We start from the raw sequence: 257,177 nt of genomic DNA on the forward strand, positions 1-257,177 counted from the left end.
TAAAGAGAAGGAAAAAACAGGGATAACACGGACAGGTAAAAACATAAACAAACAGATAAAGTCATAAGTTCTTTAAATTAATTATTATTATTTATTTATAATTATTGACAAAGCAGTTAGTGATGATTAGCATTGTTAGTAGTGTTGTATTAGTAAATTGAATCAGAATGAGCCGCAGTAATTCCGCGAAGGATTGGGCCTACCCAAGAAGGTGGAAAAGGGAAATGATGAAAGAGGACATGAGGAGCCAGTCAGGGGGAAAGAAAAGTCAGCAATACGACTCAAACGATGCCGTGAAGATTTTTATGGTAATGGAGAATGGCCTTAGGTCGTCTCCTGCACTTAGGGTCATCTGGGTCGTAATTAGAGGAAGACCATATAAGGGAGTTGGAGTGTCCAGTGGTCTTAAGGAAATACTTAAGAGATCTATTTTTGTATAAGTCAAGAAGGCTAGACGTACAGGTGTCATTACGGATATTTTTGCTCCTGAAATACCAGAGTGAATTTGTGATATTGCGGAGGGTTTTGCAACTACAATCACTTATTAATTTCAAATACATTATAAAGCTTATAACATAATACCATTATACTTTTGAATTTTTATTTTGTTGCTCATAACTGTGATATGAGTATTAAAAGCGGGGTTAAGCTGAAGCATGTTATTGAATTGTGTAAAGACCGCCCTCAAGAGGTGGCAAATGAAAGACCTTTCCATTGAGCGACGCAACCAGATAGTAAGTGCGGCGTCACTGCTGTAGCGAGCATTATTTCTTATAAAGCGAACTGAAGTGGTCCCGATCTTCACATTATAAATGTTGCGACACGAATTTGATAATTGCTTATCTATGTATTCTTCTTCAACAGCTGTATTGAACGAGAACACACGGGCATGTAGAGTCTTAATTTGTTTAGCTTAAATACTCGTTTTTTTTTCTTTAGATGTTTAATAGAGTCTTATTTCTTGAACACAGGATAATTCCAGAATTATATATATATATATATATATATATATATATATATATATATATATATATATATATATATATATATATATATATATATATATATATATATATATATATATATATATGGGAGTTAGTGCAGCATTAGATGAAATAATGACGATAATTTAACAAACATAACAATTTAATAGAATTAAAAAGATAGAAGGATATAACTGTTAACATTGACATGACAGGTGAGAGCTGCCTTCGCGCAGTGGTCACCAATCGCATGTGAATAAGAATTAAATTGTTCTATGGTATAAAGTTAAGAGTTAATTATAAATTCGGGAGTTCCCCTTCGGGACTTACCCATAGGGACTCGCTGGCGCCTCTCGAAATGACAAAGAGGATGATGCAACTATCTTAAAGTATTACGTGATGTTCGCAGCTATTATACTATGGCATTGAAACTCTACATATATATATATATATATATATATATATATATATATATATATATATATATATATATATATATATATATATATATATATATATATATATATATATATATATATATATATATATATATATATATATATATATATATATATATATATATATATATATATATATATATATATATATATATATATATATAATGTTTTAAAAACGTTAAAATGCAAGGAAATTTTATCAGAGTTATTTCCCCACTGCGTAATTCTGAGTAATCTAGTTTGTTTGCATTTTGGTATTTTGAAAATATACTTTCATCATTTGAAACTTCATGCTTTACTCTAGGTTTACTAGAACTTACTTTTTTCTATACTTAAAATTTTAAACTACTATACCAGGTAAAAGAAACTTTGCCGCGAAGAACAACTCTTAAAATGGGAACTGTTAAATTACCAGATACGTTGGACGAATCTGCTGTTGCAGCTTTCTAACTACTACTACTAGTAAACATTAGCAATAAAATTAATCCTTTTTAAAAATAAAATATGTACTCAATCTTTAATTTTTTTTTAATTTACAAAAGTTTATATATTAATGATTTGCATCATTCTTGATTACATACATTTTAATTCATGCTTCACGCGCTTGAACCATTCTAAATTACACTTACTAGTCCATAGGCTTTCATTTTCCCTCACCTAACTCTTCGATTGTATAATAAATGTCAAGCAATAAAAAGTATTTGATATTCATCATAATATTCACAATAAAGTTTAACAAAATATTCACTCTAAAGTTTTACAAAAAAAAGTGTGATATTTCAATTAATATTCAATATATCCACAGATGACATTATAAAAATAGACTATTCTTTCATCTACGGATTCTTGCTTCTGTTTCCGTTATTTCCTTAGGAAAAGACTCTCGTTGTTGAAAGTCAGCAGTACCCATATTTTTTTCAGACATTGCCTGTGGTGTTCCTATTGGGTCATCTGATTTTGTATTTCTTCTGTGTGTAAATAATAGTTTCTCAATAGCCATGAAGGGAGATTCGAACACTAGGCTCAATGCATAGGCACACATAAAAGCTAACACAACGTTAGCCAGATACATGTAAATCTATATTTAAAGAGAAAATTAATACTTAAGTAAATATAAGACAAAAAAGATAAGATAAATTATTGTTGCATTACCTAACCTATAATATGCTAATAAATATTTGATTGTATGCCTGATTTTGCCTTGTCACATTCTCTAAAACTTTTTCAAAGTTGACTTACAGTAGTAATACACTACATAGTATAGTAGTAATACATACACATAGCTTCCAACTTGTTCGGTAGTTAAAAAAAAAATTTACATTGCAGTTTTTTTTAAAAAAAGGAAGAAAACTCTAAAAAATGAGAACGTAAAAAAAATTATTTAACAAAAAAAGTACATTTTATAGCACTTAAAAGCATAACTCTTACATACGGATCTTACCTAGATCTACAAGCGGTAGACTCATAGTAGTAATACACTACATAGTATAGTAATAATACTTATACATAGCTGCCAACTTGTGCGGTAGTTAAGAAAAATTTTACATAGCAGTTTTTGAAGAAAAAGAAAAAAATTCAAGAAAACGAGAAAATGAAATTTTTTAAAAAAAAAGAAAAGAAAAATCTACATTTTCCAGCACTTCGAAGCATGACTCTTACATACGGATCTTACCTAGATCTTACATACGGTTGATTCATAGAAGTAATACACTACATAGTATAGTAATAATTCATATACATAGCTGCTAACTTGTACTGTAGTTAAGAAAAAATTTATATAGTAATTTTAAAAAAAAGGAAGAAAATTCCAAAAAAAAATTTTATTAAAAAATCTATTTTTAAAAGAAAAGAAAAAGCTACATTTTCCAGCACTTTGAAGCATAACTCTTATCTACGGACCTTATCTTGATCTTACATACGGATCTTACCAATATCGTATATACGGATCTTATATTAATCTTATTTATGGATCTTATCTAGATCTTGTATACATATGTTTAAATTAATGATTCGTCATGGTGAAAATGGTGTCATAGCATCAATTTTTTTAAAATGTAAAAATAAAAATTTGTCTTTTAAAATATGAATTTTCCTACCTGTAAGAAAAAAAATTCCTCGGCCGCAATTCAAGTTAGCAGCTTCGGGACTAAAATTCAATTAAATAGAGAGTTTTCTGCTGGCTTCTGCTTTAGCTTTTAAAAAATCACAATTGGATGGTGAAGCATACAAACAAAAAATTTGTTTAGCAATGTTGCTTTTAGTAAACAGCATTGTTCTCTCCTGTCAACACATTTTATTAAAATACTAGCATAATAGCTATTTCCATGGAAATTGTTAGTTCATAATACGTAAGAAAAAGAATTAATGGTACTCTCAACATAAATAGTAGAAATTAGAAATCGCGACTTATTTATCTGCAATAATTTTTAATAAAGGTTGAAAATGGTTATCGACACTTTTGGAAGAATTACAAATAAATGTATGATCATCATCTAAAGAATATCATTAAAATAAAAATGAATTTCGGTTGCTACTCTAAAATCATAATAGACGTTACATGAGGATTGATTGACAAGAAAAGAGGCTAGACTATCACTTGAGATTGCTGAAGAAGAAGAAACATCCTATGGATCAGGTATTGATGCATTATAGTTAGTTTCAAAATTTTATATATTTATGTGGATCACAAAAATTTAACCGAAATTTCTTCGAAAGCATGTTTCTCTTATTTGCTGTCTCTCTAACTCGTACATTTTCAACTGATTTACTTTAAATTTTGGCACCATGTTCTCAATAAATATAACTTTCATTGCAAGAAGAAAATTTTTAATTGGATTGACTGGTTCTGAGTAATCCATGAAAATGTCACTTAATTTCTGTGATTTTTTTGAATTTTTTTCAAAACTCCGTAATTTTGGGGAGAAAAACATTAACTTTAAAAAAAAAAATTACGTGCAAAAAAACCTTCACCACATTCATGTAGTTTTAAAAAATCCAAATATAATCGAATTTGATTAATTTTTTTCAACTTATGAGTAAAAGAATCAAAATAGAATCATAATTGAATGATTTTTTTCACCTTATGAGTACAGCAATTCATGGATAATTTAAAAAATATGTTAAATAAACAATATATTAGATATGCTTTTATGCTTATTTATTGAATATTTGTATTTTTAACAGGATAAACTAACGATAAAAATAAGTACAATAAAATTTCTAAAAATTTTTTTAATTTAAGTTTATCACAATCGTTGCAAAATTCCTTTAAAAAAATCCCCCTTTTTTTTTACAAGTTTCCACTATGCTGTTCCTCCTTTTTTAGGTTCATATCCTTATCTCAAATCTACATCATGAATCTAATCTACGCATTGATTCTTGCAACGATAAATAAAAGTTAAGAGAAAAACCTTAGTTAAACCATGTGTACGCAAAAAATAAAATCTTTATAACATTTCGAAAGGGAAAAATAGAAATATGTTTCATTAGTTCCATATTCTATACGTACCAAAGTTCTGTGATCAGTTCTCATTAAAGTTCTTGAACTACCAATATATATAAATTGTATAAGGGGATGAATTAGGTAAGTCATATAAGTTAACCGACCCAAAGGAACAAATACTTGCCAGCTCAATAGTTTAGTCGCGATACCTGTATAGATAAAAAAAATTAATAGTTATAAATACTTACAGATTAACTGAAATGCATAGATTACTTTGTGTATAAATGATCAGGTCATGTTTCAAATTAAAAGCTATAACTTTTCGCCAATGAATCAATAACAGTTCTAGAGTTTTTAATGTCGAAAATAACTTTACTACTTATATGTTCAATTGTTTTATATTATAGCAAAATATAAAACATCTTTCCAGCATTTTTTTACCCATTAGCAAAATGGGTTTGGATTTCATGGCGTCCTCCCTTTTCAACTACAATAATCAAGAGTAATAGTAAACAGTGCGCATGCGTTGCTATGGCGACCATATGCTTTTTGTTTTTTTGTTTGTTTTTTTTTAGAATTCTTTTTTTCACTTTTAATTTTGTTATGCATTAAGTTGGTGAGTTTATTTTTGAGATATGGGACCAGAGAGATCCCAATAATTTTTCTTGAGTTGCGAATAAAAGAGAATTTCATCATCTGAACTATATTCTTCTTTTTATTGTTTTAATTAAGAATGAGAAATTTTAACCTACGGTTCAAACTGAATCGTTTTCGGTACTAATTTAGGTGAATATCACAAATAAAGAGGGTCCAAACTTATTGACACGGTCCCAAAAATTAGAGTTGAAGCAGGAAAAAAGCGATGCCAAGGCCTAAACTTACCGAGGCTGAAAAAGCCAATGCAAAAGAGCGTAGACGGGAATTCCTTAAGTGTTACAAACAAACGGAAAAACGAAAGGATTCCATTCGCAAACGCAAGCATGAAGCCCGTTCCTCACAAAGTACTAAAGTGGTTGAGAGAATTGAACCCTACCGAAGACCGAATGGTGACTCTCCGGACCCCTTTCATGCAAATACGAGAACTGGGAGTTGATCACCAGTTAGAGATAAAAAGATCCATTGTCAACGTACCCAATAACTTGCACAAGACCGTAGACTGACTTCCACGCAATATAAATGATTCATTCACTATTCAAATAAAATTGAAAAAGAGCCTAGCTTTCAAATTATACTTCATGTTTGAACTTATGAATCCGAAACGGGTGTATGATACAGCTTACAATCTTCATCAAACACAATTGTACCAAGCCGAAAATGTTAAAATTGATCTCGGTTGGCTGTTCAATGTCTATTCAGTCATCAAAAGAATTTACACAGAATGAGTTTGAGCTGCATTTAAATATGTCTGCGAAATTGTGTACCGAGAAGTTCATGATTAACAGTTAGAGATGTCCAAGATGAAAACACAATAAAGTTTCTTCACCAAAAAGAATTAGACAGCAAACATTTTGCCAATGGGTAACCTGTGATCACAATTTTCTTCATTTTATAGTGAGCGTATTTTATCTTATTCTGTTTATAATTACGAGAATAATAAGGGTAATTTTCTACTTTCATCAATATTCTTTCGCGATAAACATTATTCACCATTTATTATCTATGTTTTATACTACATAACTCAATTTTTTGTCTTGATGATGCTCCTCATGTTTCAAAATATCTAGACCTTTGATGCCATAACTTTAAATAAACTAGCTTGTATCAATTTATGCATATTTTATGCTAAGCATAGTTGCTGTTCTATGTTTTCAATTGAAAAATACAGAAAGATTCTTAAGAAGTTGCTAATTTCTATCGACAGTAGCCTCAAATCATGAAAATTATTACATGCATAAAAGAGTGAAGTCATGGGGCCTAGTGAGGTCATGGGGCTTATATTGACAGCCGAAATGTTTTTGAAATCCTCCTTTAAGCTCTTTATCAATTGATTAAAAATAAATAACTCAATAGTGACTATAAAAATATGTAATAAGTATTTTCATTTATTACACAATATAGCAGCCAGAAAAGTAAATAAAGCTTGTTATCGTCGTCAAGCACAAATTTTCAGCAAAAATATAAGCATGCCAGAAATTGCTAAAATTTTGATTAATGGTAAATTCCTTTTAGAAAAAGATATATCGTTTATTTCTTACTCGTAGCAATGAGAAAACGATTGAAACCTTTTAACCCTTTCTAAGGGCGTGGTAAGTATACTTACCACTAATTTTTAAAGTCCGTGTTAACTTTTCTACCACTTTTAATTTAGGTTTCGATCTGTTAATAACTTCAGCTTCCTTGAAGTGCGTTTAAATAAAATTGGCAACCAGTTTTAAGTATAAGAAAACGTATAAAAGTTATAAAATGCATAATTCTTTCTGAAGTTTGTACAATTCATTTTATAAATAAAGAAAAATAAGAGTCAAAATAAAAGTACCTAATGGGTCGTGGTAAATATACTTACAACCAAAAAAATGGTCTTACTGTTTAAATAAATTTTTTATAAGGTAAATTAGTTTTTCTTTTCTCATATCAATTACTATTCTTATACTAATTTCATTAGCAAAAATTCTTTAATTTACCTACTTTAATTTATTACTAGAAATAAATGGCCCACTAAAGAGTTAAGTGATTCAACACAGAGCTGTAAATTTGAGCATTATCTAGTCGGAAAGTCAATGGAATTTTGATTGACTGTAACACCGTGGCAAATTAAGTATTTCAGCTAGCTCGAAAATGGTCGAAAATACAATTAATAAAAGCTGTGTAATAGTGTTGAATTTTATTACATATGAAAAATTAAACTACTCAAAGTATTTACAAATAATGCTTAACAAACCTCCATTTCCTGTCATGCACGAAATTGTCACCCAAGCTAGAGCAAGAGACCAAATTAACTTGTTGGCACATGTGTAAAGGGTAGATATCAACAGACTAGGAACTTTGCCTTGATTCCATTCATAGACACCATATAGAACAGTTAAAGCAAGAACAAAAGATGTAATCCATCCACATAAATTAATTATCTAAAAATAACAATTATTATTACTTATTTATCTAGGCTTTAACTCATGTTAGATAATTCAAGGATAGAAATTTCATAAAATGCGGTATTATTTTCATTGAAATGTGTTTAAAATACATTAGTTAAGACATAAAATAAGTTTCGCGCATGAAAAATAATATTTTATTTAAGACATAAAGTGGTGCGTTTACGCATTATTGGCCAGATCAATGAACAATTCATTTAGTTTAACAGTTATATTTCTAATGGAAACATTCGAAGCATTATGGATGCAAATGGACTTTGCATTTGATAAATAATTAAATTTTGTGGTTTTTGAGGGCTTTACTTTTTCATGCTCACTTATTGTATCCGATTCTATTAGTCCGTGTTTCTTTTGGTAGAGCTTCGGATGATGGGCGACTTTATAAGGATAGGTAACTTATAATGTACTTTCACCATATAGATTATTTATGGACTCAGATTTTAGTTGTAGCTATCGAGACAAGCTTGCTCCAACTTTTATAACAACTTACCTGAATCTTTTTTGAAATGCAAATCTATAACAGTTGTAATACATTTTTTGGAAAAGTCTCCAGTGTGCAATGTGTTAAGCACAAATAAATAAGTTCATTAAGTCGATCATTGCCTCTTTATTATACCTGGGTTCCCAAAAGTCTTATAAGTCTTATAAAGTGACAACAACAGACACGTCACTAAACACGTCTTAAAACAACAGACACGTCACTAGTTTAATACATTTATGACCACAATCACGTATCATATAGAAGTGAGAATTCCAAGTAGTCAAATCTCAAAACTTTAAAGAGTATTTCTAATCTCAGAAAATTTTCTTTTACTGTAAAATATGAATCAAACATAGAGAACACTGCTAAGGAAGAACGCGTGCATCTAAATCATAAAACAACCTGATTAGCTTCGCAAATTCACCTTAAAATTCCAGTTCGCACTTTTAAATTATCGAGAAAAAATCCCGAATTATTAGGGCAGTACGACACCTAAGCTTTATGTTCAAATTTTTCATAAAATACAAGTTTTATATACATAAATGTACCAACTGTTGATATGTTCATTTGAAAAACGGCTGGCTGTATTTCGTTTAATGGCAGTTAAATACCCACACCTCTTATTGTGGCTTACAAGCATTTGATGATTGTAAAGTATTGCATGATATCGTTTCTTATCTCTTACTCAATTTTCTTCAAATCATTCTATTTACAAAACTGCTATTGTTCAGTTGCCGTTAAAAACATATAAATATTTGAAAGTGAAAGAAAAAAAATTTTACCTTTGGAATGCGAAGTTCGGGTTTTGAAGCAATAATGTAGCCGACTGTTAGCCCTACACAGTATGTAGAACAATGTAGATACGTCCGGAAGTATCCGTTGTCAACATAATAATCAATGTCCCTGAAACATTTCTCCATATAACATTAAAAATGTAATGGCGGCAATTTCATCTTAAGTTTAAGAACTCTTAAGTTTAAACGCAAATATTTATTAGATTCACTAACATTTTTGATTGGTTGGAATGAGTTCAGACATTTTGTATTCTCGTTCCTTTTCTGTTGGTTTTGAAATGTTTCCAGAAAGTGGCATGATATAAATCTAAACAATTTAACCTATTCTAACTCAATGTATTTTGACTAAGCACGGCCTGAATATTGTTTTAAAGTGGTTGCCGAATTTTAAAAACTATGCATGCTTTGAAGTATAAATATTTGCAAAAAAATTACATTTTCAGAGATCCCAACTGCTCCGGACAAGCCATAATAATTAAATAAACGGTAAATAACTACACAGTAAATTTTGGAAGTACTATCAGACTATTTTTGCTTGCTTCTTAAAAGGTACAGCAAGTCGTAAGTACTAGAAAGTGGTGAATTATGTAAACCTACGAATTATTTAGAAATAGTGGTGGATAAAAATCTGCTAAATTGAATTTATGAAACCAGCATCTCTGCATTTTGTTTATCTTGAAGTAGAAACTTCAAAACTGTTTTTACAAAACTAAATTGGAAGTTAACTTTATAAAATTTTAAGCAGTCTTGAGAAAAAGTTCGTCAACACATTTTCATTTTTTTAGCTCTAGGTAATCTGTATTTGGTGAAGTACACTAATGTGTATTTCGTAACTGAAGGGGTTAAACAAGCATATTACGACCAGGACAACCAACTATTTTCTCAACGCGTAATCAGCAGATGAACTTTGCCATTAATTAATGTAACTTTCATATAATAACGATCTCGTTCCCTAAATGGAACATAGCAAAACAAAAATTTCTATCTTTTTCCTTTTTTTCTTTAATTTTAAAAATTGTCGGCATTTTCTTGGGACACTCAGAATAATTACCTTCACTTGTGCAGATTTTTTTTTAAAAACACTACAAATAAATATTATTTACAAGTTATTCTTTTAAAAGATAGTCATAACAGTAGTTGGGAAAAAAAACCAATCAAATGATATGTCCATTTTCTCCATTGAGCTATGCTTAAAATTAAAAAACAATTGTGGAATTTTTTTTCTAATGGCACGCAATTAAAGGCTGGAGCTTTTTAGAATTTTTAGTAATTTTCCCGACAAAAAGCCTCATCTATAACAAAGGGGATTTACATATGAACTTTGAAACATTTATACGTAGAGGTGCGAAAAGTAATATTTCAAACCATATTTCCGAAACAAATAATAATACATTAAAAACAAATTGATTTTCCACAAGGAGGCTTAAAGTACATATCTCAAAACGGAAAAGAGTAAAATCATTTCATTACAGTTTGCTTTCAGGAAGATTAAAATATTCTTGGCTGTCAACATTTTCGTTTCTATACCTTGTTTCAAGTTACATAGAATTTTATTTCAGTTAGAACTAAAAGGTACTTTAATAAAGAACTAAAAGGTACTTTGTTATTTAATAATTTTTTTTATTTAATAAGTTATTTAAATCACAAGCAGTATGGATAGTTGGGTGTTATATTCTCGGGAACTCACCGCTTCACAACTTATTTTCTGAAATTATTATTTATGTAGTAGATGATGAAAACATTTTTTTTATTCTACTTACATATTTTTCTTATGTGGCACCATAAACTCGTGTATTTCTCTACCTATTGGCAACACTATAGCTACTATTCATTTTGTTATGTTGTCTTAAGTAACAATTTAAGTAGTTAAAAAATTAGTTTTTTGTTAAGTAATTATTTAGATTCATTTTGTTAAGTTGTCTTAAGTAAAGATTTAAGTATTGTTTAATAGTTAGTGACATTTTAAGTATTTATTTAGAATAATTTTGCATTTTTATATAAATAAAAACTTATTTACGAAGTAATTATTTAGATTGATTTTTGATCCCTTCTGAAATGACTGTAGAAATTTTAAGCATAAACGGGCCATGGTGCCGCATACTCTCTTACCAATTGTTGATGACGTAGCTAACCTTTTTCGAGCAAAAAACCATATGTATGTTATACGATACTCAAATTAAAGCTTGAAAATTGCTTCAAAAGTAATTGAGAAAGTAGAACAGCACGTAATAGAGCATTAGGATGAGTTTTCCACCTTATCTCAAGACAGAGAGGGAATTAATACTTCTGTTGCCTACTTTGCTGAAATCTCACGAACTCATACTTAAGGTGAGTTTTATATTTTAATTTCTGCCTGACAAAAAATTGAAATCAAAGTACTTCAATCAAATCATGAAATGACTTCAATGAAATCAAGGTAAAAAAAAATTTAGTTAATATAATTGTTTAAAACTATTTAAGGTGTTAGCATTGCAGGAGGGGTTGATGAATTAGGATATTTAAATACAGTTGTGCAGTACATCCAGTTTAGTTATCATTAAAATTTATTGTACGAGATATTTTTGGAAGGTGACCAAGCTGGTTGCCAAAAGCGGTCAGTGATTTAATAAACCAAGAATTTTAATTAATTTATACATTCAAAAAAAATGTCTCATAAACCGGAGCTAGTTGACGTCTTTGAAAAGGTACATTAAAATACACTGTCCAAATTTGAGATTTGTGTGAACTATCTTTTCCAGTGGTAGTGAACTGATACATAAATTGTTATCGCAAATACAGGGTTATTCATATTTCCCTCCGTCTGTAAACGTCATTTTTCTTTACTACAACTAGCTTCAGTGGTACATGTTACTGCCATCTACCGGCAACTACTTAAATTAAAACTTGAATACTTTCGTAATAATTTCATATGTTCTTTTTTGCACTATTCGTCTTCGTTTTTTTACTATAACGCTTCGAAACCCCGGAGGGAATTATGAATAACTCTGTATAATTTATTTATAGCTTCTACCAGAGATTTTAACCCTCCTGGCGTCAAGCCCGTTATATTACGGGCTTCATTTCCTTGCTAAAAGCGGCTTGCCCGTGTTTTCACGGGTTCACGATCTGCCTCTGGAGCGGCGAACCCGTCTTTTTCTCCTCTAGAATATTTCCTTCCCCCTCAACCTCCTACTGCTCACAAATTGAGAGGCGTATAAGCTGTCATCGTAAATCACTCTCTGTGCTATAGTATTTCTGTTTGAATAGATGTGAATATTTTGCATTCTTTTTGATTTTTGAACCCCCACTCAAACTAAAAGTTTACCTTTAATAAACAGGTTATTTTTTTTTGTTCAACTTATTCGATAGATTTAATTTTATTCAATATTTATTGCTTAATTTATTATACTAAATCTTTAAATGTTTTAAATCGTTTTGTATTTTTAAATTTCAAATAATTTTCGAAAATTCATTTAATTTTAGTGTAAATTGCAGCAAATTATTTCTTCTCTAAATAATAATGTAATATTTAATGAACTAATTTATGAATTTTTAATATTTCCAATTTTCTATAATATTTAACTAATTTAGTTAAAGTAATTAATTGTTTTTTAAAAAAATTTTTTTTTTTTTTTGCTTACAAAATATATTTCAAAACAATTCTTGCAATTGAAGTTAACTCTAAAAGCATTCTCTCCTCTTCATGAAATGTTCTGGACTTTCTCAGCGTTTGTCTAAAATCCCATCACCTATGACACTAGTTTTATTTGTACTTTAGTTTAATGATATTGAAACATTTTCATGGATAGAGAGGAAATCGAAATTCTTTTCATTTGGAAATACGTTTTATTAAATTAGTAAAATTACAAGCTGTTAAAACTCCAAATAACTAAGTGAGTTTCAATATACCAAATATTTTTTTTTCATCCAAGCAAATAATCAAATGAATTGTAAATTTTTATGTCACTCACATTACGATATACATTTTAAAGAAAACGATTTATAGCTTGTTTTAGTAAAAACAAATAAGTTTAATAATAAATTTAAATTTTCTTAATAAATTATATTAAAAAAAATTACAAGCTGTTAAAACTCCAAATAACTAAGTGAGTTTTAATATACCAAATATTTTTTTTCCATCCCCACAAATAATCAAATGAATTGTAAATTTTTTGGTCACTCACATTACGATATACATTTTAAAGAAAACGATTTATAGCTTGTTTTAGTAAAAACAAATAAGTTTAATATTAAATTTTCTTAATAAATTATATAAAAAAAAATTACAAGTTGTTAAAACTCCAAATAACTAAGTGAGTTTTAATATACCAAATATTTTTTTTTTCATCCAAGCAAATAATCAAATGAATTGTAAATTTTTATGTCACTCACATTACGATATACATTTTAAAGAAAACGATTTATAGCTTGTTTCAGTAAAAACAACTAAGTTTAATAATAAATTTAAATTTTCTTAATAAATTATGTAAAAAAAAATTACAAGTTGTTAAAACTTCAAATAACTAAGTGAGTTTTAATATACCAAACATTTTTTTCCATCCTTGCAAATAATCAAATAAATTTTAAATTTTTTATGTCACTCACATTACGATATACATTTTAAACAATCCGAAATTTGAAAGTTGTTGATAACGAGGGTGAATACAGTGTTGATTAAAAATAAAATCTTGGTAACAAATACCAACTGCACCGAAATGACCTTACTTTCCACTCCCCCTAATATTCCATTAATTTAACACAATCAAATTAAGTATTACAGTACTGTCATTCGTACTAGAATATTCATCTATTGACGGTCTAAATACAAAAGTAAATGATACTTCTAGTTACGTGATGATCTTGTTAAGTTATTGAAATCGTTTTTAGAAGTTTCATTTGAAATGAGCAATAAACAAGCTTTATTGTGATGAAAATATAATCTAGACTCCGCTTATAAGTGTTCGGATGAAGTGAGTTTCGCCTATCGCTTTCTTTTCTATTTATGATCAAAAATACTATGAAAGATGATCTAAAAGAAATGGACGTACTGTAATAAGCAGAACGTGTTGCATTAAGTTAGCGAAATGTGAAATGCAGAGAAGATTTGTCACTGTATTTTCTGCGATTCTTTTCGAGAAATTCTCGACTGCAAGAAAATAATAAAACTTAAAATAAGAGCTTCAATAAATTTAGGATGAATAATAATAATATTTGGGAATAAATATGAAAGACATGATGTTTTTTTTTTCATTCTTAGGAATTGTATATCTTTGAATTCATAAATGACGGTGTAATTTATTTTATAAGGCATAATGCAACCTCTTATATGTTTTTTTTTTAAGTGATAACAAGTTCTTGCGCCCTACCATAATCTCAAGTATATCCATAACCCACAAGCTCCTTAAATACGTTGCTAATTACTATAAATAAAATATTCTTAAAGTGTTACTCTTATAAATAGTAAATATAGTGGACAGGGAGGCAAGTTTTATTACACGAAATATTTCTTAGCACATATAATTTGAAACCATAGAGTAATACGTATAATACTTTTTTCTTTAAAAAATGTAATTTTAAAAAAAAAAATGTTATTGCAACTTTTCATTAGTTGATATGTTACAAAAGTAGTGCAATAAGTTTTTATTTTTTTGCAAATTTGAAGCTAAAGATCCCGAAAACTTTATTCCTAAATTTGATCTGCTTAAATGTATTAGTAATAATTTAAAAATAAAAAAGAAAATTAGATGAAAGATAAAATTATACTGATAACCTCGTTAGAAATACAAAATATAGCAACTTCATTAAAATTCATTTATATATAGCTTACTTTATTCTATTAAATAGTATTTATAAAATACAAACGAAGTTATGCAATAAAATATTTATTTAAATGAGAAAATGTTAAACAGGTTAATGTTAATTAAAATATCAGTTGTATTATGTTTTAAACATGTGTAAAAATTACAAATTCTCAATTGTATGATATACTTCAAAACAAGGTACAACACACAAAGTGACATTGCACTGTTTACATTGAAATCGAGATTCTTTCCTAACTCGTTGTCCTTTTGAGTCAATATTTTTACTCCGCCACCCCCCTAGAAAAGAAATCCTACCCTTATCTATTCTGAATAGAAGGAGTGACTAGTTCGATGACGTTCGACTTAAAAACCTGAATTTGCAATCCCATAGCTCATTTCCTATTATACGTCAGTCATTTCCTATCTCTTGACTTTGAAGAGGGATGAAAGAATGGAATTCGGGGGAAAGCAATATTTATATTGTAATAGATTTTTATACTTATACACATAAGTTTTTTTCAATTTTTTTTCCAGCTAAGTTAGGTTCTATAAAGAAATAAAAAAAGCAAACATATCCTACTTATAAAAATTAAATATAGACTAATGAATATAAGAATATAAAGTAATGAATATATAAACTAACGAATGAAAATATAAAATCCCATATTCATTCTATTTACCATTTCCAATTTTGAAAATATCTTCCTTTTTTTTGTGTAATTCTTTTCTATGTCATTTAATTGCCATACAAAAGGTGTGCACCTTGAATAATGCATAATCGAAGTACTTTTTTATGACAAAGTATTTTTATGTCATGTTTACAGGTTGTAATTATTGTCAGTTTTTTTCACAGAAAAAGAAAAGCAGAGCAACGATTTTTTTCCGATTTTGCATGCACTGTATTCTATTCTATAGGCGGAAAAAATTAGTGTTGTCAGCTAGAAGTATAGTTATTTACCTTTGAGTCTGAGACAATATTTCTAAATGGTGTCTCAGAAACATATTTGGAATAACTGATTCTATAGGTCATCATGGTGCAAAGAGTTAATTTTTTTCATGAAAAAAATTTAATTGATATTTATTATACTAAATCAATACAACCAAAAATCTTTAAAAATATGTTTATTTTTGTATATTTAAATTCTGTTACTGTGACGTACTTTTTTTACAATATATATTGTTTGATTTATATTGTAAAAATCATTCACACGAAATTAAAGCAGTAGACAAAATAGCAAAGAATCAATGTATTAATTCTTGAAATCAAGGATGGCGCCAGACTCTGCCCGACAAGGGGTCAAGTCTCCCCCGACTGGGGGGCTCAAACAAATTCAAAATATTTAAATTAATTATACTTTACATTTTTTTCAAGTGTGTTTCTAAGAATCTAAAATCAGTAATATTGATACCCATAATGTGCAGATTCCTTTTAATGTAAATTTAAATCTAATTTTTTTTTTCTGTTATCGATATATTTTGTACTGTATGGTGCAATTTATCATACATTGTAATCGTAAAAATTACTTCTGTAATGAAGAATAGTTGTAGCAGTAACCGCTGTTTCAAAAAAATTCGACACTTCTTACTCTCATAAAGCAAAAATTATTCGATAATAAAAATCAGAAATTTCATGCACATTTAACAAAACATTTAAAGAATATTTTAATATAAAATGTTATTTTTATATGCATCGATTGACTTTTGACTCATTTAAATGTTTTGCAAATAAAGTTTTAAGTACATTTTTTGCATCCACGTATTCTATCTAAATATATCATGCCCCGTTTCGAAGGAACTTCGAAATGGTTATGCCCATAAAATTGCAAAATTTCTATTTTTTTTAATTGCTACACTGTATAATTTTACGGACAAAAAAAGGGCTATTTTAATCAGGGGACTCGATGCTAATATATATTGTAAATAAATACAAAGATACTTCGAAAATTTCTCCTTGCGATTCCCTTTTCTTTTCAAAGATGCTTTTAAAGTGAACATCTATGTCCGGCAAAATGCTAATTTCTCTATTTGAGAAAAAGAGTAAGTCCATCGGCTGAAAATATAAGATTCAAACAATATAGCTGAAATTTGTAATTATTTTTAAATTTACAAATTTTAAATTTGCTTCCGAGAAACGAATATTAACTAACTTACATTTTTAAAAAAATTGCAACACATGGCTGCTGTTTGTCTGCCTATGTTTTCGTTTCACTGCAAAGCTGAAAGCACACTTTCTACCAAGATTTCTGTTTCGCCCTGCAAAAGCGTTTTACATATTGGCATATGCCTGCAACGAATAACCTTTCACACAGTCAATTGATTATTGTTTACCACATGTCAACGCGAAACATTCTTTCCTCTACGATTTAAATTTGTTTTTGCTTTCATAGTTACGAATTTTAAGTCACAAGAAATGGACACTAAAAATTAAGAAGTTAGGGGACCAAATTTCGAAAAAAAAAAAATTATTTTTATTTTTCAGGACTTATTTGACCGATTTTGCTTTCTGATTGAATCGAAAAAATTTTCATACAATTGTTAAAATTCGTTTTTCCAAAGGTAATTCCATGCAAAAAATATAGTTTTAAATAGTTATAAAATATTTAATATATTTATAATATGCGTTGAAAAATTCTGAATCACGATTTTTGAAATTCCCGTGCAGTAAATGGCGACTGATGCACGTTAAATCTATCGAGTCGCAAAGCCCCCCATGTTCCCATAACAAATAAACAACACTGGGGGTACTTATCCAGGAGTTTCCTGGTCTTCTGGATTGGTTCAAAATTACAAGGCTACGGAGTTGAAATTGGGTCGGTTGTTCAACGACGGATAAAATAAAATAGCAAGATCTACAAACCTGAAACTATAGACAAACTTGTATGTTTATCCAGATCAGAATGCGTTTTTCTGTTTATTTTCGTAACTTAAAATATGGTATTGATTCTTTGTACGTGAAAATATGATTAAATCAAAAGTTAATCAAGGTGTTCCCTTTTTCCATTTCATGCACTGTACATAAAATAAGTCAATGAGAATCTGTTAGGTTGATTAATATATATTTTAGGATATTGAATATGAACAGTTTAATTGTTTTTCTGACTCAATCAACAATCTTTTTACTACTAAGAAAATGATAAAAAAGATAATAAATAAAAAATATTTTGTTATTGTTTTTTTTCCGACTGCATATTTATTGCGTTGATTAAAATATAAACCTTGAATCCGAATAAGTAAATGATTTTCCTCAATTAATAGTATTTTTAAAAAAAAAAGATTAAAAAATTAAATTTTTTTTATTTTTTTCTTATACTTTCATTTTGCTTGAAAATTTCAAAAAGAAATTATGTGATCATATAAACCATTGATAAACACATTACATAAAAAAGAATTCGCAAAGAAGAGGACCTGTGTATCCCCTTCTTAGTTCTCCAGAAGAAAGAATAGCAGTTTGAAAGATAAGTTTCCAAGAAAATGAAGATGTGTCTGTGGGAAAGGATTTCTATGGGACTTCGAAAAGTCTTCAATTTCACCTATGTCTAATCGCATCCAGTCTCTAGTTTGACAATGTACAGGTAAAGTTATGGGTAGTGCAGTGAAACTATAATTACATAGAATTTACAATATATTTTACTAATTTTTGTTACTAATTAAGAACAAATAGATAAAAAGTCAACTACAAATTTTTTTTATTAGGCATTTGTAAAAGAATTTTTGACATAATTTAGAAAAAAATGTGACCAGACTATTTTCCGGACGAGACTTTAAAATTTTCCCGTGGGAGGGGAGGGGGCATGGCCGACAGGGGAGCAATTCCCCCTCCCCTGATCCCGCCTTTGCTTGAAAAAATATTCTTGCAATGATTCTTGTACTGATATTTATTCCTTGCATGCGAAATTTAATAAGATTTTGATATGTTTTCATTCTTAATATTATTTTTACTATGAAAAAATGTAATGAAAAATGCAGTTTTGCTTAATAACTACTAGTGTAAATAGAAATTCATATTTTTTGAAGTTTTATAAATCTCTATTAGAATACCTAACGATTTTTACTCAATCGCGTAAACGATGAATTAAAAATGGATATTTCGTTTTGAAACAGAGCTTAACAAAAGCTTTTTCTCCCTCTCAAAGAAAAAGAGCCATTATACATGAAAATATAATATCCACTGAATTGACGTTATATTTCGCATCTATAGTACTATTATATAAGTACTATATAAGTACTATAAATTATTTTTTAAATTCAAAGATATCATTAATGTGGATTAAAAAGGTAAATATGATTTGTTATTAACACGTATATCAACGAAATTGTTCTCATCCTACATGAACTTAGAACTGAAGTAAATTAAAAAGGATGCGCATTTTTTTTTAAAACTTGGCAATTGTATCTGGGAAATAACAGAAGTCAAAAGAGCTAGGAAGGAAAAAATATCAGTAGAAAGAACCTATTCAGTACCATCACAGGGGATATTGATAACAACCTTTGATGTTATATATCAACGTTATCATAGTCAAAGTTCAAAGGACAAGAAAAAGTGTAATTTAACCTAAAAGCAATAATCTTATCAGTAAAAATGTCTTCTTCATTGCTTGATATTTCAGAGGAAAGTGCAATGTTGACCACAGTTCAAAAATGACTTTCGAAAAAGTGAATCACATACGCGATTCATCCATCAAACTGTCATGACCCACCTGGACCTCCTAGACCGATAATCACCCCTTTTAACCACAAATTGAAGTGGAAAGGGGAAAGCATACCTTTTGTCCGACCCTCGACACTTTTCGTGGCATCTTTCTAAAATATGTCTGCCGCTTGTAGTAAGAAACTAAGAGAGAGGGGAAACGCCAGGAGGGTTAAGCATAACCATTTGTTGTATCTCTAAAATTAAAAACATTTTATGAATAATACTTGTTGATTTTCTAATAACACTCTATAATTCTATATGGAAAAAAATATACAAACAGTACTTACTCTGGATGATTGTAAACGTATATCGCAGTAGGAGGCAGTCTATAGTAGACATTATTAACAGCTGTAATGATTATGCCGCAAACAAGAATCACTCCATTGAGCACAAAAGCAAGCAGAGGATGTCTAAGTAATTACAAATAGTGAATAAGAAATTAAAATTTATTTAATTTTATTAAGGGATTGTTGGCGGACATACGTACTTTTTAAGAGGAATAAGAACAACTAAGCTTAACATATACAGGTGCGTGTCAACTGGGATATACCAATGCCACGGTAGACACTGGAATATAAAATTAATATAGTTTTAGCACTTCTTTGATCATAATATAAAAAGTTTACTTATTTTTTAAATCAGTTCAATGTTTCAGATTTAAATATATATGTAACTATTCATCTATAAAAACAAACACCGAAAAACTAAACTATTATACTTTATAACCTATGAAAGGATATGATCCTCTTAATAAAAATAGTTGCAAAATAATATAACCTAAAAATAGATACAAAATAAAACAACACTTACACGGAAAAGAATACAAAACATTTAAAATAGATCACATCGGGACAACTCAAATTCGGAATTGAAATACGACTGATGACAAATAGGGTTTGCAAAAATAGGGTAAATTTTTCTTATTCACATTAGATGGCATTCGGTAAAAATATAGCTGCCAACTGACCCGCATTCTGCGCAAGATTTTATGTTTATATTCAAAGTAATATTAAGATTAAAGCTTTTGTAATAAATTATTTGATAGTTAAATTTGATTTAGAATTCTTTATAGTCCCTACAAAACTTTTACATTCATGTTTGTCCTATTTTAACAAATTTAATTTAATATACTTTTAACTACTACTACTTTTAACTATTGCAACTTAAACATGCATGACGACAGCTCAGAGATGGCAAAGGTGACTAAAATTATAAGAAGTGATAGAAACACACTTCATCTTTATTTATTTAATTATTGAATCGTAACCACAATCATGACTTACGACTTACATTGTCTACTAATCATATTTAAAGCGAAAACATTCTTTGCAGAAATTCTGAACAGTAAACTGAAAGAAATATGCTACAAAGAAAGTTGAAAATGTAACTTTCGTTTAAAAGATTATCGCAATTCATTATTCACCAGTATTTTACATTTTTAGTTGCCTGTATTTTAATTATGATTGTGTCTAGTGTCCTTTTAACAATATCAGTCACCCCAGAGACTCTGTATACAAACTGCTTATATTTTTTAATTTTATTGTAATTTCACGATGAATGGGATATGGTCTTCTGCGCGGCCCAGGTGCCCAGCTTTTGTTAAATAAAGTAAGTAAAGTAGTGTCCTTTTAAATGGCAGTTGCTGTTTTGATAAAGAAAAAAGTAATAAAACTAGTGTTTAATTGCTAGGATTAATTTTCGAAACAAGGTAGATTTGATTTCACAATATAGTAATATAAACCTTTATAATAGGATATGAAATTAGTAACATTACATAAGTTTTTTGGTGGTAATCAACAGAAGAAATATCCATTTGGTATAAACAAGTATGTGCTATCACTTTTTCTGTGAACAATTTTTTATGTGTAGACCGCTTTTTGTGCCTGGGCATAAATGGAGTCAAATATTGTTTCGCTACCACTTTATGTACCGTGAGGAGGAAAAACTCATGGGCTGACATCTATGCATACTATTCTAAGTATGTTCTCATGGATCCCAAAAGTTGACAGCTATCGTTCTGATACACGATTTTAAAAATTAAAAAAAAAAAAAGCGATAAGTGAGGAAAAATCTTACCGCCTTTGCGCTGGGAATGAAGTTATTTATGTACAGAAAATTGGCCCACCAATAATTTTGACATTTTTCAGTCAAACCTTGAACAACAGTCTCTTTCCAGACTGGTCCTGATCCGAGAAGAGGCATCAGCTGCACACTGACAATAACCAGCATGAATGAAGGAGACAGCCTAGAAAATACTATCTGGATTAATCATTAACGGATCTTCTATATATACAAGCTGTTCAAATAAAAGACTAATGCATTGTTGTCTACTGCTTAGACCAGACATCATGAATGTAATGTAGGTATAGTAGGGAAGAACGGGGCTTCCCTTCTATACCCACATTACATACCTACATTAGATACCCACATTACACATTACAAGGGACGAAGGTAAGTTGACATAGGACGCATTTTTACTGTAGTGAGTATTGAAGGATTCTATCGTTACTGTTATACCACTCAACAATTGAGATTAGTTATAGGATGGATAGATAAATGGTACAATTATTTAATGAAATGTTCCAAAGAGTTATTTGGTGCACTATCCGGTAGCCCTACTTTTGGGAAAAAGTCATATTGAGGTAAGTTGGCAAATGGCAGGCGTCAAATTTCATCAAGCTTTTTATAAAATTCATTTTATCAAAATTTTATTTTTTCTGACGAATAATTTAATTCTTAACTAGGATTTTTTTATTAAATTCTTATTACATTGAGAGAGTTTAAATTAAAATTTTAATTGCTAATTTTTTAGTGATTAAAATGCTCGCTTATTTTGTTAGCAATTTCAACTTATTTCTATAACTTCAACATTATATATATATATATATATATATATATATATATATATATATATATATATATATATATATATATATATATATATATATATATATATATATATATATATATATATATATATATATATATATATATATATATATATATATATATATATATATATATATATATATATATAATATTTACTAAAATGTATTTTTTTGGCATGGAATGGAATATTATCATTGGACAAATTAATTCTCTAATTGGGTGCAGAGATTTTTCAATTAGTTTAAAAATTTTCGAGATATAGTGAAATACGTAAGAAGTAAAATTAACAATTAGTGGTCCAAACTTTGTACCGCTGTCTTGACCAAAAATTTTCAATCGAAATTTGCTGTTCCTAAAAGGGGTAACGTAAGAGTTAAAAATATATGTTCATTGTTTTACATAAAAAATGATTTTTTTTTTCTTTTTTTTTTTAGCTTTACTCATTTTTTTAAAGATACATTTTAAGTTATGCCCATTTTCTTTATATACACATTTGTGCCATGATCAATTTTTTTAAAAATTCATTTCAGTTCCTGTCAATTGTTTTAACTCCCGTTTTTAGCTATGTTCATTTTTGCCAAAAATGCATTCTTAAACGCACAATTTGTGTTATGCCCAAAATTTAAAAAATACCAACGACATAAAACACTACATATTTCATGAATATAAATAAACAAATGGTATTAATTGTGCTCGTACTCACCGCCAGAATCTTCTAATTATGAAAAGTGGCACATTAAGGGTCCTTGCCTTCATTTTCTTAACTCCATAAGCAACTAGTACAGAGCTGAAAAATCAAAGTAGCGAATAATGTATTGAAAGGGATGACTTAAACCTAATCAAAGTGATAACTACAGCTAATAACATGGTTATGCCTAATGCATGGTGTGTTATCGTTGCAGTTTTAAGACTTGTGTTTATTGCTACGCTGAATTAATTTTCGGATTAGATTTAATTGAATCCCTGCAAGCAACGTCACGCATGTGCATCGAACCTGATTGGCTGATCCACACGTTACGCCGATTACAAATATTCAATCATCGTATTGACCAATAACAGACTATTTTTAAAATATTTAATAAGAGGAAAAAACTATTTTTCATCGTTTCATTATCTGAAATTAGATTTTATGTTCCATAGTTAAATTCGAGGACCAGTAGCTATATCTAGACTGGATTTGTTTTTGGCGTAAAAACAAGCTGAAAATGAAGGAAAAAAAAAGTCGAACAATGGTTTGTTTTTGTAAAGAAAAATATATAAAGAACTGCTGTAAGTGTTGAAAATGGTAGAAAATGGAAACATAAAACGAGAACCATATTAACAAATTTAGTACTTTATTCTGATTGGAAAAGCGTATTGAGAAATATTAAAGAATTTTTCATAATTCATTCAATATATTGTCGTTATGAAAATAGTTTTTTTTTTTTTTAATTTGCCATTCCTTTTTCATTGCATTTTACTTTCATTAATTTAATGAAAGCAATCTAAATATTAAATAAATAATAGATTATCTATTGGATCTAAATGTAATTATATGTTTTAAAAATCATTATTGGTTCCAGAAAAGTATTAACTCTTGGGACTCCCTGAACAGTTCGGCGGAACATTCAGGAATCGCTGATACATAGCCGCACATCATACAAAATGCTTTTTTGCAGTAGAGTTATTCGTCACATTTTTTTTCTTCCAGAACTGTGATATTTTTGTCATAAAATTGCTCCTAAGTACATATATTGTTTTTATATACTTCCACTAGATAATAGCTTAATATTCTGAAATATTTTTTGCTTGCCTAGAAATTGAGGAGTTTTTCTAAAAATTCGCTGTAATGCACAGTTTAAAAAACGTGACTCATCGTTCTCTCATATTATTTCAAGCACTTCATATATATATTAAAAATTGCATTGCTTATTTAACCGTATTAGCTCGATTCTAAAACTAATAATTTCTAAATTATCAGTTTTAACTTTATTAATATTGTATATTAGATGTATATTATCACATATGATAGAAAATAAATTAAAATGTTTATGAAATACCTAATAAAGAAAAATGTCTCCACATTTAAAAATCCATTGATAACAAACTGAAATAAAATCTCTTTTCCCTTTTCTCTAGCAACTAAAAGAGAACCTGAAAAGTATAAATTACTGAAATGAATAATACAAAGTATACAAAAGTAATACAAAAAACATTTTTTTTTTACTCAATTGAAACTGCAACTCTATTAAAGCCTTTAACTTTTAAGTATGACCAGCTGCCTTTGGCGAACAGCTTGGTAACCAATCCGAATGCACAGCACAATTGTAGTCAGGAATTCTAATTCTTCACCCCTTCTTACAATCCCTCTATCTATCTACCTACCCTCTTACAATACAATCGTAACACCTTAATTAGTTCTAAACGATATATTACTCTATCAAGTGGCTTGTTACAGAAAAAGCTAAGATTCATCTTCACACGTTTTATCTTTTAAAATGTCAGGAACAACTAAGGACAACTTGATATCGTGTCCAACACTTTAGTTTCCTTTTTTTCCGCTTTGCCGTATAGGTAGAATATAATAAAATCAGAATTTTTTAACAGTAAGCAATAAAAATGGCGCTATGTACTTTTTTCAAAAAATCTTATAATTACTAAAAAAAAATTTTAAAAAATACCAAAAATCCCCACTGCAAGCCTGAAAATTGATGAAGTAATAAATACGGTTAAAAATCACTCATCATAGTATTATAATGATATGAACATACACGCTTCGTTTCTGTAATTTAAGATAGTATATAAAGTGTGATTTAAAATCACTTTGGAGACATAAAACAATCACTGCATGTTCGAAAATTGAGAGAGCAATATGCTTGATTTACGGTCAACCACAGTATTGTAGTGACCTAAAAGCAAATTCAGCTTTAAAATTGAAATAATTATAAGTATAATATGAAATAACATTTGGGCTTTGTGATGACATAAAATACTATTTCCATGAATGAAAATCGAGAAGGTTATACGTAAGATTTGAAATTACGCGTAATATTGTGATGAAATAAAAATACTCACTTCCTGCCTGAAAATTGATATAGTAGTAGGTATGATTCAAGATAACCCACAGTAATGTGACGACTTTCATTCCATGAAATATTTTAATCGTATCTGGCGAATCATCTTTTTTAAGCAAACGGACAGTATTAGAATAAAAAGAAAAGCACTGTATGCATTTTAAGAAGAAACCTAAAATATAAGAAAATATCGATTACGTTTGGTTTGTAAAATATAAATAACAGTACTGAACAAAAATATAAACTTGGAATGCATGTTTTCAGTCAATTCAGATTAAATAGGGATTTATTTCCTATACATAAAATTTCATAAATAAAAGAAGAAAATAAATTAATGTTTCTAAAAAATGCACTTAACTTCTGTTAGACCTTCGTGATTGAATTTGATACAGCATAATATGATTGTATGCCTTTAAAATAACTTTACAAGCTCATATATTAGTACAAAAAAAATTAAAGATTACATTTGCATGAAACATGAGCATAAATCTTATACAGGTACCTTAGATCACTTTTTACTTGAAGGAAATCTTACAAGTAAATGTATATGTATAAGGCAAAGAATAATTGAAAGGATAAAAGGGGTTGAAAGAAATCAAAGAATAAGTTTTGTAAGGGAGTTTTTTTTTTTTCCTTCATGGCAAATTGTTAAGTATTGTATTGAAGATTAACAATTTAAACTTACCTTTCTTCCATTAAAATAGTTCTAACTTACTTAGTTTCTTTTCAGCACCCTTGCTTTTCCGAAGAATAATCGTGGTATCGATTGCTGTTGCACTTATTCCAAAAAGGAGTAAAACTGATAAAATTACACTGGAAAAAAAATTACATTTTAGATCGAAACAAAAATTCTATAACATAAATTTTCTTTAACTTCAAAAATATTTATATCTAAATATTTTTTATAAAAGTGGGCTTGAGGTAATATAGCAAGCCACACTTTATATAAGCCACACTAAGTATAAACCACACTTTTTTATGAGACGAATTTTTAAATCAAACTATTTTTTAGAACACAAAATCCCCCAGTTTGTAAAACGTGGTTGTGTTATAAAATGCTGATGATTACTCCATACATGTGACATCATTTTTCCAAGCCTTTAATGTAATACCATTGAGTATCCCCTTAACCTTTTCAGGGGGTGTGGCAATGGATAACAGTTGCTGCTCTGAGCACACTAAATCTATATGTAACTTTCGTTACCTTTTTATATTTATCATTTTTATATTGTGCACCATATCTTCAGGATTTAACCTGGACCAAATCACAGGTCAGTCCATCGACCGAAAGTTGTACCATCTATCGTGATATAGCCTCCCTTTGGTGTCCCTTTTCTCTCAAACTGATCTAGTTACGTGCATGCACTTCAGATTACCAGTATTCCCTGGATTGCCCCCTATGGGTGCCGATCAAGGTTAAACTAAGATTAACTTTTTCCAAAACTGTAAATTTCGATTAAAAATTTTAGTCAGGCAGAACATTCGCATGTGAGACCTTAAACAGTACATTCTAAGTGAAGCGACATGCTTTAGCTCATTAGTATAGGGCTCAAAATTCAAAACGTTCGAAAGCAATTATTTTTATATTTCTAGTGGCTCTAGTGGTTGAATAAGTGTTGCCAAACAGGCTAAACCGGAAAGGGTTAAATGCTACGAATAGTTGACTTGCAACAAACATTTGAAAATGAAACACGACAACACGGTTCAAAAGTTTAGGAACATTTTGCAACATTTTCTTTGAATAGCGATATATTTAGTTTTTGAGTCACAGTTAGGTAATGCCGTTTATTAATTAAATTACTCCAGTGGAAACGAATGTATTTCATTGTGTTCAATAAAAACAATTTCCCTACCATATACCAAGAGGATAAGTTATATTCAGTGCTTTGTTGAAATAACCTACTTATGAAACAGGACCACGCAATCGTGGAAAAGAAGCTAAATTTGTTTACTACCGTTGGCAACTCCAATGCCTTAGAAAAAATAACTAACCCATAGAATATAAATAGTATGTTACTCTACAATAATTAAAAAAAAATAAAACTCAGTCATCAGGTCACAAAGTATAATGGGATACCTGCAAGTGATGTAGTGTGAGTATCTCGATCCTGATTGGTTTTTGAAATGCAACAATTGTTTACATTAGCAACTTTTCATTCCATTCCATTTCGTGTAATCCAAGCCCGCCAAATATCCAATTCTCATAAGTGACACAGTCTACATTCTTTCACAAAGATTTCAATTCTTGCCTCATATATTTCTTACTTAACACAAGGACGGGCATGAAGCCATGTAGAATATAAGCAAACTAATTATGCATCGAAGTTGCCAGGTACACAAAACAAAACTATACATATCACGTTTGCAATAAAATACATAAACGAATAATAAATCTAAATTAAGGAAAAGACACGGATCAGAAAGAATTATATTTCAACAAGTTCGATGCGCAACACGGTGCTGCATTTAATTTATTTTACGTTAATTAATATTTTAATTTATGTTGGAAAACTTAGCTCATATTTAGCATGCCATTTTACATATAAACGATCAGCTGGCGCTGATGCCATAAGTCACATCACCTTCCGTGACCTTCTTCTTCATGAAGTACAAGTACCCAATTTGAAAATTTTTCTAATTTAATCTTGAGGGCCGGGATAGCCTGGTTGGTAGGTCAGTGGGCCCATGTCCAAGAGGTCGTGAGTTCTATCTCCGCCTGCCGAAGACTCTCTGTGTAGTAAAAGGTGACTAATGCACGTTGAATCAGCAAGATCACAAAGTCTTCCATGTTCACATAACAAATCAAACCTCATGGGGTAATGATCCAGGAGTTTCCTTGTCTTCTAGATTGAGTTCAAAATTACAAGGCAACGGAATTGAACAGTAGCAGTCGTAAACTCAAAAATTGGGTCGGCTGTTCAACGACGGTTATAAAATAATTTAATGTTGAACTATTATCTTTCCTTTTCATTCAAACAACAACCAATAGAACTTCAGGTGATAGAAATATGCGTATTAAGGAAAGAAATAAACTAGACACCCTTTTTGTCACAAACTATTTCGAAATTTATACTTTTAATGTTTGAGATTAAAAATAGAGACATAAATGAAAATTATTGTCATTACGAATTAAAAAATGTGAACACATAACGTTAGAAAAAAAAAAGAGTCAGATCACTAGTATCAATTTTCAGGGCTAAATTGTCAATTTTCATTTAATAATTTATCAAACAAATATAAAGGAATTCAATTCAGATATAGTCCTAAATTTTAATTTTTGGTTCGTACTGGGTTGTTATTTGTAAATGGTTAACATCAGCATGATGCTATTTGTTATTCAAGTATATTTTCTTGATCTACATTCATCTTGAAAAGCGATCAAAGAGAACTGTGCTTTTTTTCTCCTTGCTAAGTTTGGTATATTTTTATATAAAATTGGGTATACTATAGCCTACGTCACAGATCGTGTTATTCCTACTAAATTTAACTAGTAAACAGCATTTTCTGCGAACCTGATTTCTAGCAACAAGTAAAAGCATCAAACGAAGTGTCTTGTTTATAAGTCACTACTCGCCAGGTTGGAATTATATTAATCTAGTTCCTTTGGAAATAATTTATATTGTTGTTTTACCGAAGTTTATGAAGTTAGTAAGCATATTTAAAACTCAGTTTATTAATTAAACTAAAAGGTAAATGTTATTCCTAGTAAGTGGAAGTAGTTGTGCTTTTTTCATATTATACCCAATTGAATTATTAATATTTCATTAACTATTATGTGATTGCTGCTTACAATATCTAAGGACTAATTTGTAATACAAATATAAGTCGAAATATGTATATCGAAATGTAAGTTTCGGTCTGCGTACAAGAATATTTCTTAAACAAAAATACGTACTATACTTATATAGTGCTATGTTTTTGTATCTAGATGAAGAAATACAGCGAGTTAGGACTTCGTAGTGATCCAAAAAGAACAGCGAATGTCGTTCCTGTGTTGGAAAAATAATAGCGAGCAAGGGGCGGAAGGCTCTTATTTAATTTATATTTTATAGCACTGTTTTTGTAAAAACATGTTTTGTAAAAATTAAATTTAATATAAAAACATTAAATTTACATTTAATTTTTGTTTTTTATAAAAACATTAATATAAAAATTAAATTATATAAAATTATATTACTTACATAACCACAATCTGGCTTACGCTGAGAACTATTTGTTTTTCCTTGATTTCACAATTCGGTATGGTAATATTAAACTCAACGCCAATTGTTTCCATCACTAAAATGTATTATATAATATTTTAATAAAATGTAAAAGTTTGCATGTAGTAATCTAGAATTGATAATCTTAAGCAAGGTTTTATCTGTTTCGCATTTACAGCCATGGAGTAAAATTATTTTTTACCAAATTTGATTTGGAATTCGATAAAAAAAACTTTCGAAATCACAAGAAAATTTTATTTTAAGTATTAAAGGCAAATATTAAGTAGTTTTTTGCGAGGTAATTGAACATCGATTCAGTGAATGAATTCAGAGGTGTGACAAGCACCAAAACAATGAGCAGTAAATTGGACCATAATGTGCTAATAATAATTAACTTTGCGATGTCTTGCATCAAATCTATTTCTACCAAATTATAAGTTACAATTCAGCTCTAGAATTCAAGATTCAAAGGTGTGACAAGCACCGTAACAATGTGTTGTAAATTGGACCAAAACATGCTAATAATAATTAACGTTGAGATGGCTTGCATCAAATCTATTTTTAACATTTTTTCTTATTCGTTGCAATTTAGTTCAAGGATTCAAGTTTCAGAGGTGTGACAAGCACCGTAACAATGTGTTGTAAATTGGACCAAAACATGCTAATAATAATTAACGTTGAGATGGCTTGCATCAAATCTATTTTTAACATTTTTTCTTATTCGTTGCGATTTAGTTCAAGGATTCAAGATTCAGAGGTGTGACAAGCACCGTAACAATGTGTTGTAAATTGGACCAAAACATGCTAATAATAATTAACGTGTTGATACGTCTTTCATCAAATCTATCTTTACCATTTTTTCCTTATAATTTAACCAATTTCATCTTGTAAATAGTGTATGTGCCATAGAGTAGTTGAAAATTCTATCGTTTTACGAACGGTCTTGATATTTTGTTCTGATAACTGTAAGTGCTTAGATTTATATCAATAAAGCCTTACTGAGACTATTCACAAAAATCCTTCACTATTCCAGACTTATTCTGCCGTGCAATTGAAAAAACTACGTGCTTCGCGGTTGATTGCGAGAAAAGTGGCTTGTCAATTATTTTCTTTCCATTGACAATGCTATGAGCACTGAAATAGAATTTCAAAAAATTGATTAAAAAAAAAATTTTGTTGAAAAAAAAAATTTGCAATTTGCAGTTTACCATACAAAGATGCCAAATATGTAAAAATCTCAATTTTAAATTTTCTGTCTCTCACGTTGATTTTTCAATTGCACAGCAATATTGCAAAATGCTTAAAATAAATCACGCAAGTTGAGCAGTGAAATGTTCTCATTAGTTTTTAAATATTTATAGACTCAGCGCGATAAGCTTAATAATGTCACCGTGAATAGAATAAAAAATACTTTGGTCTCATTAATTTAATTACATATAATCAAGTTAATTTGTATTAGATAACTTTTCCAGTTCATCGAGCACATTACAGAAGGACAGCGGTTGTTTGCAAAGAGCCAGTTAACTCAATAAGCTAATAACATAACAAAATGTAATCTTAATTCTATGTGATAGCATGTAATGTTTTAAAATTTTTGCTTGTCAATTCAATTTAATATAATACGAATTTCGATGTTAATTCAATGCCATGCAACGTAAATTTCATGACATTGAGTTAACTCGTGACTTAGGTTCCTATGGGTTTAGGAAAAATCTAATATCTAATCCCGTTAATGCTATCTAAAGTATTCTCTTCTGAGATAATACTTTAACGTTCATCAATCTTATCAAACACGATTCTCATACAGCTATTTTTTTATTAAATAAGAAATACCAGTTCAATAAATAGTATTAAGAAACTGAAGCGGTAAAATATTAATCGAGTAAAAGACTTCATTAACTTCAAAAATACGCAGATGGAAATAAGATATCAGTATAGAAAATCGCTGGGTCATTTACCACATTTTAGAAACTGAGGCGGTAAAATATTAATCGAATAAAAGACTTCGTTAACTTCAAAAATACGCAGATCGAAATAAAATATCAATATAGAATATCGCTGGGGCATTTACCACATTATTGGAATCTTGCACATTGTTCGAATTTTAGGCATAAATTCAAATTCAACAATGGCAAAACTATTTCCACACCAGTCACATCAGCTCATTTGGATGCACTGGAATCTTGTTTCATTCCTATGACTACTGATCCTAGTTAACGACACAGTTCCTCACTATCTCTCCATACAGCGAGGAAATGTATTTTACCCTAATTTGCCCCTCACAGCCACAATGTTTTTTTTTTTTTTGTTATGCTTTTTTTTCATCTTTATTTTATTTATTTATTTTTTATTAGTATCAATCTCGGCTACTGCTGTTTTTCTAGTTCTTTTTCACCTGTATTTTTCATTTTTCTTAAAAGCTTAGCTTTTAATCACTTCTGTCTCTTCTCATCAACGTCTGGCAGGTTTTGAGAATGGGCACATATTTATGAGTGCTTGAAACCTGTCGACTTTTATTTCCAACTGGTGAAGCCAATGAAGTTTTCTAATCAAATAAATAGTCGTTATCACAAATAAATTAAATATCCGAGGATTGTCTCAGTTCTTTTATCATTTAGTTGAATTCTTACGGATTTTCCTGAGATTTTATTTCTATATTTGAAATTATTGCTTAACTAAATAAATGAAAATACCTTTATTTGCAATCTCCTCTACCTCATCTCGACTGCATGTTGATGGAACGCACACGCTCGTACGAAATTTTAAATGATAATAGTACCTTGCTCGGCGTAACAGCTCTCCCGTAACCTAAACGAATACAAAATAACTCCATGTTATTCACAGATCTGCTACCTATACGGAAAAGATCGAAGACTTGTAGCCAAAAAAGTTTATTTTTACCTATAATTTGAGAACAGAAGACAAGTCTTGACTACCATTTGTTATTAACAATCAAAGAATATAGAAATGAAAGTTTTTATTAATTGTGAATAGCATAATTTATTTCATTTTCATTGATACATTTTATTTTGTGATTTCCTTTTATGAATTATAGTCAGGGTTCTTAAAGGTCCTCCAAAATTTATGTTATAAAATATAATCTTTGTTCTTAAAATTTAATGATTAAATTTTTCGAGATCACCACTAAGACCTAGAAAATTTCATGCGTCTGTAGAAGTCTGATATTCTAACGTGATATATATTTCATTATGGCATTTTAGTGCATATATAAACCGATAATGAGTAGGAATAATCAAAAAACAATAATTTCTCTCGAAAAAATTTTGAAAGTTGTGAAAAAGCAACTATTAACACTAGATTGCTTAAGGAAGTCATTTTGACTGCGTTTTAATTTCAATTAGAAAAAACAATGATGACACAATTTCTTAGAATTTTGTGACTTTTTGTACAGCATATAAATTTTTTTATTGTTAATATTTACTAATAACTTGTTATGTAACTGTAAATAATATAAAAAATATTAAAAATTAATTTTAAACAAATTTCTTTACGCATTCACAATCCAGTCATTTTGACTGCTTTCGGGCAATATAGTAATATACTAATTTTCAGTTTTTCTAGTGTTAAAGTCGAAAAAGAGAGTCAAGTATTCTCACCGTATTTCGATCAGTGATGTTCATGAATTCGGTGATTTCTGAATCTGCTGAAACGAAACGGAGTCTTTCGGGTAGCGGAGGTTGGACATAGACTGTACAATACTGTCCTTGGAAATGTCCTGTAACATTGACATCAATACACTCATCATATTCACCCAGTGAATTGATGGATCCACTCAATATACCATTGGGGAGCTTTCCCGAAGCGTCTAACACTGAAACATATGCAAAAATAATATATTAATATCGAAAAGAATTGCCAAAATAAATTTGTAATATAAAAATTAATTAATTATTACAACGATAATAAAAGCAAATAAAAAAATTTACACACACTCTCTCTCTTTCTCAACTCTTAGCCCCCCATTCTCAAAAATTGAAAAATTTCAATTAGTACACTCGAGAGGGAAGTTTAAAAGATGATTTTTTCATAAGTTTAGCATTAATCATTTATACAAATTAAACGTAGACAATGGGATACCTGCAAGTGGCGTATGTGTTAATGTCCATGCATAAAATATATAGAATATAGAATGTCATTACATAGAATGTCTAACTAGACATTGTATAGAGTGTCTAATCATTGTATAAAAAGTAGAAAATAATCTCTCGTTACACGGCAAATGAACAAATACAAATATGGTGACCTGAACCAATTAGGCAACTGGCCAAGTTTTCACATTTTTTCAATAGTTAATATTTAACAATAAAAGTACATCAATGCTGTAAAACTCTGAAAAACAGAATTCTCATTAAAATATCTAATGTTTCTATTCAAAATTTTGATTCCTCAGAATCCATCAATTTGTGTTGGAAAGATTCATGCGGAGGGAAAGTTCTTTAACAGGTTGCATATTTCAAAGTTTTAATTACATTAAATGTATTTTGCCTACAAAAATATTTTTAAATAAAATTCTTAAAAGTCTACATGTTTAACCAAATTTTACCACATATTTATGTTATTATTATTGCTGAATTAATTTTTATAGCTGTAGATTATTTCCATTATGATTTTTTTTTTAAAAAAGGAAAGAAATACTATTAAATCCAGTTAATAAAAAGTTTGAAAAAAGGGATCTATTAAATGGAAAGGTCCAATCGGTATCGGTCACTGACTCATTAGGTTTGAGGAAAAAGTGGCTACTAAGTTATTGAAGTTTACCGGCCACTGGCAACTGACAGAAAATTTAAATTTTCAGGTCTAACAGAAAGCATGGCATTTTTAAACACAGAATGAAATATGATAGTTTATATACTTTTAGTCACTGTACAGAATGCGTAGCTATTCTATACAACGACTAGTCACTGTACAGTATGCCCTTGACGGTAATGTATACAAGATAAAAAAATTCTAACCTAAAAAAAATAATTCTTAAGGTAAGACCATTAAACCTTTGAACCATGAATTACACCCTCCTGCGTCGGTATGATTAATGATAAATGTGCGTTAAGATATTTAGCCTTAAAAATAACTCGCACGTACGCATAGTAAACGGTTTTTTCTATTTCTGAATAATCATTTAATCGTTTTCAGTTAAAATCTTCATTTCATGTGATTCCATGTGAAAAGTAAAGATGCCGCAGGAATCTCGCAATATAGTCCAACAACTATGTCTTTTGTTTCCTAACATGTCATATGGTTGAACACAAATACCTCTATTTATTACGATGAAGGTTACTCGATTTCATATTTATTCTTCCACTTCCGTTTAAAATGAAACAATAAATTGAATTTTAAGATGTCTTTCGGCCTTGTTTCAACAACCTCGCAGTGGGATCTCTAACTTGTATAATATGTTTTATGGAATAGTTCGACATCGGCAGGAGTTAATGGGTTTTACCTGTATTTTTATGGTGAAGTTAGCACAGCATTTTAAGCCTCATAATGACTCTTTCAGAATCTGGCTTTTTTTTTTTTCATTAATTCATTTCCACAACAGTTTATGTGTAAAAAACTTTTTTTCTAAAAGTAAATTTCGTTACAAGAAGTTTAAAAGCGAGTTCGCCATTAAAAATTAAATTTTTTCTTTAGAGATTTTTCTGTTCTGTGAAACACGGAAGCTAATGTTTTCAAATTTAGAATTGAAGTAATGGAAAGAGTTGGAATTTTAAAAGAGCTTCATATTTATTATCTTCAAAGTTAATCCAACTTTTATTAACACATTTCTTTTTTAACCAGAACAAAAAGTGAGCAACTTCTTTAATAACGAATTCCTTGCTTCACCAATTTATATCTAACTAGCACCTACCGCAGTTTAGTTTATATCGACATTTAAGAATCACTCCACATAGCGGATGTATTACTCATAATGTTACACTCCGAATCATTGTAATTTTAGGCCCATTTAAAAAATTGATGTTGAATGCCTTGTGCCCTTTGTTTAGACTCAAAACTTTAAATTATGAACTTTCTGGGAGAAAATATTTTACGAAGAAGTATTTAAGTATTCATAAATGATAGCTTTATATTTAATAATAATGTATTTAAATAACGAATAAAAATAATATAAGTTGAGATTTTTAACTTCTTAGTCACCTTTTCTAATAGTTAAATGAACAGCTTACAACTGCAAGAAAGTGAAACCTATTAATTTTTTTCTTATCTCGTTTAATTATTTCTTAGAGCTAATTAAATACTACTTAGGCTTAAAAAAAACACAGTTTCTGTGCTGAGGAACAATATGTAAAAAATCAAATCATCGATGTAGCTATTAGTTGCATACTATTGGGCTTAAAAACATAATTACTTAGGCTATGCTATCGAAATTATTTTCCGCTCAACACAATCAAAAGACTTAATGTTGACCTCAATACCGGTTTGCATTGACCAATTACATAGACTTAATTGCAGATTCTTTCCTTTCGGCTGAAGTTATAAACGTTCATGTAATATCTCATTCAAATCGCTAATTACACTTTTCTATAATGAAAAATTTTCTTGAAAATAATAGACATATTTATTTTATAAATCTGTATTCATAAAATTTGATTTCAGGAACTTAGAAAATTCTTTTACAAACTGCAGGGCTCCCTCCAAACACAACCTTCCTTTACAAACTAATTTTTTCTAACATAATTAAAAGAAGAAAAAAATGCTGTGTACTTAAACTAAAAACATAGAGCCCCGTTATCCACGATGCTTCAAAGTATGTATATTTTTCCAAGTTTAGCTACGACTTTAAAAGAAATTTCCAGACCCTGCTTAGTGAAAATATATCAGCAGAGATGCCAACTGCTCCGGATTCTTTAAAATGTTTTAAAAAGTGGTAGAAAACTACAAACTAAAAGTTGAAAATTTTCGGTTAATTTTGCCAACTTTTTAAAAAGCTCGATGAAAAAAAAAGTTTCATATCGTATGAGCCCTTGAATTATTTAGTAGTAGTGGTTATTCAAAACCAGATAAATCTTATTTACTAAACCAAGAATGATATCTTTAGAGACTACCACCAGAAAATATTTATATGCTGTCAGGAGTAAATTGGCATCTTGGTATCAGGACTAAAGAGAAATTCATTAAGAGTGGGGGCTAGATTCAGAATGTTGTCGGCTTCAAAAAATCTATTTAATTTTTTATAGCATTTTCTTCTTTATTGTTTTTCGTACATTAGTAAAAAAAAAATTATTCAATTGACAAAAAAAAAACAGTTATATGTTTTGCTTCCACTCTTAAGAAAAAATTATACGAATCAATCTTAATCAGAATCAGGATTTCATGACATTTGAATTTTTAATTCAAATTAAAAGACTTTCGTTTAATCATTTTTAACACTAGGTTTACGGAAGCTTCTTATATACCTATCTCTACGAACACGCGTCAATTTGACGCATGAACTAACACATGTAACAGCACTTACAGAGATGCCAACTTGCTCCGGACAGCAAATATATATTTTAAAGTGGTAGTTTATCAATTGTGATTCTTGGTTTAATAAATTCAATTTAGTAGATTTTCATCCATCATTATTTCGAAATAATTCGTAGGCTTATATAATTCACCACTTTACTTTGCAAAATTTACTTAGTAGTTATTTACCGTTTTTTTAATTATTCCGGCTTGTCCGGAGCAGTTGGCATTTCTGCACTTAGAAAGCATTGTAATTATATACTATAAGAAAAAAAATGAAAATATGAGATATATATTTATGAAATATTCTAGTATTTTATTTTGCAATACTAGAGCTAAGCAACTGAAATGTTCAAAATCTGACATCAATTGACATTCTGCGTTTGTTCTTTCTATTATTGCTTATCGGCAACAGTTGTTTATCGCTTGTTTCATTTGAGATAACGATAACGGATAGAAGTATTGTCGGTACATTCCTATTTATTATTGATGTGATGTTTGCAAGTTTACTCAAAATTTTGAATAAATTACGATAGCATCAAATTGACGCATATCCCTAGAGATAGGTATACCACAAAGAGATTTTCAATATTTCAACGCTTTTGAAGAAAATAGACTTCAATATATATTTACCCCGATCAATGGATAAAAGTCATTACAGGAGATAAAATAAAAATGCAAACTGGTTTTGTAATTTTCCTTATAAAATTCGAAATGCGTCAAAATGACGCGTCCCGTAAACCTAGTGCTAAATTACTTTTAACCTAGATTCTTCTATGCTAGCTAACATGAATCTATTCTCAGATATAATGATATAGTATTAATCTGTTTTTTTTGTTGTTGTTTTTTTTTTAAATATGGTAGTTATTATGTTCACTAAGAGAGAATTTTTATGAGATTTTCGTTAGCTATAAGCACCCTGTTTTAACCCTTTGATGCAGAATTTTTAGTACACATATTTTTTCTACTTTTTTCATTACTTTGTACTAATTTATTTCAAAATAAGTGAAAAATATTATATTTAACATTTTAATAATTTATGGTTATGGAATACAGCATGAAACAACTGTGTCTTTTTCTGCTTTAAAGGTAAAATCTTCCAAACACTTCTTATATCCAAACAATAATTTTTCAAATTAAATTTGCAGTTATTTAGACCTAGAAGATGCCGACCAGACTGTTTAGGGGTCAGGGAACTGGCCTTGCATCAGAAAGGTTCTGGGTTCGAATCCCGGACAAGACATGGATGTTCTTTCATTCACTGTACTACCTGCCCTTACTGTGGGAGCAACGTTGGCTCACCTAATATGGTGCCCCTGAAAGAATGGCCAACAAATTTGCCGTTATACGCCTGAATTGACGAAACGTCAATCCAGGGGGGCATTGAAAAAAAAAATCCAAGAGAAACAGTTATTCATAACTGAAATTTCTTTCACTTACAGAATCAATTATTGATAAATTTTTGAATATGAGTGGGGAAAAAAATTTCAAACTATTTTTTTAAAAATTTTAATACAAATATAATTTCATTAATCTTACATATTTTAATTTGTAAGTATTCGATTGTTTATTTTAAATTAAGAACACCAAAGTATACTTTTGCTTGTAATTAGAGTGTCAGAATATATATATATATATATTTCATTCAAAATTTAGACAGGTAGCATATTAGCAACTGCGACAGCAGTTAATGAATTTTAAGTTAAATTCTGTACTTGAATTCTATGTCGTTTATATAATAATAGTTACAAAGCGATAAGAAGCTAATTGTTTTACATTTTTAGTGGTTTTTAATGTTTTTGAAATAAGTTTAGCCAGGCTGGACACATTGCAGGGCAGCGGAAAGGGTTAATCAATCAAAATATAAATAATGTTAAATAAATATACAATGCTAACAATCATTTAAACACTGCAAAATATGTAGCAAAACAATGTAAATACTTGCTTTTGAAAGCCATACTTACTTTTGAATGCCCACAATTTCATTTGCTTTACACCTGTTAAGAATTTTAATACACTACGCGAGCAACTTGAAGATAAATTAAGACCTTCATTAGCACGAAGTAAATATGGAAAAAGTTTTTTCACCGACAAAGATGACATGTCTTGTAAAATAGCATCAAATTTTTTCCACTTCAGCACAGCACTATGTTCTAAATCCATACGCTTTTTTAATAAATTTTCAGAGCTGTTATTTAAGGATTCCATCGCTGTCACATTTTCTGCTACTTTTATGAAGCATAAAATAACAAGAAATGCTTCTATAATTAATAATTTCATTTCAGACTATTATATCAATTAAGAGAACTTTTCAACGAATAAAATTCTTTAAATGAAACTTACACGGGCTTATTTGATCAAGAATTTCAAATTATAATAATAAGAAAAAAAAGGATTACGAGAGCTTAATTTATCATTTAAATTTTTAGAATTTTAAAATGTTAAATAAATAAACTTCATTTTGCAAAAGAAAAATTTTAAACTTTTTAAAAAAAGTATCCGTTTTGTTTTGTATCTCCAGTAAGTAAGGTCATAATTTTATAAGACAGATAGAGACCAACTGCATAGTAAAAAATAATCGTCGTAACAAATGAAACGGAATTTTAAAGCTGAATTGAGCGCTGAAATTCCTTACTCTCTTATTGGTCAGAAAAAAATGACGTCAAAAAATTATGTCATTCTTCTAGTTTTCTTACTAGTAGATTACCATTTCCTATTGTAAGTTCGGTTTCGATACACAAAATCTTATTCCTGACCTCTCAACTTAAAGCTGGATAAAAATCAATCCAATTGCGTAGTAATTTATAATATTTTACATTATTTTTGACACATTTGAGAAGAACTAATTATATTTTAATGCTTGTGTAGTCTATATTTAAAAAATTATTATATGTTTAAAAAGTTTTCAATGAAATTGCTGTCCATAGTATATCGAAACTTTACATTTTCTACTTAAATAACCTTTTTTGTATATATTGCCCTTATAGGGAAATTTTACATTTATATATATTTTATATATATTATTTTTTTTTTCAATAATTATATTTAAGTTTAATTGAATAAGGAAATGTTACATTCATAATTTTTTATGTTTCTCTTACATGTAGCCTCAAATATTGAATAGAAGAGAAATTTTGCATTTATATTTTCCATTTTAAGATTTTCTTTCACATGCTGTGCTTATTATGGAAGTATTTTATGTTATTTTACAACTAGCTTAGTCCCAACTGTAGTCCCATTGCTGAGTTTAGAACTATCAATGTTGTAAATAGCTATGTTATTTTGAACCCAACCCAGAAGACGACGGAACTCCTGGATCAACTAAGTATTCGGAGAAACTAGCCTTCGCGGAGGATTTTTAAGGGAGCTAACCAGCACTTACGTTGCATAGGGAGGAAAACCACGGAACATTCCCATGGTTAACCAGACAACAAGAAGACTCTTAACTATTAATCCGTCTATCACTGGGGATATTTTACGTCAGCACTGTTTTAGAATTTGAATTTCCTCATTGGGAGGCGATCATCTCTGAAATTATGCATTCATTTGTTTCGTCAAAACTTTATTTTACATGTTTGCACTACCTTTTTCCCTTTTAAATCTTTTTTCACGTCTTACAATAAATAAAAAAAACTGTTTCCTATGCTGCTTTGCATGATATCAAATGTCTTCATGTAAATGGATGACATGTTTCATGTTAGTTAACTATGAAAAGAAATTATTACTAAAGAAATTATTTATATTCGTATAAATAACACTGAGGTATAAATAGCATTCGTATAATAACACACTACAAATTAATTTTATTTCAGTTTAGTCAGTTTTGTCTGAACGTACAAATTTATAAAGACTATATAGGTTTATATACATACACAGTCGTATATCCCGTTGAAAATAAAACTTTTAAAAAAAACTTGTGCTACCACTTTTTTCTTTTCTTTTTTTTTTTTTTTTTTTTTTGTTAAAAAAAATAACTCTTTCAAAATATTCCAGTAATAGATAGATTATGTAAATTATTAGTATTTTTAAATAACGATGTTAGAATGTTTTTTTTTCTCAAAAGATTTATATTTTATAGTGTGTAAAATTATTATAAAACAACTGCGTGTTACAAATATCAACATATTGACTGATACATTTTGAAACCTTTTCAGAAATAAAAATTAAAAAAATTTTTTACAATGCCCACCTGTGTTAACATTCGTCAATTCAGGCATATACAGGGCGATTTTGTTGGCCTCTCTTTCAGGGGCACCATATTAGATGGGTCAACGTCGCTCCCACAGTGAGGACAGATAGTACAGAGAAGGAAAGAACATCCATGCCTTGCCCGGGATTCGAACCCGAAACTTTTCTGATGCAAGGACAGTTCCCTGCCCCCTACCTACACAGGCCTGTCGGCTGAAATAAAATAAAATCTGCCATAAAAATTAAAGGACTCTGCGACATTACAAAATATAACTACTTATATTATCTATATCGGCTGCAATAGTGGTACAACTCAAAAAACACGAGTTTTGGACTAAAAACAGGTGTAAATATGAAAATACACATTCTTTCAGCAGCAATACTTGCACAACTCATAATTCAACTTGAAGGTAATCTTCGTTTAAGCAAACTAAAGCATTTCTCATGCATTTTGCTTAGCAATGAAAACTTTAAACCCGCTTATCTCAAAACGTGATTTTTTGAGTTGTGCAGCTATTGCAGCCCATGAGCGATATATTTTGGTACACGATTTCTTTTTTTTTTAACGGAAAAAAATTGTAAAATAAATGAGATATTTAAATTACCAGTTCTTATACCTTTAAAAAAAAATACAGATTTTTAACTATCTTATGAAGAAATTATGACTATTTATTTATTTAATAACAGATAACTTAATACTTATTTGAAATGTAAATTTTAGTTTTAATTAATTGACACGAAAAACCGTGATTCTCAAAGAACAATAACTTATAATAGTTAGAAACTGTTTAATACAAATTTAGTTCTACAATATGATTAACTTTTTCGAAAATCAACTTTATAACTGTCTTTTTACAACGAAACTGAAAAGTAAATCTTTTATCAGTACGTATCTGTAATTATGCGTATACGTATGTATTAATTAAAGTCTTTTAGTGTTGAAAAACATTTGAAGAGTGTTATTGGCATGTGGCAAATATTCACTTTTGCTCAACGCCCGATAGGTCAACTTGGTAAAGGAAAAGAAAATGCGAAGGTTACGATGCGGGCAAAGCTCTAAAGTGCCATGATACAAACAAGATTAATATAAAAGTAAAAGAAACCAATATTTATATTATATTTTAGAATTTTCTTTTAAACTTGTTCTGCTATCTCGAACATTGAAACGGGACAGTAAAAATACATTTCTATACAGTTTAGTTTAAAACTGTAGATAAATAAACATGAAAATCGATATTTTAATTTATTTCAAGCGAAAATGAAAAATGAAATGATTGTGTTCAACACGACGAAAATTGAAATTTAAGTTTTGAAACAGGTGTTTAATAAGATTATAAGAATCATTTTCACTTTGTTAATTATTTTTACAGGGAAAAAAAACTATAATTTGAATGATTCGTAATCTTTAGTAATAATGACCAAGACCATTAAAATGAACCAATTTCCAAAAAATAAGGAAGATATTATTCTGCGATAATTGCGTAACTAAATTCCGTCAATACCGCAAAAATTAAATAAAATTAAAAAACATTTGCAAACGTAAATACATGATTATCAGATTATTTGTATGTTTATCAATTTATATATCCAGAAGGTTAAAATCCTTTTAAAACACATGAATATTCCGAAAACCAAAAATATTATTAACACTTTTCATCGAGAAACATTTTTTTATGTAAAAAAAGTGATAGTTGATTGCTACATAAAAAAAAAACTTTGTTTTATAAACATTTAAATTTTTAAGCACCGCTTTCTTCAATACGAATAATAACATTTGATTCAAAACACTGAAAAAGCTTATTACTAATTCCCTAGAATTTTATGGTAAAAATTTGCAGCGCCCTTCAACAATTTTACCTAATCTAGACTCAGAAGACCGCAAAAAGTAAAAGCAATAGCACTATTGTAGGAAAAAACCGTTTTTATGAATCTGTTAGATTACTAATGAAAACTTTTGTATAGGTGGAACTTTTAATACTTTCGGATTGGAGTGTATGGGATGTAATTTCAATAGCATTGTAGAATTTATTTTTCGAATTGATTTTTATGCGCTTTATTTTTAGTTAAATGGCATGAAAATCAAGATTTAAGTTAACAAAAATCTGAAAACTCTATGTTTATGAAACGTTTATAAAAAAAGTTTATACTTTACGATTCAATTTTTTTTTAACATTAACAAATTATTTAATAAAAATTATTCAATTCATCCAAATTCAACATTTAATTACGTATTTGTCTTTGGGTTGACAGCTTATAATTTTTTGAGAAAGAATGTTTGTAGTTTAACCAATTATTCAAACGACCTGAAAAGAGAAAACTGATACATTAAAATAAAATTAGAGTAACAAATTTTTGAACCGTTATATTGTTTAACTTCCATAGTAAATTATGACAGAGTTTCGAAACTTTGTCTAGCCCCATTTCGGGAAGGACAACCCATGAAAAAGAAAAAAATCTTTTGCATTTTCACATTAAAGAATTTTTGAATTTTTTTTTTTTTTTTTTTTTTTTTTGGAATTTTTTTGAATTTTTTTCATAAAAAAAGTTCATGAAAAAAGGTATGTTTCTTCAACAAAAAAAAGTGCGTTTTTTGGTCAAAATAAGCATATTCCGAAACGGTTACGATTAACACCCTATTTTGAGATTATGACACCAAATTACAATACTTCATATTATACGTCATACGAATTAAAATATAAATGACAGAGTTTATCTTTTCTTCAATCATTTATACCTGAGAAATTCAGGAACATCCGTATCTTCAATAATTTTTTAGAAAGAAAACTAACGTATAGTCATCGTTTATTAATTTGATATTTTTCCTTGTTTTTTAAAGTTATGTGTTTAATTTTTAGAATATACTTCCAATAGTCTTCATGAGTAATCCAGCAACATATTCATTAAATGATTTTTTCTTACAATAGCGCAACTGCTTTTAAATTTTACAGTTTTACAAACCTAGATTAGGTAAAATTGTTGAAGCTCGCACTCATAAAAACTAAATTCACATTAATAAACGACTTTCATGAAAAATGAAAACGTTATTATTTATAATATTTTTTATTCAAATTACGTAACTTTAAAAAATAATAAAATAAATCCGATTGTATTTCACTCATTGAGCGCCTGAATTTCAGTACTGGAGTCACGTGAAAAATTTTACCATTATAAAAGAAATTATATGTTTACATTTAAATTAAGTAAATATTAGCTTCCACTTTAAATTAAGAAAGAAAAATGCACGCAAAATTCTTTACATGCATAAAAGTTATTATAATTAATATTTTAAGGTGCCTACAAATGATTGGAGCGGTGCGAATAAAGAAATCATGCCACTACTACCTTTTTCATAAAAATACCATCTGTCCTGTAAGGATACATAGGCAACAACAACTCAGTCGAAATCTGGAAATAAAACCATCTACCTGCAATAAATGTCATCAAAAGCCTTATTTTTTTTCTTTGTGATGATATCGAAAGTGAAGGTTTGAGGGAATGATAGTATATTAAAGCTGAGCTGTCAACTACTACACTTTCTTGAAAAATATTTTATTGAGTGATAGACAAGAAGCTTGCCAAGAATATAAAGGTTTGAACTCAAGAGAGTTGGTACAAAGTGGCTTCTTATGTAAGATTTCGAATCCTTTGCAAGTAGGGACGAAAAAAATAGTTTTAAACTAAATTTTTAAAAGAAAGAATAATTCATTGAAGAACAAACTTAGCAACCACTAGGAGAAATTTTTCCAAAAATCATAGAAAGTTGGCTGATCTATATTTATGTGCGTATTAATTCATTATTATCTAAGCTACCACTTCCTTTAATATTAGTTACAAAATAATTACAGTTCCAGATATCAATCTTTCAGTTGCCAATTTGCTCCGCTTCGTAAAAAAATTATTCCCTAAAAATAAAACAAACGGTAGAGAATTTTAAGTTATTTTCAGTTCATATTTTTCAGTTTAAATATATTTTTCACTACTATGTATCAACATTTTGAAGTATTATATGAAATGCACCTTTGGTGGAGTTATCTCGTTGTTACTATTTCAAAAAGTAAGTGTAATTAACCTTATTCAAGTTTTAATATTTAATTCGCTACCAATTTAATAAAATTTTGCAGAAAAGTGGAGCAGTTGGCATTCCTAACATCGAAGTAAAGCATCACTGTATTCTGTCGGTAAGGACCACTTTGATCAGCCAGCGTAGGGACCAACCAAGGGAGCGCGGTGTCAGTCCTCGTTAAACAGTTCTACCATAAAGTGCTCGACTTCGCGTGTTGGTTGTCGAGATACCAAAGCAGGGGGAGGATCAAAATTACTATGTCATGTCTTCGGATCATCCTCAAGAATGTTTCCCAGACCGTTCCAGAATCCTCTGTGGAGCCACCCCCTCTACAGAGGATTAAAAGTGAGATGCCAAGTCTTTGGATCATCATGAAGGATGTCTCCCAGACCGTCGCCAATAGCCCATTGTGCAGCTCTTGTGTGACGTAAATAAGGTACCTATCTCTAGTTCGTCGCAAAGATCTATTATCTACTAGTGCCATCTACACAATATTTTTGGCTACCCGCCTTATGAACCTCAGAATAAGCAGAAATAAGCAGCCAAAAACTTTAAATTAAACTAATCTTAAAATAACTAAATAACAATCAAGATAAAATCATAATTTGGAATATGGTTAATAATTCTAATTTATGATTTGAATGCGAAAATTATTTTGTCAATCAATTCTGTTTATCAATTTCTGACTTCTAAAAGTTTTATATTTGAAGCATTCCGATTTTTTTTTAGTTTATCTAAAACTTTTTGAAGTTTTTGCTCTGAATCAGAATCAACATATGATATTTTCATTTATTTCAAATTACTCGCGTCTTTCAAAGAAAGATAAAAGTGTCGTCGAATAAAATTTTCACGAAAAATTTATTGAGGAAAAATTCATTCTGCATAACTATGTAGTGCTGATGTTTTCAAACTTTATAGATTAATTGTTTGTTTTATTGTTCTCTATTATTTTATTGCTCTATTTATTACATTGATTCTGGTGTAGCATCGGGGGTCCTTTGGTTTAAGATCATTTGAAGTTATGAAATGAAAAGTTTAAATAATAATATCTATTCATATGATGAATTTTTTTTTAATATTTTAACTTTATGAACTTCGTTACATGAATTAAAGTTTTTACTTCGAGGTGATCGATTTAAGTGTTTTTAGGATAATAATCTGCATCATTCATGCACATCATTATTTTTAAAAAATTATTTTGTTGCATGATATAATTTCAGCAAAGCCCCATATAAATAATTATCTTATAAAAAAAATTTTTATTGAAACTTAGATTAATTGTTCTTTTTGTTATGGTTTAACTTCTCTTAAATTAACTAATTTCATCTTTTAATAATTAATTTAAACTTATGGTTCTATTTATATGTTTATGTTGTTTCTAAAGTAGTGTTGTTATAAAAGAAATTAAACATCAAAGCAAAAAATAAATAAATGTATAACTTAGAATATTTTATACATTTTGTTTGATTGTACTTTTAATTTTTTGCTATTATAAGAAAAAACAATTAACCTTAATTTTAAAATTAGATAGAAATTAATTTTGAAAGTAAAATGCTTATTATAAATAGTCTATTTTTAATATCTTTATATAATCTTTATATAAAGATATTAACTGTCTTAAGTAAGCAGGTATCTTAAGTAAGCAGTTATCTTTAATAACGATAACTGCTTACTTAAAATTTCAAAATGTATCTCTGTAATCTGTAAATTATAAATATTATATTTTATAAAGAAATAACATTACCAATTTGTATCGAATGTTATTGTATGACTTGATAAAAACTGGAATTAATTTATAACAATATGAACTATTAATAAATTATTACTTTTTTTTCAGGTAATGTAAGGGTTAAAACATGTCATTTTTTGCAAAATATGCTTCTCATTCACCAAAACAGATAAATTTGTTTATTTCTTTGAAGTCGCCATTTTATTTCAAATGTGTTACAAATTATAGTTCAAGTTCAAATTATTTACTCAAAACTCAGAGACAACTGAATAAGTTAGATAAAAAGCAATATTCCCGAAAAGCCAAAAACTCCTGGTTCGGAACTAGAAATAAAACTTATGACATCGTAAGCCCTTGCGAAGTTGGACCGAAAAGAAATGTGCCCGACTACATAAAAAAGCCCAGTTATGCAGACTCTGGTGTTGAACATGAATCTGAAGAAGACATTAAGATAATGGACTTCAAAAGTGTTGAATGTATGCGCAAATCATGTTCTCTTGCCAAAATTGTTTTGGATGAAGTAGCAAGATATATAGAGGTTTAAATATGTTATTACTATTTTTATATTTTATGTGTAGTTCTTTTTTGTGTATAGATAGCTTAAACCTACCCAACCTAAAAGACAGTTCATTTTGAAAGTGAATTTTCAGTGATTTTGCTGTACTTTAAATGCTCTGGGTCCTTTGATTTCCGAATTTTTGGATTCCTTTTTGCCAAAAGCAGGTCCATATTTAAAATATGAATTAAAATCAAGGATTTGAAAACAAGAGGACTATATTTGATCTTTAATTAGGACAATGTTTTTAATTAAGTCCAAATACCTGTATCAAGGACCAATGACATAATTGCTCCGAATACTTGCTCCTTAAGGTATTAATATAGAAAACAAATACTGTATTTTCGATATAAAGTTTAGTTATAATTTTGCCAGCATAAATCTGCTGGCATTGAAAATTATGCATCCTAAAGGATGCCTTACTTATAACTTGTTTTGGAAAAGGATGCCTTACTTATAACTTGTTTTGGAAAAGGATGCCTTACTCATTAAATAATCACAGCTCATTGATTAGAACTTAAAAATTACCTGCTTATTAATGATTCAGTTAAATTTGAAATTTCATTTGGCAAACCCCCTTCCAAAAATATTAGATTTCAGAGCTTCTGTTTATAAGGGCTGAAGGTTACCTGAACCTTGTGTAAAATTCATATAAAATATTATTTAAAAATAATACTAAATATGTTTGGTCCTGTATTTTCATACTCCTTATTAAATTAGATCATTTGATATTAATTCATCATTTGTATCTTTTATTTTTTATACTTGCTTCATGTCTAGTTAACAGTGGCGTTCAGAGAGAGGCAAATGGGGCTACTACCTCAGGCATCTAAACTAAAGGGAGAACCAGTTACTGGCTAAGAATACTAAACGTTTTAACCTATCACTATTATTATTTTGAAATTAATTTTTATATGAAATATGTATTTAAATCAAGAAAAATATTTTAGGAAGAAGGAAGCGTGATTTACAAATAACTTTAATTATAAAGTTTTAGTTAGTACCTTTAAATGTAAATATTCTTTACATCTAAAACGAAATTAAGAATATTTTGTTAATAGAAACAATAAATTTTTTAACTAAGAATAATTTCCATATGCATTACATAATACTGATTTAGGACTGTTTTTAAAAAGAAAATATTCATTTTCCCCCCTATATGATTATATACCTCTTTTCAGAGCATCTAATCGTGGAGTTTGTCATGAAACCCATCTATGTTTTATTAACTGTTAGTTAAGGAACTGGAAATAAAATAGCTTGTCTGTTGTTTTATGGAAATATCTATTTAAAATTTGTGCTAAACTTTGTATACCAGTACTATCTTTTAATTTGAAATACTCAGATATTTTTTAGTCATTGCAATTTGAAAAATGTTGCAATTTTGTGTAATTTTAATAAATCTTATTTCTAAAAAGGTTGGTGTAACAACTGATGAGTTAGATTCAATTGCACATTCGACTTGCATTAATTATGGGGCATATCCATCACCTTTAAACTACAGAGGGTTTCCTAAGTCAATTTGCACATCTGTCAATAATATTGCCTGTCATGGCATACCTGATAGTAGAAGATTGAAGGATGGAGACATTATCAGTGTGGATGTCAGTGTAGGTAAAGTTCATGATTTTTATTGAAAAAGAGGAATACTTGTTCTCGTTTTATTATTGTCTCATTTGATTTAAAGCAAAATGTTGATTCATTATTTATTTAAACTGCAAAATATCAATAATATTGATCTTTTTGTTCTATATATCTGTATTTACTAAACTTTTAATATACTCTTTTTCATAGCTGAAATTATTTTCACTAATCATTTTTAATTTTATATTAATGTTAGAAAAGGAATATAATTTCATTGGGTACTTACACGTTTAGGGAGCTGTAAGACACTTACCAGAGTACCTATATTATTAGTATACTAGGAGGCTTCGCCCCCTGCTCGCTGGCACTCGCCAACCCCCCTTCGCAGATCCGATGCTCGCTTTGCTCGCTCTTTGGATACGTTCTTAACGTCTAGCTTTTGTATACTTTTTTGAACACTGAAGTTCCGAAAACTTTTCAATGTAGAAAATTCTAAACCTGTGCATTTCAATATTAATTTGAAATTGCAAACAGTTCACATATTTTTCTTAATCACACTATTCTAAATTTCAGTTGTTGAGAAAAGTAACTGTTGTAAGTTTTGTTTTAAAGTTTTTCCCACCAGAGGGCTAAAACCATGTGTTGTAAAACAATATGAAATAGTACTGAAAGCCAGATGTAAAGCATCGGCTTCGATGAAGATAATTTTGTGAGAATTTTTTTGAGAATTCCCCTGATTAGACATATGATGCTCACTATGTGCTCTTGCGCGCCGAAGCCTATCAATTAAAAATGAAAACTGTTGCCAACGCGAGTAAAGAAATATCATCGGTTTTATTGATACATACGTATTAGCGTTTTATATAATATAGATTAGGTTCCAATTTATGCAATTAACTAAATATAAAAAGGATCAATAATTATTATAATTAGAAGTTTATTTTTTCCCTGCAGATAAGCACCACTTGTTATTATTCTCAACTGATAATGATATTAAAATTTTGATGTAGAACTGAATTTAGTATGAAATTTTTCTTTACACTTAGTAAACTTTTAGTTGTTATAAGTTTAAATTGTCAAATTTCATTGTGGTCTTTTTTTTTTCTATTGTTTATAAACCTATTATTTCTTTTTCTAAATCTGCTCTTCAAGAATTATTGAACTTTATTAAATCTGACTAGGTTTCCTCCAACTTAGCTAATATGTTTCTTCCAAGTTTAGAGTATATTAAAATCTTTTATAGTCATTTTTTTTTTTTTTTGTATTTTATTGTTGATGTTCTTCACTGATGCAATCAATTGGTTTAAATTAAATGGTTACAGTACATGTAAAATAAGTCATCAGTGACATTACAGTTTTTAGTTATTACTTTTGTAATCTAATTATTTTATTTGGTAAATAATTATTTATTTTGTATGTTAAATAATTGTCTCTTTATTTATTTTTTGCTTAATTGAAACCAAATGAAAATATTATTGAAATCACTAACTATCACCTTAGAATAGACACTTAAAAAATTCATTTCATAAATATGTATCGCTAGTGTCTCTTTTTAAAACGACGTCATCATTTTACATCTGACTTGTAACCTTTTCGTAAAATGGCTGTCAAAAAGTGTTATTATTTTGGTGAATAAAGACACAAAATTGCTATGATAAAATGAGCATTTAAAAAATTCATTTCACGAATTTGCACCATCAGACTAAAGTTTTTATGGTCTAAATATTTTCTACTCGTGTCACTCTTTAAAATTTTGCCATGCACTTTGCAACTGAGTCGTAAGTTTACCTTAAAATAGTATTGGTGATTAAAGCCCAAAATTGGTATAATTGAATGGATACTTAAAAAATTTATTTCACGAATTTGCATCGTGAAACCATTTTTATTTTCATGATATAAATCATTTCTACTTGTGTCACTCTTTAACATAGTACCATACACTTCGCACTTGAGTTGTAAATTTTCCTTAAAATGGTAATCCTAAAATGCAAAAAATTATTTTTATTTTGGGAGAAATTTTCAAAAAATAATGAAGGAAAAAACTTGTGAAATTTTTAAGTTGCTAGTTTTATTATTTGCAGACCGAATTGTGTTAATATAAATATTATATTTCTATAGAATGAGACTGAAACTTTGGATTTAATTTGTTTTTATCTTGGACAGCTATTTTAATTAGTTATTACAAACTATGGATATCATTAAAATTAAAACGTTCTTTCTGCTAAAGCATTAAATTTGGTTTATGTAACTTTTTATGAATCACATATGTTAAAAACCTGATATAGACATTTCATTCTATATTTGTAACTAAATTTTATAGTTTACTTTGAGTATGTATCTTTGTTTTTATGTTGAACAGCTATTTTAATTAGTTATCACAAACTATGGATATCATTAAAATTAAAATGTTAAAGCAATAAATTGGTTTATGTAAATTTTTAAGATTCACATGTGTTAAAACCTAATATAGCCATTGCATCCTATATTTGTAAATAAATTTTATAGTTTACTTTAGTGAGTATGTATCTAATGAGGCCTATTTGGGGAATAGGTGTTTTATAATGGATTTCATGGTGACTGTGCTGCAGCATATTGTGTTGGAAATGTTGATGAAATCGGAAAAAAATTGGTGGAAACATCAAAGTTATGCTTAGACGAAGCTATTCAAATATGTCGTCCTGGTCAGTTATTCAGTATGATTGGTAGAACAATCAGGTAATTGAAATTCATTATTGAATAATTGTCTTATTCTGTATTATAGTTGAAATAATTAGGATGATTGTAATTTATTTCTAAATTATTGATTGATTTTTCAGTATGATTGGTGATGGCAAAATAGTCATCAGAAATTTGTTTTTAAATTAATTGTTGTGTAATTTCTGTTCTGTACAAACAAGAATTTAATCTTAAGTTAATAAATTATTGTAATCCCAGTCATCCATTTTGTCAAAATAATTAGTCGGTTGATCATTATTAAATAATTATTGTCATAGTTATTTGTTTTATTTAATTGATATCAGTGGTGTAAAATTTTTCTTCTTATTGTTATTGCAACTTTAGTAGTAAAAAAATCTACTAATTTCTTTATAATACAGTAATTGACTACTGCTTGAAAAAAAAGTTAATTTGTGATCAAAAGGTAAATCAAATTTGTAATCAAGAGCATGGTTTTAATTCTGAAAAAGTTTATTTTAACCTAAAATTCTAACACCTAACATTTTTGTGCCATTTAATTTTTAAATAATTGTCTTTTTTTCACAAATTGAACACTTTATTTTGGTTTCTAATTTTTTTTTTTTAAAAAAGTGTAAAATAATTTTTAGAATTTTTTTTCTTTGTACAAGAAATGAAGCAACATTTTATTCTGTTATACTTAAAGTAAAAAGTCAAACTAAAATATGGAACATAGACAGTAAGAATAATTTTGAAAATTGGAATTGAACTGAGATTTGTAAAATAATATTAAAGTAAAAAACAAAAAATTAAGTGTTTACAGAAAATTAGTAGTTTTGATGTAATTAAAATAGCAATGATTAATCTGTTAACTATTTTTTTTTTTTTTTTTTTGAAAATATTAAAATAGTCATTTTTTGAAAAAGTAATCTAAATATAGGTTGATTGCAAAAACTCACATTTAGCACTAAAACATTTCACAGAAATTTCTATTTCGTTTCTATCTTACTGAAACATGACTTTTTAATTTTTGTGTATTATAAATTGCTTAAAAGTGCTTTATTTATCAATGTTTAATGTTGATAACATTTGTTAACAAAAATACAAGTCTTAGCTAAACAAATAAAATTTATTATTTTATATTCATGAGAAATTCAAAACTAGTTTTAAAAAAATTAAAAGTTTATTTACATTGGATAGTTACGTAACTTAATAAATAGACAAAAATATATTCTTGTGAAACATTCACAATGGCAGCAGTTTTTTTTTTTATTTTAATTCTAAAAAGAATGTCCTTTACTAATTCTAAACATTGGAACTTTCCCACTTTAAAATCAAATAAAACTTACAAATCCCCTACAAACTAAATATAAATCTGTATTCTTGGACAAGAGAAAAGGATACTCCCACTGCTGTTTCTATGGAAACTCCCACACTTGTTTTCTATGGAAACATTGGACACCCTTTACCCTGAACCTCATTGGTTGAGAAATTTTACCAATGGATCCTATTTCCCAGCTGGGATGTTTTGAAATCTCCTCACCTTTTATATTCCTGTGGGCACTGAACGAACAGCCCACGACGGTGAAATTACTGTGATCTGTGTCATTGTGGAGCAACTGGTATGCTTTCTTGACGAATTTGCGACAAATGTTTTCAATATTTCCGACTCGTTATCAACTTTTTACTGAATAAAATCTTAGGACAGTCTTTCTTCTGATGATACATTAAAATGTCAAATCTCAATTATTAAATTACAACGACTAGGAAAATCTGTCACTCTGCAATGAATCATTTCCCACTGCGGAAATGGAGAATGATTTGGCCAATGAGGGCACCTCTATACAACACGTCAATAATGACCTGCCCCCTTTTTTAACTTTTAAATGAGTTTTCAAAAGAAAAGTCTTCACTAAATTCAACAAGCAACTAATGGTAAGAAATTGTAACAAAAAGTGGAAGGATCTCGAGCCAGATAGCATTCCCAACTGGCTGTAGTTCCAGCTCTTTGTAGAACATAATTGTCTTGCCGCTTACTTACACAAATTCAAGCTAGCTTCTGATCCATATTGCTTTATATGTCAAGGCTAATTTGTAATGGATGGCTGCCATGTCCTCCTTTGCAGTACTCTCGTTGGAGCAACTATTCCTGGCCAAAACTAAGTATCCTAGGTACTGCTAGGAAACAAGGTGTCTAATAAGGAAATTACTGTTTTTAATTTTTATATCCTTGTTCTCTTGAGTTGTGTTATTTTTATCCTATGACTATCCCCTCTGCAATTACAATAATTAAAAAAAATCGAAAAACATTGGATCAATAATATTGGAATAGCCAATTTTTTAAATTTTCCAAATATAATATTGTTCTGTATTTTTTCAATACTGTATTTTTTTAATACTGTATTTTTTTAATACTGTATTTTTTTAATACTGTATTTTTTAATGCTGTATTTTTTAATATTGTATTTTTTAAAACTGTAATAATAAGAGGTTATATCTGTTAACTATAAGTGACCATTAATTTTATAACAATCAATTGCAAAATAGAAAGTAAAAAACTAATTATCTACTCTCTTTTTCTTAAATATCCAAAGATATTCCTTTTTGCACTACTCAAATTGCATCTACTTTTATATACAACTTTCAGAATTGCTAAAGTGCAAATATTAATTTTAAATAGTTTTATATTTATTTATGTTGGTTAATCTGGTTTATCTTAATTTTTTTAGTAAACTTGCCAGAGACCGTGGATGTTCTGTTATACCTGCATTTTGTGGCCATGGCATTGGTTCTAAATTTCACTGCCCTCCTAGTATACTACATTATGGTAAAGAGAAAATACTTTATTTAACTCTTTTGCTTTTATTATTTTTACATCTAAATTTTATGCTTAAGCTTAAATTTCATCATTTATGTTATACTTATATTCATTAGTTTACAAAAAAATTTTGTAAAAAAAATTGACTTGTTTTGACATTTTCACAATATATTTCTTGTGCAGTATCAACAATAAGCCTTTTAATTTAATAGTGGTGTTTATGAGTATAACTTAAGCAATACTCATAAACACTACTTTGATAGTGAAATAGAGTAAATCAAAATAGTATTTAAAAAATAGTACAATTAAGAGCTGTTAATCTGAATGCAGATTAACCCATCATCCAATTATTTTTAAGAGCAGAAGTTTAAACCTATTTGACAAATCCAAAAGAATCATATTATGGAATTGATAATGTTGAAAGATAAAAATGAAAACAACATAGTACTTGAATATGGTTTTGCCCCAGTAACTGTATCAAATAATAATAAAAAAGTAATGATTCTATTTTAAACTTTGTTTGGGGCTAAGACGAAGGCAATATAAAATTACAAGGATGAAAAAGTCTACGTTTGAAGATGTTTATAAAGCATGATATATTTGGCACTTACAGAAGGACAAAAGCTGCTGAGATTGATTGCAAAAGAAAAGAATATCATTTCTTATTTTTATAATTTGATTAAATTCAAATATTAAAATAATGTGGTTTGATTTTATAGACTATCCAAAGATTTCTCTGATTTTAATTTTACTTTTGCTAATACACAAAACTATATACTTGTATATATATACATAACTAAACAAATTAAATGTCAAACTTCAACATTTATTACTGGGAACTGACTTTCAACTATTTTTCACTTCACTACCCTCTTCGTCCATCCCATCTTTATCCAGTCTCAAGCAAAAATTATCCATCTCTTTCTAAAAACATTTCCTTCTTTTCTGAACTTCAGGCCAAGACTCGTTCACTTGCATAACAAAGTCCTGGCACCAACCTTCCTCCCACCAGTATCATCTTGTTAACCTTCTTCCCTGATCATACAGTAAAACCTTAAAAACAATAGCAGACCTATCCCTGCACACAAAAAAAGAAAAAATGTGCAAATTTCCATACGCACAGAGATTAGCCACACAATCAGCAATAGCCATGAAATAAACCTCAGATACACTTAATTTATAAAAAAAATAATAATACATAATGATGAATCACAAAACATTTATACCATTGAGACCTCTTGTACAGGCATAGATAATTAAAAAAAAATTATAAATCTGTAAATCCATTTTATGTTTAATTTGTAGATTGTTGTACAGTGCGCCAAAAAAAAGGACCGTCCGGAATAACTTTTAATGGGATCTTTACCTTCTAGAACTCTTTCGTATTGATTCAAGGGTCTGACTTTAAATATGCTAATTAATTCATGTAGACGATATTTTAAGTTACGAAATTAGACGCAAAAACCTACTTTCTCTGAATAAACATCTTTTTTTTTTTTCAATTGCTTCGGATTTCTGACCCCCAAAGTATAAGGGATAGCTGCAATATGAGAGATATGGTCCCGATAGTTTGCTCCAAAGTTTGGACCCCTTTATGTTAATTTAACTTTTTGCGCCATATTTTGAGAATTTTCTGGGGGAATGGAAAAATTTTTGCACACAGTTTTATAAAACATTTATTTATCCATACGTAATTCCATGCAAAAAAATAAATTTTGGTTATTATTTTTTATCATTTAATTTAATAATAATAAAAAAAAAAAAATTTTAATTGTAAGTTATACAATTTTTTACATCATTTTAAAGTATGTAAATTTTCATGGCAAAATACAAAGTTGGAGTGAAATCTGTTGATTAGTTCTTGAGATTTTAAAGAAGTCGTATATTTAAAATTCGATTTCTCCGTCCATTTTCTTTTCTTTCTTTCTTTCGGCCCACAGTACAATCTGAAATAATGCATCAGCATCATTATGATGCTCTCACCCATCAACCTTCAGACTAGAAATCATTAACTTGAATGGGAGTGAAGTCAGAGTCATGACTATGCTAATGAAAGTTAGCTCAGCAAATATGCTGTCTGCATATTACTAAAATAGATGCACTCACCCATTGACCTTCAGACTAGAAATCATTAACTTGAATGGGAGTGAAGTCAGAGTCATGACTATGCTAATGAAAGTTAGCTCAGCAAATATGCTGTCTGCATATTGCTAAAATAGACTTAACTTTGTAAAAATAATATGTAACATGTATGTAATATTATGTAAACTTCTACTTTCCATTGATATTAGCTGGAAAAAAAATTTTGTGTTGACCTTCTTAATATGTGTTAGTAAACCTCATTTTTTATTCTTCAGAGAAATATCATTATGCATAGTAAATAAAGTAAAATAGGCAGTTATCATAAATTCAAATTGGTTTTTTATAAACCTCATGTTAAAAAAAAATCCACTTATAAATATTTTTTCAGCAGTAATGATATTTCTCATAACGATAAGTAAAACTGTTTCTGACACATATTAGGAAGGACAACTTTTGAAACATTTTTGATGAAAAATTGAATCTGGGTACTTAATGACCCACTTTGCTTCTGCAAAGATCAAAGAAGTTATTATTCTGTAACAGCTTCAATATGTATAAATAGCATTCATATTTATTAAGATTAATTAATTGTTTTAACAGTAATAGTTAAAAATATTTAATTGCTTATTGTATTTTATCCTTTCTTGGTGATAATTTTTAGCTAAATATTTCTGGAATAAATCCTTAATTAATAAATAAATTATTCTAAAGCATTTCTTATTGTTCTTTGAATATTATGTTAAAATAATGTTTTGATCTTTCAAACTTCACAACTGCTTTTCTCATACACTTTCACAACTTCTGCCAATCATTTCTAAATATTAGAAACTTTTGTTATATTTTTAATAGTAAAATTTACTTATTGTTTTTTTAGACAATGATGAAAAGGGGCATATGATGAAAGGAATGATTTTTACCATAGGTAATTTATGAATGAATAGTTTTTTGTTTATATTTATTTTTTTCATATTGTAATCTAGAATAATCTTTCTCGATAATGATAGGGATAATATTATATTTCTAAAGTCTTATTTCTCAAAAAATAATGGATGTCTAAAACTGCTTTTGAGAAGAAGAAAATTTAAAACAATCTTTTTTATGCTTTTGAAACCTAGTTCCTTCTAAAAACTGGAATTCTAATATTAGTTAATAATTTCATATGCAATTTTATTGGGAAGTTTTTTAAGCTCTGTATTCATATATAAAGTCACGTCCTTAATAACTGACCAACTGATCTTATAAACAAAGCCTGAACTACTGAGGCTTGAAAAAAAAAATTGGTCGAATTTCTTTTATTCTGCAGGCATCCACTAACGATGGATTTTTCAATATTCCACCCCTAAAGGGGTTAAATAACGGTTATAGATTGTTTGGAGAAAAAAAACAACACTAATTTTGTTATGTTTTAAGCAATAATTTAAGTGCTGTTAAATAATTAGTTATGTTAAATATTTATTTAGATTCATTTTGTTAGGTAGTTTTAAATGCTAGCTTGTGTTGAATAGTTTGATATACATTAGGTACTTTTTTAGAATATTTTGTATTTTTATAGAAATGAAAACTTAGTTATGAAGTAATTCGAAAAATTCTGAAATGGCTGTTAAAATTTTAAACATAAACAATGCATGATATACTGTTTTTACCTTTTCGAGCTATAGCATATATATTATATGATACTTCAGTTGTGGCTCGAGAAGTAGTATTGCATGTACTGAAGCATCAGAAGGAATGTGGAGATATATATTTCACTCCAGTAGCAGAAACACCGCAACATTGTCGAGGACGGTTTTTGTCTGCACTAATAAAACTATTTTTAAAATTGTCTGCAACCTTCAGACACATTTCTCCCGTAGCCTGTTCCCCTAAATCTTTGCGAGGACGTCACCGAACGCACCACAGCAGAGTCCGCACAGAGATGTGTCAAGAACAGATATTGCACTGCTCGCAAATACCATTGCCTCCAGTTAGTGACGTCTTCCCTTGCGTTGTGAAAGGGCATGGACAGATCCAACTGTATGAGCCTTTTCACGTAGCTTTTACATGTGCACCCGGTATTTTCCCTCCTCCATTCCTGCTTCCTCTGCACTTGCATTCTTTTTCCGTACGCTCGCAATAAACGAGTCAAATAGCTCGAAGATTCTTAGATCTCAACACAAACTAGTGAATGTGATGAACTAAGAGGCAAATTCTTGTACTTATCAAGTTTTGTGAAATCTTTAGTAGAACAATTCAATGTGTATTTTTGTACTACTGAATCGAATGGTTCATCTACATTTTTTTGAATTAGTTTTCTTTTGTGGATTCTTCTGTAGAGTTCAGAAAGACTGTGTTTCGAATATCTGATATTTAGTAAATGGATGTACAATAAAATGAGCGAAATTGTTATGGAGGGTGATGCACCAGATCTGATACACCTATTTAAAATTGCATTCCATGAACTGGACAAAAAACTATATTTTTGAAGTTTCTTCTTTTTGTTACTTCTACGCCAGTCTCTGAGGCTGCGTTTGAAACTTGAGGATCTGTGATCAATGTTATTGGAAAACACAGACTAAGGTCAAGAGATGGAATAAATGAAGAATTAGGCACTAACAATAAAAGGGTTTTCAGTCAATTAAATAGGCCCCCTTCTGGTTTTAAAGGTACTCGTAGGTTTTTAAAAGCAGCATCAATATCGATGTATGGCTCTGCTTATCCATCACACTTCAGAAATCCAACAAGAACTGAAGTAATGCGTAACATTAAAAAAAAATTCTTCTATGTCTTTCTTTTTTACATACACTAAAACTACATGCAAATTTTGCAGACAAATTATGAAATTTTTAGACCTTGTCGCAGACAGCTACAAAACTTTCTGCCACTGGCTCTACCACCTACTGCGCTGAAATGTTCCGAACTTCCACTTATATTACTGTGTGATTTAATAGCTGCGGTACAGATTTTAAATTATTACTGAAATTCAATCCATGCAGAATTTTAACAATATCACAAACATCTTCTGGTGATCGTTAAAATTGAAATCTAAGTACTTCTGTGCACAAAGCCATGAGCAATAGCTAGTATTACATACAAGATCTTGGGATACTTAGCTAAAAGAAAGCCTTTTCTTTTAGTCTACCACTTTTCGTATTTTGAAACTAATTAGTGATTATTACATTGTAGTGTATTATCTAAAAGAATAAAGTAAAATCTTTCATTTCATAATACTAAAAATACTTTCATTATGACACTTGGTAAGCAATTTTGAATTCTGTTGGTGAGCTAATACAAACATCACATTATCATACCAAATTAAGTGGTTTAAAATAACTTAGCAAAATTAAGTTATTTTGAACCATTATTTGATACTAACGACAAAAAAATCTTTTTTTTAAGTCAAATTTAAGTTTTAAATAATATTTTAATCCAGTGGATGCTGTGTTTAAAATTAATTGGTTTGGTAAAGATTCATTTCAATTTTCTATTCATATGTTTATCTGACTTATGCCTCAATGAAGTAATAAAAATATTCAGCTATAGCTAACTTTGTTATGATTAATATCATCAGTAATGCAGCGTGCATGGAAAATTTTACTTTGTCATAATTAGATTTATTACAGTTAAATATGAAACCTTTCTGGTAAAACGAAAATATTTTTTTCCTATTACTTACAGTTTAAAGTGGAATGTCTCACTATTATATTTGTAATTTTTCCATTCTTCAGGCCTTTTTATTTCTCCATGCTAAATTATTCTATGCAGGAATGTTATTAATTTTAATATAAGGTAGTTTAAAATGTTTCACATTGCCAAAATTTAAAAATTGTGGTTAATAATAATTTTTTGAAAAGTTTGCTAAATCAAATAACACATTGTCAATGTTTTGAATGTTTGACACTTATTTTTTCCTGGTAGTTTTATGGAAATATATTCCGCTAAATTAACATTGCATTTATGGAAATGAAAATGGGACTTTATGTATCGTTAGTTAGAATGGAATAAGTTGTACATAAAAACATTGACTGTAAAATCAAAGTAAATACATTAAATATAATTATCTACAAATGACTTGTTTTGTAGAGCCTGTAATTTGTGATGGTGAGCCTGACATAGTTATATTAGAAGACGGCTGGACAGCAACTACTGAAGATAACAGCAGAAGTGCCCAATTCGAACACACAATTCTCGTCACTGATAAAAGCGCTGAAATATTAACGGTGCCTGGTGCTTTTAAAGTTGATGAAAGCTCAGTATAAGATACTGTATCAAATTTTTTGAAAGATTTTCTCTACTTATTGTTAAAAATATTTTCATAGAATTTATTGTTCAAAATATACTGTAAATAAAGTATAATTTGTTAAATATTGTTGTTTTATTTGCTTAAGAAGTTTTAAAGTTTATCTTAATAGGGATTCCAACATGTGTTTATAAAGAGCATAGCTGTACAAAAAGATCATTTGAAGAATTGTTTGTATCATTAAAGTTAAAAGGAATCATAAGTTTTACCTAAAAATAAAAGTAAAACAATTGTATTGGTTTGTCAGCCATGGAGATCTTGAGGGTGAAGGCTTCATGATATCCACCAATAACATGATGTTGGCAATATTGTGCACTGTCTGCTTTTATTCCAATTTTAAATTGGATGGGCTTCTAACCGCCGCCATGAATAAGAACTCGGGTCCAACATAATGACAGTTCAGTGAGTTAACCAGTGTGCCATCATATCATTAATTAATTAAAGTAAAAATAATTAACTAAAATAAGAATAGTTATTTAAAATGAGAATAATTAATTAAAATAAGAATAGTTACTTAAAAATAATTACTCCTGTTTTCCAAAAATAATTTCGATTTTAAATATCAATTATTGCATTTATTGTGATCACAAATTTAGCTCTTGTCAATTGCTTTGAAAAAAATTTCAATGTTTTGAAAAAGAAGCTACACAAATTATTAATTCTTTACATTGGAGTTTTGATTCAAGAATATAACCTTGAATTTACATATATAGTTTTATGCATATATAATTAAGATCCTAGTTTCATAATTAACTTAATTGCTAATAAAACTTGTATTTATTTGTTTATAATTAAGTATATTGTTTATTTTTGGCTTTTCCTTGTCTTGTGCACATTAACAAAAAAAATCATGCTTTTTATGTTTTTTAAATGTGCCATTAACCTACCAGCTACTGTGGCTTTTAAATCTATATTTTTCCTAAAATTTAAAAGAGTATCAAAATTTGTGCTTCAACATGCTTAACATGATATTGACCACTGAGATATTTCAATAATTCAAAGGTATGTATTAAGCACCACTTGACATTTGTAAAAGTTTTTAAGTACTCTCTAATTTTTAAAACATTTACTTGCTTAATTCTCATTTCACTGCTACTTTAAATACTTAGGAGAATACTTCAAATACTCTACTTTATCAATCTTACAGTCAGTACATTGTATCATTATCATTCAGCTTTGTATTTCTGATTGATGTTTGTCTCAATTTTCTCTTCTAATCGTATTTATTAATGCTGCATTTTTTTAAAAGTTTTATTACCATTTTTGTTTAATTTTTAGAAAAGTAACTTACCCTTACAAATTTTACTTTCAATGCATTTTGCATTTTATAGCAGAGCTTTAAACTGTACATTGCTTTCAATGTCGTACTGAGGTACTCAGTTTACTTAGCTTTTGTTTGCAAACATATTAATTACTGTATCAAATTAGTATTTACAACGATATTTCATATGTTTTCTAAAGTTTTGCTCATTAATATTTATAATAAAACACATTTAAAAACTTATAAACATTTTAGCTAATAGTACATACTAAAACAGTAATCTTAAGAATTATTGCAAATAGATTGCTATCCTGTGGAAGTCAAGGTCCTTCATGGACTGTAGAGCTGAGTTGTAACAAGTAACATACTGAAACATTTTAGCTAATTATGCATTTAGCTGATAATATATTTTAAAATGTCAAGTGATTGGAGATCATGTACCGTATTTTTAAACTCTTAAATATTTATTTTCTTTTAATTGTTATGTTACCAGACTCGGTTTTTATTGGTTACTATGCTTTTGTCGATTTGCTTCATGTTTGTAAAAATGGAATCTCCCAAATCAAATTTTAACTGCTATCTGACTAGCTTAAATTTTAACTAGACTGCTGTGCTGAATGAAAATGCAAGTTTAAATATTTATCTGACCGTTAGCAAAACTATTTATCACCAAAAAGCGTTCATAATTGATTTGAATTTTGACTGTTTTTGCGCTAGTTAAAGTTTTTAACTGGAACTGTGTATGTAATTACATTTCATGTTTCTATTGCTTGCTGAATTGCCTGAATTGAAACTTTATCATGAAATGAAATATCAACTCCTTTCCCCTTCTCTGGCATAAACAAAATCACAGGCACAAAACTAATGAGAGAAAAACATAATGAAAGTTTTAAAAACTAAATTTCTCCACTGACAAAAAGAGGAGAAAATTATTTTATTTTTTTGTCAAACCTAAAATAAAAAACGTCAAGTGTTACACTTTTATAATTAACTTCTATCACAAACGCTTTTCACTTTAGGTTAGGTTCATAGTGCTGGATTCTGATAGTTATCACGATTTTCTGATTTAATTATGTTTTATCACTAATCATTTTAAATAAAATTACATATAATTTTACCATCAGCCAACCAAGCTTTGCAATCATTTCAAAAATTTTGTAAAATTTTTTCATAGCTTGCAGAACTGATCAACTCATAGTTTGCTAAACATGAAATAAAGAAGAAAAAAAATTTCTTCCAAGGACCATTATAGTAAATTATTTTATTAATAATTTACCTTTAACTCTCTTTTATAGGTGCTTATAAAACTAATTACATTAAGTAGTTCTTAGTTTTAAAAATGTATTCGTTCACTCAACACAATAAGTTAATTTCTTCACATTATTATTTGACCTATACTTTCTAACAAATAATATGATTAAATTTATTTAAAAAGTATTAGTGAGACATTTTGTTATAATTTTTAATTTATCTTTTTGAACCTTTATTTTGGATTACTTAAAATTTACAAATGCTTAAAATAAGTAAGGAATAAAGTTTATAACTGTTCTCGTCTTAAATATTTGGAAATATAATAAATATTCCCAAAAAATTGTGATTTCTAAGCAATTCAATTTTTAAAATTTGCCTATTTAGTTTAGTCTATTAATATTTCTTTACTATTTGGGAAACTGGACTAAATCAGTACAAATATCTAAAGCTTCATTTTGTAAATCAATAGCTATTCCTTATCAAATATTTATCAGATTTATTACTTAATTTATATATAAATAAAAGGAAAAAAAATCTGGTTATAGTTTATTTTAATATTTAAAAAAAGATAATTATTCATAAAATCAAAATATTCAACCTACCAATTTTTTAATTGTATACTTTTATTTATTTAATACTTCTAAACCTTAATTGTTATTAATTTGTTTCCCTTCTACAGAAATGCACGAAAACCCACTTCTTAAACTGCATTTTGAATTTGCCTCCTAAAAATTTTGACTTTTTTCTTTCCCCCACCAATAATATTGGAAACTTTTTTTTGTGAAAATAAAGAAATCCTCAGCTTGGAAATGTCTTTAGCTGGCAAGTGACTAGTTTTTATAGGTTTTGAGTTCTCTTATCAATGTTTTTAATAGCTCCCGTACTCTTTAAAAACTAAAATAAAGCAGCTCTTCGAATCCGAAACCAACGAGAATTTTGATAGAGACAATCTTCGTTTGGCAACACTGAGGCAAACAATTGCTAGCGCCATCCATCGGCGAAAAATGAATTCAAGGAACCGCTGCCACTGTTTACCATATGAGCGTCTGCGTTCAGCTGTAACCTTGATCATATGCGACGGCTTACATATCTGCCTTTTTATCTTTGCATAGGAGATGCATCATAAGGAGAAGGGTGAGTTCTCTTATCATAACATTTGGCGGGAAATGTGTATTGAGGTTGGCGCATATTTTGTTCAGGCGATAAGTGTTTTCTTAAATCTTGTTGGTTTTCTAAAAGAAGACATACCGCTGACATTTTGCGCAATCGAAGATACTGGTAGCTAAGCATTCTATCATTTAAGAGCAGTGCGATAATTCATTTTTGGAGAAGATTTATTTATCTTCATAAAATTTCGGGACTTGTAATCTCATTCAACTATTTATAGTGGAAAATAAATTTTGAAACAAAATTTTTAATTTCGAGTGGGAGTATAAGAAAAATTTTATTTTTTATTCTTAAGTATTTTTTTTTTTAAAGATTTCTGTTAGGCTTGTTTTATGGTTCATGAATATTAAGTATAAAATATACATCTTTTTTTTTTTAAGTAGACTGTTTAAATTATTTTTCTTCTTTAAAATCATAATGAAAAAAAAGTTCAGTTATTCTAAAAGTTATTAATTTTTAAAATATTTTTAACAACAACAATAAGTTGTCAAAAAAAAAAATTACTGATTTATAAATGATTATTCTCTTGCAATTAAAATAGTTTTTTTTTTTAATAAAGTGTTAATATTTATAGAATTGATTTATTAAAATTATTTAATTGACTAATGGAGAAATAAATTTTGGGGATAAAATAAATATTTGAACTAAATAGAAAAAAAACTCGATTAAGTTTTTTTTTTTTTTCGTCCATTATATTTAAATACGCTCTCTTATAACCTTTTAGGACACTTTTAACTTAAACCAGTCGTGTACTATCTAATTTTTCATTTACTATTTTCTAAATTGAAAATATTATCGATTTTTTTTTTTTGTTGCTTTTTTTCATAGAAGCTGAAAAAAAAGTGAAAAGAAAAAAGAGGAAAAAATCCCTTTCACGCGTGTTCTTTAAGGGTAATTTATTATTTGGAAAAGCATTTTCCCTTTCTCTGGTTGATTTCTTGTACCCGTCGAAGGCAAATAACCGGGTCAGAAACAAGAATGATACATGTGGATGGTTTTTGGGATTCGTTCCGGATCGCGAAGGGGGGAAAACAAAAATCTCATTATTCGTTTTTCTACAGCTCTGTTTCTAAGATTGCGTGATAGAATATTGAGATTTATTTTTTGCTCGATAGCTATTTTATTTGATTACATTGAATAAATGTATCTCTTGTAAACACTATTTTCTATCATTTGTCATGAAGCCGGCTTTTTTTAAATTCAGTCTTCCAAATTTATGTAAAATTTGTTTGTTTTCTGTATTAGGATTATTATTATTAGCTCCGTAATTATTGAAGGATAATATGCTTTGCCAAGGATTTTTATTATTATGAAATGTTTAATTTAAAATTTTGTTGTCCGGTAATGGTTTAATGGTATGGTTTAAAATGTTGAATGGTAATTATATTTACTGGTGTTTCCGCATGTCTTTGAAAAACTTAACGTGTTACACTAAAGCTAGTAGGCTTTTTTAAAGATACTATTCGTGTACTAAACGAGAACTGTTTAATGTTTAGAGATCTGATTTTTTTATAACGATGCATTTTTTTAAATATAAAATAATGCATAATGTTGACCGCAAAGGTCAACATTATACATTATTTAAACCGATACCAGGAACATTATTTAAACCTACCGATACCTACATTATTTAAACCGATGCAGGATAGCAGGAAACCTTATTGAATAAGGTTTCCTGTTATCTCTAATTTATGATTATCCATTTTAACATAAAAAATATACATTCATTTCTTTTCTTCTCTTCTATGATTTAAAATTTTAGCATGTATTTAAAATTAAGAATATTCTTAAAATACTGTAGCAATGTTTCTTTTTTTTTTTTTTTTTTTTTCAATTTTCTTGTGTTATTTATTATTTTCATTATTTATTTCAGTATTTTAGTCAAATTTAGTACATTACTTTTCATTTACACAAAAATCCGAAAAGGTTTTTTAAGATTCTCCTTAAATCTTTATTTTAAATATTCTTGCTCACCTTCTTTTTGTATTGCTTTTACCATTTGGTTAAGCAAAACAATCTGTGTGATGATTTTTAAAGACAACATTTAATTTATTTAACTTTTTAACAAGAACATTTAATGAGCACTTTTCACGATTTTTTTTTCAGTAATTGTCTGAAATCTAGACTAGAATTTCCTGTCAATTTTACACCTACCTGAAATGTTCGGAATTGTACAGTAAAAGAAAATTTATAAATGAAGAATTTGGAATAATAAACCACCTTTTCAAATTTTTTCAGAACAGCACTTTTTTAATGAGTTTTCATTTAAATAGTGAGCAACACCGCTACTTTAATATAGACAAAAAGCTATTTAATAGAAATTTTAGAAACTTGAAAAGTAAATACCTAGAAACCATACTAAGAAATAATTAGATGTAAAAACATCACCTTTATAAAAGGTCAGCTTAGCACTATATCCCCATACCTTACAAATGTAGGCTTAATTAAAAATGTATATATATGTATATGAGATATCTCATATATATATATCTCATGTATATATATTTATATATTGGAGAAGTTGTTTACCAACCAACCTCTGTATTAAATGACGTGTTATGAGCTTGAGATTCTAAAACTCTACATTTGAAATTTCAACTCTAACTGATCAGTACTCTGACCAGACGTCATAATGATATTACATACGTAAAATTATTAGAAATTTTCATAATTTACGTCATTTTTAGGTAATCTATAATATATTATAACAGAAATATTTGATCTGAACACAGTAGCAAGATCACAGTCTACTACCTCTTTAACTCTTTGCCTAAACAGATTGTTGTTTTCTAATTAAACGGTTGTGTACTAAATTCAGTACTTAATTTTGAAGTTATGAAAACACTTTAGAGGTAGAAGTTTGTGTCGTTTTTAGTCTGGAACCTCGTTTTCTAGATTATGTACTTGACAAAACTTTCCGTTAACAGATCCAAGTAATGGAAAATTCTTATAACGCTTAGAATTTTGTTTAAAAACTTAGTTTTCAACATTCCCTAGATACTAGACAATTCATGTGTTTTTTATTGAAAAGAATCATATCCCGTTTTATTATTAAGAATTGGAATTAGATTTCATTCATTGATAAGCTTCGAATTTTAATTTTCAGACTATTTCCTCAAAGCCGTTCGAAAAAAACTATATTAGTTTCGTACTATCTGTCGATTGTTGTAACTGACATGTCTCTATCCTTGTTAAGAACAGTGATTTTAATCGCCTTCGTTTACAATTTTGTAGAATCCGGAATTTGTGATTGCTCCCGATCGTTTTCCTGGTAAGAGGGAGTGGTCAGGTGAATCTCCCGGGAAAGTCGTCAGAACGTTGGAGGGACACTTTTGGAAGCAAATCTCCCTCCCCTCTTTTCCTCAGGCGACCCCTTCCTACGTGTCTCTCATCTTGAAGACTTTGGGGGAGGGGCGGAAATCACTGGACTGAACTGTCAGTGTGGGGGGGATTGCGCGCTCTGTGGCATGCAACCAGCACAAGCGCCTCTGCTCGAAAGGGGGAAATAGTCATTCATCTATCCGCCTTTGCGCCCCTGGTCAAAGATCTCTTGGATTGAACATAGGACCGCCCCGTGACTGAAACTGGAGATTAGAAAGAGTGGATGGAAGCTCCCTACATCAATATCTTTGGGAATATCTGGACCTTTGTTTCAATGTCCCTTTCCGACAAAGGGATTACTTCTCTGTAAGACTAGATATAAAACTAATACTCACAAGTAATTTTAAACAAATCAATAAGACAAGGTTTAGTTTATTATTTCCAAGTTAAAGTAAATTTCTGAGAGCGTGTTTTATTTATTTATTTTCCAAAACATTGTCTTTCTTTTCTATTTGAAAGATTTGTTAGTTGGAAAAAAAATTTGATAGGAAACACTCTGCTAAAGTTATAGCAGTGGAAGTAAATTTTTGAGTATGTTTGATTTTCAATTTGTTATGGTCCGTTTCCATTTGAAAACATAGTCGAAAGAAATTGTAAGGAAATAATTAAAAAACGCTTTAAGTACTACTAAAATGTATAACGTAACAGTGTAATAAATTAGAGATACTTATGGTTTCAGGGTAATAAAAGTAATTTTGAAGTTAAAGTAAATTTTTGAGAGCGTGTTTTATTTATTATTATTTTTTTCTTTTCAAAACATTGTCTTTCTTTTCTATTTGAAAGATTTGTTAGTCGGGAAAAAAAATTGATAGGAAACACTCTGCTAAAGTTATAACAGTGAAAGTAAATTTTTGAGTATGTTTGATTTTCAACTCGTTATGGTCCGTTTCTATTTGAAAGCATAGTCGTAAGAAGTTATAAAGAAATAATTAAAAAACGCTTTAAATTTTACTAAAATGTATAACGTAACAGTGTAATAAATTAGAGATACTTATGGTTTCAGTGTTATAAAAGTAATTTTGATGTTAAAGTAAATTTTTGAGAGCGTGTATTTTTTAATATATTATCATTCTTTTCTATGGGAAAGCTTTTTTAGTCAAAAAAAGTTATTGGAAAATACTCTGTTTAATACTAAATTTATTACGTAACAATGAAAATTAATTTTCGCTAGTGTGTATTTTTCAACACATTATTATTCGTTTCTATTTGAAAACTTAGTCGTAAGAAATTGCATGGAAATTATTTGGAAAAAATATATATTCTAAGTACTACTAAAATTTATAACGTAACAGTGAAATAAATTGAAAATATTTTTGGTTTATAAAAGTTAGTAAATCTCAGTTAGCAAAAGGAATCATATTAACAGCATGAGAATTATTATCTAAGCACCTAGAAACTAGTAGTAAGGAGAAGAAAAAAAATGAATAAATGCGAATAACTATTTATATGATAAAAAAATGTTCAGGTACAAAAGTATAATCTTCGTGATTCAAATAGTTTATCTGTTGGTACTGATCAATAAGTCAATAGAGCCGTGGTGGCTAAGGGGATAGAGCGCTCGCCTCCACGTGAGGTGACAGAGGTTCGCATCCCAGTGATGGCTGGCCGATACAAATTCTGCACCCGGCTTGCACCAACTACAGTGCTGGCGTAAAATATCCTCAATGGTAGGTGGATCATAGAGTAGAGTCTCCTTGCCATCAGGCTAACCGTGGAAGGTTTTCTTCTTTATGTAATGCAAATGCGAGTTATATCCATCTAAAAAGTTCTCCAAGTAGGCAAATTTCTCCCGATACTTGATTCAAGAGTTCCCTTGTCTTCTGGATTGGATTCCAAATTACAAGGCTACGGAGTTGAGCATTGGTGGTCGTAAACTCAAAATTAGGTTGACTGTTCAACGACGGATATTAAATAAGTTGTGATTTGTATTTTATTTATTTATTTATTGAAAACAAAAGCACATCTTCATTGAATAAATTTGCCAGAAATTGATGAGACTCATATTAAGCACTTTCGCGAATAAAGACGAAAAGTCGAAATTTAAAAATTATATCATCAGCTCATTTAATTATTTATGTTATAAACAATATTATTTTATTGCATTATAAACAAAAATATTTTTATTCTATTTTACGTTTTGATATTCTTCTTTCAAAATAATTTCTGAATTCAAAATATTTTTGCATTCATTTTTATTGACTCAAAATAGTCCCATGTAAAAATCTTTTTAAAAATAAGTTTAAAAAAATTATGCATGCAATTATTAAAGTTGATCTCAACATTAAGTTTTCAGCTACTTAATCGATTATATATTAGTAACAACGGTGCTTTCAATAACCAAGTACGTTTTTGACACTGTTTTATTAAATTTAAGAATAAAAGCGTTTTTTTTAAACCATATAAAAATAAAATCTGTTTTTTAATTATATAAAAATGTAAAAAAATTTATTTTGTTAATAATCTGTGCGTTTTCTAACATGTATGAATTTACAAAAATTAAAATGTAAAATATGCTTTTATTAATTTTTTATTTTATTATATTTTTTATATATATATTTTAAAAAATGACAAGGATGTTAGTGACCCGAAATGTTAGTCACTAATCAATCAGTCGTCTATCTACATATCCACCATTGAAAAATTTTTGTTTTTAAAAAAAATTATTTAAAGAAACTATTTTAAATACATGATCGATTGTCACCAACTTGTTCCAATGAGTAATCATGATTCAGACAGATCTAGCATAAGCATATACCACAGTGATTTTATTTTATTTATTTTATTTATTTATTTATTACTTTTTTTTTAGTCATCCGAACTTGTAGTCGACCTTTTTTTTTCCAAGTGGCTCGAAACAAAATTAATACGCTCAATATTCTCCTTTCCAATGTTATTATAAAAGATTAAAGACTTTTTAAAAAATTATCGATAGGATTAGCAAGTAGTATTTCACTCATTTTTGCATTATAGTGTGATAATTTTTAATAACACATTTTGTTTTGTTGTATGACTAATGTATTTTATATTGGCACTATAATTAATTATAATGCCAATATAAAATATTATAGCTAAGTATAGGGTTCACACCAACAATGAATATTTAGTGGTTCATTAGATCCACTTAGATATTCATTAAGTGGTCCAAAACCTTATTATGTTCGATAACTTGAGAAAAAAAATCGAACTTTACAATACCTCATGTTATGGTACACAACAAAGTTATTAATCACTCAGGGGGTGGAGCGTTCACCTTCCAAAGAGGGAAACCGGGTTCGAATCCCAGCGATGGCTGGTCGATACGAATTCAGCAAGGCGATACGGCTCGCAGTTACTATAATGCTGACGTAAAAATATCCTCGATGGCGGATCATGGTTCCCCTTGCCATCCTGCTAACCGTGGATGGTTTTCGAAGTTTTCCTCTTCATGTAATGCGAATACGGGTTAGTTTCATCAAAAAGTCCTCCTCGAAGGCAAATTTCTCCCAATACTTGATCCAGGAGTTCCCTTGTCTTCTGGATTGGGCTCAAAATTGCAAGGCTGTGGAGTTGAATATGAGTAATCTTAAACTCAAAATTGGATCAGCTGCTCAACGACGGTTATGAAATAAAGTAAAATCATCCAATATTGATTATTGTATCGCTTGGATCAAAGTAATTAATCTTTGATTCAATATAAAGTAGTTAAATACAAAAAGGAATTTTTCTCATTCATACTTTCTTGAAAGAAATCCGAGTCTTGGAAAAGCTCCCTTACTTCCTCTGTAAAAAAGTTTCCCTGCCTTTATGATTACTTTGCCGTAAAACATACACAAAGGGGGTTAAAGGTTATTCTGTGTTTCTATTCAGAAATCTGATTTATTTTAGCGGTCCTCTTTATCTTTTTTTTTTTTTTTTTTCATTTAGTCATAAGCTGTTGAGTAAAAAAAAGTTATAATTAAAATAAAATAAAAGTATAATTTATTTAAAAAATATTAAGTTATTGACAAAAAGTATTTTTCGTATGAAATATGCCATTATTAGCTTTGGAATTGTGTGTAATATATAAGATATTGAGTTTGAAAAGTATTACATTGCATTTTTTTTAATCGCATTTTATTTAAAACAAAATTTTAAAATTGGTAATTAGGAAATGAATTCAAAATTCCTTGATTTATAAAATCATTTGACTAAATCCCTTTTTTTTTTAATAATAATAATAATATTGTATCAGTAATTTGAAAATTATAAAATGTCTATATTTTAATTTTATTCTTAAAAATATTTTTCTTATTAACAGGGTTGCATAAATATTTAAATAATATAAAATATGGTAAATGTTTGACTTAATAACATTTTAAATATTTAAGTTCACCTTCTTTTCATTTATGTACTTAATTACTTAACTATTTTATGTTTGAAAAGAGCGAATTATTTCGATTTTTAATTATGACTTTTTAATGATTAAGTTAAAACATCTCACTTTGATCTTTAAAATTTAATTGATAATAAGCAACGCATTTTTTAAACACGTTATAAAGTCATATAAGCTTTGACTGGAAAAATTCATTTAATTGAAATCATTTCATATTAGTTGTTTGCTCATTGGATTATGTGAGCAAAATTTGCTGCTTACTAAAAATTCTTTTAACTATTTCTTAATTATTAATATCATATTGAAAAATCTCTCAGTTTTTATTATAAGTCTATAAAATTTAGTTACAAGTTTCAAATGTTCTTTTTAGCGAATTTAATTTCTAAAAGCGAAATTCAGTGCTTCGAATAAATAAATTCGCATCGGTCTTTGAGTAATGCAACATATCAAATTATTATTTTTTTTTTTTTTGTATTTTTAGACTTGTATTCCTTTGAAAAAAATGTTAGGCTTTTAAGTGAAAAATGGTATTATTTGAAATAGATTGCTTCACTTCAATTTTAAAATATCTTTTGGTTGAACTCTAAGAGCATTTTATTTTATTTTATAACGGATTTAAAAATAATCAGCTAAAAATAAAAAGCCTAAATAATTAACTATTCTCAAACTTGACAGAAAGAAAATAAATTAAAACTTCCGCTTTTAATTACGAATCGTTCTTCTCAAAATTGTCACAAATCTGTAGGAGGAAAAAAAAATTCTTAAAATTGTCTTCCAGAAAATCGTCTGCTGAATCCAGAACAAAGCGATGCGCATACAAGAAAACAATTACATGTCGCCGTTCGTCTTAATCGATTTCTTCTAGGATAAAATTAAGTTCAGACGATTTCTGTGATTATTTTAGCTGGGAAATGAAAAACAGGATTCTGTCACGCGATCTGATTCAAAGAATTTGCACGGTACTTTTCTGGAACAAAATTAGACTAATTCAATGATGCTTTATTTATTTAAATACCAAGATCGTTTTTAGTATTGTTTATAAATTTTTTAAAATTTATCTAAGAATGTAGTTTTGAAACTTTGAACTTTTAAGTTTTTACCTTAAAAAAGTAAGCTATAGTAATATTTTATTTTTTTAAGGTAAACATTTAAGAGTTCTTAGTTTTAAGTTCTTTTTATATCGGTTTGATTTTTTTTTATCATAACTTAATCAGAGACGGAACCAATAAGAAGGATATTCTTATTGGTTCCGTCTCTGATTAAGTTCGTCTTAATCGATTTCTTCTAGGATAAAATTAAGTTCAGACGATTTCTGTGAGGATTTTAGCTGGGAAATGAAAAACAGGATTCTGTCAAGCGATCTGATTCGAAGAATTTGCACGATACTTTTCTTGAACGAAATTAGACTAATACAATGATGCTTTATTTATTCAAATACCAAGATCGTTTTTAGTATCTATATTACATAAAATCTAATACGTATGTATCAATAAAACCGATGATATTTCTTTTCTCGCGTTGGCAACAGTTTTCATTTTTAATTGATAGGATTCGGCGTGCAAGAGCACGTAGTGTGCATCATATTTCTAATCGGGTGAATTCTCACCAAATTATCAAAAAAATTCTCACAAAATTATCTTCATCGAAGCCGACGCTTTACATCCGGCGTTCAGTACTATTTCATATTGTTTTACAACACATGGTTTTAGCCCTTTGGTGGGAAAGACTTTAAAACAAAACTTGCAACAGTTACTTTTCTCAACAACTAAAATTTAGAATAGTGTGATTAAGAAAAATATGCGAACTGTTTTCAATTTTAAATTAATATTGAAATGCACAGGTTTAGAATTTTCTACAGTGAAAAGTTTTCGGAACTTCAGTGTTCAAAAAAGTATACAAAAGCTAGACGTTAAGAACGTATCCAATGAGCGAGCAAAGCGAGCATCGGATTGCGAAGCAATGCGAAATGAACTGCGAAAGCAGTTTCGGGGTTGGCGAGCGCCAGCGAGCAGGGGGCGAAGCCTCCTAGTTGTTTATTAATTTTTTAGCATTTATCTAAGAATGTGGTTTGGAAACTTTTAAGTTTTTACCTTAAAAAGTAAGCTATGATAGTATTTTTTCTTTTTTTAAGGTAAACATTTAAGAGTTCTTAGTTTTAAGTTATTTTTCTATCACTTTAATTTTTTTTATCATAACTTAATCAGAGACGGAACCAATAAGAAGGTTATTCTGAAATTTCAAAATTACTAATTTTCGAAACGCTTCCCTTATATTTTGAGAGTTGTGGCTTATTCTGGATTTTATATCGGAGTTGGTGTAAAACATTTTCAGCTATTACGAGGTATAAAAAAAATGGACTTCAAAGTTTTAATTTTTATAAAAAATATTCTTCATATTTAAATAGAATTATTATTTTGGATAATCATAGTCACGTTAGTTTTATCATTATCAATCTCATTAATGTTTGATCTTTCGCTTGGAGTACAAGTTTAAAAAATCTTTTAATCCTATTTTTTAAAATATTTAGCCTTTTAAAGGGTTCATATTAAGCTTGGATTGGAAAAAGTTTCCGCTGCAAAACGAGGTTTAATAATAAAACGAGGCACCTGATAATAAAACGTTTTATGAATATAAATATTGATGAAGAAATTTTCTTATACAGGCGACATTCAGTAATGTTTTTTTTTTCTTTACATAGTAAAATTTTTTATAAAAACGTAATACCAACACGATATCTGTTTTAGTGATTGAATCAAATTATTTTGAATAAAACTTTTATTTTTATAAATTTTTGTTTAAAAAAATAAAGTATGAATGAGTCTGACTAAAATAGTTTACCTTTTAGAATCTTTTTTGTTTCATTTATAATACTTTTTTCATAAATTACAATAAAAATATTGCAAAGGAAATTTCTTAAAAGTAGAATTAATTCATTTATTACGTATTTATAATATTTATCACAATTAAAATGTAGCTAACGTGATATAAGTGCTAGAATTTAATTGTTTCTGAATTCGACGTTAAATGTTTTCGACGTAATATATGTTTTATAATTTAAAATTAATTAAAAATGGAATCAATTTATTTATTACGTATTTATAATATTTATCACAATTTATATGTAACTAACGTAATATATGTACTAGAATTTAAAAATGTTTCCGAATTCGACGTTAAATGTTTTCGACGAAATATATGTTTTAGAATTTAAAACTAATAAAAAATGGAATTAATGTATTTATTACGTATTTATAATATTTATCACAATTTATGTGTAACTAACGTAATATATGAACTAGAATTTAATTGTTTTCGAATTCGACGTTAAATGTTTTCGATGTAATATATGTTTTAGAATTTGAAATTAATGAAAAATGGAATCAATTTATTACATATTTATAATATTTATCACAATTTGTATGTAACTAACGTAATATATGTACTAGAATTTAAAAATGCTTTCGAATTCGACGTTAAATGTTTTCGACGTAATATATGTTTAAAATTTAAAATTAATGAAAAATGGAATAAATTTATTTTTTACTTGTTTGTCGTATGTATAATATTTATCACAATTAAATTGTACCAAACGCAATATATGTACTAGAATTTAAATAGATTTTTTTACTAGGACTTAAATAATTGCCAATCAAATAATATTTGTAGTCTAACTTTAACAATTATCATGTTTCCTTCTGTTATTTTATTTATTTAGCATAGTGTTATGAAGCTGCAAAAGCTAACAGAATTCAATTATTATTCTTATTGTCTTAACTTCAACAATTATCATTTTACTCTCTTTTTCATTATTATTTGTTCAATGTTTAATAATGAAACTACGAGGATGCAACAGCATTAATACGACTTTGATTATTATATATATTAAATTTAACAATTATTATTTTTCTTTCTTTTTTATTATTATTTTTTCAATGTTTAACAATGAAACTACGAGAATGCAGCATTTTTGAAACAGCATCAATACGAATTTCGATTATTATACATATTAACTTTAACAATTATTATTTTTCGTTCTTTTTTATTATCATTTAATGAATGTTTAATAATGAAGCTATGAGAATGCAACATTTTCTCAACAGCTTAAAAATGAATTTCAATGGTTATGCATATTATTTTCAAGAATTATTATTTTTATATCTGTTTAGTTGTTTATGCTTTGTGATGATGTTATTAGAAACATTTTTGTAACAGTTTTATCACAATAGAAATCAAAATTTAGAGAGGAAACACGTAGCAAAACCATAGTATCCAAAGCATGATGTCATATAAGAAACAAATGCGGCAAATTAGTAGACATTCTGTTTTAATGTTTTTATTCATTTGCTTTCGTCAAATATAGAAGTTTGTTAAAAATTTAAATATTCAAATATCGTTCATTATTTTTAACGAAATTTAATATGTTCAATTGTAAATGAGCAGCTCATTTTTGCTACTTTTTGATTTTATTACGGATTTCTTGGGAGCTACAACCATCCATTGATTTCGAAATCGATTGATTGATTTATTAAAATTCATTCTAAATGTACGTTTGTGATAACTACTACATTGCATTGCATTTATGATGAATACTGTGAAGAAGAAAAAATTTAAAATGTGCATTTAAAACTGAACAAATCTACACAAAGATTTTAATTTAAAAACAAAACTTTCAACCATGTGCTTTTGTTTATATTCGTATTTTAAAAACGACGTCATAGTCTGACGTCACTAGAAACCCTCCAATAAAAATATCATTAGAGGAATAAAACTTCCATAAGAATTCAAATTTCCAGTCATGAAGTGTGGTTTCCATGGAAACCAAAATGGCTGCTGATCAAGCACAAGGAAGAAACTGCAAACGGCGAGATGGGAAACAGTAAAAACTGTTTTCCCCGCAATTGGTTTGTTTAGTTGGGAAAACAAGTTCCCTTGTATCATTATTGAATTTAATACAAAACATTTAAAGTATTTAACAGTTTAAATTATGTTTATTTAATTTGATGAAGATTGTTTGAATGTATCACAAAAATAATGATATTTTGTGTAGTCTACAGTAGATACAAGATTTTAATTCGCTAATCATTAATTTTAAATTTCTGTTTACTTAGTAATCATTAATAATTGATAATAATCAATGATTTAGTAAACACTTTATGTATTTATTTATTTATTTTAAAGTCCATTAATTAAGCTAATTTTTGTTCCAGTTTTCTTTGTTTTAAAATATGTAAATAGCCAAACAAAAATATGTTTAGTTAAAAAAAATGTTTAATGTTTTTCAACAATTAAAAAAAAAATTTCAGCACTTTAAAAGAAACGGTGATGAGCTAGTTGTAAGCTAAGACTGACTGAGCTAGTTTTGAAAGCAATCATCTCACAATTTAAGATAATTTTTAATACTTAAATATATAGAATTGTAACAAGCTACTAGTTTCTCTTATATAGTCAAACCCCGTTATAGCGAACTCCCGGATTAAGTGAACGAAATGTTCGCTCCCGTGCCATGCTATACACATATAATATTATTTTTGTGTGGATATAATGAACCAAAAGAAGAGAGGAAATTGAATATTATGAACTTTTTTCCATCTTCGACTGATTTTTTTTCTTTATTTTTCTGAAAACAATGAAAACATAATACGGATAGTCCGATGACAAAGGGGTTACGACCATGATTTCTACCACTGGGAACACTTAGCGCCAACATACGAGTGAGCACTCGACAAGCTAAGGCTGAAAATTTTTACGTGGGTTGCTTCTTTCAGAAACAAGTGCTCTATGCCCTGAATCATCCCGGCTCTCATTATTTAAATGAATTTTTTTTAATCTCTATGGTATTATAGTTATCGAATCTGATGGCTTGAGCATATTTTTAGGTTTAATAATTCTAATCCTGTTAAAAAAGGTCACTTCTGCAATTTTACAATGTACCAGAAAAAGGAGAAACACCTCGCCTCGCAAGATGGATAGACTGTGTAGAGGCAAACCTTAAGATATTAAAGGTCAATCGTTGGTATACCATGGAGTCTGATAAAGTCCACTAGAGAAATCTTACTGAGGCAGCCTTGGGCTGTTGTTCATATGAAGAAGAAGAATATTGTAGAGTGTTTAGAGGCTCTGCTAACAATTTATTTCTGACTGCGTCATTTTAGCCAAATTCATTTCTTCCCGAAGTGCGTGAGCTTTTCCTTTAAAAGCTTAGTTTCTTCTGGGCAAAGATAGCGATACCTAGATTAACCCCTTGGGGACGGGTGATTCAGAAAAGCATTCGTACAAAATCAGAATCAAGTTGCAAATTAATAAAAAACGGTAACTTAAATGTAGTCGTTGCTAATTTGACAGACTTACTTTGCTTTTACTTTAATTATTGTTTCTTTAATCATATATATAATCAATGTTAATTCAAAGTATAACTAAATAGTTTTAATTTGAACAAAGTAATGGTGAATTAAATTAATCAAACAATTATAACTCCGCCCACAAATAAACTGCTGAAGATATACTTTGATTACCAGTTTTATCTTTTTACCCTAATTGATACGGTTTTATGCTGGCACGTATTTGTGACAGTCGGCGCGAAAGGGTTAATGATGATGAAATCTTCATCAATGATAACAATGCCTGGGTACACTAACTATACTTCCTTTTTTGTGTTTGTTTCTTTCTATTCTTCATTATTTTTTTGGTCAGACATAGTTACTAGCACTCTTTATTCTCGTTCCTCCGTTATATTGTTTGAATTAGCGCAGTACAGCCGTTCTATGTGTGTCCTTTAAAGTAAAATGTTTTTAAAATGTAACTAATCATCTTCAAACCGATATGGAAATATATAACTTAGGTTTAAAAATACTACAGTGTATTAAAAAGTAATATCTAATGTATTGAAAAGTTTAACGGTACATGATACTTTATATACAATTTAACAGCGTTGATGAAGGCTTCTGAGAATTTCCTCCTTAGAAGATTCGCAATTTTTAGGTCGAAAATGTTTGTGTCTGCCTAAAATCCTAGAATTCGCACAACAAAACAAACGAGGGCGGCCGACGTCGCCGGTGATCTCATCCAAAACGAACGTCGATCGATCGCTCTTACCCTTCCCTCCTTCTGACGGGGGTGGTCGAAGGTGGGGGAGGTGTGCGTGGGCGGGAGGGGTGGACAGAGTGCGAGGAAAACTTTTTTCCGTCGTTTCCTTCCTTCAGTTCGGCCGTCCAAAAAGAGAAAAAGGACGAAAAAAAGTCCTTTTTTTTCTTTTTTCTTTCCTAGGCTAGCGAGAATCTCGGGCAAGGCAAAAGCAGGGCGGCAGAAGCGCAGAGAGAAAAATAAGAGGAAAAAAGTGCTAAAGAAAAGAAAGAAAAAAAGAAGTGGGGAAGATCCCTAGTTGCAATCGATACAGTTCTTTACTTAGTTTCATTTAAGAAAAGGATCAGCTTTTAATTTATTTTACTTTTTTTTTTTTTGAAGTACCTTTTTTTTTTTAGAAATCCGGATACCTGCGTTTAATTAGATACCGAAGAGGCGACCGATTATCCGAAAAGATTTTGTAGCTTTGTCGGAATAATTGGGGGGGGGGGAGAAAGAAAAAAATAAAAGGGGGAAGAAAGTCGTTCGCTTTCTACTTTGTCTCCCTCGCGTGGACTCAAGGAAAGGAATTTATTCTGTGGGTTGAAAAAATTTTTAAACAGTGTCTTGCGGTTTCACCCTTATGTGAAGAGAAGTTCATTCTCTAAGAAACATACTAACTTCATTTGAATGAGAACTCTTTTTATTACCTTCAACGCCCCCTTTTCAACTTTCATAAATTCTTTTCCGAAAAGAGGAGTTCTAAAGAGAAGGGTAAATACGCATGTTAAGACGTATCGGGGATGCTTTGGAAATCAAATGTTCAAAGAATACTTCATAATTTTCTAAGGTACTTGAAAGAAAGATAAACTGAACGTTTTATAGAATTGTTCTAAAACTAAACACTGAGAAATGAATAACATTTCCTAAGGAAAAGAATATTTAAAAAGCGATCAAGCTTTTTTAGGAGTTTAATTATAATATTAGTAAGAAGTAATAAACTACCATAAAGTTGAGAAAAAGTAGTTTACTTTAATTACTCCTTGATCTTTACGTTTAAAAGTTTTTCAATTGGGAGAAAGTTTGGTGTCTTTAAATTGCAAAACGAAATCTTCCTGGAATAACACATTACCAGCCTAAATTGTTTTATTAATAAAGATTTCTTAAATTTTAGGTCGCATTCGCATTGTTAGATTTATGAGTCATCACAGAAAGAACTTAGTCTAACGTATAACGTAAAAACTGTGGCTCAATATCTCTACGAATTTGATGTTGAACAACCCTAAAAATTGTGTGATAGAACGCTTTTTTTTTTTGCCAAGTTTATTAAATGGAGCTTTCATATATATTTTAAGGGGTATATGAAAGCTCCTAACATCGAAAATGCAATAAGTTTACACTAAAATCACTTTCCTTAACCCGATCATAAAATATTTTCACTTCCAAAAACTCCAATCTTGGCGCGTTTTGATATCGTCTCTAATTGCTTGCAATCCATAACAACTTGGCGAGTGTTGCTGTTATATATGCAGGGGTCTGTCCAAACATTTTGTGAAAGGTCCTGTTTTTATAAAATTGTGAAAGAACTACTCATAATTTCTGAATATAAAATAAGCGTTAAGTGACATTCTTTCAACCAGGGTCCTGCTTTTGTGAATTTGTGCAAATAGGGTCCTGTTATTTGAAAAATTGCTAAAAACCTTTTCAAGAAGTTTTTAAATTGTAAATAGATACAAGATTCTGCTCAACAATTGCTGCTACTAAATTAGAGATGCAACATACAAATATTTGGTATTTAGCCTACACTGTTCAACACAGAATATTCATTTCGGAAGAATAATGGAAACAAAATCACTCACAATTTTAATAATTTCAATTGACATATTTTAAATAACACAACTTAGTAATGTATCGCTTTTGATTTGTTAAGCATTAAGTAAACTTAAACAATTTTTAAATTTATAATATTTTACTTAAAAAATTGCCAGAAATTAATTTTTGATTATATAATATTCTATTAAGTAATTTTATGAATAAATATAAATTGATCAATTAGAATACTACATACTATTTTAGGGAAACTTGGAAAAATTAGTTTGTGTCTAACCGTATTTTCTTTTTTTTTTCCCCTGGGGAGGATTTATTCGATTAACAAAACAATAATGAAGATAAACAAATTTGTGAAGGATCCGATTAAAAGATAAATTATTTTGTGAAGGGTCCGTTTTTATGAAAAGATATTTTGTGAAGGGTTAACGGACCGATAAGTGTCAATATGTTAAAAAGCCACAGTTTTTTAAAAATAAAAAGCACTTGTGACCTAATTTTTTGATATTTTAAAAATAACTCCAATGCTGCATTACTTGGGCTTATAAAAATTTCCAAAAACTGATAATAAGACGGTGATTTTGATAATTTTCATCTGGATGAAGAAATGTCACCAAATTGATGATTTTTCAAAGAGTTCAATAAAAAAGTTTAATAACTATTAAAATATAAGTTATTTATCCGTTCTAAAGCCCAAATAATTCTTCACGGCAAGATGATATATAAAGTTTAAAATCATCGCTTTGCTTCAAATGTAAGGCACTTAAACTGTGGCTTTTTTATTTTCTTTAATTATACTTAATTTATGCATTGTACGATTTTTTTTCTTCTTAATTTTTTATTGTGCGGTTTGGCAACTTAGTTCATTTTGACCCACATAATTTCTCTTTTTGGTTTGAGAAGGATTTTTTTTTTAAGAAACTAAAACTATAACCACTGATTTTTCTCTTCAGTAGCTTTTTCATTGTGGTTTTTCACACTCATTTCCTAATATAAGACTTTTTTAGTATCGTTGAAAAGTTGGTTAGTAACTTTAGCTTTCTGTCCCTCTCATCTTTTTTTATTTATTTTTTTATATTATTTTTTTAGGAATTTAAATTTATTTTAGAAAAAATGCAAAAACGAGGAAATGCATATTTAAAAAAAATTCCCGTTTTTATGTAGAGTGTTTTTTATAAGTAAAATAAATATTGACTAATTATTCTTAATTAACTCGTGAAATTTAATATTTTCCTTACTATGACGACCGTTCATTTTTTGTCAATTTGTTTTATACTAAATCATTTTTTTTCCAGATTTTTTCGCATAATTAATTTATTTTGTATTTGTTTTCTCTACTTATGATAACCCGACAACAATCCGTTTTTTTTTTATTTGTCGGATATTAGTGAGACCTTAATGGGATACCTGCAAATGACGTAGCGTGGGTATCTCGATCCTGATTGACTGTTGAAACGTGGCATTTGCTTACGTTAGCTACTGTTCTTACCATTCTATTTCGAGAAAGCTAAAGCCGTCAAGTATCAATTCTCTTAAATGACCCATTCTATATTCTTTCACGAAGATTTCAATTCTTCAAAGACAGGCAGGAAACCATGTAGAACATAAACAAACTTATTATGCATCGAAGTTGCCAGGTACACAAAACAAAAATATATCACGGTTACTATAAAATACATAAACAAACATTAAATCTAATTTAAGTAAAAGACGTAGACGAGAAAGGATTGTACTTTATCAAATTCAATGTTCGATACGGCACACTATTTATTTAACTTCACGTTAATTAACATTCTAACTCATGTGGAGACACTTAGCCCAACTTTAACATGTTATTTTGCTTATAAACGATCAGCTGGAGCTGACGCCATAGGTCACAAATGTGGGTATCTGTGATCTTCTTCTCGAAGTGCAAGTACCCAATTAGTCGAAATTTTTTCCCGTTATTTTAGCGGTGGCGGCAGCCGACCTTTAAAAAAAATCAAGTATTTGCATAATTTAATCCTAACTTTAACTTTTTATTACCTAAGCAATTATTGTCAAATTATTATATATTTGTTAATACTAGTGGGCTGCGCCCCCTGCTCGCTAACGCTCGCCAACCCCCGAAAATTGCTACACAATCGTATATGGTTTGCTTCGCAAACCAAGCTCGCTTCGCTCGCTACTAACTTAGGTAAATTGCAAATGCACAAAATTCTAAGAATTCAAAATAATCATTCAAATCCATATAAAAACTTTTTTTTAAAAAGAAAATTACATCTTTTTAGTAGATACTAAGTCATTGAAATAAATTTGAATTCAAATAAATGACATGTAATTCGTTAAACCTATTAGAAATGTGCAATAGTATAATTCGTTATATAAATCAAAAATCGTCAAATAAATTCGTAATATATAAATTCGTGAAAAAAAGCGCTTTCGACAAAATACTAAAATAGAGATCTATCGACAAAGACTACTCACTTCTGCCTAGCTTAATAGTATGAGATTGCCGCAGCTGATGCTCTCTGGATACTTCAGTTTCCGTTTTTAAAAGCGCTATATGCTGAGCCACCACAGCTAGATTTGGCATGTGATATTTTTAGCGGCAATCATTGGTCGATTCGCCGTGTAAGAGAAATAGTAACGTAAACAAAACAAAGCAAACGTTGCCCCCGGTGGAAAAGAAATACAGCCAAAATTTGGGAGCCACGTAAGAGAATTATGTATATTAGATATATACCATACACCTATGCTGTGTATGTTCATCGAATCTGAATTTTACCTGGAAGCTATTCTTATCAACGTGTACGTTCAGAAAAATCGCTTCAACGTTGATCCAGTAAATCGGTACGTTGAACTGTGATATCGTACAAAACTTACAGCAACCTTAACGAAATGCTAAACTGAACCATGTTTTAGTTCAATTTAAAAGCATAGTATCGTGTAATCAAGTTTAAGACTTGTAATTACGTGGTTAATTACAACGAATTTGAACGATATTGTGGTTTAAAACTTGTCCATGATTTCTTACAGTGTAATATGTCCCTCATATATCATGAACTTCATCATCATCATCATATTGCTTGTATTTACATGACCGAATTTAACTACATTTTGTTTTTTAGTTTATTGATCTGCAAGTGCTCACACTAAATTATCATGTGACCATTATCACAGTATAACTAGCCTGATTATGACCAATGAACAGCATTTTGTAACACATCTTCGTTAGTCACGCATGTGGATCGGTTCGCTCACGTGCAACATCGTAGTTAATCTTGAGTTCCTATCATACTGTGACATAAATAACGTAAATGCCGTTGCAATGTATCTGCGTTACGCACATTTCGGAAATGGTTCGCCCAGCAGCTACATTTCAACTAATTTTGAAGCATACACGCTGAATTCTGACTTATTGCTTAACAACTGGATCTTTAACTTAACCTAGAATAATATTTTAAGAATAAACCGTCCCATGGTTTGGACAAACTTCACTAGTAAAACCACATTTTGTTACTGAAATATTTCATTAAAAGAAGAGAAAATACTTAAATATCTGAAAAATTATTCTGGTGGTAGAAATATAAGTTTGAAGTACTTCCTTTAATCTATTTTCTGTTAAAATACTAACAACACGGTTTCGTTCATGACTTTTTGAACATGCATCAAGACTAATTTGCTTTTTCTAAAAAATTTTCATACATTTACATAACTAAAGCAAAATTTTTATATGTATGTAATTATGTACCTTATACAAATCCGCAATTCTGAACGTATCCACACCAAGTTATTTACATTAATGTTGGGGTAAATGCGTTCCACGACACGACGGGTCTAACTGCTAACTTTAAAACACTCTCTGACCACCTGTTTGCTTGTTACATTATAAAGAAAAAACGTTTTCTATAGGATTTGATAAATATTTTGTAACCTCTTGCCTACAGGGTAACTGTGGAACGTTTTCGTGATTTTCCTCTCCTTGTAACGTAAATGAGAGTTAGTTTCATCAAAAAGTCCTCCACGAAGGCGAATTTCTCCCAATACTTGATCCAGGAGTTCTCTTGCCTTCTGGAGTGGTTCAAAATTACAAGGCTGCGGAGTTGAACATTGGTAGCCCATAAACCCAAAATTAGGTCGGCTTTTCAACGAAGGCTATTAAATAGAATGAAAATTGTTTTATAAGAGCCGTGGTGGCTCTGGGAATAGAGCGTTCGTTTTGGTTAACCGGATTCGAATCCCGGCGATGGCTAGTCGATACAAATTCCGCTCCCGGCTCGCACCGTTCACAGTGCGGACATAAAATATCCTCAGTGATAGACGGATCATGGGTTAATGTCCCCTTTCTATTGTTTTAATCGTGGGAAGTTTTCGTAGTTTTTCCTCTCCATGTAACGCGGATGCTGGTTAGTTCACTCAAAAAGTCATCAACGAATGCAAATTTTCCACTACTTTATGCAAGAGTTCCCTTGTCTTCTGGATTGGGTTCAAAATTACGAGAATACGATGTTGAACATTAGTAGTTGTAAACTCAAAAAATGGGCTCAGCTGTTCTACGACGGTTATAAAATAGAATAAAATATTTTATAACATTGAATGATTAGTTAGCTTGTAACTCCAATTAATTAAAAATTCGTTTTATCATTTTTATGAATTATTTATCTTTGGTTCCCTTTTAAAGGTTATCACACGTAAAAGGAAAGTTAATTTCCCGTATTGTGATAACGTCACTGAACTATTTTAAAAGGTGTATGAAACTAAGTATTTTAAAAAGTATTTGGTGTATGAAACTACGGATTTTAAAAGGAAACCACATGTTTATGTTTATAAATTTCGTTTTTAAAACGTGTTTCTATAAACTTAAATGATAGAAACTCAACAAGAACTAATAAAATAAATTTGTTATCAATTAGGCAATGAGAAATTGTAAAAAATGATACTAAATGCATAATTAATCTCGTCTTTTGGTGAGTTGAACTAATAGCTTACATTATTTCAAATTTAATAGTTTGAAACCGCACCAGAATGTAAGACAAATAATAAAAAATAGAAGTTGTGTATTTGGTGTCATGAATGTGTAGTATGGTGCTATCACATTAGGGTACTTATATCCATTTCGGAGGATGGTAAAAACCCATTACCACAGTACCTAGATTAGTTACCTATATTGGTACAGAAGGTTCTCATTACTATAGCACTTATATCGCCATTTCCAGTAGCATTTAATACCACATTTAAGTATTACTGGCGTCAATAATAGTTTGGCGATTTTTGCTGCCTTCGAAATAAGTACTGATATTATTCCGTTCTCCAAAAATGATTATAAAAATATAAGTGACATCTATATTATATAAAACGCTAATACGTACGTATGTATGTATGTATCAATAAAACCGATGATATTTCTTTTCTCGCGCTGGCAACAGTTTTCATTTTTAATTAAAAGGATTCGGCGCGCAAGAGCACGTAGTGAGCAACCAGATAACAATAACCAGAGTGAGCATTATCAGGTTGTTCAATTCAGATTCATGCACTAAAAACATGACAATATTTAATTTAAACTCAGTTGGGTATACTATAGCCTACGTCACAGATCGTGTTATTCCTACTAAATTTAACTAGTAAACAGCATTTTCTGCGAACCTGATTTCTAGCAACAAGTAAAAGCATCAAACGAAGTGTCTTGTTATAAGTCGCTACTCGCCAGGTTGGAATTGTATTAGTCTAGTTCCTTTGGAAATAATTTATATTGTTGTTTTACCGAAGTCCGAAGTTTATGAATTTAGTAAGCATATTTAAAACTCAGTTTATTAATTAAACTAAAAGGTAAATGTTATTCCTAGTAAGTGGAAGTAGTTGTGCTTTTTTCATATTATACCCAATTAGGAATTAATTAATTAATTGAAGTGAGAATGCTTTAAAAGGCCGCTGTTGAATTGATATTTTTCTACTGGGAGCTACCTAAACGTCTAAAAAACGTTTTAAGTGTTTGTATTGAATGCATTGAATTTTTTTATATTTCGCGTTTATTTATGCATTGAATTTTCACGCTTTAAAATGCAGAATATTAGTGAAGCAATATTTGATAATTTATTTTGCTAATATGTGTCTTATTTAGCTAATGTTTTGATTTTTTCACCATGTACAATCTAAATAGCTAATATACTTTTTTAAAAGCCAATAAGAACATTGGTAGAATTCTTCTACATAAGTACAATACTATGACTTTGATGATAAAATACTATGTCTTTGATGATAATATATTATGTCTTTGTGCTAGAACATTGTGTTCATTGGCGAGCGAGCGCAGCGAGCCATGGTTCACGGCGTGAACCACATAGGATTGCGTAGCAATTCTAGGGGGTTGGCGAGCGTTAGCGAGCAGGGGGTGGAGCCTCCTAGTTATTAATTATTTCGAGAATTGCAAATCATTATCAACTTTAGTAACAAATCGAAATAAAAAATAAAAATGTTTGAATTAGGAAGCTAAATTAATGGAGAAAAGGTTGTATTTGAAAGTCGTAAAAATTTGATAGAGCCAATGATGCTTGATTAATTTTAGTAATAGGTGCAAATTTGAATTTAAAAAAAAAAACTAAACTAATGGAGAAAAGTAGGTGCTTATTTATTTAATAAAACCTTGAAAAAATCGTCTTAATATTATTGATGCCAATGGTGTTTTATTAATTTTAGTAATAAGTAGGGGAGAGTGGGGTCAATTGTAACATTTTTTACTTAACTATTTTTAACTAACAAAAAATCCAATATATTATTAGTATTTATTGACAGACATGTAAAGTAGACTATCCTCTACTAGAAGAAAAATAAATACCTGATTTTAAATATTATTATATTAGTTATTAACAATTTTTGACAGTCGTGCACTTGTTACAATTGTCCCCACTTACGGGGTCAATTGTAACAGTTCATAAATTCAACTAAAACATAGTTAATTATACATATTATCATAGTTGTGATATATTTTTTTATTGATCAAAATAGTAGTGATATTTTAGGAGTAAGAATAATAATGAGCAGAGACCTAAAGGGTTAAACTTTTAACTTTAAGGGGTTAAAAATTTTAATTTATGCTGTGAAAGGTGACAAATAAAATAATGCACATGCAACATAATATAAATGCTGTAGGAAACTATTGGTGGTTCTCAAAGAGTTAAGTAATGGTTTGTAAACATAAGATTATTTATTTTCAACTGTTACAATCGTCCCTTTACTTATTGTTACAATTGTCCCCAAGACGCCATTTCAGCTTCATTTGTTAAAAACAATGCTAGTTAATTAGCAAAACTAATCTTTTTTTTTATTGAAATGTTAATTAAGGTATCCACTTACATATTCGGTTACTAATTTTTATTTGTTTAAACAAAATTACTTTGTTACAATATAGTATTCTAATACCAAAAAAAGTACTTGCGTGGCGTGAAAATATCTTTTGCGATGTAACTCTTTCAAAAGTACATAAAAATGGTTGCCATCAGGGGTGTACATGTAGATTTGTTAAATGCACCTTGTGCGCCACCTAGGAACCAAATCTAGAACCCGACACTCGAAATTTTTGCTCTGTTACAATCGTACCCTGTTACAATTGACCCCACTCTCCCCTACTAATGGTATTAGTTAAATGGTGTTTTTTATAGGTAATTTATATATATATATATATATATAATGTGTGTGTGTATATACTGAAACTGGTACCAAGATAGCTACTATAAATACTGTCGAAATAGGTTTAATACGGCCCACCGAAAGGGTTAAATATCGGAGAAATTTGTTGATTATGGTAATCGTGATTATGATGATGATGATTGTTGATTTTGACCATCAATAGTTGAACTCGAGCAATAGCAATATACCAAATGATACTGAATATAATTAATCTTTATTTTGATCTGATGAATTCCTAAAAACATGTTTGGTATAATTTGATAACATAAAGCCATCGGGAAAGGCGACAAATAGTTATAGAAAAAAAAAATTGGAATCGTATTATCATAATTGTCTCAATCTATTTCGTTCAGTTTTGTGCATGGTTTTATTGTGTTTATTAATACCGATATATTCATTATTTACTTTTTTTTAAAAAAAATAAATTGATGTAATAATCAATGTGATACTTTTTTACCAACGCCATTTTTTTTCCTGGGCTTTTTCCCGTGATTCTGGTAAACAAATGCAAACAGATATCAAATAGGTTTTTTAGACCACTCTGTTTTTTAAGTGAATATATTCGGCCCTATAACATTTTGTCTGTCCCCGATTCCGAAAAATCTAGCACTAAGTCAAATAGTTAATCATTCTCATTTAGAGAGAAGTACTTGGCATTATTGTTATCGTTTTGGCATTGCTTCTCGAAAGTCGTGGTGAAAATTGTACGGAGGAAAAAATAAAAAGTTTACTTGTGTTGTACTTAATCAATTGTGAGCTGCTGTTACTTTACTGAAAAAGAAAAAAAACTGGTAGTTGAGCTATTTCATTTTTATCTTATTTTCGAGAGGGTACAATATCAGTAACAATAACTAGTTAATAATGCTTAGAGGTTTATTTGTTTAAAGTTTTGCAAGAAACAATCAAGAAAAAAATTTTTATCACTGATAACCTAATTACCGCAAAAACGATTGAAAACATTTAGTTTTGCTACCACTTTCTTTTCTTTTTCGCATGCAACTCATCACGTACGTCAAACAAGATTGCAACGTATTCGAAAAACAGCAAGGGAAGGGATAAAACAGTTAGTAACATTTCACTTTTATCTCTCCTTTGGGAGAAATAAACTCACTGTGACTACCGCTTCTGATTAATAGGTAAAAACATACTATATGTTTACTGCAAACATACTAACAAAACATACTATATGTGTTGCGTTATAACTCTTAATAAGTATTGCTAGTCACAAAATATTTGTTTCTGTCAGAAATATAAAATGTTTTTACTTCGGTTTTTTTTTTTTTTTTTTTTTTTTTTTTTCAGAAAAGAAGTAAACAAATAAGTAGTTTTGAAAAGTTCAACTTTTTCTCTTGTTTCTTGAGAAGAGTACAATATCCATGACAAGAACTAGCTATTAATGTTTATATGTTTACTTGTTAGAATTTTTTTTAAGTATATGTATGTTACAAACAAGAAAGAAAAAAAAGAGGCAGTCACTGATAACCTATTTTTTTCGCAAAAATGATAGAAATCATTTAGTTTTACTGCCACTTTCTTATCTTTTCCACATTCAATTGATTACTTATCACAAACAAGCTTGTAACTTATTCGAAAAATGTTCAAAGAAAAAGAAAAAGGAAACTGTTAGTAAGAACATTTCATTTTCATCTCTCCTTTGGGAGACTACCGCTTCTGATTAATCGCTGAAACATACTATATGTTTACTGCATTTGTGTTGATTTATAACTCTTATTTACTTCGATTTTTAAATTATTTTTTCTTCAAATAAGTAGTAAACAAATAACTTGTTTTGACAAGTTTAACTTTTTCGATTGCTTTTTGAGAAGAGTCGAATATCCGTGACAAGCACTAGCTATTGATGCTTATATGTTTTCTTGTTAGAAGTTTTGCATAAGTATATGCGTGTTACGAACAAGAAAGAAAAAAGTGGCAGTCACTGATAACTTATTTTTCCGCAAAAATGATAGAAATCATTTAATTTTACTGCCACTTTCTTCTCTTTTCCACATTCAATTGATTACGTACTACAAACAAGGTTGTAACTTATTCGAAAAATACTCAAAGAAAAAGAAAAGAAACTGTTAGTAAGAACATTTCATTTTCATCTCTCCTTTGGGAGACTACCACTTCTGATAAATAGGTGAAACATACTATATGTTTACTGCATTTGCGTTGCGTAATAACTATAAATGAGTATAGGTAGTCACAAAAGATTTATTTCAGGAAAGAAAAAAAACCGATAAAATGTTTTGATTTTATTTTATTTTTCAAATAAATATGAATCTTGATCAAGCTTATAGAGATTGTAGTCCACTAAAAAAAATCTGGCATTAAAGATTTGATCAAAATATCACCCCCAAATTCCATGTATGTTACAAACAAGAAAGAAAAAAGCGGCAGTCACTAATAACTTATTTTTTTCGCAAAAAAAAAAAATCATTTAGTTTTACTGCCACTTTCTTCTCTTTTTCCACATTCAATTGATTACGTACTACAAACAAGGTTGTAACTTATTCGAAAAATACTCAAGGAAAAAGAAACTGTTAGTAAGAACATTTCATTTTTATCTCTCCTTTGGGAGACTACCGCTTCTGATTAATAGGTGAAACATACTACATGTTTACTGCATTTCTGTTGCGTAATAACTATAAATGAGTATTCGTAGTCACATAAGATTTACTTCAGGAAAGAAAAAAAACGATAAAATGTTTTGAATTCAATTTCATTTTACTTTTCAAATAAATATGAATCATGATTAAGCTTATAGAGATTGTAGTTCGATAAAAACAAATCTGGCATTTAAGATTTGATCAAAATATCACCACCAAATTCCATATCTGCTTCGTGTAACGCACAGACAAAGTGAAGGAGTATTTCTGACCTATAAATAAGTTTCTTAGACAATTGGACGGTCTTTGTTTCTTTCGCATGAAGCCTTCGTCGTTTGGGATAAGGGATAGGAAAGGGGGGTGGGGGGGTACAGACAGAAAAGAGAGGGACGTCAATGTGAGGGAGGGGTGTATCTGACGAAGCCAATATCCGTTCGGCGCGAAGAGAGAAACTGCTTTTCGCGAAGACGCGCGCGCACGTGTTTTCGCGAAATCCTAATGGGGGGCACGGGGGCTGAAATGGAAGCTGCCTCAAGCGCTTCTCTCAGGATAAGATGAGATGGAATGGGGGTGGGGGAGAAGGCTTGGAACGGTCTTTTGGTGATCCCTGGGAACGAAATGCTGAGACGCAGCCAAATTGGTTTTTTTTTTTGTTGATCGCTTTTCTATTTTTCTTTTTTTTTTTTCTTTACTTCTTTTTCTTTCTTTGTCACCCTCTCTCTTACTCTACACTACTCCCTCAGGGTTTCGTGTGAGTTAAGAAATTTTTTCCCCTGTTTTAATTTGTACGTTTTTTTCCCTTCTTTTCCAACTCATTCCTTCGGCGATTTCGTATCCCCCCCCCCCTTCTTAAGGCAGGCGCGCTCGCTCCAAATATATTTTTTTGTTTCCTCCCCCCTCTTCCTCACGCGCAGCCTGTCCCCTCCTACACTCTGTTGTGTGTGTGTGTGTGCTGGGGTTTTTTCGGACTCTGCAACCAAAAGACGTATTACCTTCCCCAAGATAACTGAGTTCGAATATCGAACTCCCCCCTCTCCTTTTTTTTTCTTCTCCTTTTTCCTAAAAATTCTTTTTCGTTCCCATTTCTGCGCAGAGCTGTCCTTTTTTTAGCCCTTGTTTTTACTTCTTCCATTAAATCAGTCGAGTTTTTCTGCTCCATTATGTCTTTTCTTTCGCAAAGCAGCCTTTAATGTTAGTGGCATCCCCTTCCTTAATCCCTAAGCTGGTCTCTTAAGCACTATTTGTGCCATATATCATTCTAGAAACATACAAAGGGTTCTGTGGGGGCGCTGTCCTAAAAAGTGGACTCTAGTCACAATTGTTTACTTCGTAGAATTCCAATTTCAGTGAATAACGAGTAAAAATTTATTTCCATGACCACTACTATTTATGCGACATTCTCAAGTAAAGAGACAGAAAGAGAATTGGTAATTTCATATTGAGTAAAGAAGAACAGGGGGGAAATATTCAGCTCATTTAAAAAAAATTAACATAGCTCTAGATGCGTATTTAAGAAAATGCACAAAGCATATGATTCAGTTTTCTTTTCTTTAAAAATTCACTTTTAAGTACTTTTTGTACTATTTTTAAGAGTTAACCAATGAATTCAAATTAAATTCGTAATGTTAAGTCGTCTAAATCCATAGAACACTAAGATTTTTTTTTTTTTTTTTAACGTAGGTGGTCTGTTTTTCAAAGACTTTAAAATTGAATATGTTCGCGACTTTTATTATAGCGGTAATAAATTTATTATGCAGGAATTTCAATTTTTAAATATCACTTTAAGCTTGAGATATCTGAATACGAAGAGATCACCCGAAAAGTTACAGCTGCAATATAACCATGCAACCTGACTGTGACAATGCTATCCCTTTTTGCTTAGTGTTATAATGCTTAGTGTATAATTCTTTGCATTCGAGGCTCTTTTTACAGTTATAAAAAAAAAATTTAAAAAAACTGACACTACCTAAAAGTTTACATGGCAAAACCCACTAATTCTAATTATTGTCTACATCTCGGCACCAACCGCTTGAAGACAGCACCATCGGTGGGTGTTCAATTAATATCTTAGTTGTTACATTTAATTTATAATCCACTTTTTGCTCAATTACCATATAACACTACATCTAGAGGCCATTAAGTTGTACAAATTTCGACATTCAGAGTGGTAGATAATTTATGGTGCCATCGAGGAACTTTCAAGTGCAAAGGGTTAAAAAAGTAAGCCAAATTACTTGTTGAACATTGAAAAGACGCATTTTGTACTTGTGCCCATTTCCTTAAATACGCATCTTGAACTACATCCATTTTCTTAAAAATACATTTTGAACGAGTGCATTTTCTTAAATACACTATTTGAGCTGTGTCCATTTTTCTTACACACGCATTTCGAGCTCTCTACCCATTTTCTTACTCACTCATTGGGAGGTCTGTACACATACTTATACACACAGTGTGAGCTGTGTCCATTTTTCTTACACACTCATTTCGAGCTATATCCATTTTCTTATATACGAATTGTGAGCTCTGTCTATTTTCTTATACACGCCTTATGGGCTATGTCTGGAATAAAAAGCTCACCTACTATTTTTAAAGAGGACGCCTGAAAAACTTTCTATCGCAAAATCTCTTTCACTTCCAAAAGTAATTTAAAGTATAGAAATAGTGAATTCAAACAAATCTTGTGAAAGCCATGAAGTTTCAAAAACTGAAAAGAAGTTTTTAAAGTGTCGAAATATGTAAACAAATTATGAAAACATAACTTAGGCTTACAAAATAGAGAAATTGTCTCTTAATAATTTGTTTGCATTTTGATATTTTCAATTTTTTTTTTCCAGCAATTTAAACTTTACAGCTTACTCTAAGTTTGTATAAGCTCACTTTTTCTGCACGTTAAATTTTAGATTATTTATGGAGGCGAAGGAGAATTTGCGATGGAAATTTTTTGTGTGGTGTGAACTAACTAACTAACTCCATGCCATTACAATCCTTGTTGCACCATGGCCTCACTAACAATTTTCCTCCAAAGTTGCCTGTTTCTAACTGTTTGTTTCCAGTTTCGGACTTTTAGAGTCTTAAGGTCCTTTTCCACCTCGTCAAACCATCTCTTGACCGGCCTTCCTCTTATCCTTTGGCCCTGGCACTGCCCCTTGAATATCTTCTTAGTGCCTCTGTTTTCCTCCATTCTCTCAAGGTGTCCTAGCCATTGAATTCTCTTTGCTTTTACATAATTTATTATATCTTTTTCTTTAAATAGTCTTGCAATTTCAAAATTGTATCGTCTTCTCCACAGATGACCCTCTTTTATGTGGTATGACGGCCTCTCAAATTAATTATCAAATAATCCAGTCTTAATTACAAGGTAAACGTTTTATAAATGTTACTAGTTTTCAATAAATTTTCATGGGGAAAGGGGTAGCCAAAGTTCTAATGAATACTGATATATATTAAGTTGTCACATTTTCACTTTCTTCTTGTAACTGTAATAGCCTTTGGGAAAGAAAAAAAAAGCGCTGTTTATCCGAATTAATTTTAAATGAGAACGTAGCAAAAATTAATTAGACGCGACGACAACAAGTGGAATAAAACGACACGTAACTCAGTTATCTTTATTTATAAAACAATTTCACATTTTTCATTCGTAAAATATAGCCTCTTTTGCGTCATCCGAATATCCGCATTTAACTGTGGTGTCTTACCAAACAAAACAAACGTTCTTCTGCAGCTCTGACGAGTTAACGAACTTCGGGTAGACGAATGTCCTTTCTTCTTTGGCAACAAGGAATTTCAAGGGGTGGAAGAAAGAAAAAAAGTTTTGGAATAAGACTTTCTGGGGAGAGGTGAACTTTCAGAACAAGAAAAAAAAGAAGACCCGAACAAAAACACGAGAAGAATACGATTGGCAATGCACCAGAACGTGCGAAAAGTTGGAACAATATTATTGGACGGCAGTCAAATCAACAAAATTACTCTCTGAGGTGATGGCTGACAAAGCATTCGGTGAGAAATTGCGCGCATCTCTTGTTATTTAATATTGCTTCAATATGAAGTGTTTCTGTTTATTTGTTTCGAATGTTTGCATGTTCAAGTGATGATAACAGTAATAAGCAAGGTTAATATTTCCTTAGTCATTAAAATCAATTTCTTCTCGATCAATGTTTACCACATGTGATATAATTTAAATCTGTCCAGACGCACGTTTAATTCTGATACAAAAATTGAATTCTGGTGCAAAATGATGTGCATTGAATTCTGATGCAAAAAGTGCCTTTATGAAAGAAAAAAAAGATTAGTGGCATATTTGTAATCAAATTACAGATAATTTTCTTTCTTTTTTTTTTCATTTTGGTCTAAAAACATTACAATTATATAAATTCAGTACCAAACGCAGATTTTAATTTTATTAATGTATTTTGTGAGATATATCTCCCACTTCAACGGCTGAATTTTCTTGGGCATTTAAAGTGTGAGTAAATTTCTTGCTTTAATATGTTATTTTTGATTTAATAAATTTGATTCACATTGATTTTGATCACCGGTATATTTAAATGAAAGTTTAAAACCTGAGAATCGTGCAGTGAAGTGTTTAACCCTCTCAGAAACAGTGTTGCCTACTACTCTAGCAATATTTAATCCAATTTTATTTTTTTTTTTAAAAAACCGTGGGGAAAAAACCACACTATTTGTTTGTAAACGTTCACCAATTTAATGCTACCGCAAGTCTTACTATTTTTACTAAAGCAACAAAAAGTGTGTATCTTCAATAAGAGTATCTATGATCACAGTTGCTAATGTGTTACCTAACTGAACCGAAATTTACTGTTCTTCAAAGGGTTAGCGCGAGCATAGTTTTACAAATTAAGTCTATTGTTTATCCACGATAAATTCTAACGATGAGATAATTGAGTTGCCAGTCTTATACTTTATGAAAAAACCTGTTCTGAAATTCGAACATTGACGTTTAAACAATTTTATACATTTACCTAATTATTTTATTTTTAATACATACATATAACGGTCATTTAACTTCCGGACCAATTTTGAGTTTAAAGCTACCATTGTTCAACTCTGCAGCTTTGCAATTTAGAACCCAATATTGACAAGGTAACTCCTGGATCAACTATTGGGAGAAAGAGAATTTGTCTCCATGGAGGACTTTTTTATGAAATTAACCCGAATGTGCTTTACATGGAGAGAAAAACCTCCCATAGTTAGCCTGACGGCAAGAGAAATCTAACCCATGATCCGTTTACCACTGAGGATATTTCACGCGAGAACTGTGGTCGGTGCGAGCCGGGTGCAGAATTTGTATCGACTAGCCACCATACCTATTAACCCTCTCGTGTCAAAACGTGCCAGCATGAAACATTCTCTATCCGGGGACTGGATTCTCTAACTGGTAGCCAAACCATTTTTTTGCAGTTAAATGTGGGTGGAATAATTAATTCACTACTACTTAGTTGAAAATAAAAATTTTATAGTTATATTTCAAACTAACATTGATGTTTGAATACGATTGGCAATATAGCAAGTGAAAGCAAAACTAGGTCTGTCAAATTAGCCATGCTCTCATTTTAGCTACCACTTTTTATTCCCCCCCCCCGCCCTGTGTCTGATTCTGAATGAATGTATTAATAACCTGCCAGCCCTGAAGAGGTTAATATCCGAAAACAAATAAGGGATACGTATGATAAAATCAAGCGAAAATCTATTTCTATTACCTACCACTTTAGCTAGAAAAAGGCACTGTGAAAAGGCTTTATATAACAACTATAATTTGCTAGAGAAAACTTAGTTTCTTCTTCTTTAAAGAATGAAAGGAAGAAAAAACCCGTTATAATGAAACACTTGAGATACTATGTTTCCCTTACATTAAAAGAAGAAACCGTCCTTTTAAAAAGACGTCAGGTGCAAGTTGATTAAAAGAGAAACACTTCTGAATTTTTCAGAAATTAAATTTTTTGAAAGCTTCTAGAGTATTAACCCTTTGACGCGGATGGGGCACCAGTTTCCCTTTCATATGTATTTTGTTTTTTCTGATGCTCATTATGTTCATACGTTTATTCTGATTACATGCAAAAAAAAAATTTAATTTTTTATAGTATAAAAAATGATCTAATAGTTACTGAAAAAAATCTGTTATGTTTGTACTAAAATGTAGAATCTAGAAAAAGTAGTTTCAATTTTTTTTTCCATTCATGTTTAAAAAATTTATCAATAATTTGTTTTCGTAAATTAAAGAAATTTCAATGATGAATACCTGCTTCTCTTAAATCTAAATAACTTCAAATTTGAAAAATTATTGTTAGAAAGCGCGCCGTGTTTAGAAGATTTTACATTTAATGCAGAAAAAGATACCGGTGTTTCCCGCTGTTTTTCATAATCTTAAATTATTAAAATGCTAAATATAATATTTTTAACTTATTTTTATCCAAAATTAATACTAAATAATGAGAAAAGTATGACAAATATGTTAAATAAAAATCCTGCGTCTAAGGGTTAAATAATAAGTTAAAATAAATTTGTGAAAAATCAAACGTATTGCAAAAATACAGAGACTAGAACAGAGTTGCAGAAGGAACACAGTAAGAAAGGGAAAAAAGTACATTTCATATTACAAGTTTGTAAAAATTCTAGAACTCCTGTTGCTGAAAATCGCAATATGTTTTTTACCGTATAGTTAGAAAATTGTTCCTTTTTTTCAAACCCTATGAATATTTTGCTACAAAAGTTAAACTCTTCCTTAGTTTTGCTTGCAGTTTCAATCTTAACAAGGCTCAAAATTCCATGCTGCAACAATTGTGGCCAAATTTCAACTTAGTTATTTTGTTTGGGGCTATGCAAAGCTCTCTTCTCGTTGCTTTATTTCCACGGTTACCGTTTCCAAGGAAACCAACCATCGCCTTATCCCGAAAACAAGAGACAAAACAAGGGGGAATTCAAAATATTTGAGAGCGATAATATTTCTACTGAAACAAGATTGAGAGTTTCAGGAATGTTAATAGTTAAGTGTTTCACCTGAAAAAGAGATTATTTTTCTCTTCTTTTTCAATTTTGTAAGCGCCGCTGAATTTCGAGTTCAGAGAATTGCTCTCTCTCTCCTCAATTTGTATCTTCTTAAAATTGTTATATTTTAAGTTCAAACTTAGCAACATACTTTAGACTAGGTATCTTATTTATTGTGATCAAAAATTGCTGGTTATGAAGCTAAAGATAAATTAGTTTTATGATGAAGAAGCCTTTTTTTTATTATTTTAAATTGTTTAATTATTTGCGCTTGAAGAACTTAGTGGAAGAACGTGTTGATATTTTTAACTTAACCAAATTTCCAGATTTGAAAACACATTATGTTCAGTAATTTATAAATTATTTTCAATCAAGTCTTAAAATAGGGCTATTATACATTGAAATGATCATTTTTTCAAACAATTTCGCACCTTTTTGATTATTTATATACAAAGAATTCTTCGAAAGAACGTGTTGATTCAAATTTTCGACTTTGAGAACTCGTTGCGTATAATTAAATATTATGAGACATTGGTTTTTTCTATCAAGTCTTTAAATAATGCAGCTTTTCTATATCGGACTGATTTTTTTTCTTCAAACTATTCCACAGCTCTTATTGTTTGCATACAAAGAATTCTGTAAAAGAACGTGTTGATTCAGATTTTCAGCTTTGAGAAGTTGTTGTGTGCGAAAATTAAGTAATATGGGACATTAATTTTTCTATCAAGTCTTTAAATAAAAAGGCTATTCTATATGGAATTAATTTTTTCAAGCAATTCCGCACTTCTTTAATTATTTGCATATAAAGAATTCAGTAAAAAAACGTGTTGAATGATAATTTCAAAGAGTCAGATTTTCAGCTTTGAGAACTCGTTGTGTACAATATTATAGTTAAATAGTACAGCACGTTAGTTTTTTCTGTCAAATCTTTAAATATGGCAGCTATTCTATATAGAAGTTTTTTTTCTCAAACGATTTCGACTTCTTTATTTAGTTGTATACAAAGAATTTAGAGAAAAAAACGTGTTAGTTGATATTTCAAGCAATTGGAGTTTGAAATTTGAGAACTTGCTGTGTTCGGTAAATAGTATAGCACATTAAATTTTTCTGTCAAGTCTTTAAATATGGTTATGCTACATTGGCTGGACAAAATTATGGAAACACTTCTAACTCTATGTAAACAATATTTCTTTTAGCAACAAATTTAGCAAAAGATTTTACAATGACAAAACTGTTGGCACAATTTTAAAGATCATGCTTGAAGCTTTTAGAAAATGTGTCCTCTTTACAGATGCAAATTTTGCATCAACCAAAACGAGCGGTGGAAGTTCTTTCCTTTTTTAATAAATTAAAAAGCATCCTAATATAAATGTAAATAGAATGATTTCAAAATTGCTGGTAGTAAAACAAGAATAAATTATTGTCTTTCCTCATTTTGGTAGAACCAAATTTTGCATAGGTGAATATGACACCAACTCTAAAAGCGTCAAGCCTGATCTTTCAAAATGTGCCAACAGTTTTGCCATGTAAAATCTTCAAAAACATTTGTTGCTAAAAGAAAGAGAGTTTATATAAAGTTAGTATAGAAGTGTTTCCATAATTTTTTGTTCAAACTTCTGTATATTGAAATGATTTTTTCAAACGATTCCGCACCTTTTTCATTATTTGCACACAAAGAATTTAGAGAAAAACGTGTTGGTTGATATTTGAAATAATCAGATTTTCAAGTTTGAACACTCATTGAGGTTATTATGGTTCCTATTCCTCCTAAAATTTATAATTCCTTGTGGATCCTATTTACATAAATTCACAAAAATTCGCATAAATTCGCATTCTCTGTTTGAAATAACCCGATTTAACGCATATTCTAAGTCCACAAAACGAGTAGGCACTTCACAAAAACTCTGGAGACACAAATTTATGTTTTGGACATTTGTGAACATGAGAAGACGTAACATTAAATAATGGAATAGTTTGGTCACCAGTTTTTTCCTGATTGTCTTGATCTTAAAATTTCTCAAAGACTGTGTAGTAAAAATGTCAGTAATTTTGTTTTACAAGTACTTTCTCTGCTTTTTATTGAGAGATGTGCATATATATATATATACAATGATGATTCTTATAAATAATTTCTTGAACTGATTTTGTGAAATTTAAAATGTAGATAGTTTTTGATAGTGTTCCATAGTCAATTCTTTTCCGTAGACAAAAAACGAAAACCGGAGAAAAGCACCTCATTAGTAATTATATAAATTTAACAACCAATTAAATTCTGGCCGTTGGATCAATTCAGGTATTTATTCGAATGAAATTAGATATTTCTTTTAAAGTTAATTTACTCACAGTAATTAATTTAAATACTAAATTCTAAAAAACCTTCATAATACAAAACAAACGGAATAAAAGCCCTCTTCAGCAATTTTTTCAAATTGTTCTAAATTTTAATAATTGCACCTATTATATTGTGATACAATAATGGTATACAAATAACAATTTTTTTCATTAAAAATTGCACTAAATTGAAATAATTTATAACTTTGGTTGATACTTTTTAACTTATCAAAATGTTAAGCCCCGAGTGAGTATTTTTAATTGTCCCTATCTATATATTTGTAATAATATTATAAATATAATTTATATTTGCATTAAATCTATGTAAAGTATTAAAATTTCCTTTAATTCAACTTAAAATTAGACTTTTTACTTAAAGGTTTTTGCTCGGTGCGTTTTTAATGGTATTTTTCTTCCGGTGCTTCCTTAATTCATTTTTTGAATTCCGTTTAAAAAAAAAATATTATCAATTTTTATACTAATTGCTTATTATAACAATCATTTTTTGTTCATAAAGTTATAATTTACAATTCTGCAGCGTCGCAACAAAAATTAAAAAAGTAGTTGGTGAAGAATGATATTTTAACCTGAATGAGTATTTTTTTTTTACCTTAAAAATAAATTTACTACCATTTTTTGATTTTTCCCTGTAGATAAATATAAATATGGATACTTAAATCATAACTGTGTAGAATACGTGTTTTTTATAATAATAACAATTTGAAATTTTGTAAATTGTTATTTCTTAAAAACTAATCTATTTCTCGTAAATTTTTGGTGATGTTACCATGAAAAAAAATTAACAGGTTTCATGCGCTCAAGGGAAAAATTCTATAAACTTTGTTGTAAGGAAGCTGTGAATTTTTAAGTATTAGTTCACTTTAGAATTAGGATTTCTATTTTTCGGATAATTACTTGCACTGAGAAGTATGGTTAAAACCACCAGAAGATGCTTACCATGTTTCTGCCTCTGTTGGATCACCAAAATCCAGTACGCAATTTCGTCGAGTAGCGTACAGCAAATTGCTTGTTTAAAAAAAATAATAAAAGACGAAATTACAGTTACAGAAAAACACAGAAAAAATTGCTAGTGACGTCTAATGGCCTAGATTTTCAATCGTTCTTTCGTCTTTTTTTATGTGATTTTTCAAATTCAATTATGTTTAATACTATGTTTTAACGAAACGCGAATAACAGATTGGAGTTATCACTTCTTGACGCCCCCGATTAACGACGATTCTATCGGTAATCCATCATCTTTTACCGATCTTTTTTTTCCGGCGATCTCCATATTAGGTATTTTTAGTATGACAATATTGCGACACACGAAGTTCGATCGTGAATAATCACTTTTTGGGTTGTTCTTGAATAATCACTTTTCGGGCTTCACGGCTGTTCCTTCGTTAATTTAGATCATTTTTTGATCGTTTTCTCGGCGGTTATTTTAGCTATTCTTCGTTTTTACGAAACTGTTTAAAGGTCATCCAAATTCTGATATTTATAATAGTATTTTATTACGTCACGGGAATTTCAAATCTGAATAATAATTTTTTGATGCTCTCAATCCACGACGATTCCACCTCCTCTTGTAATAATTTTTTATTTATTTACTTATTATTTTTTTAAAAGTTATTTATTGATTTTTTGGCCGTTTCAGCATAGTTTTTAAATTCCAAATTTTTTTTAATACGCTATTTCGACCCACGAATTTCGAATTTGAGTAATCACCATTTGACTTGATCACTATTTCATCGTTCATTTACATCAGGGGTGTCAAACTCGCGGGCCGCATGCGGCCCGAGATGAACATTTTTGCGGCCCAGTCAATATATCCGACGCAAAGTAAAAATAAAATCGAAATGTGAATTAGAAAGGAAACTAGCATATGAAATTAAATATACTTTATCATTAAACTATACGGATCATTTTAAATTGTACCCGCGAAAATGTAAAATTCTAATTGGTTTGCGGCGCCTGCCATTCCAGGGATACTGCATCGTATCAAAAATACGAAGAAAAAATTTCAAATCTTAAAGCAGAATTTGAAACAAGGTTTAAAAATTTTAATTCTTTGGAAGACAAATTTTGTTTGTTTTCTTCGATTTTCTCAATAAATATAGACTCAGTACCCAGTAATATGCAAATGGAAGTGATAGAGATTCAGTGCGACTCAAATTTGAAGGCAAAATTCATTGAAGTGGGTGTGCCTGAATTTAACAAATATTTACCGGCAAGGTTTGAAAATACTCGAAAATTCGCATATGAAATTATTTCCATGTTTGGAAGTACTTATCAGTGCAAGCAATTATTTTCTGTTATGAATGGAAGTAAATCTCCTGTCCGAAACCGTATTAATAACGCTCACGTTGGGTCAATTTTGAAAGTAGTCTCGGCCAATAAAATTTCTCCCGAAATAGGAAGGATAGTAGCAGAGAAGAGGTGTCAAGTATCAAACAATAATTTAATTTTATGTATGTTTATTACAATGTACTATTCAAAATAAAATTTTTTATTTCTATGAACATTGATTTGTTTGTTTGTTTGTTTTGTTTTTTTTGCGGCCCACCTAAAGTTAAGCCTAGTTTATTTGGCCCAAGTTAGCTTTTGAGTTTGACACCCCTGATTTACATCATTTTCCGACCATTTTATCTGCAGCTATTTTTCGTTTCTACCATCTTTTTTTATATACTTTTTCAAAGAACCATATTTTTTAATATGTTATTACTCCGCAGCGTGAATTTTAAATTTGACTAATTACTTTTTCCGAATCACTTTAGTTTCCGACTACGCCGTCGCAAGTGAACGTCATTTTTTAATTGTTTTCTCGACCGTTATTACATCTTACTTCCGGCTCAACAATTTCCACCTCGATATTTCAAATCCGATATTATTACTACCAACGGATTCGGAATCGCGCATATCGTATTTAAACTTTCATACGAGTATAAATATTTAGTATTTACCATTCAGTGATCATATAATTGCAATAAGCCACACAGCAATGATTATGTCGAATTTTCTGCATGACAAAATGTATACTTGTGGGAAATTTGATAGGATGCTTGTAGGAAATTTGATTTTGTTCGTAGTATGTTTTAGCCCTAACAAGTTACTACTGATTTTGAAAAAGGAAGTCATGCCCTGACAAAAACTCGGCATTTCTTACCAAAGCAATTTTAAAATTAACAATAAAATATGGTTTCATAATATGTCATAAAATTTGGTAATTTTAATCATGATACTTTAAAGCGTGGCATAAAAACCATTTATTAATTTAAATTTACTTTTAAATTTTGTATTTTTTACTAAATATGGTTATGAGAACTATAATTTTTTCCAGTAAACCATTAACATATAAGCGGGAAAAATAACAAAATAAATCATTTAAATACTTTAAAAAAAAGAAATAAAAAACAAAAATGTTTTTATCATACTGCACGGTAATGTATCAAAAAATTTTTCTCCATGTGGAGTTTAATTAGAAATCTAATAAAATATAATTTTTCATTTCAATATTACTACCACTTTTTTCCTTTTTCCAGATATGTACGAGCCCTGTTAAATTAACATGACATAAAATTTTAACTCAGACATAATTCATTCGTTGCCGATGGCAAAAAACTTAGTTGAAGAGACAGGTGCCGCAAGGCAGACACCTCGAAATTCACGTTTGCATTAAAGCATGATATAAAAATTCCACTGCTTTAGTACCATTTTAATAAATATTTATCGAAAGACAAAAATCCCATTTTGTAGTCGTCATTTGTGTTGGCGACCTTTTGCTCTGCTTTTTATTCATTTATTCGTATTTCTTGTGACATTGATTAAGCATAGTTTTATTGCAAAATAAAACAAAAAGTGTAACTTGTTTCTTAGCTGCATAAACAGAAAACATTGCATCGAACAGCTCTTGTATTCTCATATGATTTATTCAGTATTACGAGTATTGGATATGAACAGGCCTCATGAAAATTCATTGGACCAGTGTGTGAAGTTATATATATACCCTTTGTATCATTTGTTCTTGAGTTGTTGCAGTGACCATTGCGTGACCAGTGCGCGTGTCTTTCACTGTATTTCATGCATGAATTATCTTCCATCTGTCCCTTTTCTTCCATCAGCACATCACCTCATAAACATACAGAATATTGTATCCCTGCTCGCAATGGATCAACCGTCAATCAATGCGTCCTCTATTAATTGCAACATAGTATGAAACTCAAAATTTATGGGGAATTGGAATTGAAAGCCTATTGTTGTTAATTTAACGGCGTTATTGTATGATATCAAGCTTATTCGCAAGTTCTAATCATTATGAAATCACATGGTAATATTAGTATCCTCATAAGACCATATAATGGTACGGTAATTATATGAGTATCATTATGATATGCCATAGGATATGCTCCCCGGAAGTCATAGCTATCTAGGATATTTAAAGTAGTAGTGAAATAACAATTTATGGTTAAATTAATTTGTTTAGTAAAATGAAAAACAACGCGACTAAAGCATAAATCTAGTACAGAGAAGGACATACTATAGTTTAGATTCTCTTAAGCAAGAACGTCCCTCAATGTTTTACCACCAAATGAAATCAGAAAAATATAGAGATAAACACGTGCAAAATGGTTTAACCAATCAAGACAGACGAACAAGTTCGAACCAGTTAATAAAAAGATTACTTAAGATATTTTATAATTATCGGGGTAAATTGACTGTAGGGCTAACTAACAAGTTTTTACAAAGATGAATGTCCCGAATTTGAACCATGCGTTCTTTATCTGAGGGGGAAAAAATTTAAAAATTATCGTTTGAAATTTTTTTATTGTTTGGGCAAATAAAAGGTAATTTGCCCGAAATTGACAATGCTAAATAACACGTTTTTACGCAGATCGAAATATCAAATTTCGATCACGTGCTTTTAACAAGACAAATCAAAAAACCTTTAAAAAATTGATATTTTGTAAATATTGGGGAAATTAGAATAATTGACAGCTATGCTAAATGACATGTTCCCCCAAATTTCCACCTTGCGTTTGGAGCAGCATAGCCGATTTCGGCTTTCGTGCCATTAAACCGCAAATTGGTGAGTTCATACAGATGGACGACTATGTGAAACCTCGAAGCGGTGAGTATGTTTGGTTCGAGAAAGATATCTAACCCTCTGATCTGCAGTTAACTTTTGCCGTGGATTCAGAGCAATATTGCTGAAGGCAACAGAAACAAGTGAGGATGCGCAAGGCGGTAAGTTTGTGCTGGGGAAGATAAGGTTGAACAGGCCTGGAAAAAAAGGCACCAGAAGAAAGAGCCCAGAAAAGGGAACAGGGAAAAAAAGTTCTAAAAAGAAGCACAGGGAAAGTCTTCATGATTATCAATGACAAACCGAGCATATCAGATTCCATTCGAACCTCTCAAGGGCTTAATCTTTTGATAATACAAAAGTGATAAAGTTTTTCAATTTAATACAATTTTTTTAAGAAAAAGATAATTAGCTGAAAAAATATTATTTGTATAGTATTATTATATCGCAATATGGGTCCGGGATAGACTGGTTGGTAGGGCACTGGGCCCTTGTCCAAGCGGTAGTGAGATCGATCAGGTCACAACGTCCTCCATGTTTCTATAACAAATCAATATGCCTCTGGGGGTACTGAATAGGAGATTAATGGTTCTCTAGTTCAGGTCAAAACTTAAAAAGTGTTAATCAAAAGGATACGAATCTCGATCATTTCATATATTTGTGGCCACCACTTTGTGTTATTTTGCGAAGAATGTAAATCTCTAGAAAAAATGAGTAATACCAAATCTCTAAATGATAAAGCATCAACGCAAATTAAATATGACTGTTTAATTTTTCTAAGAATTATTGGGACCTCTTCTTTTCATTAAAAAGAGTATGATAAATTGAAGTATGATTTTCACGAAACAAGTCTACTGTTTATCTTACTAATGTTAGGGTTAAAAAGAAGTAATGAGACAATCTGTTTTTCTCTTTTATCTGTGATGCATGAAAGGGATGAACCATTCATCAAAAGCTGAAGAAAGAAAAACGTGAAAAAGTCGGCACTATGAGGGAAGTATTTGTATAAAAATCTCGTTTTGCGGTAACTGCCTCCCCCCTATTTTCAATTGGAAGTGAAAGCGCAACCATGCATGCTGAGGGTATGGCCGAACCAGTGGCTTTCGATTTGATCTCATCATCGTCTGCTGCCCCTGTTTCTAGAAAAGGAGGGATGTTTTTTCTTCTCTTCCCCACCCTCTACTCGTTCCATCACCACCGTACCGTCCAAATTTTCTTTCTTATGTTTTTTCTTTTCTATCGGCTGCTGTCCCTTCCCACAGCTCAGCTACACTAGGCGACCAAATTATTCCACGAACTCGCCGATTTCCACCCCTGCCCACGCACCCTCTGCTACAACCCCTTTTGCAACTCTACCTCCTCTCCCTTCGAATCTTCCCCATCCCTTTCGTGGGCAGCAGCAGAAAAGGAAGGTCGAGAAGACGTTATCACGTGATGTCCCTTCTGGCGCGTTCGCAGACCCTTCCCCAACCCACCACTTCATCTGGCGCCCGTCCACCGTTCAATAAGCCCTTTGCTGAGCACTCCCTAGTAGACCTAGAACAGAGGCTACCCATCGAACGTAATGGGAAAAACGCTAGCGTTCAAACGCGCGCGGCCACATTGCACCATTGGATGAGTTTTTGGTGCGTCGCGACAGCAGGGGCGTCCTACCATCTCTACCCCCCACTGGTGCAGGAGACGTTTTTACTTTCTTTCCTTTTTTCTCCCTCCCCCTATCTCAAGGTCCAGCATTTTCGATTAGGTCTCCCTCCATCCTGACCCCCACTTGAGCCAGAATCTTGGACCTTCAGGCTGGTTCACGAATTTGCGCAATGTCCCTTTCGCGTTTTGGGGACAAGCATCAGCGTTGAAAGGCTCTTTTTGGAGAGAGTGTCCTTAATTGCTGAGGGAATCAGTGGAAATCGATAAACGCCCATTAGCACTTTTCTGTCTTTCTGCTTGCTGCTGCTGAAGTCCTGAAATGGCATTTAATCTGCTCATATCAAATTGGCACATTCAGCTTTTATTTCATTCCGAGCCACTTTTCCAGTTAAACTAATCAGTCACCTTCAGACAGATTTTGTCTGGCTTTATCATGAGCATTATAACAGCATAACGGAATGAAAGGTTACTATCACACTTTAGTTGCGAATATTGATTTATTCACTTCTCTATTCCATTTTAATTCTCTTAGACATTGCTTATCAGCTTTATCGTGATCTCTATTATTTATACTTAAAATGTAGCTACGTTAGTCCTTACTTTGAAAAAGACATAAAAATCTGTCTTTGTAGATTATATATTGTATAGTGTTGTTGCCTCTAGTGTATATTCACTGTAATAAATTGATAGTGTGTATATGGTTCATGTGATTATTGATAGTTGGTATATGGGATATATATATGGTTTTACGACTACCATTGTCCAACTTCATAGCCTTGTAATTTTAGAGGACTTTTTGATGGAATTAACCCGCATTTGCTTTATATGGAGAGGAAAACCTCCCATGGTTAGTTTGTCAATAAGGGGACTCTAACCGATGATCCATCAACCACTGAGGACATTTTACGTCAGTATTGTGGTCAGAGCAAGCCGGGTGCTGAATTCGTGCCGACAAGCCATTGCTGGGATTCGAACCCGGTCATCTCATTGGGAGGCGAGCGTTCTATCCCCTGAGCCATTACGGCTCTCTCTCTCTCTCTCTCTCTCTCTCTCTCGCCGTATATGTAAATGCCAAATTATCAAATGACTTCTAACTTTCTAATCTAGCGGTTCACAAAATGCGTTCCACGGAGCCTTAGGGTTCCGTAGAAGAGTTGCAGGGTTTCCGATGATTAGTACTTTTTTAAAACCCGTAATTACTACATTTATATGCGATCAATAAATCATCGATATAAATAAGCAATCAATAATAATAAAGCAATCAATATTTATATAATATTTCGGTTGTTTTTATGAAGTGAAATGTCAGGAAATAGAAATAACTAAAATTTGCCTTTCTTTTATTAATTTGATCAGTATTACCAATGGACATGCATCAGGGTTCCGCCGAAAAAATAACAACTGTTTAGGGTTCCATAGACGAAAAAAATTGGGAACCGCTTTTCTGAATAACTATTCTATTAGAAAATTAACTACTGCATAATGCTTTCTTCTGTTAATTTCTTTTTGAATTAATAATTTGATTGAAATGATCAATTACCGTGTACAATCATACTTTGCCAATCTTGAAGTAAATTTCATTATAGTAATTATGGAAATTCATGTAACAAAGTCAAAAGGAGCAAGTTATATTAACTTGCGCATTTAACAAAAAAGAAATAACGAAGCAACAAGGAAACAAACAAAAAAAAAGGAAGAAACCTCACTACGGCACATCGTTGTTTTGTAATCCGTAAACGCACTAGTGATGCCCTCGCGATTAATAAATAATAGTTAAGCTTTCTCAAGTCTATTAAAATATATTGCAAATAGAAAGTTTTTAGTTATTAAAATTTTATGAAATTTAACGCGTGAGTGACCACCCAGATTCCACTGCGCTTTTACAGCCTCTCAATTCTAAAATCAGGTCCTAGGTGAAAGCTTAAAATTCTTGCCAAATCTTTAATTTAATTTGCAAGCAAATTATACCTCCGTCGTCCATCCATTGTATGAGGCGTGGTTTTCAGTGAAAGTTATAGTAGATCCGCTAGTTTCCTTGCTTCGGTCACGGGCTCTTGGTTCCCTGTGGCTCCTAAATTCGTTGATGTCGCTGTTACGTAGTTTTTCGTGTGCTCTGGGAATGCTCGAGAGATTAATTCTTAATTAGCAGAAATAACGTTAATTTAGTTATAAATACATTTAGGAGATCTATATGTTATTAAATGGCCGAAGTTTTTAATTTTATGATGGCACACAGTGTGCGAAAAGAGAGAGAGAGAGAGATAACTTTTGATAAAATGATCGGATTTTTCACGTACTAGGATTTTAAGGACTAATCTCAATGCCTGCGATTTTTTAGGACCTGTTTGGTGAATTTTTCGCTGTTAAAAATATTTCCCCTATCAGGTTCTCATTTGCCTGCCAAAAAAAAAAAAAAAAAAAAATTCTCAAAAGTGTAAATGGCCCTAAAAATGGCCATTTACATTGGTTCGAGGCCATAGCCTTTAATAGGAAAATTTATTTGTGCTGTGTGTGACAATGTTTTAAAATATTAAAACAGATATTAAAACGTACTTTTTCTGAAAAAGTTTTTTTGATGGTTTTGGATTGTTGAACCGCGAAATATGGGGGGGGGGGAGGGGAGGAGCCAGAATCTTTGCTGCTTTAGGTTAATTTCATTTTTGCGCATTTCGCTATTTCAAAGAAGTATTTTTAAATTTTTATTTCTCAAGAACTATTAGACCAATTTCTTTCAAATTTCGAGTTCAGTTATTTAAAATTACGTAGATTAAATTGGTGAAAAAAATCAATGTACTTTACATTTAAATGTTTGTACGACTATTATTAAATTAAATAATAAATCATTATAAAATAAATAATTACTTTTTAAATAACTTACTTTTTAAACTATAATTGGGTGCAATCTTTTTTTCAATTCATTTCATTAATTTCTGCATTATTACTTCATTAATTCACTTCCGTCATTTGTTCAAAATACGCAAAATGTAAAATAAGGATTCCAAAGTTTTGATCCCTATCTCTGTAATCCACTCATTGCATGAGGTTTGATTTCAATAGAAATCACTGCAACCTAACACTATTCATTGTATGACACTTGATTTCCATAGAAATCACTACAACCTATTCATTGTATGAGGCTTGATTTCAATAGAAATCACTACAACTTATTCATTGTATGAGGTTTGATTTCCATAGAAATCACTACAACCTATTCATTGCATGAGGCTTGATTTCAATAAAAATCACTACAACCTATCATTTTTCAATGAATGTGGCTTGATTTCAATAGAAATCACTACAACCTATTCATTGTATGAGGCTTGATTCAATAAAAATCACTACAACCTATCATTATTCAATGAATGTGGCTTTATTTCAATAGAAATCACTACAACCTATTCATTGTATGAGGTTTGATTTCAATAAAAATCACTACAACCTATCATTATTCAATGAATGTGGCTTTATTTCAATAGAAATCACTACAATCTATTCATTGTATGAGGCTTGATTTCAATAAAAATCACTACAGCCTATCATTATTCAATGAATGTGGCTTTATTTCAATAGAAATCACTACAACCTATTCATTGTATGAGGCTTGATTTCAATAGAAATCACTACAACCTATCACTATTCAATGAATGTGACTTTATTTCAATAGAAATCACTACAACCTATTTATTGTATGAGGCTTGATTTCAATAGAAATCACTACAACCTATCACTGTTCAATGAATGTGGCTTTATTTCAATAGAAATCACTACAACCTATTCATTGTATGAGGCTTGATTTCAATAAAAATCACTACAACCTATCATTGTTCAATGAATATGGCTTTATTTCAATAGAAATCACTACAACTTATTCATTGTATGAGGCTTGATTTCAATAAAAATCACTACAACCTATCATTATTTAATGAATGTGACTTTATTTCAATAGAAATCACTGCAACCTATTCATTCTATGAGGCTTGATTTTAATAAAAATCACTACAACCAATTTCTGTTTTTATTTATTCACGAATCGTTAAGACCATTCATTGATTCCCTTTCTTTCTTCGTTTGATTCTTTCATTCATTTCCTATAAAATGAATAATACATAGCAGCTGTTTCCATTTAATGGAGTGTGCCTTGACTTATAATGTTCTACAAAATAACTGTAAACAATCTCACAAAGAAAATAATTTACTTTAATAATTTAACAGCTACATAAAAAATATTTAAAAATAACAGAACTCGTATGAAATGTTCTAGAAAAAGAATGGTTTCAAGTAGAAAATGTTAAATGTTGCTGTTTTGCCAAATTAACATGAGTTTATAACCCTATAACAATATACTTTCTTTAAACATTACAGTATGTAAAAAAAAAATTATTTTCTACACCTGATGAAAATCAGTTTCATTTTATAAACTGAAATTTTTAGCTTTTGGTTAGATAATATACTTAATTGCTTTTATTTTAAAATTTCCTAATGTGGTCGGAGATGTTCATGCTGTTTTTTTTATTATTTTTTTTTTTTTAAATTTATTTTTATTTTATTTTTTTATTTTATTTTTTAAATTGCTGAACATATACTTTTATCGAACGTTTTTTCGAAACGAAATTATACGAAATTTTTAATTAAATGATTCTTTTTCGAACGTTTTTTTTTAAAGAAATCTGTCTTGGCCGAAAATTTTCTATCATACTGTTATTATGAGAAAGTTGGACGAAACCATATCAGCTCATGTGCTGACCACATTTGAATTAAGTGGTTAAAAACTGCAGTTGTAGCCGCCATAAAAAACAAATGACAAAATATCTCGATCTTTGGTTGTGATTGGGTGGGGGGGGGGCACGAGAGCAATTAGTAAGTGGAAAGGAGTGCAGTTCATTATGATGTTTGACGCTGAAGTCTTATAATTTTTTTGAGATGGGATTAAAATAAAAAAGGCTGCTGATGACAAAATAAAACAATTTGTTGAAGAATGAAGAAATTTAATTAAGATACGAACAAATAAATGAAAATAATCACTACGTTTCGAACAGGGCAAAACTTGGGTTACACACAATGGTTTAGATTATTTTAATATTACATGCATGATATAAAGCTTCAAAATTAGTTTTATTTTAGTTATTACTACACTTCCTATCAATTTTAATCATTGTAAAATTTTCCTTTCATTATTTTCATTAAATAAACACCAAATTTTTGGGTTAAATTTTAAACTATGCTAATAATGAAGCATCAAGAAAGCAATTAGAAAGTGGAATAAATGAAAAGCCTTTCATTTAAAAGGGGCTGAAATCTTCGACGCTTCGAAAAATCGACAAGACGTCTTGAGTTTCAATGAGAATAGATTAAACCTGCGTCTTCATCAATTTTGTTCACTGTCTGCTGATGTTGAATGAACCGAAAAGCAAGCGATAATTAAGTTGCCTGTTTGAAATAGATATTGATGAATAAACGTGTAATGCGTTTGATAAGTAGTTCTTTTAAGGTTTGATTAATAAACAACGAAGAGAGAAATTTTCTTTTGTCGTTTGGCATTAGCGAGCTTCTTTGTGTGTCGTCTGCTTTTTTTTTTCTTCTATTTAATTTAACTTTTTTTTTTATCGTTTGGTCTTTTTCTTTCGGCGATGTGTTATGTTCACAAATGAACCTTAATTAAATATCCTCACCTCTGAATCAATTTCCAGGTAGAGGGGATGAAGTAATTACGGAGTTGTTTTCAAATTTGTGTTTCAGAGCGGAGGGGGGAGGAGATAAATGTGTTGGATCACGAGAAAGGGGGAGTGAAATAAGTGTGAAAGAAACAGAAAAGAACAGATATAGAGTTAAATGGAAGAATACAAAAAAAAACTTGACGAACAACTAAGAGACTCAAATTTATTCAGCTACTTTCTTTACGATCAACACGAACCTCAAGGAGATGTCAGCGTGTTATCTTTAAAGTTAGAAATATCAAGGCGAACCAGTTCAGTGATTACGGTTACGGATGCATATGTCATTTAAGGTAGACGGTGTTATATTTCAAAGAAAGGGTCAACTGAAATTCTGATAAAAAAAAATAGTATTTTTGCCCACAAACGACTTTTGATTGAAAATAAAAGGAGAAAAAAAATCTCAGACACAGTAAGACAAATTAAAAATAATGTTACCCTGGATATCTTTTGTTCTAATGACTGAATTTGCACATATTGCAAATCTTAATGGTTTTAAAGCTTGACCTCTAATATACTAATTAATTAATGTTAATTATTACGAAATGAGTGTCATGATAAAATATGCGTAACACATTTCCTGACATTTAAAAACTGAATTATTATCTTATTTAATCCTTTTCTCAGTAAATAAAAATCATTAATATAATCGGTAATCTTTTAATACCACAACCTCTGTTTTCATCACAATAAGATAAAAAAAAAAGTACTTTCACTGAATTAATAAAGTTTTATTATAGATTTTTTTTTTCTTGAATAAAATAATATTAGGGTAAAATATTTAAATTAATAATATACTTGAGATAACCGATAAACTTAACCGATAAACTTGGGATTGGTTTACACAAACTAAATCATTCCAGTTTATTGATTCTTGCAGCATGTGCTATAAAGTTCCAAAATTTTTCGAATGATTTAACTTCTATTTATTCTAAATTAGTAAGTAAAATTTTTTTTGGTGTTTTCAAAGTCGATGATCTATCGAATCGTTCTCAGAATTCAAATGAATCAAATTAAAGGACAAAAATTTCCTAAATAAATTAAACTTTGCTCTTTTTTTCCTTTCTTAAGAGGATACTATATCGCGGGAGAAACTCTTCTTGGTAAATTCTTTTTCAAAAATATAAACTATTTAAAGTTTAGAGAAAAGGGGGTACAGATAAATCAAGAGTAAAGTTTCAAATTGTAAAAATGTTTTTTATTTTTTTTCTTTAAAATATTAAATTGCATTTTGATATTATGAAAAAAAAATTTCCGCATTTGAAGTTTTATGATTTACACTAGGTTTACCTGAACTCTTTTTTCCGTAAACCTTAAAATACCGAAGGAGATGAAACAGAATTTGGAATGACAAATTTCTCCCTGGATATAGCGTCTTCTTAAGCGGAAAGCATGCGACACCTGCCCAATTCTCTGGGAGCCCAAAATATATCAAATGTTCAAAATATCTCGTAAAATACACTTCGGATCAAAAATTTAAATAAACCTGTGTTTAATATTTTCAAAACGTGCATTCCATGATATCAAATTCGACTCCCAAATTTCGTTACCTAGCGATAAAACCTGAATCAACTTCAAAAAAATCCCCATTTTTTATTGCAGTTTCGGATTTTCTAGAAAAAAAGTACCCCGACTTGACATACAGGTTGTTGGATGTTGGATCGTAGGTGGCACTATCATTGCAAAATGAGGAAGACGTAAGTTGTTTAAAATAGAGATATCTTGTAGAGATACATGTCTGATCGAAAAACTAAAAATATACTTATTCAATGTTTCGAAAAATCTATCTAATAACTCCAAACTCGACCCCCACCCCTACTTAGTCATTTCGAGGTCGAGTTTGATATCATTAGATGCATCTTTTGAAAATATGTATCATGTGTATTTTTACTTTTCTTCTCGTGAGTATTTCTTGAGATATTTAACCATTTCTATATTTTTCGCTATAGGGCAAAATTAGGAAATTTTGCTAATGACCAGTTGTAGCATTTTTAACAGTGGCCATTTTTTCTAAAATTGAAAAGTTTTAACGATTAACAAAACTGCTAATTTTAATAATGTAAGGCTTCCCTTTTGAATCATTTCTCAAAATATGGTAAACATTACAAGATATATTTCCAAACTGACGAAAAATTTTAAGAACAAGCACGAAATAAAGCAATTTTTAGAGCATTGTAAAATATTCACAATAAATCCATATTTAAGTAAAAAAAAATTATAACAAAATAGACTCGTGATGCATTTTCGAAGAGAAAAGTGGAGATCGGTTGGCAATTGGCAGGCAATTTTTTAATCGCTATTTGTTACATTAAGGCACCCTGTGGCCGTTAATTTTCACCTTCACTTTTCGGACATCCTGTATATTGCAGTGAGATTTTCATTTTATTTTATAACCGTTCGTTGAACAGTCAACCCAATTTTGAGTTTATTACTACCAATGTTCAACTCCGCAGTCATTCATAATTTTGAACTCAATCCTGTAGACAAGGGAACTCCTGGATCAAGTGTTGGGTAAAATCTGCTTTCGTGAAGAATTTTTGGATGAAACTAACCCGCATTTGGCTTTACATGGAGAGGAAAAGCACGAAAACCTTCAACGGTTAGCCTGGCGGCAAGGGGACTCTAACCCATGATCCGTCTACCACTGAGGATATTTTACGTCAACACGGAATTCGTATTGGGCAGCCATTGCTGGGATTCGAATCCGGGTCATCTCGTTGGGAAGCGAGTGATCTATCCCCTGAGCCACCATAACTCACTGCCGTACGATTGAAGAGAAAAAAAAACATATGTGCTTCAACTTAGACTTGGAGAAAAGAGGCTCGACAACTATTTTATTTCTGTTGCCTAAGCTATAAACATCAAAATAGAATTTCAAGAAACTAATTAAACAAAATTCAATTTAGAAAAGAAAAAAACTTTGCAATAGGTAGCTTCTTTTACAATAATGTCAAAATATATAAAAATCTCTATTTTAAGTTTTTTGTTGCTTACGTCTTACGTGATTTTTCTATCGCACGCTAGTATATAAATTTTTGTTAAAATGCCATTTATAAACAGAGAGACTGTAAAACTTCTAAACCCGCCGCTACTTAAAAGATTAAACAAAAATCAGATCTTTTTTATAACGATTTCATGTGTAGCTCCACTCTTCCTTAATTTATTAACCCTTAGACACAAATGGGATACAGCTGTCCCTTATATATATATATATTTTTCTGACTCACTAATTACGGACAAAAATACATTTTGGTATTTTTTAATTATAAGAAATAGTCTAATAGTTGCTTAAAAAAATCTGTTAGATAACAGGAATTATATTTGTACTAAAATATGACATCCATAAAAAGTAGTGTGCAATTTTTTTTCCCATTCATATTCAAAAAATTATCAATAATTGATTTTGTAATTTAAAGAAATTTCATTGATGAAAAATTGTTTCACTTAAATTTAAATAAGTGCCAAACACGAAAAAAATATGGTTTGGAAGCGAGCCTTGAAGATTTTTCCTTTAACTCAAAGACCCCGGTGTTTCATGCTCTATACCAGGGGTTTCCACTTTGCATGAGGCCGGGGGCCGCATTTAAAAACACCAGTCAAATGGCGGGCAGCAACTTTATTAAAATTTTGTATGAGACTTTTTTTTGTTTGAAGTAACATTAAATATTACCGCTTTTATCAAGTTGTACAAAACTTAAGTATTATTTTGTAACACGATTATTTTTGTATTTGAATAATTATCTTCTTGTATGCAAAATCTGAGAAATAAATTTTTTTGCACCGTTGGTATGTTAAATTTCACAGAGACGGAGAAATTAGGTTCTTTTCAACAAAAGAAAAGTATTTTAAACCCATATAGATTTTTTACAAAAATTGTCCTAAAAAAATGACAACTAATATATTCTAGTTCGCGGGCCACAAAAAAAGGCTGCGGGCCGGATATGGCCCGCTCTCAGCCAGTTGGTAACCACTGCTACCATAAATAATAACATAAATTATTTAAATGTTAAAATAATATTTTTCACTTATTTTGACCTAAATTAATACAAAATAATGAAGAAAAAAATGTTTATTAAAAATTCTGCCTCAAAAGGTTAAAAAAAAAAAAAAAAAAAAAGTATTCTTTAAAAATCGGAAATCATACGGTTAGTTACCCTATAATTTCCCCCACCTTTTATTAATCGAACGCTTCATTAGCTTCATATGGTGTTCGTGCAACAATATGAATCAATTTACTTCTCCAAAATAGTTTTATAGCTTTCTCTTACAAAACAAAAAATTATAAAAATAAATTAGAAGGTAGTCAAGGGGGGCCCCCACCAGACAATATTGTATGAAAACAAGTTTCGTATAAGGAGGGGGAGGGTCGAGACGAGAGATACGTGACGTTGATTTCTACATTCATCGATGCACGTGAGCAGTAAAGTAATACAAAAACTTTTTTTTTTCTTTTTTAAAATAAGCGGATATACTTATATGACAACCCGTGCCCGATTCGGGTTAAGAAACTAGACTATGTCTGCAACACCAAAACGATTTAATTTTTTTCCTCGTTGGAAAAAAAAAATTCAGGTTTAAAATTTCTTAATGAATTAAACGATAGAGAATTTCTTTCTGTTTCTGTTACTTAAGAAAAAAAAAATTATTTCAGAATAATCACTTGTTATCTCCTTTACTAAATATATTTGTTGTAGATAAGTAAGTTCAAGAGTTTTCTATTATCTACTTATTTTTTTTTCCATTGCGCATTGATTTATAATTTGTATAATAATTAGGCTTAAAGGCGTTGACGCGTTTGTTGATTAAATCATAGAGAGCTCAAAGCAATTTTAAGAAAATGTAAATGCCGTAGGCTTATTCAAATGTCAACAAGTATTTTCAAATGTCAACGTCATTTTGCAATGCTAATTAATAAAAAGCTTTTAGAAATTAACATGATTGTTATTTTTATGCTTATTACAATGAACTCCTGTGCTTTTGGGCTGTTAAAGAAATGTGCGAAGATCATACTGCATTTGCTTAGGCTTATTGTAATCAAAGCTGTTGTTGTTGTTTCTAATGGCACTAATGACTCCAAATCCAGCAAGTCTGCTTAGGGAAACCAAGCGTATTTAAGGCAGAGGATGCGTTTCTTGTTTTTAGTGGCGCCATCTATGACCAAGAATACGACTTATGCCGCACACACGTCACTGCCCGTTTACAGGGCGGACTCAGTCATACATCCATTCAAATTTTGACCTGAACCATAGAACAAGCAATCCCCAATTCAGTATCCCCAGAGCTATGATTTTTTTTAATGGGAACTTAGAGGACTTTATGACCCGACAGATTTAACGTGCACCAGTCAACATTTACTACATTTTGGCTGGCGGGGATAGATCTCACGACCGCTTGGACATGATTCTATTTACAATAAGCCTTCACTACCCTAGGCTTAATACAAACGTCCTGAAATAAATCAGGCTAAATGAATAATAAATCCCAGCCTTTCTACAGAAGCCAATTAGTCTATAAAATTTCTAGGCTGTCTAGAAAAATGCTGGAGACTTTTTCATTTTACTGTCGGACTGCAAAATGATCCTGACTATTTGCAAAGAGCCGCATAGTTGCTTAATTAGCCTATGGCATGTGGGGATAGGGAATCAGTGTTTAAGAGTAAGGAAGAAAAAAAAGCTTAAATTTTAATTATAAACTAATTTACTCATTCATAAATTCATTAATAAAATGATTAACGGATTTGTTACCTCTCTTCTCTTACTTTTTCTCTCTTTATTCACGCAACAGGGACAACTCGAATTCGTGAAACTGGTACGGGGGTGGTAGACATTATCTATTAGACATTAACCCTTTAAAGCAGAATTTTTGTTGAACATATTTTTCATACTTTTTTCATTATTTTGTATTAATTTAGGACAAAATGAGTGAAAAATAACATACTTAGATTTTTAATAATTTATGATTATGAAATACAGCATGAAACATCGGTGTCTTATTCAGAGTTAAGGGTAAAATCTTCCAGACGCGACTCACTTCCAAACAACAATTTTTCAAATTTATAATTGTTTGCTGTTATTTAAATCCAAGAGAAACAGTCATTCATCATTGATATTTCTTTAATTTACAAAATCAATCATTCATAGATTTTTGAATATAAATGAAAAAAATATTTTAAACTACTTTTTCTTTTTTTGGATTTTATATTTTAGTTCAAATATAATTCTGACAGTCTAATAGATTTTTTTAATAACTATTAGACTGTTTTTTATAACTAAAAAATATCATAAATATTTTTTTGTTTGTAATTAGAGCGCCAGAAAAAAATATAAAAAAAAGAGACATCAGTGTCCCATCTGCGTCAAAGGGTTAAATGAATGTTTAGTTATATAGGGATAAGTCAAACATTCCTGAGAGTCGCGGTGGCTCAGGAAATAGAGCTTTCGTCTTCCAAAGAGTTGAACCGGGTTCGAATCCCCGCGATGGCTGGTCGATACGAATTCCGCACCCTGCACGCACCGGCCGCAGTGCAGACATCAGATATCCTCAGTGGTAGATGGATCAGGGCTTTGAGTCCCCTTGTCATCAGGCTAACCGTGGGAGGTTTTCGTGGTTTTCCTCTTCCTGTAACGCAAATGCGGGTTAGTTCCCTCAAATATACTCTAAGAAGGCAAATTTCTCCCATTACTTGATCCAGGAGTTTCCTTGTCTTCTGGATTGGGTTCAAAATTATAAGGCTACGGAGTTGAACATTAGTAGCCGTAAACCAAAAAATTGGGTCGGCTGTCTAACGACGTTTATAAAATAAAAAACATTTCTGAAATCAACGTTTCATAAATCACTACTCTCAAGATAAACTTCCTATTATAATATAATTTTTGAAAAAACTTAAACTTGCAAAAATATCAGCTGCATATAAAACAAAAGTTGATTATTTTTAAACTAAAATTTTAATAAAACGTACAACATATTACTTATTTTACTTCTGTCTGTGTGTACTGTTATAGAAGGGCATTCTCGATATATTACAAATTTATAGGAAAAAGAAAAGTAATAAAAGGTATTAAAGTAAAGTATATAAAACTATAGGAAATAAAAGTGTAACAATCACTGTTTTGAAACTTCATAAATTTTTTAAAAAAAGGTCCCTTTCAAGGATAAGTTTGTTTACTCATCCTTAAAACAAGTTTTAGCATATATACCACCACTAATAACTCAGTATATAAAAAAAATCCAAAGAAACCAGCTTTTTTAATGCATTAAATTAAAATAATTTTGCATTAAATGTATTTATTTTTTTTCTTTATCATTTGATTATCAATCTTTTATAAAGCCATTTAATTAATAGCAAAATCTACACTAATATTTTTAATCGAATTTCAGAAAAAAATTGAATACAGCAAGAAAAAAAAAGAAAGGATACTTTGATCTCTTAACAGCTCATTTAAAAAGGATATTCACACGCGATGTCATAAATAATAACTCTCGACACATAACACGGGGTGTTACGGTATTTATTTTGTTCCATTATTGTTTCATCTTTTGTTAGTCATCACCATAACAACATGTAAATTCATTCCTAAATGTGAGCATTGCACTCATCATATCTCCAATAACAGTTATCCATTCTGGAATACAATAGCAATATCGTTTCAAAACGTTTCATTTTTTTTAAATTAATTTGGTAGAGATGAAAACGATCATCTTAGTTTTTAAACAGGGTTAAAATATTCTTTTATTAGAGCGTTTATTTGATGATTTAATAAAAAAAAAGAGGAAAATCTGCAACTATGCAAAAAAATATGCAATTTTCTTCTACCACCATTTAAAAGTTCTAATGGAATATATATGTTACTGTGAATGACCGAAATTGGTGGTTGTTGCCTTCCCACATAGTCGCTTTGGTAAATGTCCGAAACTTGGCCAAGGTCCGAAATATATACTAGGACTAGGTCTAGTTAAGTGCCACTGCCTGGTATACCTTACACTAATGTTCTTTTAAGGGTTAGTGCCACTGTCCGATATACATGTCCCCAACACTGATGTTTCTCCCAATTTATCCTCAGCAGATATTAAAATATCGAATAAATATTATAATATCAACGAATAAATTAATATCAAATCAGATATAACAAATATTTCGGACATTCACCAAAGCGACTATGTGATTGTTGACATTTACCGGTGAAAGTCGACACTCTTTTGATTTTGGTCATTTACAGTAACATATATAAATATGGGTTCGGGCAACCTTCCATCTATGGAAATGGGGGTAGTCATTTCATCTGATAGAATAGACCTTAAGATAACCACTCGCCACTTGGCGAGTCAACAAAAAAAGGTGGCGACTGAACAAACCGATCACTTTTCCCCATCGTTTTTTTTTTTTTTAAATTGTTTCATGATAAAATGTACATCAATCAATAATGCAGAAAGACTCTGGAAAACTGAATTTTCATTAAAATGTCCAATGATACATTCATAATTTTATTCCATCAATTAGTGATGGAAAGATACATGTGGAAGTTCTTTAACAATTCGCATACTTCGAAGTTCTTATGTCTACATTAAATGTATTTTTCTTTCCCTAATATTTCTAAATAAAGTTCTTTTAGTCAGCATGTTTTAAACAAATTTTGTCGCATTTATATAGTTTTTATTATTTAATAATTTATACTATTTTATGATTTATGTCATTTTATGAATTAATATTATTTTCATTGTTGAATTAACTTTTTATAGCCGTAAATTATTTCTAATATGCTTTTTCTTGAAAATATAATTTAGTCCAGACAAGAAAAAAAAGAAAAGAAGTTTGCAAATGGTGGCAATTAAATGAAAATCGATAGTTCCTATCGATATCGGTCACCGGCTCATTAGGTTACACCAAAAAGTGGCTATTAAATTATTAGAGTCTACCAGCAACTGGTTTCCAGCTGTAAAATTTAAATTTTATGGTCTATGATGTAACATAGATTGCTTACATATAAACTTATATCCGTATGTTAAGGTTAAGGGTTGAATGATACATATTATAAAGTAAAAACTTTTTATTAAATGTGGTTTTAATAAAATGGTGGCTTTTATTTGATCTCTGTGACGCTATTTTTCAGATAAATATTTTATAGTTTACATTTTGGTCAAGTGGTTAACAGTCGTATATGAGGAATGAAATCCATGATTGCAATTCGAAAGCAAGCTTTTCAATGACTAATTTCATATCAGTCTGCTCACCTTTGGGTTTAGACCTGATGTTTAATTTTAAAACATTATTCATCCCCCCCCCACAAAAAAAATACATGTTATATTAAAATTAGTGAATAATAGTTTATTAGTGAATAATAGTCCCAAAACGTTTTATATTTCAGGAAAAAAATGGCTTGAATTAAATTTTTCGTATTGTTGCGGTCCTGAACGTTGAGTCTAGATAATTCATTTAAGTAGTCCCAGAGATTAAGAAGAACGGTGCAAAAAATGGTTCGAAATCGCTGCTTAAATAGACCGGGGCCCACACGCAACTAGTACGTGGACCGTTGAGTCATCTGTTGCCAATAATTTTTTTCTTTAAATATGTAACACAATTTTTGCTGGCCACCATTGATAACGAGTTGCAAAAAATAAGCATGTTCTACTAGGCCTAGTATTTAAAAGTACTAAAGCAAATATAGCTTCCATCTTATCATTATGAGTTTGAATACAGAAATGGCTAAGTTGAAAAGAGATCGCTTTCGACACAAAAGACCTGGTTTCAAACCCTGGTAATGAAGCGGCTAATTAATTTGTATAGCTATTAACCTGTACCGATCACATTGTTGAAGTAATATACAAATCAACCTTACGTAAGATTCTAATTACAGTTGGGTTATTTATAGAATAACTTTGCGGATTTCTTTTCCTTGTATTGCATATGACGGTTTGCTTTTCATGAAAAGTTCCCCTTCAGAGATAGAATGAAAATTACAAAATAATCTAGTTACAGCCTTAAACTCCTTTTCACGGGCAGATTTAGAGAAGGCGATAAAATAAATTCGTGAGTTTGAATAATTGGTGAATCCACAAGAGAAATAACCACAGTCGAAAATGGATCTTAAATTTGAATCCAACAGCCGTGGGCCAACCGTGGTAGATTTTCATGATTTTACTGCCCATGTTGCATGCGGGTGTTTGTTTCTTTCAAAAATCCTCCTCCGTAGATAAGTGCGTTTCGGTACTTGGCGCCTTGAGTTACCTCTCCTTCTGAGTCAGGTTCAAGAAGGTTTTGAAAGTGAACGCATTGCTTCTAATTCACTTCCGTAGATCGACTGTCCAGTAAAAGAGATTATGAATTTGAATAATTGTTGAGAACTTATATTAATATTATCAATCTCATTACTGGTATATTTAGGGTATAAAAATAATATTTGTTTTAAAAAATACATTACAGTTGCACTAAATAAAATTTTGTGTACATTCATTTGTTATCATAGATTTTTTTAACAAATAAATAAGGGAAGTGAAACCTCTGTAAGTTGACCACAAGTGGGATAACATTTTGATGGTTCACTTAAATGAGTGGTCAACTTTATGAAGTGAGAATTTGTTTTTTGTTAATTTTTTACTTGATCATTAAGATAACTTAAGCAGGTAATCAATATACAGAGGTGGTCAACTTAACAAGTTTCACTGCATTAACCAGAAGCAACCTTTCAGTTGTATTCAAGATAGTCGTAAATTGTTCGTTTATCCTTTATATATCTACGGGGAATATTTTTAACCATGTTTTTTTTCTTTGATCATTAACATAACTTAAGCAGGTAATCAACATACAGAGGTGGTCAACTTAACAAGTTTCACTGCATTAACCAGAAGCAACCTTTCAGTTGTATTCAAGATAGTCGTAAATTGTTCGTTTATCCTTTATATATCTACGGGGAATATTTTTAACCATGTTTTTTTTCTTTGATCATTAACATAACTTAAGCAGGTAATCAACATACAGAGGTGGTCAACTTAACAAGTTTCACTGCATTAACCAGAAGCAACCTTTCAATTGTATTCAAGATAGTCGTAAATTGTTCATTTATCCTTTATACATCTACGGGGAAATATTTTTTACCAATTTTTTTTAAATTTGATCATTAGCATTATTTAAGCAGGTAATCAGCATACAGAGGTGACCAACTTAACAGATTTAACTGTAACATTGATTGAAATGTTGAATTTGGTACAAATAGTTGCATTCAATGCATACAATTGAAATGCAACATTCCAATAAAAAATACTCACGAATCTTTAGTTTACCCTTCATTTCTATGGGGATCGGGCATCTTTGGTTTTTAATTTAAATAGTACTGAAACAAAATTGAATGAACTAAAAAATAACCGCAAATGAAAGAAAAGCAATCTTTATACTTTCGTAAATAAATATGGGAGCCCTTTCAAAAAAAAAAAAAGAGATCCGCTTTCAATATAGAACTGACAAAAAAGTTGGAGGGGGGAAAAGGCGCTGAAAATAAATAAGCCCTTGAAGTTAATACGTTTTTTATATAAAACGAATAATTAGAAAATTTAATTTCTTTCAAAAAATTTTTCAAAGCAAATCCTTTATTTTTTCTTCTCCTTCCTTCACTTATTTATTATTTTCTTATTAAATATTTTTAATTATTTAATTTAAACATGAAAGGAAGCTAAATAAAACTAAATCCCTCCAGTAAACAAATAGAATTATTCCTTCACTCCCCCCTTTTCTCCCCCTGATGGGTTTAAAAATAATTATTTTTATTTTAAGGTAAATAAACTAGCGGAAACTGTTTTTGCGACATGCGGTCGAATCTTTTAATCTCTTTATCAAGTATGTTCTGTACTTTAATACAAAATTAAACTTCGATAGAATATTTAAAATTTTTTTTTTTTTTTAGTATCTTGTATTTTAGGTGCATGAATGAGTTTTTACATATTTTATGAACTTAATTTTTACTAAAAAAAAAACTATTTAAAAATTCAAAGAATTAAATGCGGATTAAAAAAATTTACTGTTGTATTCCAAATATTTTATTTCTAATCAGAAAAATAAACATAAAGATAAAATACGTTTTTATGTTTAGCTTTATTTGATAAGTTTGTTAAAAAATTACAATTTGGCATGCCAAAATTATTATTTGTTTTTATTATGTTGCTGCTATTAATTGTAATAAGATAAGTAACACTTATAGCTGTCTCCCACACCGAAATTTTTTTCTACGTGATGATTTTGTTCTATCAGCTGACGTTTTGTAGTGAAATTCGAATTTATAGTTCTAGGACAAAATTTATATAAAACTTAGCTCAGCTTTTTCCAATATTTTTATGTAAGCTAACAAAATTTTTGCTGTTTTTACATTTGGCTAATCATTTTTAACAATATGCTTGTGTTTAAAGGAAAATTCCGAACTTATGATTATTATCTTCGCACCTCTTAAACAGATGACCCAGGCTCGAATCCCAGTGATGGTTGGTCGATACGAATTCTGCTCCAGGCTCGCACCAAGAACAGTGCTGACCTAATAATATCCTCAGTCCTCTATGGTAGACGGATCATGAGTTAGAATCCCATTGCCGTCGGGCTAATCGTGGGTGGTTTTCTGAGTTTGCCGGTTAGTCCTATCAAAATGCCGGTTTGAAATGCCGGTTAGTCCTATCAAAAAGTCCTCCATGAAGGCTGGTTTGTCCCAATGTTTGATACAGGAGTTTCATTGTTTTCTGGGTTTGGTTCAAAATTACGTAGCTATAAAATTGAACAATAAGAGTCATAAACCCAAAAATAGGTCGGCTGTTCAATATCTGTTATAAAATAAAATATTAGCTTCACCATAAACCATAGAATGGTTAAAGTCGCTTTAAATTTTTCATTAAGTACGGTAAATCTAAAGACAAGTGTAAAATTGTTTTGAAATTTAAGCCCCATTTTGTTTCTTTTCATTGCTCAAGAATTAAACTATCGAAATAAATTTTTGAAGACCCGGCTCTATTTAAGGAGCCACAGTCTGGTATCAAACTTTGGTCATCTGGACCAACAATATCAAAAATGCGTTTTGTTTTAAGTTATTGCTTTAAATTTTTTTTTTTAATTCCCTAAAATACCGAGAGCTATTTCAAACTATTACTTTATTATTATTTTATAAATTTTTTCCTCAAGTCGTGCTTTATTGTATTATATAACTTTAACACAAATAGTCTCGCTTTTGTTACTAGCAACCTAAATTTGAATCCTAGAAGTAATTGGTCGATTGGTATACTGCGGACGTCTTGCACAGGCTTACGCATAAAACAAGAAGACTCTGCATACCTCTTCGCCCGTTTAACTTTTTTCAACTACCTAACTAGATAAAGAAACACTACGCATGCGTGATATAATTGCTGTCCTGTTGAAGATTGCGCAGTGATAACCCATCTTAACGGTTTCATTCAAACAAATCCATTTAACTTTTTGGTTTTGGTTAAAATTTGGATGTGTTTTGAACTATCGCTTTTCAATTCAACTCGGTTGCCGGCTATGAAAGATGTTTTAGTTATGATCAAAGGTGATTTCAAACATGTGCATCTCAATACGCTGCATTATATCATAACAATTTCGTTTTTTGACAAATGATCTAAATTAGAATCCCGACGTATTCGTATAGCACCACTGATTTTTTCTCCTCATTGCTTAGAGTTAGTTCATCAGCGATTTTGTGTTCCCCTAGCTCAGTGTTTCCCAAACTTACGACTCTTGTGCACCCTTTCTAAATTTTTCGTACCGCTGTGTACCACTAATAAAAAAATGAATGCATTTTTTTCTTTAAAAAAATTGCACAAAAGTTAAAAATCACAACTGGCTGTTGACACCACTAATTATTAACTGTTAACTCTGCAAAAAGTAGCCAATAGAAAAATACGTAATCGTAAATTTTCATGGCTAGCTTTGTTTTTAAAAAAAATTTTTTGAAATTTTTGTTTGTTGCAAAATATTTCGCATACGAACGCGTACCCCTGCTAAACTGTTCCCGTACCCCTGGGGGTACGCGTACCACACTTTAGTAAACACTGCCCTAGCTTAACCCAATGGCGTTTTTTGACGAATGAGTCGTGTCGTGCATTTATTTAGAAAAAATAAGAAAGTATTGGCAAAAATACCTTGCTGTCTGCTCTATTTCAGAAAGAGATATGCATTGATAACTGCCACATTATACGAATGACTATGTATTTAATGTCAAAGGTTCCTAAAAGGTCCTTGGAACTCTAGAGTTCCGTAGAAAGATGGCAGGGCTCCAAGAGCTAGAACTATTTTTAAACATTTAAGATTTTCGAAACGTGTATATATTTCTAATAACAATGTATATTTAATGAATAATGAAAATGATATGCACTTAAAATATTGCATCGGTATCTCACATCGATTCAAGTTAAAATAACCAAATTTAACGAAAATGAAGTATGTTTTCTGACAATTCGAGAATTTTGGAGATGCGGTGAAAAATTATACAAAAGGGGGAACGGAGTACAATGTAAGTTTTTCTGTTGTACAGAAATGTAATACTTCCGTTGAAGAAAACGTTTCTAGCATAACAAAATCTGATGAATGTGAAAGTGGCCCTCAAAATGTTACTTCCCACCCATATGACATTGGACTTTTTTCAGAAGATATTACATGCGAGAAGATGTTAAACTATGTTCTTAAACTTAAAAAATCAAATCAAAATTTAACTAAACAATGCTGTCTAAATAAAAAGTCAAAACTCTCTAGCTGTCTAAATTAGGGAAATAATAGTGCTTTATTACATACTCGAATTTCTTTTAGTAGCTTCAGAAAATTATGAACACCCCCCTCGAAAAAATTCTGCGTACGCCACTGCAGGTACCACAGTCGAAAAAAATTGGGAACAGCTGTTTGATGTATATATCAGGTTAGGCATAGTATCTAATCCACACACAAAAAAAAAAAAAAAAAAAAAAAAAAAAAAAAAAAAAAAAATCATTACCGGAACACTTTGTATAAATTTAAAAATAATAACTTGAATGTGTGAGTTTTTCTGCGAAAAGAAAATCGTTACTTAAAATCTAAGATGGCGTAGGTGGAATTCACGACACAAACCACGCCGCTACAAGGTTTAAATTTTTTTCCGTCTTCGTAATATTTGTTTTCCGCAGTATCCCACGCAACATGGAGTTCTTTTGAATTACGAAACTATAACTATAATAGGGTTAATAGAATTTCTCTTGTTAGAAATATGAGGTTTTAGTATAATTTTCGTTTAGAAGCTCCCATTAATTCCGCTTCTGATTACTTTGTATGTTATTAACACTAATGTTCCTTTACGGTTTGCGAAGTATATCTCCGCTTTGTATGGTCACGGTTAACATGAGATGAATGACCACCGGAATGCCGACCATTAGATGACAGAAGAGAAAGAAAATACATTCCTGAAAAATATCGCTTAAGTTACCGTGAAGCATGCTATTTATATGCTGTGATGAGTGTTGATCAGGAGAACAAATTAATTTTCTGTTCGGTATTTGTTTTCAGAAGTTAATGATAATACAATAGAATCTCATTTCCATTTAGAAGGAGTATATTTTCGAGGTAATTGAAATTTTTGAAAGGTGATCCAAAAGTAAAAGAATACTTATGTAGGCGGGGTTCGATTGCTGATGGAATTTCTAAATTAATGGGCAAATAGTTTCTTGTATTTTTCTTTTGTTTATTTGAACATTACTTAGAAAAAATCGTCAAATTTTTTTTATTTTGATCAAAAACTTAAAATGTGCTTTTAAGAAAATGGTAGTAGTACTTTATTAATGTCACACTAGAGCTACACAATTGGCTCTTGGTGACGATTTGGGAAACATCTCAAGGGTGATCCCAAGACATGCCATCCCAGTTTTGACCGTCTGCAGAGGGAATGGCTTCGCCCTCCCCCTTTGGTAGCCCGACGACCTGCGCTCATAGTCGAGCACTTTACAGTAAATTAGTTTAAGGAGGAATAATCCCGCACACTCTCTGTCCCTTCTCAAGCTGATCAAAGTGGTTACCCACTTGCTCACTGACCACAGCCAGAGATACTTGACTTTGGTGATCCACTGGGTACCGTGTCTTAACTATCAGGGACTTAGGAAAATGGACAGGGCTTAAAATGAGCAATTGCAAAAAGGAATGTAGCTTAATTTACACATTTGAGATCATGGACTCAGAATAAGTGTTTAAAAAAAACGGACTTAGCTTACAATGTGCGTTTGAGAAAATTGACATAGCTCAAAATACGTGTTTGAGAAAATGAACAGACAAGAAAAATTCGACTCTAACAACCAGAATCTTTCAACAGCTGGAATGACAGAGCATACACAATTAACAAAACATGATTTTTTTTTCGTAACTTAGTTCCAAATCCAGACTAACACTGGTTATCAAGTGTGCTTATTTCTCATACATAGACAAACCAACAGAGCTCGTTACATTACAGAATCGACTGAACCTCTTTCCTAGTTTCGAAGATCCACAAAAGCTATGGCAAACAATGACATAGAAAACGAAACAATTAAAAGACTGCGACCATTTAGTGTTGTTCATTATTGCATAAGGACAGGCAAAGTACGCGCTGAGAGCTCACTTTCCGTCTTTCGTAATGGTTTGGAGGAATATTTTATTTTAATTTATTACCGGCGTTGCACAGCCGACACCATTCTGAGTTTACCATGATCTATCTTACCATGATCTTTAATGTGTAACTCCGTAGCCTTGTAGAGGGAAATCACGAAAATTTTCCACTGTTAGCTTGGCGACAAGGGGTTTCTAGCTGATGATCCGTCGACTACTGAGAATATTTTATGTCAGCACTGTGGTGGGTGCGAGCCTGCTGCAGAATTCGTATTAACTAGCCACCGCTGAGATTCGAACCTGGTTCACCTTATTTGGAGGCGAGAGCTCTATTCCATGAGCTACCGCAGCTCAAGGGTGGAATATTAGCTGTTTAAGTGTAACAGATTCAAAAAAGGAGAGAAACCAAAGCAAAAGTCTATCAGGAACCATCTTAGTGATGATGAAAATAAAAATAAACCAGTTTAATCGAGATGATTGGACAAGACGAAAATGATTCAGTGGTTGAAAGAGAATGTGCTGGACTTCATAGAAAATAATTTTTTTTCTCTCAACAGTGTTTGAATTTAAATCCATTCCGTCCCGCAGTGGACTGATCGTTAAGACACGGTTCCCAGCAGATCACCGAAGTCAAGCATCACTGGCTGCGGTCAGTGTGCGGGTGGGTGACCACTTGGATCAGTCTGCGTAGGGACCGAGGGTGTGCGGTATTGGTCCTCGTTAAACTGTGCTATCGTAAAGTGCTCGACTTCGCGCGCAGGTCGTCGGGCTACCGAAACGGGGGTGCCATCCCCTCCGCAGAGGATCAAAATTGTGATGGCATGTCTTCGGATCATCTTCCGGGATGTTTCCCAGACTGTCGCCAATAGCCCATTGTGCAGCTCTAGTGCGACGTAAATTAACAACAACAACAACAATAAATCCATTCCACTATAAATTGTGAGGGGCCTCCCTGGCCGAGCGGTATCGCTGGTCCAAACGCTCTGTTAAGCGTGGAGGTAGCGGGTTCGAATCCCGCCGTAACCCTGGATGTATTCTTTGTGATGTCTTTCTCTGAATTGTTCTATCTGTATTTTCTACTTGACAATGACTTATAAGCCTATATTGAGCACACAAGTCAGCAAATGTATGTAATTTCAATAAATCAATAAATTGTGACTAGTATTTGAGGCAAAAGTGTGTCAAAAACGGAATCCCAGTTTAAAAGTCTTAAAAATTTTTTTTGCCATGGAATATCTCATGGAAGTAGATCAGGCCTTGATTGATGGTTAGTTAATGAAAGCCAGTTTTAACTTGAAAGGTGGCCATTTTGAATAAAAGGTGCAATATAGTTTTTTAAAGTATAAAAGACTTTAAGAAGATTCAATTTCAAATTTTATCACGAAGTTTTTTCTCCATTCAATTTGAACTTTATAATTATATCAGAGCTTGAACTATGACTAGGTCAACACATTTATTCAACAAAGCTTAAAAGGTGGGCAAACTTTCGATATTATTCTTGGTACATAATAATAATACTTAAAATTAAGGCATTAAAAATAGAGTTCACTATGAAACATTGAAAAAGAGCATTTAGTGCTACATGTCTCAGCTTTAATGCGTATTACTTCGGATCATTTTCAGGGATGTTTCCCAGCCGGACGCCAATAGCCCATTTTGCAACTCTAGTGCGACGTAAATTAAGCACCTACCTGCCTAATTCATATTATAAGCAATGTTCATTTTTTTTTTCAAACGGACATTTTGTGTTATGTACGGTGATCAAAAAAAGGTAGAGAAACACTCTGAATAATTTTTGATCTGATTTTCACGTTTTAAGGCTCAATCTTAATGGTTCGAGGGGGTCACATTAAATATTCCAAACAAAATTAGTGCAGAATATATTTTAAGTTACGAAATCAGACATAAAAACGTACTTTCTCTGAATAAACATACCATTTTCCCAACGAATTAAGATTCCTGACCCCCAAAATGTGGGAGATAGCCTTAATCTGCGGAATATGGCCCCCAATAGTTTGGTCAGGAGAGCGGTCTAAAGTTTGGACCCCTTAATGTCTGTTTTACTTTTTGCTTATTTTGCCATATCTCGAGAGCGTTTTAGGCGAATTAAAACATTTTTGCACGCAATAACAAGATTCGTTTATCGAAAGATAATTTCTCGCAAAATAATAACTTTTAAACCAGTTTCTTTTAATAACAGTTGAAAAAATTTTAAATCGCAGAATACAAATTTGTGTATCATTTTGAAGAATGTAATTTCATATGGAAAAATTCAAAACTTGAACGAAATCGGTTGAATAGTCCCTGAGAAATCAAATTTTAAACGTCTGTTTTGTTTTATTTATTTTTTTAAATCGATTTCTCAGGAACCGTTTGACAAATTTCGTCTTTTCCTATTTAAAATTTTATTAAATAAAATTATAAATAATTATTAAAAGTTATTTTTGGGGAATTATCTTCGGATAATTGAATTTTATAACTGTGTGCGAAAATGTTTCAATTCAGAGTAGAATTAACATTAAGGGGTTCAAAGTTAGGCAGCCTTCCTGATCAAACTACTAGCATATATTTTGGGGTTTAGGAATCATAATTCGTCGAAAATAAGGTATGTCTCTGACTAAGTTATTATTATTTTTTTTTTTTGTCTGATTTTGCAACTTAAAATATAGTCTGTAGTAATTATCATATTTTATCCTTTAAGACCTGATGCAATTTGAAGGTACTTATTTTTTCTAGTATAATTAGCTCAAAAAGTAAAAAGTGCTAGGACAATTATTCTGCTACGAACATTAATCTAAGAAATTAAAGGTTATCTATAAGCACTGGAATACATTATTAAATTTACGATTTAATTCTATGTTTGAAATGGATACTCTTAATATTAAAATGATAGTTACTTGAAATGAAAATTTCTACTAAGTTTAAATTTGTTTTAAAAACCGCTATGCACGCAATGAGTTTGTGAATAATCGGCACGATGTGCCTTATTTCGTAACTTAAAATATCTTCGGCACTTACCCTGTTATTTGGAATGCAATTATAAAAAATTAAATATGAACAATGATTAATGAAAAAAAATAAAAATTCTCTGCAAAATTGTTATAACGAAATTTATAAATATATGATTTATAAATAAATGATTCAATAAAAAAATGAATAATTTATTATCAATTCTTAAAATCTCAAAGTTTTCCTTGAAAATTTCATATTGCAAAAAATTATTTTTAAAGCAATAATTTAATTATGAACTTATATTCCGTAAAAATTATGTATATCAATGTTAAATTTTTGCCATATGCGATTTTTATGATTAATTATTGTTTCTAGAAATGCGATTTCACGATTGATTTCAAAAGTTTATTTCTAATGAATTAAAAAACTTTTAAAGTGATATTTCTATTTTAAGGGACATTGTTCAGTTTCAAGTGTATATTTTATAAGTAACAAGGTTCCACTTAAAAACGTAAAATTGACATACCTGATAATTGCGTAATAAAAATTTGAACCTGGGGGACAAATTTTTTTTTTTTAAATTCTAATTTCCAGCTTCATCTCGAAAGCCTCCCTCTCAAATGAAATATCAATTCCACCATAACCAATATTGAATCATGACGCAATACAAGAAAAAAAAAACTTCCCTACTAAAAAAACGCTTTATCTCCATCAAATATCGATACCGTTTAAAGAACTCATCGCTATCCAGAGGGAAAAAAAAGGAAAAATAAATAAAATAAGTAAATAAATGACTTCCTAAAAAAAAGGAGGGGGGTAGAAAAATTTTTCTGCTCCCTTGGAATAATTTTTTTTCCCCTTGAGAATGGAGTGGGGGGTCATTCCCTCAATCCCTAATCTTCTGAGGGTGCATATAATTTTCCTGCTGCACATCTCAACTCAAAGAATGTGTGTGCGCCAGCAAAAAAGTGAAGCACTCAATCCAAGTACAGAACGTGTAGAATTTTTTTTTTGTTCTTGTAACCGTGAGAATGATTGTTAACGTGCGTGCGTGCAGGACGTGGTTTTCTCCATTTGCCTGTGTCCGAGCGGGAATATACATTGCAATAAAAATGCGTGCCGTGCAAGTTTTTTTCTTCCTCCCAGCAATCTCCCAGAGAGGGAGAATCGCAAAATTGCTTGCAGCTTCCTTTGTTGTGCGAGATGGGGAAAGTTGTGATTTTGGTGAATAAGGTCACAGTTTCAAGGTTAAGCTCACTTGCTTCCTTCAAAGCATGTAAATTACAACAATAAACAATTAGCTACAAACATTTGTTCGTTTCTCTTTATTTAGAAAGGTAATTCTAAATATTATATAATGCTTTAGGTTAATTGAACAATCCCGCTCTTTGCGACTCTTAATCACTTTGAAATAAGCGAGCTAAGTGGAAATATTTCCAATATTGTTAGTCTGCTAAACAGTTTTTAGGCTTATTGCAATGGGCTAATTTACCTTTAAGGCTTATTAGTTGCAGTTTGGTTAAAAAAAAAGGTCCAATTTATCAGTTAGTAGACTTTATTTCACGCAGTTTTCAATATTCTTAGAACAAAAATGTTAGTGCAATGATAGAAAATGCAGAAGTTTAAAGTGGCTTTAATTCATTGACCGCGAAAAGCTTAATAGAAAATCAACTCATTGAACTTGATTTTTAACATTAAAATTGTAAGAACTGTAGAATAAAATGAGAGAAATAATGTATGAAAATGAGAATTATACTTTATTCTTTATATCTCTCTAAACTTAAAGGGAAAAAAAAATAGTAAGGACTGCCGACGCTGTTTTGGCTTCATTTTCTTTAAAAATTGACCGTTCCATGTATCTTTCCCTAACAAGATCTTTATTTTTTAAGCTCGCGATCTAGTAGATGTCAATCAAAAGTATCAAAAGAAAGAGTATTTGTTGCCGGATATAAATGCTAGCATTAATAGAAATTTTTTTAAAAAAAGAAAAGAATAAACTTAATAAATAGCGATAAAAACCATTCTCAATCAAAATTATTCTTATTCTCTTCAATGAGTACATTTATTTCCCCTCATTTTGTTACTTAGGTTACTTTTTTTTTCTCCAATTTCAGATGAAAATTTTTCAACTCAAGGTAATCGTCTATTTCGTTACGATAAACAAAACGTTCTTTCATGAAGCTAATATAATTGTATATTTTGAAATCAAATTGTACAGTGTTTTTGTGGGAAATATTTACGTTTAATACTTTCATCGCGGCAGTGACGCTCCTTGTGAACGTAAGAGTTCCCCCACAGCACTAAAATTGAAATAAAACGTAAATTCTTTTAAAACCGAATTATTTTACTTTAAAAATCGATTGCAATCAATAATCATATTTCTTAATTCAACATCAGAGCACAGTGAGTATTCCTAGAAGACGAGTTACCTTGTTCGTCGCGATGAATGATGTTGGTAAACGGAGCGAGCAGTGTGTGGAGCCTACTGGTTTCTTATAAAAATGTAACGAAACGGCTCATGCATGCGTATATGTCTGCATACCGGATCGCGGTCTACTGTAGACACTAAAAATACAACATTCAACATAAATGAGTACAGCTGTAAACAAATTTCGAAGCCCGATTTTCGATTCAGAGACATTTAAAAACAATGGAATTTTCTCAATGATCCACTGTTTAAATTAAACGATAGATGGTCCAGTTTTGTCAAAGATTTTATAGATCATCAGTGGTGTTTGCTAGCTTACAGGTCTAATCAAAAAAGTTAAGCGTTCTGTTCTTATTTTTATTCATTTTTCATCAAATTAATATAGCACTTCTAAAGTTACGTGTAACCACGTATTTGTTTATAGTTTTGCTATGAAAACGTGTATTACTGTAAAACTACATAATTTAAAATCAACGGCAATGGAAATTTTAAAAAAAAAGTTAATTTTGTACTGAAAAGATAAATTAAAGGAGAAATAGTACTAATTCGTTGAGAAGAAACGTAAGAAAACGTTGATACCTAAACGTAAAAAAAACGTAGTAATATTGATCCAAATAATTTTTAATTTTGGTTGTCGTTATATTTACTGTAAAAAAATAAACTATGTACTATAAAGCAAAATTATTGGAGAAATGGTACTAACTCGTTTAAGTGAGCTTAAAAAATTTACGAACTATTATTTTTTGGCAATATTGCTTAATTAATTTTGGTAATAGGAATTATTTTTATTTTATAACCGTCGTTGAACAGCTGACCCAATTTTTTTTTTTTATTACTAATGTTCAACTCCGTAGCCTTGTAATTTTGAACCCAATTCGGTAGACAAGATACTTCCTAGATCAAGTATTAGGAGAAATTTGATATCGTGGATGGAACTAAATACGGGTTTTGAAGGAAGTAACCCATATTTGAGTTGCATGGAGATCAAAGCCATGAAAACTTCCCACAGTTAGCCCGACGGCAAGGGAACGCTAACCCATTATATGTCTACCACTAAGGATATTTTTACGTTTGCACTGTGGTCGGTGCGGAATTCGTACCGACCAGCCATCGCTGGGATTCAACCCGATTCACCTCCTTGGAAGGCGAACGAATAGGTATTATTTTATTTCATAACCTTCGTTGAACAGCCGACCGAGTTAACAACTACCAACTCCGTAGCCTTGTAATTTTGAACCCAATCCAGAAGACAAGGGAACTCCTTAATCAAGCATTGGGAGAAATTTGTCTTCGTGGAGGTCTTTTTGATGGAACTAACCCGCATTTGCGTTACATGGAGAGGAAAACCACCCACGGTTAGCTTGACGGCAAGGGGACTTTAACCCATGGGATATTTTACGTCAGCACTGTGGTCACTGCGAGCCGGGTGCGGAATTTGAATCGATCAGAGAATTCGACCCCGGTTCACCTCATTGGAAGGCAAAAACTCTATCCCCTGAGCCACCACGGCTCAATAGGTTTATTTGAAGTTTTTTTCTTTTTTAAAAAAGAGAGCTATGTATTAAAAAGCAAAATTAATATAGAAAATTTACTTATTCGTAATGGGGAACCGCAAAAAAGCCACTACACTATTATTGACGCCAATGATGCTTAATTTTGGTTATGGGTACTACTGGCATTATGGTAATTTGTGCGGTTTTAATAGATACCAAAGTATTTTATGTGTAAATTTGGTACCTATTAAAGCTGCACCATTACAGTGCATTTTTATGATAGATACTGCGGAAATAGGTTTTTTACGGCTACCCGAAATTAACAAGAGAAAGTTGCTTGATTGTGGTAAATTTTAAATAGCATCACAGTCAACTCGAGCAACAGCGGATGTCAATGATTACACTTAATCTTGATGAGATGAACTACTCAATGATTGGATTGGAATTTCGTTTTGCCTAATCTAATAACATAAACAATCGGAATGCATGATTTCGTAGTGGTGTTTAGTAAGTACTATTTTACTGATTCTCTTTTTCAAATGCAAAGAACGGACATTCAGTTTCATATATATATATACAAAACGTGAGATTCACAGTGATTCTGCAATTTTTGTGGCAACTTCTTTTAATTTAAGGTGTCAAGCTGTTAACGCTAACATCGCGCAAGTTAATACTTCTATAAAAACTGATTTTATGCTCGCTCTCTTTTTTTTTAAAACTCCGAATCATAAATAAGATTATACCATTTATTAATGAAAGTTAGCATAAGTATAAATTCTTTTTCTTACAAATATAATTAATCCCGGATATCCAAAATTTTTGGAATACGTTTACAGGTGATTAAATTGCTAAGTTTAGAAATTTATGAGTTTCTATGATAAAGAAAAAAAGTGTTTTCTTTTTAAAGCAACATAATCCTACAAACCAATATTGTTTGAAGAAATGTTTTCTTTGTAAGTTTTATTTGTTTTCAATTTAGCTTTTAAGAAAATTATAAAACATGATAAGATATAAATTTCTAATGTAAATTTTGAAATATAGCACTTTGCTAAGCTATAAAATTCACAATTTTGAAACTCGATATTAATTTCTTTTAATTAATAGAAAAATAACTCCCATACTCATTAAGTCGTTAATGTGAAGAAATAAATAGAGGAAACAATCATTTTTTAGAACGAAATTCTTAAAAAAGTAAATAAATAAAAAAAAATTGTGTTTGGCTATAGAGCAAAATTAGGAAATTTAGTCACAGTGGCTAGTTGTAGCATTTTTAAGAGTGGCCACTTTTACAAAAAATTTAAACGATTGAAAAAAAAATTCTTGACATTAATAATGTAAAGCATTTCTTAAAATCTAGTCAATATTACAAGGTTCATTTCTAAAATGAAGAAAAAATTACGAAACAAGTGTGAAATAAAATAATTTTCATAATGTAAAATATTCATAATTCCATATTTATTAAAAAAATATATTAAAATGCACACATGGTGCATTTTCGTCTAAAAAAGTGGCGATCGAATGGCAAACAATTTTTTAATCGCCATTTGTAATAATTGTCACCCTGTGGCCGTTGGTAAGCGTTTAGTTTGCCCTATAATATATGCCACTCGCATTCAATCAGATTTAGGATGATTTCAAACATTATATATAGAGAATAATTTCATAAACTTTTTCTGACACATAATTATTCAGAGTTAGCTAACTTTTAACTTTTTATTTTATTTTAGAGAACATTTATGGTATTCAAATAAAACCAACCTGTAAAAAAAAAGTATCTATTGATCTCGTACAAAGTGATCCACTGTACGGTAAGAGATTAAGCATTGAAACTGTAAAAATAAGTTCGTTGTTAATTAAAAAATCTCTTAGTTAATTAGACAAAGTTTAAAATCAGCTAGAGTTAATTGATTCCAAATCCTGTAAATATCGTCAAACGCTTTTTTTTTCTGTTTGCAATCGTAAAAAAATACTTGATTTTTAACTATTTTTTAATTATATACTGACTGTTATAGTTTATACTATATTAAAAATACTAAGGAGATTACTGTTTAGTTACCTTAATCCGTCTACTATTGGGGATGATTCCATGTTTTCTTTCAAATTTAAAATGGTTATTAACTTTCTTAACAAGAAAATCAACTTAAATGTTTTTCTACTTACATTCTCACACTTTCAGAGAAGAAATTTTAGAAGTGACAGGGAAGTGATAGCAATACAAATAAATACAAGCAAAAATAATCTTATATATATAATTCTCTTACGTGGCTCCCAAATTTTGGCTGTATTTCTTTTCCGCCGCTGGCAGCGTTTGCTTTGTTTTGTTTACGTTACTATATCTCTTACACGGCGAATCGACCAATGAGTGCCGCTAAAAATGTCACATGCCAAATCTAGCTGAGGTGGCTCAACATATAGCGCTTTTAAAAACGGAAACTGAAATAACCAGAGAGCATCAGCTGCGGCAATCTCATACAATTAAGCTAGGCAGAAGTGAGTAGTCTTTGTCGATAGATCTCTATTTTAGTATTTTGTCGAAAGCGCTTTTTTTCACGAATTTATATATTACGAATTTATTTGACGATTTTTGATTTTTATATCACGAATTATACTAGAGCACATTTCTAATAGGTTTAACGAATTACATGCCATTTATTTGAATTCAAATTTATTTTAATGACTTAGTATTTACTAAAATGATGTTACTTTTTTTTAAAAAAAAAAAGTTTTTATATGGATTTGAATGACTGTTTTGAATTCTTAGAATTTTGTGCACTTGCGAAGCAAATCATATAAGATTGCGTAGCAAATTTCGGGGGTTAGCGAGCAGGGGGCCAGCCCACTAGTTTTATATATTGCTTAATTTCAAAGACTCCGTTGTATGGTTATTAAGCACTTATGAATTTGTTTTACTAATTTATGTGTGGCGGGGGCTAAAATAGTTTAAAATTATGAAATCAAGTTAAAGCCAAATCATATAGAATGACATAAATTTCACTTACACTTTAGATACGAATACAAAAAGGATTATCTGGTTTTTAGAATGAACAAATAACTTAAATATTTTACAAGTTATTAATTTTTTTTGAAAAATTGCCATTTTGGCGATATTTTTCCACCTCTAGATGAAAATTATCAAAATCTCAGCCTCATTCTCTGTTTTTGCAAATTTTTATAAACCAGATAATGCAGCATTGGGATCAGTTTTGAAATATTAAAAAATTAGACCATAAACGCCTTTCATTTTCACGAAACTGTGGCTTTTCTCCATATTAATGTTTTACGCCATTTTCAAACAAAGCAGAGACAGCGCAGGCTTTAGATAGGTTAAACTTGACCTAACAGTGATGAGTGATGCATAACTATTGCAAACTCACAGCAGTTATGCAAATAACATATTATTCGCTAAAAAACATAATTTCATATGACGATGGCGTATTCGAAAAACAGTCTTTATTAATGCGAACGGCGTAGGTCGAGAGTAACTCGAAATCAGCCGACGTCAGCAGGATTTGAACTTGTGCTAGTTTGTTCATGCTATAGAATAAAAATAAATGTTAAAGATACAGAGAAAGATAGATATATAAAGTTAAAGATATAGAGAAAACACGAAAAATAATATACTAAAGATTAATGAAAAGAAAAGAAGAAAAATTATTAAAATAAAAAAATCGGAAAGCAAAATAATGAAAATATATATTATCTTCTAGGACCTAGGTCAATATGAGCAAAGGTGGGATTAAAATAATTTAAAATCTGTTAATTTAATATTGACGCTTAAAGGCTGTTCTTAACAAAAAGTGAACACAGTCTAGTCTCACTAAACAAATTGGGTTTTGATGATTTTAAACCCAATTTTTGTTATCCCAAGCTGAATACTGATTGGTCAGAAATGTTTCCGCCTATTTTTTTAACCCATACATTAAGACCGGTTCATTATGGTACTCCTAGTATATTTGAAAACGATATTAGTTTGAACGGATGGAAAGTCAAATTTTTCAATTTAAAATAGTCGTTCTTAGAACTAACATCTTATCTACGTTTCACCACGTGTAACGTTGTAGACATTATTTGAGATAATTAATCTAAACTCAATAGAAAAAACTAATCTGATATATTTCCGCCTTGAAATCGTTCCTGACCTATGTTTTTTTAATTTTTTTATTAGCCTTTAAGTCTACTTTTAAGTAAATTGGAGGAATATTAAAAAAGGCATCTGCTGATTTTGTTTTGTTACTAAAAACGAAGAGAATAAAAAATATAAAAAAAGCCTCAGTCAAGGACAAGGAAATATATTAAGAAAACAAGAGTAGTAAGTCGTTTTTGCTGAGATAATATCGCATAAAAAGCATTGTTTCTAAGAAAAATTATCTATAGGATTAGAATATACTAAGTAAAAAAAAAATAAAAACTTTGTTTCAACATATTATTTGAAAAATTTTAAAGAGAGTTTTTTTAATTTTTTATACTAGCAATAGAAAAGATCATAAAAGTATTACAAATTTTAATTTCTCTTTCCCTAATAAATATTTTGGATGCAATAACAAGTTATTTTGAGCGATTTATGAATACATTTGCTATTAAAATATTCCTCATATTAAAATTTCAGTTTTTAAAAAAAACATATTTATGCTTTAAATGTAAATAAAGAATAAAGTGATGACGCATTAAGTTATTTCAACATTTTATTTAAGAACCAGAATTGGAATATGAGATTTTATTATTGCTGTCTACGCAGAATAAGTAAAAATAGTTTGCAATGCGCTCTTCATAAATTGTCACCGCAAACCAAACCTACCATAATCAAATGAAATTAGTTTTATAGATTTTTTTTTATGAACAATAAAATGTACTTTAACTTATAATTTTTTAACATAAATTTTCCTCTTCTAGAGAAATATAACGTTCTCTAAGTTCAGCTATTTTTTTCGTCCTGTTTTAATAATTATCCCTCATAGTCTAACTTCGATTGAAATATTTTTTTAAGATATACCTTTTAGTTTTTTCATTCAATTAATAAGCTTATGGAAACAAAACATTTCTAAACAGTTTTACGATAAGCTGCATTTGAAATCTCTTGCCTTTTGGATATACAATGATGAATAAGACAATAATTGCTATAGAAAGGAAACGTAATGTAATTTTTAAAAATTATAAAGATATGAAAGGTAAAAAAATACATAAATACTCAAGGTAAAAAAAATAAACACAAAATATAGAACCACTTCGGATTCTTATACGATTAGTCTTTTCTTACTTAAAGCTGAACTAGAAAATTATAAGAATTGTAAGAATAATACGCCATAATTTTTGGTCCGCTTAGTAAGTTTATAGGAACGAGTCATTATAATGGATATAAGCTTGTAATTGTTATCATGGATAAATAAAGCGATTATGGTAATGGAGAGAATTTTTCAATGTTCTATTTTATACACAATTTTTTTTGTAATCAAAATAGAATCATCAAATGTCATTTAGATTCGATGTTATTTTTGAAAACCAAATAGGATAAATTTTTTATTTCGCGAAAAATCAAGGCGGTTTGTTAAAGCAAAAATTACAGCTTTGTAAAGGTTAAAGCAGATAGTTGTTTTTCATTCTGTTCGTAATATTTCCCACCCTATCTTGTTTTGAAAACTATTTTTTCTTCTTCTTTTCGTTTGACTTTGGTTAGATTTCAAGTCACTCTTTTCCACCTATCTGCAAAGCCTTACGAGGACACTTTTTTATCGTTTGCACTTACGGAAATGGTCGCTTGCATGGTTGGGGACCAGTTTTTCACTTTTATTCTTTCGAAACCGAGTTACGGTCTTCCAAGAAAGCGAATCCCAGAGGCGATGATCACGCGTTGGCGATAAGCTGCAGATCACTCCCCCCCCCCTTAATTTTTTTTCTTATATTCTTTCTCATGGCTTTGTTGACGCGTAAGAGAAGAGAAGGAAAAAAAATCAGAAAGTGTGCGCCTTGCGTGTAAATGCTGCTGGCCTTGACACCGGCGTCACCTATCAGGCTTGGTCCGAAACTGGATTTCCTGCAAAGAATGTCACGCGAAACGCGCGTTGGTCCCCCCTGCACGACGCGCACGCAGTTAGTTTTTCTTTACTTTGTCTCTCTTTTTTATTTTTCTCTCTACCTCTCCTCTCCCTAATCCAAAAGAGTTCTTGCTCGCTCACCGAATGTTCGGTCCAGAAAAAGCTCATTACAGCGGCGAGCATTATCGACGAATCGTCTATTCCTTTTTCCCTGCAGCGCACGTGAGGAAGTGTTTTTTTCCTCTCTCTCTCCTTTTCAAACCATTTTCGGTATAATGAATTTAGAGACTTGACTGGAGAGAATAAAGTGTGAAATCTTATTTTGTGAGAGCGAACGAAGGATTTCAATTTACTATTTAAATGTTTTAAAATATTTCTGAGAGAGGTATATCGAAAGGTTTTTTAACTTTTAAAAGATTAATTTCGTGTCTTGTTTTTAAATGCTTTATTTAGAATTAAAAAGGAAAAATATTCTTAAGTGTGACAATGATTTTCAGATTAGATCAAAATAATTTCGAATGAAATATCATTGAAAACTTCTTATCGAAATTTAGTTTATTGGATTTAAGGGTTTAGGTACTTTTAATTATCGTTTAGTGGTAATATTTTAGTTGTTTTTTTAGTTTGAAGGTTTAGACTGTGGTATAGATGATTGCAGAAGTTAATTTTGTGCATGAGGAAAAGAGAAATACTTTCTGAATTGCAGAAAGAATAAATTATTTAACTTTAAAATTAACTTAAATAATATAATAAATTTTTCTTTTTACTTTAATTTTATATGCGTTAAAATTTTAATAAAACACATTTAGATTTAAATCAGGGTTATTTAATATTTCTGTAATAAAAAAATATATTCAAATTAACTAAATATTTTGTAAAAAAAAGTAGTTATTAAGTTGTAAAGAATTATAATTTTTTGATATCTTTTATAGGATCTTACAAATATGGAGCTTGATAGAGTGTCCTCTCTAACAAAGAAAAACTAAATATGGACCAGTATGAGTTTGATCCATCAGATAGCAGAGATGAGCTACCTCTTCAACCAATACGTCACCACGAGCCAGGAGAAATTACATCTTCCATTCGAGAAATGCCAAATATATCTCACAGTAACTTTAGTTCCTATGACCAAGATGCTAAACATGTACTTAAAAGATCGCTGATGGACACCAATGATCCCCAAAATGGGATCACAACGCAACCACGTTCCAAACAGTTAGACGACATTCCTCAATCTTTTGTAATACAAGCCCAGCACTATGTTGGTTACAAACCGGAAAAAAATAAAAAGTGCCAAGTTTGTGGGAAGCATGCAAGAACGCCCTCTGATTTGTTACGACACATGCGTGTGCACACTGGAGAAAGACCTTTTCCATGTGTGGCCTGTGATAAAACTTTTAAGTGTAAAAGAAGTCAACTCACTCATCAGTACCTCAGCCACGGTATTAAAGATGGTCTGTCAGAACACCGACTCAATGTCTTGGACCACCGCAAAGTCAAAAGAACCAGCACAAAATTGAAAAGTAGTTTCAACAACCAGGTGCCAACTATAATTGAAAAGATGATGCAGAATTCATATATCCAACATCAACTTGAGCAGCAACAACAGCAGCAGCAACAGCAAAACCAACAGCTTCAACAGCAGCCGACTGTGGTACTTGACCAAGATGAAGATACAGAAATAATGGCTGGAGATGAAATATCTAGTATGAGTGATGGCCCAGTGAGTTTTGTAGGATTATTTCACCCCCAAGAAGATGTTTCAGTGAAAGAAGAAGTTAAAGAACAAGATCATGATGATCAAGGTGAACATTTAAATGCGACTGAAGCCGAATGTGAAAGTTACAATGGCAAAACTGATGATGCCAGTAAGAGTAATTGCAAGAGTAGTCTTGTGTTCTCCTTTTCAAAGAAAAAGAAAAAAGACCATTCAAGAAAAGTCCCAATTTTGCGAATCAAAACACATAAATGTACTCATTGTAAAAGGCAATTTCGATCAATTTACACTCTTAGATATCATCTGAGGTCAATGCATGATGAAAAAGTTTATTTAAGTCCAGCCCTGGAGAGTAGACTGAAAAAAAGGCGATGGATACCTCCCCATGTGCGACTTCAAAAGTCCAAAATAACTTCTGGCAGTTCTGCAAACAACAAAAAGGAGAATTCATCAAAAGAAAAACAACAAAAATCAAAATATCCATTTTTACCAACATACCCAATTGATGATATGGAAGAAAAGTTTTTGTCCCATATTCCACAGAATGCACCCCATAACATACAACAGAATAATAAAAATGAAGATCCACTTGATTTGCATTTAAATAGCAATTTAAATCTTGAAATTAAGAAGGAAAAAATAGATAGCTATGAGGATGACATAAACAATAATATTTCGAGAATGAATTGTGAAAAACCAGACAAACATTTGAGAAACTACACTGGGCTCTCTGAAAATGATGCAAAACAGCTGCCATTCTTTACCAGTACATTGCCGATTTCTACAACAAGTGTAAACACTAACACAGCCAGTACAGCTGCTTTCACATTGAATAACACGACAGCAACAAATACTACAAACCCTTTTGTGCTGCCTCCACACATATTTTTTCCCAGTACACCAGCAGCCGAAGAGGGCTTGATGAATGAAAAACCAATATCGTGGGAGAGTTTGCAAGTCACTTCAGAAAGTGTTTTAATCTCAAAACTGGAAGCAGTTCACCCTGGTACGCAACAAAAATACGTGTTATACAAATGTGGTGTTTGTGGCAAAGCATTCGCCAGTTTGAGGGTTATCTGCGGACATTTAGCACTGCATAATGACTCCAACAAAGAAAAAGACTGTGAAAAGTGTGGAGCATCCTTCAAATGGAGAACAGAATTGGATAATCACCTGGAATGCCATCAAGCATCTGACCGAAAATTTGTTCCTACCTCGCCATACTTACCAAGTTACTATGTAAACCCATTTCCTATTCCTGTAGTCACACCAAGTGAACAAAATGTAATGTCAGCCACTAGGTTGTTACCTTATCCATTTTTTCCTATGCCACAACAAATTCCTCCCTTGATGCAACCTGGTTTTTTCCCATTCTTTGCAGCAGCAGCTCTGCAACCACAGATGCAGCAGTCTGGAACAAATAATCACGAAGAAAACCGGAATCAAACATGCTCTCCTTTAGAAAACAATCTAACGACTGAGAGTTATGATGACAAAAACTTGGTTCAGAATTGCACCTTTCAATGTAAGCTATGTCCTAAAACATTCGATAGAATATTTTCTTTGCAGAGGCACGAGAGGATACATAGTGGTGTGAAGGCCTGTTTCTGCAAGATTTGTGGCAGAGGATTCAGTGAACTGAGGAATTTAAGGCATCACATCATACGTTTCCATGCGGAGTCCGCACAGAAAGAACCACTGCCATATAGGAGGCGTCCAAACAGGTTTCGCAATGTTAGTAGTTCTCAAAAGTTAGTTTCGTTCCTCAAGAAAACAGCAGTAAGGATATTGAATTCAATGGGACAGAGCAAAATGGAAACAAATAACTCGGATGATATGAACTCTGAAAAGTTTCAAACAGATGCAACTCAAGAGACCAATAAAGTCCAAGTATTTACTTCCCAACAATCTTCAAGCATTTCTAAATCTCTTCAAGAACAAAACAATGCTGCTGCAATGCCAAAATTATTTGATGCTACCTCTCAGATCACTAGGCTATCACCCTCTCAAGATCTAAGTGAAGTTCCTCCTCCAAAACTATCTCCTGGATTAGCTGAAGATGTAAATATTAAAGCTGAGTCAGATACTGTGAGTACTAATGGTGCTGCTGTAGAGGTACTCCAGGACCCAAAGAGATCCCTTTTGGGTAACAGGCGTAAAGGGAGACCTTTCAAGCTGTCTACAATGGCGACCCATTCTGTAAATATTGGAGAAGATATTTTATTTCCATTGACAGACAGCTGCTTCCTTGAAAAACAAGCAGAAATGATTTCAGAAAGCAGTTTATTGCAAGCTACAGAGATCCTAAGTAAGTTCTAAAGTCAATTGATACATTCTAAACTAATTTTGTGTTTATATTAAACAATTCATGCATGCAAGCAAAATAAATGAATTAAAAAAATAATAAGAGAGATAAATTAATTTTGATGTGTCTTTACCACTTTTACTAGAAATTATACTATAAAATGTTTTTTTCTTCCAAATTATTTCAATATTATTCGACAATTCAATTAAAATGCAAATTAGTTCTTAAAAATTCAATCAAAATGCTTTTATATGATGTTTTTATGTTAAAAAATAAAATAAATCATTTACACAAATTGAAAACTTAGTGATATTTTGATTAAAAAAATTATAGTTACAATAAAGTTGTATGTTATGGTAAATATAGCTGATAAGGAAATTAAAAATTTCCAGATAGCGTACAAAGGAGGAAGAGAAATTTAGTTTATAATTTTCTGACTTGGTATGGATGATTTTGAAAATTAAGGGTTGTGTTTAATTTTTACGAATAATATTTTACTTTTATATGTAGTAGTATGATAAAATATATGTTGAATAGAGTAAAATTTGACAAAGTGTCATAATTTATATAAATTATGATGATATACGTATAATAATTTTTTTATCTACTTAAAATTATACATGAAAAGTAATTTAAGTATGTATAAAGATATGATAGTTATCAGGATTTTAAAATTAATAGAACATTTTTTAAATATTATAAAATAGTAATTTTATTTTATTAAAAAATAGTTAAAATTAAAAAATAGTTGAAAAGTATAAATTTTAAAAAATATAATATATATAAATATTATAATAATATAAAAATATGTATCATAATTTTAATATAATATATATAAAAATATATATAAATATTAAAAAACAGTTAAACTATGTATGAATTGATGCATATTCTTTTAAAAGTGAACATAAATTTTTCTTTCTTTTTAACAAAATTCTCTGGAGAAATGCTGTTTTCACTCTATCATAAAATTATAATTTATTAAGAATTTTCTTAAATGAAACATTAAATATTAGAAAAAATGATTAAAGGACATAGAAGTAACAAAAGAAAGTGGAGAGCAATTAAAAAAGAAGCAAAAGTATTTGGTTTACAATGATAAAATCAGATGGTAATTCAGTACAAATGCTCCACATCATGTTCTCATATTACAGCATTGTTCATTTTGAAAACTGCTTCATTTGTTTATAGGACTGTTTATACTTTAAACAACCTATAACTTTATTTTTTTGGTAATTATTGATTTTTCTTTCAATTATTATTAATGAAAAGAATTCTATTTTCTAGATGGTTGCTTAAAATCAGATGTTGCATTTCCTCAACTAAATTACTTTAATGTTGATCCATCATCTAATGAGCCCATAGATATGAGAAATCCAGTTGTCAAGGAAAAGAAAGAATCTGTGCAGAAAGAAGAAACTAAGAGTAGTGATGAACAAGATAACAAACCAGTTTTCCCTACAGACGCTGGGTAAGAATCACTATTTATTTTTAGTTTCAATTTGGCCTTAATTATTACGCTACACTTGTCTCTATAGTTATGAAAGTCAATTACGAGGTTTTATAATTAATACTTGTTGTCATCCTACTTAATATCTTTTCAGTGTTTTTAATGCAAAAATTATACTTTAAAAAATAATCTTTAGGGCCTAAAATAAAATATCTTATAGAAATTTAACTTTAAGAATTTTAAATAATTAATACTAAAGATAAGTGATGGAAAAAATAATGATTACTAATTATCTTTTATAATTAGTTGTTTTTATGAACAATTTTAACTATTTTTTTATTTACATTTGTTTTATAACTCTTTTGTTAATTATTATGAAGAAATTTTTTTTTAACATAAATTTATTATTGACAGCTTGTTATTTATATTTTATAAAAATTGTTGCCAGCTGAAACAGTTTTCTAAGTATTAGAATGAGAATATATATAGGGGCAAAATATTTTTATGGATAATTTTTTTTCTAACACTTTGTGAAATGCAGAAAAAAAAAATATGCAACTGTGTTATAAAAATAATTGTTAACATTTACTTAATAATAATTTTCAAATATTCTTTTCTATAATGTTTTCAGCATAATTATGATGACAAAAATACTTTGGATTTTTTCAAAATATAGTAACATTTAATTCACAAAATTATGTTATTATATTTGTAATATCTCCAGTAATTTGTAATATATATATATATAGGTTCATTATAATACAAAGTATAAAAAAAATTCCCATCTTTCTTTTCACTTTAAGACGTTAAAGGACACTAGTTTAGGAATTTTAAAAACTTCAATAATTGTGATTTTCATTTATTACCAACAGTTATTCAATATTTTTGAATGAATCATGATCATGAATACTAGTATAATGCAAGTTGTAATTATTATTTTTTAAATTTACAGACTTAGTTTATACAATGACACTACTCAAAACAATTCTAGTCTGAAGTTAGCTGAATCCTATGAATCCAGATGCTTATTCCCTTGCAGTTACTGTCATAAAAGTTTTAATTCCATCACTGACATCAACAGGCATATGAGTTTTCATGCTGGTGAGTTTATTTTATAAAAAAATAATTGTCCATTTCAAATTTAGAAATAGTAACAATAAAGAACGGGTATTATAAAACAAGTTTCAAGCAAAATAAAAAATGGTACACCAACTGATAATTCATTTTATGAAGTGCAAACAATAGGTTTGACAGCAACACTCATCTCAAATAATAATGTTCTTTTTCTATTGTTACTAAGTTTTTGATTATAATGTTTTAAATACACAAAAATTAATACTACTTGGCATGTCATATAGTTATGTATTTGTTTCAGGTCAATTTTATTTTGTCTTTGCTAATGTGGACATAAATATCTACAAATAAAAAGAGATTAGGCACATTATTTTAACAAATCATTACCATCACATGGTGGTAACTGCACACAGTGAAATGACATTCTGAAAATAATTAAAAAAAATTCCACTAATTTACTCTGGATAGATTTATTATTAAAAAAGTGAAACCAAATGTGAAATTCTATATCCAAACTAGGTGGAACTGAGTTTGAATTCATATAACAGTTTACAATGAAAATGATTAATCTTGCAGCATTCAGAAAGGTCTCAAAATCTGATAGAAACAAATAAAAATTGTTCAGTTTTTCTTGAAAAATCTAAAATATATAAATAACATCCTTTAAAATTATCAAATTGAATTACAGATACAAATATAAAGGTTAAATTTGAAAGGCAAAAGCTATTGATATTTATACAAATATATATGATACTTTATAACTGAAATCTATATTTTATATGAAAATTTAAATTTGTTGTAATGTTATTAATGCTAACACAATACAGTGTTGCCACCAAATTTTTATCTTAACTATCTGAATTCAAAAATATTTGATGACATTAAATGCCATTTTCTTAGAGAATAATAGTGTTCCAGTATGACTTAAGTGTTGTCAACTTAGATAAAGAAATACCCACAACACTTAAGACAAATAAATTGATCAATTTATATTTACAGATTTATCTACTGCGATAATCACCATATCAATGTTTCAATTCTTCACATGATTTGAAAAAATGAAACAAAAGATATGTGTTCTAAAAATTTTCTATTATGTTGTATGCTCTGATCATTTTTCACCATTTTATTTTTAGATATAAGACCATTTAAATGCCCATACTGTAGTTATTGCAGCAGAACAAACAGTCAACTAAAAGTTCATATGATGCGCCATGAAGGTATCAGTAATCTATTTAAAGTATATAATGTATTAGTAGTTAATCATTTTTTATAATAGTTTCTTGTTAGGAATAATAAATTGTTTAAATTATTGTTATAATTTAGTGTTCTAAATATGACATAATTGTTGTTAACATTTTGTTTAAAATGTCACACTAATGTCATTAATATAGCATTGCATATGTGTTATTCATGTTATAAATATTTATGAGACGAAAAGTTTTAAGTGTTATAAATTTTAGTCAGTTTAATTGGTTTGTCTACAATAATATTAGGCTCTTATTTGATTCCCTGCATCATTAAATACAAACTCAATTTGGCAATCAAACCATTTTCTTCTAATTTAGTTATAGGTCAGGGGTGGCCAACTTGCGGCTCGCGAGCCACATGCGGCTCTTTGAAGGATTATTTGTGGCTCGCGATCAATTTAACCGTGTTCCCTTTTAACTTTTCTGCTATTATATGTAAAAAAATTATTATCGTTCCGTATGTGTTTCAAAATGTCTTTTAAATTACTGAGAACAAATATGGAAGACTAAGTGCAACGTTGTTCAATTCAAGGTGAGTTTTCCATTTTCAATATAATTATGACACAAAAATCATCTGGAGAATTAGAATTAATAGAGATGCAAGAAGATCAAGCTCTACAATTGAAACAAAAGTCGACGTCGATTACTGAATTTTGGAAATTGGTACCAGAATCGAAGTATCCTGAATTAAAAAAGGCTGCTTGTCGAATTATTTCAATATTCGGAACAACGTACTTATGTGAATCATTTTACTGCACTTTAAAATTCGTGAAAGCCAAACACCGATCAGTATTACTAACCAGCATCTCAAAGAATTACTGAGAAGTGCTCTGTCACTAATTATTCACCAAATTTTAAAGAATTATCAAGACAAGTAAAATAAATGTGTTTAATTTTTAATATTTAAATTCAATACACATATTTTGTACTTTTACTTTTATGTTCTCAATAAATATAATTCAGGTAAAAAAAAATTTATTACCTTTTTGCATACCTTTCAAATACGTATTTAATTGCGGCTCGCGAAAAATTTCAAATTTTGAAAAATGTTTTTAGTGCCCTGTCACTAATTATTCACCAAATTTTAAAGAATTATCAAGACAAGTAAAATAAATGTGTTTAATTTTTAATATTTAAATTCAATACACATATTTTGTACTTTTACTTTTATGTTCTCAATAAATATAATTCAGGTAAAAAAAAATTTATTACCTTTTTGCATACCTTTCAAATACGTATTTAATTGCGGCTCGCGAAAATTTTAAATTTTGAAAAATAGCTCGACTCTTCAAGAGCTTGGCCATCCCTGTTATATGTATATCTGAAAACCTATGGATAACACTTTGCCTATTTAAAATAATTCTCATATAAATAAATTAATAAATACTAATTAAAATTATATTAAACTAAACATTAATAAACTTTGATTGTGGTATTGGCAGAGAAAATAAATAATGTATTATTTGTCAGACAAAATAAACAATATATTTCTTTCAGTTAAAATTAACGAAGTAAATTTAAAAATTCGCTGTAAAAACCTGAGCATTTTAGTCCGTGTTATTTTTGATAAAAATTTCAGCACCCATAATTAGTAAAAATTGTCCTTTCAAATAGAAAAAATTTTGAAATGAAAATTGCTTCATTTAACAAAATATCCTGCATTTTTCATACATTGTGTTTTATTAGATTTTCTCTTGGTAAAAATTTCGGTTTTCTTGTAAAAAATATCCAAATTTTGCATAAAAATGTTATTAGATGTATTCATTTACTGTACTCATATTTAATTACAATTAGATGTCACGTGAAATAAGCTTGGAAAATACAATTCCCAGTTTATATCAAATTAAATTTATACAGTGATTCAGCAAGTAAAAGGTTCAAAAACATATACATAATTTAGCTCATGTTTTAACAAAATTTTAATAGCTGTATTATGTTTTTTAGGTATCAAACATTATATGTGCCAGATTTGCAATTACAATGGAGTAACACAGTCAGACTTGAACAGGCACCTGAAGACAAGAACCCACCTTTTGAGGTCCAGAAATGTGTGTGCATGTTGTGGAACAGGTTTTCACACGCGGAGTCTGTCAGATGAACATTATAAGAGCTGCCACCTGCAGCAGGCAAATTCAAACAATAACACAGAACAGAGTGCTAAAACGCAACCTGAGGCTGCTCCCACCAACACCACCAAGGTATCGACGTCCAACAACAGAAATCGGGTGACACGCCTGCAACAGTTTAGAGCACCGGATGAGAAAATCAAAAGTGAGCTCTACCAGAAACTTTGTGACCTGAATAATATGGGGCTTACGTTAGGAGATTTCTTGCAGCAAAATTCCACTGCTGTGAACTTTGAGAAATAAATCACGCACAACATTCCAACAGAGAGATATATTATGAGTATTCAAGTTAAATTGAGTGCTTGATAAGATTCCAATAATGATTTTTTCCCTTTAAGATGTAACTATAAATATTTTTAAAAATTTCAAAATATTTTATTGTTCATATATCGTACCTGGTTTTGTATGGTCTTTCTTTTTGAATAAGGTGTTCGAGATTCGCCATAAAAATGCTTGCCAAAAGAAATGGTTTCTTTTGCTTAGATATTTTGTGCTGTTAAAAAAATATTTCATTCTACAAATTAATAACTTATAAAGCATAAATAACAAAACATATATATTAAATTTATATGAGCATTTGGTATGAAGAGCTTCTGTGGCATTTTACTTTTTCAATAACACATAAATACTTTAATGTTTATTTTAACTTAATTTATATGATGCAACCCTTTTTGCTATGATTTTCTCCTTTTAAAACAACAATAATACTAAAAAAAAATATATGGTTCAACGTATTGGCTCAAATAATTGTTCCTTTGCCCAAGCAGGATGGTACGTAAGGATGTTACCCATCATATCGGCACACCATTTTGTTGCAGCCAAATTAATTTTAAAATTGTATTTTAAGAAAACAGAATTTTAGATGAGATTATCAAAATATAAAATTTTGAGTGATAGAGAAAACAGTTAAGGTTAGTAATTTCTGGCTGATAATTCAAGATGAGCTTGAGTTATTAAAATTAAATTGGAGATCAAAGGTGAATCAGAAGTCGTCATGGAGAAATCTTCAAAGGAAGGCATTGGCTCACATTGGGCTGTCTGGCCAACTATGATGATGATGATGAGTTATTAAAAATTGAATTATAGACACTTGAGTTATTGAAGTTCAGTTAAACTTAGAAACAGTATTTAGGCTTAAGAACTTGAGAGATGTCTGCTCTCTTGTATGAATTTTCAGTTATAGCAAAAGGGTTGTAAAAATTTATTTATTGGTATATATGGTCAATACTTTTCATATATTAAATGCAATAATTGGTGATGGTTTCTAAAGTATAGTGTTATTTAAGATTATAAGTGTGAAATCAATATTTTTATGTATAACACATTTTTTTCCCAGATGGCAAAAATGTATAGCCGTCCATTGCAAAATACGTAATATACATGACGAAGAAATGTTCTCTATTTTCGCAGTGTTACTTTTTGAAAATCATTTAGGAACTGCTCAAGCACCATTATTTCTCATGTTATTGAGAAGTATATTGATCTCAGAAAAATAAATGTGATCATGCATAATTTATGTGTGGTCTACTTTAAGAACAATTTGTCAAAATTTGACAAATACTCAGGGTATTTTCAGATCCACAGTTCACTGAACTGAAAACAAAATTTAGGAGACATTACACTGGATTACTAGATCTGCAGCTATAAATTATTTAAATATCTTCGATTTAACTTATATTTGTTTAGTTGCAGTGATTTCACAATTAAAAAAAATTAGAAATACATTGCAATTTAGTAGCTTATAAACGGAAAAGAAAGCATAAAAATTAAAATTAATATTTATAATTTGAATATTTAGAAATACTGTACAGAAAATACATAAATTATTGATGAATTTTTATTTAGAAATAAATAGAGTTAATAGGTAAAGTTCCAAAGGGCAACAATAATAAATTATTTATTTTCTAATAGACTGCTCTTTAAATGAGCTTAAAGTAACGGAAATATGAAACAGATATATAAAAATATCTTTAAAAAGTTTTAAAAAGGATTCACCATGAATATTTAAATGGTAATTCTAAGAAATAAGACATTTGTTTGTCTTATCCACCTGTAATAGATGAGGTGACTCATCTACCATTTTGGCATTAACTATTTCCATTTTCCCCAAGTATTAGTATATAGCAAGTTTGCTCTAAATTCTATGAAAAAATCACATAGGAATTTTTTAATTGATAATATACAGAATTAAGGCAGATTTTGTAGGATTTTAGTCTAAATTAGCAACTCAGTCAATTAAAATCAACAATTGTATTATTCTACTAAAATCCAAATTTTAATAATGGCAACTATTTAGGATGGAAAGGGTTTAAATGTGGGTAATACGGATCAAGGCACAGCACTTTTCTGTCCCATGGGTTTACCCACCGTCTTGCCATGGTTTTATAAAGCTACGAATATTCCCTGCAAGTTTTTTGAAAACTTCGATGACACTAATGCTGTACTATCTTTGGCAAATTCAATCATTATCCAAGTTTGTTGCTCCTGTTTTGAAAACAGAAACAATAACATCTTGACAATATTATATTAGAACAACAAACACAAAGCTCAACTTCTCATCACATCAGTGTGTGATATTGGAAGCAAGAGTCTATTTGCTTTAAGATGAGGCAGGTATGTAATGTGCAGTATGAGAGTTGTGTTATATAATGCTTCTACAGCAGTGTTGCCACTGTTAAAGTTCATGTATGAAATTTGCAAACAAATGTCATGGAATAATGGGCCTAGTTTTCTCCTTAATGGCTGTGAGTCTTATCTTTTTCATTTAAGGGCCTACTGTCTAGGCCTACTTGTATCTAGTAAGTGATTTACTTGATAAAAGTTAAAGAATTAGAAAAATTTGATAAAGAAATTTATTTGGAGACAATTATTTTAGCGAATCTTCATTAGCGTGTGAGTAAAAACTAATAATATTAAAAAAAATAAAATTAGTAAAACAACAAATTTAGGTATTAACGTAATACATAATTATAAATTGTCTTACTTTTTCTATACAATATTGTTAAAACAGTATTGTCACAAAATTATTATTTAAACTAACCATGATCAATCATGTTGTTAACTAATTATCGTAACTAAAATTTTGCTAGGCTTTTATACTTTAAATTCATATAAACGATTCAGATAATTTGAATTTCCATCAATATGAAATTTAGTTTTCTTAAAAGGTCCTAATAATACTTAAAATATTGAATTAAGTTGTCTTTAGTTCTAAACTAAATTAGATGTAAAAATTTTTTTTCATCTGTAAAATAAAATAAGTACAAATTATTTTGCTAAATTTAAAGGATTTGGTCACTTAAAATAAACTGGATAAATTTTTCATGACAATATGGCCAATACATAATATTTTCACATGAAAAAAACAACATTTTTTTAAAAAAAAAAAAAACTTATAATTTGTGTTATTCACAATTTTTAAAAACTTCACAGTAAACAATTTCATTTAGTTTATCAATGTACTTTTAAAATAAATAGACAATGTATTACAGTTTACTAATAAGTAGTAAACTCTGAGATTATGGAACTTTTAAACAGAAAAACAGTTTTGAGAACTTATTAAATAAGCTTCATAGATAAACTTTAATACATTGAAGCGAATATAATCGCAACAGTTTACAAAGGAAAAAAAATAATAATTGACAATGAAAAAGTGAATAATTTTTTCATTAATACTATTCATAAATTCTCTTAATGCTATTTTTTGAAAATATTTTCACAATAATATCCAAACAGTTAAAATCAAAAATTTTGTTTAGTACATAAATAGCTCTATGAATTCACTCAATGATTTTAAGCATAATATTTTTAGCATCTTAAATTACAGTAAATTTGATTTGAACTTCAAGGTTTCCTCATTTATTCTTTATTATAAAATTTATTAATTTTATAATAAATAATTTAAATAAAAATTACGCTAAAGCCTTCATTCAGATTTTAATTTCTTTTTTTGAAATAACATATAATACATTTTAAGTTTTTTTCCCCCTACTATTAAAGCATATAAACATATTAAAATTAATGATGATATATCCAGCCTCTATACTTCAAATTATAACAATGATAATATTTGAAAAGGTTTTACAGTAGTTCCTATAAAACTTTTAGTTAAGGAAGAATAATCTTTAATTTTAATTTCAAAATAAAGAAATATAAGTTTTAAGTTGACAGAAAGCTTTTTAAGTCATTACAAATCAAAAAAATAAAGAGAGGGAGAATCAAGCAAATGTTCATTAAAGATGGGCACTAAAATATTTTAGCGTTGACGTGAAATTGAGTTAAACAGGGTGAATTTAATTAAAAGATATATTTTATAATTTAATTTTTAAGTATGTAGGACTCAAATATATCAAACAATACACATAAAAAACTATAAAGAGTTGACTCAAAAACATTCCAAGGTGACCACAAAATCCCTGATTTTCCTAGACTAATTTTATTACTTATAAATTTTTTTCAGTTATACCTAGTTCTTACACATAAAATATATTACAAAATACTTATAACCAGCTATTAGTATTTTATTAATTATAAAAACAAGGTTTACAAGACTTATTTTTTAGAAAAAAATCTTGAACTTTAAGGCACCTCAGACTTAATTAATTTTTCCTGACTTCTTGTTTATTTCAATTGAATTTCTCGATATTTTCCTTATTTTTTGAGATAGATAAAATTCCTCGACTTTTCCATATTTCCTATTCTGTGACAACCATGCATTTTTAATAATAGTTTATGAATGTGTTTTATCGTAATTAAATTACAAAAATATGAATTTAAAAGTTAATGTTGGATGGGAAAAATTAAATAAAATAATAAGCTTATAAAACACCATGCATTATTTTTATATGCTATTGAAAATAATTATTTTATGGTAAAAATGTTTTAAACTACGAAAATATAATTAAATTTTTTCCAACTTTCAGTGGATAATTTAAAAAGAAAATGGTTTATTGCAGGATTAGAAAGAAAAAAAAATCATCTCTCATACTTATGGTTTTATATCAAAAATTAAATACTAGATTTATTATACGCAAACTCTTAGATTTTAGTTTTATTTTATAGAAAATAGAAAACGTATTAAAGTCAAGTGAAAATATTAAGAATTTATTTCAGATAGAAAAGGTATTCAATTTCATGTTAACTTTGGATAGTTATATGAATAAGATTTCCTTAATAAGTACCTAATTCATACTTTAGAATATTTTTTGTTGCATTTTATTCACTGAAATCGGATCTATTACCAAATTTTAGATTTAATAAAGATTATAAGCATTTTTAAAACTTGAAGTTTGAAAAAGTTTAAAAAATGTTTACAACTTTTAAATTTTGTAACTAGGTTTAATAAAACACATTTCTGTAAATGAAATGAAACAAAAAATATTCAATATTCAAAATATCCAGTTACTTAATCTTCCACAAGTTAACAAAATGGAAGTGGAATTCTTTTGTCTCTGAAGTTATGACTTTTAAACTATAAAATTATTTTATTCCAATTAGATTCTAAAATAAATTGTAAGGTTTATCTTAGATATAATACAAAGGTTTCTGTCACTACCTTTTTTATAACATGATCATGATAAACTGGTGCTTTCATGCTTTAATGTATCCAATAGTTGTGTAATAGTGTTAACATTGATGCACAAATGCCACAATTCTGTCCATTTATTTTACTGTGTTTCATAAAACATTCTTAGGGAGCTTTTCAGTGTTAGACAAGTAGTCCGAAATACAACTTTTAAATGCTCAACTATTTATTTGCTCTTTACAATTTATGTGAATCCTCAAATATTGTTTTTTCCAAAAACCTTTTTACCTCAACCATATATATAGTGCTTTAAATTATTGCATTACTGTGTATATATTGTATATGTGAGTTATATTTGTGTTGCATTTGTGTCAATAGATGTGATAATTGTGTTCTGTGCTGCGATGTGATTGTAATTGTAGGCTTGATGACATATTCTTTAGATAAAGAAAGACATTGTTAAGTGTTATATAATGTAGAGATGAATTTTATGTACAATTTTATAAGATGAAGAGAACTACAACATACCTCAATGATTTAAAGCAATAAAAAGAATAAGGAAAATCTCCTGCTATTTCTTAATCAACATTGAGTTTAATAATTCATTTGTTAAATCAAGGATTAAAAACCAGTTACATTGACACAGAAACGTTACTACAGCCACACCCGCATCTTTCATTTTCCTGTATGCATTGTCCTGTTTTAACGGTCCTGTCACAAATGCTATTCATATAGTTAATAATACCCGTTTAGATCATTTTTGAAACTAGCAGACTCCTACCTCCATTGCTTAGAAATTCAAATTTCCTCAAAAATATTGAAGCTATTTCACAAAATAGTAACTAATGATGAAGAAGATATAGAGGATTTCTTACAGTTTGGGTAAACTGCTTCAGACATCACATTTGATGTCTGAGGACATAACCAAGACTCAAAGTCTTTGAAACAATAAGAAACTTTCTATATTCATAGAAAATCAACAGCAATCTGTTACATATGTTAATGTGTCAGGAACTAAAGATTGTGTTCTAACTGAAATTTTGAAATATTTTAAATAAGTAAATATATTCCATTCATTCTTCTTTTGCATCAAGTACATAATTTTTCAATTAATTTTTTTTTAAAACTAATTATTAAATTACTTATTTTAAAATCCATTAGTTCATTATTTTCTTACATTTTTTAGTGATTGTGCGATATTTTAAGTTGACCTGCACCGCACCGCAGTTATAGTTTGTAATGAATGGTCCCTGGAGAATTCCAATTGTTAACAATTAAACAATAAAGCTTGAATTTACTAAAATGTAAAGAAAAACCTTCTGTCACATTGTACTTCAAATGATAAGATTTTCTGAGATTGCATTTACTAAAATGTTAACTAGAAACTTCACCCAAAGTACTTCAAAAGTTAGACTTTCTGATACAGGGTTTGTACAATATTTAAGAAAGATAAATAAATAAATAGAAGTGAATTATCAATAGTGAATATTCTCTCATTTCAATTCCTTTGTTTTAAAAAGTCATGTCTAAAAAATTTAATATTTGACATAGCTTTTAATTTTAAATAAGACTGTGGTAATCATAAATGTATTATGCATCTTTATTTTTAAAAAAAATCATTAAAAAATTAGGTAATTTTAGCACAACTTTTTATTTTATCAAGATTTATTGACATATTACTTTTTTTTATTATCAACAATAAAAGGGAGTCCTTACTGAAAGATTTAAATTAGAATTCTAGTTTTAATATGGATTATATATATTCAAAAGAGTCAAAAAATTTTGAACTGCCATTTTTATCCAAATTAAAAATGAAAAAAAAAAAAATCAATTAAAATTCTATGATGAACACCATTTTTCTACATCAATGAGGATCAAACTTCAAATCAAATAATCACATATCAAAATGATTTATAAAAACCTTCATCGCTTGCAGCTTATACTTCTAATGATTACAAAATTAATATTGTTTATATTTTCTTTATGCTGTTTGTTTACTTTGAACAAAAAAAAAAAAAAAAAAAAGGAAGACCCAAACTACTTTTCTAAAAAAATTATTGGAGTTTGGATAATTGGATTTTATCGAACAGAATATAAAAACTCTCAATAAGCTGGGACCAGAAATTATATATTTACAAGATTTTTATTTTTTAAACTAGTATTTTTATTATAATCTTAGATCAATCAGATACTGATATAACACTCAACCATTACAAAACAATAAGGTCTCCTGGCCATGCTTTGCCTTTAATTTTGCTGAGAAATAAGTTGCCATTTATATAAAATCAAAACAGAGAAATGAACTTCAAAAACTCCATCGCAAAACAATTTGTTAAAAAAGATATTATTTAGCAATATTACTGTAAATATTATTTTATCTACTTTGTAAGTAAAAGCTCAGTAAACTTTCTACTCTACTATACCGGTGTGGAGGAGAGGGGAAACTAAATAAGCTTTTAATTATTGATAAGTAATTTTCACAATTGAATTAACCAATGCTTTTTATTCTATTCAGTAGTATTTTTTAAAACCTAAAATACAAGCTCATAAAAATCACAGAAGTACATTGAGTATTTTTTTTTCTCGCTTAGAATTTTAATGATTTTTAACAATTTTGAAACCAGCATTTTTAGAAAGATAATTTTATATTAAAACATAGTTTGTTTGGAGATTTTTAATAAAATATATTTGTTCGTGTGTAATTTAAGTTAAAAGAATCTTTCAGCCTCAATTATTTGGTTTGAAACAGTTTAAGTGACTTATTTTCATAATAAATTCATAAAAACACAGTATTATTAATTTCTATTGCTTTAAAATCACTAGAAAATATAACACGATTTCTTTAGCAGTTCTATACTTGTAATGATATAATTAAAATTGATCTTAAATATTTCAAAAAAATTATACTCATGATATTACTAGAAAATGCAGATTAATACTTTAATTAATATTTTACATCACAACTTCAATAAAAAAAATTTATTTACAAAATTTAAGTGTACTATCTCCAATTTTTTTTATTTATTAGTAGAAGTAACAATGAATATCTATTATATATAATTCTCTTACGTGGCTCCCAAATTTTGGCTGTATTTCTTTTCCGCCGGTGGCAACATTTGCTTTGTTTTGTTTACGTTTTGAAAACACCAAAGCATTCTGCCTTTTAATGATGTGTTTCTGATCTAATATATATAATTCTCTTACGTGGCTCCCAAATTTTAGCTGAAGTACTTTGTACAACTAAATAAGATTCTTTTCACAACACTTAAATATTTACTTTATTTTCTTCATTTATAGAGAAAACAGTTGGCAAAGAATTCTGTTAGGTTAAAAAACATTTCGCTAAAAAAATAATGAATTCTAAAAGAAACAAAAATAAACAGCTTAAAAAATAAAAATGCTGTTGCCAGCCATAGAATTTTTTGAAAGTTAACTTAGCAACATAAATCAAAATGACATAGAAGCGCAACTGGATCAAAGTTATGATACCTGAGCGCTTGACGTAACAAATCCTTCAATTCTAAAAGTGTTGTATCGCCAAATACCCAAATTAACAATTGTGTTTTTAAAGAAATTCTATAAAAAGTTTTAGATTAACAACCTACTTCTACAACTGCTTCTTGAAGAACTTGGCTCATTGATTAAAAATATTGTTTTAATTTTACAGTACTAACTTTTGTGATAAAATTAAAAACTTATAATTGTTCTGCTTCTGAACACTGATGAAAACACAGAATGATGGGCTTCATCAATAATCAAAAATATATACATTTATTTTACAAATGCCATATTAATAGGGCCTTTCAGAGAATTAACATTACAAAATTATCTTCATCAAAGCTGATGCTTTACATCCGGCGTTCAGTGGCAGACTACTATTTCATATTGTTTTACAACACATGGCTTTAGCCCTCTGGTGGGAAAGACTTTAAAACAAAACTTACAACAGTTACTTTTCTCAACAACTGAAATTTAGAATAGTGTGATTAAGAAAAATATGTGAACTGTTTGCAATTTTAAATTAATATTGAAATGTACAGGTTTAGAATTTTCTATAGTGAAAAGTTTTCGGAACTTCAGTATTCAAAGAAGTATACAAAAGCTAAACATTAAGAACGTATCCAATGAGCGAGCAAAGCGAGCATTGGATTGCGAAGCAATCCGAAATGAACTGCGAAAGCAGTTCCGGGGGTTGGAGAGCGCCAGCGAGCAGGGGGCGAAGCATCCTAGTATTAATTAAAATCATAAAAAATTAATGTGAACAATATCCGTGATACAATAGTAAAATAACGTGAACAATAAGCAAAATTTATTTCGTTTTGTGAAGCAATAAGAAATAAATTTCTAATTTCTACTCAAGAATTTTTTTTGTTGTTAATTGTGAAACATACTTTAATCAATATTTTACTTCACAACTTCAATCAAAATTGAATTTTTTGTTACAAAATTTAAGTATATTATCACCAATGAATATATTAATTAATAGATATAAAAAATTTATGTGAACAATATTCTTAGTTAAATAGGATTTATTTCTTTTTCTGAAGAAATATATAAATATATATACATGAGCAGTTTATAAACTAGAATGCTATTTACAAATATCTCAACAATTGGTTCGATTACAGAATTAACTTTGATGTAAAAAATAAAAAACACAAAAGTCTATTTTTGAATACAGTTACCTATTCTGATAAAATGTTATTGAATTCAGATCTTGGATATTTTTCTACATACTTCTGAATAAATCCACAAGTAACTTTCACTTTCAGATTTTTATCGATGGCATATTCAAATGCAGCCTAAAAGGAAAAAAAAAAATTTTTTTTTCAGTACTTGCGAAATTCACGCATCAGTTTTAAATTATCTAACATTGGTAACATTAACATAAAAAAACAACATAAGTAAAAAACTAGTATATTTGAGGCTATAAAACATCAACATTATGAATTTTTTTTAGATGTAATCCCATGATATCTTTATTAATTAAAAATTGTGAATTTATTATTGATTCATAAAGTGCCTTACTTTCACACATACCATATATTTTTTTATCTTTCAAGTCATGTGATTTATAATTTCCAGATGTTTTTTGGTTTGTATTTGACCGTGCTAGCAATCATAAGACTGAATGAAGATGTTATTAAAATCTCATATAATGGTATTTCGTTTCAAAAAGACATTTTTACTGCACAGTAAGAATTCATTCAATAAATAAAGATTATATTTCTAACAAGTTGAAGACAATTTATACACGAAGTGATACTTGAATTATGCGAAAAAGATCCTTCATAAAAAGTACTCACTAGGAAGGAATAATCAACCAATAAAGTATAATTCCCTCCAGGTTTCGTTTTTATTTCTTATTTAGCAATTATTTCATATATATATATATATATATATATATATATATATATATATATATATATATATATATATATATATATATATATATATATATATATATATATATATACAGGGTCTTTATAATTAAAGTTCCACTTTGAAATGGCTATAAAAATAAAACTACCCGACCAAATGACATCAAACATGGTAAATGTCTATAAGAGGTCATGGGATTGTAGTTCCCGCGAAAAAAAAATAGTTCAAAAATTCACCACCAGCGGAGAATGGCGCTGTATGCAATAGTGTTAAATAAATGTGAAATATGCAAATTTGTTTTACACGTCTTTTACCGTAAATTTGCCATAAGCCTTGCGGTGTCATTGGACCTCGGTGTTTTCCTCTTACAGTACAGAACTTTTGTAAAGCCCTCCGTTCATAGCTGTCGCATTCATAGTAACATTTCAGGAGCAAAGCACGGTCTTGCATGGTAACAGACATTGTCGACTCAGAACACTGACAGCTCAGACAAGGCGCCTCACTTTTATAACTGCAAAGTCACATGACGTGTAAAACAAATTTGCATATTTCACATTTGTTTAACACTATTGCATACAGCGCCATTCTCCACTGGTGGTGAATATTTGATTTTTTTTTTTTTTGCGGGAACTAAAATCCCATGACCTTTTATAGACATTTACCAAGTTTGATGACATTTGGTCGGGTAGTTTTATTTCTATAGCCATTTCAAAATGGAACTTTAATTATAAAGACCCTGTGTGTATATATATATATATATATATATATATATATATATATATATATATATATATATATATATATATATATATATGAAAAAATGTGACCAAGCAGGGGAAATAAATGGGTATACCAAAGCAAAATAAAAGTTTATATTAAGTAATCATTATCTGGAATGACAGAAACTGAATAATCCACAATAAAAGGGCTTCACTCTCAAAATAAATAATAGAGTGTGAGAGAGCTTTTAATTTTCAATAATAAATTAAGAAGGAGAATTTAGATAAAGGAATAATATACGAGTTTTTAATGTTACACCCCCTTCCCAAAATTTTAATTACCACTAAATAAAGAAAAATAAAATAACTTATATGCAGAAGCATAATTAACATGAAGATTAAAATTAGTGATATTAACAAATGAGCAATACATAATAGTAATATGAATTGTAAAAAGTAAAACTCATGTAAAAAACGGTAAATAATTTAATATACTAGTGTTACTAATTTAACACACAATTTACTGTAAATAAATGTTTGTAGGCTATAATTTTCAATTAAATGAATTTTTTTTAAAAAAAATATAGTAATCCAGGCAAAAGATAGTTTTTCTGACTATCTTTCAGTTCAAAGTCATTTGTTCAGATTTCTTGATGATAGTTTTTCATCAAAAAATACTATTTTTCATTCTTACAATTTTCAATAAGCATATTTTCATTCTGGATTCCGCAATTAAAATAAATCCAGCTCGGTTTGAAATAGCAGTGTGGCCGAGCAGGAGAAATAAATGGGTAAGCCGAAGTAAAATAAAAGTTTTTTATTTAAAAACATGAAATCATTGTAAGGAGAGCAAGAAACTGAATAATCGTATTGCTTCACTCTCAAAAGCTGAATCTAGGGAAAATCTTACAAACAAGTTCCAAGAAACTCTTAAATCACATGCATAAAGGGAAACGTTAGTAATTACAATTGGCACATTAAATCAATCAGGGGAATGCTTCGGTTGTCATGGTTCGGTTTGAGAGAAAAACCTAAAATGCTAATTCTTGCATACTAAAATCTAAAAATAGAAAAAAATAAAGACAGGATGTGAATTTTAAAGTGTGAGAAAGTTAAGGCCAAGGCTTTTAGTTAAGGTTTTTATGTTCTGTTAATTTTATGTTTAGTTAAGGATTTTTATGCTACATATTTATATATATATATATATAAATTCATTTTAAGATACTCAGTGCAACAAGAATGAAAACCAAAGAGAGAAAAAGTAAAATGCACACAATTCCAAGTCACAATAGAGCAAAGCTAATAATATTATAACTGGAAGAATATTTGAAGAAAATATAAATCAAAATAAATTTTTACCTGACATGAAACCGACAAGAATTATATAACAGGAAAAATCCAAAAAGCAAAAACAGGAAATAGCATCTAAAACATCATAAAAGGTCATCATAACATCGATGGTATGGTAGGCATACCATAACATAAAGCTAAGCATTACTTCCCCTCGGTAGGCAATCCTCTACTAAATCAGATACCTGTTTATAAATCCAATCGAGGTACCATTATTCAAAAGTTTACGTAAAGATTTACAATTATTTAAAATAAGCATATCATTATTTTAAATAAACGTGATGCGATTAATTTGAGATAAAATTACGTTTCTGTAGATAGTAATAGAAATATTACAATTTTAGTCAATTAACTTTTTGAGTAGAAATGGAAAGTAGTTTCTTTTATCAAAAACATCAATTTGATCCTTAGACGAGTTTGTGATGAAAAATATATATAAACAACTTCAAAGGCTTCACAAAATCATGATAAAATAAAAAAAAACTTCTTTCACTATTTTAATTAAATTCAATAAACAGTTGTTCATTTTATTTTTTAAAATGATAATCATATTATTAAATCACATAAAAAATTAATTTATATCAAAATATAAAAATTTATATTAACTATAAATGTATGCTCAACAAAAACCTTTACAAGATTAAAAATTAAAATTTATAATTTGATTCAGCATTTCTTTAATAAAATGATAAAAAAAATTTTTTTCAATAATTTCAAAATGAAAATACAATGAGATTTGAAACTAAATATTTTTGACAGAAGTAAAATATTATATAGTCCTTATATTCCTAAAATGTAACAATTCTGAGAAAAATGAATTAATAATTTCATTTCTTTTTAAATTAAATGATAAAGAGAAAAATTATGTTATTTTGATATGACGATTAGAATCACATTAAATTGTTTAATGCATTAACAGAAAAAAAACCAAAAATTTTTTGTTTACTTTTAAAATTTATTGAGTTTCTTATTTATTTTTCTTTTCAAAAAAATGACCCAAGAGTACTAAAGATTTGAATAAAAAATCCAGCAAAAAAAAAAAATCTATAATAAAAAGCCTTAAATATTCTATACAATTAGTGGATGGTCCATCAGACACAAATATCAACAATTAAGAATTCATCATTAAATAAAATGAATAAAAGGGAGACAGAATCTTATAAGTGATTAAGCTACGTGATTTGTTGTTCTGGATAGACATGGAAATACTTTATTTGTGAAGGATTCTCTCGTCAATTTCAAAGATAGTGGTACTGATCTATAAATAGAACAATATGAGAACCTCATCAGCACGTGTGTGATAAAGACGTTAATGCTTCCTCAGTGAAGAAAGAAAAATAAAATTTTAATTTGCAATTGAGGAAAAAAATTTAGTATGTTTAGTTGGTCCCCATAACCACCAAAAATGTGAGATGTGCAGGATATTAAATAAGCAAGAAATCAAACAGATCTTTCAAAATGTACCAGAGTTACATGTGTACGTGCAAAAACTTATTCTTCGGAATCCAACTCAGTATATGTCCATGAAGATCGGCAAGTAATTCTCCAACATGTAAAATGTTAGGTGCTTTCATACCATATGGATTGTGGTATGCCAAAATGGATAACAGTTAAATGAATGTTGAACAGAACATTGAGAAAACCATGCTTTTTACACAATTCCAGACAACAATCAAATAGACATGGCGAAGAAAAAATCGTATTTTGGATAAGAGAAAATTAAGCACTTTTTACAAATACCAAAAGTAACCTTTTTAAGGGCTTTTAAAAAACAAAAATAAGCACCATTAAGCACTTTTTAAAAAAACACTTTTCATTGTTAAAAGGGATAAAAATTAAAAAATTGAAAACTACAGTAATTATGGAATAATTTTTAACATGTTAGTTAAATTTTTTAATTAAAATTAATTAATTAATTAATTAAAAATTTTTACTACCATGATTGATATGACATCTGTGACAGTCATTAAACTGAATTCAGATGTTATCATGAATGATCGAAATTAAGAGAATGTCGACTTTCATCGGTGAATGTCAACAATCACAGTCGCTTTGGTGAATGTCCGAAATATTTGTTATATCCGATTTGATATTAATTTATTCGTTGATATTATTATATTTAATCTGTATTTAAATATCTGCTGAGGATAGATTAGAAGAAACATCCGTGTTTGGAGAACCAGTTAAATGTATACTAGGCAGTGGCACTTGTCCTTAAAAATACCTTGACGTAGGGCATACCAGGCAAATGTATACCGGGCAATGGCACTTAACTAGACCTAGTATATATATTTCGGACATTTACCAAAGCGACTATGTTATTGTCAGCATTCGAGGGTGGAAGTTAACAACCACCAATTTCGGTCATTAACAGTAACACAGATAAATAATGCTCTTACACTAAATAACATAAAAAATAATTATTTGACGTGCAAGAAAGCAAGCAGTGGAATCATGAATGCTCTTAAGCATTTGTAAATTTCACACAAAAATTTTCTATTAGAATATATCTCTTATTATAATCTTTTAAGTAAATTTATAACAGGAAAGAGTACAAAACAGTGTCAAAGAATGGTAGACAAGAAATCATAGCGTTTCGTTTCAAATAGAGATTTCAACAATTTAATTTAGTGCATATGCACCTAAATAAACACACATCTTGTAAAATTTAAATAAAAAAAAAAGATTTTGTTTAAAAAATTTTTAATTTTACACATAAATTTCTTCTTAAGGCACAAAATAAATTTAACTTTGCAGAAATCTCAATAGCTTAAACTAACACTTAACTCAAACTTTTTTTCTAACAACAAAAATGATTAATTTTAAAGAACTTTTATCAAAAACAATATTCTAAAAATATGTTTAGGTATTTATCATACTAGACTATAAAAACATGCTAATTGCTTTTAATTTTATCAACTTGGTAATTTATAGAGCACTAATAAAATATTTTGTAGCTATAACATAATAACTGTTTATGATTAATAAATTAAAAGGCACATTATACTATTAAAGCAACTACAACCTGCGAAGATACTGCGAATAGTTTTAATAAATAATCTTTAAATAACATAGAAAAGCGAATAGTTTTAAAAAGAGTTAGCATGATTTGCAACATTTTACATATACTTTTATGTCAATATAAATTAAATCACAAGAAATTGCTTTAAAAGATATATATATATATATATATATTGTACTGAGCACAGGGGTTTGATGGAATTGGAAACTAGATTAATAAAACAGTTCACAAAATATAGCTAATTACAACTCAAATAACAGCTAAATAGAGTAACACGGGTTTCAAAACCTCAGAGAATCAATGATCTAATTCAAGTCAGAACACTACTGTGGTCACACACAGATTAATACACAAAACAATGAGACACATTCCTATTTTTGGCACGATTCTAGTCTATTCGTACAAAACTCCTTAAATATTAACAACTATTGCTTTGAAACTCAAAGTTTCTAAAACTGTCATTCTCGTCGCCAAGTCGGTAAAATTGTCTCTAAGCTGAGTTTTCCTTGAAGAGACATTAGGTGTTATTTTCTCTCTAAAATATGTTAGATTTTTTCTAAATTATGTTCTAACCACATTTCATACCGAAATTATTCAGGTACTGTTATATGAGTCCAAAAAAGAACTTCCAAAGAATCGTATATCTCTTTTTATCAATCTGATAAAACTTTTTCCTACATCCAAGAAACCTTATTAACTAATTTTTTTCTCCGTTTATGCTATTGCTAATGTGATTTCTAACAGCCACTTCAATAATAAAATTAAAAATTATTCTTACATCAGCCAATAATTTGCCAAGTCCTTTTCCTTGTAAGGATTCAGGCACAATAGTGTGTTCAAGTTCAATAAGAGATGGCTTTAATTCATTATACTGCAAAACAGCCTTTTCTGGAAAATAAATAATATGTAACTACTACAGAAATTTAAATTGAATAGTCATAATTTTAATAAATTTGTCAGGAAAGTACCACAAGCATTTGACTCATCATTTATATTAAACTTTACCATTTATCGAAAGGTTAAATTTATTTAGCTATCACAATAGGGCATGAAATTTCAGTTATGAAGATACTAGCTTGAATAAAATTTTAACTCGTCACGAATTTTATATTAATGAAAAAAAATTTTTTGAAACTCCACGTGAACTTTTTAATGACAAACCATAAATAAAAAATAAATGTAAAAACTTAAAAAAATTGAAACAAACATTTCTTGTATTAATATTAAATTAATTTTTCATTAAAGTAATATTTAAATCAAAATAAGGCTGCTGAGCTTTAGGCAGCAATGTTTCAGAAGCACAAATTTCATAAATGAAAAGTGTGAAACACAGCATATTTTGTTCAATATAGAAGAAAAAAATTATGCTTGACATTAGAAAACTTCCATGCTCTACTTCATCAAGATACAATAATTAAAACTAAATGAAACTTACTAGTGAGCCTTAAATAATTTATCGCCAATGGCGTAAGGAAATTTCAGGCCCTGTAACAGAAAGTTAAAATTTCATGCAATTCATAAATGTGATTTTCAGAAATTTTAATACAAACATATAGCCATGGTGACTCAGGGATAGAGCATTCACCTCCCGATGAGGTGAACCAGGTTCACATCTCAGCGGTGGCTGGTTGTCATGAATTCTGCTCTCTGCTTGATCCAGAAGTTCCATTGTCTTCTGGATTGAGTTCAAAATTAAAGGGCTATAGAATTGAACATTGATAGTTGAAAAAATCAAAATTGGGTCCTTAGTTCAATGACGATAATAAAATTAAATATCTTTGAGGGCAGCAATAAAACTGGTTGGTTTAGATTTCGCCAAATGTTTTCTGTTTATGCTATTTTGTATAGAAATATTTTCCTACACACAACTTTTTCAAAAACTTTTTTTAGTGTTGCAAACTCTCAGTTGCGTATAAAATGTGAGTATACTGTGCCCAGCTTTAGCAATATTTTTATTCAAGGCAATGGAATCCTGTCCTGCAGGAGGTGGTAACAAAAAGCATGCACGCTTTGATATATATAGCAGAGAAACTAGTTATTCATGTCATAGCTTTCATTGTTTAAGAGGCCTCCAAATTAGGCTTAAATGCAATTTACGTTTATGTCATGGATTTGAATGACAAATAGGCAATAATAAAACAAAAACACAATTAATTCTTAATAAAACAATTACAAACTAAACTCAGCGGCGCGACAGCCCAAGAGGGCCGAGGCCTACTGTGCCCATCTCAGTTTTCCTGACCTTGGGCTCTGGGGTGCAGGAGCAGATGTTCCGGTCAGGTGGTCAGCCGAACGCGGAACCCCCAGTGTTTAGTTCCCAAGCATGCTTGGTACTCATTTATCGATCCACTGAAGGGATGAAAGGCTGAGACAACCTTGCCCGGCCCGAGGATCGAACCAGGGACTAAAACAATTACAGCATTAACTTAATTCACAACTGTAGTGTTTTCAGACCCAAATGAATTGACATATAATGTAATATTAATCTTTTGTCGTTATATGATTGTATAACTAACTGCCAAGATTAAAACTTTAAGAAATGAGGGAAATGAATTATGTAAGATAGAGACTAAATTCAGTCTCTATCTTACATAAGATATAGATTATAATAAAAATTCAGTATTTAAATTATTAGAACAGATTATTTTCTACTTTATAGGCAGTTTTTTTTATTATCATAAACCATTTTTGGCACATTTTTATTATTGCTTTTTCACCACATGTCAAAAAGGAAAACAAATATTGCAACCCTACTAAATTTAAAATCCACCTTTATTAAAAGGATAGCTATTTTTCATGCATAAAAAATATGGCATGCCTAATGGGCATGTCTAAATATGGCTACATATTTCATAAATAAAAAATATGGTATGCCTAATGGGCTACATGTCTAAATATAGCTAGTTATATATTTCATAAATAAAAAAATATGACATGCCTAAATCAAAAGTAAAATAGAGAAATAATCTCTAATACTTGAAATAGTAGTCAAAAATAATTCACCTACAAAATATACTGAGAATATATTTCTTTTTTCATACTATACTTTTCACCAGGTTTTTCGTAAACTAAGCAAATTTTCTCTCAATTTACATAACTTAAATTCTTGAAAAAAATTTTCTAAATTTTACACTTTAAAACACGAATCTAAAATAGTGACAGCAATATTTAATATCAAAACTTCACTTTCATTCAAATTCACTATCCAAAATATAATAATTTCATTAATTTTTTTCTACCATCGTCCTTAGCATTGGATCATTTTTTTCATCTGTGTAGTAACAAATCTGCCAGATCCATCACTACAATGTCGACTATTCACTTCTAATATTATCTAACCCACATCAATTTTTTTTACATCTCTCTCCACTCATCATTTTAAACATATTTATTTTGATAGCTAGTTATAAGTAATTTTAATCTAATAGTTTCATAATAAGAATAAGAATTGAGAAAGATAATTTTTTATTAAGAAAAAAAAAAGACTAAAATTATTATTTTCAATAAATATATATTAATATAAGACCTGATCCTTCACCAAGTGAAAATTCTTTCATCTTATGGTCATGTTGCACTTGATATTGAGTACCATAGTATCGAGCCATTATCAATGTAGATATTTTCTTGCGAGTCACAATTCTTAACATTTTTTCTAAGGAAGAGAGAAATTTTTTAAAATCATTTAAGAAAATTTTGTCATATAAACACATATGAAACTTTTTCCAAAAATTAATTAAATGTGATATTTTACATAACATCCTACAAATTTTAAGAAGGGGGGAGGTAGCAAAAAAATCACTAGGTACCACAGGGTTATAATTTGAACTATTTATCCATAGCTTTTAAATATATTAAAATGCAAGTTTTTTATGAGGAGGCACAGTTGTGACTTTGATAAAAACCAAGATTATTTTAAAATTTGATGATTGTAATCGGCAAAAAAGAAAATTTTTTTTCGCTGAAAAAAAAGTACTTATTGGTTAGCTAAATATATTGTATTGTGACAACATTTTAATTTCAAAAACTTAATGCAAAATACCTCTAAGAATTTTTAATATTACAAACTAAATTAAAACAAATGAACCTAAATAAATGAATAATTTGGTACTTAATCAAATAGCATGGTAATTATTTACTTAATTTTAACCTTAAATAGTCAGAATTTTCTATTTATCTAAGTATTTCGGTTCTTTTATTCAGGATATTTAGAGAGATAAAGTCTGTTTTTTATGCATATAATTTAAAAAGTCAACCCTGGTTAGATAAGCAGGATAAAAGAGGTATTCCTCCCCTTTTCCTTCATTTATTGAATTCTTATATTTCTTCACATTCTTGAAACTTCAAATCTATGTCTTACTTCAAGTTTTTCATAAAATTAAAAAAAAATTTATAAATAACATTTCATGAGATGTGACAAATTGAAGCAAACAGTATGATTTAGCTATATTCATCATCATCAGCCCAGGGTAGACAATCGCCTTCCTCATACAGTAATTTAGTTATATACTATGAAAAAAAGATCATTCGTTAATTGCAGTTGGTACTACTATATCATAAACATTATTTATTATAAAAATAGTATAGTTAGTTAAATGCCTGTATTTATTATTTATTGTTAGATATCAATTAAAATGTAATTTTAAAAGTAAGTAAATAAAGTACCTAGTAAATAAAAAATAACAAATAAATATTAAAAAAATTATATATTTTTTATAAGCATCATTAATTGATAAACTGTAAACATTCACTTATTATTCCACTTTTTTTTCTATACAAGTTTGGCTGTTAAACTATCAAATTTTAATCAACAAATTTGACAATATATCATGCTCTATTTAGTGGAATTGTGTATTTGGGGGGGGGGGAGTGAATCTAAATTATAATACAGAAGTACTTTCAATACCATTACGTACACAAGAGAATATAGAGATATTGGCACTTCCTCAAAGGAACTGAAAATGCCACCCAGTTTTTGTAATACAAAATCTGTATGAATAATAAATTGGAAAAAAAGCATACTTTTATAAATAGATATAAATATGAGTTTTCTTTTAAGTTGGCCCCATTCACTTGTCACCAAAACACTATTAGGGACAGTGTTGGCTTTTTGCCAGTGGCAGAAACTGGTTATAACCGGTAAAAACTAAAAAAACTTCCATATTAGTTCTAGTAATTGCGTAATGACATTTTGTTTAAGTAAACTGAAAAATTTAACTTCATGTAACTGTAACAAACTTTTTAATTCATTGCTTGTAAATATATATTATTTTGTTTATATTAAATATAAAGAGTGCAGCATATCAAATATTTATGTAAAATGAAGAATAAAGTAATGTAATAATAAATATAAATACTAGATTTTAGTTTATTATATTAAATTCTGAAATTCAGTACCTAATTATCATTCAACTCTTAACATAACTGAATAGAGCTATTTTCAAATAGTTTTTTTCTTTTCAAGACATAATTTGCATGGCAACAATCCAATTATTATAACAGTAAAAGTTTGAATCTTCTGTGGATGGCAATGCCTGCTGGAATTGAGAGAATCTTCTCAAATTTCTCGTTCGTGCATAGCAAATTGAGAAATTGTTTAGGTTTAGAAACTGCATCAAAACTTGTCTTTTGTTATATATTACTGCAGAGTGCAAACAATGTAATATTTGATCTTGAATGATGATAATTTTGTAAATAAATTGTACTTTGTTTAACATTTAATTGTTTTTTCTACGAATTATCCATTATATGTGAATCTCAGTACTTACTTTTATGTCATTTTCTGAATTTCTGCCACAAATGTGGCAGAAAAGGGTTTTTGCCATGCCGGTTTTAACCGGTTTCTACCAGTGGTTTTAACCACCTTGGCAGAAACTTGCCAACCTTGATTAGGGATCTTTGTCCCTGCATGTGATTTGCACACCTCTAAAATTCAATGTCATTTGAGAAGAGTCTGATTGATGTTTTTTGCAGGAGAATATATTTAACCAACCAAGTTATCATTCCCCCTAAAAGGCCATCAGAATTAGATGAATCTCACGCAGTGAGAATTGCTTTTAACTATTTTGGTGCTGATTCCAATACAGATACAATTATGGCAAACATCTAAGCATTATGATTTAAAACAAGACTTCTTGACCTGGTATAAAATGAAAAATATAACTTTTGCATAGCTTTTTTATAATGTAACTTGCTGAATAATAGATAAAGGTTAAATAAAGAAGATAAAAGTTAATTATCATAGGTAACCAGTAAACAAAGAATAGGATGATGAATCTTGCTACATAAAATTAATGCTACAATTATATAAATGTTCAAATGAATTCAATATAACAGGGTGCGTAGCCAAATTATTAAATGAAAATAAGCACCTTTCAAGCACTAAAAAAAGATTTTTAGCACCTTTAAAAAATATCGTAATTAGGCAGGGTTGGAAATTTTCTGACGATTAACGGTTTTGTTTTCCTTTAACTGTTATGTCCAAAAAAATACTTATGGCATTGCTTTTGACAATTGTCAAAAATCATGAAATTTTGAAGCATGTAAAACGAATGGTGTTTTCATATGCTATGGAGTGACAATAGGCCGAAATAGACTGGGGTTGAATTATTTGTGAAAATGTTGAATAGAACAATGCGAACTGTGTCTTCTTGCATAATTTGTAGCGAGAATCAACATGGTAAAGGAAAAATCACATTTTGAAAAAGGAAAACTTAAGCACTTTTAAAAACACCCAAAGCACCTTTAAGCATTTTTTAAAAACACTATGCACTCTGTATAAGTTTTCACAACAATGGTCAGCAAAATTTGTAACATTAAATGTCTAAAATAATGTAACAACTTTGGCATGAAACATTTAATCCAGGGTTGGGGTTTTGGACTTCCTAAACTGGTTTTGGACAGGACATGTGGGTTTTACTGTCTTAAACTGTCCAAAACCTTTAACTTTGGTAAAATGTAAAAATTCTATAGGTGCCACCACTGCACACACAATGATTACATATATAATAATAATTTGATACTTTTTAAGGAATTTGCTTTAACTTATTAAAGGAAAATAATATAATAGGAAAAGATTTATAACTTTTGAAACTCCACAATTCATTGAACAATAAAAGTGAATACCTAATCCTTCAAATATGAATAAACATGCATTAAATACTGACAAATTATATTTTTGCATTAGGATAAATAATGCAATATTAATAATAGTTTTTAATAAAACAAAAACTTGTCTTCATTTTGTTTCCTGTTCAAAAATTAACCTTTTATTTTTCACAATATTTTTTCTTTAAATTATGACATAATTTGAATAAAATGGTTTTTGACAGGACGGTTTAAACAATGGTTTAATCCTTTCTGTTCTGTTTTTAAAAAATAAAATTTTGTTTACCTACAACTCATTAGTAAAAAATAATCTTAAAATAAATGTAAAATTAAAAGCACATATAAATAAGATAGCCTAACAAGTCAAATGAATCAAATATAAGAAAGGTACAAGTTTACACAATTTTCTGAGATATTTGTATAATAATGTATGAATCAGGTTCTCCCCAAAAAATTGGTTCCTAGAACATGACATTCTTAAACAGTAAAAAAGAGCAAAATAAAATTGTAATCGTTCTGTCTCAAACACGAGTTAAAATTTAAATTAGGTTAAAATACATCAGAAACAATAAGGTGCATTGGGAACATCCCGAGGTCTGACAATTCCAGAAGAGCAATTTTTTCTTGTATTCTCATTTGCTATATAGTTATAATAAATAATAAACTTCGCGCATAGAGTATTTCTGATTTACAATAAAATTCGTCTTTGTCAGTATTTATCGGAGAAATAATTTTAATATAGAAGAAAGAATAGCAAAAATAGCTACACACTTGGACTTTGCGAAAGTGCTTTGTTTACTATTTTCATTTCATAGAAGTTGCAGTTATTGACTGAGAATAATTTAAAAAAAAATAAAAATGCAATAAAACAGTAGGAAAATTCAAATTGTAGTTTTGATTTCATGAAACTTAACTTTAAACTAACTATAAAAAGTGAGAACTTTAAGTTTTTATTGTTCAGCACATTTTTTAGCCTAAGCTGCACTTAATAAGCTATAAGCTACTCTCACAATACGTCAAACTCATCTCTTCTGGAACTCACTGTATCAAAAAAAATGCATATAAAAAATATCATAAAGTAATACTCGTCAAAAATCTATCTCATCTTATCTCAAGAGAATGATATGAATATTGCATGATAAATCATAATAAAATATTATTAGCTCAATTGTAATTAAAATTGCTTTCTATTACAACATATAGAGGGCAGCACTATGCAAAACCACAAATTCAAACGCGGAAAATTATGACCTATTCAGCGGTTCAATGAACTCTAGACATGTTATGCGAATTGCCTAATTTTATTTAAAGGAAAGGAACTGGAGTATATAGTGGTCGATATATTATTACCCTCTTTTTCATCCTAGTTTAATTTTTGCTTTCATTCTATTCATTAGAAAATAATCTTGCTTATTATTTTGTAGTATAATTGTAACATGACTACAAAGAACGAAAAAAACATAGAATGTAATTTTATTGATTGGGAACCAAGAATGAAATGAAAAAGAAAAAAAATCCTGCTTTAAGTTCATTCGTTGTTCGGTGTAGGGTTAGATGCAGGTTTTCAAATCTTTAAGATTCTTATAATTTGTTTAAAAAAAATGAAGAATAATGAGTGGAAAAAAATGGGGGAAAAAAAAATATATATTTGGGGAAGGAAAATTAGTTTAGTCTGTATTTTGAGGCAAAAAAATTTTTTTTTTTATAATTCAAATATTTTAGATTTGTTTAAAAACTGGATTAAAAATTTTTATTTCTAAAAAATTTTGACGAACTTTTTCTGCGATGCGGTATAAAGAAAAATTGGAAAAATAATTGAGTTAAAAGTTAGCTTAAGTGGTAGCAGATTTGTGATTAAGCTTAAAGGATAGTTTTTTTGTTTGAGTTATCAATATCAACTAACCTTTATAAAATCACATGAAGAGAATATTAAAAATAAGTTATAAACTTTTAATTACAAATATTTTGTGATTTTAAACAGGCAGAAATTTATTAAAAAAATTAATTTTTCACTTTCATTCACATAAAAATTAATCACTTTATTTTCTCATCATAAACCATTTAAAATAAAAAATAACGTTTATCATAGTAATAAAAAATGAATGAGTCAAAATGCTTGCCTTTTCCTTTTATAGTTGTATTTCGCAGACATAGTATTAACTAAGAGTTTTTTCGTTGCGAAAAAAATAAAGAGCATTAGAAGTTCTATTTTTCTATTAAATAAAAAGAATAGTAAGTTTGAAACAAACGTTTTACAAATACAAATTAAATAAGATGATAAATTTGTTTAATCAGTATGTTTATTATTTATTTTTGTTATATATTATTTATTATGTTAAAAATAATTATGTTTATTATTTTATTTTTAGGTTATGACAGATGAAATAAATAATAATAAATTAAAACTAAGAATCGGCAAAACTGAACTATTTAATGGTTAAATATTTTTTTCTCTAATGAAGTATTAAATATATTATTATAACGTGAATTATTTGCAATTTTCTGTAAGTATTGTTGAGCATTTATTTGATTAGATTAATTCGTTATTAAATTTATTTATTTAGATTAATTTTTTCATGTATTTTTTCTTGCAAAAAATATAAAAAGCATTTGAAAAATCCTTCAATTTATATTTATTTATTTATGCAAAAACATAAAAGCTGTTGAAAAGCCATTAATTAATCCTTTTCAAAGTTTTCTTGTTTTAGGCATTAAACAAAAAAAATTATGAAATAAAAAACAGAAATACCATGATGCGTTTTCATAATTCCGAGAGATAAATTGTTCAGCATTTTTTCACTACAATACCCTCTGAAAATCAAAATGGATGATATATGGACTAATAATTTAAATGGCATGACGTAATGGAAGGGGAACAATGGCAAAAAGGGGGGAAATGACAACAAAACTATTTCTTTATCAATTTATCTGTGGACAGTGGAGAATTCTTTGACTTATTTCATTCATTACAGCTTATTTCAAAATAAAAAGTAGCTTAACTAAAAGTAGATAATATATAAATTAGATAGTTTATAAGTGATAGCAAAGGAAAAAAAAAGTCTGTTAAATAAGTCACGTGCATAATTTCGGTGCCATTTTTTATTTTTTACTTGATTGTCACCACTCTTCGTAGATAAGGTATAGGATAAGGTTCTCAGGTATAGGATAAAAAGAGATGATTGATTAAATTATGCAGTTTAAAATATGAATATTTTTTTTAATGTAACTACTCACGATAAAATGGTTTTGCATTTGTTCATTTTATGATTTCGTAAAAACATTCCCTGAAAAGGTTGGGGGGGGGGATTGAAATGATTCGTGTGAACATAGACAAAATTATTCTATGTGATAAGTCTTTTTCGTGAAGAGTATTAAAATTCCTTTTAAGAAGATTATTAAACCACATTTATGGAAATAATTTAAAAATATATGTACGATATAAATGTTTTTACATTAAGTAAATGCATTGTGGATCGATTCCCAGCAAATCTGCTTGATAAGCGATGGAAAGTGGGGAAGAGTTAGTTTCCTCTTTGTTTGTGAAAGTCATAGTTAGAGTAAATAGTGTGTATATAAATTTTTCACAACTTTTTTAAAAGGTGAGATCATAACTTGGACCTAAGCTATAAGTGAAGTAAACAATTGAGTTTAAATTTATTTTACACTAAAATTTCGACGATAAATATACAGTTCTGTCTCTTAACAGGAATTAACATAAATTATTGTAAAAGTTTTCTGCAAATACCTGAAAAAATTACTTTTTCAACCACGAACCAGTTTTGGACATCCAATTTGTTTAATAGAAAAAAAAATTTAAATAAAAATACATGGCAGACGACAGCGGGCTACCGTGATGATGATGCTGCTATAAAATGAGCCAGAGTAGCATTAGAAAACTTTTAAAAAAAGCTAAAAAAAAAAAAAAAAAAAAAAGCTTAATGTTCTGAACAAATGTCAGCACTATGTAAGTTACACTGTACTCAATGGGAGATTTTTCGAAGAAGAAATCTAGTGTTTCAACACGTATCCAATGTAGTGATCGTTATTGCCATATGTAGTGACCGAAAGCAGCTATAATTTTAACGAAAAAGAGATTAAGTAAGTGCGTTAAATTTATTTATCCATCTTTTAAATCACTTTTCAAATATTTTAAAGTATTTTCTTATCTTTTAATTTTTTTCTTCTTTTTTTTGCAGCAAAATACCAATTTCATGCTCATGAAATAACGTAACATCGTAAACGTTGATAGTTTTTCTCATAAATTTATAACTTAAGATAATCTAATATCTAAAAATTCATGAAATTTTTTATTCTAAATAGAAAAGTATTTTAGTTAGTCTAAATGTAAGTCTACTAAATATAATTAGAGTATATTTAGAATAGATAACAAAAAAATCAATGCGATTTCAAAATTAGCTACCGTTAATTATTGCTCTGGCCTTTTAAGAAATGCCCTCTCATGTTCATCTCAACTGCTTCAGTTTATTTTATCCTAGACTCAGTAAATAGTTTCTTTCAACTTTTTTTTATGATATGATCACTTCAATTCATCTTCCTCAATGCGCCCCCCAACCCCTATCTCTTAATACCAACTATCCACCACAAGCATCAATAGTTCATGATGAATGGGAAAAGGGCCGCTAGCATTCGCAGGTGACCAATTAGATCGTAAGTTCTATATCTACATGATATACTTTTTATCAGAAAAAAAAAACTAGCTTGGTTTGGACAAGAAAATTCTCCAGGGACTATCAATAGAGGGTCCTCTACTGTTACGCGAATCGTATGCGTTGTATGGATAGGAAAATATGAGGGTATTTAAAATAAAGTTTCGTAAAATTCTGATTCGATATTAGTATGAAATTGAGCCAATAAATGATCTAATTGATACACACAGTAATGGATAAACAAAGTCTCAATAGTTATTTGAGGGCCCCACTCACAGAAATACTTCACAATGCCCATTCTTAAATTAGTCTCTAAAAACAGACTATTATTTCATAGATGAGTCACTTTTATAGAAAGATTCTCCTGAAATGTGTTTTTTTTTTCCTTCCTTGAAACTGATGAGCTTCATGTTCATGAGGGGAAAAAAATCCTACTGCTTATGCTTATCAAGTTCATTTTTCAAAATTATTGCAAAAGATTTAAAGGGAAAAAAATAATCACAGAAATATCACCACATTATTGTAATCTAATATATATAATTCTCTTACGTGGCTCCCAAATTTTGGCTGTATTTCTTTTCCGCCGCTGGCAACGTTTGCTTTGTTTTGTTTACGTTACTATTTCTCTTACACGGCGAATCGAGCAATGATTGCCGCTAAAAATGTCACATGCCAAATCTAGCTGAGGTGGCTCAACATATAGCGCTTTTAAAAACGGAAACTGAAATAACCAGAGAGCATCAGCTGCGGCAATCTCATACTATGAAGCTAGGCAGAAGTGAGTAGTCCTTGTCGATGGATCTCTATTTTAGTATTTTGTCGAAAGCGCTTTTTTTCACGAATTTATATTACGAGTTATTATATTACGAATTTATTTGACGATTTTTGATTTATATCACGAATTATACTATAGCACATTTCTAATAGGTTTAACGAATCACATGTCATTTATTTGAATTCAAATTTATTTTACTGACTTAGTATTTACTAAAAAGATGTAATTTTTTTTAAAAAAAAGAGTTTTTATATGGATTTGAATGATTGTTTTGAATTGTTAGAACTTTGTGCATTTGCAATGCACCTAAGTTAGTAGCGAGCGAAGCAAACCATATAAGATTGCGTAGCAATTTTCGGGGGTTGGCGAGCGTTAGCGAGCAGGGGGCGCAGCCCACTAGTATATACATATTTCTCTTACATGGTGAATAAGAAAGTCCTCACTTCTTTTTTGCGTTGGCAACAATGAATTATAACCAATATGAGAGCTATCATAAGTACGAAAGCGTAAATCTACATGTTTACAAATTTTTGAATCAAAATTCTTTTCTCCAGCGGACAACAATAATCTGAAACTGAGCTACAAATTAAGAAGAATTGAAAGGTTTAAATTAGTTCAATAAATTGGTTAAAATTAGAATTGAATGGTTAAAATTAGTTAATTAGTACAGCGAACTAGAAGAATTGAATTGAATGGTTAAAACTAGTTAATTAGTTCAGCAAACAAAGTGTTCAAAGTTTTAATTACACTTATGCAGATTCAATAATAATAATAATTTTATTGATTTAAAAATGAGCATTACTCGTGTCGTTGCGCATTTTAGGTATAATGAAAAAAAGAGTTTTCAAGTCCATAAATGTGGATGGCTTACATATAGACAACGACATATTTTTGAACTAAATAGGCTATTCAAGGAAGCTGATATCAATAAATGCATCAACGTAAATCGTTTAAAGCGTGCGGGTTACGTGTGTCGAATCGACCCTTCTTCATAACACTTGAGTTAGAGGTAGGCCTAATATCAGATGGCTTGACTGTGTGGAAAAGGATTTCAAAATCTTAAGAATTACTAACTGGTGAACAATCGCAAAGAAATCAGCAGAATGGAGAAGGGTTCTAGGGAAGCCTCTGGCCCACAAAGAGCTGTCATGCCAATAAAAGAAGAAGAAAAAAAGAGTGCTCGAAGAGCAGAAGTATGTCAGTTATGAAGGACGTAACACTAAAAGAATGTGTAGGAGACGTGCTGTCTATATGTTGTTTTTTAAAAGCATAATTATTGTTTTGTTTCTGCAAGTTTTTCTATTGTATGTTATATTTTGAATTTTTTATTTCAATGACATGTTATTGAATAAAAATTTTAACCTTCTAAAGAAGAAATACCCTTAAGGATTCTAATAATTGATTTAAGTTTTTAAGGCGAGGGAGCATGGTTTGCAGAGCAAACCATACACGACTGCGTAGCAAACTTTGGTGTTAGAGAAGTGACAGCGAACAGGGAGTAAAGGCCACTATTATAAATATTTTACTGGAGATAAACATGTATCTAATAAAAATGAAATAAATAGGCTTTTAATATAAAATTTAAAAAAAAATATCGCAATTTTTTAAATAAAATACGTTAAAGAAATTTCTTGAAAGCTTAATATTTTTTATAAAAGTAATTTTTGAATTTTTTTCAAATAGTTAATTAAAACGCATTTGTTTCAAAAATCTTCAGAAGATTATACGCTTGTTTTTATTTATTTATTTACCTTCGTGGAGGACTTTTTGATGGAGCGAGCTCGCACTTGCGTTACATGGAGAGGAAGACCACGAGAACCTCCAACGGTTAGCTTGACGGCAAGGGGACTCTAACCCATGATCCGTCTACCACTGAGGATATATCACGTCAGCACTGTGGTCGATGCAAGGCGGATGCGGAATTCGTATAGACTGGGCTTCGAACCTGGTTCGCCCCATTGGAAGGTGAAAGCTCTATTCCCTGAGCTATCGCGGCTCTGCAACAAATATCGTAATCAGATAACTCCCACTCCCTACTCTCAAAAATTCCATTAAGTTGTTTTAAGTAGCATCGTTGATCAACATTTAAACCTCTCGCCGAAGACTTCCCCTGTACAAAATAGTGACTGGTGCACTCTAAATCAGTCGGGGTCACAAAGTACTCCAAGTTCCCATTACAAATCAATACCTCTGAGGGTGCTGGATCGGAGATTGGTCGTGCTCTGGTTCAGGTCAAAATTACTATCTGCGGATGGATGGTGTGCGAATGTGTCCTCCCTGTAAATCGGGATGTGACCTACGTATGTTTTCTCCGGATAATCCAAAGGTATGTTTCCCAGACGGTTGCCAACAGCCCATTGTGTAGCACTAGTGCTACGTAAATAAAAGTAATGTACCGAAATGACGTTGGCTAATTAAAAAGTCCGACCCTTTGTAACTGCCCGCGATATTTTTATAGGTTGTTGTTGTTGTTCATTTACGTCGCACTGGAGCTGCACAACGGGCTATTGGCGACGGTCTGAGAAACATCCCTGAGGATGATCCGAAGACATGCCATCACAATTTTGATCCTCTGCAGAGGGGATGGCACCCCCGCTTCGGTAGCCCGACGACCTGCACGCGAAGTCGAGCATTTTACGGTAGCACAGTTTAACGAGGACCAATACCGCACACCCTCGGTCCCTACGCAGACTGATCCAAGTGGTCACCCACCCGCACACTGACCGCAGTCAGTGATGCTTGACTTCGGTGATCTGATGGGAACCGTTTCTTAACGATCAGTCCACTGCGGGACGATATTTTATAGGAGTAAGGCTGATTGAAATAGTGTTTAGTATTTTTTAATCTACTTGATAATTTAGGCTCATTATTCTGGACTCTGGTAAACTCTGGATTTCTGACAAACTACCTGAAATCGATCAGACAGAGTAATATATTTTTTAATTAAACTCATTGTAATAAGCCTGAAAAGTGTCAGGCTGATTAGAAAATAATATGAACTTTTCCTGTTAGCCTGGTGCATTACTAAATGATGACTAATGTTTACAAATAGCTGGATTATTTTGTTAGCCTACATAATTTATTATTATTATTTTTTTGTTCAAGAACTAAGTGCTTCTTCACTAAGAATTCTTCATTTACAGTGGGATTTAAACCCGCTACCTAAACGCTTCAATGCGATTGGCAGCAGGACCATATCCTCAGACCACTGAAACATCTTGTCAACTCTTGCCTTATTTTATTTATTTATTGGTACATGTACTGTGTTCAATTATATAAGTACGACCTATAAGCATTTGTAAAGTCGAAGAGCACATAGCACAAATCAGAGAAAGATAGGAAGCTCGAGAATGCATCCAGAGATACAGAGGGATTCGAACCCGCTACCTCCATGCAACAGAGTGTTTGGTGGATGATATCTCTCGGCCAGGCTCAACTCTCGCCTCTACTTTACACTGTTGAACAGAAATAGACAGTCGGGGAATGTTCAAAAACACACATAATAGATTTTTTCAGTTAGTTAAGAATTTGACTGTTTTTCAAACTTCCAAAGGAGTACTACTTACACAAGCAGGCTTAGAACAGGTAAATTATAATTTTGCAGTTATGAAAATAATAATAATGCAGTTATCAAAGTTATTTTGCTGTTTATTATAAGCTGATATCTAAAAGAAAGTTAAGTAGCTTTCGATTATAAGTTTCTGTTGGTATACGAATGTTATAATTAAATTTGAAGAGAAATAAAACTTTACGAAGTATGAATGCATTTTTGTTTATTCTATTATATATAACATATATTTTGATTCTAGTATATATTTGTTTTAGTGTTTCTAGTATCTATAAAACTGTCAATTTATAAATAATTTTTTTTAATTTTGTTCCGAAATATGTATATGAAACTTCTCAGCTAGAATGATTTGTCAGTCTTTTTTTTCCGACTCACTTTATGTATATATTTAATAACATAACATTAAAATTTATAATTTAAACATGCAGCTTGACTTGAATAAGCACCAAAAAAATTTTCGTATTTTCTAGATTGCTCAGTGTTTGATACAGTTTTCACAAATAACTGTTGGAAAGTATTGAACATTTGCTATTCAAGAAGCTTTTGGGGTTGAAAAAAAATAAGCTATAAAAGTAAAATATATAAATTATATAAGTTAATTTAATTATATAAATTTCTTTAATAATATAAATTTATTAAAAAGTATAATTGCATTTAAAAATGTAATCGTATTTAATGAAAATTAATTTGAAATATAAATTAGTTTTGAGACTTGATTCAGTAAGACTAAATTCAAGTAATATATACTCTTTACTTCTGTTAACAATGCAACTTCCAATTCAAATACAAAAATGACTGGAAAGTAATTGGTGTTTCAGCTAAAAATACATGCATATTTTAAAAACCTAAATTGATTTCACTGAATTACGATATAAATTGAGATTCTGCATTTAAACAATGCAGAATCTTACTTTCTCTCAAAACTGAAACCATTGAAAAATTCTTTTACTGTTTTCAATGGTCGCAAAATTTATTTCTGTGTTAAAAAAAATAGTTGAGAAATTAAAACTAGCATTTTTAAAAATATTTCGGTGTTCTTTAGTTTTTATATAATACTTAGTTTTTACTCAATACGAGCATGAATTAATATTAAACTCAATAATTTTTAACGAATGGAGAAAAAGTAAGATTATTTTTGTTACTCATATTTAAAAAAAAATATCTATTGAAATAGTATAAAAGAAAATATCCTATAGAAAAGAAGAAAAAAAACTTACATTAATCAGTTGCATATTACTTTACCTGTACTTAATTTGTAATAAAATATTATTTTTTTTAAATGGTTACTAACTTTAATATTATAAATATTATTAAACTGAGATCACATATGCTAAGGACACCTTACATAGTACACAATTACGTGTTCCAGTTAAGAACTTTTACTGATTTTCGGTAAGAATTTTGTTTTATGTAAGTGGTAACAAAATTTGTGCTTTTCCTTTTAATTCTAAGATTTATAAATTTAGTTTAAACTTATATTGACTATCACTACAGTTAGGTAAAATAAAAATTTAAAAATATTTTATCTAACATGCATTGAACGTTACGTAGGGGATAACTAGATTAACTTAGTTTTTATAATTTTTGTATATAGTTCAATCATCTGTTATTATATTCAACGATTTTTTTTCTTTCGTTGTCTTATGGCGTTCAATTTTAGGAGGTTAAAGGAGGTAGAGATTCCGTCGTAGTAATTGAATAGACAATCTATATCGATTTATGATTAACATATCGATGAGGTCAGAGATTTAATGTAAAGTGATCATCGTTTCGCAATAAGAGTCATTGAACAAATATCTTTTATATCATTTGGTTTTACTAAAGGAAAATTCCATAAGAGCCCTGAAAGAGATTCCCCAGAACGACTTAAAGGCAGGTTTTAGAGATTGAAACATAGTTGGTAAAAGGGGCATTTCAGTCGAAGAAGATTACTTTCAAAGAGATGCAAGGTAGTTGGGTCAATACCAATAAATTGATACCATTTGTTTTATGCCCTCATTCCTGGAGGTTTTTGATTAGTTTAACCCACACAGGTGCGTTAAGTCAACTCTCGATTATTCCTGATTTGAATGTTGAATCTTATGCATTGTGGCTGCATCTAGGCTACTATGAAATAAAATGCACTAAAAGTTATCGATCAATACATTATCAATCGATTATTTAGATGTGATTGGACATGTGACTTTGGACTTGCCCTGGAATTTCTATTCACTAAACAAAATCCATCTAAGATGTTTAGTCTGCATTTTTTTAAAAACCTTTTGCACTCTAAGGGTATTTCTTATTCAAAACTGCCACGAATAAAATATCGAAGATTCTAAAATGTGAAATTTTTTACATCTTAATGTTTAGGCGGCGGGTATTGTATTGTTAGAGTAATGTGTGTCGTAAATTTTAAGTGGTTGTACACGTTTTTTAACCTCTGAAAGAATTTCAAGTGCTAATAGTTTAAAATATATTTTGCACTACTAGAAAATTATTTTAACCTACAAGAACCACCTTTCCTTACCTTAACCTTCCGGTAACTTTTTTTAAGAAATTTTCATAAACTAAATTTTAAAATATATATCAGATCTGATATTCCGCAATCTGGCAAAGTATTACAATTTTATCATAGATGCTCAATTTTTTATCTAAGACTTTTTTTTGAAAGGCTTTCATTGCTGAAAGTAACGTTAATGTATGCTATTTTATAACAATATGCTATTTTATGAATATGTAGTGAATTTGTAATAATTCATGACTTAAGTTTTGTTCATCTTTAGCCAGTAAAACTTTATCTTTTAACTTTCGATGCAGTTGGAGGAATCTCCTTAAAAATTATGGCAGAAAAGAGCAGTTTTTTCTTGGCTTATAAAAATGGCATCTGGTGGCAATAAAAAAATCAGTTTTGTGCTTTAATTTTTTATATTAAAAAAGTTACTGTAACGCTGATCTTGTTTGAGCTCTTAAGAATTTGCGGAACTTGAAGATTATTCATTTTTATTTCCAGAAATACGAATCCGTATGAGTTGTCACTGCGCCCAATGATTAATCGGCAACGTATCTGGTGCAAGCACTTATCTTGGCAGTATGCAGCTCTAGCGATATTCATGGCGATCCTCATCATTGGAATCATTACTTTACTCTTCTATGTAACAGCAAAGGGCCAGCATGACCTGTCTTATTCCAAAGCAGAGCCTGTTCGTCAAGGAGATCAGGCAATTATCTTTCCTTTTCAAGTAGACCAATACACAAAAGTGGTCCAGCCTTGTCCAAGGCATTACTTTCCTTGCAATTCATCGAGGCAGTGCCTGATTTTGGACAAGAGATGTGATGGCGTTGTTGACTGCCCAAATGCTGAAGACGAGTTACGTTGTGCCTGTGCCTTTCGTATGCCAGAAGTGAAATTTTGTGACAAGTACCCCGACTGCTTCGATGAAAGTGATGAAAATTTTTGCTCTTATTGTCCTGAGGGTTATTTTAACTGTGGAAATGGATATTGTATCCCTAGAGATAAAGTCTGCGATTCAGAAGTGGATTGCGAAAATTTCATGGATGAAAACTTTTGCTTCGTGTAAGTTATATATTGTTTATTTTTTCTAACTTCAGATTTTTTTGTAGACACTATAAAGTTTTTGATTTCAAAATCAGTTTAATAAATTTTTTTCGAGATTTTGAAGAACGGGAAAAGAAAAATCTCTGAATTGAATTTTAAAAAAAAAATAATTAGAACAAAAAGATTTTTAAAATCCTCAAATTTTTTTTATAATAATTGAGAGGGAATTTTAATTACTATTTTTCAAAATTTATTTTGTGTTTAAAATATCAAGTTAAGAAAATAAAAAGTTTGAAAAATTTTACAAACCTTTTTATTTTTAAAGTTAAAAAAAAGAAAAAATATATAAGTGCTCGGAATCAATAAAAGTTAGTTAATCTGCGAATATAATGTATCAAATTTTTTAAACTAATCTTTTTATTTGAACTCTAAATTAATGAAGTTATGGAAAAATAAAATAAAATCTGATTTTTCAAAAAATTTGTTTCTTGAGAATTAGTAGCACATTGAATAAAGAGAAAGATGCTACGATTTGGTTTTTCCTTCCTTGTTCTTTTCCAATCCTTTTGAGTTACTCAGTAGAAGTTCTAGAAATCGTTCAACCTTCTCAATTGGCTTATAACTTCCTGTAATTTTTGTTTACATTTTTGAAATACCTTCTCTTTTGTGACTTTTCCATATTAAGAATAATCATAAAGATGCTAGTTTAAGAAATTTTCCGCCACTGTATTTGCTGTTCTAACCAGAAGATGATAAAAAGAGGCAACTTACACAGATTCATCAACTTTAAATTTTTGAAATATTCATCAACTTTATCAACTATGACACCATTTTAGGTTCTCCGTTTATTCACTGTATCTACTCTTGCAGACATAAGATGATAAGAAGAGGTAACTTACATAGATATTGTAAGTGGTTTTCATAAGTTCTCAAATTTTTGAAATATTTATCAACTTCTTCACCTGACCCAATTTTAGTTTCACTTTTTAAAACTGTTCTTGAAATTTCATAGTTTCAACTTGAAACTGAAGCCTTCCCATTGGAAAACATTAATGTTTTATATATAATATAAAGCAATTTCTTTTAATGATGTTTCTCCACTTATAGGAAATTTTAATCAGAAATGAACTTTGCCTTCTTGTATGTACACCCGCGCAAATTTTCCAAAAAGAAGTTTTCATAAGTTGCGCGCCTTGTTCGATTGTTTTGCCGATTCAACTTTGTTACTCCAGTACGAAATTATTTTCATATTTTTCATCAAAAGTACTATTTTTCGATACATCTTTAATGAATAAACATAAAGGCTATAAAAGAAAAAAGGCTAGTGTTCAAAGGCACAAGAAGTTATTCTTTTCGGAGATAGCTCAGTCTTGTGACGCTTCCAATGTCATTAGTCAAGTTCCATTCATGGAATGAATGCTGCGCTTATCGGGACGAACCAGTCTGGTGATCCTGAGATGACCCCTTCCATTGTCTGTGCTTACCCTTCCTTCGACCCTCATTTAGTTTGATGTTAGGAGAAAAGATATCTTCTTAGTATATTGCATAGGTTTCTGATTCGGGATCTGACCGGTATAAATGATACTCTGCTTTTTTTTCTTCTTGCCCTCCGACAGACGAAGTAATTTTTCATTATATTGATTGGAAGGTAATTTGGAACTGGTATAAAATGACGCATAAATGCAAAAGACGTAACAACTGTATTCTATTGGATATGCATACTTTTTATTTTGACTGGCGTTGAACAGCCGGCCTAATTATAAGTTTACGACAATCAATGTTCAACTTCGAAGTCCTTTTTCATTTTATTCAAACTATGAAGTCTTTTAATGTTAAATATTCATTCATGTGATATTCCTAATGTAAAACATTTTGTTTCTCAACGTTCTAAGTATCTTTTGAGCTAATAGCTTGAATTATTCGTAACTATTTTCAGTAGATAAAAATGTGTTTCACCACTCCAAGGTACCCCAGAGACCCTTTTGTTTTACAATAAACACAATTTCGAACACAATTTGATTATCTTAAGTATTGTCAGATTTTTTTCTTCTACCTTGAATGTGTGGCAGGAATAATCGCGGCCGTCTCATACCCTCCAACATTTGAAGCTGTAAAGAAATATTTTTCAGTGTTAGTGAACTAAGTCGGAAAATTTAAAATAACATAGAATATTTTTAAAACTTTTATTGAAACTTAAGAAATCTATTTGGTCTGGTCGGTATAACTGGGTATCTGAGACCAAAATTGGCCCTTTTCCCATTCATTCTGTGTTGATGAACATCTGTAAAAACTGGTTACATAGTAGGAACACAAGTGGCAAAATAGAGAGTTACGAGAGAATGGCACTTTGCCATGGTAATACCTAAATTAGAGAATGAATTATTTGGATTTTGAGCTTTTATAAATCTGTTTTAATTATATATGAGTAGTGGTAAACAAAATCCTTTCAATTCCAATTTATTTGAATGCTAATGCGTTGCATTTCTGATTGCATTTATTGATTTACATCAAATTCTGCTTTTTAAACTATTTTCCTTCCGACTAACATCATTTTTCTTTTTTGCAGATTATCATCAAATGCCGGAATTGCTACAGTAGACGGCAATTCTCCTTCAAGTTCTATAAACAAGATTGAGCATTCAAGAAGCGGTTTTCTCTTAAGGAACAAAAATGGCGTCTGGTATCCAGTATGCGCCAACCCTCACGATTACATGCAAGATGCCTTGGCTTCATTTGCTTGTGTCAGTATAACAGCAAATCCACTCGCAAGTAGTAAACACCGATTTTTGAAATTCGACCAGAGGAATGTGACTGGTGACTACATTTACCATTATCTTGGAAGATTCGTCCAATGGCAAGGGTGCTTAACTGACAAAGGAATTTTTGTGTCATGTGATGACGTTCGATGTGGCCTAAATCCAAAGCATTTCCTACCTAGAAGACCTAGAGGTAGAATTGTTGGTGGTGAATTATCTGAACCAGGGGCATGGCCCTGGCATGCAGCTATTTATAAAAATGGCTCATATGCGTGTGGGGCAACTCTAATTAACGACTTCTGGTTCATTTCTGCGGCTCACTGTTTTGTCAATCATAGATATAATTACTATGAAATACAAGTCGGGATGCTTCGACGTCGGTCATTTACCCCGCACCAAAAAACCTACAGAATTGAAAGGGTTAAAATTCATCCTAAATTCAACATCATTACACTGGAATATGATATTGCTCTGTTGAAAACAGCAACTGAAGTAGTGTTCGATTTCTGGGTTAGGCCTATATGTCTACCCGATCCCAAGAGGACTGAGAACTCTGGTACTTTCTGTACAGCGATTGGTTGGGGAGATACTGGGGAATTAGAAGACGATTCCGATGATCTCCAGGAAGTCCATGTGCCACTTACCAAAAACTGCAAGAAGAATCTAGATAGATGGTTATGTGCTGGTTTTGTCGAAGGTGGTCGTGACGCTTGCCAAGGTGACAGTGGGGGACCTCTTATGTGCTTAGATGAAAGTGGATTGTCTTGGTACATCGCTGGTGTTATCAGTGGTGGGACAGGGTGTGCGAGACCCGATACTCCGGGAATGTATACAAGAGTACTGTATTTCTTAGATTGGATAGAAGAGACCCTGCGTTCTTCTAACGTATCTGATGTTCCACCGCGTTCAACTTGTCCTGGATGGAACTGTGCTGTTTTAGGCGGTGGATATTGTCTTAAAAGAGACAGAGTTTGTGATGGGAGAGTAGATTGTTATGATGCACAGGATGAAGCTAATTGTCCTCCGATTGAAGAGAGACGTTTATTTCCTTAATGGATTCCATTATTAAAAATAGCTTTTCCCATGAAATTCCATTTATGTATACGGATTCTGAAAAGGATTATTGCTTGTGGGGATCATTTACTAACATGTCGTATATTATTCTGTAAGATTTAAAACCTAAAATCTCTATCTTAGAGTCAAAATAGCTAACTCTAAATTAGTTTTTTAAATTTTAGAAATTCGTTCACAATTTCTTCGTGTTTTAAATTTTAATACAAGGATTTTTTCCTAATGTTTTAGTGAAATTAGTTATATTTAAAGTTGTTATTTGCAAAGCTTTTCAAGATTCATTGAGACATTTAACTGCAGTTCCAGAATTTTAGTGCATCTCTTCTAGCTATAAAAAAAAATACAAATTTCGATTTTTTTTTTATCAATACAATTTGAATTAAATTCTTCGTTAAAAGATATATTTTAAATCCGTTAATATTTTTTAAAATAATTGCTCTTTGTGTTAACGATATTTTAAGGCTTTAAGGTGGCTTATTGTCATATAAAATGATGTAAGATTTACATTTTAAATATTTTACTAGTTCGATATGTTATTGCTTTCTAAATATAGAGTCTGTAGGAATGTTTTTAAAAAAGTGTATATTTTTGTTTTGTTTTTGTGAAAGCCTCTAACAACAAAGTTGTATAAAGTTATACTTTTTTGGAGCTTGTTATATTTTTGAATGCTTAAATGGGTTTCATATCATGAAGTTTCTCAGATTTGTTAAATGAGTAAATTCCCGAACGAGTTAAGTCATTTGAGTTATAAGATATATATAAAAAGAAAAGTCATTACGAATAATTACATCTTTTGTCAGTTTTACTAATTTTATTTGCATTACTTGTTTTAGTTGTTGGTTCTACTGCTTTGTTGTGATTTTAAAATAAATATAAAAACTTTCTTAAAGGTTTCATTGACTATTTATGATGTCATCATGTCTGTAATTTCTTTAAAGTTTTCATCAAATATTTATACCATTATGTATAAGAACTTTCATTTACATACATAATTTTCATTCACATACATAATTTATGCCATTATGTTTGTAAGCAGAGTTGGCCAAAAATGTAATAGATTACATTTTTTGATTACAGTAATCAATTACTTGTAATCATGATTACAATTTTCAAAAAATTTTGTTTACAGCTGTAATCATGATTACAATTTTGATTACAGTAATCAATTACTTGTAATCATGATTACAAGTAATTGCGATTACAAGTAATCACAACAAAAACGATTACGAGCAATTATGATTACAAGTAATCAAAATATATGATTACATGTAATTTGATTACATGTAATTTGATTACATGTAATCAGTGTTTACACGATTACAAAACTATTGTATTCTTATAAATGATTATATTTTACAGTAGATAGTAGAATGTATTTTATAATGATACATTTTGCACGTATTAACATGTACTGCATTTTGTACGTATTTGTATACGTACAAATGAATGTAACTAAAATTTATGTACATATGATTTTATCTAGTGCATATGTTCAGACATTTTAGTTTCACACACATGTACATACACTTATATTGTAGGTATAAAATATATGTACGTATGTATATAGATAATAATTACGCATGCATGTGCAAACAATGTAGACATGTACATTTATACACAATGAATATATGCATTTTATGCAAATATTTGTATGTAAAATGTATATCTATGTTCATGTACGCATGTATATACAAGTACTTGTGTTTGTACGAACATACATGCATTGTCTGTACAATGTATGCCCCATGCATGTATGTGCAATTTATTTATGAACAGTACAATATATGTATGCATGTACAATATAGGTATATCTGTAGGATGTACAATATATGTATGTATACATGTACATGATATGCATGTCCAGTGTATTTGTGTACATGTACATAATATGTTCATGTTCAATGTAAGTATCCAAGTATGCATAATACATTTGTGTACGATTGTACGTACATTGGGGGTATTTATATTTCACATATATTCATACATGCATTCGACAAGCATAACGTACGTACATACACACATTTGAGATGCATATAGCGTACAGATGTATATTCATATAATGTGCATATGATGAAATGAACATATAATGCTCAGATAATGTACATATGTGTGTTAATATACAGTACATATGTGCATAAATATATTGGGCATAATTCTTTCTTACAAATTTTACATGTGTACATGATTGCTATCCCTATCTAAGCATATGGTGCAATGTATATACGTCCAATGAATGTATCCACACATGTACAATACACGTATGTTCCATGTATGCATATCCATATGTACTATATATGCACGTACAATACATGAATGTATGTACATACATTGTACATGCGTACATATATTACACGTATATATATGTACATTACATTTATGTCTAAATATGTGTACAATGCAATAAATAAAATGCATGTAAGTTAACTTTTAATGACTCAAGCAAGTTAAATGACAAAATCAAACGATATTTAAATTTAGTTTTCAGCTTTAAATGTTCTATATCATTTTGAAATTCTCTGAATAAAAAATTATTTTCAGGTATTTTCATGAAATGTTTGACAATACAGATTTATTTTTTTATAACATAATGCATGATTCATAGAAATTTTTTAAATGGTAAGAAAAACGGTAAATTTTATGTGTGGAATTAATATTTAGAAATTCCAAATAAAATTATCGTTTGCTTTCTAAAAAATATGAGGTCGAGTTTCATATGCCTTAGAATAAATTTTAAAACAAATTTTAATAACTTTACTCATATAAATTTTTTAATGTATGCACAATGCATGTGTATATTGTGATTACATATATTTAAATGTACGCATGTATTTGTACATTACTTGTAATTATGTACATGTATACGTTGTATGCACATGCGTACATTGCGCATATAGCTACTTTTGTACATCCATGCATTACATGCGCATAAGTATTAACAAAGTATGTAGTTATACAAGCACATATGTAAGTTGTACATAAGTACATACTTTGCGTGCACATATATCGATGTACATATAAATATACTTGTATACATGTGCGCATTTTATTTACGCAACTATGTGCATATATTGTACCTTTAAATAACATTCTTACATATTGTACGCAAATACGTACAATTTTATATAGAAACGTACATTGTATATACGTGCTATTATCGTAAATTTATACAATATATGCACTTAAGTACATAAAAGCATGCAAACGCATAAACATTATTTTCATATACGTTCATACATACATTGTCTATGTATACAAAAATACAAAACATTGCCTTTTTGTACAAACTAACATACATGCGTACATGTATCATAAATGCATAATTATATGTACTAAGCATATGCGCATTGCATTAAGTATATTACAATATAATTATGAATATTGTACGTACAAACAACGTTTGTGCATACATTGTATGTATAGGAATCGCAAATTGTGCGTTCATGCGTGCGTACATTCTATGTACATAAAAATATGTAAACACATGAATACTTACATAAAAAATTTGACTATAGTATACAATCGTAATAACTTGTAATCGTATAGTTTGATTACAAGTAATCACAATTACATGTAATCAAATTACATGTAATCATGATTACATGTAATCATATATTTTGATTACTTGTAATCATAATTACTTGTAATCGTTTTTGTTGTGATTACTTGTAATCGCAATTACTTTTAATCATGATTACAAGTAATTGATTACTGTAATCAAAATTGTAATCATGATTACAGCTGTAATCAAAATTTTTTGAAAGTTGTAATCACGATTACAAGTAATTGATTACTGTAATCAAAATTGTAATCATGATTACAGCTGTAATCAAAATTTTTTGAAAGTTGTAATCACGATTACAAGTAATTGATTACTGTAATCAAAATTGTAATCATGATTACAGCTGTAATCAAAATTTTTTGAAAGTTGTAATCACGATTACAAGTAATTGATTACTTGTAATCATGATTACAAGTAATTGATTACATAGCTGTATTTATCTGTAATCAATTACAGTTGTAATCGATTACTGTAATCAACGGCCAACTCTGTTTGTAAGATTTCAATGCACATTTATACTATCGTGTATCCATTACAATGTTAAGTTTAGGGAAATAATTCGATTGCATTAGTTGACATTGCAAGTTTCAACTAATCAGTTACAGAAATTAGAAATTTCCTATAAAATGAAACCTAAATATAATATCTAGATTGGTAGGAAATTTATTGAGCATTTAATTGGTCCGGAAATAATCTGTCAAGTGTTATAAGAAATTAATTGTTCTATTCAATTTCATCAAATGTGTAATAAACAAAAATGAAGCTATTCAAAACTATATAAAACTGTCTGAAACCTTTGCCTACTGTCCAAAATTAATTGGTCACAGCTAGATTTTGTAATAATTTCAATTAAGTAATAATCAAATAAAGAGAAATTAATATTAAACCGTATTACAAAATTAACAATTTATTCATTAAATTAGGAAATTTGAATTCTAAAAAGTATTGGATTAATATTTCTTTTTATCATTTTTATTTTAAACGGTCGAAAACTAGATATTACAGTGTAGTCCTGTGAATAATTCTAAACAGCTAAAAAAAATTCGCAAAAACTATTACGGATAAATAAATTCCTATTTTTAATTTGGGATATCAATATTGAAAAAAAAATGGCTACATAACCATGATGCAGAATTAAAAATTGTTTATTAAACTAGTAAATGTGAATTTTAAAAAATTATTTAATTAATAATAGTTCGTTTTTATTTTAAAAGGTCGAAAACTAGATATTGCAGTGTAGTTTTGTGAACAATTCTAAACAGTTGAAAAATGGCAAAAACTATAAGTAATTAAATTCCAATTTTTAATCGAGGACATCGACATTGAAATATATTTTTTAAAAAATTCTTTCTTGAATTTAAATAGCATGCTCTACAACAGCGGTTGCAAAGTTTTGCAAGCATTGGAACAATAAATGATTAATCTTCTTCCGGCGGAACCCTAACTTTACAGATAAAGTAAACAAAGACAATTTCGAACTATTTTTCAATTTAAGAAATTATTATAAAAACCGCTATGAGGAATGTGGAACAGTCCTAAGTTAGTTTTTATGTTCGATAGTTAAATTCAAAGTCAGGGAGTTGTAAACAGTCTATTTATAAGCTTGTTTTTAGTGTAACGTATGCTTTTAGCTAAAAATGAATAAAATAAGAATTGCGTTTTTTTTATATATATATTTATATATAAAATGAAAACTAAAAAGGAGCTGCTGTAAAAGTTGAAAATCGTGATTAGGGAAGCGTATTTTTTTTTAACAAATTTGTTTATATTTTATTTTAATTTGAAAAGTGCGATGCGAAATAATAATGAAAGTTTTCATAAGTGCACGATCTTCTCACAATTTATTCAATATATTGTTAGAAAAACTATATTTATTAAAAAGTGATTAATTTCTCTTTCATCGGCATTTTCTTTAATTTCCTAAAGGCAATCGAAATGTGAAAAACAATAATGGATTCTTGATTGGATCTAACTAATTAAATGATGCCTGTTAAATCAAATGTCTTAAATATCGGGACCCCTTTAACTCTTCCACGGAACCCTAGAGTTCTACGGAACACCATTTAGGAACCGCCGCTGTTTACGATCGTGTTAGTTAAATTTTTAGAAAACTTCGCCCTGTAGATCAATGTTTCACGTGCACCTTATACTTACGATTTTAGTGAGGTAGATCAGTACTTTATTTACGTCGCACTAGAGCTGCACAATGGGCTATTGGCGACGGTCAGGGAAACATCCCTGAAGATTATCTGAAGACATGCCATCGCAATTTTGATCCTCTGCAGAGGGGATGGCTATGGCTACTCTACTTTGGTTGCCCGACGACCTGTGCGCGAAGTCGAGCACTTTACGGTAGAACAGTTTAACGAGGACCGATACCGTGTACCTTCGGTCCCTACGCAGGCTGATGAAAGTGGTCATCCTCCCGCTTACTGACGGCAGTCAGTAATGCTTGACTTTGGTGCTCTACTGGGAAACGTGTCTTTACGATCAGTTCACTGCGGGACACGACTTTAATGAATGGCAATTAAATTTTTGATACAAAAAATTAACCCTTAGAGGTCGTATTAAGTTTATACTTATAGTCACAATGGTACTGATAATTTTTTTTTGTTCAAACTTAATTATTATATATAATGAAGAAATAATTCTTTTTTAAGAAGGAAAAAAGAATGCTACACTTAAACATATTACGTAAAATATTATTTCGAGTTTTATACAACTTCCACGTCTATCAACTTAAGTGAACAGTATTGTTCAATACTATAAGATCAGTATGATTCTTCTCAGTGCTGGGCGAACGCTGACATACGACCACAAAGAGTGAATGCTTAAAAAATATTTGTATGAATTTTTTATTTGCCTGCTTAAAAAAATTTTCTAAAGGAAATAAAATTCTGTTTTTTTTTCCTGTCCTGAAAAAATGATGGGGTTGAAAAGATTAAAAGATCTTGGAATTTTAAATCAGAAAAATCCTCCACCCGCTGAAATTTAAAAAAAAAAAAATTAAAAGTCACCGAACAATAATATTGCATTGTATTGTTTGACATACTAAAATGTTTTAAAAATGTTTACACAAAGATTTCTTTCTATAAAAAAGATTTTAGATACGAAATTTCAAACGTCCTGTTGAGTAGACTTTACAGGAAAATAAAAAAACTTGAAAAGAAGCAGAAGTTTTTAAATACAAACTTTCTCATTTTTTTTTCCACCTATCTTTAGGGTTTCTTGCCAATAGAATGTAGTATTCTTTATTTGCTTGTTTTTTTTTTTCTTCTCACATTGTCAGTGTTTGGCGATCGCCGTTAGTCATGTCACAGTCGCCATAGTAACAAGGAATCTGCTTTAGCAAATGGAGAACTTAATTTTACATTCAGAGGCGCCAAATAAAAAGAGTGAATGGCGGAATTTGGCAACGTCCCTAGAAGTTTTTTTCTCCCTGCATGTGTTTGTATATGATTTAGTCGCATTTCTTGGCTATTGTAGATAGAAAAAGGAGAAGAAATTTTGGGATATTTTTTTTTTCAAAAACATTTTCCGATTTTACTTTTGAAAAAGTATCTCTTTCTGTTTTTAGTCATTTATCTAAGATCCTCTTTGGAAAAAGAATTTTTATGCATAGTCTATCTCATTTTTCATTTGGTATTTTCCCTTTTTTATGATATTTCCCCTTTTTTTGCCTACTTGACTTTCCTTTTTTTCTTCTTTCTGAAGTAGTAAGTGATTAATAAATTTTGCATGAAATTTACACATCGCTCTAACGAATAAACTATACAGGAAGATGTCTGGCAATTTAGTTACTTTCTGTTTATTCCATTAACGTTTATGATTTGTAAAATAAAAAAAGTAATAAATCTAAATTCATTCCAGGGTCGATGTACAAGCGATTATAATGAAAAGAATAAAATTAAAAATAATTTAGTAATCAAAAATGTTTTAGTCACGCAGTGGACTGATTCTAAAGACGCGGTTCCCAGAAGAACACCGAACTCGGCTACGGTCAATAAGCTGGTGAATGACCACTATGATCAGCCTGCGTATTGACAGAGGGTGCACGGTATCGGTCCTCGTTAAAATGTTCAACCGTAAAGTGCTTGACTACACCCGCAGGTCGTCGGGCTACCAAAGCAGGGGAGTCATCCATTCTGCAGAGGACTTATCAAAAACTAAAAATTTATATAGCAATTTTTTTTTATTAAGAGCTGAAACTTTTTTTTTACATAGAAATTCTGTGCTCTTTTTTATTATCAGCTTAGAAAGCTCTGGTTAGCGATAGACAAAAAAAAATTTTTTTTTTGCTTTAGAAAATAGAAAAATTAACACCTAACAGATGTTAGAATTTAATAGATTAATTAAAAAATTCAGTAAGTAAAAAATAGCGTTTTTTTTGTTGTTGCTGAATTTGGGAATGTTTGATTTTTCTTTGTGTATGTCACAAGGCTCGAAAATTATATTGCCCATTAAGCACAGAGTATGATTACCTGTCTGGCATATATTTTTTATCCATACAGTAGAGATTTAAATATTCCGGCTGTATGGATAAAATATGTCCGGGGATGTGTATATTATTAATCAAACATTCCACAGAATACCGATTAAGCGCCCTTCAAATTTTGAAGTAAATCTCCGAGATGTCGGGTTAGTCGAAAAAAGGTACCAAAAAGAGCGAAATTTTTTTATTAAAGAAAGTTTACCCTAATCGCTGTGTATACGAAAATAACTGTTTAATAAGTTCATAACAAGAATTCTACTTAAAAATAACTTGTAGGGAATGCACTTGCCGATAGTATTAAATAAAAGTGATAATATTATTTCTTATACAGTCAAACCTCGATTTCTCGACCTTGAAGGGAGAGGAGAAAAAATTCGAGATATCGAAAATCGCATGTTATCGATGGTAGAATAAAGAAAAATGCTCTTTACATACCTTACTTACTATTCCATATTTATTCTAAAAACATTTTTTACACTTTCATTTAAAAAAAGATTCAATTGTTGTTTGCTTTAGAGAAGTGTAAGAAAGTTTGTCTATAACACTTTCTAAGTGGACTATAGCTTTAAATGTCACATATTCGGCTGCCTCTCAATAAATCTTTTTATAGTGTCCAATCCAGAAAGTGCTCGTTTGTTAGTAACATTGGGTGGTAAATCTTCGATTTCCTCATCCTCGTCTTCTTCATCCTCGTCTTCTCGTTCACAAGAAGCTTTCGTTTGAGCTATGATATCATTGTCATCCCACTGACCACACACTGTTACTGCATCATCTACGTTTACAAAGTCATGAAATTCCATGTCATCAAGCTTCATGAGTCCGGTCAATCTGTTCCAATCATTTTCGGTGTAGTTTTCAGCAGAATTAACGATATCGATTGTTTGACTACTTTTGTGATCTTTAATGAATCCAGACTTCTTGAAGCCATTCATTATCGTAGAGGAAGACACATCATTCTATGCCTTGTCAGCCATTCTTAAATTTTTTAGTTTCTGAATATTTTTTTCATTTTAGAAAAAAAATCTGCACTATTTATGGAAAAAAAATTCAAGTTATCGAGGGATTAGAAAAAAAAAATTCGTGATATCAAGTTTTTTTTAATATAGAGTGTATAGGAAATTTGAAGGGAATTTTTTTTTCTTCGAGATATCGAAAAATTCGTGAAATCGAGGTTCGAGTTAGCGAGGTTCGACTGTATTTATAAAATATTTCTCTGTGGACTTTCTTCTTAATAGTACTAAATACTTTCTCTGTTAATAATACTTCTTATTCTTCTAACTTCTTATTCATAGTTAAAATAAAAGTGTTCTGACTTCTTATTCATAGTTAAAATAAAAGTGTTCTGACTTCTTATTCATAGTTAAAATAAAAGTGTTCTGACTTCTTATTCATAGTTAAAATAAAAGTGTTCTGACTTCTTATTCATAGTTAAAATAAAAGTGTTCTGACTTCTTATTCATAGTTAAAATAAAAGTGTTCTGACTTCTTATTCATAGTTAAAATAAAAGTGTTCTGACTTCTTATTCATAGTTAAAATAAAAGTGTTCTGACTTCTTATTCATAGTTAAAATAAAAGTGTTGTGGCAGTTATAATGTTGTTAATGTCACTTTTTCTTCATCAGACAGGTACATTAATTTGTTTTTAACAATAGGTTATTTAAAAAGATTTTCGGGCACGTATTAGTTTCTCTCAGGCAGGCATTGTAAATATTTTGAAATTTTTCGAGTCCTAAAACATTAAATTAAGTATTCTAAAAATTTCTTCATTACTTTAAGCTGCCAAGAGCACCACTAGCTGATAACGTATCAAAGCAGATTTGTTATCATATCACAAGTTTAACAAGTGAATAAAAATTGTTATTGTAAAATCGTTTTGTTAATATATATTTGAGGGAAAATTCCCTGTTTTTATAATATCGATTTGAAGGGAAGTCCCCCGTATTCTTATTTAAGAAGTTACAAAAATGAGCATTTCATTATTTTATTATTTCACGTTTCGTGTTAACATACAAATAATCAACACTTCGTACTTAAAATTTGTGAATAAGAATTAATTTCTTAAAAATCTTCTGTCACTTATAGAAAAAATAACTCTTGTGTAAGGTATGTTAAATAAGTTTATTTCTCACAGATTTAAATTTTTGTTATGTTTTGACTTAGCGTTAGAATGTTAGGGGGAGATTTCCATGTTGTGATTTGTGGCAGAATAATTTTTTAAATTGCAAATTTAAAATCTCTTTGGCGCCTTGGCGTTTGTTGTTGGCTCGACAGATCACGATACGGATTAAAATTTGAATAATTAATTTTTGAACAATGTTTTAACTAAATGTATTGATATTAATTTTGTAATGTCTAAATGTTAAAGCAAGTTGTAAGTATGACGACTAGTTCTAGTAACTGCTAGGATACGAGACATTTTTATTTATTTAAATATCTAAATTTTTGTATGTAAAAATGAAAGTTAGGCACTGTTTGTCCCCTATCTTTCACTTACCACTCATCCAACTACTAAGAAATTTGACTAACTAATAGTTTAATGTACCCCTCTATTTCAAACCGTTTGAACTGAATGATTACAAAACGGATTATCTCAAAGGTATTAGTATTACGCTTTGTTGAAATTTAAACTGCAGACAACTCTATTCCCTATATTCGCAACTAGGTAATAATATTCGCAGTAATCAGATAATATTCGCAACTTCTAATACTTCATAACTTCATGTAATAAAAATTGAATATCACTGAGCATCTATTACTTGTTTTAAATAATTATTAAAAGGGAAGTTTTCAAATTTTTTTGGTTTCTTTTGGTTCTATACTTTTATTTTTGTTTTTCCAAGCACTTTTGATTATGCTTTTAAATAATTTTTGATTATACTTTTAAAGCATGTTTCTACAAAAATTATGTATAATCAATGGAGCTAAACTTAAAATTTCTGTTCTTCATTTGTCAATTCATCTGTAAAATCTTGATCATTGATATCCTGAAATCCTGTTATTATAATTATAATCCTAGTATTATAATTCCATTATTATAACTATAATTCCATTATTATAATTATAATTCTATTATTATAATTATAATTCCATTATTATAATTCTATTATTATAATTTTTAAAATGATGGCACTGTGAATAAACAGTACCATCATTTTCAGAGTCAATGAGTACTGTGGTGAGTTGAACCTCTTTTCCCTTCTCTCTTTTGGTGAGTTGAACCTATAAAACGTTTTCTGAGGAATTTAATAATGTAAAGTCATTGGAAAATGTATCAAATATAAATAACAAATAAAAATTATACGCAAAATGAAATAACGCCTTAACTGTCCGTTCAGCGAGAAAACTTATTGCGGGACTAAAATGAGGTACTCATTGTACCATATCGATTTAACTAAAATTATTATAAAATAGTACTACTATAAGTGCTGATTAGTGCTTCACTTAATAAACTTTTTTTTTACCCGAGAAACTCTTGGTTCGACAACTACACTGTAAAAAATATTGGTGTATAATTGCTACTTTTTTTGGTGTTGAGAACTAGATACATTTTTAAGTTCAGAATCGTGCAACAAATTATATAAAATTGACAATTGTCCGAAATAATTAGTGTGAATATATTGCTAAAATATGCTTGTTTTTTGAATGAAATGTTTTTGCAATGATGCCATAAATTGTTTCTAATGAGTATGAAAATATATGTTGTGAGTAAATAAGCAAACAAAATTGAATAAATAAATAAATAAAATTATAACAGTGAAAAAGTAAATAAAAAAAGTGGCAATTATACACCCAAAGATTTTTATAGTCAACTACTATGGTATTTGTAAAATATTTTATAGAGTGATAGACTGTCAAAAACCAAAGCTTTCAGAATTTTGGTAGTTTTTGACAACATTTAAAAAATTTTCACCATGCGAGAACTAGAAAAAAGTGGCTTTTCATACTAACTTTTGAATCATTCATTTGTTGTGTGGCAAGTAAAATAACTTAAAATCAAATTTACTAAATAAAAAACCGTACATTAAAATATAAATTTCGTTCAATAAGAAGAAAATTCTCCCAGAAAGCGCAGCAGCAGTATTAATAAATAAATAAAATATAGTACTAATTTGAGTTAACGTTTCAAATCTTGGTTCTATCAGTCTTTTTTTTTTTTTTTTTTTTTTTTTTTTTTTTTTTTTAAAGATTGCAACATTTTATTTCCATAGGACAAATGTAATGTATCATAAAAAACACAAAAAAGAGAAAAATTCAATTCGAATTTACTTTTCTATAATTCAGTGAATGAATGATGTCACTTTTTGCCAACATCTTTCATAAATCGGTAAATTGAAACGTTGTGTTGATATTTCAGGAATTATGGATAGAGTGTGCTGCATAGTTGATTTCGAAGGATTCAAAGTGAATAACCAGTTTCTGGTAAGAGAGTTGGGATGGATTGATATGGAAAATGCCGAAAAAGACAGCGTCCGATTCGATCTCAGAGGCTACCACAGATCCTTACAAGACATAGAAAATTGCAATTACATTACTTCAAAAGTAAGTGGCTTAACATTCAAACCGATGCGCGGCGAAGAGACCACATCCCCACAGCTACTTGATTTCAAGTTGCGAGAAATCTATGATTTCTGTAAAACTTCCAAAAAGAATGTGATTGCTTACTTAGGAGGAAAAACAGAAAAGAACATTCTGTCACATCTTGGCATACCTTGCATCAATCTTGATGCTTATTGTTGTCCCAAGTCCGATCGCCAGGTCAGTTTTTATCCGTTATATATCTATCCAGCCTGTGGTTATCACAAGTATAATGGTCACTGCCCCTTTTCTGAAGTCCAAGCATTGAGAGCATGGGTGTTAGCTCGTCTTTGAAACGTCAATAAACAAATAACATTTTGTACCTTTTAGTTATTAATTTACGATTCTGTTTAAATATTGTCTTGAATGTAAATAAAATTTTTATCATATTGAATGATTTTTTTATGCACCTATTGCGTGTTTTTATTCATTATATTTTTAATTATGAATTCTACGTTAAATGCGATTGGTAAAATATGAATGGCTATGTTAAATGAGACCGGTAGTTACAATTCACATTTAATTAAGAAAAGTAAAGTAAAATCAAAATTACTTCTATGGAGTACATTGTAAAAACTGCGGTGTAATATCTATTCGAATTTGTGGTTGAATAACTTAAAAATTGCACGTTATTTCAAGCTATTGCCGAATCGCATGCTCGTGTACACTTCAAAGAGCGTAGTTTAAATTAAATACCGATACTTTATAAAGCTTACACATAAGTAAGTATATAATAAGTCATTATATACATAAGTAAGTATATGTTTTCAGACCTTCTTACGACCTCTTGGAACCTAACGGCCTACCAACAAGCCTATCCCAACCCACGTATTTGTGTTGTGTCAATCGAACTCACTTTCGTTTACTATGTTTTATTAACGATTTTTTTAATACAATGAATATAAAAAAAAGTATCTAAGTATACATATACATTAAAATAATGCAATACTTTTGTAGTAGTTTTATTACAGGAAATTATAAATAAAATTTTATTAGTTATAATGTTAGCTTTTGTATTTTAAAAATAATTTCACATGCCGTCTATTCGGAGTGGAGCAAGAGCAAAATTTTTATTATTACAAGGTAAAATGTATTTTTTTTTATATATTGACAGAAACATTACTTTTAGAAATAGTAATCAAAAAATTTGCCCCTTCATTACTTTTATGACTAAACGCGTTAAACCTAACAGTTTACTCATATATCTTAAGGAAATTAAATTTTGATGGAATTTGCAAAATATTTAAAGCTCGTCATCTTGATTAAAAGTTTTAAAAGGAAGAATGTTGCCCTCTCGGGCAACTATCATTAAATCTTTAACATTTTTGGATATATTTCAATAGATTATTGAATCAATACTTTTTGAGATGTATTAGATATGCATAATTAGTTTTGAGGCACATGACTTAAAAACTATGTCGTCGGTATCTGCTTTGAATGACATTCTGTCTAGAAATATATTGATTTCTGAACATTGTGTCGATTAATAATGCTTGTGGTTAGAGGTTTTAAGTTTGGGAGTTCACCCACCATTTCATTAATTATGGATATTTTTGAGGAAAAAAAATTCCACACGAACTGATCAGAAAACTGATTAGCTGGAAGAAATTCCTTCAATTGATCTGTTTCAAAAGAAAGTAACAATTATGCAATATTTTAATTTAAAAGCGTCGTTGAACAACCGACCCAATTTTATTGTTTATGCCTTTCAATGTTCAACTCCGTAGCCTTGTAATTTTGAACCCAATCTAGAAAACAAGGGAACTCTTGGATCAAGTATTGAAAGAAATTTGTCTTCGTGGAGGGCTTTTCTGTGGGACTAACTCGCATTTGCGTTACATGCAGAGGAAAACCACGATATCCACCTACGGTTAGCCTGGAGGTAAAGGAGACTCTACGCCATGATCCGTCTACCACTGAGGATATAATAGTACTCCACCACTGCTCAGGATATTTGTCTATGACGTATAAATGTAACAGAAAGAATTTTTTATGTTATAAATAAGAATTAATTGTATTAGTACCCTTTATAAAAAAAGATTGATTCTTTCGCTGTACTCGTATTTTAGTGTAGTGATAGTTACAATGCCCCAAGAAGTGGTTGTAATTTAATTTATAAACTAGGTGCGTTAACTATTCTATTTTTCTAAAAAAAATTTAGTTGTAATTAGCAACCAATGTTTCCAATTTATGAGAAAATTTTATTTTTGTATTTTGAGTGGTTTAAAAATCAGGGATTTGTGGTTCATTATTCATTTAATAAATTCGATTTAAAATAATTTTGATGACCACTGTACATAAATAATTAGAGCATGTATATCGAAGGCTTGTTAAACATTTCGTATTTGTTTTGTACTTATGCAATTTGAAACATTTTTTCTCCCAGTAATTAATGTAATTAGGAAAAGACAGAAAAAAAAGAAAAAGACATTAGAAAAAAACGTAACTTGCGGAGGAAAAAAGGTTTGCAGTAATGGATATAACTTACCAGATTCAGCTACGCATTTTTAATTTTCTAATTTGTTATTCTATTCTTCAATATATTTGTCCTCAGTCTAGTGTCATTATTAACAAATTGCATGCGAGCAACTTTTCCAGAAAATGTATTACAGCTGTTATGGATTAAAATTTTTCAAAAAGTGATATTTAAGATATCATGAAAGTTGGAACAAATTTGTTACTATAGTAACAACTTAAATTTTAAAAAATATTTACAAGGAACGATTGTAGTACTGATTGATATATTGATACATTGATTGTACTACTGATTGATATATTCAACATATTGATACATTGATTGTAGTACTGATTGATATATTGAATATTTTGATACATTGATTGTAGTACAGATTGATATATTGAATATATTGATACCTTGACTGTAGTACTGATTGATATACTGAATATATTGATACACTGATTGTAGTACAGATTGATATATTGAATATATTGATGCATTGATGATAGTACTGATTGATATATTGAATATATTGATACATTGATTGTAGTACTGATTGATATATTGAATATATTGATATATTGAATGTATTGTTACATTGATTGTAGTACATATTGATATATTGATAAATTGGTTGCTGTTCTGATTGATATACTGAATATATTGATACATTGATTGTAGTACAGATTGATATATTCAATTTATTGATACATTGATGATAGTACTGATTGATATATTGAATATATTGATACATTGATTGTAGTACTGATTCATATATTGAATCATTTATGTTTGTGGTAATCACGAATAGATAATTTCATTTGAAAACGGAGTAGTTTTGCTACCACTTTTAGAACTTTGGTACGGATATCTGAAGCTTTATAAACTATTTAAGAGTAATTCGTTTACAATGAATTTAAAAGCACAAGTCCTTCATCAAAAAATACGTAGTAGTAGCAACATATTTTCTTGATTTAAATGAGCAAAACAATCTATCGGACGAGAAGGAAAAATCAAATGTTATTTAAGTTTTTTTTTCCAAAACAACTATGATGATTAAAAACTCCGTTCGATTAAAACGTATGGTTGTCCTCCAATTTTTCGCAGAAATTTGTCTGTACAAAACAAATTATTACCAATTTTAGAGGTTAAAAAAGTATCTCGTTGTGCTTTGTGGTTCTGATGCTATTCTTAAAGAGTACATATCAATACAAAAAAAAATAATAAATAAAATAAATAAAAAAATGCGAGATCGCAGCAAAAATTACTTTTGACACTCATTCAGATGATTTTGATGAGGTGATTTTGATAAGTGAAAAATAATTTCAGGTTGTTTTTATTAGTTTTTTTTTTAAATTTTATTTATCTCCTAAATTTTAAAAAATTTTTTCGAAGCAAAGTAAAGAACGATAAATTAGTTAAATTATAATTTTTTAAATTTTTTTATTCGTTTTTGGGAAGGATTTTAATTTTAGTCAAAATTTCAGTCCAATTTCGGTCTACCTGAAAATTATGTCCCCGACAGAACACGCCCAATCATACGAGGATACAAAAGTGCTTTAATTAAAAAAAGCGGTAGGCAATTTACCCTGACGTGTATACATGAAATGTATCGCTTAGTTCAGTCAGATACAAGTTTGAAGCACAAGTTGTATGCACATGCTCTTTTGCGCCCTAAATGCTGTGTCTCTTTAAACTAGAGCATTACCATTGTACATTAAAAGGTAAATAGTCCATACCACCTGCTTTTATAAAGGAACTTTATGCACTACTGTGAAAAAAGGCGTGTAAATTTCTCCGACAGAAATTTCTGGTAAACCTAATAGCAATTTAAAAAGTGATCAAGTCACAATCTAGGAAAGTAGTAATAACAGTCGAATCAAAATTCATCCCCTCACTCACAGAAATAAAAATTAATAAACTAAAAGCTTCAAAAAAAAAGGAATTAAATAAACACTAAAGAAAGAAAAACTGAAGGAAGAACAGTTGAACCGATGAGTCCGAAAACTAGTCATCTCCACTTTTATTCAAAATTGAGATTCTTGCATTTTTAAGTTTAGATGACGTAGATACATAGCTAGCATATAAAAAGTTATAATATTAATAATGTTTTTAGTGCAGTAATGAAATATTAATAGTATCTTATTAATAGTATTTTATTAATAGTATAATATTAATAGTATCTTTTTGTGATCAGGGTCTCGCAATGAGACGGCACAGTTCCTATCTGAACGGTGGATGGTTGATAAGAATTCTGCTCCTGAATCGACTACAGTGCTGACACAAAATATCATCAATGGTTGACGGATAACGGGTTAGAATCCTCTTGCCGTCGAGCTAACCACGGAAAGTTTTTGTAGTTTTCTTCTCTATGCTGCACAAAAGCTGTTTAGTTCCCTCAAAAAGTTCCCCACCAAGGCTAGTTTGTCGCAATGCTAGATGAAGGAGTTCCCTTGTCTTCTGGATTGAGTTCAAAATAACAAGACTTTGGACATTGATATTCGTAAGCTCGAAATTGCGTTTAACACCGGTTACATAATAAAGGACTGAATAATCGGTACGATACAGCAGTGTTCCCCAACCTTTTTATCACCGCGGACCTGTCAATGTTTGATAATTTTGCCACGGCCAGCTGGGAAGGGGGGGGGGTGCGTTGATAGTTTATATTTTAGATTATTTTGATTTATTAATTTTAATTTAATTGTATTTAAACATGCCTTTAAAGTAAAATACTGTTACACCAAAAAATAAATATAAAATGATTTAACATTTTAACTTACTAGAACGATAAATCAATGAGTCACGATCGCGAGAGATGACGAAGTTCTTCATTAGTTCCTATGTATATTTCGCGCCTCGCTTTCGTGTTTTATTTATGATATTTACAGTTATAATGATTGACTCTTTTAAAATCAAAACTAATCGAAAAACAAAATAGTTGCGGTGGTTTTCTTTTCTTTTTTTTTTTTACTTTTTAAAACGTTAAAATATTTATGTCACTACTTTCGGGGGTCCGCTTTTTTAAATAAATAAAATTTTAATGGAACACAAATATTTTTAATTTGGGGTTTAAGCCTAGGAATTTAAATTCAGTTTCAATGAAATGGCCGACCCGGTACCATTTGATCCACGGACCGGTACCGGTCCGCGGACCGGGGGTTGGGGAACACTGCGATACAGGATTGACACGTCTTATAACATAAATAAATTCGTGATAAACTCACTTATATTAGAGTGCCTGTGGGACGTGATTGACCAAGTCGGGCCTCATGTTTAACATATCTCGATCGCATCTTTTGTCTTGAATAAATCTTAATCAATTTACTTTCATCAGCATTATCACATGTTTAATAAGTCTTTCGTCCTTTTAACTAATTTTATCGCACATTTAAAAAAAAAAAAGAAGTTAGAAGCATGAATATTACTCACTTGAGACAACACGATTCAAATTTTTATTTAACTTTACTAAATATATATATATATATATATGTATAACTTTTCTAAAATATGAAATTCTTGAAACGCAATTTAAATTGTAGACTAAAGGTTTCAAATTAAGTTTTCAATTTGATTCTGTCCCCACGGAAGTTCTTTGCTACAGAAAACAGCTCCCTTTTTCTGGCTAACGTCCAGAATTATTCCTATTTTTTTCTTCCTTATTTCAGTGGACAAAAAAGCGAAAATCTCTGTCACCTCTTGCATTTCTAAACCAGAAAATAAATCGACTCAACTTCTTAAGATTTCTTATTTTTCCTTTAGCAGCTAGCTTCGATTCATGCTCTATACTGGATTGTAAAAAAGAAACTTCCATAAGAAAAGGAACTCCATGCGCGCCATGCCAAAGAAACTCGTCGCCAAACCAGAGGTTTATTTCTCTTTTGCTTTAGGTACCGTAGCTACCGAAAAAGACAGTTTTTTTTTTTTTATTCTTCTTCAGAAAAGAAAAAGATTATTTTCATTCTTGCTGGGAAACAGAAGTGAAAAAAGGAATTTTTTCCCCTCCATTTCTTTCGCGTTTTCACTTTCCATAAGTCCAATCAGCGCAGGCCCCCCATATTCTTTTGCTCGCGTTTAATACATAAAATGAGACGTCCAGGGTCGCTAGCAAGAGATTGATTGCTGAAGATTCCGAACACTAGGGGACAAATTGATCTGTGTAGGGAAATTTAGAATAAAGAGGTTGTCCAAAATCTCTCCGGGAATCGAGAATTAGAAACTAAATGGAAGTGGAATGTTTGGGTTTTGAAGCCTGTTGGAAAATCCATGAACTTATCAGCAAATATAGATTCTACTCTAAGGAAGAGGTACTTAATTGATTTGAATCTCTATATAAATTGAATTGAATCTTCTTATAAAAGTCACACAAACAAAAATTCAACATAATTTATCGCCAAATTTTAACTCAGAGCTGAAAAACGAACAATTATGGTGAACCAATTAACTTATTCAGGGTAATCCAAAAATTATAAAAACTAATTGAGCCTTGTTCGAAAACTATTGGATAAAATTACTCGCAAATGCACATTAACGGGATATCCATTAAATAAATGATCTATTTTTAAAAAAAATATTAATTTTGATAGAAAAAAAAATAAAAAGATTTCGGAAATAAGAAAGTCATCGAGTTCCAATAGTTCCAAATTTTGCCACATGATGAACGGAAAGCCCGGCGTTCTGTTTCCCTTTCAAATTTTTTAGCCAAATTTGGAATTACATTAAATACACTGTTTCCCCCTATTTCCCCCCTTTCTGATATTAATTGCAACAAACGAATTTTTTTTCTTAAATCCTTTATTATTATTTACATTCAATAGGAGTGGACTGATCATCACTGGCTGCGATCAGTGTGCGGGTGGGTGACCACTTGGATTGGTCTGAGCTGGGACCGAGGGTGTGCGGTATTGGTCCTCTTTAATTTGTTCTACCGTAAAGTGCTCCGCGTGCAAGTCGTCGGGCTACCGAAGCGGGGGTGCCATCGCCTCTGCAGAAGATCGAAATTGTGATGGCATGTTTTCGGATCATCCTCAGGGATATTTCCCAGACCGTCGCCAATAGCCCATTGTGCAGCTCTAGTGCGACGTGAATGAACTACAACAACAACAACCTAACTTATTTTTGTTGTAATAAGCCTATTAATAATAACCCAAAGTTAAGGCGAAATTTGTGTTTCATAATAAATTGATTTATTGAATAAGGAAAAATTTTATTTGTCTCTGATCGTCAACTTAAATCCATTTTTTAACTGAGAAAAATCTCATTTTTTGAGCCTATTACGCTATTTCTTACATTCAACGTCTAAAACCTGAAAGAATAATAAACCTTTAAACCTCCATCGTCTAAATTGGGAAGATTTTCTACTACTTCCTCAAATGGAAACGCCCTAAAAGGTTTAAAAGTATCTCAAACCACGTATTTATTCTGTTTATAGATCTGGTTTTAAAACGTGTTTCTACTGTAAACCTAACTATGTAAAATCAACAGTAACTGCTATTGAAAAAATTAAATTAAGTATTAAAGCACAAAATCGTCTGGAAAAATTTTTTTGATTGGGGTAAATTTTGACTAACATGATTGGCTACGATCAATAAGATCATTTTCGATGCTGAAAGATACTGAGTTTAGTTTGACTTTCGAAAATCTTAGTTCGCTTAATCTAATAACGTGAAGTCTCAGGAAAGAGCAACAAATAATAAAAAAATGGAATTATTTCAACGCTTTTAATTGTGTCAGCATTTATCTTTCAGTTGTGTGTTTGATTGCACAAAATACATTAACAGTAGAAAGACTGAAGCTTAGTTTATACCTATATTGCCCAAAAGCAGTCAGATTGACTGCATTGTGAAAAGAAATTTATTTAATTAATTTTTAATATTTTTTATATCATTTACGGTTATATAACAAGTTATTAGTAAATATTAACAATAAAAAAATTTACTTCACTTAGAAAAAAAAATTATGCATTATTATTTGTAAATTTTTTCCAAATAAAGAAAGCAGTCAAAATGACTTCCTTGAACAATCTAGTGTTAATGTCGGCTGATTGATTACTCTGGGGAACTAATTTTTTGTAACATTTACACAAGTATTTGGCTTATCCTAATTCAGGTATGGGGATTTCAAATCTGAAATTGGTTTTGGTCGGAAAGCTACAGTGTTTTTTCAAAATGATAATTTTTATTTTTTTGTATGAATGTACAAGTTTATAAAGAATGTATAGGTTTATATATCTACATATACACTTATCTGCTCATTTGAAAATAAAACTTCAGACAAAAAATATATGACTTTAACGTGTCGCATCATGAACTGAAATGTAGTATCGATTTTTTCCTAATACTCCCTACGCAGCCGAGAAGGGGGGCACTTAGTATTCACACGAGTGAATTTTAAAAAATTCATTGTTAGGAATATATTATTAAATTTCATAAAAACTGTAGTATGAAGACGGAAACTAATTGCAGTTTTGAGATCAGTGACGTGAAAAATAACTAATATCCGCTTAAAAACCTCATTCAAATATTTTCTGAATTGTTATTTATTTTTTTACCCGAAACAAGAATGTGTAGTACTTATGCTATTTTATTCCAAGCATTTAAGCACTCCGTAATGAGAAGTTATATAATGATTATTTCAACAAACTTATTGTCAAACGTTGCGACAGAGCTAGCAAGCAAATCTTTAACCTTTTAAATTGTTACATAAAATATTTCTTTCTCCAATTTTCAGGAAAATTAATTAAAAAAAACTGAGCTACGATCAGTAAATTAATGAAGAGAATATTAAAAAAAATTATTTTCTTAGGATAAAAATTTAATTTTTGATTAAACTAACATAAAACTTATAATATAATTGTTATTATATCTTTAAAAACTATTGATAAAAATGTCAATACAAAATGACAAACATAAATTGTCGCTACTATTTATTCTCTTTAAAAATGATTTTGAAGCGCAAATTATTTTTTTTTAAAAAAAAACTTCTTATATTTAAAATCTTGTTTCTCTTCAGTAAAATTTATAGTTTTTTAAAACTATTCAAATTTATAAATCAGAAATTTGTGTTTTTTAAAACCTTGTTTTTGGTCTTAGACGTCCTTTTTTGAATAAATTAGTTAACATTTCTTCAAACTTTTCGGCAGGTTAAGTAGCATTGTCGCGAATGTGTCGTAGAGATTTAAAAGAATAACGGGCAATAGTTTCGAGTAGTGAAAACAGGGTTTTCGAAACTTCAATTCAAGTATGGAGTAATTTTGATAGAAAACACAAGTTTATAATTCAAAATTGTGAGTTTTTTATTTGTGCATACAGTTCTAGGTTTTGCGTAATTAGCATATTTGTTAAATGGATTCTATAAATTTCGCTGAAGTATAAGCGATCTTTTGGCGAAAATTTCAATGGTCATTTAGCCTAAATTTTGCTGAATTTCGTTGATAAATTGCTCGATTTAAAGTGTGGGTGGCTTGAAGGGCTAACACTAGACATGAAAATAACCGCGCATTTATTTATTTATTGATGATCGTTTAATGATAAAAGTACATCAATGCTCTGGAAAAACTAATTTTCATTAAAATGTCCAATATCTCCCTCCATTCAAAATTCTGATCCTAAAGAATCCATCAATTGGTGGTGGAAAGATTCATGTGGAAGGAGAGTTTTTAAACAATTTAAATATTTCAAAGTAGTGTAATGTATACATTATATGTATTTGGTCACCCCAGAGACTTTTAAATAAAGTATTTTAAATTTTGTCACAAATTTATATTATTTTTATAGTCGAATTAGCTTTTTATAGCTGTATATAATTTCGAAAATGATTTTATCGAAGCAAAAAATAAAAGTTTGTGAAATGTGGCTTTTAAATGAAAATGACCAATCGATATAGGTCACCGACTTATTAGGTGTGAGGAAAAGGTGACTACTCAGTTATTAGAGCTCCGACCAGCCTGTGTAGGGGGCAGGGTACTGTCCTTGAATCAGAAATGTTCTGGGTTCGAATCCCGGGCAAGGCATGGATGTTCTTTCCTTCTCTGTACTATCTGTCCTCACTGAGGGAGTGACGTAGGCCCAACTAATATGGTGCCCCTGAAAGAGATGATAACAAAATCGCCCTGTATATGACGGAATTGACGGAAGTTAACACAGGTGTGCATTGAAAAGAAAAAGTTATTAGAGGTTACCGGCCGCAAACTACTAACTGAAAATTCAAATTTTCAGGTCTAGCTAGCACTGGTTTGTCAAAAAATTATTATGCTACCGAAATTTATATGGCAAAATGCATTTCTTATTTTTTTACAAACGTTATTATGAAAAGCTCTTGATCATCACAATACTTTAGTCAGTCAAATACATCTATCATCGACGAGGGAGAAATTATTTACATTTTAGTGGTATCTAAACCAGGTAAGTTTCAATTTGTTTAAATAATTCATTATCTACAACCTTATTATTTTTTGTGGGCCATCGAGAACCCAGGGCTTGTGACATAAGCCTTATTGAAATTTAAGACGACTAATTATGATCCCCAAAACAGGAAATTTCACGGCATGGGAATAAATTAACAATGCTAAAAATATTGTTCAACCGAGAAAGCGTGTTCTCTCTCGTGTAATACTTCATTTTTTAATAACCCTGAACTGATTCGCTGTCGTATTCTTTTTGTTCGTAAACATTTTATTACACGTATGTTGCAAAAATTTAAATCTGGCTGAATTTCGTGATACATTTCAAAATGAAACAATGAATATTATAGTAATGCAAAATAATTGAAATTGTAACAAGTTGCAGTGTTAATCGAAATCAAAAATTTGTAGATGCAAATTATTATTTAATACTTAATTATTAACAGTATAACGATGAAAGCGGAGCATATGAAAAATATATAATTCTTATGATACACGATGTTTTTTATGAGTCATTGATCATTTTATGATACTTTTTTGCTCTAAGCGATAAAAGATATGTTTTTATTAGTTCATTTTGTTGAAAGAATCTTTTTTTCAGTTTTTGAACATGGTTCATAGCATTTGTAACAGTCTTTGAAACAAAAAACAAAAGGTGACGTCAATTTCAGTTTTATTCTTACTGTCTCGTGACTGCTTTTAATGAAGAATTGATGATTTGAGGAGGAAAAAACTTCGAAAAAAGTTAACAGTATACGAGACGTGAAGGAAGAAAAAAAAAGATGACTCGGTCATTAACGAATTTTGCTAATGATTATCTGAAGTTTAATCGATTTCAATTAATTGCTCATTAAGGCATACATGCTAAACTGCTTATAAATTTAACCAAAGAGTATAGTAGGATTGTAAAGTTAATGAAAATTAAAAACGGCATCTTGGGTGTCCATATCTATTTATCAGTTATCTATATCTTTAAAAAAGGGACTATGTCTAATGCAAAATTACTACATATTTCTCTGATGAAGAGCTATACTTTATGCATAAATATTTTATCCTCACAAGACTTTAGTGGGGTGTCAGATTTAAAATTCAAACCAGTGTTAGAAAAAAAAATTAATTTTTAATGTTATGATCGAATTTTCACGCTCAAGATTATTATGCAATCTTAATAGTTCCAGAGTCTCACCGTAAATTCGTGAATTAATTTGAGCAGATGATATTTTAGGACACTAAACGTGCTTTTTTTTAAGTAAATATTTTTTTTTACCGATTTAAATTGTTCACCCACATAATATGGGGATAATCGTAATCTGAGAAATATGGTCCCATTAATCTAATCACGACAGCGGTTGAAAGTTTGGGTCTTTTAAAATGTTAATTTCACTTTTTAAATATTTCATTATTCTCTAGAGCTGTTTAACACGTTGAATGCCATGGGGCTCACCGGTGACCGGGAATGAGTTTGTTCGTTGTACCACGGGGGTCACCGGTGACCGGCGAAGCCAAGATTATTAGAAACACATAATTCGAGTAAATTTTTAATTTTTTTTATATTATTATCGTTACTAAAATGGTTTAAAGAAATTAATGCAATATCGAACACACAAAAATAGTTTTATTTATATACACAGAGATGCCAACTTGCTCCGGACAGCGAATAAATATTTTCAATTGGTAGTTTATTAATTGTGATTCTTGGTTTAATAAATTCAATTTAGTAGATTTTTATCCACCACTATTTCTGAACAATTGGTAGATTTATATAATTCATCACTTTTATCATATATGTCATGCTAGACCTTTTAAAAACTGGCAAAATCTGTCTAATATTTGCAAATTCAGTTTGTTGTTATTTACTGTTTGGCCAGACGAGCAAGCCACGTAAAATTAGCGTGGCATTCAAAGTGCTAAGGGAATTAAAATAATTTGTATATAACTGTGTATCTCGTATATTCAAAGGTTATTTTTTTTTAATTAAGGGAGCTAATGTGGACAATTTCTACGAATTTCCCAAAAAAGCTATTAATCATTATTCTGAACATAGCTTGTATTTTTAAAATTAAAATTTTAACAATTATCTTTATTTTTAATGATAGATGTGCTAATTTTTTAGCATAGTTTTTTAACAATAGTTTTTGCTCACACTTGCCCCACGACCCGTGTTAGCGTGGACACGTCTTAAAACTTAAGTCTTTAGTTACTTACAATAAAAAGCAACTAAATTCAAAATGGAGCTAATTTTAATCTGTAGTTACTCATAAAAAAGCTAGTAAAATCAAAATGGAGCTAATTTTAGTTTAAAAACACTGTCTTCAATAAATAATCTTAAAAAAATTATGATACTTATTAATGTTAATGTCTAACATATTGCCTAGTAGTAGTCCTAGTATGCATTGGCTATTGGGCACCTAGGCCGCAAAGCTGCCTTGTTTTATAATGCAATCAATTTGCTCTTCACCGTAACATATCAATAATATAAATTCCCTTGCGTCTTTTTTTAATTGTATCTTTTTTCATAAACATGCAGGCTTGTGTGCCCATTGCAATGTACGGCTTAGAAGCCCCTGTTAAAATGCTTTCGTTCTTCTGTGATTGTGATTTCGCCGGTTTTTGCCGAACTTTAAAGTGTAACAAAGTTTCAACTTCTTCCTTAGATTTTTATATTGAATAAATTTAGTTTAGAATTACAGTGATTACTGCGATGCATAAATAAACACACACAAACTCTACATTTCATTATATATAGAAAATGAAAGAAAAAAAAAGAAAAACTTCATGCATCAATGTGAACAAGCGTTCTCAGATAAAAACTAATTACGACATAATTTTCACACCAGTACTTTTTTTAAAAAAAGAAATAAATTGTTCCCAAACTAGGACAATGATTTGCGATACCTGCGTTTCCCTGTTCTTCTGTCACCTTTGCCACAGCTTCATTGATGTTAGCTAACTACAGCTTGGAACTTTATTTTTCTGAACCTCTTTCAATATATCATCATCGATTGATGCAGCTCTCCATCACATGTACACTGCGACAAAAAAAAAAAAAGAAAGAAATCGGTCGAATAATTCCTGGAAAATTAAATTTTTTCAAAATTAGATTTTTCAGGAATTATTCGACCGATACATCCAATGATTTCCACTCCATTTTTATGAAAAACCGCAATAATCTGATGAAAATATAGATTTGGATTGGCAGTATAGACAATGTATCTGTTACTCTTTTATTTTCTTCAGTTTATTTGTTTCTAGTATTTGATAAATTCTGTCGTCAACAAAGAACAGAAAAAGCTACATTGATAATTAATCGAAAAGCATTTATGCAGTAATTACAGAATATAACACTTATCCGTACTTATTATTCTATTATTTAAAAGAATTAATGCAGGGAATATTAATATGCATTATTGAAAATTAATTTAAAAAAAAGAGGAGCTAAAATAGTTAAACCACATCGTTACTGAAGGTGCTTTGACTTTATTAATACTTGACATCATTAAAGACAACATTTCCAAGAAATTTGCATAATTAAATAAATAAACATAATGATTAAAAATATTTTATAAATTCAATAAATAATAATAAAAGAAAATGATACATTAATTCTTCAATCAGCATGTTACCACAGCGTGGCGCTGTGCATATTTGTTCGGAAAGTGTTACCCTTAAGCCTTTCTTTGAAAAAACATTGTGTTGTCTTTTTAGATGCTCTAGAATTAGAGGAAAAACTCTTTATATATTTCTTTGTAGATCGGGACTGCTTGCGAAACAACTGTTGCAAATTTGTCGAGAGAAATTATTTCTTTTTTTATCATAGTGTGAGCAAAATATATTTATTGATCTAGATTAACAATTCTACACATATTTAAATTTGAAAAATGCAAGCAAATATAAATTATACACGTTGCCAGCGTCTTAAAGTTACTTAAAATTTTGTTTTGTTCGATTTTATTGAAATGTTGCATATATAAACTACAAAATAACTGATAATTAACCACGTATCAATTGATCAAACTTAAATATTTCACAAGAGCCACACTTTTTTATTACCACACTTTCTTAAACTAATTTGGCTTTAATTTTTTTAAAATTTCAATCTGTCGACACCATGTTAAATTGGGTTGTAAACTAAATATTTAAAATTAATAAATAGTTCAAATGTATTCAAGTACTTGACATCTTAATTAAATATTAATTTAAAAATTAAATTGCATTACACTGGCCACAATTTATTGGGATACAGATCTTCATGAAAAAAGAACTATCTACGTGTGTATAATAATTTGATAAGTATAATATATCTTTCTGAAAATATTTTAAAATAAAAGGCTCGGATTATTTGAAACTAAGCCACACGGTAAAACCTCGATTTTTTATCAAAAATCATGTCCTCAGAGAAAAATAAAATAGAAAGATAATTTGTTAAAAAAAATTTTTTTTTTCACTTCAAGCTAGAGCCAATAAATTTACTTGTTTTGTTGTGCTTTTTCATTCCTATTTATGAAATTTGACACTTGAACAGAAAATGGGGATAAAAATAAATTTGTAGGAATAAGAATTTATTTGACCAGTATCCCGTATCAAAAACTCAGCAAATAAATTATTCTTTTGATAGAGCTCATTTGTCATTGTTTGTAGCAAGACGAAGCTTTCTTTCTCTTTTCAAGTTATTCGTATGAATAGTTTACTAATGAACAATAAAACGATCAAACCACTGATTCAAGATTTAAAATATGACATTTTTCGGAAATCAATTAGTTTATGTATTGCTTAGATTACACTGACAGAAATTTTTCCAAAAAATCATTAAATAAATTTTTTTTTAACTGTTATTTTACCGTATTTAAACAAAACTTTCTAACAACTGTAAATAAAATGGTATTCAAACTGTTAACTGTGAGAAAAACCGTTTGATAACTGCTTTCACCTAATATGGTTAAACAACCAGAATTTTACAGCACCAACTAAGCGACTTAATTCCTTGCATCCGATAATATTATAGCTGAGAGGACTAATCTGTTAATCTTATGACCGACAAAAAGAGGGTTCGATCCCCACCGTAGGCATCACATTATTTCCTCCATTCCCTCCAACTCATGAGGAGTTCCCAGTGACCCACACTCCCCAATTTCTGACCATGGACTTTAAAAATACGATACTCTCATTCATTCATAGATGGCAGCATCATCAAGCTGCTTAACACAAAAAAGTCTTAGTATTTCTGATCTCTGACGATAAGTGAAACAACCAGAAAAACCACATAAAACATACCTCAATCACAACCTAACTCTAATGCCCATTACCTAACAAAAATCATAGCCCCAATGTCCAGTTAAGTTTCTTTTTTCCAAACTTTAAGTTTCTTTTTATGGGTTTTTAACCTTACCAGTTATAAATGGTTCCAAAACCTTAAAGATAAAAACTTTCAATTAACTGTAAAGTTTCCTTTACAGTAAACTTTACGGTTAATTGGATACAAAATGCTGCCGGCTACTCTTCCGTAATTTTAACTGCGTATGTATTCTTTATTAATTCATTAACGAAGGACTTTATATTTTACAGTCATGAAAATCGTGCAGTTATGAAAAATAGATTTTTCCGTTTAACTTTAGTGGACAGTTTATTTCATTAGCGAGCAAGTAAGAAATGAAATAGTGATTTCCGACTAGCGTACGTAATGATCACACTAGGAAGCAAAGTTTAAATCGAATGGGAAAATAAAATCTTCTAACATAAATTTCGATGTCACAAGGAAAATAAAAATTCTGGTTCAAAATGATAAGTCGCAGTTGGGCAATAGCTTCTTTAATTTAATCTCAACTTTTTAAGGACATTTAATATTATATTGTGGCTTTTAAAGTTTTTTGCTGTGGTACTAAATTAATAAATTGATTTAATTCTACCAGCATTTCAAAACAATATTGCATTTTTTATTTTACAACCGTCGTTAAACAGCCGACCCAGTTTCGAGTTTACGACTTCCAATGTTAAGCTCTGTAGCCTTGTAATTTTGAACGCAATCCAGAAGACAAGGGAACTCTTGGATCAAGTAGTGGGAGAAATTTACCTTCGTGGAGGACATTTTCATGGAACTAACCCGCATTTACGTTACATGGAGGGAAAAAAACACAAAACCCTCCCACAGCTGGCCCGACGGCAAGGGTACTCTAACCCATGACCCGTCTATCACTTAGTTCAGTGTTTCCCAACCTTTTTTGTGCCATGCCCCACCTAATCCTTTCTAAAATTCTTATGCCCCCTATGTAACATATCCATAAATTTTAATATTAAAAAATTGAATTGTTCACTTAAGTAGCTTAAAATAGAGGTTTTAGGAAAAAATCACTAGGAAATTGTTAACGAAACACAGTAAGTAAATTTTCAAAACATATAATGAAGAAATAAATTGAAAATCGAAATAATTTTGATATAATCAAATTCGAAATAATTTTAAGATTTTTCTATAATAATTTAATATTTTAATTTATTGAGATTCTTGCGCTGAATGCTTGATGCACAGAGATTTTATGCTCCAATTTAGCTAGCTTCAGTCTCAAGTCTCCCCGTTGTATTACATCCAGGCGATTTCTTATTTTTACCAGTAAATCATTTACAAAACTAAATCCACATTCAGCTAAATATGTAAATGTAAACTGTAACAATAGTTTTCTTGCACATTTGGGTATTTGATTTCTGTTTCCTCACAAAGCCATGCCATCACTCCTTTTATATAAAATAAAATTTTAAGTGACTCATCATTTTGCATTTCTGCGAGTTCTTCTTGATACTGCATATTTGATATATCAGACAAATCCACTAACATTGACTGCATCATCCGTGTCGGAAAATCAATTTGTTTTAAATCAGAAAATGTTTCTTTTAAATCAGCCGAAAGAATTTTCAGATGATCGACAATAATAAGTAAAGCTGTATCATTTACTTCACATCTTTGGAGCCAATGAAACTGCTCAAAGTTTTTGTTGTTAATATATTTCTGACATAACTCAATAAGGGTAATGAAGCCAAATATCTTCGCTTTTGCATCAAACAGAGTTTCATTTGTTCCTTGAAGTTGCTTATTTAATATATTCAGTTTCTCAAAAATACCGGCTAAATAACTCACAAATGCTTTACCATCGACTGTTAACAGATACTTCATTTCAGGTTCGTCGCCTAAAAAATCGCTAAGTCATGTAACATTTATCGGCCTCAATTATTTATTTTTTATTTATTATTATTTTTCTTTCAATTTTGGCACCGAAATCTAGCATTGCATTTAAATGGCCCGGAGCAAAAGGGTTAAACTCGTGTCGAGTCAATTTTCGAATTGCCCCCCCTTAACAATCAAAATGCCCCCCAGTGGGGCGTGGGCCCCACGTTGGGAAACACTGACTTAGGGTATTCTACGTCCGCACTGTGGTCGATGCAAGCCGGATGCTGAATTCGTATCGACCAGCCATTGCTGGCAGGCGAACCTATTCCACCTCATTGGTAAGCGAGCGCTCTATCAATTCGGCAATCATGGCTCAATATTGCATGTTTATCAGGTCCTTAAAATGCTTGAAGTTTTTATTATTTCAGTAATAAAATTTAAATTAAAAATGAAATACTAGCTCCATCCGCTCTGGTATTAGGAAAACACAAAATGTTGTAGCGATGTAAAAAGTATCTTTATGAGGAAGTGGTAGAGGATCTATTGTTGTTGCTGTCGTAGGCCATTAAGGCAGGAGGTGCAATTTTTCTTGTTTTCCAGTGGCGCCATTTATGGCAAAGAATTCAATTTTTGCCACACCTATACGTCACATCCGTTTATAGGACGGACTCATTCATATATCCATTCATTCATCCACAGTTCGTAATTTTGACCTGAACCCAAGAACGATCACTCTCCAATTCAGCACCCCTAGGGGTATAATTTGCTATGGGAACATGGAAGACTTTGTGACCAGACAGACTTAACGTGCACCAGTCACCATTTACTACAAGGGGAGTCTTCGGCCGGCTGGATTCGAGCTCCCGATCTCACGGAGTCCAGCTCTTCCGACCAGGCTATCCCGGTGAAAGGATCTGGGCTTCAACTAAGTTGATGTTGGCTATAACTTTAATATAAAATAAAAATTGCAGCTGTGTAAGAAAGAAACATGAATTTTACAATCATTATTTACAAAAATGCCTTATTTTGTCCGATGTAGGACGCAGAACGAGCACCAAAAGATGCGTGACCCATAAATAACAATAAATACTCAAAGGAGTTTAAAACTAGAGAATTTATAACTCATTTCCTTTAGTTTATTATTAAAAGTAAGTGCTCCAAAAATCTTCGGTCTTAAAATATATTCTTTATAATGGTACTATCTGGAGGTAATTACGAATGAATCGTTCAAATTGAGGAATTGAATATTAAAGAATTAACTTTTTACCATTATTTCATATTTCTTGGAGCTAATTACCCTCTCAAGATAAAATTTTAAAAAAAATGAGATGATTGTTTCACCAGTTTTCAACTTTTTTGAAAAAGTATACAGGAACCCATGCGCCTCATGAATTAAAATACTGATTTCTACAATTTGATCATAAGTATTCAGTATAAAGCTTAAAAGCTTGCAGCCATGATTTTATTCATTTTTCATTTCAATGCGATTCTATAAAGTATATATTGTTCTGAACTCATTGTGGATGTGACTTTCACAGATTTGTTCTAAAAACGTCATTAGCAAAATTTTGTGAAGAAGGCGGAGTTACTTTCCATGCTGTCTTTAAGAGATGCAATTAATCAAGCCGTGCTGTAATTAGGTGGACGAAAACGTATTTTGATGAAGTTTCCCAAAATCTTCCGGCACATCTGACATTTCAAGCAAACAGAATTGTGATTTTAAAGAGTGCCATTTGTAGATGGCTTTGACAGTAAAATTTGAGAAATATTTATTAAGAGCTGCTTATCAACAATGTTGTTCAAGGCAAAATGTCCCTTTCATGACAGTTACCGTAAATTTAAGTCTTCTTCACTATCAATAAAATCCTTAAATAGATGAATGTTTTTATTTTCGTAAATCTAAGATTGAAAGATTAATGGTAGAAATTTATTTTTTCAGTGAAAGAATTGTAATAATGAGGGTTTTTTTTCCTTCGCTTTTTTAGCATTAACCCGTTGGGGACGGGTGATTCAGAAAAGCATTCGTACAAAATCAGAATCAAGTTGTAATTAAATAAAAAACGGTAACTTAAATGTAGTCTTTGCTAATTTGACAAACTAACTTTGCTTTTACTTTAATTATTGTTAGTTTAATCATATATATAATCAATGTTAATTCAAAGTATAACTAGTTTTATTTTGAACAAAGTAATGGTGAATTAAATAAATCAAACAATTATAACTCCACCCACAAATGAACTGCTAAAGAATTACTTTGATTAGCAGTTTTATCTTTTTACCCTGATTGATACGGTTTTATGCTGGCACGTATTTGTGACAGTCGACGCGAAAGGGTTAAAGTGCGGAAACGAGTGTTTGTCACATTTCCCGTAGGTAATGTTGCATTAACGGTTTCTGTACCGTTAATAAGTTCGTTTTACTCCATCTTGCAACTAATTTCTTGGTTCTAATTGTTTAATTTGATTCTCTTAATATCGAAAAATAAATTTATAAATAATATTATGTTGGTTTCTTAAACTGTTATAATATTTCAAACCAGTTGATTCTTCATAATACAGTTTTAAAATAATTGGTAATTGGTTTATTCAGCCATTTTGGTGATTGTTTGGTTGCATTTACCATGGCTGAACGCCACGGCCGGATTATCCTATAGGCACACTAGGCACGTGCCTAGGGCCTACGAAATTCAGGGGCCTACGAAAAACTTGGGAGAAAAAAATTTATTGACCAAAATAATTTAGCTTTAAAAACAACAAGTGTATTTTGCACAAAATTATGAAGATACAAATAAAAATATAATATTTTTCGGTAATAAATTATTTTGCAGAATCTTATGATCTAATATATTACTTTTTTGCGATTTTTGGATTCAACGAAATCGTGTATTATGCTGTCGAATTCCAAACTACGCAAAATGTCGCATTCAATAGACATAAGTGCGAGAGATGCCAAACGATCTTGATTCATTGTTGAACGCAAATAATTTTTTATAAATTTTAATCTGGAGAAAGATCTTTCTCCTTCTGCATTTGATCCAAGAATCGACAAATATATTCTTAATGTAATATGAACGTTAGGAAAAGTATTCACAAGTTTATCTTTAATTTGAGCCTTCAACATTTCTTGTGCAGATTTATGCTCATACAAATTTGAAAATAGTAAAAATTCATCTACAAAGTTTTCCTCTAAATCGGAAGAGTAAATTTTCACCAAAAATGGTATTATCGATATCAACTGCAATATCGGCAGTATGTCGGTATTGCAGATAAAGTTAGATAAACAAATTCGTAAATTAAAACCCATATTAATAAAAATGTAAAAAAAAATATGCAAGAAAATTTTAGCGGGGAAAGAGGGGAGGAATGGGGGGGGCAAAAACGGCTATGCCTAGGGCCTACGAAAGGTATAATCCGGCTCTGTGCCTAGGGCCTACGAAAGGTATAATCCGGCCCTGCTGAACGCCCTTACATAGCAAGACGGAAAGAGCAAAAACTGGAACGAAAGACATTTATTTCATTCTAGCATTTTTTTCGAGAAAAATAAAATATCTATACCTATCAAGATTTCTTTTTTAATTTTATCATATATATATATAAATGCTTCCTTTTCAAGTTAAAGTAGATACTGTTGAATAAATTAAAAAAAAAAAAAAGAATAAGTAAACTCCTCCTGAAAACTAGCTATAACTGAAATGGTTTTACTACCAGCCGTTCTTCTTTTCCGTCTCGGTTTCACCCCTGGCAATTACTTGATTATCTAAATATAAAGATATCTCGAAATATTTATATTTAGAGATATCTAAATATAAATAAATAACATTGTGTTGATTTAACATACAGAAAAACTCTGTTGTTCGAGTAATGATCTTATTTTCACTTCAACGAGTGCTTAGTATACGCAACTGCCAACTTATAAGCATTGTGGGTAAAATTTTATTTTTACATCTGAAGTGGCAGTAATATTTGTGTTTCATATTTATTTTGTGGATTTCTGAAATTGATTTAAAATGATTTTGGCCACCATCATACATAATAAGATTAATAATTGCATAAGTGCATGATAATTGTAATGCTTTACCTTTGCAATTTCAATACTCGGAAAATAATTCCTAGCAGAGACAAATTTGTACCGATATTGGGCTGAATATATGAGTAATATTTAAAAATATAAAGAAAATTTAAATATCGAAAATCAAACATTCTTTGAGGGGTTTTTTTTTTCCAATTTAATTTTCCTTTTTAATGTCAAAGGAAAAAGCTGTTTTCGAGTAGGACTTAAAACTTTTATAGCTTAAAAAAAAAAATTAATTATAACTTTTATTGTAAATACTAACCATTTCTTCCTTTTTTTTTTATATCAAAGTGATTTTGTTAGGTTACCTTAGTCTGTGGTTTTGTAGAACTAGTCCTAGTGTTTTGATTTTATTGGGCACCTGAGCCGCGAAGCGGCCCATATCCCATTCATCTGGAATTTTAGAACAGTTTTGGTTGAGCAATGAGGTAAGCAGGCAATGGAGTTGCTTTTATGAATGGTTTTGTAGAGCGACAGGGTTGCTACGTATGATTACAAAGAAAAGAAATAAAAATAAAAAAAGTGGTGACTTATAAAATTCAAAATTTCATTAAAAGGGAATAGAATTAGCAACATTTTATAGCTTTTTTTTTTTTTCAATTTACTATTGAAAATGAATATGAACACTGCTTCTAGTTCAAATATGAATAAATTGAAAATTATAAACTTGAAATAGTAGTTTCGATTAAACAAGTAAAGAGATAATAAATAAATAAAAGTGAATTGAGTTTCAACTACTTTTTACATTTTTAGTCGCCGGTGGCATCACTGCATGGAGATAGCGGGTTGGAATCCCACCGCAACCGTAGTTGTCGCTACGTTCGGACTATAACGAAACGGATTTCTCTTTTATGGTAACCCGTACGGAGGCTTAGTTGTAGTTCATTTACGTCGCACTAGAGCTGCTCAATGGACCAATGGCGACGGTCTGGGAAATATCCCTGAGGATGATCCGAAAACATGCCATCACAATTTTGATTCTCTGCAGAGGGGATGGCACCCCCATTCGGTAGCCCGACGACCTGCACGCGAAGTCGAGCACTTCACGGTAGAACAATTTAACGAGGATCAACACCGCACACCCTCGATGCCTACTCAGACTCATCCGAGTGGTCACCCACTCGCACACTGACCGCAGCCACTGATACTTGATTTCGGTGATCTGCTGGGAACAGTGTCTTATCAATCAGTCCACTGTGGGACTCCTGTACGGAGGCCTTCTCTCCTCTGGAAGGTGTTGGTTTAAAGCCCTGAATGTACTTTGTATTGTCCTTCTTTTATTTGTGCTATCTGTTCTTCAACTTTACAAAGGTATATAACCCGTACTTTGAAACGAACCCACAAGTCTGCAGATGCAAGTAAAATTATAAATAAAGTTTAAAAATATTGTATGCCTGAGTAAAAAATTTTAATTTTTAGATAATTAAATAAAATGTTTAAAATATTACAATGACAAAAAAGAAATTATTATAATATTTTAAAAATTGTGATTAAAATAATTTTTGAAATTTATTATAATCAAAATTTTGAAAGTTTAAAAGGAATTTTTTAAAATAATATTTGAATTTATATGCAAGTTAACCATGTAAACATGTAAAATATTTTTTGTCTGTTTTGTAAAATGCGTCATTTTGTATTTTAAAAGTTTCTTTCCCATTTTTTTTCAGTTATATATTTCAAAAATATTGAAAAATGTTCTAAGTTATTACATATCATTTATTTATTAAATTACATTCGAAATAATCTTTCACATCAAAAATTAAAAATTTATTTCGAAAAAAGATTTTTCTATTATTTATTAACTTGTTTGATTATTATTATAATTATTATTTTTAGTTAAGTGATAATGCCTAAAATTTTCATTATAATAAATAGAATTCTTCAGAACTTTCTATTCATAATACTGCTTTTAAAATCGATTGAAAATTGAGGTCAGTTGAGAATTCCGAAAACAACTTTATTTAAACCATTTCTAATAATAAACTAAAAATGCGGCTGCGAATGCAAAACAATTTTTTTTACACGCTGGAGCAAAATTAAAGGAATTATATCAAAGAAGCTTTCAAGCCCTATTCTTTTTGAGCACGACATTTTGTAAAAGTAATGAAAATTACACTTAATTTCTGAGAAATTCAAAAAGAATTTCACTATTTATAAGCATGTGTTAGAAAATCCTGGAAACCGAACGATTTAAATCATTAAAGTTCTGGTGAAAATAACAAGATATTCTGTGAAAACTATTAAATAATTTTTTTGCGAATTCAAATTAAACAAATTTAACAGTTATTTTCATAGATATTGAAAACAAATATTTCAAATAGCGTAAAAGCTGCCAACAACGAAAAGGCTATTAATGTATATAAAAAAGTCAAAAGCGGAGTTGCCAACTTAATCCGCTTTGTTGTAATTTTTGCATGTGAAGACAAAATTTAAACAGTCGCCAATAAGCACCGGTATTATATTCTGAGTGCGGCGGCATAAGCAACCATACCAAAAACAAAAATTATGTTTTACTCTGTATGGTTATTGATTTTGTAATTTTGATTTAATGCGTAGTATGGTAGATAATTTATTTACCATGACATAACACTGGGGTTGACATAAAATTTTTGGTGCATTTATTCAAGCACTTGATTTTACCTAATTCAGGTGTGAAGATCAGAAATCAGCTTTGATTGAAAAACACTGATTTTTTTCAGAATGATAGACTTGGTTTGGTAAATTTTTTGTCTGAGTGTACAAATTATGAGCATATAGTTACAATATATATTATAGTGTGAGACAAGTTACTGTACATACACACACTTGTCTGTTCCTTTGAAAATAACATTTAGGACAAAACATATGACTTTAACGCGCGGTTTAACCCCCCCCCTTCCCTACGTAGCAGGGGAAGTGGGAACATTTTAGTATTCACTCGAGTGAATTTAAAAAAATTCTGGTTCAGAATATATTGTCATTTTGATTAAAATCTGCAGCTTGTAGAGTCAAACAGATCGCAGATTTGAAGTAAATATTTGCGCTTTCTAAAAAGGTGTTTTCTCAGTGCTAACGAAAAGCTAATTACATCGAGATTGTATGATGGTGTTTTCGAAAAAAATTTGCCAACAATTGAAAACATTATCACAGAGCTAGCAAGCCTATAATATATGTGTTTAAATTATTGAAATGTCAAAAACATTTTAAACCGTATTTATTTATTAAAGAATAAAATGCGATTCTGTAAATTTTGCCACCACATTTAATATGAAAATACAATCTTCCTGGAAAACGGGAAGAGTTGGCAAGTAAGTATATATATATATATATATATATAATGAAAAGATATAATCTTGTCATCAGCTCACACGATTACATCCTTAAAAAGGAGTGCTTTCTAATATTATATTAATGTAGCAAAAGCAAAATATATCAATACTATAGAGTGAAGAGCACCCCAAAAAGTTATTATTTTTCTTAATTTTTTAATTTAGTAGACTGAACTTTAGAAAATAAAAACTAAACGAGACGAGAAAAGAGGATGATGAATGATAATTAAACGAAGTTAAGATAAAGCTAAGATCTAAAAATCGATTTTAATTGTCAAATTAGGAAGGTTGACTTTAAATCACCAGAACAATTTTACCTGCCAAACGAAATTGAAGTTCTTCGCTTTAGTTTCCTAGAATAATTAAGAAGTGTCATCAATACATTTGAAATTCTGAGGGTAATTTACTTCATATTATATTCTGCAGTTTCAACAAGTTCATTCTTTTTTAATTCTGAGTATCTCAATCAACCTCTTTATATTTTACTATATTTTTTTCTCAAAAAAGTAAAAAAAGATGAGTAAAATTTTTTATTATCAGCAGCTTCCCTGCTTGCAAAAGAATTTATTAGGAAGCATAAAATTGAACTTTAATTTTGCTAGAATTTTTGCTGATTCTGAGAGCACTCTAAAATCTTCACCATTACGAGAAAATTGGATAAAATGATAGGCAATTTAAATCAAACTTTCTAATCAAAGAATTAAATATAAAGATGTAATTTCCTAACCACGAGGTGCCATTTATCGCACAGCTGTTTATTAGTATTTATCTAAGGAAAACGAAACATTTATTTATATATATTAAAATATATTAAAACATGAAATATCTAAAATCAGAATTGTCGATTTTTTAAAACTAAACCAGTTGCTAATGATTATTTTTTTTCATATTAGAAGCTTAAAAATTATTTTATTGTAGTTAATAAAAGAATACTGAACACGCTGTTAGCTTTTTAAATAAATTGAATTAAAAATAAAAATTTAAAAAACTAAGCGAAAGTATGGAAAATTCCAATTAAAATTCAAGAAAGTTTATTTAATTATTTGTTTTTCACTTAAAGTAGTTACAGCAGATTTTCCTTGAGAAATGTTACTGAAAAATGTTAAATGTTATCAAATTATATAAAAAGGAAACAAAATTATAGTTCATGAAATTTTTATAGTATTTTTATTTTTAGACATAAGAAAATTCGTTCACATTAAAAGAGATAGATAGTTAGGGAAAAAAGAATTCAAGGACTAAAAACGCATTAAATAAAGATAAGGAAAAATCGAAGTATAAATTCATTAATCAATTTGAACATTGAAACGGATTATACTTAATAATTATTTAAACAATTACGTAAAAAAATATAAGAATATAAAAACATTTTTAAACAGTTATAAAAAGTTAAACAATTTACCCACCAATTAACTGATATATTTCGTAGGTCTTATTCTTTCAATTATTTACGAACAAATTGCGAGAAAATAGAGCAAAAAAAGATTTCCTGAAAATATTCACACGAAAAAAAAATAAAAAAATCGAGGTATATAGGTATATATGTCCCTTTAAAAACCGAAAAAGTCTATCAGCGTCAAAAAAAAAAAAAAAAAAAAAAAAAATCGAGGAGTATAGGCATATCCATTTAATAAATGAAAAAAAAATGGAGTTGTGTAGAAAGTTCTCCTGAAATTGTAGTATAATATAGTAAATATACTATTATTTTCCTGTAATTATTTCCACTTGAAAATCGGAAAAAAACATGTTCACAAAAAAAAAACTTGGGGAATATGGGTAATTTTCATTTAATAATAATTAAAAAAAAACTGTTAGCATTGTGGAAAAAAGTTTGAGTTGTACAGAAACACTAATAAAACACTTAAATATTATAAAACATGAGTAATAAACTCATCAATTAATTGATATCTTGCTTACATTTTATTCTTTCAAATTATTAACTAACAAATTGTATAAAAATAACGTAAAACTAGATTTTCTGAAAATATACCTTTTGAAAAATTGTTAAAAAAAAATAATATAAAAATAAATCTAGGAATATAGGTATTTTTATTTAATAATTGAGAAAAAAATACCTGCTAATAACACGGAAAAAAATTTGATTTGTACAGAAACATTGATAAAACCTGAACTACGATAAAACGTTGAGCGATAAACCCATCACTTATCAATTGATATCTTACTCACGTTTTATTTTTTCTAATCATAAACTAACATATTACGTAAAAATAATGTAAAACTAGATTTCTGAAACTGTCCCAATTTGAAAATCGAGAAAATCGGTTCACGAAAAAATAAAAAAATTAAGGAATATAGGTGTTTTTATTTAATAATCAAAAAAGATCTGCTAACATTGTGGGGGGGGGGGAATCGAGTTGTATAGAAAAATTGATAAAACAATTAACATTGATAGGAGTGTAAGTAATAAACCTATCAATTAATTGATATCTTGCTCACGTTTTATACTTTCTAATCATTGACTATCAAATAGAGTAACATAAATCCAGATTTTCTGAAAATATTTGATTTGAAAATCGAAGAAATCTATTAACACTAATAAAAATAATAAAAATAATAAATAAGGAGTATAGGTTTTTCGATTTAATAATGGAAAAAAAGATGTTTTCGTATTATGGAAAAAAAGATGTTTTCGTATTATGGAAAAAAATCGAGTTGATAAATAGAAACATTGATAAAACATTGAACTATAACAAAACATTGAGCAGTAAACCCGTCAGTTAATTGAAATCTTGATCACGTCTTATTCTTTAAAATCAGTTTACGTAATAGTTCTTCAAGATGTCCTCCTACGACACTTATCCACCATGTGGGTGATACAATTCTTAACACCTACAAATGTTCCATAGTTCTCGATTTAATGAACATTTTCCTGTCGCGTGGGGTCTTTTATGGCTTTTGATGAATCCCTTTCTTCAAGCTTAAACGGCCTCATCCGGACTTCGCTTTTTTTTTCGAAGTTCAAGGCCGCATTTTGAACATTTCGAATTTTGCTGAGTTAAAGTGGCGTGTATAAAAACTGGTTAAGGTCACCCCCTTGATCAGGGCCCCTTCATCATGAAAAAAAAATGTAATATCAACTTGACCGCGAATTTCTTTCGTCCCTAAAGGGCCCACACCTGTTAGAGGTCGTTCAACTAAGGAGGTTAGGCTAGCCTGTGACCCATATCGAAGGGGGGCCCCTCGAAAGGGTTCCCTTTTTTTCTCATAGTCCCAACAATAGGTTAGAATCGTGGGTTTATGTGCATTACTCCCCGCATTTGACATTAACTGGTTACGTAAGCTTGAAAAAATAAGAAATTTTTTTAAAAAATGAAAAAAAAAAGGCTTTTTTTTTTAGAAGTTCAAACGCGGAAGTCGGATATATTTTTTTAAAAAATTGCATTGTAATTTAATATTTCGTAAATGTTCTCTGTCTGTTTTTGAAAAAAAAAAATAATTTGCAATGTTATTAAATTGGTTAACGGAAAAAAAAAGAGTACCGAAAAAAGCCCCTTATAAAATTGTTCGGAAAATAACAACACGTTTCAACGATTAAACGAATTTAACATCTGATTCGATTTAAACCGTTGAATCCGATTTTAATCTAATTAGTTGCAGGAATGTCACAAGGGACTAAAAGTGTCAAAAGTGGTAGAAACTCAATTCATTTCTATTTATTTATTATCTCTCTAATTATTCAATCGTAACTACCGCTACGAGTTACATTTCAAATTATTCATTTTTAAACTAATATCATTCTATGCATTCACTTTCGTTTGTGAAGTGAGAAAAAAACACCTAGTCACCTGTGATATTGTAATGTAATAGCATGCAAATAATACTTTTCAACTTTTGATTTTTTTTAAAAACAAAATAGCATTAAAATGAAACATTACTAATGAAACATGCATTAAAATCCCCACAAGGCTAACTACATGAGAGACTATTATTAGTTAATTCATTATAATAATATTTATTATGCATTATAATTACATTTAAAATGTAATGGTAATGTGTACAACTAAAAAATTATATTATTAATTTTATTTCACGATTCCACGTTTTTTGTCATGCTTTTGTCACATGAAATGTAATAAAGCTTTTGTAAAAATGTTGATCGATGCTTGAAATATCTCAGTACTAAATGCCACAGGATAAAAATAATTTAATTCATAGTCATAGAAAAAACTTGTTTAAAATTGTTATTTCCAGTTGTCCCACTGGCATTTGCAATTTAAACTTTATTTTCAAATAAAAGAGTTCATTTCAAATTAAACTTTGTACATTATTTAACTTTAAAAAAGTGTCTAATTGCATTAAATAAATATTTCATTACATTAATTTTGTGTTCAATGTTCTATATATGACAAATTCATATAAAGTAGTGCTCTTTTTTATGCTTTTTTTCCATGCTTTTCTCCCAGTGATTTTTATCCCACTGCCTCTAAAATCAAAAAGTTAATGATAAAAAATAAATATATATAAGTCAAAGTTTCAGTCAGAAACTATTTTGATGACATCTATAATATATAAGGCACTTATACATGCGTAGCAAAAGAAGTGATACAATTTCTTTTTATCGTTGGCAACAGAGAACTGAAATGTCAAGCGAGTTGGTAGTCATAAGCGTGAAATACAAAACATCTAATAAAAGAGGCACCTAATAAATAAAATCTACTAAAAATAATAGTAACACTATTTAGACATGCAATTGTGTCTTTCTAAGCAGATATCCTTTAATTTATTATTTAATTCTGTTTAATTCCTGTGTCTCTAGACTGCTTTAAAATTTATTATGGTGGCTGTACAATGCTAAAATAAATAAATAAATAAACAAAACACCATGAATAACCCCTTTTTTTCACGTACTAGGACTCAATCTTAATAGTTTGAGGGGGTGACCGCAAATATGTCAATTAGTTAGTGCAGACGATATTTTAAGTTACGAACTATTAAAAAATCTAACTACAACGATTTGGTAAAAATAAATACTTTTGGTTATGGAATTAGATGAGAGAAAAAATTAAATACAAGTGTCACGTATTTTTTTTTTTCATGTCCTGAAAGAAAAACGAAATAACACACTAAAAAGTGATATAAAAGTTATACTATAAAATACCATCCTATATAAATTCGAAAATCAGATTTTCAAATTTATCTTGTCCTGAAGTAAAAAGTTATTGATGTGATTCTGTAAAATACATTCTTAAATTTCGGAATTGGAAGTAAGAGGAGAATCTAATACAATCGTCACGTTTGTTTTTTACTTCAGAGGAAAGTACCACTTTCAAAAGTGACATAAAAGTTACGCTTTATAATAGAATATTATATAAATTTCAGAAGTTAGAGTTTTTAGTACTTTTTAATTTAAATAGGATGCTTGAAGCATCCCATTTTATGCCAAGTATAGAAATTTTGTAAAATGTGGTGTTATTTTAATTGAAATATGCTTGCATTGCATTAATTAAGACACAAAAAAATTTCATGTATGAAATATTATGTTTTATTTAAGAAATAAAATGGTACATATGAGCACCATTCACTAAATCAATGAACAAACCATTTAGTTGAACGTTTATTTTTTTTCTTATGAAATTAGTTTTTTTTTAATTTTTATTTACTGACTTGCAACTTTAATATATCATAAAAACATGTGATAAATCTCAAAAGAAATAATTATAAATTTTCAAAAAATTCCAGTTGTCAATAACCGTTTTAAGTTAATAAGTTGTTTAAAAACTTCTTAAAGTGTTTACTCTAATTGAATTACTGATATTTTATAGATGTTTTCAGAACCCTTGACAATAGCAGAAAAATGAAATTAGTGAAAATTATTCGTCACATTGTTAATAAAAATATATTTATTGAAATGGTGCGTTTGCGTAACTTCTGCCGAAAATGGGTTAAATTTATAGGTTAGTTTTGAACCCACTTTAGTTCTGCATTTTTATAGTAAGTTTTTTAAAGGTTAGATTTTTTTACCCTGAAGTCAGAATTAATTGTAACGATTTAGTAAAATATAAATACTTTTGGTTATAGAATTAGAAAAGAGAAAACAATCAAACACAAATGATCCACGTATGTTTTTCACCAGGGAAAGGGAATTCCATATTTAAAAATGACTTAAAATTTATACTTTAATCATAATAGCATTCTATATAAATTTTAGAAATTAGCATTTCGGGTATTTTTAAATTTAAATAAAAAATACTTAAAGCATCCTGTTTGAAATTGATAGGTTAGTTTCGAACTTACATAAGTTATAAGTTAATTTTTAAATCTTTATGGAATGCTCTAGCTCTGAAGTTAAAATTAATTGCTACGATTTAGTAACTTATGAATACTTCTGGCTATGGAATTCGAAGAGAAAGAATAATCAAACTCAAGTGCCACGTATGTTTTTCACCTGCGAAAGAAATACCACAGTAAAAAGTGACATAAAAATTAAACCTTACAGTCAACCTATTAAGACAATAGAATTTCCCAGCAGGTGCAATAGACCATTTCTCTCACGATGTAATTTTTTTCCTCATAACGTTGTATTTTTTTATTGCTTTTTCTCTTCATTTTTTTCACTGAATTTTAAAGCCATTTTTGTTCTGTATATGAACCTACTGACCGAATCGATAAGATGAACTTTACGAACCAGGAACTTTCCCATGAGGGGCCCCGAAAAACTTAAATGGTCGTTTCTCGAGTCCAGTTTAGGGCCCCTTTCGCCTACATTCTTTTACTTTTTTGTTTCTGACCCCTAGCCTGAGGGATACTCTTCGAAAAGTTCGTGGCAAAATTATAAATATAAACTTGAAGAAAGTGTTTACAACTTTCAAGGTAAAGTCAGCTTCAAATTCGAAATTATCATTATTTAATGATTTTGTATGACATACTCACAGATATATTGGTTCAAAGTTGACCCAAGATATCGGTACTTTGTGCCTTAATCCGGTGCAAAATTATTGTAAACTTAATAGGGTGTTCCACTGTTTCTGATTTAGTTAAAACAAAATATCATGTAATCAAGTTTAAGAAGTGTGAAAATATGGTTCACCTTAGCAATGTATTAAGGTTTCAATAAATTTCAACCATATGATGATATAACACGCTCCAAAATTTGTAACAGTAAATGGAGCGGCAGAAATCTGGATATTAATTTTATCATGATACACAGCAAATATTTGGATATTAATTTTATTATATTTGATATTGGTTAATTTAGCTCACAGATTGCTTAAACTTTCAAATGTACAATGTGCAAAAAAAAAACAAAAAAAACATAACACCTGGAATAATTTTATCTAATGTTTGGAGTTTCACATTCTACAGCTCTATTTTAATGGCTCGTGGAGGTGACCTCATTTATAAATAAATGATCAGTGCAGACGATATTTTAATGTACAAAACTATTGTAGAAACAAAACCGAACTTCCTCTGAATAAACGTACCTTTTTTTCGACGAATTCGAATTACCGACCCCCAAAATATAGAGGATAGCCGCAATTAAGAAGTATGGTCACAATAGTTTGGTCAGTAGAGTTATCCAAAGTTCGGACCCTTGAATGTTAATTTAGTTTTTTGTGTATTTCGCCATATCTCGAGAAGTTTTTAAGAAAATTGAAAAATATTTGCCCATCACACAACCCAGGGCTCGAAAAAACTCAGAAATTTTACCCGTCCCCGAGGACGGCTTGTCCAACAATGTACCCGTCCTCCTTTGAAACTAACCCGTCGCTTCTAAATAAATACAAATATAATTTTCTCTTATTTATTACAAACATTTATGTAAATTGCACAATGAGTTAGTAGTTACTAGGATTACAAATACTAGGATTACATTATACAGTAATAAAAGAAATACTAGGTTACTAATAGTAAAACCTAGTATTTCTATTATGAAATAATTTATTTCTTTGAATTAATTTAAATAATAAAGGTTAAGTTATCTGTCAATTATCATGTCAATTTATCCGATGGTACTGCATTTTTTAAATGAATCAAGTATGACGTTTGCCTGTTCCACAATCAAGCCAATGATTTACAGAGGTTTCTACACAGAAATCTGAAAGAGGTTTTCCATTTAGGTAGATGTTCATAAATGCGTTTAACGCTTTTTGTTTAAGACCTGTAAGTAATGTGTTTTTTTGTAAATTCACTGAAAAGCCCCTTTCAACCGCTGCAGTACTCCCAGACAGAGAAAATATCAATTCCACTATGCGCAGTATGTTGCTGTATTTCGAGATTAGAGGGTCATTTTAGAAGTGAGGCGCTAGACTCTTGTAAGATAACAAAAATTGAAAATGTATCACGAACATTAATGGGAAAATGGCCGTCCGCGCGGACGCTGAATTCGAGAAATTAGTCGTCCGCGGGGAATATTTGACCGCCGAGGACGGGCGGACGGGCGGTTTTTCGAGCCCTGACACAACCTTAATTAAGCATAAGTGAAGCAAAAATTATATTTTACCACTATATATTTAATATATTATTTACCACTCAAAAGTCACTGATCCCTAGCGTACGTATCGCTGTCCTTCTTCTAGCCAACATAATTCAACAGATGACGTCACTATCTTGCCGACAACAAAACCTAAGGAGGATACCGACAAAGTACGGGATCCGCCCAGCAAACCTGAAATAACACTGCAAGCCAGATATATTAAGGTTTTGGTCCGGGGCCTGCCTGTGGACTTTGATACAGATGCCATCAATACAGAATTACAGAAAAACAGTATTGAAACCTTTAAAATTGTGCAGTTTAAGAAAAGAATGGGAGAGGCCTGTCGGCTCCTTCCACTTTTTCTCATAATCCTAACATCAACGGCGAATCACCAAAGAATATTCGAAGTCAACAACATACAACAGATCCCGATCAAAATCGAACGATTTCGAGGAGGTCGAGGACCTATACAATGTTACAACTGCCAAAATTATGGACATACACAAAGCCACTGCAATGCACCTGCAAGGTGTGTAAAATGTGCTGAAAACCACAGGTCACATGAATGCAACATAGACAGAACTACACCTCCAAAATGCTGTAATTGTTACAAAAGCCACACAGCCAACTATACTGGGTGCGAGACCCGTCCCAGCAGAAGGAGCCCTCGAACAACATCATATTCGACGCCTAAACTTGCTCATCGATTAGTGTCATTAATCAAAGAATTACAGGAATTGCTCAAAAATGAAGAAGTGCTCCGTCTTCTGCGGGGGATCATCGGGGAAACATCTCAATCCCAGTGAGTTCTACTTTTATTTTCAAGACTCTCAAGTTAAATTCACTGAACTTTTCACATCAGACTTTTACTTAAGTTAAATTAAATTACATTAAGAATTATTTTCTGATAATATAACCAATTTATGCATACATATATATCAACTTTGCATGTTAAATTCTTTTGAAAATTCTATTGTATTTAATGAGCAATACTTCTCTGATAAAATATATTCACTGCATTTTCTCCAAATATGTTATTTCATCATGTATCAAGGTATGATTTATCTATATTCATCAATTATGCCTTTCATTTTTCAAAAATCAATTACTGTACATATCAAATCATGTTTTATCTTTATTTTTAATTTAAGTCTACAATCAATATTTCTAGTGTTAAGTCAATTTGTCATATTAAATTTCATTGTTTTATTATTTCACAAGCAAACGGCTTAATTTTTTTTATGGTTACCACAATGTATTCGAATGAACTTCAATGTATGTCACAATTAAATATGTGCTAGTTAAAATATAGAAATTTAATTAGTGAAATATGTATCAATTTATGTTATTATTTATTTATGTCAACTTATGTATATATATGTCAAATTATGTTTATATTTATATATATCAACTTAGATTCGATGAATCAGATATTCAAATGTTATATTTACTCAAGCAAAGTGCTTGTTTTTCTATTAGCTACCACATCGACTGCTAAATTCAAAATGTTATTACTATAAATTTTCTGTAAATTTCTAGATGTATGGGATAGGGGCCGCTAAGTGGCCCAGGTGCCCAATTTTTGTAAATAAAGTAAAGTAAGTAGCGTACGTATTCTATTAAAATTTCGTTGTAGATGTTAGCTGAATTTAGCATCTGACACTGAAGAGTTAGTAAACTTCAGCGTTATCCATCATGCTGGTTGAAGATGGACTGCTCTAAATAACTTTTTATATTATAATCGGATCTTCGCATTCTAGAAGTCAAACTTAATTGCTTAAGGGGGTGGTATAAATATGCTAATTAATAAGTGCAGATGATATTTTAAGTTACGAAATCAGTGAACCAATTTTTTATCTTTTCCGATTAAGTAGCAGCCCTGATGCATTGTGTGCTCACAATGACATAGAATTACACGCATTTTCAAGTAGAACAGATATCACAATTCAGAGAAAGTCAGCTTGAAGATGAGGGTGTCTAGTGGTCCTTCAAAATTATTATACATCGAAACTTCTCGGGAGTGACTATTCTTTGTTCCACCGTTAAATACTCGTTAATGGAGGTTAGTCGTTTTTATGGGATTCCTCCATTGACTTCAAAATGTTATCGAAGATATATGATTTTTCACAAATGATTTTAATTTTAATCAGGGTAATTTTCTTGGAGAGGAAATGTCACTTGAGTTGACGTCAGGAAAACCGGATCTATGAATAAACCTTAGCATCAATAAAACTGATCTCAAAACTGATTATGAGTAAAAACAAGCTTACCAATTAGGAAAGATTGACTATTTTAACTTAATAAACAATTATTTTTTTTGTTTAAGTTTGCTTTTAAATTTTATATCATAAAAATTAATTTTAAAGCTTGTTTGTTTCAGATGCTTAGTTTTTTCTCAAATAACTTTTTTTTCAAACTTAGCTTTCAACCCTAAAAATAAATCATTGATCAATAAATCAATCAAAAAAAGCTTTCTAAATGAGAGTCTCACACAAATATTTTGAATGCATTTTAATCTACTTATTTGTTTAGTTAAAATTTTTTGTTCGGATATTTTTTCGTGTTTCCTTCGTTAACGATTCCTGCATTGTGTGCGAAGGATTGCCCGACTACTAGGAGAGGTTTTGATGGTTTTCACTTAGAGTTTTCTTCACTAAGTCTGTGGGAAAAAAACTCCGTCCCTCTCAAAAGTGGTCGTTAATAGAGTAGGTCGTTACACAGAGGTCTTTCCTCGCGGTTTTACTGTAGTAGTAGTAAATAAATGTGTGCTATACGATAAATTGGACAAAAAAAGTTATAATGAAACGTTCCTGTGCACCACAATAATTCGACAACTCATATAAAAACATACACAAAACATATAACATATAAAAAGTTATGTAATGAATCTGGTAAAACTTTATAGCATTTGTGTGGTTACTGAGCCAGGTGAGTTGTCACAGTTTCGCTGATATGTTAACTACCACTATGACAGTTTTAAGGGCCACTGGAGACCACCATACATTCAGGTGTACGGTGGAATTCGAACATAATGGGATATAAAAGTGAGAGCCACTTTCTTAACTCCAGAAAAGTATCTTATGATAGATAATATCGTTAATAACATTTCTTGTTGAGCCATGGTGACTCAGGAGCGTTCGCCTTCCAAAGAGGTAACCCAGGTTCGAATCCCAGAGATGGCTGGTCGATACGAATTCCGTCCCAGTCACGCAGTTACCTCAATGATGACGTAAAAATATCCTCAGTGGTAGACGGATCATGAGTCCCCTTGCCGCCCGGCTAACCGTGGATGGTTTTCGGAGTTTTCCTCTCCAAGTAATGCGAATACGGGTTAGTTTTATCAAAAAGTCCTCCACGAAGACAAACTTCTCCCAATACTTGATCCAGGAGTTCCCTTGTCTTCTGGATTGGCTTCAAAATTACAAGGCTAAGGAGTTGAACATTAGTTGTCGTAAACCCAAAATTGGGTCGGCTGTTCAACGAGGGTTACTAAATAGAATAACATTTGTTGAACAGTTGGAACAAAAATATTGCTTTTATCTTCATTTGATGGTCTATTTTGCGGCCCGCCAACTTCTTATTCAGGTTGATCGGCGTCAGTTTTCCCATTTTTTAATGGGTAAGCAAATTGTTTTATAATCCTTCTATTCCATTGTTTTATAATTCATAATTCAACAATTAATTGTTATTGTATAAGAGGTTACTGTTCAACTTTTTCAAACTGCGGCCAGCCAGGTGATCAGTGCCCGAAATTCTGGCCCGTGGGCTCTTTGTAGTTGGACAGCCCTGGTCTATAGCAAGAGTTGAAAAATTGCTTTAATTATAATACCATCTTTTTCTGACAAAAATTTTTGTGAAATAAAAATCGTTCTAATTATATTGAAAGAGAAATTAAAATTTCATTTATAGTAAGAAGTTATTATAATAATAATCACTTATTTTTAAACAAAAGGAATTATTTTGAATTTAATAATTGAATTTTTACTTATATTACATTATTTTTGATGTTTTAGTTATTATTCATAACCTTAACCTTTATGTGATTTTGGTATCTAAAGCAATATATTTACTTTTTTGTTATTATCTATGTTCTATTGGACCTTTTTTGTTATTGTTCTTATTATATCGTTTTTTATAATACATTATACTTTCTTGCATATCACTAGGGATTAACACATTAGAAAAGTTTTTGAAATTATGAAACAAACGCTTTTGTTATTATTTATAATGTATTATATTTTTTTATTATTCTTATTACGTCTTTTTTACATCATATGATACTATTTTGTTAGTATTCATATTTAATTCATCTTTTTTCATTATTAATATACAATATTATGCTATATTTAACTCTCGGAGATCGAAAATTGTTAGTTGTGATTTCTGTTTCAAATTACAATACCTTTCCTATATTTTTACATTTTTAAGATAGTTAATATTTATCTATACTTTCGCAAATGTTTTGAGCAAAACCTTTAGTTATCCCAAAGTTTAAACATTCTATACTTTAACTCGATTCTAATTTCAATTCAATCTGTTAAAGAATAATGCTATTCCGATAGACGCTTCTTGATATTGTGATTTTTAATTTCTCAGTTGGAATATTTTCAGAACTTAAGCTTTTAAGTCTAAACAACTTTATCAAATTGTACCAAAACAGTCGACAGGTAGGGCCACTGGAACTTCTTGATTTGACTTCGCTGTGTGAAAATCTACCAGATAAGAAGAATCCTTAAAACAAGCCTAAAAATTCATAACCACAGTTTGTTCACTCATCAAGCACTTCAAAATAAAAGCAAGCTTATTTGACGAACGGCGTTAAATAGGCTTCCAATTCAGTCCCTTTTTCCAAGAACAAACAATGTCAATGTGTTGAGAAATACGTCTCATAATTAATTTCAAAAAAAATATTGTAATAGGAATAAAAATTCAACAAAAGCATGTTTTGTCAATTCTTTTAAAGAGATTTTCCTGGTTAGGAAAAGTTAGAACCTTTACAGTTCAGTTCATACTTTTATTTGCCAAATATTGATATTGGTCTTGCATTATTCCACAGGAATAACAACCGCAATCTCAAAAAATCGTCGCCAAATGAGCCGCCAAGTTTCATCATGAGCGAACACGGAGTAAAGCTCCCTCTGCTTATTGGCGAATAGCATCCATAATAAACAGACGATAATCCTAATATTTCAACGGTAATAGATCGTTTGAAGGGTTCCGCTCCGAATATTTTGAACAGTCACGGTCAAGGACATCTCAAGGAATTCCTGCACCAATCCCTTTACTACCCTCTCTCTATCAGCATTTGCAATTCCTTTAGAATTGGCACAAATAGCCGCTCTTCCGCATTTTGAGTAGTCGAATAAAACTACGATTTCTTACTATTCACAAGAAAGGAAGATATCGCTACTCTTCTTTCTTTTTGTTGTGAAAACGATAACATAGAATGCATGTTTCTATGCGTGAAATGATTCGGTTTTAGTATAAAAATACGAGTTATATTTCTCGTTTGATACAACTGCGAATACATGCCTTATTGCATATTGATTTTGAGGTTTTCATGAAATTTATAGCACGTAAATGCAGAGATAATAACGAAGAATTAAAAAAAGTTTTCTGTCACATTCAATAAATCAAGAGCTTTTCATCTTTTTTTTTTTTTTTGAAAAAAATTTCAGTCTACAAAATATTAATATTTTTCTGGCTGCTAAACTTTTTCAAAAATATATTAATAGAGTGATTATTATTTTGAAAAATATAATCGTTTACATTCGAGAAAAATATTGAGTGATTGAAAAAAAAAAACCTGTACGAAGTGGAGGTATTTAAAACTATCAACTCAGTTTTCGTGCAATTCTTATTTCATAGGATCTCCACCCTTTTGCTAATGCACGCACAAAACTTGCAAAAAGCAATATTGAAAAATTTACTACACAAATATTAACACAATGAGAATACTGCGTCGCGGCAAAATTACGATTAACAGATAATAATCAACGCAAAATAAAATTTGTTGGTGCTGAAAATGGTCAGTTTCATGGTGATGGTGGTGTCGTGTCCATGGAAGATCAAATATTATGAGTTGAAAGCACACAGGCAGCAATCTCGATCATTTTGTTCGAGTCGAATCACTCTGTGTCAAAGGAAGAGTTTCCCCCAAGGAGAGTCAGTGGGCATAAAATTGCAGAGCCGTCAAACACGTGAAGAGTCAGTTTCATGTTTTATATAATTGAAAAGTCATAGTCAAAAGATTATAGCCACATTAAAGCCACAGATAAAAGCCACATTTTTTTCTAAAGGTACAATTTGACGCCAAAATGTTTGTTAGTATAAAACCACTAAAAACGATCTTCTGAAGAAGTCAAAAATGTGACTTATCATTATGCAGTCTTAAGAATATTCATTCAGTCAAGAAGTAAATGAGATAGATAAAAGTAAGTTTGAAAAGTGTAACAAAATGTAGGGGAAAAAAAGCAACATATCTCTATCGACAATTTTACCCTTGCCCCAGTTGGGCTCAAAATTGGCTTAATATAGTTCCTATTAGAACATGCACCGAGGGACCAATATTGGGATGGCTAGATTTTTTAATATTGGTCCTAGAATGGCTTTTAATATTGAGCAATAACAATTCGATATAGGGCCGATATTGGTTGAAAAGTGGCTCAAAATATCGGATGAAATGGACAATTCTATATAGGACCAATATCGGAAAAGTTCGGCCCTATTTATACATATTGAGTAAAAGGTTAATGGGGATCCAGTGAGGGTCCGAGTTATTTTGCTAAGGAAAAAAGTGGTAGAATATTTATTTACGCTCACATTGAGTGAACATTGTCGCAATCTACCACTTTAATTTTTTAAAAGCGAATTAGAAATACTAATATCGACTGAAACATCAGTAATATAGCATCAACTGCTATAGCAAAATATTTTAGGTTGTTGTAAACAACTATGAATTAAAGCTTTCTGAATTTTTGGAAATTTTGCCAGCATTTTAACATTTTCGAAGGCCGTGGTGGTAAGTATACTTACCACCAATTTTTAAAGTCCACTAGAAGAAAGTGAACTTTTTTACCACTTTTAATATAGGTTTCTATTTGCTAATAACTTCAGCTCTCTTGAAGTGCGTTTGAATAAAAATGGTAACCATTTGTTAGTTTAAGAAAACGTATAAAGGTTATAAAATACATAATTTCTTTTGAAGTTTATAACATTTCTAAAATATATTTAATAAATAACGAAAAATAAAAGTCAATAAGTTCCTAATAGATCGTGGTAAATATACTTTGAAATTTAAATAAATTTTTTTAAATCTAAATGAGTTTTTTTTTCTTATATGAATTACTATTCTTATATCAATTTCAATTCCAAAAATACTTTAATTTACTTTTACTGGAAATAAATGGCTCATTAAGGGGTTAGAATCGCACCACGAGAGGTGCGAAGCAAAGTGACGTTTTTCATGAACTTTTGAATCATTTATATGTTGTGGAGTGGAAAATAACTTCAAATCAATTTTGCAAAGAAAAAAAGGAATCGAATATTTAAACATAAACTTAGATACAACTAGAAGAAATTTCCGTAAAAATCGTTTAAAAAATGGCACCCCTGTATAATTGGGAAATCAGAAATTTCTCTCACATAAAAAAGGAAAAAAACATCAATTTGGGCCATATATAGAATCTGATAGTGGGTTGGAACATGCTTCTCATGATCTGTTAAAAATTAAAAACTGGTAGCTTAGTACTTTTGGAGCATTTCCATATATGAGGGTTACCACGGGCGACTAAAAACGCAAAAAGTGGTAACTAATAAAAGTTGAAATTTTATTAAAAAAGATTTTAATAAGCAACTTTTCATATAGCATATTTTATTCAGTTTAATATTGAAAGTGAATGCGAAGAAAATGTTTTTACTTTAAATATAAGAAATTTGAAATGTAGTACAATTGAATAAGTGGTGGTTACAATTAGTCTTCCATAGTGGTTACCATTACGATTACCATAGTGGTAGTTACGATTGAATAATTAAAGAGGTAACAAATAAATAACATTGAAATGAGTATCTACCACTTTTTGCATTTTTAGTCAACTGCGGCACCCCTAAATATATGTCGTTATGAATACAAGAAGATATTTATTTTTTTCTTAATTTTAATACTAAATTTTGAAAACATTCTACACTTCAGGAAACGCAAATGAAACTATAAAAACTTACAAGACTTTTTCGTAAACAAAATGTTCAAACCTCATATTTTTATGTTATGAAATTAGCATATTCGTATAACCAAAAATTTTAAAATTTAAACCTTAGTTTAAAAAAAAGCGGGTTTTTTTTCAAATTGAATTTAAGTATTAAGAATTTATTTAAAAAAATTGAACTATGACAGTTATCAACAAATTTTTAAAAAAAAAAATCAAATTTAGTGCTAACATCATTCAATAAAAAAAAACTACATTAAAATAGGTGTAAAAAACTATATTAGAAAACTACATTAGATGATTAAATTCATCGTGTTTAATTAAATTTCAGTATCATAATTTAATAAATGTACATTAAAAGCTTTAGCTTGAATTTTCATCAACATTTGATTAATTAAAAAAATATGAAAGGAGTAATTCTTTTTTTATTTATTCACAGTTAAAATAACTCTGATAGACTATAACTTATTTTTAAATACACAGAATATAAAGAATTCTTAACATGAACTGATTTCGGGAGTGCTAATCCCTCTCTAAGAAAGTTTTAATTTGTTAAAAATCTTTAAAGCTATCCTCGCCCTAGAAATTAGATTATTTTTACCTCTTATTATCGTCTCCTTCCAAATGAAATCGGACTGCTAGACAATTTAAATCTGATTATAAAGTGCCCTTCAAAAATGATAAAGTTTGATTTTAAATTTTGAAGGTTTAAAAATACCACGCTCAGACGCGTCTCATATGACAATTTTAAATTTATAGTCTCTGATAGTTTTTCATAATGTTATAAGGAATCCAAGGTCAATGTGTTGAGTTCATTGGAATTTTTTTAGGTGAGTGCGATTTCGAAGAACTTTAATTCAGGAATGAAAAAAAAAATCGAGAAGTTGAAAAATAGTGAAAATATTAATTTAAGTCTATAAAGTGGGATAAAATAGTCAGGAGGCTGTGGAGTCAGAGCCGTAGAAAATTTTTAAGGAGTTGGAATTGGTGTTGGTAAATTATCTCGACTCCTCCGGTTAGTCAAAGTAAAGTTGTGTAGCTTAAACGATGATTAAGTTATTTTACCTTATGATAATAGTTGTAATTATAAATACAAAAAAACTACCGAATTAAATGAATATTATGACAATTTATTAAAATTATTACTGATCTCAAACTTAATTAATCACATTTCAACTTTTTGAGTCCATATTTAACCCTTTGACTACTAACAGGACTCATTTGTCCCAACAAATGTTTAAAAATTACTAATAGACATATGTATCCCACCATTAAGTATGACCGGGACATATAAGTCCCAGCCTCTAAATTGATAACCGCTTGTCAGAAAAATCCCAAATACTAAATTTGCCTTATTTGAGACCTATTTTGTCCTTTTGAATAAAAAACAAGGCAAAAAAATCATTTTTTAAAATTCGTAGTCAAAGGGGTAACTGAAGTATTGAGGAAGACCACAGAAAATCGTGGTGACAATTGAAAAATAGTAATCAATGAATGAATTTTAAATTATTTTTCAATTTTTGAATTCCAAAACCAAATTTATTTCGCTTAGTTTTGAAGTTAATTAAAAAAATATGCGAATGAATTTGATATATCATCTTTAACAGTTTCCCAGTTCATGAATATTCTCTAAACAATTTTTTTTTTCATGAGGCAAAAGTGTGTTTATGAGATTTTGATAAGTAATTCCTTTTTTATAATGGTTTTGCTCGTTTTCAATATTTTGTACAAATATATTTCATAAAAATTTGCTTATTCAGCTGTTGTGTTATAATACAAAATGTAATTTTAAATAAATTGCATTTCCCTTTAATCATACATTAACGAAACAGAAATATGTAATTTTTATTCAGCAATTGCTTGATATTAATACTTTTTTGAGATTTGGTGAAACTTTTAATTGAGTATAAATCGGAATCGAGCTTTCAGGAAAGTCCAAGGTCGGAGTTGAACTCTCAGGAAATTCTTAAGTCGGAGTCGAGGTCCCAGGAAAGTTCGAAGTTGGAGTCCAACATTTTAAGTAAATACTCTACAGCCCTGATAAAACCTAAAGTTCAGAAATTTGTAGTTTCATTGGTAGAATTCTATGAAACCACGGAGAAAATATCTATGAAATGAAAGTTTTTGTTTAGTTTTGTTTTGTTATATTTGAAACAATAAACACTGAAAAGCATTAGTATTGATTATGTCAAATAGAATTTTAAAAAATCTTAACGCATCTATGAAGGTCTCAATTACAATTTGTGCATTTATTTAGAGTTTTTATGGTGCTTAGAGAAGAAAAGAAAGTAAGGACAAATTATTCTTTTCTTTTCATTAAATCTGTGTTTGGATGGAAATTCATCCAAAAAAGAATTTATCTAGTACTCAGATTTTCTAAGCAATAGGAGAAATTTACAAAAAATGGTATATTCGAGCAGTAATAATTGATTTCTAAGCATTCTTATAAGATATCAAATAGATAGAATTGATTCTCGAATTCAAGAAATTTAGTCGGTAGTTTATAAATAATTATATTATCACTTCAATGCAGAAAAATTACACTGATTCACAGTTTAATTTTTATGTAAATGCTTTTTAGAGTTACTATACGAAATAGTTTTCAAGTATTTTAAAATTCATCTTTGAGGCTTTATTTTTTAGGAAAACATTCCAATTTTGCGCATCAATTTTTTTTTTAAAATTAGTATACATAAATAAAATTGGAATTTTTAAGGGTTATAACTAAGTTAAACAGTTTTAACATCTAGATATACCTCCTTAATTTACATTCCTCCTTCTCACTTAAAATCAATGAATTATTCTCGGTTTTTCATTCTTTTTTTTAATAAGCTCGAACAAAACCCTGGTGAAATATCGTTTGAAATATCAAAAAAATTAGACCATAAATTTCATTTTAAAACACAGTCTCTTTTCAGTATAATGATATTGTTTGCTTTTTTCATCATCAGCAAGAGAGAGAGAAGGATAAAACTTATCTCTAACAGCTATAAATTACTTAATATAACAGTTATGAAAATAGCATATTATTTGCTTAAATACGTTTATCGCAAATGGCGAAATAGCTATTTATAAATAGGCTTAAGAAAAATCAACGCAGTCATAAAACTTCTTATAAGTTTCATGATATTTTTAATGATATGATTCTTATGATATTTCTTCTTATAAGTATTTTTTCACGAAATGTCTTTGTAATAGTCTTTCGTTGTACTCATAAAACAAATATAAATTTTCTCTCAGAGAGAACACTTTAAGAAAGCTCAATCTTCCATTTTGCATTGTACGATCACGGGGGGTTTCCAATCCATTCGAATAAGTCTTCTTTACACAAAAGGAAATATCTTTATTCTGTCTTTTTCACGCTCAAATCGTCCTCCATCTAAGCTGACTTCCATTTGAAATCCATTTGTGCATTGCACCAAGGGAGCAAGATGGTCCTTCCAGCACCATAATCGCATCACATGCTTCCAGTCTGCTTTGCAAAAGTATGCGTCCACCATCTATCACCATGGCAACAGCATGATGAGAAGGGGCTATTTTTTGGACGTCCGGGCATATGTCCAATGGAGTGTCCGCTGAAGAGTTTTGGCAAGCTTTTCTGGTGGTTTGGGCTGTCGATTCTCGTATCCACGTTCATTTAATGGAGTTATTTTATTTCGCATTTTTTTATTTTTTAAAAAAAGATTGAATGAATGAACACCGGTTCAAGTATGAAGAAAAATTGAATTAAATTACTCTTTGAGAAATGGCGTGGAAGCAAAAGATTGTTTACGGTGGTCGTTTTATGTGGTTTTACTAAATGTTGCTTTCGTTTTATAAACTCTTACGACTCCCCTAATTCTCTTCAAATTTCAACGACAAACTTTCATCATAATTGATGTTAAATGTTTTGAAGAACTACCTTTTTTGATGTTTAACATACTATTTTTGTCTTACGTTTACAAACCCCAAACGATTGTTTTGCAATTATTCTTTTCTTCTTGACGACGATAAGTAGACTGTTAGATCAATTTAATTAAAAAAATCTTTTATTTTTGAATTAACACAGATTTGGATCCGCAGATTTAGATTCTGTTGTGATAAAATTTAAATCTAATAAACTTGTTAGGATTTTGTTGTAAAGCAAGGTGGTTAAAAGCAAGGTTTTGTTGTAAAGCAATTATTTTGTCCTACGTTTACAAACCCGAACAATTGATTTGCAATTATTCTTTTCTCCTTTACGACGATAAGTAGATTGTTATATCAATTTAATTAAAAAAATATTTTATTTATTGAATTAACACAGGCTTGGTTACTCAGATTGAGATTCTGTTGTGATAAAATTTAAATCTGATAAACTTGTTCGGATTTTGTTGCAAAGCAAGATTGCCCTGGGCGACCAAAAATGCAGAAAAGCTGACTAATAGAATTCAACCTTTTCATTAAAATAAAATAAAATTTAAAACTTTTTGGGACATTTTTTTTCTCCAGTTTACTATTGAATTAGAATGCAATGCATGTTTATGTTTTAACTGTGAATAATTTAAAATGTATGATCCAATGGTAGTTAGGATTGAATAATTAAAAAAAACAATTATTAAATAAAAAAGGAATTGAGTTTCTACCCCTTTATACATTTTTAGGAGCCTGCGGTATCTATGCAATGTAATTTCATTCCCCATTTTTTTTTAAAACTTTTTATTTAATTTTTTGTTACTATAAAAACTCCTAAAATATTTTTCGTTATCTGCTATTTTTAGTAGTAGTAAAGAAAAGTAATTCTTAAAGTTGTTTCAGAATTTCAAATAGTTATTTAGTATTTATTATTTTATTTCTTCTTCTTCTCCTTTATTTAAATAAACTGGGCCTTTATTATTTTATTTGTTCACGTTTCAGGGATGCAACGAGTGTCTAAAAATGTGAAAAGTGGTAGTAACTCAATTCATTTTTTTTCGTTATAATCCCTTTCATTATTTAATTGTAACTCATCCTTACACTTAAATTTTAAATTAGTGATAATTTAACATTAATTTTTATATACAGGAATCCCACTGAAAACTAAAAATAAAAAAAGTTGTAGAGACTCAATTCATTTTTACTTATCTTCTTCAAGAATGCCACAGGCAACCATTTTTATTTAACTATTATCTTTTTAATCATTCAATCGTAACTATCACTATGACCTACATTTAAAATTACTAATATTTAAAGCAAAAACATTCTTTGCATTCACTTTCAATAGTAAACTGAATAAATATGCCATAAAAAGTTCTTAATTTTAATCTCTTTTAATAAATGTGGGAATTTTTATCAGTCACCACCTTTTGCATTTTTAGTCGATCGTGGCAACTCTGCAATGGTTGCCTGCAAACTAAATACAGTTTCACAAATATTTCATTATAAAAATAAATATTACTTATTAAAAAGTACATGTAACCTTTCAATTGTACTAAAACGATAAATAAATAACTTTATCATAAAATGCAGAAGGAAGTTCGAATATGACATAAATTTGCTATATTATGCAGGAACAAGACATCTAGTTTTAAGCTTTTAATAAATAATAATATCCAAAATATTGTAGTAATAATTTTATTTTTAAGCTATGGATCATAAGTAAATATAGGTAAATGCTGTAAAGTTAATGATAAATATAGACAAAAATATCCAAATCTTCTATCATGTTGATCATATCCTATAATTTTTTTGCCCAATAAAAATGCACGAAACGATATGAGAACTAATAATTTTTTGGGAAATATTTAGAAACATAATATATTTTAAAAAATAGCGTAGTGCTAAAATATACTAAATTTAACAGGAAGCTTACTTATCCCTTTTACGAAAAGATGAAATTTAAAAGTATCTTTTTCCATTTGAGAATATTACTGCTTAAGAATATTATTGCTTAAAGAGACGCAGCATATGTAGTGCGAAAGATCATATGCATGCATATTCAAACTTATAACGAAAGTATCCGACAGAACTACGTGGTACATACGATATTTACATTTAAGAGTAAATGCCTTACCACTTTTTGTTTTATAAATGCACCTTTTGCATCCTTGTTCAATTGACATCTATTTTACGCATTTACAAATTAATTCTCGTTTATTTTTTTATTTTATTTTGCTTTCTTCTAAATAATTCATGATTAAAACAATTTCAAGATCAAATAGCACTCGATGGAAATGTAAAAGGCCTCTTAAACTTAAACTGTATAAAATATCTGGGCACCTGAGGCCGCTCGCGGCCCTTTTCTCATTCATCTTTAGCTTGATCTTTGTGGTGCTTCGATGAGGTTGTGGAATGAAAATGAAGTAAAGGAGTATTCATGTGGATCATTGAGGTTCCGACTGTGTAACTATATGCAGTAGGGTGATAAGACTATATTGTAAAAGTATGAACATTAGCTAAGCTGATACGATGAAAATGAGGTTATGTACATGCTATTGATTCCGGGAATATGATGCAACACTGCAATAGTATGCTGCTATTGGTCTGATGTTCTTGTTGAAAGGTCCCTTCAGGGCAGAAAGCCTGTATAAACCAAGATGGAAAAGAGCAAAAACGGGTACGGAAATCATTTCATTCTAGCATATTTTTCGAGAAACTGAGATTTTTTTTACAATTATAGCATATGTATAAAACTGATTCTTTCACGAAATAGATGGTAGATTTTGATAAATAGTTAAAAGAGAGTAGGTTTACTGCTCCCGAAAACAAATTAAAACTGAAATAGTTTTACTACCAGCTTTTCCTCTTTTTCCGTCTCGCTTTCACCCATGGACTCCTAAGGGATCTAAAGACCTCGAACAACCATATGATTTTGACTATGTATAATGGGGTGTGTTCTTACACAGGAAGAATTTTCCGGTAGACCTAATATTAACTTTATTAAAGCACAAGAGCCCGTCCACTTGTTTTTATAAAAACCGTAAAAATATTTCATTTACGCCCACACGTCTGGGAATGAGATGACAAAAGTATAAATTAACACCCATATGTTAGCTGTATTCAATGAGAAAACAGCTATTTTCTGCAATGGGCAATACTACTGATTTCTAAATGAGATAGATACGAAGTACTCTATTATTAGTATGTATTTTGTAATGTTCGCATTTAAACTGAATTGTCAGCTTCCAAAGAAAGTAACATAGAGAAGTCACCTAAAGTAATAAAATGAAAACGTGATTCTATTAAACCTAGTGGATAATTTAGTGGATGTTCCCTCACCCCTTTAGTTTTAGCTACTCTGTGTGAGTAAGAACGGTCAAGAAGAGTTGTTCGATAGACAATATCTGGGTCCCCGCCCTGTGCGTGTCCTGTCTTAATGACTCTCCGCCCTCCTCCACAAATCTCTGCCTCCACAAGAAATCACTTCAATGAAATGAAAAAGAATTCCTTACCAGTGAATATTTCGTTTCATGAAATAATTCTTTTAGGCAATGTTTGCATTTGATAGAATTGACTTCTTGCTTAAAGTAAGAGAGAAAAGGTAAATTTAAATGGAATAATAGAATAGGAAAGCGACTACTAATCCGAAAAAGATAAAGAGCTGGTAATAAAAATATTTCGTTTCTTCTTTTTTCGAGAAAGGTAAAATATCTGTGACTATATAATAATCAGTGGGTTATAACGTGAACTCGTTAGAGTATATGAATATTAGGTCTACTGAAAAGTTCCGTCTGCGAAAACACACGTCACCTTAATGTGAAAGATTCTTTTATTAAAGAAAGTGGTATGGTATTTGCCAATAATTGAATAATTAAATGACCTGAAAATTGAAATTTTCTGTTAGTAGCCAGAGGCCGGTAAACTAAAATTATTTAGTAGCCACTTTTCCATAAACTCAATGAGTCACTAGGCCTATATCGATAGGTCCTTTTTATTTAATACTTTTAGCTAACCTTTTTTTGCTTGGATAAAATTATTTTTATTGGATATTTTTAAAATTCATATTAAAAACAATTTACGACTATAAAAAGTTAATATTGACAAAATTTAGTTAAACATACTGACTTTAAAAATATTTGGCGAAATGCATTAAAGGTATACATTACAACTTCAGAATATACTTTTTTTTACAAAGCGAATAAGTTTGCATCTCGGAATTTCTAAAAGCTTTTGCTATATTTATACTCACAGGGATGCCACAGGTGACTATTTATGTAAAAAGTGGTAGAAACTCAATTCACTTTTATTTATTTATTATCGCTTTAATTATTCATTTGTATCTATAACTATGAATCACATTACTCTTATACAAACATTTTTTGCATTGTCTTTCAATAGTAAACTGAAAAAAAATCCTTTAAATAGTTGCTATTTTTAATTACTTTTAATGAAATTTTGAATTTTTAGAGTTAGCACTTTATGCAATTTTAGTAGAACGTGGAAATTCTGTTTCTCATTAGTATAAAGTTCAGTTTCTCATTAATATAAAGTTAACAAGCTTATTACAAATATATTTAAATTATTTAATGCAGTGGTAGTAAAAGTAATTTTAAAAAAGATTTTTGTAAACACAATTTTTATATACATTTACATACCTGCCAACTTTTAATCCCTTCCATTATTATTTTTTCCACTGGTATTAAAATGGAATTAAAACTTCAATTTTAAGCAAACAAGTACGTTGTATTTGAGAAAACTTAAGTTGACAACCATGATAGTAACGCATATTAATATATGTGCTTAATTTTTGTAAGAATAGTGGTGATCAATATCATTTAAAAATTAAGATTATAAAAGAAAAAATAGTATATAATTATTACCACTTTAAATATGAAAATAAAATCTTCCGGAAGAGTTGGCAGGTATGCATTTATTCTTATTTGAGAAAATGTTGAAATTTTTTTTTCAAATGAGAATGATGTAGGAATGTATAAATTTTGCTACCACATTAAATATAAAAATGAAATCTGTCAGAAATCCGAAGAAAAAAAAGACCAAGAGATATTCTTATTAAATGCTACAAATACATCATCCGGAATTAATCAGAAAATCACAAATTTTCAAATTAATACGCATAATTTTTCAATATTCAACGCAATTACTAGGCTACTATGTGGTAACCGAGTAAGAAAAGGTTTTTCTTATTGATTCCAGGAGAACTAAAAGTTGCATTTCATGTAGAAAAAAATTTTACTTTTAATTTTTTACATTTTAAATTTAAAAAATTCAGGTAAACATTTAGCAACAATGACAACTCTTTATTAACATGACATTTTAAATTTTAAAAAAAAATTACAGACTTAGAGATTGAACATATGCTTATTGCAAAAAAAAAAATTTCCAATGTGCCTTCTTTAAGAAATAATTAAATTAGTAATGAATATGAAAAAAGTAAAATTATTCTCTCAAATATGTACTCTAGACCTGAAAACAAGCAACCGCCACGCGGATTGTCAACAAACAAAAAAAAATGCCGACTTAAATTGAATAAAAACAACAGGTTACTTTTTGTCACCGTTTTTTTTCCCCCAATAAAATGTCTACATTCTTCAAAATTTTGATCCTTCAGAATACATCTATTTGTGATGGAAAGATTGATGTGGAAGGAGAGTTCTTTAACAATTTACATATTTCAAGGTTCTTTTTCTCTAGTTATGCGAGCTGGGCACAGCGGTCCATATTTCAAAGTTGCAATGTGATGAAAGTTGTTATGATATGCCACTATTGATAATAAATGTGAAAAGTGGTAGGAACTAAATTCAATTTTATTTATTTATTATCCCTTTAATTATTCAATCGTAACTACCACTATGACTTAAATTTCAAATCAATCATATTTAAAACTAAAATTAAATTTACTATGGTAGAATAAGAACTTTACAAACAATGCTAAATAAAAGTTGCTTTTAGTGGCTTCTTATTAAAAAAATTTTGAGTTTTATCTGTGAGCACTTTTTGCAATTGGGTACACTATAGCCTACGTCACAGGTTGTGTTGTTCCTACTAAATTTAACCCATGAACGGCATTTTCTGCGAGCCTAACGTCAAGCCACAAATAAACAAACGAAGTGTTT

At 29.8% G+C, this 257,177-nt stretch overlaps 5 protein-coding genes and 1 long non-coding RNA gene across 23 annotated transcripts; 4 read left to right on the forward strand and 2 right to left on the reverse strand.

Annotated features, from left to right (window-relative positions):
* Positions 1-1,639: 1,639 nt before the first annotated feature.
* LOC122270177 (nose resistant to fluoxetine protein 6-like) lies at positions 1,640-39,899 on the reverse strand. Its single transcript, XM_043046602.3, has 15 exons — positions 39,287-39,899; positions 33,479-33,693; positions 32,555-32,669; positions 29,841-29,937; positions 26,375-26,472; positions 25,661-25,831; positions 24,646-24,739; positions 23,310-23,393; positions 21,794-21,962; positions 20,205-20,284; positions 20,005-20,127; positions 9,236-9,356; positions 7,762-7,948; positions 4,950-5,092; positions 1,640-2,519 (listed from the first exon to the last, which is right to left on the reverse strand). The coding sequence occupies exons 1-15, from the start codon at positions 39,600-39,602 to the stop codon at positions 2,274-2,276; spliced, it is 2,259 nt and encodes a 752-aa protein (XP_042902536.2). The 5' UTR covers positions 39,603-39,899; the 3' UTR covers positions 1,640-2,273.
* Positions 39,900-46,078: 6,179 nt separating this feature from the next.
* LOC107444868 (methionine aminopeptidase 1D, mitochondrial) lies at positions 46,079-61,356 on the forward strand. Of its 4 annotated transcripts, none has more exons than XM_087159104.1 (7): positions 46,079-46,188; positions 47,411-47,840; positions 49,277-49,468; positions 51,994-52,157; positions 54,845-54,942; positions 57,890-57,937; positions 61,075-61,356. In XM_087159104.1, exons 2-7 carry the CDS (start codon positions 47,430-47,432, stop codon positions 61,248-61,250), a joined length of 1,089 nt encoding a protein of 362 aa, XP_087015230.1. In that variant the 5' UTR covers positions 46,079-46,188; positions 47,411-47,429; the 3' UTR covers positions 61,251-61,356. The 4 variants fall into 4 exon arrangements, with proteins under 4 accessions (XP_087015230.1, XP_087015231.1, XP_087015233.1 ...); XM_087159105.1 differs by having other exon boundaries at positions 46,127-46,463; XM_087159107.1 differs by having other exon boundaries at positions 46,132-47,119; positions 47,220-47,840.
* Positions 61,357-64,809: 3,453 nt separating this feature from the next.
* LOC107438301 (uncharacterized) lies at positions 64,810-159,149 on the forward strand. 6 transcript variants are annotated; one of them, XM_021146079.4, is made up of 6 exons: positions 64,810-64,937; positions 144,050-147,142; positions 148,427-148,610; positions 149,542-149,690; positions 150,800-150,883; positions 152,858-159,149. In XM_021146079.4, exons 2-6 carry the CDS (start codon positions 144,106-144,108, stop codon positions 153,280-153,282), a joined length of 3,879 nt encoding a protein of 1,292 aa, XP_021001738.3. In that variant the 5' UTR covers positions 64,810-64,937; positions 144,050-144,105; the 3' UTR covers positions 153,283-159,149. The 6 variants fall into 6 exon arrangements, with proteins under 6 accessions (XP_021001738.3, XP_021001737.3, XP_015906032.3 ...); XM_021146078.4 differs by lacking the exon at positions 64,810-64,937 and adding an exon at positions 89,940-95,861; XM_016050546.5 differs by lacking the exon at positions 64,810-64,937 and adding an exon at positions 142,765-143,172.
* On the reverse strand, positions 150,118-177,053 carry LOC107438302 (protein NATD1). Of its 9 annotated transcripts, XR_006225648.3 has the most exons (6): positions 176,912-177,053; positions 172,563-172,688; positions 169,815-169,924; positions 163,249-163,365; positions 153,435-153,532; positions 150,118-150,303 (listed from the first exon to the last, which is right to left on the reverse strand). XR_006225648.3 is itself a non-coding variant. In XM_043046608.3 (5 exons), exons 1-4 carry the CDS (start codon positions 177,042-177,044, stop codon positions 163,249-163,251), a joined length of 486 nt encoding a protein of 161 aa, XP_042902542.2. In that variant the 5' UTR covers positions 177,045-177,053; the 3' UTR covers positions 150,118-150,303. The 9 variants fall into 9 exon arrangements, 6 of the variants coding, with proteins under 6 accessions (XP_042902542.2, XP_071034454.2, XP_015906036.2 ...); XM_043046608.3 differs by lacking the exon at positions 153,435-153,532; XM_071178353.2 differs by lacking the exons at positions 150,118-150,303; positions 153,435-153,532 and adding an exon at positions 152,746-153,147.
* A 7,992-nt stretch (positions 177,054-185,045) lies between these two features.
* LOC107438303 (serine protease ndl) lies at positions 185,046-193,478 on the forward strand. Of its 2 annotated transcripts, none has more exons than XM_043046610.3 (3): positions 185,046-185,167; positions 188,143-188,706; positions 191,255-193,478. In XM_043046610.3, exons 2-3 carry the CDS (start codon positions 188,177-188,179, stop codon positions 192,495-192,497), a joined length of 1,773 nt encoding a protein of 590 aa, XP_042902544.3. In that variant the 5' UTR covers positions 185,046-185,167; positions 188,143-188,176; the 3' UTR covers positions 192,498-193,478. The 2 variants fall into 2 exon arrangements, with proteins under 2 accessions (XP_042902544.3, XP_087015234.1); XM_087159108.1 differs by lacking the exon at positions 185,046-185,167 and adding an exon at positions 185,178-185,337.
* Positions 193,479-202,455: 8,977 nt separating this feature from the next.
* On the forward strand, positions 202,456-205,530 carry LOC107438300 (uncharacterized). Its single transcript, XR_011638057.2, has 2 exons — positions 202,456-202,669; positions 204,921-205,530. It is a non-coding gene; the product is annotated as an uncharacterized LOC107438300 (long non-coding RNA).
* Positions 205,531-257,177: the final 51,647 nt, after the last annotated feature.

Source organism: Parasteatoda tepidariorum, chromosome 3 (assembly GCF_982258835.1).
Source record: "Parasteatoda tepidariorum strain Cologne lab strain chromosome 3, Ptep-v5.0, whole genome shotgun sequence".
NCBI classification, from domain to species: domain Eukaryota; kingdom Metazoa; phylum Arthropoda; class Arachnida; order Araneae; family Theridiidae; genus Parasteatoda; species Parasteatoda tepidariorum.

Bases quoted from the DNA above. Each gene is read 5' to 3' on its own strand.
- LOC107438303 (XM_043046610.3), top strand. From the start codon at position 188,177: ATGATTAATCGGCAACGTATCTGGTGCAAGCACTTATCTTGGCAGTAT. The intron at 188,707-191,254 runs GTAAGTTATATA...TCTTTTTTGCAG, and splicing joins GATGAAAACTTTTGCTTCGT to ATTATCATCAAATGCCGGAA.
- LOC107444868 (XM_087159104.1), top strand. From the start codon at position 47,430: ATGTCATTTTTTGCAAAATATGCTTCTCATTCACCAAAACAGATAAAT. The intron at 54,943-57,889 runs GTAAAGAGAAAA...TTGTTTTTTTAG, and splicing joins TCCTAGTATACTACATTATG to ACAATGATGAAAAGGGGCAT. The intron at 57,938-61,074 runs GTAATTTATGAA...CTTGTTTTGTAG, and splicing joins AGGAATGATTTTTACCATAG to AGCCTGTAATTTGTGATGGT.
- LOC107438302 (XM_043046608.3), bottom strand. From the start codon at position 177,044: ATGAAATCAAAACTACAATTTGAATTTTCCTACTGTTTTATTGCATTT. The intron at 169,925-172,562 runs GTCTTATATTAA...TTTATTTTCCAG, and splicing joins TTCACTTGGTGAAGGATCAG to AAAAGGCTGTTTTGCAGTAT. The intron at 163,366-169,814 runs GTAAGAATAATT...TTTTCCTTTTAG, and splicing joins TTGGCAAATTATTGGCTGAT to GCTGCATTTGAATATGCCAT.
- LOC107438301 (XM_021146079.4), top strand. From the start codon at position 144,106: ATGGACCAGTATGAGTTTGATCCATCAGATAGCAGAGATGAGCTACCT. The intron at 148,611-149,541 runs GTAAGAATCACT...TTAAATTTACAG, and splicing joins GTTTTCCCTACAGACGCTGG to ACTTAGTTTATACAATGACA. The intron at 150,884-152,857 runs GTATCAGTAATC...TATGTTTTTTAG, and splicing joins TCATATGATGCGCCATGAAG to GTATCAAACATTATATGTGC.
- LOC122270177 (XM_043046602.3), bottom strand. From the start codon at position 39,602: ATGAAATTATTAATTATAGAAGCATTTCTTGTTATTTTATGCTTCATA. The intron at 29,938-32,554 runs GTATTTTCATTT...AATACATTTTAG, and splicing joins AGAGGAGATTGCAAATAAAG to TGATGGAAACAATTGGCGTT. The intron at 26,473-29,840 runs GTAAGTAATATA...TTTTTTTTCCAG, and splicing joins GTAAGCCAGATTGTGGTTAT to TGTAATTTTATCAGTTTTAC.